The following is a 288,358-nucleotide window of genomic DNA, read 5'->3' as shown; positions in this document are numbered from 1 at the left end:
AAATGCGGCCAGGGTGATAACCGGGATATGAAGGTGTCGTCCTTCTACTAGTAGAAAAAGTTACTATTTTCCCGTAGTACGACTGATCATCGTATGCGGCGGCTCCAATTAACGTCCTATTCTTCCAATTGGAATTATGATACAATATCGTAACCCAAGCCTAGGTGCTGGGTTTAAAATTAAGGTATTCGCAGGATAATAATCCATTAAAGAATTGTTTTCATAAGAAGGTGTGTATCACCAAGGAAAACTATTTTTGAATAAAACATATTTATCATATATGACGTTTTACTTGAGTTTATCACACATTCATTTCATACTGTACATTATTATGCTGGGCATTATAGCTCACTCTTGCTTTCTTTTAAATGACACAACACAACAGATAAGCAGTATGCCGGTGGGGGACTTAGTCGCTTACAGTCATGGGGAGAATCCCTGGCAGCTTTGTCTCAGGTAGGCAAGAGTATCAGATAGGTATAAGATATCAGTCGTAATTATTATAACTTCATGTAGAGGTTATGAATAATTGTTTGAGATCCTGTAAAGTACATTTGAGTGTAATAAAAGAAGATTACATTTTGTACATCATTTCTAAGGCTATAACTTGTGTGTGTGCGCATGAGATTGGGGTCTGTTGGATTATTGAATCTATACAGGTTACACATGAGTGAAGGATGCCGTGATGACCCAGATTCCTGACCCCGGATTTGGGGGTGTTACATTAGCTATTTTTTGGGACTTCAAGTCAAGAAAAATGAAGAAGGTACTTTCATAAATCAATCCAAGTACACCAGAAATTTACTCAAGAAATTTGGAATGCAAGACTGTTCAACTACATCCACTCCCATGGCCACTGCAACCAAGTTAGATAAAGATACTGGAGCATCAATAGATATTACTAACTAAAGAGGTATGATTGGCTCCTTACTCTATTTAACTAAAAGTATACCTGATATCATGTATGCTACCTGTCTTTGTGCAAGATTTCAGGCTGATCCAAGAGAACCTCATCAAATAGCTGTGAAAAGAATTTTCAAGTACCTCAAGGGTAAAGCTGATCTAGGATTGTGGTATCCTAGGGAATCAGATTTTAAGCTAATAGGTTACTCAGATACAGATTTTGTTGGATGCAAAATAGACAGGAAAAGAACAAGTGGAAGTTGCCAATTTCTTGGAGGCAGATTGGTTTATTAGTTTAGTAAGAAACAAAAATCAATTTCCACATCAACTGCAGAAGCAGGATATATTGCTGCAGGAAGCCGTTGTGCATAGATTCTTTGGATGAAGAATCAGTTACTGGACTATGGGTTAGAATATTCTAAAATACCCATTTACTATGATAATCAAAGTGCTATTGCTATGACAGGTAATCCAGTTCAACACTCAATGACAAAGCACATCAGCATTAGGTACCATTTTATAAGGGAACATGTGATGGAAGGTACAATAAAATTGTATTTTGTCCCAACAGAGCAACAACTAGCAGATATCTTCATAAAACCACTATGTGAAGCTACCTTTACAAGACTGATAATTGAACTTGGAATGGTTTCAGGTTCTTTCTCAAAATATGTTTAGTTTTTGTTCTCATGCATCAGACTTTATGGTCAGTGTTTACATATTGTCTTATTACTACATAATATGTGCTTAAAATATATGATATTAAATACTGATTATTATCTGATGTGATTCTATATACTCTGATAGTGTTTTGAATGTTCTGTGACTATTCAATCCAATAAAGATTATTTGTTAGATGCTGACTTAGTAGTCTTTAACAAACTGTGTATCCCATGTTTGAATTAGTTATTTATGTGGAAATCCATAACACAAGCAAACTCTGATTTTGATCTTGGTCAAATTTACTTTGTGTATCTTATTACTAAGTCACAAACTAGATTTTTGCTTCTCATTTGTCAAATTCAGATGTCAGTAAATCTTAAGGATGAACTACATGCTTGATAAGCCTCACTTATCTGAAGAAAACAAAAGAAAAGAAATTGAAGTCATGTACTCCTTTGAGATCTAGAGTAAATATGTGAAAGGGAAGACCCAAGTGCATTGCTGGTATTAAGTTATATGCATTAGAAAAGCCACATGCTCAACTGACTGAGGTCCTGCAGAATCAAGCCTCTCAACAAGCTCAACTGAATGAAATTCAATCTTCAGTAGAACTTCTTCTATCTTTACTCCTACCAGATGATTCCAAAAAGGGGGAGAAGGTAATGAAGTCCAAATGCTCAACTAGTCAAGTACTGAAGAAGAAGGATAATAAGGAAGATGATCAGGGAAACCCAAGCACGGGTCAAGGTCAAGGGCAAAGCAACAAAGTTTCTTCAAGGAAACTAATCTCTGACACTAGAAAATGTTCTATACAGAGGAAGACAAGTTCTGAAGCTATAAATGCTCAAACTTTGAAAGCAAGTTCTGATGATCAAAGTCTGATATCAAGTTCTGATCTTCTCATTCAAGGTGATAGTCAAGACTCTCAGAAGTTTTTGCAAACTCTGAAGCTGAAGGGAGGGGAGACTATAGTCTATTAGAAAGATCCCAAGATTCAGACACTTGATGAAGGGAAGGTAGTGAAGTCCAAATGCTCAACTAGTCAAGTACTGAAGAAGAAAAAGAAGAAGAAGGATGACAAAGAAGATGACCAGGGAAACCCAAGCAAGGGAAAAGGTCAAGGTCAAGGGAAAAATAACAAAGCTTCTTCAAGGAAACTAATTTCTGATGCTAGCAAATCTTCTACACAGAAGAAGAAAAGTTCTGAAGCTGTAAATGCTCAAGCTCTGATAGCAAGTTCTGATAATCAAAATCTGATATCAAGTTCTGATCTTCTCATTCAAGGTGATAGTCAAGACTCTCAGAAGTTTTTGCAAACTCTGAAACTCAAGGGAAGGAAAACTACAGTCTATTATAAAGATCCCAAGATTCAGAAACTTGATGAGGAAATTGCTAGAAGACTATTTCTCCAGCATAATCCTGAAATGGATTTAGAGACTTTAAAGGAGGAAGAAGCTAGATTTGCAGCTGAGAAGACAAATCTTAAGTCTAAAGCTTCTGATGCAAAGAAACATCCAAGGCCTAAGGCAAAAGGCATTGTGATCAAGGAAAAGTCTGAAGCTTCAAAGCCCAAGACAAGATCACAAGTTGAAATTGATCCCAAGGATAAAGGGAAAGGAAAGATTGATGAACCAACAAAGCCACAGGAGATGAAGATTCATTAAATCCTGATGAAACCAGTGTGCAAAATGGTTCAAGTTTTTGATGATACAGCTGCTGAAGATGAAACTGTTGAATCTATGAAAAGAAGGAAGATAATTAAAGAATCTAAGACAACCTCTGACAAAGCTCAAGTTGTTTAGAGTGAAGAAAAGCAAGCTACAGAAGAAACAGCAAATTCTGATCAAGTCATCAAGACATCAACCTCTGACAGTGCTTAAGTTGATTTGAAAAAATTGACAGTTACTGATAAGAGAAAACTCCTATGGAAGAATGTTAATCCATCATATCCTAAGAAAAGTCAACTTTTATCTAATTTCATGACTGTTGGATTGAAAGCAAGAGAAGCAAGAGACAGAGCTGGATTAGCTTCTAAATAAGCCAAGATCAAGACAGGAGTTGAAGTACTTACAAGAGATCCATTCTTATTGACTGACAAACCTCTTGAAGTAGTTATACATAAACACCTTGATAAGGTTATATCTGTTCAAGTGGTACTGGATGCTCATGATAAAAGTAATGTCAAAGAAAAGCTGATTCTGTTTCTTAACGATGGAAGAACATAAAGGATTTCAGAATCAGATATGCTGAGCAAATCTCTGAAAGAACTTCAATTCTTTCATTATCTTTTGGAGATAAAGTCTGAGATTACTAAGAGATGGTCAAATTTCATAATGAAGACCATAAGGGATAAAGCAAGAATTTATGGATCAAGGGTTACAGAATTCATTCCAAATATAGTTGAAGATGATGGAAGTGAGATTCCAATGAAGAAGGATTCTGCTAAACTTGAGGTCATTCTAAAAGAGAAATGTTTGTGCTATAATGAAGACTCGTCTCATCCAAGAGTAATCAGACTTGGTGATGGTTTAGAAAGAAATCAAATCTCAGTACTTATGACTGCAATCTACCAGATAGGAAGTCAGGGTGAAGAATTAAAGCAAGTCAAAGCTACATTACCTCAAGTCCTGAGGAATACAGAAGAGAAACTGATATCAAACTTTGTCAAGAATCACTTTGGATTCAGATTGACTCAGTAAAATTGGTAAAAGTGACAAGGACTGTAAGTTGTAGTTAGTTGTCTAATTAAACTCTCATTGCGTTTGTACTTAAATGTTTTTGACATCATCAAATCTATTAACTTGTATATTTTTCATAATTTACAAGTTGGGGGAGATTGTTAGATATATTTGAGATGTCATGTCTAATCTGTTGTGTTTAGTTTCAGAACTTAATATCAGGACTTACTGGAAATCAGAACTTACTGAAGTCAGAACTTATATCAGAACTTAAGGCTGTCAGGATTTATATCAGGACTTAAGTGCGGATACTTCAGATAAGGAAAACAGCTGATTTACAGGAAAGGATCATGACTAAAACAATAGAAGATATGCATGGAGAGTTAGAAGACTAGAAGACTTGTAGAAGATAATATCTGATTGATATATTTTAGGACACAGAATTATATTCCATATCAACTAGAAGATATCTTGTAACTGTGTACTATATAAACACAGCTTAGGGTTTACACTATATGTGTTATCATTCACGAGGAAGATTATACATTGTAACCTAGCAGCTCTAAGTGATATTGTTCATCACTGAGAGAGAAGAACTGGTCTATTATAACAGAGTATATTATATTGAATATACTTGATTACTGTTACATACTTGTGTTTGAAATCGATTTAATTGTATAAACACTATATTCAACCCCCTTCTATAGTGTTGTGTGACCTAACATTTTGTACTCCTGTTTCGAGAACTTTTAAAAATTCTATTTTTATTTATTTTAAATTTCAGAAATCTATTTTTAATGTTTAAAAATTCTAAAATTCATTATTTTTAATTCTAAAAATTATTTTTAATTCAAAAATAAATCCAAATTATTTAATTAATTAATTTTAGTTGATAATTAATTATTTAATTAGTTAATTAATTTAAATATTAATTTATTAATTAATTTAATTAGTTATTAATAATTTTAATTAATTATTTAATTAGATTTAATTATTTCTTTTGATTTAAAAATTCCAAAATATAGTTTTTTGTTTAAAATATTATTTTAAATTATTTTCAGCGCTCGATAATTATTATTAAAGGATTTTAAAGTCAGATTCGGGTTTTCGAACCCTATTATTTAATTATGAAATTATTTGGACCCCCGTTTTAATTCGAAAAAATGTTCAAAACTTCGTATTAAATACCTGGAAAATCATTTTAACCCCGAATCTATTTTGGAAAATTATTTTGATCGAATATCTTACGTGCTACATGCTATATGTGATCAGATTGATGTATAATATAATTGTATGTGCATTGTTTGACTATTTTGGTCATAACTATCAATCCGTAATTCGGATTTGGGTAAAACGAAGGGTAGATAAAAGCTCATGACGTCTATGTGACGATTAAAATAATATGAGATTGAATATTGATAGATACTTGTGATGCTTAGCAGAGTAAGTGAGGCATAGAAAAGAAAGCTAGTGACCAGTAAATAGAACTAAAGCATAGAAAAAGAAAGCAAGTGATCGATGAATAGAAGCAAGGCATAGAAAAAGAAGAAAAGTGATTGATGAATAGAACTGTTAGATGAGTACAAGTAAGATTGGAAATCATCTGTGATAAGGCAAGTACTTTTGAACCTTTCTTGAGGTAAATTGAAAATATTTTTGAACTTTCTCATAACATGTTGCTAGTATTCAAAATAAATCTTGTTTTATATTGCAAGCGCTTTAAACTATTCAACCTTTAACCCTGATCATATCATTGAACTTGAGCTGTAAGCTTTCTTCCTTGAAAACCACCAAGAATTGATTTCCCAGATATTAACCATACAAATACAATACTACTCCACAAATACATACACGCCATAAACCAAATACTGAAACGGAATTACGTGGGCATATAGAAACTTATATACTCTATAATATCCTATGACATTAAAGATCTATACCCTGTTTTATCATTGAACCATTGTTCATCAGATACATGATTCCTCAATAGAATTGAAGTAGTTCTTCATATATATATATATACCTTGATATACCCTGGTGATACTTATGAAATATCTTGTGCTCCGAGAAAAATGCTTTATGAATGTTAATTATGATTTTATTTTATTGAATTATAGTGGTTAACATATTGAATTGTTTTAGAATTGGATGGTTTTATAAATGTGGACCAGATTCATGGACATACAAGATTCATGGTCATATTATGCCAATGCATGCCTTGGATCCAGTATAGAGAGCAGAGTTGTGTGCCTTACTCGAGGTTAATGCTTGACTGATTAGTAATCTAAACTTGTTTTTTAAATGAAAAGTGAATATCCAATTCTAATAATTTCTTATCCAGAAACTTGATTCTTCTGAATCATTTTAATTGGTCATTGTTTAACCTCGATTATTTCTATTAGTTACCTCACTCTTGCAAACTTTTTTATGTTTTCAACAGTTGAAAAAGAAATTATTGGTAACGAGGATTCCCAGTCCAGTATGCGAGCTAGGATTCCAGGTTAATTTGGATTGAGCTAGCAGGAGCTTTATATTGTAGATGAGTTTTACAAGATTGTAAGAATGATATCATTATCAGTTGTAAGTTGAACTAGTTGAGATTTGGTACGATGTAGTAAAAGTTAAGGTTGTGGCTTGTTTTCATACTTTAACCTGTTGCGATCCGTGCTTGTGTAAAGAAGGGTCAATGCACATAATATTTTATATACAGGTTTATATATTGTGTGTGTGTTGTGAACCCCAAACTTCTGACTCGAGTTTGGAGGGCGTCACAACTATCTAGCCAGCAATCAGGGGGTTCGCAGCCTCTTTTACATTGGGGTTCACCTGCTTCTCTTATAGGCTGAAGTACGGGGTAAATTTGGGCTTTCCAGTTTTCACAATAATTCATGTCTTGTTGAACGCCTAGTTGATGCCCCAAACTGATTGAATGAGGACTTTGGAAGCCCCTAACCTTTGAGTTATTGAAACTCTTGATTGAGATTCTCCCTTTCTTGACAATAAGAGGCTCTTTACTAAACACACAAATGTAATATTTGGGGTTACATCTACAAATTGGGCCTTTAACCAGAATTGCGATAACCAAATTAGGGTTTATCTTACCTTTCTCACAACATTCTTTCCCTCTTTTCCATCTGCTCTCATGGCCATATAGACTATACAAGGGGCTGTTAAAACCACTAATACCATCATATTTGGGGTTATTGTCAATTTTCTGAAAGCTGGGCATAGGTGGTATATTTATAAACCTGGAGAAGAGGGATACGGTAGTCCATTCTGGCCACAACTTCACCCGTGATTCCATCTTATTTCAATCTTTCTTTAACTTTTAGGTTATAAGATGATTTGGCTTTCTATCAAAAGGTACATACCCCTTATCGACATTTTTCAAAGTCTTTTTCCAACCAATTTTCATAGCCATGTATTTGTTGTGGAGGCCGGAATTCTATGCCCCCATCTTAGGGATTTACCACATATATGTGAACCCATGATCGAGGTTTTCCATGTCCATGGTATCCTTACATTCCCCATTGTGATCCATCATGATGATTCCACGGGCCTTCTGTATGGACAAAATATGACGGCCTATTACCGTCTTCTGAGTAGTAGTTCTTTTCCTTGCCAATTTTGGGGTTTCAAACATCAATTATAGGGTGAACTGGATCACGGTATGCCCCAAGGCTTCATTTACCAACATTTAACTTGGGAACTGTTGTAGACCAGAGATTCTCGTAAAGAGTGAGTACCCCAAATTGGGTTTCCACCATTTGTCTCATTGGACCATTTTATTATAGCCTCTCCATATGACCTTTACCTCTTCTCATTCTAAACAAATTCCTGGCCCAAGCTGTAGAAATCCCACATATCTTAAAGTTGTTTCTCACATTCTTCATTTCCCAGGATAACATTAGAAAGCACATTTCCTGGAAGACTCTCTCCAGCCTTTTCTTCCTCTTATCCAGAATTAAGTCGGCTGGAAATGGTTTCCTTTTTCCCCTTCCGACTATCTATTGGGCCTCATTTCCAATCCTCTCCGAATAGAATCAACACATGAAGACCAAATTCCGTCCAAAATGTCCAGGAACTTTTCCATCAAGGCCAAAACACTTACATACCGGTGCCATAGAACATGCGGTTGAGGCTTTCCGCTTTTCACATTTTCCCCGATAAACCATGGTTTTAACCACCGTTTCTTTATTTTTTTGAATTTCTTTTCATGGGACATTGATTCTCATGCATGTTCACGTGATATCAGCCATAATATCTCAATTAATGGCCCATTTGAGCTCGATTTCAAGGCTGCTTTCATTGGTTTTCGGCGTGCGTTCATCGCCGGAGCTTATAATCATCTTTCCTCTCAAAAGATCACCAATCCTCTCATCTAGCGCCAAAAATGTTGTGAGAGCAATTTTCTACAACATTCTGCGAGGTTGTTGCTAGAATAACGGAAGAATCGCGGAGATTTAGGCCAAAAGTTGGGCCTAGCATAAAAGCTGAAAAGGCCTGATCTTCCAGAACTGGGTGGTGTTTCTGGTTGCATTTGGACTGAATTTGCAAGAATTTTGAGTGTGGTAGCGGAGTAATTCCGACTCAGCCACGGGGATGCCCGGAAGTGTCTCACGGGAGCTCCACTTTGTATTTTTGGTAGGGAAAGTGAGTGTACCACCCTTGAAAATGGCCTCTATATCCTATATTTATAGAAGTCAAGTCCATATGTAGTTCTATAGCATTAGAAATCCTCCAAATAGAACTGCCCACTTTTTTTATAATCCCATAACTGCTTTCAATACTTATCCAGGTAGTTTTAGGTTAGCTATCAAGAGTCCCTCTCCTAGTATACCACTAGAAGTCTTATTTATCCATGTAACTACCATAAAAATCCATCTAATATATATATATAATAAATCTTTAGGCTTTCTCGTTGTGTATGGCTTATGAGTTGGCTATATGTCAGGCTTTTGCAAGGTATCGAGCTTCCATCTTCGACTATTAAAGAGGTTATAACTCTTTCACCGGGTAAGGTTCAAAGTCCGGCTAAAAACTTTTCCTTCCAATTTGCATGGTTATATAGATATATATGTTAGGGTATATACTGAACTATTTGTTTGAAAGTATATAATAATCTTTTGAGAATCTTGAATGCATGTTTTCTCAATGTCTATATATTATATATTGTAGATAATGTACTATCAAATGGGATAGCAGAAGATTAGATTGTCATACTCCCTACATAATATAGTAAAGGTTCACAGTCTAAGTGGTGTTAGACAAACCACTGGAATGACTGAACTATTATTTAAGAATAGTTTAACTTGACTATTGAATAATACTTGTGTATATTGAACGAGATCGAAATAGTAGAATAGTTCTTTTATTCTGACAATAGAGAAGAACTAAGATTCTACGATATTAGTATTGCTTAGGTTCTTAATTCGGATATAGTGATTAACACTTGTATTTAATGCACATGCCTTGATTCATACAATAAGTAATTTATTTTAAATTGCGAATTTATGTATTGAGAAATGATATTATATACAGAGTGGGATATTGACTATAAAAGGAAACCATGACCGAAGAATAGTTTCGGGTGATGATGTCCTCTTGAAAGCTCATAAAGATAATAAGGTTGAGTGGATGGTCAAGGATATAAGATATTGATTAAATTGATTTTCAGAAATTAATTTAATCAATGGACATGCAATATCTTAAACATGGGGAATTGAATAAGCAAATAATATAGAAGCTGAATTAAATAATTAATTTATGAAATTAGGAAAGGTAGTGCAAATATTAATTCTTTAGTGGATTGAATTAATATTTAATGACATTGGGCTTGACTCAGCATGTCATTAGGAGGCCCAACCTAATTATCCATGATCCCTAATGTAGCCTATAAATATTCTAATTCTCATGAAGCTAAAAAAAAAGAGGTGTGTGCATGTGTGTGCGAGAACACAAAAAATAACATCCTAGGGTTTGAGAGAGGAAAACATTTTTCTCAAGGAGCCAGCTGGGGTTTTGGATTTTCGGAGCTTTAAGGAGAGTAAACCTTGGGAGATCGAAGCCCACACTTCATCCAAGGAGAATCGAGAAATACAGTAGAAGACGTGAATTTGAATTGCTTGCGCCGATTAAGGTTTATGTTTTGTTCGAACTCTCTATAAAAAAATTCATATCGTAAAACACAGGGCAGAGATCCCGTTATCCCAACAATTGGTATCAGAGACTGGTTCTAAGTTCTGCGTTTTATGGTATGAAGTCCATGTCATAATTATATATACATGTATATAGTGGTATGCTTCTATTGATTCTGTGATGCAGATTGTTATTCACTATTATGGCCAATTTTTAATTATATGTTTGGATCCCATGTGGTTTAATCGTGGTTATTTTATTATGGTTAAGATCCCACGTGGTTTATCGTGGTTTTGTTGTAAATCACGAGGGTTGATCGTGATAGTCTTTTCTATTCTGGTTTTGTAATCTTGTTGTCTCAATTTGTAATTGATCAAGGTTATGATCTGATGTAATAGAATAGGCTTATTCAGCTGTATTAAGTTGTATGTAATTGTTCGATCAACGAAGCTGTAATAAACTGAGATTTTCCTCTGCTGCATTCTATTTTCGGGAGCTTCCCTGTTTTGGCTGCAGATTTTGCATACGATGTCCGATTTGGGCTTACAATACCTTTTCGGAAATGGCAGAACGAGAGGAAGATGCTGCACCATAAGTATTTTGTCACATTAATTGATGATTATTCTAGATATGGGAATGTTTATTTGTTGTACCATAAGTCAGAGTGCTTTGAGAAGTTCAAAGAGTATAAAGCTAAAACGGAGAAGCGACTTGGTAAAAGTATCAAGTCACGATGATCAAATCGTGGTGGCGAATACTTGCTTGGAGAATTTAGGGAATATTTATCAGATATTGGGATAGGTTCCCAGTTGACTGCACCCGATACACCCCAGCAGAATGGTGTAGCATAAAGAAGGAACCAGACTCTTTTAGAGAGTGTTAGATCCATGATGAGTTATTCAGATTTACCCAAGTCATTTTGGGGACATGACTTAGAAACAACAGCTTATCTTCTGAACCTAGTATCTTCTAAATCAGTTCCTAAAACCCCCTTAGAATTGTGGACTGGGGAAAACCGAGTCTAAGACACATTTGGATATGGGGTTGTCTAGCACATGTGCTGAACAGGAACACAACTAAGTTAGAATCTCGTACAGAAGTAAGGCTATTTTAAGGCTACCCCATGGGAATGAAAGGTTATTTATTTTATAGTCCGAAGAATCGGGATGTCATTATAAGCACCAATGTTAGATTCTTAGAGCAAGACTATATAATAAATCACAAACCCATGAGTAGTGTCATTTTAAAGGAACTAGTGGGAGGGACAGATAATACCCAAAAACCGATAGTACAAGTAGAACAACCACAACAAAATGCACAACCTGTCACTAATACCGCACCAGTGCCTCGTCATAGTGGGAGGGTTGTTCGTCAACCTGATAGATTCATGTTTTTGGGAGAGTCTTCGGACTTGGTCTCTGGTGAATATGATGATGATTCCTGGACATACGAAGATGCACTACAAGGCAAAGATGTAGATTGTTGGCAAAAGGCAATGGAATCTGATATGGAAATATATTCTAATCAGGTCTGGGAGCTCGTGGAACCATCCAAAGGTGTAAAACCCATTAGATGTAAGTGGATCTATAAGAAAAAGAGGGGATCAGATAAAAAGATGAAAGCCTGGAAAGCATGACTTGTTGCGAAAGGGTATACTCAGAAGGAAGGTATCGATTATGAGGAAACCTTTTCGCCAATGGACATGCTTAAGTCAATCTGTATTCTTTTATCTATAGCAGCTCATCTCAATTATGAGATTTGGAAAATGGATGTCAAGATAGCTTTCCTTAATGAAAGTCTTGAAGAAACCATCTATATACAACAACCAAAGGGATTCATTAAGGAAGGCCAAGAACATCTTGTATGTAAGCTTAGGAAGTCTATTTATGGACTTGAACAAGCTTCTAGGCATTGGAACATTTGTTTTGATCAGGCAACCCAGATATATGGGTTTGATCAAAGTTTAAGCGAAGCATGCGTGTATAAGAGATGTGAGGGAAATGCGGTGGTTTTTCTAGTGATATATGTTGATGAGATTTTGCTTATTGGAAACAATGTTAAGATGTTGTCTTCAATAAAGGCATGGTTGTTCAAACAATTCAAAATGAAGGACTTAGGTGAAGCGGCATACATCATTGGGATCAAAGTAATAAGGGATCGCAAGAAAAGGATGTTGGCTTTATCTCAGGAGCCCTACATAGATGACGTATTAGCTCATTTTAACATGCAGGACTCTAAGAAGGGTAATTTACCTTTCATACATGGAGTTTCTCTATCAAAGAGTCACTGTCCTTCGACACTTAAGGAGATAGAGAATATGAAGGCAATTCCTTATGCTTCGGCATGTGGAAGCCTAATGTATGCGATACTATGTACGAGGCCTGATATCTGATTTGTTGTGGGTATGGTTAGCAGATACCAGTCTAACCCAGGACAGGAACATTGGAGTACAGTAAAACAATACTCAAGTACTTGCGTATGACTAAGGAGTATATGTTAGTTTACTGGTCCTCGAATTTATTGCCTCTAGGATATACCGATTCAGATTTCCAAATAGATAAGGATAAGAGAAAGTCCACCTCGGGATGTGTTTTTACTTTGGGAGGTGGAGCCATAATATGGAGGAGTGTGAAGCAGAAATGCATTGCAGACTCAACCATGAAAGCCGAGTATGTGGCAGCCAGTGAGGCAGCCAAAGATGTTATATAGTTCCGAAACTTCGTGCTGGATTTGGATGTAGTTCCTAATTTTCCACAGCAAATCATGATTTATTGTGATAATACTGGTGCAGTGACGAATACCAAGGAGCCACGGGCCCATAAGGCAACGAAATACATAGAGCGTAAGTATCACCTCATATGGCAGTTCGTTAAGCGAGGAGATGTTATTGTGGCTGATATATTGTCAAAGGATAACCGGACAGATCCTTTCACGAAGAACTTACCAGCTAAGGCTTTTCAGGAGAACATGGAAGCGATAAGAGTTAGACACTTGGTCACATAGTTATGTAGTTGGTGGTAGATTGATTTTAATAAACACTGATATACTCAAAGAATAGCTTAAGTATAAGTGGGAGATTGTTAGGGTATATACTGAACTATTCGTTTGAAAGTATATAATAATATTTTGAGAATCTTGAATGCATGTTTTCACAATGTCTATATATTATATATTGTAGACAATCTAGTATCAAATGGGATAGCAGAAGATTAGATTATCAGACTCCTTATATAATATAGTAAAGGTTCACAGTCTAAGTGGTGTTAGATAAACCGGTGAAATGACGGAAGTATTAATTAGAAATTATAACGCCCCCAAATCCGGGGTCAGAAGATTTGGTCGTCACTATAAAACCTCAATCCAAAACAACTTGTTTAATCAATAAACAAATATCAGCAGAAGATATTTAGCATTTATGACCCCAAACTACTCCAAAATCTTTTAAGGTTACAGTTCTAGAAAAAAGAATTCCAAATTCCACAAATAAATTTTTAAAACTCTTTTCAACAGTTTCCAAACTCAATACTAAACCCGCTAGTGTAACTACGAAAAGAAGTATACTAGGCCCGAGCTATAAAATAACACAACTATAACATAATACAATATAAACAACTTTACATAATAAAACTTACACTAGTCCGCAAACGCTGGACCAACCACCTTCCAAAAGCTTCTTCTTTGCTTCCTCAAATTACGCGGCTAAACAGCGCAAACTAATCCACACTGGAAGGTTAAATTTAATTACAGACAAGTATGAGCGAAAGAAAAGCTCAACAAGTTTAGTATAACATATATATGGTCTTCTTGATATAAAAACAGATATCTGCAATAGAGCAGAACATTTTAAGTCATAATTGCTAAACCAGAAAATTTGGTTAAGGAACCCCCGAATTGGTTCCTTAAATGCATTCAAAATCCTTTCGATATTTTGAGCGAAAATAATTCACCAATACTTTGAATCTTAATGATAATATAATTCGTAAAACAATGTTTACATAATTATTGTAAAAAAACTTGAAACAATGATTATGAACTGAATCGAAAACTTTATATCCAATTTACTCAAAACTCCAATCATGATATCAATACTTATTTTGCTATCAAATCAAATTAGATATCAATACTAAATTAGATGCTCCCAACATCTCATACTGAAGTCAACATCAATCATATATATATTAATACCACATTTGATATTTAACAACAACTTAAGTGTCAACATCAATCAGAAACTAAATTTCACATTTTATCCAAAACAGAAAACACTTGATAAATCATTCATTATATGATTATAAAAAAAATTAGAAATTTAGATTGGAACCAATTATATTTCATATTGTCCTTGATGATCAGTCACGAAACAGCACCGGTATCCCGCAACCATACTGTAAATGTAGGTACCACCGGTATCCCGCAGCCATACCGTACCTATAGGGCGCCAGAAAAGGCATATATTCGCCTTGCAAGATATTACAACTGGACCGATATCTCGATCACCTATGTTGTAACCAGCAACCATCCAATCTTAAAACCTTTTTATTGAAAAATGAGCCAAATCAATCGACATCCTAAATAATTTTACTCCCCCATTCACTTGGGCTGGAATACTCGCATCAAAATCATTTTTCCTCAAAGTATAAACATTTATAAATCCGATAATTGGATAAGTAAAAACACTTAACAATTTTGAACATAGAATAACAGATGAGTACTTGCATGATAAACATTTAACTCAGCGATATGTAAAACATTTATATATTCTGAACTGAGAATAGGAAAGTAATACTTGCATAATCATAAGCAATTGGATATGAAAACATTGAACTCTTCTAGAATTAGAATAGCGTAGAAAACTTGCCTTTGGTTTAAGCAGTTAGTCACACTCGCAATGCCATATCTATTCTGACATTCGGTCTCAATACATCACTGTTAGATATATTTGATAATGTCATGACTAATATGATTTATGTTTAGTTTTCAGATCTTACTTAAACAGGACAAATCAGTACTTAACTGAAATCAGCACTTATACTGAAGTCAGAACTTAAGTCATCAGTACTTAAGGTTCAGGAGATATTTATCAGAAGATAATATCAGGACTTAAAGGAAACGTTCAGATAAGGAAGGCGGCTGATTGAAGGAAGAGAAGATCGAGACAAACGTAAGAAGAGATATGCATGAAGAAAGAATTCTATGAAGAATAGAATACTTGGAAGAAAAGATATCTGATTGATATATTTTAGGAAGCAGAATTATATTCCATATCAATTAGCGATTATCTTGTAACTGTGTAGTATATAAACACAGACATAGGGTTTACACTATAAGTGTTATCATTATCGAGAATATTATTCATTGTAACCCTAGCAGCTCTCGTGATATTTGTTCATCACTGAGAGAGGATAGTTCCATATTGTAACAGAGTTTATTGCTTTGAATAAAGTCTGTTTTCTGTTACTTGTGTTATTTGAATTCGATTTGATTGTGCCATACACTGTATTCAACCCCCTTCTACAGTGTGTGTGACCTAATAAGTGGTATCAGAGCCTATCTGTTAACACACAAATAATTTAAGATCTAAAAACAATCATGTCTGAAGTAGAACCTCCAACTAAGCCCACCAAAACTGAAGAACCTCCAAAGACACAAATCCATCGTCGATATGAGGTTATTAGAGTTCCCATATTGAAACCATCTAAATATCCCATATGGAAGGTGAGGATGACTATGTTTCTAGAAGCTACAGAACTAGAATATCTTGATAGAATCAAGGAAGGGCCTCACAATCCAACAAAACTCGCAGTTGCACGTGAAGCACAAAGTCAGTACCAAAAGAAAAGAGTGATTACATTGCTGAAGATATCACATCAATTGCTAAGGATGCTAAGGTATGACACTTGCTGCATAGTGCCATTGATAATGTAATGTCAAACAGGGTAATAAACTGCAAAACTGCAAAGGAGATATGGGATGCCTTGGAAACAAGATGTCAGGGAACTGATTCGATTAAGAAGAACAGGAAGACAATACTCACTCAAGAGTATGAACACTTTGACTCAAAGGCTAATGAGTCATTGACTAATTTATAAGATAGATTTTTCAAACTCTTGAATGATTTGTCACTGGTTGATAAGGAGCATGATCTTGAAGATTCAAACCTTAAATTCCTGTTAGCTCTTCTTGAAAACTGGGATTTGAAGGCCACAATCATAAGAGACAACTATAGTCTTGAAGAAACAACTCTTGATGAAATCTATGGGATGCTCAAGACTCATGAACTTGAGATGGAACAAAGAAGCAAGAGGAAAGGAGGAAATTCAAGGACAGTTGCTCTTAAGGCTGAAGAAGAATCCCCCAAGGCAGTTACCTCAAGGAAAGGCAAGGGTAAAGCGCTCTTCACAAAGTCTGATACTGAGTCATCAAGTTCTGATAGTTATGGTGACTCAGAAACTGAAACCTCACCTGAGATGGATGTTGATGAAGAGATGATGAAGCTGTGTGCTCTTATGGTGAAAGGAATCACAAGGATTGCATAAAGGAAGTTCAGGAAGGGAAATAAGTTTTCCAGGAAAGTTGCAAGTTCTGATAAGAAGAATTTCAGAAAATCTGAAGGCAAAGGAGGGAAGTCTGACAGAGGAGATTACACAGATGTCAAATGCTACAACTGTGGTGAGAAAGGCCACATATATCCTGATTGCAAGAAAGTGAAGAGTGACAAAGGCAAGGCTCTTCTCACAAAGAAGAAAAGCTGGACAGACACTTCAGATTCTGAAAGTGAGAAGAACTATGCCTTGATGGTAAATGCTGAAAGCAGTCCTGAAGCTGCTGAGTTAAAGGGCAACAGGAAAAACATCCTTGTTCTGGACAGTGGATGTTCAGGACATATGACTGGAAATAAAGTCTTGCTATCAGACTTTGTGGAGAAGGCTGGCCCAAGTGTTTCTTATGGAGATGGCAATATTGGAAAAACATTGGGATATGGCAATATCAATCTTGGGAATGTCATCATTAAAGAAGTAGCTCTGGTCTCAGGAATTAAACACAATCTGCTGAGTGTTAGTCAAATATGTGACAGAGGTTATCATGTGGATTTCTTTGAAGAACACTGTGAATTGTAAGCAAATCTACAGGCAAAGTTGTTAGAAAGGATACAGGCATGGTAACATTTATGAAGCCAAGCTTTCAACAAGTACTGATAGTTCTGCAATCTGTCTGATGAGTAGAGCATCAATAGAAGAAAGGTGGAACTGGAACAAGAAACTCTCTCATTTAAATTTCAATAATGTAAATGAATTAGTCAAGAAAGATCTTGTAAGAGGACTGCCAAAGTCAGTATTTTCTCCTGATGGTCTTTGTGATTCTTGTCAGAACGCTAAACAAAGGAAATCCTCATTCAAGAGCAAGACTGAATCATCAATTCTTGAGCCTTATCACCTACTACATGTTGATCTATTTGTTCATGTAAATGTAATGTCTATTGCAAAGAAGAAATATGCTATGGTCATAGTGGATGAGTTCACCAGATACACATGGGTGTATTTCTTGCACACAAAAAGTGAAATTACATCTATCTTGATTGATCATATCAAGCAACTGGATAAAATGGTTAAAGACTCTGTGAAAATAATAAGAAGTGATAATGGCACTGAGTTCAAGAATTTTATAATGGAATAGTTCTGCAAAGACCATGAAATCAAGCAGGAATTTTCTGCTCCTGGAACTCCACAGCAAAATGGAGTTGTTGAAAGAAAGAATAGAACTCTCATTGAAGCTGCATGAACTATGCTTGATGAAGCAAAGCTTCCAACCTATTTCTGTGCTGAAGTTGTGCAGACTGCTTGTTTTACTCAGAATGCAACACTCATTAACAAGCAAGGAAAGACACCATATGAGATGGTGAAGAAAAAGAAGCCAAATCTGAAGTATTTTCATATATTTGGATGCAAGTGTTTTGTTCTTAAGACTCATCGTGAACACCTATTCAAATTTGATCTAAAAGCTGATGAAGGAATCTTTGTTGGATATCCACTTTCCACAAAAGCCTTCAGAGTCTACAACTTGAGAACAAGGGTGGTCATGGAATCTATCAATGTCTCTTTTGATTATAAGAAGATTACTGGACTTGAAGATTTCAATGATCATGATCAGCTGAAATTTGAAAATGAAGAATTAAATTCTGATACTGAAAACCCTGACAGTCCAAGTCCTGATACTGCAAACTCTGATGGATTAAACTCTGATGTCATTGAAAATATGGTGACTACATCAAAGGAGGATGCACCTGTGTAGGGGGAGCATACTGAAGATACAACCACATCTCAAAAAGCATCAGAACAGACAACTGGCTCTTCAAGTTCTAATTCATCAAGTTCTGATAAGCCAAGTTCTGATAGTTCTGAATACTTAAATTCTGAAGGACCCAACTTAGAGAGCACAGTTTCAGGGGGAGCATCAGAAAATGTTGATGAAGATAGCATGGATCATGGGGGAGCATCCAGTTCTAGAGAAAACCTTCCATCTGCAAGGAAGTGGACTAAATCACATACACCTGATTTAATAATTGGAAATCCTGATGCAGGTGTCAAAACTAGAACAGCTACTTCAAGTGAATGTCTTTATAATTCTTTTCTTTCTCAGACTGAACCAAAGAAAGTGGAAGAAGCTCTTCAAGATGTTGATCGGGTGCAAGCAATGCAGGAAGAGTTAAATGAATTTGAAAGAAACAAAGTCTGGACCCTTGTGCCAAGACCAAAGAACAGATCAGTTGTTGGTACAAAATGGGTGTTCAGAAACAAAACTGATAGTGATGGCATAATTACAAAGAATAAAGCAAGGTTGGTTGCAAAAGGATATTCTCAACAGGAGGGAGTTGATTATGATGAAACATTTGCACCAGTTGATAGATTGGAAGCCATAAGGATATTTTTGGCTTATGATGCTCACAAAAAGTTTACAGTCTTTCAAATGGATGTGAAAAGTGCTTTTCTCTATGGAGAATTAGAAGATGAGGTATATGTTGAACAACCTACAGGCTTTGTAGATCCCAAATATCCAAATCATGTCTACAGGCTTGATAAAGCACTTTATGGCCTTAAGCAAGCTCCAAGAGCATGGTATGAGACTTTAGCTCAGTTTCTTCTGGAAAATAGATTTAACAGAGGAACTATAGAAAAAACAATGTTCTACCTCAACCATGGAAAGGACTTACTTTTGGTTGAAATATATGTTGATGATATCATCTTTGGTTCTACAAATGACAGACTTTGCAAAAAGTTTACCAAACTGATGCAGTCAAGATATCAAATGAGTATGATGGGGGAACTCAGCTATTTTCTGGGCCTTCAAGTCAAGCAGAATGAAGAAGGCACTTTTATTTGTCAAACCAAGTACACCAGAAACTTGCTGAAGAAATTTGGAATGCAAGATTGTTCAAGTGCATCAACTCCCATGGCCACTGCCACAAAATTGGATAAGAATACAGGTAAATCAGTAGATATTACTGATTATAGAGGTATGATTGGCTCTTTACTCTATCTAACTGCTAGTAGACCTGATATCATGTATGCTACCTGTCTTTGTGCAAGATTTCAAGCAGATCCAAGAGAACTTCACTTAACAGCTGTGAAAAGAATATTCAAGTATCTTAAGGGAACAGCTGATCTGGGATTGTGGTATCCCAGAGAATCAGATTTTAAACTAACAGGTTACTCAGATGCAGATTTTGCAGGTTGCAAAATTGACAGGAAGAGCACAAGTGGAAGCTGCCAATTTCTTGGAGGCAGATTGGTTTCATGGTTTAGCAAGAAACAAAAGTCAATTTCCACATCAACAACAGAAGCAGAGTACATTGGTGCAGGAAGCTGTTGTGTACAGATTCTTTGGATGAAGAATCAGTTACTGGATTATGGGTTAACATATTTTAAAATCCCTATTTACTGTGATAATCAAAGTGCTATTGCTATGACAGGTAATCCAGTTCAACACTCAATGACAAAGCACATCAGCATTAGGTACCACTTTATAAGGGAACATGTGGATGAAGGTACAGTGGAATTGCACTTTGTTCCAACAGATCAACAACTAGCAGATATCTCACAAAACCACTGTGTGAAGCTACTTTTACAAGATTGGTAAATGAACTTGGAATGGTTTCAGGTTCTTACTCTAAATCTGCTTAGTTTTTGTTCTGCTGCATCAGACTTTATGATCAGTATTTACAGATATTACTATCTTTGTGTATTCTATGCTTAATTGAAAATTGCTTAAGTACTGATTGTTGTCTGATGTGAATTTATAAACTCTGATAGTGATATGACTGTTTTTGTGACTATTCTATCCTATGAGGATAACTGTGCTAGATGCTGACCTAGCAGTCTTTAATATACTAAAGATCCCATGTTAGAAGTAATTATTTATGTGGAAATCTATTGACACAAGCATATTCTGATATTGAGCTTAGTTAAGTTTACTTTGTCTATCTTATTACTAAGTCAAAAACTAGAATAATGCTTCTCATCTGTTAAGTTCTGATGTTAGTAAATTTGGTGAATGTACTAAGTGCTGATAAACCTCACTTATTAAAAAAAAAGGAAAAGAACAAGGAATAAAAATCAGGTACTCCTTTGAGATCTATAGTAAAAATGTGGAAGGGACGACCCAAGTGCATAGCTGGTATTAAGTAATATGCATCAGAAAAGCAAATAATTATTTTTCTTGGTGACTTTTCACACTCTATGATTACTGGAGAAATACTCTGATAATAGCATAAATTCTGATAAGCAGTCGTGACTCACTTATACTGAGAAGCCACTGTAAAATGAAATTTCAAAAGATTCATAAAATAAGCATAAAACAGTTGAGGTGGACTCATGCATGAACTCATTTAATAGTAGGCTTCAGAATAATGACAGATTTTAAGTATAGTTCTTAGGTATGCCTTATTTCTAAGATGTACTGAAGTGAGTAAGACTTTACTCTTTGTCTGATATTTAGCTTAATGCACACACTTACACTCCATATGAATGATGAAAATTACTGTGGTGATCAATGTTGTTTTAGATGAACAGTTTATGTGTCAGATTGCATAAATTCTGAGGACAAGTTATGATGGAAGTTCTGATGATTAAGTTCTGAAGAACCGAAATCAGAATTTGTGTGAAGAATTACAGAAATAGGCATTCATTTTTCGAGTTAAGAAATCATGTTCTGATGACTGTTAAGTTCTGATATAAGTCTAAGTTCTGATATTAAATTCTGATTCTTTACTTGACTTATTTATGGTTAAAATCTGAAACAGTCTTATTTTACATCAGAATATGTTCGGGTGAGATATTAACAGTCACTACAATTAGGGTTAGTGGTACACGTCCATGCACAGTAATGTTTACTTGTCTCTTGTGCGCATTATACCCTGTTTTACACTTCCAATGACTGTTTTTATTCTCCTTGGTCTAGGGAGACGAGGTAGAATTATTTCTACCTGTAAGATTAGTTTTTCCTTGCGTCTCCTGGCATTCTATTGCCTATATAAACCAACACTTCATTCCACCAGTACATCTCTCATTTACACTCAAACTCTCAAACTCATTTCTTTTTCACTCATCACAATCATGGTTAATTACAACTTAGCTCTGAACTATGATACTTTCTCTCTCACCATGAGTTGTCCACAATGGCAGCAGGAATGGCATGTTACTACCATTCCTGATGAGGTTTGGGACTCTATTCCCCAAGAGGTTCTGACAGACCTCTTGTTATTCTATATGGATTACCATCGCCATGTTGAGCGACTGGAAGAAGAACGGTTGGAAGCTCTTCGACAGCAGGAGCGAATCATTCATCTTGTTTTTCTTTTTGTTGAAAGTAGGAAGAAGAAATAGGATTTGTAGCTTAGGACAATCTTGTAATTTTGTGTTATAATTTAAATTTCATGAATGTATTTTCTCAATATATTAATGAAATTTTATATTTTTGCAAGATTTTCTCTGAGTCGTTTGAAATTCCGATGCATTTTTAAATCCTGGTTTACCCATATTCTGATGACCGTTTTTATATCTGATACAAATCAAGATCTGATTCTGACGTGGCAGTACCTGTTTACTTGATTTATTTTTTTCATCATTCTCTCACTTAGTATATTTATACAGAATATTGGTCTCGCAGTAAAAATAATTTATTAAGTGGGAACAGTTTAAATTTTAAATTAAAACTGAAATACCTTAATTAATGGGATTACTTGGTAAGTGGGACGGTTTTTCCTTGAAAAACTGCATGTGATAAGTAATGATTACTGTTTTCCCGTGCCCATTAATTATTCTTTACTGTTGCATGTCTAACAGGTGTCCAACGGTTACTTTTTCTACCGTGTATAAGTAAAAGAGAGAGAAGATTGTAAAATCTTTTATTTACTTTCACACTTTATCTCTCTTTCTTTACTTCTATTCACTCTCATCTCCTGACGTTTTTTTCATACAGACATTTTATCAAACACCTTACAGGCAACCTTATTTCTCAATTTTTCTCATGGCACCTAAGGATTTGATTATAGATGGAGCCAAGTTTGTACCCAACAACTATGCTGCAATCTTAAACCATGATGAAGCTCCATCTGAGTTGCACTTTGTGCAAGATCTTCTAGCACGCAGTAAAATTGGGTATGCATTGACCCATCCTCAAGTCATTTCCAGCCAACAAGTTCTGACATTTTGGCGGACTGGGCATTTTGATAATGGTGGTGCTACTGGTACTCCAAGCATTATTTTTGAAGTAAATGATGTTGAGCATGTGGTAACTCCTGGAGCATTTCGCAAAGCTCTACATTTACCAGAAGGCTGCATTTTCTCAACAGCGGAGGAACCAGTTCTGCAGCAGCTCATGGCCAATTTGGGGTATGAGAAGAGTTTGGCCAAGTTTGGACAGTTGAAAATAGCACATATCAGAAAGGAATGGAGCTTTTTCTTCGACTGCATCACTAAAGCATTCGGCAATAAGTGTTCCAACTTTGATGCCATTCCTATTATGAGTCAACACATCGGGTATGCTATTATTAACCAAACTCATTTTGATTTTGCAAGTGCTGTGCTAGGATTTATAGGGGATAGGATGACAAATGATAGAAATGTAGTATACTTTGCTAGATTCTGTCAGCTTATATATACCTTTTAATGTGCTAATGAACCTCAACCAGCCAGTTCTTTATTTCCACCCTTTAAACTTGCAAAACGGGCTTTTAATGACTTGGTAAATGCTGACCTTAAGAAGAAGGTAGTTAGACCCTTATGGATACCTCAGTCTGTAAAACAGATCTTGGTAAATGCTGATCCTCTAACATACAGATCTGTCTACCCTGATGTTCAACCCACCACCACATCCCAGACACCACAACCAATATCAGAACATACCACACACACTTCTCAACCTACTCAACCCTCTATCAGAACACATTTTAAACCTTCACAGATAACTCAACCTTCATCATCAGCACATACTGTGAAGCCTTCATCTTCCAAGCCCAAGAGGACAAAGAGTGTACCTCAGACACCACAGAAGAGAAGGAGGATTGTTCTGAGAGATGAGTCAGACAGTGAGGAACATGTTCCTGCATCAGAACCTGTTGTTAAAGAAGCTGAGAAGGTCCCTTCTCAGAAGGATACTGGAATTGGGGATCTAAGCTTCTCAAAAGGCTTAGAAGAATGTCTTATGCTGAAACTCCCAAGGAATCTCCTTCTTCAAAGAAAAGAAAGAAACAGAGAGCTCACAGGCCAGTTTCAGAAGATGTGGATGAAGCAGCTAAGGAAGGAGATCAGGAATCTCTCATCTCAAAAGAGCCAGAATTTGCTGAAGTTATTGCATCTCCACCTCCATTGTCACCAACTCAGGAAGCTGCTACAGATAAAGCATTTACACCACCTGTGTCTCCTGTAAATGAACCAGTATCTACTACAGACCCAGGCACAAGTGCTGAAATTGATATTCACAACCTGGTTGTGCCTGAGGTTCTCTACTTAGAAGCTCCACCAGCTCCACTCAATCCATCAACAACACCAGTTCCTGATGCTAATGATACTTCAGAATTGTCTACAACACCTTCTCTGCATCTAGACATTGAAGATCAGACAATAGGTGAGCATCAGAATATGGATGTTGATCAGAGCTTGGAAGCAGATCAGCACTTAGAGGATGATGTTGAAGCCTCCATAGCCTCTCATAATGTTCTTTTATCAGAGGATGCTGAATCTGTAAGTTCTGATTCTGCAAATACTGCTAATACTGGTGATGCTGCTACAAATGCAGATGCTGATGAAGCTGGTCCATCAGGACATGCACCTCAACAAACTATTCCTAAATCCGAACTAGTCAAAAAGTTTGTTCGAGGAGATGCACCAGTACCTTGGAGTGAAACTCCTAGAGGACAGGAGTGGACTAAGGAGTGGAACACAGCTACTTTTGTTCCTTCTCAATATATTCTTGCTGAGCACTTGGCAAAAGCTGATGAGATGCTAATTAATGATAATTTCAAGACACAGCTTCGAGTTACTGCATTGAGTACTAGACATTTTCAAGGTCTACATTCAACAACTCATGCAGAGGTGCATAAAATTCAGGAAGAATTGCTCAAGCAAGAAATGACTAAGAAAATTGACAAGAAAACTTTCTTCCAACCTACCTTTGACATAGTTGCTTACATTGAGAAGATCCAAGAGAAGCAATAGTCTCAGATTGATGAAATTTTGAAAAATCAAGCTTCTTAGCAATCTCAACTCGATGAGATCCAATCTTCAGTGGGATTGCTTGTCTCTCTTCTCTTACCTGTTGATGCCAAAAAGGGGGAGAAAGTAATTAAGTCTAATGCAAAACTGTTAAGACACTGAAGGGGAAGGATGATGAAAAGGATGACCAGGGAAACTCTGGAATGGGTGGAGGTCATGGTCAAGGTAGAGGTCTCTCATCAAGAAGAGCTGAAGCTAAAGGTCATAGAACAAGTTCTGATACTGGAAAAAGAATTACTTCTGATACTGGTAAAAGGATAAGTTCTGATGAACTTTTGGATCTTGATGAAGAAATTTCAAGACAGTTATTTCTGAAGGAAAATCCAGGAATGGACTTTGAGAGTCTATTGGAAGAAGAAGCTACACTTAAGTTAGAAAAAGTTAACTCTAAATCTTAAGCTTCTGTTGGTAAAAAGAAACTTCCAAAGGCCAAAGTCATTGTGATAAAAGAAAGGACAAATATTGAGGCAACCAAGGCCAAATCACAATTACAGATAGATCCAAGGTTCAAGGGAAAAGAAAAAGTTGGTGAACCTATAAAGGTTTATGTGCCTCCTGTGGATGAAAAAATTTCTATTGAAGATGCTGATCTTACTCTGGCTTCAAAAAAGATTTCTAAGACAAACTCTGACATGGCTCAAGTTGTTCAGAGTCAAGATTTAGTTAGTTCTGATATTATAAAGAAGCAAGTAACCTCTGACATAGCTCAAGTTGACTTGATATCAGAAGATAAATCAAAGGAAACCTCTGACATTGCTTATGTTAAATCCTCAAAGTTACTCCTACCAGGATTCACTAAAGCCAAACAGACTCAACCTTTGAAGACTGCAGCAAGTGGTTTTGAAGCAAGAGTGGTTACTGGAAAGGAAACAAGAGATAAATCTGGATTGGGTAGTGCTGATGAAAGAAGAGTACATAACACAACCAATGATCCAACTTCCTTAAGTGAACCAGGTGTTGGAGAAACTCCTGAAAGATTGAATCAACTAGAATCTGTACAGATAGTTTACCATACCTACTTGAAAGAACACATTTTGTTATACTTCATGACAGATGGTAGGGTTTACCATATAAGGGAAAATGCTATTCCACTGAAGTAATTTGAAGAACTGGAACATGTTTTATTTTTACTTCAAGTGAATGACAGAATAATAGAAAGTGCTGCAAACTATTTGAAGACTCAAATTCAGAGACAAAAAAGGCTTTACTCTGTAAAGTCTGACAGCATATATCTTCCAAAGTACAGAGATCACAAGGGTGATATTGTTGAGATGAAGCCTAACTCTGCTAAGATTATAACTACCTTTCTGGGTTATAAGGCTGTAGAATTCAATATTGAGTCTAACAAGGCATATTTGATCAGACTGGATCAGGATATAAGGAAAGCTAGAATTAATGATCTCATGGCTGCCATCTTCCAAACTGGTGAAGATTCTGCAGAGCTTAAAGATGCTAAAAGGAGGATGATTGATGAACTCAGATATGCTGAAAGATGTTTGTTAAAGAACTATCTCAGAACAACTCCTGACATCAGAGAGATCAGAAAGTGAAACCAAGTCAAGATCTACAACTGCTCAAATTCTGATATGTATACCGACTGAAGTTGTTATCAAAAGTTAAAGTTGGTAAAGCTTTAAGGACTGTAAGTTGTAGTTATCTAGTTAATTTCCCATGCATTTGTACTTAAATATTTTTGACATCATCAAATATCTGTTAAACTTGTATATTATGCTAATTTACAAGTTGGGGGAGATTGTTAGATATATTTGATAATGTCATGACTAATATGATTTATGTTTAGTTTTCAGATCTTACTTAAACAGGACAAATCAGTACTTAACTGAAATCAGCACTTATACTGAAGTCAGAACTTAATTCATCAGTACTTAAGGTTCAGGAGATATTTATCAGAAGATAATATCAGGACTTAAAGGAAACATTCAGATAAGGAAGGCGGCTGATTGAAGGAAGAGAAGATCGAGACAAATGTAAGAAGAGATATACATGAAGAAGGAATTCTATGAAGAATAGAATACTTGGAAGAAAAGATATCTGATTGATATATTTTAGGAAGCAGAATTATATTCCATATCAATTAGCGATTATCTTGTAATTGTGTAGTATATAAACACATACATAGGGTTTACACTATAAGTGTTATCATTATCGAGAATATTATTCATTGTAAACCTAGCAGCTCTCATGATATTTGTTCATCACTGAGAGAGGACGGTTCCATATTGTAACAAAGTTTATTGCTTTGAATAAAGTCTATTTTCTGTTTCTTGTGTTATTTGAATTCGATTTGATTGTGCTATACACTGTATTCAACCCCCTTCTACAGTGTGTGTGACCTAACAATCACCGTCTTTATTCTACTTATCATTTGACCTACTGCTCATGCAGTGCTGCAAACCCAATATTTTATACTATTCAACTATACTCTTCATCCATTTCGTCTGATCCTGATTGTCTCGATTGACTCGTAACCCGAGCATCAGTCAGGAGTCAACAGGAGCATAAATTCGATATCAAAACGGAGATTTAGCCGGAAAATGAAGAGACGGGAGAAGAGAGAGAGGAAGAGATCAGAGAGATGGAGATAAATATTGATAATGAAGAAGAAACATGGGAGGTCTTCTGGGTTTGACATATTTCTAAGGGTATTCTAGAGATAATAAAATAAGTTTCACGATTTAATCATATACCTATGTTAGATATATTGATAATGTCATGGCTAATATGATTTATGTTTAGTTTTCAGATCTTACTTAAACAGGATAAATCAGTACTTACTGGAAGTCAGGACTTAAGGATATCAGTACTTATATTATCCAGAGATAATCATCAGAAGATGGATATCAGAACTTAAGTGCTGAAGGACGTTCATATAAGGACAGCAGCTGATTAAAGGAAAGAAGATCGAGATAAACATAAGAAGAGATATGCATGAAGAAGGAGTTCTATGAAGAATAGAATACTTGGAAGAAAAGATATCTGATTGATATATTTTAGGAAGCAGAATTATATTCCATATCAATTAGCGATTATCTTGTAACTGTGTAGTATATAAACACAGACATAGGGTTTACACTATAAGTGTTATCATATTCGAGAGGATTAAAAAAAACATAACCCTAGCAGCTCTCGTGATATTTGTTCATCACTGAGAGGTAACAGTTCCATACTGTAACAGAGTTTATTGTTTCAATAAAGTTTGTTTTCTGTTACTTGAGATATTAAAGTTCAATTTGATTGTACTTTACACTGTATTCACCCCCTCTACAGTGTGTGTGACCTAACAAGTGGTATCAGAGCCTATCTTTTAACACACATACAGTTTAAGATCCAAACACAATCATGTCTGACACAGAAACTCCAACTAAGCCTACCAAAACTGAAGAACCTCTAAAGACATAAATTCAAAGTCGGTATGAGACCATCAGAGTTCCCATACTGAGACCATCTGAATATGCCATATGGAAGGTGAGGATGACCATGTTTCTGAAAGCTACAGATCCAGAATATCTTGATAGAATCAAGGAAGGACCTCACAAACCAACCAAGCTCGTTGTTGCAGTTGCAGGTGAAGCAGCAAAGACTGTACCAAAGGAGAAGAGTGATTATACTGCTGAAGATATTGCATCAATTGCTAAAGATGCTAAGGTACGACACTTACTGCATAGTGCCATTGATAATGTAATGTCAAACAAGGTAATTAACTGCAAGACTGCAAAGGAGATATGGGATTCTCTGGAAACAAGGTGTCAGGGAACTGATACAATTAAGAAGAACAGGAAGACAATACTCACTCAAGAGTATGAACACTTTGACTCAAAGGCTAATGAGTCATTGACTGATTTATATGATAGATTTGTCAAACTCTTGAATGATCTGTCACTGGTTAATAAGGAGTATGATCTTGAAGATTCAAACCTTAAATCCCTGTTGACTCTTCCTGAATGTTGGGATTTGAAGCCAACAACAATAAGAGACAACTACAGTCTTGATGAAACAACTCTTGATGAAATTTATGGAATGCTTAAGACTCATGAACTTGAGATGGAACAAAGAAGCAAGAGGAAATGAGGAAAGTCAAGGACAATTGCTCTTAAAGCTGAAGAAGAATCCCCCAAGGCAGCTACCTCAAGGAAAGACAAGGGTAAAGCTCTTTTCACAAAGTCTGATACTGAGTCATCAAGTTCCGAAAGTGATGATGACTCAGATTCTGAAAGCTTGCCTGAGACTGATGCTGATGAGGAGATGATGAAGCTGTGTGCTCTTATGGTGAAAGGGATCACAAAGATTGCATACAGGAGGTTCAGGAAGGGAAAGAAGTTTTCCAGGAAAGGCACAAGTTCTGATAAGAAGAATTTCAGAAGATCTGAGGGCAGAGGAGGAAAGTCTGATAGAGGAGATTATACCAATGTCAAATGCTATAACTGTGGTGGGAAAGGCCACATATCTCCTGATTGCAAGAAAGTGAAGGGTGACAAAGGCAAGGCTCTTGTCACAAAGAAGAAAAGCTGGACAGATACCTCAGACTCTGAAAGTGAGGAGAACTATGCTTTGATGGCAAATGCTGATAAAGCAAGTGCTGAGAGCAGTTTTGAAGCTGCTGAAACAAAGGTACCTCAAACTACTTATGTTCTTCATACTTATGATATTAATGAGTTGAGAAGATATCTTAAAACCATGTTTGTTAGTTATAGAGATCAAACTTTAACATGTGAAAGAATAGCTTCTGAAAATCTTGCTTTTAAGAAAAGAAATGATTTCTTAGAAAAAGAGTTAGTTATGTTCCATCAAACTCAGAAGGATAGAGATGATGCTTTTTATGTTAGGGATGAAGTGCTAAAAATGAATGAATCTCTAAAAACTGAGTTAGAAAAGGAAAGAGAGATTATCAGGACTTGGACTAACTCTGGTAGATCAACTCAAAATTTGCTAAGTAGTGAAAAATGGAAAGAGGGCTTAGGTTATGGAGAGGATAATAATGATAAAGGAACTGTAGAAATTAAGCCTGTTGTTAAGCAAAAGCCAAAGTTAAAACCTGTTAAGTTTGTAACTGTAAAGTCTGATAATGAGAAATCAGAAGTTAAAGAGGGATTAACTTCTGACAAACTAGAACAGGAAAAGACAGCTGAAGTTAACATAGGCTTAATGACAAAGAAGCAGCTTAAGCATAAGCTGAAAGATGTTAAGAATGCAAACAAGGTAAAATCACCTAGGAAAAATAGGAATGGAAAGGAAGGTGTGAATAAAAGCAATAATTATAAGCCTGTTCCTGAAGCTCCTAGGAAAACGTGTTATAACTGTGGAAGTTCTAACCATCTGGCTTCTTTTTGCAGAAAGAATAAGAACATAAACTCCTTACCTTCAAAGTTAGGAGTTAAGAGTCAGTCTGTTAGATATAAGCCACAAAATCATTGTTTTCATTGTGATAGTTTATGGCATTCCATTTATACTTGTAAGGAATATCATAGCTTGTACTATGATTATTATCAAATAAAACCTTCTTTAAAGAAAGTTTCCATTATTCCTTCTAGTGTAAATTCTGATTCAAAGTCTGATAGTGTAAATTCTGATAAGACAAATGTTAACATAAACTCTGATGCTAAATTCGCTGTAAATGTTAAAAAACTTGATAAGGCCAAAGGATCCAAGCAAGTCTGGGTCCTTAAAACTAATCATTAGTGGTCTTTGTGATTGCAGGGAAACAGGAAAAATATCCTAGTCCTGGACAGTGGATGTTCAGGACATATGACTGGAAATAAAGCCCTGCTATCAGACTTTATGGAGAATGCTGGCCCAAGTGTTTCTTATGGAGATGGCAATACTGGAAAAACATTGGGATATGGCAATATCAATCTTGGGAATGTCATCATTAAAGAAGTAGCTCTAGTCTCAGGACTTAAACACAATCTGCTGAGTATAAGTCAAATTTGTGATAGAGGTTATCATGTTGATTTCTTTGAAGAACACTGTGAAGTAGTGAGTAAATCTAAAGGAAAAGTTGTTCTGAAAGGATACAGGCGTGGTAACATTTATGAAGCCAAGCTTTCACAAAGTACTGATGGTTCTGCAATATGTCTGATGAGTAGAGCATCAATTGAAGAAAGCTGGAATTGGCACAAGAAACTCTCTCATTTAAATTTCAACAATATAAATGAACTAGTCAAGAAAGATCTTGTGAGAGGACTGCCAAAGTCAGTATTTGCTCCTGATGGCCTTTGTGATTCTTGTCAGAAGGCCAAACAAAGAAAATCTTTATTCAAGAGCAAGACTGAATCATCAATTCTTGAGCCTTATCATCTACTACATGTTAATCTATTTGGTCCAGTGAATGTCATATCTATTGCAAAAAAGAAATATGCCTTGGTTATAGTAGATGAGTTCACTAGATACACATGGGTGTATTTCTTGCACATAAAAAGTGAAACTGCATCTATCTTGATTGATCATGTCAAACAACTGGATAAATTGGTCAAAGACTCTGTGAAAACCATAAGAAGTGATAATGGCACTGAGTTCAAGAATTTGATAATGGAAGAGTTCTGCAAAAACCATGGAATTAAGCAGGAATTCTCTGCTCCTGGAACTCCACGGCAAAATGGAGTTGTTGAAAGAAAGAATAGAACTCTCATTGAAGCTGCACGTACAATGCTTGAAGAAGCAAAGCTTCCAACCTATTTCTGGGCTGAAGCTGTGCAGACTGCTTGTTTTACTCAAAATGCAACACTCATTAACAAGCAAGGAAAGACACCATATGAAATGGTGAAGAAAAAGAGGCCAAATCTGAAGTATTTTCATGTATTTGGATGCAAGTGTTTTGTTCTAAAGACTCATCCTGAACAACTATCCAAATTTGATCTAAAAGCTGATGAAGGAATCTTTGTTGGATATCCACTTTCCTCAAAAGCCTTCAGAGTCTATAATCTGAGAACAAGAGTGGTCGTGGAATCTATCAATATCTCTTTTGATGACAAGAAGATTACTGGACTTGAAGATATTATTGTTCATGATCAGCTGAGATTTGCAAATGAAGACTCAAATTCTGATACTGAAAATCCTGACAATCTAAGTCCTGATACTGTAAACTCTGATGGATTAAACACCGATGTTATTGAAACTGTAGTAACTACGCCAAAGGAAGATGCATCTATGCAGGGGGAGCATACTCAAGATCTTACCACATCTCAAGAGGCATCAGAACATACATCTGGCTCTTCAAGTTCTGATTCATCAAGTTCTGATAAGCCAATTTCTGATAGTTCTGAAAATCTAAATTCTGAAGAATCCAACTCAGAGAGCATAATTTCAGGGGGAGCATCAGAAAATGAAAATGAAGACAGCATGGATCATGGGGGAGCATCCAGTTCTAGAGAAAACCTTCCATCTGCAAGGAAGTGGACTAAATCACATACACCTGATTTGATAATTGGAAATCCTGATGCAGGTGTCAGAACTAGAACATGTACTTCAAATGAATGTCTTTACAATTCTTTTCTTTCTCAGACTGAGCCAAAGAAAGTGGAAGAAGCCCTTCAAGATGTTGATTGGGTGCACGCAATGCAGGAAGAGTTAAATGAATTTGAAAGAAACAAAGTCTGGACCCTAGTGCCAAGACCAAAGATTAGATCTGTTGTTGGTACAAAGTGGGTATTCAGAAACAAAACTGACAGTGATGGCATAATTACAAGAAATAAGGCAAGGATGGTTGTAAAAGGATATTCTCAACAGGAGGGAATTGATTATGATGAAATATTTGCACCAGTTGCTAGGTTAGAAGCCATAAGGATATTTTTGGCATATGTTGCTCACAAAAAGTTTACTGTCTTTCAAATGGATGTGAAAAGTGCTTTTCTCAATGGAGAATTGGAGGAGGAAGTATATGTTGAACAACCTCCAGGCTTTGGAGATTTCAAATATCCAAATTATGTCTACATGCTAGATAAAGCACTTTATGGACTTAAGCAAGCTCCTAGAGCATGGTATGAGACTTTAGCTCAATTTCTTCTGGAAAGTGGCTTTAACAGAGGAACAATAGACAAAACACTGTTCTACCTCAACCATGGAAAGGACTTACTTCTGGTCCAGATCTATGTTGATGATATCATTTTTGGATCTACAAATGACAGACTTTGCAAGAAGTTTGCCAAACTGATGTAGTCAAGGTATCAGATGAGCATGATGGGGGAACTTAGCTATTTTCTGGGCCTTCAAGTCAAGCAGAATGAAGAAGGCACTTTTATTTGTCAAACTAAGTACACCAGAAACTTGCTGAAGAAATTTGGAATGCAAGATTGTTCAAGTGCATCCACTCCCATGGCCACTGCAACAAAACTGGATAAGGATACTGGTAAGTCAGTAGATATTACTGATTACAGAGGTATGATTGGCTCTCTACTCTATCTAACTGCTAGTAGACCTGATATCATGTATGTTACTTGTCTTTGTGCAAGATTTCAAGTAGATCCAAGAGAACCTCACTTAACAGTTGTGAAAAGAATTTTCAAGTATCTTAAACGAACAACTGATCTGGGATTGTGGTATCCCAGAGAATCAGATTTTAAACTAATAGGTTACTCAGATGCAGATTTTGCAGGTTGCAAAATTGACAGGAAAAGCACAAGTGGAAGCTGCCAATTTGATGGAGGCAGATTGGTTTCTTGGTTTAGGAAGAAACAAAAGTCAATTTCCACACCAACTGCAGAAGCAGAGTATATTGCTGCAGGAAGCTGTTGTGCACAGATTCTTTGGATGAAGAATCAATTACTGGATTATGGGTTAACATATTTCAAAATCCCTATTTACTGTGATAATCAAAGTGCTATTTCTTTGACAGGTAATCCAGTTCAACACTCTATGACAAAGCACATCAGCATCAGGTACCACTTCATCAGGGAATATGTGGATGAAGGTACAGTGGAATTGCACTTTGTTCCAACAGATCAACAACTAGCAGATATCTTCACAAAACCATTGTGTGAAGCTACTTTTACAAGATTGGTAAATGAACTTGGAATGGTTTCAGGTTCTTTCTCTAAATCTGCTTAGTTTTGTTCTGATGCATCAGACTTTATGATCAGTATTTACAGAATTTACTCTCCTTGTGTATTCTGTGCTTAATTGAAAAATGTGCTTAAGTACTGACTATTGTCTGATATATGTTTCTAAACTCTAAAAATGATATATCTGTTTGTGTAACTATTCAATCCTATGAGGATAATTGTGCTAGATGCTGACCTAGTAGTCTTCCATAGACAAGGGATCACATGTTAGAAGTAATTATTTCTGTGGAAATTCATTGACACAAGCAAATTCTGATGTTGAGCTTAGTTGAGTTTACTTTGTCTATCTTATTACTAAGTCACAAACTAGAATATTGCTTCTCATCTGTTGAGTTCTGATGCTAGTAAATCTGTTTGGATGTACTAAGTGCTGATAAACCTCACTTATCAAAAGAAAAAGAAAAAGAATCAAGGATTAAAATTCAGGTACTCCTTTGAGATCTAGAGTACAAATGTGGAAGGAACGACCCTAGTGCATTGCTGGTATTAAGTAAATATGCATCAGAAAAGCAAAATATTTTCTTGGTGACTTTTCACACTCTATGATTACTGGAGAAATACTCTGATAATAGTATAAATTCTGATATGCAGTCGTGACTCACTTACACTGAGAAGCCACTGTAAAATGGAATTTAAAAAGATGCACAAAATTAGCACAAAATAGTTGAGGTCGACTCCAGCATGAACTCATTCAACTGTAGGTTTCAGAATAATGACAGGTTTTTAGTAAAGTTTTAGTTATGCCTTATTTCTAAGATGTACTGAAGTGAATCAGACTTTACTCTTTGTCTGATATTTTGCTTAATGCACACACTAAACACTCCATATGAATGATGAAAATTACTGTGGTGATCTATGTTGTTTTAGATGAACAGTTATTGTGTCACACTGCACAAATTCTGAGGACAAGTTCTGATTGCATGCTCTAATGATTAAGTTCTGAAGAATCTAAATCAGAATTTGTGAGAGGACTTACTAATATAGGCATTCATTTTTCGAGTTAGGAAATTATGTTCTGATGACTGTTAAGTTCTGATATAAGTTTAAGTTCTGATATAAGTCTAAGTTCTGATATTAAATTCTGATTCTTTACTTGACTTATTTGTGGATAAAATTTAAAAACAGTCTCAGTTTAAACCAAAATATGTTGAATTGGAAGATTAACAGTCACTATATTTAGGGATAGTGGTACTCGTACATGCACAGTCAATTTTTACTTGCTACTTGTGCGCATTAAACCATGTTTTACATTTCCAATGACTTTTTTCTTTTTCCAAGTCTGGGGAGACGAGGTAGAATTAATTCTACCTGTCAGCATTAAATTTCTTTGTGACTCCTGGCATTCTCTTGCTTATATAAACAACCACTTCACATCAGCCTTCCCATCAAATCTTTTATCACAAACTCACCTTCATAATCTTTCGATCAAAAACAACATGGTCAATTACAATATGTTTTTGAACTATGAAACATTTAACATGAAGCTGAGTTGTGCCGATTGGCAGCAGGAATGGCACGTCACTGCCATTCTTGATGAGATATGGGACTCCGTTCCCCAGAAGGTACTTACCCACCTCCTGTTCTTCTACATGGACTACCATCGCCATCTGGAGCGATTGGAGGAGGATCGGCTGGAAGCTCTCCGCCAGCAAGAGCGAATCATTCGACTCGCTATTCTGTTTATCGAGAGTAGGAAGAAGAAATGATTTATTTTCTTCTTCCTGTTTTTCTTCATCATCAGCCTTGCCCTGCTTCTTGAGCTAGGACAAAGGCTGTTGACGTTAGGTTTAGCAGCTTAGGGCAATCTTGTAAAAGTTCTGATGTAATATAAATTTCATGAATGTATTCTCTTGATATATTAATGAAATTTTTTTTTTCAAGATCTTGTCTCTGAGATATTTTGTAATGCATTGATAAATCCTGATAAATATTCATATTCTGTTGACCATATAAATTTTGTTTTATGTTCTGATTTTACTTTATCAGTACTTGCTCATCTGATTTATTTTGGTCATTTTCACTCGAATTTTTTTCAGAATATTGGTGTTGAAATTGAATAAATGGGAACAGTTTCAATTTTGAATTAAAACTGATTTACCTTGATTAATGGAATAACTGGGTAAGTGGAACGGTTTTTCCTTGAAAAACTGCAAGTGGGTAAGTAATGATTACTGTTTTCTCGTGCCCATTAACTATTCGTTTTTACTGCATGTTTGACAGGTGTCCAACGGTTACATTTTTTTTTCAAAAGTATAAGACAGAGAGAGGATTTTTTTTAATCTTTTATTCACTTTTATACTTTTTCTCTCTATTTGCTTTTACTCTCTTTCTTCCTCTAACGTTGGTTTTTCATATAGACATTCTAACAAACACCAAACAGGCACTCATAAATATCGATTATTTTCATGGCACCTAAGGATTTAATCATTGATGGAGCTAAATTTGTTCCAAACAACTATGCTGCAATTCTTGATAATGCTGAAGCTTCGTCTGAATTGCATTTTTTGCAAGATCTTCTTGCACATAGTGAAATCGGGTATGTATTGACCCAACCTTCAGTCTTCTCAAGCCAACAAGTTCTGACACTTTGGAGGACTGGAAACTTTGATAATGGTGGTCAAAATGGTACTCCTAGTATTGTTTTCGAAGTGGGTGATTCTCCATATGCAGTCACTCCTGGTACAATACGCAAGGCTCTACATCTACCAGAAGGATGTACTTTTTCAACTCCAGAGGAATCAGCTCTTCAGGAGTTAATGGCCAGTTTGGGGTATGAGCAGAGTTTGGCAAAACTTGGGCAGTTGAAACGGGCTCATAACAGGAGGGAATGGAGCTTCTTCTTCGACTGCATCACTAAAGCATTTGGGAACACGTGTTCAAACTTTGATTCCATCCCTATAATGAGTCAGCACATAGGGTATGCTATCATTAACCAAACTTATTTTGATTTTGCAACTGCTATAATAGATTTTATTGGGGATAGGATGACAGAGGATAGGAATGTTGTCTACTTTGCTAGATTCTGTCAACTTATATATACTTTTTGTACTGATGAACCTCGACTAGCCAGTACCTTAACTCCACCTTTCAAAGTTGCAAAACGTTACTTTAATGACCTGGTAAATGCTGACACTAAGAAACAAGTGGTTAGACCTTTACAGATTCCTCAGTCTGTAAAACAGATCTTAGTAAATGCTGATCCTGAATCCTATAGATCTGTTTATCCTGATGTCCAACCAACAACCACCTCCCAACCACTACAACAACCATCAGAACATACCACCCATACTACTCAACCCACTCTCAGGCAATATCTCAAATCATATCTCACCACTTCACAGAAAGTTCAATCTTCATCCTCAGAACCGCCTGTGAAGCCTTCATCTTCCAAGCCAAAGAGGACAAAGACTGTTCCTCAAACACCTCAAAAGAGAAGGTGGATTGCTTTGAGAGATGAATCTGATAGTGAGGAACAGGTTCCTACTTCAGAACCTGTTGTACATGAAGCTGAGAAAGTGACTTCTCAGAAGGATTCTGCAATTGGGGGATCTAGGCTTCTCAAAAGGCTTAGAAGAATGACTGTTTATGAAACTCCTAAGGACTCCATACCTTCAAAGAGATACAAGAAACAGAGGGCAAAAAGGCCAGTTTCAGATGATGAAGAAGCAACAGCTAAGGAAGGAGATCAGGAATCTCTGATCTCACAAGAAAAGGAATCTGCTACAGTCACTACTTCTCCATCTACTCCAACTCAGGAAGCTGTTAATGAAAAGGCCAACACACCATCTGTGTCTCTTGTTCAAAAGTCTGTATCTCCTGTTAATACAGGCACAAGTGCTGATATAGATATCCAGACCTTGGTTGTGCCTGAAGTCATTTGCTTAGAAGCTCCAACAGCAACTAATCCATCAACAACACCTGTTACTGATGCTGCTTAAACTCCAGAATTATCTACTACACCTTCTCTGCATCTAGATGCTGATGATCAGAATATAGGTGAGCATCAAGATATGGCCATTGATCAGAACTTGGAACCAGATCAGCAATTAGAGGATGCTGAAGCCTCCATTGCTACTCACACTGTTGTTTTATCAGAAGATACTGACTTTGTAAGTTCTGATGCTGCAAATGTTGGAGATACTGGTGATGTTGCTCCAAATGCAGATGTTGATGAAGCAGGTCCTTCAAGACATGTCCCTCAGCAAACTTTTCTTAAATCTGAACTTGTTAAGAAGTTTGTTACAAGAGAAGCACCAGTGCCTTGGAGTGAAACTCCTGCAGGACTGGAGTGGACTAAGGAATGGAACTCAATTGCTTGTGTTCCATCTGCAAAGCATCTGGCTGAGCACTTGACAAAAGCTGATGAAATTTTAAATTCTGATGATTTAAAAATACAACTCAGAGTCACTGCATTGAGTACTAAACATTTACAAGGTCTCCATTCAACTACTCATGCAGAGCTACACAAGATTCAGGAAGAATTCATCAAACAAGAACAAGTTCAAAAGATTGATAAGAAAAAGTTCTTCCAACCTACCTTTGACAGGATTGCTTATATTGAGAAGACTCAAGAGACTCAACAAGCTCAAATTGATGATATTCTGAAAAATCAAGCTTCTCAGCAATCACAACTTAATGAAATCCAAGCCTCTGTGGAATTTCTTGTCTCTCTTCTATTACCTGTTGATGCTAAAAAGGGGGAGAAAGTAATTAAGTCCAAATGCAAGACTGATAAGACACTGAAAAGGAAGGATGATGAAAAGGATGATCAAGGAAACTCGGGAATGGGTAGAGGTCATAGTCAAGGTAGAGGTTTCTCATCAAGAAAAGATGAAATCACAAGTCACGGGACAAGTTCTGATACTGGGAAAAGAATTAGTTCTGCTACTGGTAAAAGGATAAGTTCTGATGAACTTTTAGATCTTGATGAAGAAATGTCAAGACAGTTATTTCTTCAGGAAAATCCAGGAATGGACTTGGAGAGGTTAATGGAAGAAGAAGCCAGACTTAAATCAGAGAAAGTCACATCTAAATCTGAAGCTTCTGGTAAAGAGACACTTCCAAAACTCAAAGGCATTGTGATAAAAGAAAGGACAAATACTGAAGCAACATTGGCTAAATCACAACCGCAGATAGATCCAAGATCCAAGGGTAAAGAAAAGGTTAGTGAACCTATCAAGGTTTATGTGCCTCCTGAAAATGAAGAAATCACTGATGAAAATGATGATCTTGCTCTAACTTCGAGAAAAGTTCTTAAAACAACCTCTGACATATCTCAAGTTGTTCAGAGTCAAGAGACTGTAAATTCTGATATTTTGAAGAAGCAAGTAACCTCTGACACAGCTCAAGTTAACTTGATATCAGAAGATAGATCAAAAAAACTCCTACCAGGATTCACTAAAGCAAAACAGACTCAACCTTTGAAGACCGCTACAAGTGGTTTTGAAGCAAGAGTAGTTACTGGAAAGGAAGCAAGAGATAAAACTGGATTGGGAAGTGCTGATGAAAGAAGAATACAGAACACTACCAATGATCCAACTTCCTTGAGTGAACCAGGTATTGGAGCAACTCCTGAGAGATTGAATCAACTGGAATCTGTACAAATGGTTTACCATACCTACTTGAAAGAACACATCTTGTTATACATCATGACAGATGGTAGGGTTTATCATATAAGGCAAAATGCCATTCCATTGAAGTATTTTGAAGAATTGGAGCATGTACTATTCTTACTTCAAGTGGATGACAGATTGACAGGAAGTGCTGCAAACTATTTAAAGGATCACATTCAGAGACAGAAAAGGCTTTATTCTGTTAAGTCTGACAGCACATATATTCCAAAGTACAGAGATCACAAAGGTGATATTGTTGAAATGAAGCCCAACACTACTAAGATTATAACTACCTTTCTGGGTTACAGGACTGTGGAATTCAATCTTGAGTCTGATAAGGCATATTTGATCAGACTGGATCAGGATATAAGAAAAGCTAAGATTAATGATCTCAGGGCTGCAATTTTTCAAATTGGTGAAGATACAACAGAGCTTAAAGATGCTAAAAGGAGGATGATTGATGAACTTAGATATGCTGAGAGATGTTTGTTGAAGAACTATCTCAGAACAACTCCTAACATCAGAGAGATCAGAAGATGAAGCCAAGTCATGATCTACAACTGATTAAATTCTGATATTTGTACAGACTGAAGCTGTTATCAGAAGTTAAATATTGGTAAAGCTTTAAGGACTGTAAGTTGTAGTTATCTAGTCTAATTCTCATGCATTTGTACTTAATGTTTTTGACATCATCAAATATTTATTGAACTTGTATATTATGCTAATTTACAAGTTGGGGGAGATTGTTAGATATATTTGATAATGTCATGGCTAATATGATTTATGTTTAGTTTTCAGATCTTACTTAAACAGGATAAATCAGTAGTTACTGGAAGTCAGGACTTAAGGATATCAGTACTTATATTATCAGGAGATAATCATCAGAAGATGGATATCAGAACTTAAGTGCTGAAGGACGTTCAGATAAGGACAGCAGCTGATTAAAGGAAAGAAGATCGAGATAAACATAAGAAGAGATATGCATGAAGAAGGAGTTCTATGAAATATAGAATACTTGGAAGAAAAGATATCTGATTGATATATTTTAGGAAGTAAAATTATATTTCATATCAATTAGTGATTATCTTGTAACTGTGTAGTATATAAACACAGATATAGGGTTTACACTATAAGTGTTATCATATTCGAGAAGATTAAAAAAACATAACCCTAGCAGCTCTCGTGATATTTGTTCATCACTGAGAGGTAACAGTTCCATACTGTAACAGGGTTTATTGTTTCAATAAAGTTTGTTTTCTGTTACTTGAGATATTAAAGTTCGATTTGATTGTACTTTACACTGTAATCACCCTCTCTACAGTGTGTGTGACCTAACAACCTATGATTTAATAAAAAAAATTAAAGGTCCATTAAACCCCATTTTTCACACGATAAATCATTAAAATATTTTTAAAAAATACTTCAACCACAACGTCACTCACATATGAATCAAATAACACATAATCACATATCTCAACTAATAAATATCATACTCACCAATTTTTCAATTTACTTATTTATTTAAAATTTCTTTGTATAATCACTAATCACACTTCAAACCTTGTACTGTTTCGCCAATCTGGAATAATTTATTTTTAAATATTTATTCACCAATTCACATAAATATCATAAAATTCAAATAACTCATATAATATTATTCACTTAAAATAGTCGTTATATACTATTTTTGAATATTTTCACAATTCATGCGCTACGTGGGAGAATCTAGATAAAACCGAATATATTTTTGAAAATAGTAAAAGTAATTAAATACTCTCGCGTCAATGACAGGAATCGATACCACAATTATCAATTAACACATTAATCATTTAAAAACACGAATTCATCAAAGACGAATAAAATATTTACAACTTTATTCCCTCCCAATTTGAAATAATCACATAAAATCATCCAGATATTAATAATATAAATTCCGAAAATTACTGGATATCACAGAAATAGTTTATCTTGACTATTGAATAATACTTGTGTATATTGAACGTGATTGAAATAGTAGAATAGTTTTTTTTATTCTGACAATAGGGAAGAACCAAGATTCTTCGATATTATTTTTGCTTAGGTTCTTAATCCGGATATAGTGATTGACACTTGTATTTAATGCATTTGCCTTAATTCATACAATAGATAATTTATTTTAAATTGCGAATTTATGTATTGGGCAATGACAATATATATATAGTGGGATATTGACTACAAAAGGAAACCATGTCCGAAAAATAGTTTCGGGTGATGATGTCCTCTTGAAAGCTCATAAAGATAATTGTGCTTTAATCCTGCAGGCAGATTTGTTTTTGCACAATTCTAAGGTTGAGTGGATGATCAAGGATATAAGATATTGATTAAATTGATTGTCAGAAATTAATTTAATTAATGGATATGCGATATCTTAAACATGGGGAATTTAATAAGCAAATAATACGGGAGCTGAATTAAATAATTAATTTACGAAATTAGGAAAGGTAGCGCAAATATTAATTATATAGTGGATTGAATTAATATTTAATGACATTGGGCTTGACTCAGCATGTCATTAGGAGGCCCGAGCTAATTATCCATGATCCCTACTGTAGCCTATAAATATTCTAATTCTCCTGAAGCTAAAAAAAAGATGCGTGCATCTGTGTGTGAGAACACAGAAATTAACATCCTACGGTTTGAGAGAGGCAAACGTTTTTCTCAAGGAGTCAGTTAGGGTTTTGAATTTTCGGAGCTTTAAGGAGAGGTAAACCTTGGGAGATCAAAGCCCACACTTTGTCCAAGGAGAATCGAAGAATACAGTAGAAGATTTGGATTTGAATCGCTTGCACTGTAGCGATTAAGGTTAATGTTCTGTTCGAACTCTCTATACAAAATTCATATCGTAAAACGCAGGGCAGAGATCCCGTTGTCCCAACAATATACTCTATATATATTTCTTTTATTACTAATTAATAGTTGTATATATCATTTTCCCAGTAGTAGCAACCTATTTGGAGTCCATCTTCTTATCCCTTATTGACAAAGAGTTGTTTCCTAGTAGAATATTGCCTCTTCGGGGCTTAAACAGTTTTAAAGAAACCTCTCGAGAAGGCCTGTAAGGAAATACTCGGAAAGGCCTGTGAAAAAATTCTGTAAGGCCTGCTAGGAAATCATCGGGAAGGCCCGTGAGGAAACCCCTCAGAAAAACCTATGATAAAACCCCATAAGCAGGCCTTCTATAGGAATCCCAATATCTTTAACTTACCAGTCCCTTTAGGTCCTTGACCATAATCTCACTTGGGCTTATTTCACCCATAACAAATTCAATTCATTATATCAATCTAGCTCATTACTTTGTGGGCCATAAATTTGACCCAAGCCCGATTTTAGGCACAACACTTATCTTTGATTATTTTTTCTCCGTATTTTTACAAATGATTCTGCAATATTAGTACACACACATATATTTTATATTACAATAGTTTTATCATCGCGTTTCTGTCTTTCGGCGCTGACAAACCTTCACCTCGTTAATCTTCTTTGTTAATTTGTACTCGGAGGGACCTAATTAATCTTATTTATGAAAAAAAATTAAAATAAACTTTTATAATATAATATTTAAATAGGATATTGGCATCCATATATTGGACCTTTTCTTGACACCTAATTAAATAACATGACATTATAGTTCCGTTTAGTTAATTTGATTTTTTGTTGGAGTTCCTCGTGGTACCACCACCATTTATTCAATTTGAATGTTTGTTTGTATGTCATGTTCCGTCTCGTCTTTAACTTTTGGATTGATTGATTACTTAACAGGTCTAACATTTTCATTTTTTAATTATCAAGAAACTGCTAAAAAATGTAACTCCAAATTTTTTTCAACTATCAAGAAACTTCAAGAAAAATGTATGAAATAATGAAGAAGAAGTTGACCAAAATATAATAACATTATAAAATAATGGAGTGGAACAAATGAAAACATAAATAAAAGACAACATATTTATACTACAAGAGTTATTTCTTTCCCAAAACTCTTATTTTATCTTACAATTTAAAATTTCAGTCACATTATTAAAAAACAAAATTCAGAGTCTAGCAAGTTATCTAAAAATAAATATTATTCTAGCATCAACGATCGTTACTAGAAAGTACATCTCAACAAATTAACATAAAAGAAAAGAACTTATGACTCACAACCTGCCCCTAAGGCACTGGGTATACATTCTTACACTCCGTCCCACTTGGCCCCTGCCAATGTAATCATCTTTGTTGAATATATTAGTTTTGCATAGTGGACATGAGGTGTTGAGATATAACCATCTGACTATGCATGCCCAATCGAAACGATGACGGCATGGGAGTCGACGCAACACTTTTCCGTCTTCACCGTCATGGTGGTAAATGCATCGTACCTATGACAAACACATTAAAGTATGAGTTCATTTTATTTTTTGGTTTCTTTGTGAGGTACTAGAACAAATTATATGATAACAAAATTTGAGCTTCATGATCATGATCATACGCATATGAATGTAATGATAAATGCCAACTTACAATTGAGATCAAGAATTATAGCTAGTTCCCCAACTGATCTGGCACAACTCAATATATTCAGTGGTTGATTCGCAGACGCGTAAGGGAGGGCCTAACATCAATAAGTCGATCACTGCTGAAGCGGTGGAGATAATGAGCTGCAGTTGTGAGACTAAGAGAACCGCAGGTGTGGTGCTGGTTTATGAGGTGTTGGTTAGCAATGGTGTTTCTGTCCAAGTTGGACTGAAAATTGAAAATTTGACTAATATTTTTCTGGTTCGACTGAAACTTCAACATGTATTAACCTCGTTCAAATGGTACTTTGAACATTCATGTTGAGCTGATCAAAGTTGTATAAGGGTGATTGAATGTACATATGAGTTCTATATATATATATATATATATATATATAGAGGCTGGGCTGAGTTCTATGGAGTCCACCTTTTTGTCGGAGTCCTCGGAGTCCATCTACGTTCTGCAAATAAAATATAAAATATATTGTAAAACGTGTTATTTTGCAAAATATGTTACACAAATAGTATAACTTCAACAAAATCATGCAAATCTCATATATTTACAGTACAATATGTATGTTTTGCAATATGTTCTACAACATGAACATTTATGTTCTGCAAACTAAACATATTTTGTAGAATAATATATTTTTGCAATTTTCTGCTTGTAAAATGTATGCAATCTACAAGATTTTTAATAGAATAGTGATGTTTGTCGAAAAATAAAATGTTTTGCAATATTTTAAGCTATATTTTACTTGCAGAACATATATGGACTCCGATGATTCCAATTAAAAGGTGGACTCCATAGAACTTTACTCATATAGGCTACTCCGATATAATCCAATTTAAAATAAAAACTAGAAATTAAATAAAAAAATTTCAAAACTAATTCGAAATATAACACATATGTTATGCAAATTGATTGTTGAGAGATGTAAAAAAATACAGTAAAATTGGATTTAAAAAAAATTACGGTTTGACATGAAAAATCAAATTAAAAACGAAGGGGAAAAACTGAAATTGGGTCTGGGAGGGTGCAGAGTAGTTGGGTGGGGTGATTTAGGGGATCATTAGATTAGGTAGATCTAATGAGTTAAATTAGTTTCTAGTTTCTATTTTAATTTTAGTGTGCGATGCACGGATTGCTTTTAACACTTAATGATTTTTAATAATATAATTATATCTTAAAATTATTATATTTTGATATATATTTTTAGCAGTTGAAAAATAAATTGAAGAACATAATAAGTTCTAATAATAAATGTTGTGTGATAATTTGAGACTTGACTGAAAATAAATAATATAATATTATATGTTGTTTACAGGACTCAAGCACTCTACCTATGGAAATTGTTAAAATAAAGAATATAAAAATTTAAATATAATAAGTTGTTAACAGGGTTCGAACTTTGGATCATGAGAGCAATTTAAGTGGAAGATGATACTATTTTGGAAGATGATACCTAATATGACAAATTCAGTTAAGTGGTTACCTAATAACGCCAATTTACAAGAGATGATTTTGTTTATCTTTAATTATATTGAATGTGCTTTAACATTAATTTCAGTTAAAGTTAAAGGTATCACATGTTTTGTGATAGTGTGTCACATGTTTTGGGTGTAAAGGTGTCCATGGGAACGTTTTTTACAAGAAATTAGTGATATTTCTACTCATTACAAACGCTCATTTTTATTGTAGCCAGTCAGAAGTATACACAATCGAGCCAGCAATATTCAATAAGTTGCGAATATGTATGAGAATTTCTCATATTAATTGATGGTTATTAATACAGAGATTACAAATTTAATGGTGAAGACTCAAAGAACACTAGTGGGCGACAGTTTATAGTGGCGATGGTGGTTAGCAATGGTGTTTCTGTCAAAGGTGCTGACATTAATTTTATCTATTTTTTAGCACTTGATTTAGTGAAGTTGTACGATGGCAATAAAGTTGGTTTTTATAATTCACTAACCTCAAAGTGTTCTGAAATAGAAAAAGTGATGCTACCATCTTTATCTTCAGAACACCATTGTTAACCATCTTTGCTACTCTTAAACTTGAAAAAAGTGATTTTTATCAAAATTAACCATTTATGAAGAGAGTACTATATTCATTAAATTTAAGATTTTTGTCAAATAGTTGAGAGCTCGAAAGCAGAGTTTCTTTAGTCACCTGATGAATCACCGTATCGGAAACTCGAATTTTTGAGATGCAATGCTCAAAATTATCTATCACTAGTTATCTGTTTTAATTGTTGTTCTACATACATAAGTAATTTTAGTTTAAATTCTTAAATTCTATATGCTTATATAGTGTATTTCATTCAGTTCGATATAAAATTTGCAGTGTGTTAGGTCACACAACACTATAGAGGGGGGTTGAATATAGTGTTTATACAATCAAATCGATTTAGAACACAAAGTAGTAGTTTATTCAACTGTAATAAACTCTGTTACAGTAGGTTAAACTACTCTCTCAGTGATGAACAATATAACTAAGAGCTGCTAGAGTTACTAAGAATAATATTCTCGTGAATAATAACACTTATAGTGTAAACCCTAAGCTGTGTTTATATAGTACACAGTTACAAGATATCTACTAATTGATATGAAATATATCTCTTCCTAAAATATATTAATCAGATATTATCTTCTACAAGTCTTCTAGTCGTCCAACTCCTAAACCATATCTTTCTTTGTTTTAGTCCAGATCCTCTCCTAGAAATCAGCCGCACTTTACTTCTAAAGCATATCCTTCCTTAACTCTGATATCACAAGTTCTGATAACTTAAGTTCTGATATCTTCCTGTCTTCAGTAAATCCTGATTTCCAGTAAGTCCTAATAAGTCCTGATATTAAGTTCTGAAACTAAACACATCAGATTAGTCATGACATCACAAATATATCTAACAATCTCCCCCAACTTATAAATTATGAAAAATATACAAGTTAATAGATTTGATGATGTCAAAAACATTTAAGTACAAATGCAATGAGAGTTTATTTAGACAACTAACTACAACTTACAGTCCTTGTAGCTTTTACCAATCTTACTGAATCAATCTGAATCCAAAATGATTCTTGACAAAGTTTGATATCAGCTTCTCTTCTGCATTTCTCAGGACTTGAGCTAATGTAGCCTTGACTTGCTTCAGTTCTTCATCTTGACTTCCAATCTGGTAGATGGCAGTCCTAAGTGCTGAAATGTGATTTCTTTCCAATCCATCTTCAAGTCTGATAACTCTGGGATGTGAAGAGTCTTCATTGTAGTATAAGCATCTTCCTTTCAGAATTACTTCTACCTTAGCAGAATTCTTCCTCATAGGAATTTCTCTTCCATCATCTTCAACTATCTTTAAAATAAATTCTGCAACCCTTGATCCAGAGATTATGGCTTTATCCCTATAGTCTTCATCATGAAATTTGACCATCTTCTGGTAACCTCAGACTTTACCTCCAAAAGATAATGAAAGAATTGAAGTTTTTTAAGAGATTTATTTAGCACATCTGATTCTGACATTCTGTATGTTCTTCCATCTTTAAGAAATAGAATCAGCTTTTCCTTGACTTTACTCTTATCATGAGTATCCATTACCACTTGAACAGATATAACCTTGTCAAGGTGTTTCCGTGTAACTTCCTCAAGTGGTTTGTCAGTTAATAAAAATGGATCTTTGATAGTTACTTCAACTCCTATTTTAATCTTGGCTTCGCTTGATCCTAACCCAGATATGTCTCTTGCTTCTCTGGCATTCAATCCAATAGTCATGAAATCAGATAGCAGTTGACTTTTCTTAGAATCTGATGGATTAACATTTTTCCATAGGAGTTTCTTCTTATCAGCAACTGTCATTTTGTTCAAATCAACTTGAGCTCTGTCAGAGGTTGATGTCTTGATGACTTGTTCAGGATTTGCAAATTCTTCTGTAGCTTGCTGTTCTGAAATATCTTCACTCTGAACAACTTGAGCTATGTCAGAGGTTGTCTTAGATTCTTCTGTCATCTTTTTTCTTTTCAGAGTTTCAACAGTTTCATCTTCAACAGCAGCATCATCAAAGACTTGAACAAACTTGAACATAGGATCCATCAAAATTTGAGGAATCTTCATTTCTTTTTTCTTGACTGTCTCCCCAACTTTTCCTTTTCCCTTGTCTTTTGGATCAGTAGTAGTTTGAGATCTAGTACTTGATCTTGGAATCTCTGTGACAGATCTTTCTTTTATCACAATACCTTTCTCCTTAGGTCTGGGAGACTTCTTTGCATTAGAAGCTTTAGATTTAGGATTTGTCTTCTCAGCAGCAAATCTAGCTTCTTCCTTCTTTAGAGTCTCTAAATCCATTCCAGGATTATGCTTGAGAAACAATCTTTTAGCAATTTCTTCATCAAGAATCTGAATCTTGGGATCCTTATAGTAGATAGTAGTCTCCCTTCCCTTAAGCTTCAGAGTTTTTAAAAACTTCTGAGAGTCTTGACTTCCAGACTGAATCAGAACATCAGACTTTGTTATCAGAATTTGATTATCAGGACTTGCTATCAGAGCTTGAGCATTCACAACTTCAGAATTTGAATTCTTCTGTGTAGAAGATTTGTTAGAATCAGAAATTATTTTCTTTGAAGAAACTTTGCTGCTTTGCTTGCTTTGACCTTGACCTTTGCCCTTTCTAGGGTTTCCCTGGTCATCTTCAGAATAATCCCTTTTCTTCAGTGATTTTCTAATTGAGCATTTGGACTTAACTACCCTCTCCCCTTTTTGGCATCATCTGACAGGAGTAGAGAAAGAAGGAGTTCCACTGAAGATTGGATCTCATTGAGTTGATTTTGTTGAGACGCTTGAGTTGATTGGATCTCATTGAGTTGATTTTGTTGAGAGGCTTGATTCTGCAAGACCTCATCCAGTTGGGCCTGCTGCTTTTCTTGAACCTGCTCAATAGCTTCAACTTTCTCTTGAATTGGTCTGATAAACCTATTCTTGTCTAGTTTGAGCATCAGGTCTAGCTTATCAGCTGATTCCTGAAGTTTATCAACCTTTTCATGAGTCTTGGAGTGTAGACCTTGAAGATTTTTAGTACTGAGAGCAGTGACTTTAAGTTGTTGCTTGAAATCAGAATTTGTCAGCAACTCATCAGCTTTTGAAATATGTTCCGACAGAACATGTGAGTTGGGAATGAAGTCAGATTCATTCCACTTCTTTGTCCACTCAACTCCTCTGAATGTTTCTTCCCAAGGAACAAGAACATCTTCTTCAACAAACTTAAGTAGTGCCTCCTTTCCAAGAATTGGAGCACTAACTGGAGCACTTGCTGGAGCACTATCTCCAGAACTTGATAAAATCTCATCATCTTCTAATAACACCAGAGTGTGTGTAACTGGAGGAGATTCTGGAACAACTTCATCTGTTTCAGGTTCCAAATCCAGAATTGGAGTAGTAGGAATTTCAGCATTTATTATTGGAGAAACATGTGGAGTTGACACATTTGCTAGTGGTGCTTCCAGATACAAGACAGATGGAATATGCAACCTGTGAATGTCAATTTCAGGACTTAACCGAATCTTCAATTGTAGCTGTTTCTTTGAATGGAGAGATAGGAGGTGTGATCACTGTGTCTTGAACTGTGTCTTCAGGTGCTGGAAGGGCTTCAATTACAATAAGTTCTGATGAGATCAGAGATTCCTGATCCCCTTCCTCAGCATCTTCATATTGAGATTGTGTAATTTTCACACATGCTCTAGTCTTCCTTGATCTTCTAGATGGAAGAGTGACTTTATCTGTATCAGAACTTGAAGGTCTTTTCCTTTTCAAAATTCCAGAACCCTCAGCTTCATTCTCCTTCTAAAGAGTTGACTCTTCAGCTTCTACTGTCACAGGTTCTGATGCAGGAACCTGGACTTGTTCATCCGCATCAGATTCATCTCTCAGAATCATCCTTCTTCTTCTCCTTGGTGGAGATTTAGGCACAAAGATAGTTCTTTTGGTTTTGGACCTAGAGGATGTGTCAGATTTTACAACTAGGACCTTTGAGAAGTACCAGAGGTTGGTTTGGTTTTGGATTTGAGAGGTGAGGTTCTGATAGTAGGTGATGATGGTTGTAGTTGAGAGGATTGTGCTGGTTGATAGTAGGTTCTGATAGTAGGTTGTGGTTGAGTATTGGAAGGCTGTGTTGGTGGAGGTTGAGAAGTGGAAGGCTGTATAGGTGCAACATCAGAATATATGGTTGTGAATGTGTGAGGATCAGAGTTTACTAAGAACTATTTTACAGATTGAGGAATTTAGAGGGGTCTTAGTATATTCTTCTTATTATCAGCAGATAATAAGTCTGTGAAATCCCTTTTATGAAGTTTAAAAGGTTCAATTATCTCACTAAAGTTTTGGGGCTTATCAGTACAACAAAAACTGTAAATAAGCTGACAGAACCTAGCAAAATAAAAAGTATTTGGGTCATCTTTCATCCTATCCCCAATAAAACCTAGAACAACACTAGCATAATCAAAATGAGTTTGATTAAGAAGAGCATACCCAATTTGCTGACTCATGATTTGAATAGCATCAAAGTTGGAGCATTTGTTGGCAAAGGCTTTGGTAATACAGTCGAAAAAGAAGCTCCACTCCCTCCTGATATAGGGCCTCTTCAGTTGTCCCAGCTTGGACAAAGATTTCTCATAGCCAAGATTTGCCATCATGTTTTGAAGTACCGACTCTCCAACTTGTGAACTGTAAGTACAGTTTTCTAGAAAATGCAATGCTTTTCGAACAGTTGACAAGGTGCTCATCTTCCCCTGTTGTAAAAATAATGCTTGGGGACCCATTTTCACCACCATCATTATAGACTCCAGACCTCCAAAACTCCAGAATTTGCTTGCCTGAGAGAGTCTGTGGTTGGGTCGAAGCATATCCAATTTCACTTCGAGCAAGAAAATCTTGAATGAAGTGAAGTTCTGAAGGAGCCTCGTCCTTGTTGAGAATAGCCATGTAGTCGTTGGGAACAAACTTGGCTCCATCACAGATAAGGTCCTTTGGTGCCACTTCTGTGAGAAACTAAGTGAAAAGTTGTGTGTTTGCAAGGTGTTTGATAAAATGCATATAAGAAAGTCCGTCAGAAAATAGAGAGAAAAAGAAAGAGAGAGAGAGAGTAAAAGAAATAAGAGATAAGATAAGAGAGAAGTTAAAAGATTTGATAATCTTTTATCTCTAATATTTATACTCTTTCCACTCAATGGCTCTTTTTGGAAGTAAAACCAACATTTTAGACCTGGCAGCATGTAAACAGTCAAAACATTATTAGTTGGCACGCTAAACGTACAGTAATTATTGCTCACATGCGGTTACCAAAACAAACACGCAACCCATTAACTAAATGATTATCACTATTTTTATCTTCACTTAATTAATTTCCTGTGAAATATAACCGTTACAGTAAATACTAAAAATAAGTCAAGTAATTAAAATGTGACACGTAAGCATCAGAGTTTGCATTAGAACTTGACTCTTATCATAATTTAACGGTCATCAGAACATGGTTTCTGTACTCAAAAAGTGAATGACTGTTTCTGTGATTCTTCACACAAATACTGACTGGTATCTTCAGAGTTCAATCATCAGAACATAATCAGAACTTGTCCTCAGAATTTATGCAAATAATACTTAACTGTTTATCAGAAATAACTTAATCACCACAATAATTTTCATCATTCATATGGAGTGATAGTGTGTGTATGTGCAAATGATCAGATAAGGATTAAAGTCTGATAAACTTCAGTATATCTTAGAAATAAGGCATAACTAAGAAAAATGCTTAAAATATGTCTTGAATTGTGAAGTCTATTGTAGAATAAAGTTATGCAAGAATCCACCTCAACTGTTTGTGCTTATTTTATGCATCTTTTGAAATTCTTTAGACAGTGGCTTCTCAGTGTAAATGAGTTACAACTGCCATCAGAATTTATGCTGTTATCAGAATATTTTTCCAGTAATCAGAGAATGTAAAAAGTCACCAAGAAAAATCAATTTGCTTTTCTAATGCATATAACTTAATACCAGCAATGCACTTGGATCTTCCCTCTCATATAAATTACTCTAGATCTCAAAAGAGTACCATATTTTAATTTTTCTTTTCTTTTGTTTTCTTCAGATAAGTTAGGCTTATCAAGCATGTAGTTCATCCTTAAGATTTATTGACATCAGAATTTGACAGATAAGAAGAAATAATCTAGTTTGTGACTTAGTAATAAGATACATGTTGGACATATTTCAGATGTCATGTCTAATATGTTTCATGTTTAGTTTTCAGATCTTAACAAACAGGAAATATCAGTTCTTATTGGATACAGGACTTACTGGAAGTCAGGACTTAGATTATCAGAAGATGATATCAGAAGATGGATATCAAAACTTAAGTACTGGAGGATTAATAGTTAAGGAAGGAAGTTGATTTACAGGAAAGAAGATCGAGACTAATATAGAAGAAGATATGCATGGAAAGAGTTAGAAGACTAGAAGAATTGTATAAGATATCTGATTGATATATTTTAGGAGATAGAATTATATTCCATATCAATTAGAAGTTATCTTGTAACTGTGTGTCTATATAAACACAGACATAGGTTTACACTATATGTGTTACGATCATCGAGAAGATCATACATTGTAACCTAGCAGCTCTCGTGATATTTGTTCATCACTGAGAGAGGACAGTTCCATTGTAACAGAGTTTATTATATCAAATACATTTGTTTTCTATTACTTATGTTCTAAATCGATTTGATTGTATTCTACACTGTATTCAACCCCCTTCTACAGTATTCTGTGACCTAACAAGTGGTATCAGAGCCTATCTGTTAACACACATACAGTAAAGATCCAAAGCAATCATGTTTGAAGAAGCAAAAAATCCAACCAAGCCCGCCAAAACTGAAGAAACTTCAAAGACTCAAACCCACAGTTGATATGAGACTATCAGGGTTCCCATGCTGAGACCTTCTGAGTATCCCATATGGAAAGTGAAGATGGCTATATTTCTGGAAGCTACAGATCCAGAATACCTTGACAAAATTTATGAAGGACAACATAAGCCAACCAAGCTCTCTGTTGTAGTTGCAGATCAGCCAACAAAGACCATACCAAAGGAGAAAAGTGAATACACAGCTGAAGATATCTCATCTATTGCCAATGATGCAAAGGTAAGGCATTTACTGAATAGTGCCATTGATAATGTCATGTGAAACCGGGTAATTCAATGCAAGACTGCAAAGAAGATATGGGATGTTTTGGAAACAAGGTGTCAGGGAACTGAAGCAATCAAGAAAAACAGGAGGACTATACTTACTCAAGAGTATGAGAACTTTGACTCAAAAAGTGATGAGTCATTAACTAACTTATATGACAGGTTTGTCAAACTCTTGAATGATCTGTCACTGGTGGACAAGGAATATGATATTGAAGATTCAAATCTAAAATTCCTTTTAGCTCTTCCTGAAAGTTGGGATTTGAAAGCTACTATTATAAGAGACAAATATGCTCTTGATGAAACTACTCTTGATGAAATTTATGGTATGCTCAAGACTTATGAACTTGAGATGGATCAAAGAAGCAAGAGGCATGGGAGAAAGTCAAGGACAGTTGCTCTTAAGGCTGAGGAGGAACCCCCAAAGTGGATGTCTCAAAGAAAGGCAAAGGAAACGCTCTCATCATAAAATCTGATTCAGAATCATCAAGTTCTGATGATGATTCAGAAACTGAAAGTCTACCTGAAGTAGATGCTGATGAGGAGATGATGAAGCTGTGTGCTCTTATGGTGAAGGGTTTCACAAAGATAGCCTACAGGAAATTCAGAAAGGGAAAAAAGTTTTTCAGGAAAGGTAGAAGTTCTGATAAGAAGGGCTTCAGAAAATCTGAAGGCAAAGGAGGAAAGTCTGACAGAGGAGATTACTCAAATGTCAAATGCTACAATTGTGGTGAGAGAGGCCACATATCTCCTGACTGCAAGAAAGGAAAGAGTGACAAAGGAAAGGCTCTTGTCACAAAGAAGAAAAGCTGGACATACACTTCAGATTCTGAAGATGAGGAGAACTATGCCTTGATGGCAAATGCTGATAGCAGTTTTGATGATGCTGAGTTAAAGGTACCTCAAACAACTTATGCCTTTCATACTGATGACATTACTGAGTTGAGATTATATCTTAAAACCATGTTTATTAGTTACAGTGATCAAACTTTAACATGTGAAAGATTAACTTCTGAAAATCTTGATTTTAAAAAGAGGAATGATTATTTAGAAAAAGAGTTAGTCATGTTCCATCAAACTTTGAAAGAAAGAGATGATGCCTTTTATGTTAGAGATGAATTGCTGAAAATGAATAAATCTCTAAAAACTGAGTTAGAAAAGGAGAGAAAGATTATCAAGACTTGGACTAACTCTGATAGAGCAACTCAGGATATACTAAGTAGTGGAAACTGGAAAGAGGGCTTAGGTTATGGAGATGATAAAAGTGAAAAAGGAACTGAACAAGTTAAGCCAATTATTGTTAAACAGACTACTAGGCCAAAGGTAAATCCTGTTAAATTTATAGCTAAAACTGTAAAGTCTGATTCTGAAAAGATGAAATATTTTGAGACAGAAGTGATAGCAGAGTCAACTTCTGATAAATTAGAACATGATAGACCAACTGAAGTTAACATAGGCTTAATGACAAAGAAGCAGCTTAAACATAAGCTGAAAGAAATTACCAGTGTGAACAAGGTAAAGGAAGCTAGGAAAATAGGAATGGAAAGGAAGGTGTGAATAAAAGCAACAATTATATGCCTGTTCCTGATGCTCCTAGAAAGAAGTGCTATAACTGTGGAAACTCTAACCATCTTGCTTGTTTTTGCAGGAAGAATAAGAATGTAAACTCTTTACCTCATAAGTCAGAAGTTAAGAGTCCGTCTGTTAGGTTAAATCCAAAAAATCCTTGTTTTCACTGTGGTAGTATATGGCATTCCATTTATACTTGTAAGGAATATCATAGTTTGTACAATGATTATTATCAGATAAAACCTTCTTTGAAAAAAGTTGCCTTAATTCCTTCTAGTGTAAAGTATGATGCAAAGTCTGATACTGTAAAATCTGATAAGAAAAATGTTAGCATAAACTCAGATGTTAAATCCGCTGCAAATGTTAACAAAATTAATAAGGCCAAAGGATCCAAGCAAGTCTGGGTCCTTAAAACTAACCATTAGTGGTCTTTATGATTGCAGGGCAACAGGAAGAACATCCTAGTTATGGATAGTGGATGTTCAGGACATATGACTGGAAATAAAACCCCGCTATCAGACTTTGTGGAGAAAGATGGTCCAGGAGTTTCTTATGGAGATGGCAACATTGGAAAAACTCTGGGATATGGCAAGATCAATCTTGGGAATGTCATCATTGAATCAGTAGCTCTACTCTCATGACTTAAACACAATATGTTGAGTATAAGTCAAATCTGTTACTGAGTTTATCACATGGATTTCTTTGAAGAACACTGTGAAGTTATAAGTAATTCTACAGGAAAAGTGGTTGTGAAAGGTTACAGGCATGTTAACATTTATGAAGCCAGACTTTCAACAAGTACTGATGGTTATGCTATCTGTCTATTGAGTAGAGCATCAATTGAAGAAAGCTGGAATTAGCACAAGAAACTCTCTCATTTAAATTTCAAAAATATAAATGAGATTGTAAAGAAAGGTCTTGTGAGAGGACTTCCAAAAATAGTATTTGCTCCTGATGGCCTTTGTGATTCATGTCAGAAGGCAAAACAAAGAAAATCTTCTTTCAAGAGCAAAACTGAGTCATCAATTTTTGAGACTCATCAGCTACTGCATGTTGATCTATTTGGTCCAGTCAATGTCATGTCTATTGCAAAGAAGAAATATGCTATGGTTATAGTGGATGAGTTCACAAGGTACACTTGGGTGTACTTCTTGCATAAGAAGAATGAAACTACATTTACTCTAACTGATCATGTCATACAGCTGGATAAGTTGGTCAAAGATTTTGTTAAAATAATAAGGCGTGATAATGGCACTGAGTTCAAGAATTCGATTATGGAAGAGTTCTGCAAAGAGTATAGAATCAAGCAGAAATTTTCTGCACCTGGAACTCCACAACAAAATGGAGTTGTAGAAAGAAAGAATAGGACTCTGATTGAAGCTGCACGAACTATGCTTGATGAAGTAAAGCTGCCAACCTATTTTTGGGCTGAAGCTGTGCAGACTGCTTGTTTTACTCAAAATGCTACACTCATAAACAAGCATGGAAAAACACCATATGAGATGGTGAAGAAAAAGAAGCCAAATCTGAAATACTTTCATGTATTTGGTTGCAAGTGTCTTATTCTTAAGACTCATCCTCAACAGTTGTCAAAATTTGATCTAAAAGATGATGAAGGAATCTTTGTTGGATATCCACTTTCCACAAAAGCCTGCAGAGTCTACAATTTAAGAACAAGGGTTGTCATGGAATCTATCAATGTCTCTTTTGATGATAAGAAGATTACTGGACTTGAAGATTTCAAGGATCATGATCAGCTGAGATTTGAGAATGAAGATTTAAATTCTGATTCTTGAAATTTTGATGACTTAGATCCTGATCATGTAAGTTCTACTGGATTATGTTCTGATGTCATTGAAACTGTGGTAATAACTCCAAAGGAAAATGCACCTGTCCTTGGGGAGCAAGCTGAAGATCCTACCACATCTCAAGACTCTCGAGAAGCATCAGAATCTGTCACTGACTCTTCAAGTTCTGATTCATCTAGTTCTGATGAGCCAAGTACTGATAATTCTGGAAGCTCTGATTCTTCAACACCTGAAAAATCAAACTCAAAATCTGAAGTCTCAGAGAGCATAACTACAGGGGAGCATCAGAAAATGTTAATGGAGACAACATGGATCATGGGGGAGGATCCAGTTTTAGAGATCAACTTCCATCTGTAAGGAAATGGACTAAAGCACACACACCTGATTTAATCATTGGAGATCCTGAAGTAGGTGTCAGAACTAGAACTGCAACTTCAAATGAATGTCTCTATCATTCCTTTCTATCTCAGACTGAACCAAAGAAAGTGGAAGAAGCTCTTCAAGATGCTGATTGGGTGCAAGCAATGCAGGAAGAGTTAAATGAATTTGAAAGAAATAAAGTTTGGACCCTAGTGCCAAGACCAAAGAACAGACCTGATGTAGGCACAAAATGGGTATTCAGAAATAAAACTCACATTGATGGCATAATTATAAGGAATAAAGCAAGATTGGTTGCTAAAGGCTACTCTCAACAAGAGGGTATTGATTATGATGAAACATTTGCACCAGTTGCTAGATTAGAAGCCATAAGGATATTTTTAGCTTATGCTGCTCACAAGAAGTTTAAAGTCTTTAAAATGGATGTGAAAAGTTCTTTTCTCAATGGAGAATTGGAAGAAGAGGTATATGTTGAACAACCTCCAGGCTTTGTAGATCCTATATTTCCCAATCATGTCTACAAGCTTGACAAAGCACTTTATGGCCTTAAACAAGCTCTAAGAGCATGGTATGAAACTTTAGATCAATTCCTTCTGGAAAGTGGATTTCACAGAGGCACAATTGACAAGACTTTATTCTACCTCAACCATGGAAATGACTTACTTTTGGTACAAATATATGTTGATGATATCATATTTGGTTCTATAAATTCCAAACTTTGTGAGAAGTTTGCAAAGCTAATGTAGTCAAGATATCAAATGAGTATGATGGGAGAACTTAGCTATTTTCTGGGCCTTCAAGTCAAGCAAAATGATGAAGGCACTTTTATCTGTCAATTCAAGTACACCAGAAATTTACTGAAGAAATTTAGAATGCAAGATTGTTCAACTGCATCCACTCCCATGGCCACTGCAACCAAGTTAGATAAGGATACTGGTAAATCAGTAGATATTACTAACTACAGAGGTATGATTGGCTCCTTACTCTATCTAACTGCAAGTAGACCTGATATCATGTATGATACCTGTCTTTGTACAAGATTTCAGGCTGATCCAAGAGAACCTCACTTAATAGCTGTGAAAAGAATTTTTAAGTACCTTAAGGGTACAACTGATCTAGGATTATGGCATCCTAGGGAATCAGATTTTAAGCTAATTGGTTACTTAGATGCAGATTTTGCAGGATGCAAAATAGACAGGAAAAGCACTAGTGGAAGCTGCAAATTTCTTGGAGGCAGATTGGTTTCTTGGTTTAGCAAGAAACAGAAGTCAATTTCCATATCAACTGCAAAAGCAGAATATATTACTGTAGGAAGCTTTTGTGCACAAATTCTTTGGATGAAAAATCAGTTACTGGATTATGGGTTAGAATTTTCTAGAATCCCTATTTATTTTGATAATCAAAGTGTAATTTCTATGACAGGTAATCCAGTTCAATATTCAATGACAAAGCACATCAGCATTAGGTACCATTTCACAAGGGAACATGTGGATGAAGGTACAGTGGAATTGCATTTTGTTCCAACAGATCAACAGCTAGATGATATCTTCACAAAACCCCTATGTGAAGCTACTTTTATAAGATTGGTAAATAAACTTGGAATGGTTTCAGGTTCTTTCTCTAAATCTGCTTAGTTTTTGTTCTCATGTATCAGACTTTATGATCAGTGTTTATAGATTGTATTATCTATATGTAATCTGTGCTTAATTTGAATATTTATTAAATGCTGATTGTTATCTGATGTGGATCTATATACTCTGATAAGTGTTTTGAATGTTCTGTGACTATTCAATCCAATGAGGATAACTGTGCTAGATGCTAACCTAGTAGTCTTTAACATACTAGAAATCCCATATTTGAATTAGTTGTTTATGTGGAAACTTATTAACACAAGCAGATTATGTTATTGCGCTTAGTCAAGAGTACTTTGTGTATCTTATTACTAAGTCACAAACTAGATTCTTCTTTCTTATCTGTCAAATTCTGATGTCAGTAAATCTTAAGAATGAACTAAGTGCTGATAAGCCTCACTTACCAAAAGAAAAGAAAAAAAAAAGAAAAGAATAAAAGTCAGGGACTCCTTTGAGATCTAGAGTAAATATGTGGAAGGAAAGACCCAAGTGCATTGCTGGTATTAAGTAATATGCATTAGAAAAGCAAAAAATTTCTTGGTGACTTTTTACACTCTATGATTACTGGAGAAATACTCTGATAATAGCATAAATTCTGATAAACAGTCGTGACTCTCTTACACGGAGAAGCCACTGTAAAAAGGAATTTCAAAAGATGCATAAAATGAGCACAAACAGTTTAGGTGGACTCTTGCATAAATTTGTTCTATAGTAGACATCACGATTGATGACAGATTTTAAGCATTTTTCTCAGTTGTGCCTTATTTCTAATATGTACTGAAGTTTATTAGACTTTAATCTTTATCTGATATTTTGCTTAATGCACACACACTTTCACTCCATATGAATGATGAAAATTACTGTGGTGATTAAGTTGTTGTTGACAAACAGCTAAGTGTCATTTGCATAAATTCCGAGGACAAGTTCTGATGGAAGTTCTGATGATTAAACTCTGAAGAAAACAAGTCAGTATTTGTATGAAGAATTACAGAACAAGATATTCACTTTTTGAGTACAGAAGCCATGTTCTGATGATTGTTAACATCTGATATAAGTTAAGTTCTGATATTAAATCCTGATGGAATCCTTGATGCTTACGTGGCATTATACTTTACTTGACTTATTTGTGGTAAAATCTGAAATAGTCATATTTAAATCAGAATATATTTGGGTAAGATAAAAACAATCATAATCATTTTGGGTTAGTGTTAAACGTGTATGTCTTCAACAACTGCATGTGCACAGTAATTGTTAATTATTTCTCAAATTACAAGATTTGTTCTTTGTTTCTCAAATTATATGACTGTGCATGTTTTAATTGCAATTTGTTAATCTTTACTTCATCGATTTTTAACTTTATCCTGTGATGAATGTTTTGATTCAATTTTTGATGATTAGAGGAAATAATTGAAGCACGGGTTCATGCATCTGAACCTGTGACAGCTGTAGCTGAGAATGTTACTTCTCAAAAAGAAACAGCAGCTCAAAGTACTGATATTTTGAAAAGAAAGAAATCTGTAAATTCTGTTGCTGCTGAAGCAACTCCTTCATTGGCAAGGAGATTGAAGAAAATGAAGGCTAGGAGGTATTTGGCTAAGGCTCCATCAGGAGATACTGAAGAAGCTGAGGAAGGGGATCATGAATCTCTGATCTCACAAAAACGAGTTATCGTTGAAGCCCTTCCAGCTCAAGCCAAAGATACTGCTAATGATAGAGTTGTTACCCCTCCTGTCTCTCCTATTAAAGCTACAGATGATGCTAAAGAACAAACTGAAAATTCTGAAATAGATATTCATAATTTGAATATACCTGAAGTTCTTTGTAATATCCGGGATATATCGTGTAATTATTTTTGATATTAAATAATTATTATGTGTGTTCAGTATCTATTCTATGAGTTAATTGTTAAGTGTTATCGGTACTTGGATATTCAAAAATAATATTAATTGAGTATGTTAATTTTTATATGTCCAAAATAAAATATAAATAATTGTCATATCTTCCTAACTATTTTTATGTTGATTTATGGATTTATAAAAATCATATGAAATTTCTAAAATCTTTTTCCAGGTAATTAGAATCTATTTTATAAAAAAACGGGAACCAACCGACGTCACCCGTTGTTACATTTTTGGAACCCGAAACTCTTCCGAGAACTCCTTCCTAACCTAATTGTAATATTCCGAGCATATTCCATGTTTCGACTTTTTCGATCCGGCGTACGGTTTGTTCTGCGCGGGTCCCGGCATAATATTTTCAATATAGTATTCATTTCGGTAAATCAATAAAAACCCGTATTTTCGATAAACGGGAGCTTTTTATTAAACTATCCCAATTATCACTTCGTAGTACGCGTACCCAGGCGCTGAGACCAAGACCGCAGTACAAATTGTACTGATTTGGATAATTATCCTGAAAACCGATACCGTTTGAATCAGTTTTTACAAATAAACGTACCGTTTTATATCCGGAATGATCCAACGGGATACTAATTTTCCGTAAATATAAATAGCCTTTTACCGTATTTTATTTCGTATCAAAATCATTTGCAGACAGATAAATATATAATTTTACAGAGAAAAATCATATATTCATAAACTGTTCCAAGAATCAAATCAACTTTTGAAGGTGTTATTGATCTTTGTTTGAAAAGCTCGAGTACTGGATTTGAAGGTCTTGAAAAGCTCTATCAGAATCAGTAATCCATATACCTGCAGAATCAAAGGTTTATTTTCTGAAAATTTATTTATTTTCGAATTTATTTTATTAAAAATATAAATTTTTGTTCGGATGATTGTTTGTATGATTTGATGATTGCATGTTGTAGAGCTTGTTTTCCTGATGATTTTCATATGTCATACGTCTGATTTGGAGTTCAATAACATGCTCAAAAGTGGGTTTAATTTTCGAATTTCAAAATTAGGGTTTATAACCCGTATGAATGTTTTCAATTGAAATTTGGGGGTTTTTGATTCAGGGGTTATTAGCTGTTGATTTATAGTGGGTTGCGTTCCTTATGAAATTTGCAATCGATTGATATATAGCTCGTTAACAGAGGATGCTTGAATCGAAGGGAGTTGTGTTTTAAAGATTTATGATGTTCGCCGGAAATCGGCGATGTTCTTGGCCAATTTCCGGTCAGAACAGGGATGATTAGAATGTTTTGATTGCATGAACAAGTTCCTGGTGTTGTGTAGTGTTGATCTGGAGGTGTTGGTGGGGTGAGGACGCCGGGATCGTCTTCTCCGGCCACCCCCGATTTTTCGGCGACTAAAACTGCAAAATTGCAGTTTAGTCCCTGTTAGGTCACACACACACTGTAGAGGGGGTGAATACAGTGAATAGTACACTCAAATCGAACTTTAAGAACTTAAGTAACAGAAAACAAACTTTATTGAAACAATAAACTCTGTTACAGTATGGAATTGTTACCTCTCAGTGATGAACAAATATCACGAGAGCTGCTAGGGTTACATTGAATAATCTTTTCTAATAATGATAACACTTATAGTGTAAACCCTATGTCTGTGTTTATATACTACACAGTTACAAGATAATCGCTAATTGATATGGAATATAATTCTGCTTCCTAAAATATATCAATCAGATATCTTTTCTTCCAAGTATTCCATTCTTCACGGAATTCCTTCTTCATGCATATCTCTTCTTATGTTTATCTCAATCTTCTTTCCTTTAATCAGCTACTGTCCTTATCTGATTGTCCTTCAGCACTTAAGTTCTGATATCTATCTTCTGATGATTATCTCCTGATAATATAAGTACTGATATCCTTAAGTCCTGACTTCCAGTATAAGTACTGATCAACAGTTAAGTACTGATTTATCCTGTTCACGTAAGATTTGAAAGCTAAACATAAAACATATTAGCCATGACATTATCAAATATATCTAACAATCTCCCCCAACTTGTAAATTAACAAAATATACAAGTTTAACAGATATTTGATGATGTCAAAAACATTAAGTACAAATGCATGAGAAATAGACTAGATAACTACAACTTACAGTCCTTAAAGTTTTTACCAATTTCAACTTCTGATAACAACTTCAATCTGTATAAATATCAGAATTTAAGCAATTGTAGATCTTCGACTTGGCTTCTTCATTTTCTGATCCTTCTGATGTCAGGAGTTGTTCTGAGATAGTTCTTCAACAAACATTTCTCAGCATATCTTAGTTCATCAATTATTCTCCTTTTAACACCTTTAAGCTCTGCAGTATCTTCACCAGTTTGAAAGATTGCAGCTCTGAGATCATTAATCTTTGCTTTTCTTAACTCCTGATCTAGTCTTATGACATAAGCTTTTTCTGACTCAAGATTGAATTCAAGTCCCTTAATACCAAGATACGTTCTGATCTGTGCAGTATTAGGCTTCATATCAACAATATCACCATTGTGATCTCTGTACTTTGGAACATATCTGCTGTCAGACTTAACAGAATAAAGCATTTTCTGTCTCTGAATCTGTTCTTTTAAGTAGTTTGCAGCAGTCTCTGTTATTCTGTCATCCACTTGAAGTAAGAAAAGTACATGCTCCAATTCTTTAAAATACTTCAAAGGAATGGCATTTTGTCTTATATGATAAACCCTACCATCTGTCATGAAATACAACATGATGTATTCTTTCAAGTAGGTATGGTAAACCATCTATACAGATTCCAGTTGATTCAATCTCTCAGGAGTTGCTCCAATACCTGGTTCACTCAAGGAAGTTGGATCATTGGTAGTGTTGTGTACTCTTCTTTCATCAGCACTTCCCAATCCAGTTTTATCTCTAGCTTCCTTTCCAGTAACTACTCTTGCTTCAAAACCACTTGCAGTAGTATTCAAAGATTGAGTCTGTTTTGCTTTAGTGAATCCTGGTAGGAGTGTTTTTGATCTATTTTCTGATATCAAGTTAACTTGAGCACTGTCAGAGGTTACTTGCATCTTCTGAATATCAGAACTTACAATTTCTTGACTATGAACAACTTGAGCCATGTCAGAGGTTGTTTTAAGAACTTTTCTTATAGTCAGAGCAAGATCATCTTTTCCATCAGTAATTTCTTCTTCCTCAGGAGGTACATAAGGCTTGATAGGTTCACCAACCTTTTCTTTACCCTTGGATCTTGGATCTATCTGTGGTTGTGATCTAGCCAAAGTTGCTTCAGTATGTGTCCTTTCTTTGATCACAATGCCTTTAGGTTTTGGAAGTAACTTTTTACCAGAAGCTTCAGATTTAGATGTGACTTTCTCTGATTTAAGTCTGGCTTCTTCTTCCTTTAAACTTTCCAAGTCCATCCCTGGATTTTCTTGAAGAAATAACTGTCTTGACATTTCCTCATCAAGATCTAGAAGTTCATCAGAACTTATCCTTTTACCAGCAGCAGAACTTATTCTTTTCCCAGTATCAGAACTTGTTCTGTGACTAGCTTGTCTTGATATAAACCTTCTACCTTGACTTTTCCATCATCATTTCCTTGCAGTGTCTTGTTGGTTGTGCATTTGGACTTAATTACCTTCTCCCCCTTTTTGGCATCAGCAGGTAATAAAAGAGAGATAAGTAGTTCCACTGAGGTCTGAATTTCAGTAAGTTGCGATTGCTGAGAAGCTTGATTTGTCAGAATTTGATCAATCTGAGCTTGTTATTTCTCTTGAGTTTTCTCAATATAAGCAACTCTGTCAATGGTAGGTTGGAAGAACTTTTTCTTATCAATTTTCCAAACTTGTTCCTGTTTGATAAAGTTCTCCTGAATCTTGTGTAGCTCGACATGAGTATTGGAATGAAGACCTTGTAGATGTTTAGTACTCAATGCAGTGACTCTAAGCTGGGTTTTAAAATCATCAGAATTTAACATTTCATCAGCTTTAGTCAGGTGCTCAGCAAGATGTAAAGCATTTGGAACACATGAAACTGAGTTCCATTCCTTAGTCCACTCCTGACCTGCAGGAGTTTCACTCCAAGGCACTGGTGCATCCCTGATAACAAACTCCTTTACCAGTTCAGACTTAGGAAGAGTCGGTGGAGGAGTATGTCCTGAAGGACCTGCTTCATCAGCATCTACAGTTGTAGCAGCTTTACCAGTATCTCCAACATTTGCAGCATCAGAACTTAAAGAATCAGTATCTTCTGATAAGACAACAGTGTGAGTAGCAATGAAGGCTTTAACATCCTCTAATTGCTGATCTGATACTAAGTTCTGATCAACAGCCATATCCTGATGCTCACCTAAAATCTGATCATCAACATCTTGATGCAGAGAATGTGTTGTTGATAACTCTGGAGTTTGAACAGCATCAGTAACAGGTGTTGTGGAAGGATTATTTGCTGTTGAAGCTTCTAAGAAAAGAATTGCAGGCACAACCAAGTTCTGAATATCAATTTCAGCACTTGTGCCTGGATCAACAAGAGACACAGATGGTGAGTTAGCCTTGTCAGATACAGCTTCCTGAGATGGAGTGGATGGAGAAGAAGTGACTGGAGCAAATTCCTTGCCTTGTGAGATCAGAGATTCCTGATCCCCTTCCTTAGCTGCTTCCTCCTCATCATCTGAAACTGGCCTTTGTGCCCTCTGTTTCTTGTACTTCCTTGTTGATTTGGATTCCTTGGGAGTTTCAGAAACTATCATACGTCTAAGCCTCTTGAGAAGCCTAGAACCCCCAATTTCAGAATCCTTCTGAGAAGTTGCTTTCTCAGCTTCAATCACCACAGGTTCTGAAGAAGGAATCTGTTCCTCAGAATCTGATTCATCTCTCAAAGTAAATCTCCTCCTCTTTTGAGGTGTTTGAGGAACAGTTTTTGTTCTCTTTGGCTTAGAGGATGGAGACTTCACAGTAGGTGCTGAAGAAGAAGGTTGAGCAGTCTGTGAAGTGGAGAGATAGGATTTGAGATAATTTCTGAGGGTAGGTTGAGTAGAATGAGAGGTAGGTACTGAGGTTGATGGATTTTGGATGGTTGGAGGTGGTTGGACATCAGAGTAAACAGATCTATAGGTATAAGGATCAGCATTTACCAGGATCTATTTTACAGACTTAGGAATCTGTAATGGTCTAACCATTTTCTTCTTAGTATCAGCATTTACCAGATCATTAAAGTACCTTTTTGCAACCTTAAAAGGTGGGGTTTGAGTGCTGACTAAATGAGGTTCATCAGTACAGTAAGTGTAAATAAGTTGACAGAATCTAGCAAAATAAATAACATCTCGATCCTCTGTCATCCTATCCCCAATAAAACCAATTATTCCAGTTGCAAAATCAAAATGAGTTTGATGGATAATAGCATACCCTATGTGCTGACTCAGAATTGGGATAGCATCAAAATTTGAACATTTGTTCCCAAAGGCTTTGGTGATGCAATCAAAGAAGAAACTCCATTCTCTTCTGATATTAGCCCGTTTCAACTGTCCAAGTTTCGTCAGACTCTTTTCATATCCCAATTCAGCCATTAACTCCCGAAGGGCTGAGTCCTCTGGAACTGAGAAAGTACAATCCTCTGGCAGATGTAAAGCCCTGCGTACTGTACCAGGAGTGACTACAAAAGATGAATCACCCACTTGGAAGATAATACTGGGAGTTCCACGGTTACCACCATCATCAAAAACGCCAGTCCTCCAGAACCTCAGAACTTGTTGACTTGAAAATAATTCAGGCTGAGTTAAGGCGTACCCAACCTCACTATGTGCAAGAAGATCTTGCACAAAGTGCAATTCAGATAGAGCTTCAGCATGATCAAGAATTGCAGCATAGTTGTTTGGAACAAACTTAGCTCCATCAATGATTAAATCCTTTGGTGCCATGTGAAAAAATTGAGAATTAAGTATGCTTGATAGGTGTTTGATATAATATCTGTATGAAAACAATGGAAAAAGTAAAGTGAAGGAGAGTAAAAGTAAGAAGAGAGATAAAAGATGAAGAAATTAAAAAGATTACAGAAATCTTCTCTCTGCTGTACTTATACAAAGAAATATTACCGTTGGACACCTGTCAGACATGCAGTAATAACGGATAGTTACTGGGCTCGAGAAAACAGGAATGATTACTTACCCAGTTGCCTTGTTTCAAGGAAAAACCGTTCCATTAATCAAGAGAAACAGTTTTAATTCAAAATTTAAACCGTTAGCACTGATTGAATTATTTTTCACTGCAACATCAATATTCTGAAAATAAATCATGTTAAAAATGACCGAGATAATTTCGATGAATAAGTGCTGACAGAGAATCAGAACTTAAATAAAAACAAAATTTAAATGGTCATCAGAATGTCAATCAGGATTTATCAACAGAAGATAAAATAACTCAGAGACAAAATCTTGATTTAAAAATAATTTTCATTAATATATCAAGTCAATACATTTATGAAATAGAAATTACATCAATACAAGATTTTCCCTAAGCTTCTAATCCTTACGTCAACAGCTTTAGTCCTAGCTAAGAAGCCTGACAAAGCTGAGGATGAAGAAGAACAGGAAGAAGACAAGATTAAGTCATCTTCCTCTTCCTATCTTCGACGAACAAGATGGCGAGTCGTATGATTCGCTCTTGCTGACGGATACGACGAAGGTGAAGGTCTCTTCGAACGGCCACCAGATCACGTTTGATAACCTCTGGAAATTGAATCTAGAGATTATGAGGGATGTTGGTGATAGGGTAGGGAGTTGGAATTCCATTCAAAAAGACATGCACAGTCTCATCACCGTAATTGTAGAACCAGCCAAATTCAGCCATTTGTGATAGTAAATGAAAAACAAGACTGAATTTGTGATAAAAGTGTGATGAGAAGACTAATGTGAAGTGGCTGTTTATATAGGCAAGTGAATGCCAAGAGACGCAAAGATATTAAATGCTGACAGGTAGAATTAATTCTACCTCGTCTCCCTAGACTTTGAAAAAGAATAACAGTCATTGGAAAGAGGAAGCATGGTCTAGACCGCACAAGATACAAGAAACAATGGATTGTTCAAGTACGAATACCATTAATCCTAATCATAGTGACTATTAATCTTCCACTTCAACATATTCTAGATCTAACTGAGACTGTTATCAAATTTTATTCACAGATAAGCCAAGTAAAGGATTAGACTGAGAAATCAGAACTTAGACCTATACCAGAACTTAACAGTCATTAGAACATAATTTCTTAACTCGAAAAAGGAATGCCCATCTTAGTAAATACTCATACAAGTTCTGAGTTATGGACGTCAGAACTTAATCATCAGAACGTGTAACTTAGAACTTGTCCTCAGAATTTGTGCAATAATGACACAATGTCTGTTTATCTAAAATAACATAGACCACCACAGAAATTTTCATCATTCAGATGGAGTGATTAGTGTGTGCATTAAGCTAAAAACAGACAAAGAGTAAAGTATGATTCACTTCAGTACATCTTAGAAATAAGGCATAACTAAAATTTTACTAAAGATCTGTCATTGTCCTGAAACCTACTGAAGAATGAGTTTATGCTTGAGTCCACCTCGACTGTTTTGTGCTAATTTTATGCATCTTTTGAAATTCTATTTTACAGTGGCTTCTCAGTGTAAGTGAGTCGCGACTGTTTATCAGAATTTATGCTATTTTCAGAGTATTTCTCCAGTAATCATAGAGTGTGAAAAGTCACCAAGAAAATATTTAGCTTTTCTGATGCATATTTACTTAATACCAGCAATGCACTTGGGTCGTCCCTTCCACATTTTTACTCTAGATCTCAAAGGAGTACCTGATTTTAATCTTTGATCTTTTTGCTTTTTCTTTTGATAAGAGAGGTCTATCAGCACTTAGTACATTCAGCAGTTTTACTAGTATCAGAACTTAACAGATGAGTAGCATTATTCTAATTTGTGACTTAGTAATAAGATATACAAAGTGAACTTAACTAAGCTAAGTTATCAGAATTTGCTAGTGTCATAAGATTTCCACTGAAATAATTACTTCTTCCATGGAATCATTTGTTTATAGAAGACTACTAGGTCAGTATCTAGCACAGTTATCCTCATAGGATTGAATAGGTACTAGAACAGACATATCACTCATCAGAGTTTAGAAACATATATCAGACAACAGTCAGTACTTAAAGACATTTATCAATTAAGCACAGAATACATAATGAGATTAATTCTGTAAATACTGAGCATAAAGTCTGATAACACAGAACAAGTCTAAGCAGATTTAGAGAAAGAACCTGAAACCATTCCAAGTTCATTTACCAATCTTGTAAAAGTAGCTTTACATAATGGTTTTGTGAAGATATCTGCCAACTGTTGATCTGTGGGAACAAAATGGAATTCCACTGTACCTTCATCCACATGTTCCCTGATGAAGTGGTACCTGATGCTGATGTGCTTTGTCATTGAGTGTTGAACTGGATTACCTGTCATAGCAATAGCACTTTGATTATCACAGTAAATAGGGATTTTGAAATATGTTAACCCATAATCCAGTAACTGATTCTTCATCCAAAGAATCTGTGCACAACAGCTTCCTGCAGCAATATACTCTGCTTCTGCAGTTGATGTGGAAATTGACTTTTGTTTCTTACTGTACCAAGAAACCAATCTGCCTCCAAGAAATTGGAAGCTTCCACTTGTGCTTTTCCTGTCAATTTTGCAACCTGCAAAATCTGCATCTCTTCCGCCAATTCTCCATTGAGAAAAGCACTTTTCACATCCATTTGAAAGACAGTAAACTTTTTGTGAGCAGCATAAGCCAAAAATATCCTTATGGCTTCTAACCTAGCAACTGGTGCAAATGTTTCATCATAATCAATTCCCTCCTGTTGAGAATATCCTTTTGCAACCAGCCTTGCCTTATTCCTTGTAATTATGCCATCACTGTCAGTTTTGTTTCTGAATACCCACTTTATACCAACAACAGATCTATTCTTTGGTCTTGGTACTAGGGTCCAGACTTTGTTTCTTTCAAATTCATTCAACTCTTCCTGCATTGCTTGCACCCAATCAGCATCTTGAAGAGCTTCTTCCATTTTCTTTGGCTCAGTCTGAGAGAGAAAAGAATTGTAAAGACACTCATTTGAAGTACCTGTTCTAGTTCTGACACCTGCATCAGGATTTCCAATTATCAAATCAGGTGTATGTGATTTTGTCCACTTCCTTGCAGATGGAAGGTTTTCTCTAGAACTGGATGCTCCCCCATGATCCATGCTATCTTCATTTTCATTTTCTGATGCTCCCCCTGAAACTATACTCTCTGAGTTGGATTCTTCAGTATTTAGATTTTCAGCACTATCAGAACTTGGCTTATCAGAACTTGACGAATCAGAGCTTGAAGAGCCACATGCATGTTCGGATGTTTCTTGAGATGTGGTAGGATCTTGAGTATGCTCCCCTGCATAGGTGCATCTTCCTTTAACGTAGTCACCACAGTTTCAATAACATCAGAGTTTAATCCATCAGAGTTTGCAGTATCAGGACTTAGACTGTCAGGATTTTCAGTATCAGAATATGAGTCTTCATTTTCAAATCTCAGCTGATCATGGTCAACGAAATCTTTAAGACCAGTGATCTTCTTGTCATCAAAAGAGACATTGATAGATTCCATGACCACTTTTGTTCTCAAATTATAGACTCTAAAGGCTTTTGTGGAAAGTGGATATCCAACAAAGATTCCTTCATCAGCTTTTAGATCAAACTTTGATAGCTGTTCAGGATGAGTCTTGAGAACAAAATACTTGCATCCAAATACATGAAAATATTTCAGATTTGGCTTCTTTTTCTTCACCATCTCATATGGTGTTTTTCCATGCTTGTTAATGAGTGTTGCATTTTGAGTAAAACAAGCAGTCTGCACAGCTTCAGCCCAGAAATAGGTTGGAAGCTTTGCTTCTTCAAGCATTGTACGTGCAGCTTCAATGAGAGTTCTATTCTTCCTTTCAACAACTCCATTTTGCTGTGGAGTTCCAGGAGCAGAAAATTCCTGCTTTATTCCATGGCTTTTGCAGAACTCTTCCATTTTATCCAGCTGTTTGACATGATCAGTCAAGATAGATGCAGTTTCACTTTTTGTGTGTAAGAAATACACCCATGTGTATCTGGTGAACTCATCCACTATGACCAACGCATACTTCTTCTTTGCAATAGACATGACATTTACTGGAGCAAATAAATCAACATGTATAAGATGATAAGGCTCAAGAATTGATGAATCAGTCTTGCTCTTGAATGAAGATTTTCTTTGTTTGGCTTTCTGACATGAATCACAAAGACCATCAGGAGCAAATACTGTGTTTGGTAATCCTCTCACAAGATCTTTCTTGACCAGTTCATTTATATTGTTGAAATTTAAATGAGAGAGTTTCTTATGCCAATTCCAGCTTTCTTCAATTGATGCTCTACTTAACAGACAAATTGCAGAGCCATCAGTACTTGTTGAAAGCTTAGCTTCATAAATGTTACCACGTCTGTATCCTTTCAGAACAACTTTGCCTTTAGATTTACTCACAACTTCACAGTGTTCTTCAAAGAAATCAACATGATAACCTCTGTCACAGATTTGACTTATACTCAGTAGGTTGTGTTTAAGTCCTGAGACCAGAGCTACTTGTTTAATTATGACATTTCCAAGATTGATATTGCCATATCCCAATGTTTTTCCAATGTTGCCATCTCCATAAGAAACACTTGGGCCAGCTTTCTTCACAAAGTCTGATAGCAGGGCCTTATTTCCAGTCATATGTCCTGAACATCCACTGTCCAGAACTAGAATATTTTTCCTGTTGCCCTGCAATCACAAAGACCACTAATTATTAGTTTTAAGGACCCATACTTGCTTGGATCCTTTGGCCTTATTAAGTTTGTTAACATTTGCAGCGGATTTAGCATCAGAGTTTATGTTAACATTTTTCTTATCAGAATTTACATTATCAGACTTTGAATTAGAATTTACACTAAAAGGAACAATGGAAACTTTCTTCAAAGAAGGTTTTATTTGATAATAATCATAGTACAAACTATGATATTCCTTACAAGTATAAATGGAATGCCATAAACTACCACAATGAAAACAAGGATTTTGTGGTTTGTATCTAACAGACTGACTCTTAACTCCTGATTTTGAAGGTTAGGAGTTAATATTCTTATTTTTCCTGCAAAAAGAAGCCAGATGGTTAGAACTTCCACAGTTATGACATGTTTTCCTAGGAGCATCAGGAACAGGTTTATAATCATTGCTTTTATTCACACCTTCCTTTCCATTCCTATTTTTCCTAGGTGATTTTACCTTGTTTGCATTCTTGACATCTTTCAGCTTATGCTTAAGCTGCTTCTTTGTCATTAAGCCTATGTTTACTTCAGCTGTCTTTTCCTGTTTTAGTTTGTCAGAAGTTAATTCCTCTTTAACTTCTGATTTCTCATTATCAGACTTTACAGTTACAAACTTAACAGGTTTTAACTTTGGTTTTTGCTTAACAACAGGCTTAATTTCTTCAGTTCCTTTATTATTCTTATTCTCTCCATAACCTAAGCCCTCTTTCCAATTTTCAGTACTTAGCAAATTTTGAGTTGTTCTGCCGGAGTTAGTCCAAGTCCTGATTATCTCTCTTTCCTTTTCTAACTCAGTTTTTAGAGATTCATTCATTTTTAGCACTTCATCCCTTACATAAAAAGCATCATCTCTATCCTTCTGAGTTTGATGGAACATGACTAACTCTTTTTCTAAGAAATCATTCCTTTTCTTTAATGCAAGATTTTCAGAAGTTAATCTTTCACATGTTAAAGTTTGGTCTCTATAGCTGACAAACATGGTTTTAAGATATCTTCTCAACTCATTAATATCATCAGTATGAAAAGCATAAGTAGTCTGAGGTACCTTTGTTTCAGCAGCTTCAGAACTGCTCTCAGCACTTTCTTTATCAGCATTTACCATCAATGCATAGTTCTCCTCACTTTCAGAGTCTGAAGTGTCTGTCCAGCTTTTCTGCTTTGTGACAAGAGCCTTGCCTCTGTCACCCTTTACCTTCTTGCAGTCAGGAGATATGTGGCCTTTCTCACCACAGTTATAGCATTTAACATTGGTGTAATCTCCTCTGTCAGACTTTCCTCATCTGCCTTCAGATCTTCTGAAATTCTTCTTATCAGAACTTATGCTTTTTCTGGAAAACTTCTTTCCCTTCCTGAACTTCCTGTATGCAATCTTGGTGATTCCTTTCACCATAAGAGCACACAGCTTCATCATCTCCTCATCAGCATCAGTCTCAGGCAAGCTTTCAGAATCTGAGTCATCATCACTCTCAGAACTTGATGACTCAGTATCAGACTTTATGAAAAGAGCTTTACCCTTGTCTTTCTTTGAGAAAGCTGCTTTGGGGAATTCTTCTTCAGCCTTAAGAGCAACTGTCTTTGACTTTCCTCCTTTCCTCTTGCTTCTTTGTTCCATCTCCAGCTCATGAGTCTTGAGCATTCCATAGATTTTGTCAAGAGTTGTTTCATCAAGATTGTAGTTGTCTCTTATTGTCGTTGCCTTCAAATCCCAGCATTCAGGAAGAGCTAACAGGAACATAAGGTTTGAATCTTCAAGATCATACTCTTTATCAACCAATGACAAATCATTCAAAAGTTTGACAAATCTATCATATAAATCATTCAATGACTCATTAGTCTTTGAGTCAAAGTGTTCATACTCTTGAGTGAGTATTGTCTTCCTGTTCTTCTTAATTATGTCAGTTCCCTGACACCTTGTTTCCAGAGCATCCCATATCTCCTTAGCAGTCTTGCAGTTGATTACCCTGTTTGACATTACATTATCAATGGCACTATGCAATAAGTGTCGTACCTTAGCATCCTTAGCAATTGATGCTATATCCTCAGCAGTATAATCACTCTTCTCCTTTGGTACGGTCATTGCTGCTTCACCTGCAACTGCAACAACGAGTTTGGTTGGTTTGTGAGGACCTTCCTTGATTCTATCCAGGTATTCTGGATATGTTGCTTCCAGGAACATGGTCATCCTTACCTTCCATATGGGATATTCAGATGGTCTCAGTATGGGGACTCTGATGGTCTCATACCGACTCTGAATTTGTGTCTTTGGTGGTTCCTCAGTTGTGGTAGGCTTAGTTGGAGTTTCTGTGTCCGACATGATTGTGTTTGGATCTTTAACTGTATGTAAGTTAACAGATAGGCTCTGATACCAATTGTTAGGTCACACACACACTGTAGAGGGGGTGAATACAGTGAATAGTACACTCACATCGAACTTTAAGAACTTAAGTAACAGAAAACAAACTTTATTGAAACAATAAACTCTGTTACAGTATGGAACTGTTACCTCTCAGTGATGAACAAATATCACGAGAGCTGCTAGGGTTACAATGAATAATCTTTTCTAATAATGATAACACTTATAGTGTAAACCCTATGTCTGTGTTTATATACTACACAGTTACAAGATAATCGCTAATTGATATGGAATATAATTCTGCTTCCTAAAATATATCAATCAGATATCTTTTCTTCCAAGTATTCCATTCTTCACGGAATTCCTTTTTCATGCATATCTCTTCTTATGTTTATCTCAATCTTCTTTCCTTTAATCAGCTACTGTCCTTATCTGATTGTCCTTCAGCACTTAAGTTCTGATATCTATCTTCTGATGATTATCTCCTGATAATATAAGTACTAATATCCTTAAATCCTGACTTCCAGTATAAGTACTGATCAACAGTTAAGTACTGATTTATCCTGTTCACGTAAGATCTGAAAGCTAAACATAAAAAATATTAGCCATGACATTATCAAATATATCTAACAGTCCCTGTATTTTTGAAGATGGTGAAGTTTAGTCCTTGTACTTTGCAAAGTTTTCAAAAATAGGATTCCTGTTTATAAAATGTTTAAAAATCATATTTCCTATTTATTTTTATTATAAAAATTCATTTTTAATTTCTGAAAATTCTGAAAATTATTATTTTAATTCCGAAAATTATTTTTAATTCAAAAATAAATCTGAATTAATTAGTTAATTAATTTCAGTTAATTTTTAATTAATTAATTGGTCAATTAATTCGAAAATTAATTGATTAATTTATTTAATCAATTATTAATTGATTTTAATCAATTATTTAATTAGATTTAATTATTTAAAAATGATTTAAAAATTCTGAAAAATAGTTTCGAGCTTTAAAATATTATTCTAAATTATTATCAAGGCTCGATAATTATTCTAAAATTATTTCGGAGCCAGAATTGGCCAACCGAACCCTGTTTATTAACCCGAAATTGATCCAACGACCCGTCTTATTTCCAAAAAATGTTTTAAAAATCATTTTAAATACCCGAAAGCTTATTTATAACCCGAGACTTCTTCTTAAATGATTTGTCATTGATTATGTGATGTATTATATGTTATATGTGACTTGTTGATTGACTATCGGTCTATACATTCGGTGTTTACTTGATTATTGCATAACTTTCAATCCGTTAATCGAATTTGGGTAAAACGAAGGGTAGATAGAAGTATATGTTCAATAGAATCCTATGAGTTGATGATTGATAGATGCTTATAATATGTGAGCAGAAGAGGCAAGACGTAGGAAAGGGAAACAGGTAGTTGAGGAGTAAGACGATTGTGATTGGAAGCGAGTGTTGTGTAGTAAGCTAACACCAGGCAAGTGTTCTGAACTTTCTCGAGATATTGTAGTACTTGATAGTCTTGTTGATATTGCAAGTGCTTTGAAGCATTGAAACCCAACCCTGATTCCAGTTATTGTTCTTGAGCCATAAACCTTATTCTTTCTAGACCATTGATTGTTGTGTACCCAAACACGAATCTCAAGCATACGATACTACTCCACAAATACATGCAAACAAAATCCAAACACTGAACTGAATTACTTGTATACTCAACCATTGTATCCTATGCTTTGAAAGTCCAAATCTTTGGAAACCCTGAAATGTTGATTCCTTTGTTATCCAATTCGTTCATTACCCAGCATCCAAGCTTTGAAATTACCTTGTTGATCCATACAAGTATTGAAATCCTTTCATTGTTAAGTACTCACTGTTGTTAATGATTCTGGTTATTGTTTATTATTGTTCATTTTGTTATTATGTTAGAATTGGATTGTTTTTATAAAATTGTGGACATATAATGGTCAAGTTAGGCCAATGTGTGCCTTGGATCCAGTAGTTAGAGCAATGTTGTGTGCTTTGCTCGGGGTTAGTGCGTGACTGATCAACAGCCTAACCTTGGTTTTTAAAGTAAAAGTATAATATCCAATTCTAAATCATAATCCATTGTTCACTTGATATCATAACCATATTCACTTGATGATCATTATTCTCAGTTTTGTCATTGTGACTTGCTGAGCTAGTTAGCTCATTTGTGCGATGTTGTTTATACTCTTTCCAGTTAAAAAGGAACTAGTTGGTAGCAAGGATCCCCAGTCCAGCGTGAGAGCTAGGTATTAAGGTTGTTGAAGCTGAGCTAGTAGGCTTCTCTTGGAATAATGTAAGTTTGTAAAAGTTTGTAATATGTTTAGTATTCAGTTTGAGTTTGGAATAGTTGGGATTTGAAGGGTTTGTAATATATTAGTGTGTTTGGCTTGTGTGCATACTTTAACCTATTGCGATCCGTGGTAGTTGGTAAGTAGGGTCACTGTATATATATTATTATTATCTTTATTATTATTATAAGCAGGTTGTAATCAGTACGTGTGTGGACCCCAAAATTCTGACCCGGTTTTGGAGGGCGCCACATTCTTTATCTGGAAGCTCCATCTACATCAAAGACACCAGCTCTGGAGATAAATTCTGATCCTCAGAATTTAGATGATGTTATTCCAGAATCTCCAGTTGCTTCACACACTGTTGAGCTATCAAAACAGCATGAGTGTTCCTCAAGTTCTGATGACAGTGTTTCTGCTGAGCATTCAGTTCCTAATCTGGGCAAGGAAGAATTGGTGAAGATATTTGTTGAAAAGGAAGCACCAATTCCTTGAGAGGATACTCACAGAGGTGTTGAGTGGACCAAGAAGTGGAATGAATTAGATTTCATTCCATGTTCTAAAGTTCTGACAGAGCATATTGCAAAAGCTGATGAGTTGCTGACAAGTGCTGATTTTAAGACACAACTCAAGATCACAGCTCTGTCTACAAAACATGTGACGGTCTCAACCCCGGGGTCAGGAGTTGATGTCACCAACAACAATAATAACAATCATAATTCAATCCAAATCATTAATAATACATAACTACGACCCCTTTACAAAACCTTTGCCAGGTTTAAGTGTGATTTAGGTTACAACTAACACAAACCAACTTACAACAATCATACTGACGCAGCTAACTTAACACAACAACTCAACAAACCACCCTTGGTCCAACACAACCATCTCAGAGGAGTCTGACATGAAGGGAACTGGAACTCTGCCCTGACTACCGTGGGAGAATCTCCTAGGCATCTGCAATACATATATAAAACATTCTGCAAGGGTGAGCAATCAATTGCTCAGCAGCACCACTATATGAATAACAAGTAAAACAATTTAAAGTAAAGCAGTTATAGGAACAAAATTCATAACTTGTTAGAAACATGTAAAACAGGTATAAACTGGATATCAAAACTAGCATGCTCTGTAAAACAAAATCAACAGTCGTGTGCTTTGCATAAATACCAGAGTTTAATTCTAGCATGCCATTTTCATTTCCAAATCCACTGTATAACTCACTTGTTCCGTTACGAGAATCACAAACCCAAATCAGATACTTACGGATATGTGAAGACAGCTGATCAGGCTATCAACACTGGACGGCTCTCACTGCCATCCCATTTACCTGTTCCGGAACTCAGAGACTAGCTAGGTCTCTGACCTGCTGGACTAATCGGTTATATATTGCGCGCAACCGAATTAGCCTCTTACGCCACCTCAATAGGCCCCCTGGCCCCAATATATCCCATATCTGATCGTTTTATCCAGTTTCAAAACACTTGTACCTATCTCATTTCAAAATCATTCGTTTTACCAGCACACATATAAAATCCAGTTAGCAAATCATTTCATTCGAGATATGTACTTTTTCGAAGTTACTTTTCCCCAAAACAGATCTAAAAACAATGATTTATAACTACAGGTGATACGTAACTTAAAACGTTTTTGTTCCATTACGAGAATAAAACATTTAGCTATTCATACGTACTGAACCATAAAAGAATGGTCAGGGGTACTTGCCTTGCAGAGCTTTAGAATTATCACTGATTGACATTGAACTAACTTGGACACTCAGCTTTATCGACTTACTATTAGACTATCCTGGATCTAACTTTCACGCTCGGATCCTTCGCTTGGAACCTTGCTGCGCTTTTCGACTGATCACTAGGTTATCTTTAGTCCAACGTTTACTTTCGGTTTCCCGACTATAACCTACAGGTTCGAAATACTCTATGTTAGACTTCTAGGTATGCTTGACATATCCTCGATACCAATCCCGACTCGTACTTATACACATTACTATAGTACACGTAACACACAGGATTCATATATTCAAATCTCGATTCAATATTCGTTTCCGGAAAGACACATATACTCATCATTTTAGGAAATAAGTTGTCCATTATATTTTACAAAATATTTACTTATAATCATATAGTTATATACATGCGACTGGTATTTCCGATATTTTACAGGATACGTTCCCGAAAATCGAGCAGCGTCTCCTTTATTTATCGGACTACCCGTCGAACACAATTACAATCAACACCCTCAATTCAGACTAGTCAATTTCGCAATTACAATCACACTTCATAATCCTATTTATAAATCCAACTCCGATATAACATAGAAAATACACTAAATATTATTTTATAATTTATTTATATTAGGACTCAGAACCGCGTCATCACCGTCCACCTTCGACTCACCGTCGACGACGGTAAAATTTATCGGTGCCCGATACGTGTCAGGTTTCCAAATAAATTTCACCGATTAAAATTAATTTCTTGCACAATATTAATTTATTATTTCACAAAGGAAATCAATTAATCACTAGTATATAGGGAACTAGAATAAAAACAATCCCCAACCGAGCAATAGTAATAATATCTACACTGCCACGGGCCACCTAACTGAAAAGAATCCGGTGGTGGCCGGAAAGAAATCAACAAACAGCAACCAGGCAAGGGAATAGTAGCACAACCACATGCATAAAACAATAACACCCGACTGAACCAGGGCCGTGACGGCCAGAACAGAACAGGGTACCGGAAAAACGACATCGGAACAGAGAAACGCAACAATGAAAACAATACATTCAAGCTGCATACATGCATAGATACACGCGTATATATATACACACACAGCCCAACAAGACCCATAGCTGAAGCAACCAAAACCGACCGGAAAATAGGACGGCAGTAGCTTACCGGAAAAGGACGGAATAAGGCGGCGATCAGAGCAAAGAAAGGGGAGAAAGAAGCGGGGAGGGGAGAGAAAACAGAGGGAAAGAGAAGAGGTGGAGGAGATTAGAGAGTTTATGGAAGAAACTGTGAGCTCAAGAAGGAGGAAGGGGATGAACTCATTTGAGTTTATCTGCTTTATTTTAATCTGAAAATCCCAGTAGTTAACACGTGTTATTACCCCCATTCTGACAGTCTCGCTTAAACCCGTGTTTACGCTTTAACGAGTAACTTTACGGGTAAATAAAACTCTATAAATTGGCAAACTAATTTTAAAACTTCTGGAATAATTTAAAACTAATAAAATAAAATTTTCATAATTTTTAAAGTATTTTTGAAACGTAACTCGTACCCGCATTTCACAATTAACGAACCGAGCTGCACCTAAAAGAAATTAAGAAAATTACGTAAATAGTCTTAAAATGTTACAGATATCCCGAAGTTTATAAAAACATAAATTTTGCAATTTTAAAATAATTTCTGAAATATAATTTATACCCGCTTTTAACAAATAAGCGAATCAACTCGCGGGTGAAATTAATCTCAAAAATCTCCAAAAATAATTTTAAAATTTCCGGAATATTCCCAACTTAAAAAATAAATATGAGTTTCATAATTTTGGAAGAATTCGGGAATTAAATACAGATTTTACAAATAAATGAAATCAGAAAATCATACAGGGTTAAATAATTGATGAAATATTGATTTCTGAATTTTATGAAATCCCAAAAATAAATATTGAGATTATACAGTCATAAAAATTTTTTAGAGACAATTCACATATTTACACAAATAAACTTGTATTAAATCCACTTTTAAAAGTGAAAACAATTCAATACAAGTCCATAATTAATTATACGAACCACCCTGGACACCATAATTCACACACATTGATAAAAGTAAAACAACACATAGCTGACAGAAGCTATACACATATATTATTTAATAATTCCATAATTACACTTTACTTTAATATAAAAGTATACGAGTCGTTACATCCTTTCCCCCTTAAAAAGATTCTGTCCTCAGAATCTGATCTAACTAATCAAGTGAGGATATTTGTCAAGCATATTTGACTCTAACTTCCAGGTAGACTCTTCTACTCGAGGATTTATTTATCACATACTCATTATAGACATAAATTCATTACTAAGGACTCGCTCTTAACGATCTAGGATTTGGATCGATTATTCCACGCAGAACAAATTTGGATGAGAGCCCATTGGCTCCTAATCAATGGCTTGATTCAAATCAAAAGCATATCACTTTAACATTGACATATATAACATATTATATATATATACTGCAACTGTGGTGACAACACCAACTCCTAGACACCTTTACTTATATTTCTTTATACCTCGAACAGTTCAATACATTTAGGACTCTACTTTTCCCTTCTATTCAAGCTTAACCAATCTCTTTCAAGGTAAAACTTTTGCCTATACCACGATCCTCATTCTATATATTCATATTCTTTCGATGCAAATCCGTGTTTTTTTATATCCCGAGTTGTTTCAATTCTTTCCCGAGTACACCACCACACTCTTGATGTACTAAATTAATTCAGGACTTAACAATATCTCTACTCCCACTTTCTCTCAATAGAGGGAGGACTCACGCTTATGTCCACACAACACTTCGCAAAGTAGTATTCTCTTACAAACATGATAATTGTTATCATAGAAAACTCAATTCATGGTAGATGGTTACCTGGGTTTCTTTTTAAATTCCAAAATATATACTCTTAATATAGCTTATATTGTTTGAATCGTCTTTTCACTTTTACCATTTGTCTGGGGATGGCAAGTGGTACTTATATTTCACTCAATCCCCAAGCATTCCTGGAACTTCATCCAAAACCTCAAGTAAATTCTCGGGTTTCAATCAGTCACAATCAGAACAGGGACTCCATACTTTGTCACAATTTTATTCAAATACTACACTGTTAGCTTATCCAAGGGTACCTTTCATTAATTGGGAGGAAACATGCAGACTTCGTCGACTAATCAACAATTGCCCAAAAGTTCTTCGTCATGTCTTGGTACGCCCAAATGCTTCCAGGTAAATAGGACCCTATAAGTGTGGGCTTCTCTTTATATTTTACTCTTCGGCTTAGTCACATTGATATTCATGTTCTAGCGGAAAAATCGAAATGTACCTCTACTGTCCTTTTGGGTGCAACTTTACTTTCCATTTAAACTATCCAATTTTTGATTCATAACTTCTTCTTAACACTTCTTGATTCCTCCCATTCCTTCTGACTGAAAAGTGATCTCATACAATTACTCCCCATTACCTCCAGGTACTTGAATCTTCAATTTCTAACTTTTTCCATTATTCCGCTAACTCTTCAATAATCTTAATAATATTCAATTTTCTTTTCTACTCGAGACATCTATCCCTGAATGGACCCTTCTTGGTGGGTAGTCACTTAAACAACCATGGCTCATAATCAATTTTGATCAAATTCTCATACTTTTGAAGCTTAGTATACAATTTCTACTTCTCAACCTTTCGCAGACATTTCTTTAGGTGTTCAACTTGGCCTTCCTTAGCCCTTAGATGGGCGAGGATGTTATCAATAAATACAATTATACCATCCAAATACTCCTTATACACTATATCCTTAATTCCTTATAGTCAGCTGATACACTTATTACTCCACATATTATCACCAGAACTTGCAACATTCATAACCCACTCTCATGGAAATCTTTGATATGTCCTCAGGCTAGATCTTATGTCAATCCCCGAGAAATAACACACTCTTTAAATTAAATCACATAAGTAATTAATTCTTAATAGGGTTATTTATTCTTGTTCGTCATTTTATTAAACTCCCGATAATCAGTACACAACCTCATAATTCCATCCCTCTTCTCCACAGCATCACTGGTATGCTCACTTTCCTCCTTCTAATAACTTTTACAATTACCAACTAATTATTTCGTTCCACTTGCCTCCAAACACTCCAGGGCATTTATTTATTACTCAAACTTTTCAACTTCTGATAATCAGCACATAATCTTCATACATCCATTCTTCTTTCCTATAAAACACATCGATACACAACACATAATACACCTTGTCTCATTATTCTTTCATCTCCCAATCCTGAAGTTTCCTTAACTAATTACTTGATTCCTACCGGTTCATAAAATCCGGGGCTTTTGACACCAGCCCGACTCTGTATAGTAACCACTGAGAAATTATCTCTTATGTTCTGAGGTAATCCTGATAAGTCATTCGATAAAACCTTTGGGATCTCACTTGTTATCTGGATTCTTTTCAACTTAGGTACTTTCTTATTTTTATTATTATTATTATTATTATTATTATTATTATTATTATTATTATTATTATTATTATTATTATTATTATTATCTTTTACATGCGCTAGTCACGCCTTATATTCTTGCTAATGCCCTTGGTTACTCATCCTATTGTTAACTTCCATAGATATTACTATTCGCTTCTTCTGGTAATCAATCAGTGCCCTGGTTCCTTGTCAGGGTCTTGAGCAGTTGATCTTTTATTCTTACTATAAGTCTTAGCCTTGGCTGTACTGGATGTCAAACCTTTCGATGCACTACCTCCCATGCTATCTCGAGAAGCACTTCTACAGTTCTTGGCAACATGCATCACCTTGCCACAGTGGTAATAGATGACTCCTAGGTTTTCCACCTTACATTCTAACGCAGAGTGTCCTTTCTGTCCACACCTGAAACATTCAGCAATTACCTTACACCTTCCATCATGCCTCTTACCACATTGCTTATACTCCGATATAGGCGACTTAACCGACTTGGCTTGATTAGAGCTGGCTGAGGTATTACTAATTCTATTTAAAGAAATATTTTTCCCTCTAAATTCTTTATTCTTACTTCTTCCAACCTTTTTCTGAGACTTCTGGCTGAATCTTTCTTGACCTGATGCTACTTCCATATCATCTATCTTTCAGTTCTTATCTTTTTTTTCTCTAGCAGCTAACTTTTGATCAAATTCAATCACTATGGTAGCTTGAACTACGGAAGGATATTTCTTGAGTTGCAAAGCCACAACTCTGCTACGAATTTCAGGCTTCAATCCTTGTTAAAAACTCCTTGCCTTCTCAGCTTCAGATCGTACATAATCTGATACAAACCTAGCCAACTCTGTGAACTTAGCCTTATACTCAGCTATACCTCTATCACCTTGCTTCAATTCTAGAAACTCAATCCCCATTTAACTACGCACACGGTCAGGAAAATACTTTTTTTTTAAAAAAACAACTCGGTAAATCTAGCCCATGAAACAGGGCCTTCTTCTTCTAATGCTCCGGTTGACTCCCACCAGTAATTCGCTTCATTTTTCAAGAAATAGCTTGCATAATCAGTCTTAAAATTATCGCTTATTTGGACAAGGTTGAAAGCTTTCTCCATCTCTTTTAATCATGCTTCAACAGTTACTGGATTAGGTTCACCTTTAAACTCAGGAGGTCTACTACTCTGGAAAGGTTTAAAACTAGCACTTTGGTTCACTCTTTGCTGTTGCTGCTGTAACCGTAGTTGCTGCTGTTGAAACCGTTGAATTAACTGCAACTGTTGTTGCTACTGCTGGCGCACCAAGTCTAAAATTTCATTTATAATTGGACCCTCCACAAAACTACTACTATTTTCTTTAGACTGGGTAACCGGCTTGGGGGGTATTTTCCTGAAATATAAATGAGTTTATTTATAACATAATATAAATATTTGACAGAAGATGTCACCGTTTAAACGGTGCACCTGTATCAGGAAAATGCTGCCCAATCACAGTACCCACGTCTTTCATATTGGGGTCCATTTACAAAAGAAATCTAGTTTAACAGCACTAACAATCATAGCAACAATGACAGTAGCAGAATCAACAACAGTTCAGAAAACTAAAATACAAAGGAACTAACACCGTAGCATGACTCCTCAATACAACAGCAACTGACCAACTTCTCGGCATTACTCTGTTATCATATTAACACTAATCTGATACAGTACGAGACTTATCTCACTATATCAACCGCCAATTACATAGAACAGCTGGTAAATCAGGTCAACTTAAGGAACGCTGGACTCTTCTGGACAACATAGTCCAAATTTCAACCAACCATTTCTCTAAGGATGATTTCTTATCATTTACACGCAATTCACCGACCACTAAATTGCTTTTCTCGAGGCTATAACTCCACCATTAGATTTTGAACCTTTGTTGTTACCCTTATTCTTAAATAATGCCCTGATATAGGACTTTCGTTCTTCCTGACAGTCAACTTTCATTTATTCCCAGTCAAGGTTGTCTAATCGCGGAGGTCACTGAAGGAATTTATTATCATGGAATACCAAACGAAATTTCAAAATCAAGGAAATCGAATGAGAAGGAATAGTGAAGAAAAGGTAGGTATGACTGAGAGCAACCATACAAACACATAAGATGGCTAGTCTTAGTACTGCATAGCTCACAACACATATTTCGGTGGCGTCCCACCAGACCCTTTTGTCACACAGACAAATGGTCAACTCATATGCATTATTTTCCCCAATCAACCAAAATAATCACTGAGGAAGGAAACAATGTTTAGATAGAAAATTCACAAATAGGGAGGGAGAAAATCTGATTGATAATGGGATCAGCAGAACCCTAAATGGCTTACTTCGGGTTCATAACTTTCTCACAGGAAAAGTAATAAACTTATGGAATAGGAAACAATTACTCTAGAAGCAAAATACATTACAAGAAGGAAGTATAAGGGTTCAAAGATACAACCCTCCGCACTGATCCACATTCATTATGAAACTTGGCTGTCATAGTAGCCACTGTCTATTATCATGCCATCTGAACTCATTGAGGTCATACACTCGGTCTAGTAACATTCCTTGACATAGAAAATGTGATATTTAGAAATAATGTTGGCATCTCTTCAGCTGACACATCAAAGGTCTGCTCAGAAGCTAAATTCTCTCAATCAGACTCGAATTCTCGAGAGGGAACTAGAAATCTCTATCGAACATTACTAATAATACATATACGAAGGAACGTATTCTAAGTTAGGGCAGTTCTAGCCAATCCTCAATAAACGTCAGGGTTACGCTTCAAAAACCCTTGACTAGACTCATAGACTTGCTCCTCTGATTGAGTTGCTGACTTACATCTATATATACCTTTTTGCACTCTTTTGACTCTACTCCTAACCTAAATCAGGGACTCAAACATGTAGCTCTGATACAAACCATGACGGTCTCAACCCCGGGGTCAGGAGTTGACGTCACAAACAACAATAATAACAATCATAATTCAATCCAAATCATTAATAATACATAACTACGACCCCTTTAGCAAGACCTTTGCCAGGTTTAAGTGTGATTTAGGTTACAACTAACACAAACCAACTTACAGCAATCATACTGACGCAGCTAACTTAACACAGCAACTCAACATACCACCCTTGGTCCAACACAACTATCTCAGAGGAGTCTGACACGAAGGGAACTGGAACTCTGCCCTGACTACCGCGGGAGAATATCCTAGGCATCTGCAATACATATATAAAACATTCTGCAAGGGTGACCAATCAATTGCTCAACAGTACCACTATATGAATAACAAGTAAAACAATTTAAAGTAAAGCAGTTATAGGAACAGAATTCATAACTTGTTAGAAATATGTAAAACAGGTATAAACTGGATATCAAAACTAGCATGCTCTGTAAAACAAAATCAACTGTCGTGTGTTGTGCATAAATACCAGAATTTAATTCTAGCATGCCATTTTCATTTCCAAATCCATTGTATAACTCACTTGTTCCGTTACGAGAATCACAAAGCCAAATCAGATACTTACGGATATGTGAAGACAGCTGATCTGGCTATCAACACTGGACGGCTCTCACTGCCATCCCATTTACCTGTTCCGAAACTTAGAGACTAGCTAGGTCTCTAACCTGCTGGACTAATCGGTTATATATTGCGCGCAACCGAATTAGCCTCTTACGCCACCTCAATAGGCCCCCTGGCCCCAATGTATCCCATATCTGATCGTTTTATCCAATTTCAAAACACTTGTACCTATCTCATTTCAAAATCATTCGTTTTACCAACACACATATAAAATCCAGTTCGCAAATCATTTCATTCGAGATAGGTACTTTTTCAAAGTTACTTTTCCCCAAAACAGATTTAAAAACAATGATTTATAACTACAGGTGATACGTAACTTAAAACGTTTTTGTTCCATTACGAGAATAAAACATTTAGCTATTCATACGTACTGAACCATAAAAGAATGGTCAGGGGTACTTGCCTTGCAAAGCTTTACAATTATCACTGATTAACCTTGAACTAACTTGGACATTCAGCTTTATCGCCTTACTATTAGACTATCCTGGATTTGACTTTCACGCTCGGATCCTTCGCTTCGAACCTTGCTGCGCTTGTCGACTGATCACTAGGTTATCTTTAGTCCAACATTCACTTTTGGTTTCCCGACTATAACCTACAGGGTCAAAATACTCTACGTTAGACGTCTAGGTATGGTTAACATATCCTCGATACCAATCCTGACTCGTACTTATACACATAACTATAGTACACGTAACACACAAGATTCATATATTCAAATATCGATTCAATATTCATTTCTGGAAAGACACATATACTCATCATTTTAGGAATCAAGCTGTCCGTTATATTTTACAAAATATTTACTTATAATTATATAGTTATATACATGCGACTTGTATTTTCGATATTTTACAGGATACGTTCCCGAAAATTAGGCAGCGTCTCCTTTATTTATCGAACTACCCGTCGAACACAATCGACGTCTCAACAATCAACACCCTCAATTCAGACTAGTCAATTTCGCAAATTAACATAGCAAATTAAAATTTTACACTAAATATTATTTTATAATTTATGTATATTAGGACCCCGAACCGCGTCATCACCATCCACCGTCGACTCACTGAAGTTCACCGTCGACGGCGGTAAAATTTATCGGTGCCCGATACGTGTCGGGTTTCCAAATAAATTTCACCGATTAAACATTAATTTCCCGCACAATATTAATTTATTATTTCACAAAGGAAATCAATTAATCAGTAGTATGTAGGGAATTAGAATAAAAACAATCCCCAACCGAACGATAGTAACAATATCGACAAAGCCACGAGCCACCTAACCGGAAAAGAATCTGGCGGCGGCCGGAAAGAAATCAACAAACAACAACCAGGAAAGGAAACAGTAGCACAACCACATGCATAAAACAATAACACCCGACTGAACCAGGGCTGTGACGGCCAGAACAGAACAGGGTACCGGAAAAACGACATCGGAACAGAGAAACGCAACAACGGAAACAACACAATCAAGCTGCATACACGTATATATACACGCGTATATATGTATACACACAGCCCAACAAGACCCATAGCTGAAGCAACCAAAACCGACCGGAAAATAGGACGGCGGTAGCTTACCGGAAAAGGACGGAATAAGGCGGCGATCAGAGCAAAGAAAGGGGAGAAAGAAGCGGGGAGGGGAGAGAAAACAGAGGGAAAGAGAAGAGATGGAGGAGATTAGAGAGTTTATGGAAGAAACTGTGAGCTCGGGAAGGAGGAAGGGGATGAACTCATTTGAGTTTATCTGCTTTTTTTTAATCTGAAAATCCCAGCAGTTAACACGTGTTATTACCCCCCTTTGTCAGTCTCGCTTGAACCCGTGTTTACGCTTTAACGAGTAACTTTATGGGTAAATAAAACTCTATAAATTGCCAAACTAACTTTAAAACTTCCGGAATAATTAAAAACTAATAAAATAAAATTTTTATAATTTTTAAAGTATTTTTGAAACGCAACTGGTACCCGCATTTCACAATGAACGAACCGAGATGCACCTAAAACAAATTCAGAAAATTACGTAAATAGTCTTAAAATGTTACAGATATCCCGAAGTTTATAAAAACATAAATTCATAATTTTAGAATAATTTCTGAAATGCAATTTATACCCGCTTTTAACAAATAAACGAATCAACTCGCGGGTGAAATTAATCTCAAAAATCTCCAAAAATAATTTTAAAATTCCTGGAATATTCCCAACTTAAATAAATATGAGTTTCATAATTTTGGAAGAATTCGGGAATTAAATACAGATTTTATAAATAAATGAAATCAGAAAATCATACAGGGTTAAATAATTGAATATTGATTTCTGAATTTTATGAAATCTCAAAAATAAATATTGACATTATACAGTCATAAAAACAATTTTAGAGATAATTCATATATTTACACAAATAAACTTGTATTAAATCCACTTTTAAAAGTGAAAACAATTTAATACAAGTCCATGATTAATTACACGAACCACCCTGGACACCATAATTCACACACATAGATAAAAGTAAAACAACACATAGCTGACAGAAGTTATACACATATATTATTTAATAATTCCATAATTACACTTTACTTAAATATAAAACTTAACTAGTCGTTACAAAACATCTTCAAGGTCTACATACTTCTACTCATGAAAAGGTTGATACACTCAGAGAAAAAGCTGATAAGCTCGATCTACAACTCAAGCTTGATAAGAACGGGTATATCAGACCTATTTCTGAAAAAGTTGAAGCCATTGAGAAAACTTAAGAGGAGCAACAGGCCCAAATTGCTGAGGTCCTGGCTAATCAAGCTTCTCAAAAAGCTCAATTGGATGAAATCCAATCTTCAGTTGAACTTCTTCTTTCTCTCTTACTTCCTGATGATGCCAAAAGGGGGAGAAGGTAGTTAAGTCCAAATGTTCACCTACTTATGAACTGAAGAAAAAGGATGATAAAGGTGATGACCAAGGAAACTCTGAAAAGAGCAGAGGTCAAAGAAAAGTTCAAGGAAAATCTTCTATTCAGAACAAGTCAAGTTCTGATGATGTGAATGCTTAAAGACTGAAGTCAAGTGCTGATAAACAAAGTCTGATGTCAAGTTCTGATATTCTGATTCAGTCAGGATCTGAAGACTCTCAGAAGTTTTTGCAAACTCTGAAGTTAAAGGGGAAGCAGACTATTGTTTATTACAAAAATCCTAAAATCCAGACACTTGATGAGGAGATAGCTAGAAGATTATTTCTGAAACACAATCCAGGAATGGATTTAGAAACTCTCAAGGAGGAAGAAGCAAAATTTGCTGAGAAGACAAATCTTAAGTCTAAAGCTTCTGATGCAAAAAAACCTCCAAGGCCTAAGGAAAAAGGTATTGTGATCAAGGAAAAGTCAAATTTTAAACTTCAAAGTTCAAGACTAGATCACAGACTGAGAGTGATCCCAAAGACAAAGGGAAAGGAAAAGTTGATGAACCAACCAAGCCACTGGACTTGAAAACTTCTCAAGATCTAATGAAACCAGTGTGCAAAATGGTTCAAGTAACTGATGATAATCTTGTTGAAGATGAAACTGTTCAAATTCTGAAAAGAAGAAAGATAATTAAAGAATCTAAAACAACCTCTGACACTGCTCAAGTTATTGTTCAGAATAAAGGACAGCAAGGTACAGAAGAAACATCAAACTTTGATCAAGCTATCAAGACATCAACTACTGACAATGCTCAAGTTGATTTGAAGAAAATGACAATTGATGATAAGAAGATGCTGTTATGGAAGAAAGCTACTCCAGTTGAACCAAAATCCAATCTCATGATTAATCAACTAGCTACATTTGGGTTGAGATCCAAGCAACCTAGAGATAGAGCTGGATTAGGTTCTGACGAAGAGAAGATTCAAACAGGAGTAGATGTTACTCTAAGAGATCCTTTCATGTTGACAGACAAACCATATGAACAAATTAAACAAAGGAACCTTGCCAAAGTGTTGTCTGCTCAAATTGTGATAGATGCTCATGACAAAGAGAATCTAAAAGAGAAATTGATCTTATTTCTCAATGATGGAAGGACTTATAGACTAGCTGATACTGATGTACTAATAAAGTCTGTGAGAGAGCTTCAACATATTCACTATCTTCCAGAAGTAAAATCTGATGTTACAAGAAGATGGTCAGAATATATTTTGAAGGCTATAAGAGATCTATTCAGAATCTCTTGTATAAAGACTTCTCATTACAGTCCAATGATTACTGAAGGTGATGGAAGAGAAATTCCTATGCTGAAGAATTCTGCTAAGGTGGAAGTTATTCTGAAAGGAAGATGTTTATGTTATAATGAAAACTCTTCACATCTTAAGGTTATCAGACTTGGTGATAGACTTGAAAGAACATCCATTCAAGCTCTCAGAACAGCCATTTATCAAATTGGTGATAGTAAAGAAGAAGAACTGATGTTGGTCAAAGCACAATTAGCTGAAGTTCTGAGGAAAGCAGAAGATAATCTGATAAATGATTTTGTTAAGAATCATTATGGATTCAGATTGATTCGGTGATGTTGGTAAAGTTGGATGTTTTGTAAGTTGTAAGTAATAGTCTTATTAAACTTTTATTGCATTTGAACTTAAATGTTTTTGACATCATCAAATCTATTAACTTGTACATTCTTGCATAATTTACAAGTTGGGGGAGATTGTTGGATATATTTGAGATGTCATGTCTAATATATTTCATGTTTAGTTTTCAGATCTTAAAAAACAGGAAATATCAGTTCTTACTGGAATCAGGACTTACTGGAAGTCAGGACTTAAGGATATCAGGACTTAGATTATCAGAAGATAATATCAGAAGATGGATATCAGAACTTAAGTACTGGAGGACTAACTGTTAAGGAAGGAATCTGATTTACAAGAAAGAAGATCGAAACTAATACAAAAGAAGATATGCATGGAAAGAGTTAGAGGACTAGAAGAATTGTATAAGATATCTGATTGATATATTTTAGGAGACATAATTATATTCCATATCAATTAGAAGTTATCTTGTAACTGTGTGTCTATATAAACACAAACATAGGTTTACACTATATGTGTTACGATTATCGAGAAGATCATACATTGTAACCTAGCAGCTCTCGTGATATTTGTTCATCACTGAAAGATGACAGTTCCATTGTAACAGAGTTTATTATATCGAATACATCTATTTTATGTTACCTGTATTCGATTTGATTGTATTCTACACTGTATTCAACCCCCTTTTACAGTGTTGTGTGACCTAACAATATACAAAGTAAATTTGACTAAGATCAAAATCAGAATTTGCTTGTGTTATTGATTTTGACATAAACAACTAATTCAAACATAGGATACATAGTTTGTTAAAGACTACTAAGTCAGCATCTAACAAGATAATCCTCATTGGATTGAATATTCACAGAACATTCAAAACACTTTCAGAGTTCATAGAATCACATCAGATAACAAGCACGGTTTAATATGTAATAATTTAAGCACAGATTACATTGAGATAAGAAAATCTGTATACACTGATCATAAAGTTTGATGTATGAGAATTTTGAGAAAGAACCTGAAACCATTCCAAGTTCATTTACCAGTCTTGTAAAAGTATCTTCACATAGTGGTTTTGTGAAGATATCTGCTAGTTTTGTGAAGATATCTTCACATAGTGATTCTGTTGGAACAAAATGCAATTCCACTGTACTTTCCATCACATGTTCCCTTATGAAATGGTACCTAATGCTGATGTGCTTTGTCATTGAGTGTTGAACTGGATTTCCTGTCATAGCAATAGCACTTTGATTATCACAGTAAATAGGTATTTTAGAAAATTCTAACCCATAGTCCAGTAGCTGATTCTTCATCCAAAGAATCCGTGCACAACAGCTTCATGCAGCAATGTATTCCGCTTCTGCAGTTGATGTGGAAAATGATTTCTGTTTCTTGTTAAACCAAGAAACCAATCTTCCTCCAAGAAATTGACAACTTCCACTAGTGTTTTTCCTGTCTATTTTGCATCCTGCAAAATCTGTATCTGAGTAACCTATTAGCTTAAAATCTGATTCCCTAGGATACCACAATCCTAGATCAGCTGTACCCTTGAGGTACTTGAAAATTCTTTTCACAGCTATTAGATGAGGTTCTCTTGGATCAGCCTGAAATCTTGCACAAAGACAGATAGCATACATGATATCAGGTCTACTTGCAGTTAAATAGAGTAAAGAGCCAATCATACCTTTGTAGTTAGTAATATCTACTGATGCTCTACTATCTTTATTTAACTTGGTGGCAGTGGCCATGGGAGTTGATGTAGTAGAACTATCTTGCATTCTAAACTTCTTGAATAAATTTCGGGTGTACTTGGATTGATTTATGAAAGTACCTTCTTCAGTTTGCTTGACTTGAAGTCCCAGAAATTAGCTAAGTTCTCCCATCATACTCATTTGATATCTTGACTGTATTAATTTGGAAAATCTTTCACAAAGTTTTGTATTTGTAGAGCCAAAGATGATATCATCAACATATATCAGTACCAAAAGTAAGTCATTTCCATGGTTGAGGTAGAATAAAGTCTTGTCAATTGTGCCTCTGTGAAATTCACTTTCCAGAAGGAATTGAGTCAGAGTCTCATACCATGCTCTAGGAGCTTGCTTAAGGCCATAAAGTGCTTTGTCAAGCCTGTAGACATGATTTGGAAATTTTGGATCTACAAAGCCTGAAGGTTGTTCAACATATACCTCTTCCTCTAATTCTCCACTGAGAAAAGCACTTTTCACATCCATTTGAAAGACTTTGAACTTCTTGTGAGCATCATAAGCCAAAAAGATTCTTATGGCTTCCAATCTAGCAACTCGAGCAAATGTTTTATCATAGTCAATACCCTCCTGTTGAGAGTAACCTTTACCAACCAGCCTTGCTTTGTTTCTTATAATTATGCCATCACTGTCAGTTTTATTTCTGAACACCCATTTTGTACCAACAATGGATCTGTCCTTTGGTCTTGGCACTGGGGTCCAGCTTTAAAATTCATTTAACTCTTCCTGCATTGCTTGCACCCAATCAGCATCTTGAAGAGCTTCTTCTATTTTCTTTGGTTCAGTCTGAGATAGAAATGAATGATAGAGACATTCATTTATCATTGTTGTTCTAGTTCTGACACCTGCTTCAGGATCTCCAATTATTAAGTCAGGTGTGTGTGATTTAGGCCACTTCCTTGCAGATGGAAGTTGATCTCTAGAACTGGATCCTCCCCCATGATCCATGCTATCTCCATCAGCATTTTCTGATGCTCCCCCTGAAGTTATGCTCTCTGAGATTCCAGAATTTGAGTTGGATCCTTCAGGAATTGAAGAATTAGAGTTTCCAGAATTATCAGAATTTGGCTCATCAGAACTTGAAGAGCCAGTGACTGGTTCTGATGCTTCTTGAGAGTCTTGAGATGTGGTATGATCATTAGCTTGCTCCCCCTGAACAGGTGCATTTTTCTTTGGAGCAATTACCACAGTTTCAATGATATCAGAATTTAACCCGTCAAAACTTACAGGATCAGGATTTAGGTCATCAGAATTTACAGAATCAGAATTTACATCTTCATTTTCAAATCTCAGCTGATCATGATCATTGAAATCTTCAAGTCCAGTAATCTTTTTTATCATCAAAAGATACATTGATAGATTCCATGATAACCCTTGTTCTTAAATTTTAGACTCTGAAGGCTTTTGTGAAAAGTGGATATACAACAAAAATTCCTTCATCAGCTTTTAGATCAAATTTTGACAGCTATTTAGGATGAGTCTTAAGAACAAAACACTTGCATCCAAATACATGAAAGTATTTCATATTTGGCTTCTTTTTCTTCACCATCTCATATGGTGTTTTTCCATGCTTGTTTATGAGTGTAGCATTCTGTGTAAAACAAGTAGTCTGCACAGCTTCAGCCCAAAAATAGTTTGGTAGCTTTGCTTCATGAAGCATAGTTCGTGCAGCTTCAATAAGAGTCCTGTTCTTTCTTTCTACAACTCCATTCTACTGTGGAGTTCCAGGTGCAGAAAATTCCTGCTTTATTCCTTGCTCTTTGCAGAACTCTTCCATGATTGAATTCTTGAACTCAGTGCCATTATCACTTCTTATTATTTTAATAGAATCTTTGACTAACTTATCCATCTGTCTGATATGATCAGTTAGAGTAGATGCAGTTTCATTCTTCTTGTGCAAGAAATACACCCAAGTGTATCTTATGAACTCATCCACTATAACCATAGCATATTTCTTCTTTGTAATAGACATGACATTGACTGGACCAAATAGATCAACATGCAGTAAGTGATAAGGCTCAAGAATTGAGGATTTAATTTTGCTCTTGAATGAAGATTTTCTTTGTTTTGCCTTTTGGCATGAGTCACAAAGACCATCAGGAGCAAATACTAATTTTGGCAGTTCTCTCACAAGTTCTTTCTTTACTAGCTCATTTATGTTGTTGAAATTTAAATGAGAGAGTCTCTTGTGCCAATTCCAGCTTTCTTCAATTGATGCTCTGCTTAACAGATAGATTGCAGAACCATCAGAATTTGTTAAAAGTCTGGCTTCATATATGTTACCATATCTGTAACCTTTCAGAACCACTTTGCCTGTAGAATTACTTACAACTTCACAGTGTTCTTCAAAGAAATCCATATGATAACCTCTATCACAGATTAGACTCACAATTAGCAGATTGTGTTTAAGTCTTGAGACAAGAGCTACTGATTCAATTATGACATTCCCAAGATTGATATTTCCATATCCCTGAGTGTTTCCCATGTTTCCATCTTCATAAGAAACTCCTGGGCCAGCTTTTTCCATAAAGTCTGATAGCAGGGCTTTATTTCCAGTCATATGTCCTAAACATCCACTGTCCAGAATCAGGATGTTTTTCCTGTTGTCCTGCAATCACAAAGACCACTATTGGTTAGTTTTAAGGACCCAGACTTGCTTGGATCCTTTGGCCTTTTAAGTTTGTTAGCATTTGTAGGGGATTTAGTTTCAGAGTTTATGCTAACATGTTTTTTATCAGACTTTTTATCAGACTTTGCATCAGAATTTACACTAGATGGAATTACACTAACTTTCTTTAAAGAAGGTTTTATTTGATAATAATCATAGTACAAACTATGATATTCCTTACAAGTATAAATAAAATGCCATAAACTACCACAATGAAAACAAGGATTTTTTGGTTTAAACCTAACAGACTGACTCTTAACTCCTGATCTAGGAGGTAAAAATTTTATATCTTTATATTTTCTGCAAAAAGAAGCAAGATGGTTAGAGTTTTCACAATTATAGCATTTCTTTCTAGGAGCATTAGGAACTGACATATAATTATTGCTTTTATTCACACCTTCCTTTCCATTGCTATTTTTCCTAGCTTCCTTTACCTTGTTCACTTTTCTAATCTCTTTCAGCGTATACTTAAGCTGATTCTTTGTCATTAAGCCAATGTTTACTACAGCTATTTTATCCTGTTATAATTTGTCAGAAGTTGACTTTTCTTTGACTTCTGTTTTAGAGTATTTCATCTTTTCAGATTTTGACTTATCAGAATTCGACACAAACTTGACAGGATTAATTTTAGGCTTTTCAGCTTTCTTGGTAAAGTTTGGTTTAGATGACACAGTTTCCTTTTCTTCTTTATCATCTAGGTAACCTAGTCCTTCTTTCTAATTTCCATTTTTTAAGATTTTCTGAGTTGTTCTTCCAGAGTTAGTCCAAGTTTTGATTATCTCCTTTTCCTTTTCTACTTCAGATTTAAGAGATTTATTCAGTTTTAGCAGTTCATCTTTAACATACAAAGCCTCATCTTTTTCTTTCTAAGTTTGATGAAATATAACTAATTCTTTTTCTAAGTAGTCATTTATGTTTCTAAGAGCAAGACATTCAGATTTTAATCTTTCATTTTCTAAAGTCTGATCTCTAAAACTAGTGAACATGGTTTTAAGATATATTCTTAGCTCATAAATATCATCAGTATGAAAAGAAAGAGTTGAATGAAGTACCTTCAATTCAGCAGTTCTAGAACTGCTATCAGCATTTGCCATCAAAGCATAGTTCACCTCTTCTTCAGAATCTGAAGTGTCTGCCCAGTTTTTCTTCTTTGTGATAAGTGTCTGGCCTTTATCACCTTTTCCTTTCTTGCAGTCAGGAGAGATGTGGCCTCTTTCACCATAATTGTAGCATTTGACATTTAAGTTGTCTCCTCTGTCAGACTTTCCTCCTTTTCCTTCAGTCTTTCTGAACCATTTCTTTTCAGAACTTCCACCTTTCCTGGAAAACTTCTTACCCTTTCTGAATTTCTTGTAGGCTATCTTTGTGATACCCTTCACTATAAGAGCACACAGTTGCATCATCTCTGCATCAACATCCAATTCAGATAAATTTTCAGATTCTGGATCATCATCAGAATATGATGACTCTGAATCAGACTGTATGATGAGAGCCTTTCCTTTGCCCCTCTTTGAGATAACCACTTTAGGCGATTCCTCCTCAGCTTTAAGTGCAACTGTCTTTGACTTTCTTCCATGCCTTTTTCTCCTTTGATCCATCTCAAGTTCATGAGTCTTGAGCATACCATAAATTTCATCAAGAGTAGTTTCAACAAGGTCATAGTTGTCTCTTATGATAGTAGACTTTAAATCCCAATTTTCAGGATAAGCTAAAAGAAATTTTAGATTTGAATCTTCAAGATCATATTCCTTGTCCACCAGTGACAGATCATTCAAGAGTTTGGAAAATCTGTCATATAAATCAGTTAGTGAATCATCAGATTTTGAGTCAAAGTGCTCATACTCCTGTGTGAGTATTGTCTTCCTGTTCTTTTTGATGGCTTCAGTTCCCTGGAATCTTGTCTCCAAAGCATCCCATATTTCCTTTGCAGTCTTGCATCCAATTACCCTATTTGACATGACATTGTCAATTGCACTATGAAGTAAATGCCTTATCCTTGCATCCTTGGCAATAGATGAGATGTCTTCAGGTGTGTAATCACCTTTCTCCTTTGGTATGGTCTTTATTGGTTGATCAGCAACTGCAACAGAAAGCTTGGTAGGCTTATATGGTCCATCATTAATTCTATCAAGGTATTCTGGAGATGTGGCTTCCAGAAACATAGCCATCTTTACCTTCCATATAGGATACTCAGATGCTCTCTGTTAGATATATTTAAGATGTCATGTTTAATCTGATTTGTGTTTAGTTTCAGAACATAATATCAGGACTTATCAGTACTTACTAGAAATCAGGACTTCCTGAAGTCAGAACTTATATCAGAACTTAAGGCCGTCAGGATTTATATCAGGACTTAAGTGCGGGTACTTCAGATAAGGAATGCGGCTGATTTACAGGAGAGGATCTGGACTAAAACAAAAGAAGATATGCATGAAGAGTTAAAAGACTATAAGATTTGTAGAAGATAATATTTGATTGATATATTTTAGGAGACAAAATTATATTCCATATCAATTAGAAGATATCTTGTAACTGTGTACTATATAAACACAGCTTAGGGTTTACACTAGAAGTGTTGTTATTCACGAGAACATTATTCATTATAACCTAGCAGCTCTTAGTGATATTGTTCATCACCAAGAGAGTAGTTTAACCTACTTTGTAACAGACCTTATTATATTGAATAAACTTGATTATTGTTACATACTTATGTTCTAAGTCTATTTGATTGTATAAACACTATATCCAACCCCCTTCTATAGTGTTTTATGACCTAACAAGTGGTATCAGAGCCTCTCTGTTGATATACAAACAGTGAGATCCAGTTTATAATCATGTCTGAAGAAACACAAACTCCACTTAAGCCCACCAAAACTCAAGATACTCAAAACAATCAAACCCACAGTCGATATAAGAGTATTAGGGTTCCCATACTGAGAGCATCTGAGTATCCTATATGGAAGGTAAAGATGGCTATGTTTCTGGAAGCCACAGATCCAGAATACCTTGATAGAATTAATGATGGACCATATAAGCCTACCAAGCTCTCTGTTGTAGTTGCTGATCAACCAGCAAAGATGATACCAAAGGAGAAAGGTGATTACACACCTGAAGACATCTCATCTATTGCCAAGGATGCAAGAGTAAGGCACCTGCTTCATAGTGCAATTGACAATATCATGTCAAATAGGGTAATTGGATACAAGACTGCAAAGGAAATATAGGATGCTTTGGAGACAAGATGCTAGGGAACTGAAGCCATCAAAAAGAACAGTAAGACTATACTCACACAAGAGTATGAGCACTTTGATTCAAAAGCTGATGAATCATTAACTGATTTATATGACAGGTTTGCCAAATTCTTGAATGATCTGTCACTGGTGGACAAGGAATATGATCTTGAAGATTCAAATCTAAAATTCCTTTTAGCTCTTCCTGAAAATTGGGATTTGAAGTCTACTACCATAAGAGACAACTATGACCTTGTTGAAACTACTCTTGATGAAATTTATGGTATGCTCAAGACTCATGAACTTGAGATGGATCAAAGGAGCAAAAGGCATGGAAGAAAGTCAAAGACAGTTGCACTTAAAGCTGAGAAGGAATCTCCTAAAGTGGTTGTCTCAAAGAGGGGCAAAGGAAAGGCTCTCATCATACAGTCTTATTCAGAGTCATCATATTCTGATGATAATGATTTAAAATCTGAAAATTTATCTGAAGTGGATGTTGATGCAGAGATGATGCAACTGTGTGCTCTTATAGTGAAGGGTATCACAAATATAGCCTACAAGAAATTTAGAAAGTGCAAGAAGTTTTCCAGGAAAGGTGGAAGTTCTGAAAAGAAGGGGTTCAGAAAGTCTGAAGGCAAAGGAGGAAAGTCTGACAGAGGAGACAACTCAAATGTCAAATGCTACAATTATGGTGAAAGAAGCCACATCTCTCCTTATTGCAAGAAAGTAAAAAGTGACAAAGGCCGGGCACTTATCAAAAAAAAGAAAAACTGGGCAGACACTTCAGATTCTGAAGAAGAGGTGAACTATGCTTTAATGGCAAATATTGATAGCAGTTCTGAAACTGCCGAATTAAAGGTACCACATTCAACTCTTGCTTTTCATACTGATGATATTTCTGAGCTAAGATTATATCTAAAAACCATGTTCATTAGTTTTAGAGATCAGACTTTAGAAAATGAAAGATTAAAATCTGAAAGTCTTGCTCTTAAAAACAGAAATGACTACTTGGAAAAAAAGTTAGTTATATTTCATCAAACTCAGAAAGAAAGAGATGAGGCTTTGTATGCTAGAGATGAACTGCTAAAATTGAATAAATCTCTTAAATCTGAACTATAAAAGGAAAAGTAGATAATCAAAACTAAGACTAACTCTGGAAGAAAAACTCAGAAAATCTTAGAAAATGGAAATTGGAAAGAAGGACTAGGTTACCTAGATGATAAAAAAGAAAAAGAAACCGTGTCATCCAAACCAAACTTTACCAAGAAAGCTGAAAAGCCAAAGGTAAATCCTGTTAAATTTGTTGCAAAAACTGATGTGTCAAAATCTGAAAAGATGAATGATTCTAAAACAAAAGTCAAAGAAAAGTCAAATTCTGACAAATTAAAACAGGATAAACCAACTGTGGTAAATGTTGGCTTAATGACAAAGAAGCAGCTTAAGCATAAGCTGAAAGAGATTAGAAATGTAAACAAGGTAAAGGAAGCTAAGAAAAATAGGAATGGAAAGGAAGGTGTGAATAAAAGCAATAATTATATGCCTATTCCTAATGCTCCTAGAAAGAAATGCTATAATTATGGAAACTCTAACCATCTTGCTTCTTTTTGCAGGAAAAATAAAGATATAAACTCTTTACCTCCTAAATCAGGAGTTAAGAGTCAGTTTGTTAGGTTTAAACCACAAAATCCTTGTTTTCGTTGTGGTAGTTTATGGCATTCTATTTATACTTGTAAGGAATATCATAGTTTGTACTATGATTATTATCAAATAAAACCTTCTTTAAAGAAATTTAGTGTAATTCCTTTTTGTGTAAATTCTGATGCAAAGTCTGATATAAATTCTGATAAAAAGTATGTTAGCATAAACTCTGAAACTAAATCCGCTGTAAATGCTAACAAACTTAAAAAGGCCAAAGGATCCAATCAAGTTTGGTTCCATAAAACTAACCAATAGTAGTCTTTGTGATTGCAGGGCAATAGGAAAAACATCCTAGTTTTGGACAGTGGATGTTCAGGACATATGACTGGAAATAAAGCCCTGTTATCAGACTTTATGGAGAAAGCTGGCCCAGGAGTTTCTTATGGAGATGGCAACATGAGAAAGACTCTGGGATATGGCAATATCAATCTTGAGAATGTCATAATTGAATCAGTAGCTCTTGTCTCAGGAATTAAACACAATCTGCTAAGTATGAGTCAAATCTGTGACAGAGGTTATCATATGGATTTCGTTGAAGAACACTGTGAAGTTGTAAGTAATTATACAGGAAAAGTGGTTCTAAAAGGTTACAGACATGGTAACATATATGAAGCCAAACATTCAACAAATTCTGATGGTTCTGCAATCTGTCTGTTTACCAGAGCATCAATTGAAGAAAGCTGGAATTGGCACAAGAGACTCTCTCATTTCAATTTCAACAATGTAAATGAGCTAGTAAAGAAAGATCTTGTGAGAGGACTGCCAAAATTGATATTTGCTCCTGATGGTCTTTATGACTCATGTCAAAAGGAAAAATAAAGAAAATATTCATTCAAGAGGAAAACTGAATCCTCAATTCTTGAGCCTTATCACCTACTGCATGTTAATCTATTTGGTCTAGTCAATGTCATATCTATTGCAAAGTGAAAGAGATATGTCCTAAGTCCAATCATGTATGAGGATTTAGGAATAACTTTTATGTAATATGTTTTGATTTCATTGATATTAATAAAAGACTTGTTTTGTTTTTATTACGGGCTCTATCTATTTAAATGTTTAAATAAGATATACCACAGTTTAGAGTAAAGCTTTTTATGGATTGTGATGAGATCATAATAATGAGACCTAAAAGATGATAACTCTAAACTCAAATAGTTCCTGGTCGTAGGATTACTAACTGGTAATTACTAATCCGCAAAGATCGGTACATACTATGCTTGCTTTATTATGAAGGATGTCTGTTCTCATAGACATTTGTGTGGTGACACTATAGCTAGTATGTAGGTGCTTATTATAGAATAAGTTCACTGAACATGACTCATACAGCTGAACAACTGATGGAGTTCAGTCACGTGTCAGCAGTTGTTCACATAGTGATAGTTGTACAAGTATCCTTAGACTTGAGATCATCATAGTCATCTTCTGTACACTGAACTATGCTTTGGTTTAGTTCTTAGTCTCAAGGGACAATTATAAGGGCTCTACTGGGTATAGGAATTTGTACACGAAGATAGTGTATGATTAATAAAGGATCTACCCCTTCCAGTGTAGGAAGAAAATGTTCAATGCTGATCCACTTATGTTAGTTCAGGAATCTCTGGCCAGAGTGAATGAAATTAGAAAGGAGTTTCTAATTTACATTAAATAGAACTAAGCATAGTGAATGGGAAAGCAAGTGATTAAATAAGATAGGCTTGACACAAGTTTCATGCTTTGTATTTAATCGTGACATTGCAGGGTAGAAGGAATTAATTGTACGGTAACTACTCACTGAATAGGTTCTTGGTATTCTAAGCAGTGAATTCGTATTATCCGGATAGTCGCGATATGCTGAGAAGTATTCCTCACGATGTAGAATAAATATGATTAATTGATCATATTTAATGAATTAGAGAATTTATATAAATAATGATAAAATAGTTTTGTTATTATTTATTTCTACTACCGGCTTAATATTGAACCTACAGGGTCACACCATAAAAGAGAATGATTTAATGGTGGAGAAATTAATTAATAATGGCTGATAATTATTTATTTATGAAATAAATAATTAATTGGAAAATTTAATAATTGATTAAATGAGATTTAATTGATTATAAATTATTTAAGAAAAAGTTCTTAATATTGTAAATTAAGAATTTAATTTTTGGAAATTAAATCAAGTGAGAGAATTATTTCTAAAGTGTTTAGAAAAAGGATTAATAATTAAAAGGTGTTTTAATTATTAGTGAGAATAATAAAGGGCTAATAATAATAATATTTTATGGGAAAATTTTCCGCTGAAAATTTTGCCTATAAATATACTATTATAGACCCTATTTTTGCCTAAAACCAAAAAGATTTACAAAATCCTAATTTCCTCCATCTCCTTCTCCTTCATTACATCGTTTTCTTGGTGGATACCGGTGGAGTGCTTCACACTTGAGGAGTAGCTGCTAAGGATCTCTGTTCATCATTCTTGGATCGCTATTAAAGACCTCCATCTTTCCATTAACGTAAAGCTTCTTAAGGTAAACATACTGAACTACGAATTACATATTATTTTTTTCGCATGGATCCTCCGGAGGGTTTCGGTTTTTTTAAGATTAAATTTACATTTTCGCAGCTTTTATGTGTTAAAACCCTTCAATGGCATCAGAGCTACTTGCGAAAAGTTTTTAATTCGTTTATGTGTTTAACTGTTTTCGATATATGAGCATGTACGTGATTCGCCATGATTTGATGTTGATATAATATGCTTATATATGTATGGTTTTGAATATATGATATTCATGTGAGTTGTATAATCATAAGATGATTATGTAATCTGTATATATACTGATATATACATGATTTATGTTTGTTCTAATTATGAGAATCATATTAGATACGGATTCTGAATTGGCTGCTGCAGATTTGCTGAAATCTGGGTCTGGTGTCCGATTTACGCAAACAAATACCCTATTCCATAGGTAAACGAGCGTCTGAACAAAACAGATAGCTAAAGCTAGCAACGACTCATCTGTAAGGCGTTTGACGTCGTTTACTGCCCGTAAACAGTGATTCTTGTTTTTCTGATTTGATTCAGATTTTTTTGATTTTTGTCATATTTTCTTTTTATGATTAGATCATGGATAATATGATATGTTAAGATCAAATTATGTGTTTTAACATGCTTTTATGTGTTGTATGAGCATGGTGGATGGTTATGGCCTTTCGACCTTAGTGTATTGGTTTTGGTTTTGGTTTTGGTTTAAATACGACTTGCATGTCGTCAATCTTTGTAATCATAAATCTCGTATGTAACTCGAGTTATTCTTGTAAGTTCATTAGATTAGTTTTACTTTCAATCATGCTATGTAATTGAAGACTTAAGAAGGCTATCCAATGGAGGTGACAGAAAGAAGAAGATGAGGCATACAATAAGTCTAAACAAAGAAGAAGACTTATGTAATAAGTAGTTGTATTTATTTCCATCACCATATTAGATTGACCTTGATCTTTATCATGAGCTTGATAAAGATAATATAGGATGGGGCCATAACCAAACACATTTACTTTATTGCACTTTATATTTACTTGTTTATTTAATTTTATATATGAGATATATGCCTATGTTTACCGTGCGATGATAGATTTAGGTGAACTTACATCAATATAAGGTGTGCTCTAGAAAATCTAGAATATGAATCGTTTCTTGCCTTAACAATAAATATTATGAATACGATCATGAGATTCTTGTGTTTATGAAACACGTAATTGAATATGAATTTTAAATATTGAGAGAAAGGATGATTCTGTCAACAACAAGTTTCTATCTGTAAGAAAGGGTTATTAAGTGACGCATCTTGACAATGCTCCACTCGATCTGGGAATCATCTGATTATCGATTATTGATTTGAAATATTTAATTTAAAAGGAAGAATCTCTTTATAATATGATTATGATTGTAACGTAATATAATCCCTCTAAAATTAAATAATATCAAGTAGTAATTGGCCAATGACACAACGGGCTTGTGTCGGTCAAAGCCTTCCAACATGGTAGAAAGTAGTTCTTATTTTTGAATCATTGTTGTTTCATGCTACAGCCGAGGGCTTTGATTTCGAAATAAGAAATACTTGTCTATTACATAGAGATGTGTACATTGAGTTAGAATCTAAAGGTCGGTACGTGCCACAGCCATGGGCCGTTGGAGACTGATTCAATTGTACGAAATGTTGGGTTAGACTTGACTTAGAATATTGACTTTGTCATGCCACAGCCGTGACTCAATTATTCAAGAGGCTAAAGTTATATTAGGGAATAACATAAGTTGTAATTGACAAGAGTTGCCTGCCTATTGAACATCACATGACGTTTCGTGCCACATCCGAGGTTGTGTGATGGAATGTAGGATCCCTATTCCCACTAGCATTATGAATGCTTAATTTTCACTTAGGGGGTTAAAAAAATTAGATAAACTAGTGGGAGACAGTTATGAATAAAGACCCGATTCATATAGTGTTTTGAAATGAAATTGAATATTTGCTAAGTGTTGTTATGTGTTTATCATTTACAGATTTACTATATTCGTCATGTCTTCTACACTATCACTCCGGAGCATACTAGATGCTCACAAGTTGACTGGTCCTAATTTAGCTGTTTGTTTTCACTGTAACAAGTTGGGGCACTGGAAGAGGAACTGCAAGGTTTACCTTGTAGAATTGAAGAAGAAGAAGGGTAGTAAGACTACCACTTCTGATTCAGGCATGTTCATGATCGAAGTTAATATGTCACTAGGTCAAATTTATACTTGGGTATTAGATACCGCCTGTGGTTCTCATATTTGCAATTCGTTGCAAGGACTAAAGGGAAGTAGGACTCTTGAAAAAGATGAGGTGATTGTACGTATGGGTAATGGAGCAAGGGTTGCGGCCATATCTGAAGGATCATTTAGTTTACATATGCCTACGGGCAAGGCTATTATTTTGATTAATTGTTATTACGTTCCCTCTATTGTAAGGAATATTGTTTCTATTTCTATGTTGGATGTGGATGGTTTTTCATTTATTATTAAGAATAATGAATGTTCTATCCATAGAGATAATGTTCTTTTTGGACGTGGCATTTTAAATAATGGTCTGTATGTATGTGACGTAGAGCATGATTTACTTCAGATTGAACAAACTAATAAAAGAAAATGAGATGATGAAAATCTGACCTATTTATGGCACTGTAGGCTAGGTCATATTAGTGAAAATAGACTGCGGACATTGCATAAGGAAGGGTTACTTGACCCCTTTGATTTTGAATCATATCCTACATGCGAGTCTTGTCTATTGGGTAAAATGACCAAATCTCCATTTAGTGGACATGGAGAGAGGGCTGCAGATTTGCTAGGATTGGTACACACAGATGTATGTGGACCAATGTCTACGCAAGCCATGGGTGGATTTTCGTACTTCATTACTTTCATAGATGATAGATCTAGATTTGGATATGTGTATTTGATGAAACACAAGTCTGAAGCCTTTGAAAAGTTCAAAGAATATAAACATGAAGTGGAGAAACAAACCAAACACAGTATTATAACTCTTCGATCAGATCGAGGTGGTGAATACTTGAATGGAGAGTTTCTAGATTATCTCAAAGAAAATGGTATAGTCTCCCAGTGGACTCCTCCATATACTCCACAGTTGAATGGGGTATCTGAAAGGAGAAATCGAACTTTGTTAGACATGGTTCGGTCCATGATGAGCTATGCGAATCTTCCAGTATTCCTATGGGGTTATGCATTGGAAACCTAAACATATTTACTGAATAAGGTGCCTTCCAAATTTGTTCCTCAAACACCATATGAGATATGGAAAGAAAGGAAACCGAGTCTTAAACACGTTAAGATTTGGGGATGTCCAGCTTATGTCAAGAAAGTTGACCCAGATAAGCTGGAATCTCGATCCGTAAAATGTAATTTTGTGGCATATCTTAAAGCGACTTTGGGGTATTACTTTTACATCGATCATCAGGTATTTGTCTCCAGACATGTTACCTTCTTGGAAAAGGAGTTTATTCTTGAAGGAAACAGTGAGAGCAAAATTGAACTTTTTGAAGTTCAAGAAGCACAAACTACTACGGATCAAGTGGAAACACCTATTCAGACTGAACAACCTTCTGTGGAACAGCCCATTCGTAGGACAGGGAGAGTGTCTCGCCAACCTGAGAGGTAATATGGCCTTGTCATTAAGAATGACAATGAGTTGTCAATCATTGATGATGACGACCCTATGACCTATAATGAGGCTATGAGTAGTGTTGACTCAGAGAAATGGCATAGTCCCATGAAATCCGAAATGGAATCTATGTATACCAACCAAGTATGGACTCTGGTTGAGGCGCCTAAAGGTGTTAAGCCTATTGGGTGCAGGTGGGTATACAAAAGAAATATTGGAGCAGATGGCCAGGTGGAGACCTATAAGGCCAGGCTCATGGCAAAAGGATTCAAACAAAGGCAAGGGGTTGACTTTGATGAAACTTTTTCGCCTGTAGCCCTGTAAAAATCAATTCGGATTTTGCTTGCGATTGCTGCTTACTACGACTATGAGATCTGGCAAATGGACGTAAAAACGGCCTTCCTCAATGGGGAACTTGAGGAGGAAGTGTATATGACACAGCAAGAGGGTTTTCTTTCCAAGGGAAATGAACACCTAGTGTGTAAGCTGCTGTGAACCATATAAGGTTTAAGGCAAGCTTCTCATAGATGGAACATCCATTTTGATGAGACAATCAAAGAGTTTGGTTTTATCAAAAACATAGATGAACAATGTGTCTACAAGAAGGTTAGTGGGAGCGCGGTAACATTTCTTCTATTGTATGTGGATGACATACTTCTTATAGGAAATGATATACCGATGTTATAATCAGTCAAAGTATGGCTATCAAAGAACTTCACCATGAAGGACTTGGGCTACATTCTCGGTATGAAGATCTATAGAGATAGATCTAGAAGAATGATAGGTCTTACCCAGGGTACATACATCCAGAAAGTGCTTAAAAGGTTTAGCATGGAAAACTCCAAAAGAGGTCTCATACCGATGAGCCATGGAGTTTCCTTTTTCGAAAAAATGTCTCCTAAGACACCTGAGGAAAGAGAGCGTATGAGTAAGATTCCTTATGCTTCAGCAATAGGATCTATCATGTACGCGATGTTGTGTACAAGGCCTGATGTTGCTTATTCAATTAGTGTGACGAGCAGATATCAGTCCAATTCAGGTCAAGACCACTGGAAAGCAGTGAAAAACATCCTTAAGTACTTGCGAAGGACTCATGACATTTTTCTTGTTTTTGTTGGTGAATCTGAGTTGCAAATAGAGGAGATGTCAACGTCGAGAGAGTTGACACACATAACAACGTAGCAGACCCACTCACAAAGCCACTTTATCAGAGTCACTTTGATCGTTATAAAGACAATATGGGTATTAGATACCAGAGTGATTGGATTTAGTGCAAGTGGGAGATTGAAAGAGATATGTCCTAAGTCCAATCATGTATGAGGATTTAGGAATAACTTTTATGTAATCTGTTTTGATTTCATTGATTTTAATAAAAGACTTGTTTTATTTTTATTGCGGGCTCTATCTATTTAAATGTTTAAATAAGATATACCAGAGTTTAGAGTAAAGCTTTTTATGGATTGTGATGAGATCATAATAATGAGACCTAAAAGATGATAACTCTAAACTTAAATAGTTCCTGGTCGTAGAATTACTAACTGGTAATTAATAATCCGCAAAGATCGGTACATACTATGCTTGCTTCATTATGAAGGATGTCTGTTCTCATAGACATTTGTGTGGTGACACAATAGCTAGTATGTAGGTGCTTATTATAGAATAAGTTCACTGAACATGACTCACACAGCTGAACAACTGATGGAGTTCACTCACGTGTCAGCAGTTGTTCACATAGTGACAGTTATACAAGTATATTTAGACTTGAGGTCATCATAGTCATCTTGTGTACACTGAACTATGCTTTGGTTTAGTTCTTAGTCTCAAGGGACAATTATAAGGGCTCTACTGGGTATAGGAATTTGTACACGAAGATAGTGTATGATCAATAAAGGATCTACCCCTTCCAGTGTAGGCAGAGAATGTTCAATGTTGATCCAGTTATGTTAGTTCAGGAATCTCTGGCCAGAGTGAATGAAATTAGAAAGGAGTTTATAATTTACATTAAATAGAACTAAGCATAGTGAATGGGAAAGCAAGTGATTAAATAAGATAGGCTTGACACAAGTTCCATGCCTTGTATTTAATCGTGATATTGCAGGGTAGAAGGAATTAATTGTACGGTAACTACTCACTGAATGAGTTCTTGGTATTCTAAGCAGTGAATTCGTATTATCCGGATAGTCACGATATGCTGAGAAGAATCCCTCACGATGTAGAATAAATATGATTAATTAATTAATCATATTTAATGAATTAGAGAATTTATATAAATAATGATAAAATAGTTTTATTATTATTTATTTCTACTACCGGCTTAATATTGAACCTACAGGGTCACACCATAAAAGAGAATGATTTAATGGTGGAGAAATTAATTAATAATGGCTGATAATTATTTATTTATGAAATAAATAATTAATTGGAAAATTTAATAATTGATTCAATGAGATTTAATTGATTATAAATTAATTAAGATAAAGTTCTTAATATTATTAATTAAGAATTTAATTTTTGGAAATTAAATCAAGTGAGGGAATTATTTCTAAAGTGTTTAAAAAAAGGATTAATAATTAAAAGGTGTTTTAATTATTAGTGAGAATAATAAAGGGTTAATAATAATAATATTTTATGGGAAAATTTTTAGCTGAAAATTTTGCCTATAAATATCCTATTATATACCCTATTTTTGCCTAAAACCAAAAAGATTTACAAGACCCTAATTCTCTCCACCTCATCCTCCTCCTTCAATACATCGTTTTCTTGGTGGATACCGGTGGAGTGCTTCACACTTGAGGAGCAGCTGCTAAGGATCTCCGTTCATCATTCTTGGATCGCTATTAAAGACCTCCATCTTTCCATTAACGTAAAGTTTCTTAAGGTAAACATACTGAACTACGAATTACATATTATTTTTTTTGCATGGATCCTGCGGAGGGTTTCGGTTTTTTTTAAGATTAAATTTACGTTTTCGCTTCGTTTATGTGTGAAAACCCTTCAATGGCATCAGAGCCACTTGCGAAAAGTTTTTAATTCGTTTATGTGTTTAACTGTTTTCGATATATGAGCATGTACGTGATTCGCCATGATTTGATGTTGATATAATATGCTTATATATGTATGGTTTTGAATATATGATATTCATATAAGTTGTATAATCATAAGATGATTATGTAATCTGTATATATACTGATATATACATGATTTATGTTTGTTCTAATTATAAGAATCGTATTAGATACGGATTTTGAATTGGCTGCTGCAGATTTGCTGAAATCTGGGTCTGGTATCCGATTTACGCAAACAAATACCCTATTCCATAGGTAAACGAGCGTCTGAACAAAATAGATAGCTAAAGCTATCAACGACTCATCTGTAAGGTGTTTGACATCGTTTACTGCCCGTAAACAGTGATTCTTATTTTTCTGATTTGATTTTGATTTTTTTGATTTTTGTCATATTTTCTTTTTATGATTAGATCATGGATAATATGATATGTTAAGATCAGATTATGTGTTTTAACATGCTTTTATGTGTTGTATGAGCATGGTGGATGGTTATGGCCTTTCGACCTTAGTGTAATGGTTTTGGTTTAAATACGACTTGCATGTCGTCAATCTTTGTAATCATAAATCTCGTATATAACTCGAGTTATTCTTGTAAGTTCATTAGATTAGTTTTACTTTCAATTATGTAATGTAATTAAAGGCTCAAGAAGGCTATCCAATGGAGGTGATACAAAGAAGAAGACGAGGCATACAAGAAGTCTAAACAAAGAAGAAGACTTATGTAATAAGTAGTTGTATTTATTTCCATCACCATATTAGATTGACCTTGATCTTTATCATGAGCTTGATAAAGATCACATAGGATGGGGCCATAACCAAACATATTTACTTTATTGCACTTTACATTTACTTGTTTATTTAATTTTATATATGAGATATATGCCTATGTTTACCATGCGATGATAGATTTAGGTGAACTAAAATCAATATAAGGCGTGCTCTAGAAAATCTAGAATAGGAATCGTTTCTTGCCTTAACAATAAATATTACGAATACGATCATGAGATTCTTGTGTTTATGAAACACATAATTGAATATGAATTTTCAATATTGAGAGAAAGGATGATTCTGTCAACAACAAGTTTCTATCTATAAGAAAGGGTTATTAAGTGACGCCTCTTGACAATGCTCCTGACAATGCTCCACCCGATCTGGGAATCATCTGATTATCGATTATTGATTTGAAATATTTAATTTAAAAGGAAGAATCTCTTTATAATATGATTATGATTGTAACGTAATATAATCCCTCTAAAATTAAATAATATCAAGTACTAATTGGCCAATGACACAACGGGCTTGTGTCGGTCAAAGCCTTCCAACATGGTAGAAAGTGGTTCTTATTTTTGAATCATTGTCGTTTCGTGCTATAGCTGAGGGCTTTGATTTCGAAATAAGAAATACTTGTCTATTACATAGAGATGTGTACATTGAGTTAGAATCTAAAGGTCGGTCATGCCACAACCGTGGGCCGTTGGAGACTGATTCAATTGTACGAAATGTTGGGTTAGACTTGACTTAGAATATTGACTTTGTCGTGCCACAGCCGTGACTCAATTATTCAAGAGGCTAAAGTTATATTAGGGAATAACATAAGATGTAATTGATAAGAGTTTCCTGCCTATTGAACATCACATGACGTTTCGTGCCACAGACGAGGTTGTGTGATGGAATGTAGGATCCCTATTCCCACTAGCATTATGAATGCTTAATTTTCACTTAGGGGTTAAAAAAGTTAGATAAACTAGTGGGAGACACTTATGAATAAAGACCCGATTCATATAGTGTTTTGAAATGAAATTGAATATTTGCTAAGTGTTGTTATGTGTTTATCATTTACAGATTTACTATATTCGTCATGTCTTCTGCACTATCACTCAGGAGCATACTAGATGCTCACAAGTTGACTGGTCCTAATTTAGCTGTTTGTTTTCACTGTAACAAGTTGGGGCACTGGAAGAGGAACTGCAAGGTTTACCTTGCAGAATTGAAGAAGAAGAAGGGTAGTAAGACTATCGCTTCTGATTCAGGCATGTTCATGATCGAAGTTAATATGTCACTAGGTCAAATTTTTACTTGGGTATTAGATCCGCCTGTGGTTCTCATATTTGCAATTCGTTGCAAGGACTAAAGGGAAGTAGGACTCTTGAAAAAGATGAGGTGATTCTACGTATGGGTAATGGAGCAAGGGTTGAAGCCATATCTGAAGGATCATTTAGTTTACATATGCCTACGGGCAAGACTATTATTTTGAATAATTGTTATTACGTTCCCTCTATTGTATGGAATATTGTTTCTATTCCTATGTTGGATGTGGATGGTTTTTCATTTATTATTAAGAATAATGAATGTTCTATTCTTAGAGATAATGTTCTTTTTGGACGTGGCATTTTAAATAATGGTCTGTATGTATGTGACGTAGAGAATGATTTACTTCAGATTTAACAAACTAATAAAAGAAAACGAGATGATGAAAATCTGACCTATTTATGGCACTGAAGGCTAGGTCATATTAGTGAAAATAGACTGCGAATATTGCATAAGGAAGGGTTACTTGACCCCTTTGATTTTGAATCATATCCTACATGCGAGTCTTGTCTATTGGGTAAAATGACCAAATCTCCATTTAGTGGACATGGAGAGAGGGCTGCAGATTTGCTAGGATTGGTACACACAGATGTATGTGGACCAATGTCTACGCAAGCCATGGGTGGATTTTCGTACTTCATTACTTTCATATATGATAGATCTAGATTTGGATATGTGTATTTGATGAAACACAAGTCTGAAGCCTTTGAAAAGTTCAAAGAATATAAACATGAAGTGGAGAAACAAACCAAACACAGTATTATAACTCTTCGATCAGATCGAGGTGGTGAATACTTGAATGGAGAGTTTCTAGATTATCTCAAAGAAAATGGTATAGTCTCCCAGTGGACTCCTCCATATACTCCATAGTTGAATGGGGTATCTGAAAGGAGAAATCGAACTTTGTTAGACATGGTTCAGTCCATGATGAGCTATGCAAATCTTCCAGTATTTCTATGGGGTTATGCATTGGAAACCTCAACATATTTACTGAATAAGGTGCCTTCCAAATTTGTTCCTCAAACACCATATGAGATATGGAAAGAAAGGAAACCGAGTCTTAAACACATTAAGATTTGGGGATGTCCAGCTTATGTCAAAAAGTTGACCCAGATAAGCTGGAATCTCGATCCGTAAAATGTAATTTTGTGGGATATCCTAAAGAGACTTTGGTGCATTACTTTTACATCGATCATCGGGTATTTGTCTCCAGACATGCTACCTTCTTGGAAAAGGAGTTTATCCTTGAAGGAAACAGTGGGAGCAAAATTAAACTTGATGAAGTTCAAGAAGGACAAACTACTATGGATCAAGTGGAAACACCTGTTCAGACTGAACAACCTTCTGTGGCACAGCCCATTCGTAGGACAGGGATAGTGTCTCGCCAACCTGAGAGGTATTATGGCCTTGTCATTAAGAATGACAATGAGTTGTCAATCATTGATGATGACGACCCTGTGACCTATAATGAGGCTATGAGTAGTGTTGACTCAGAGAAATGGCATAGTGCCATGAAATTCGAAATGGAATCTATGTATACCAACCAAGTATGGACTCTGTTTGAGGCGCCTAAAGGTGTTAAGCCTATTGGGTGCAAGTGGGTATACAAAATAAAGATTGGAGCAGATGGCCAGGTGGGGACCTATAAGGCTAGGCTCGTGGCAAAAGGATTCAAACAAAGGCAAGGGATTGACTTTGATAAAACTTTTTCACCTGTAGCCCTGTTAAAATCAATTCGGATTTTGCTTGCGATTGCTGCTTACTACGACTATGAGATCTGGCAAATGGACGTGAAAACGGCCTTCCTCAATGGGGAACTTGAGGAGGAAGTGTATATGACACAGCCAGAGGGTTTTCTTTCCAAGGGAAATGAACACCTAGTGTGTAAGCTACTGTGAACCATATAAGGTTTAAGGCAAGCTTCTCGTAGATGGAACATCCGTTTTGATGAGACAATCAAAGAGTTTGGTTTTATCAAAAACATAGATGAACCATGTGTCTACAAGAAGGTTAGTGGGAGCGCGGTAACATTTCTTGTATTGTATGTGGATGACATACTTCTTATAGGAAATGATATACCTATGCTACAATCAGTCAAAGTATGGCTATCAAAGAACTTCACCTTGAAGGACTTGGGAGAAGCATCCTACATTCTCGGTATGAAGATCTATAGAGATAGATCTAGAAGAATGATAGGTCTTACCCAGGGTACATACATCCAGAAAGTGCTTAAAAGGTTTAGCATGGAAAACTCCAAAAGAGGTCTCATACCGATGAGCCATGGAGTGTCCCTTTCCGAAAAAATATCTCCTAAGACACCTGAGGAAAGAGAGCGTATGAGTAAGATTCCTTATGCTTCAGCAATAGGATCTATCATGTACGCGATGTTGTGTACAAGGCCTGATGTTGCTTATTCAATTAGTGTGACGAGCAGATATCAGTCCAATCCCGGTCAAGATCACTGGAAAGCACTGAAAAACATCCTTAAGTACTTGCGAAGGACTCAGGACATTTTTCTTGTTTTTGTTGGTAAATCTGAGTTGAAAATAGAGGAGATGTCAATGTCAAGAGAGTTGACACACATAACAACGTAGCAGACCCACTCACAAAGCCACTTTCTCAGAGTCACTTTGATCGTCATAAAGACAATATGGGTATTAGATACCAGAGTGATTGGCTTTAGTACAAGTGGGAGATTGAAAGAGATATGTCCTAAGTCCAATCATGTATGAGGATTTAGGAATAACTTTTATATAATCTGTTTTGATTTCATTGATATTAATAAAAGACTTGTTTTGTTTTTATTGCGGGCTCTATCTATTTAAATATTTAAATAAGATATACCAGAGTTTAGAGTAAAGATTTTTATGGATTGTGATGAGATCATAATAATGAGACCTAAAAAATGATAACTCTAAACTTAAATAGTTCCTGATCGTAGGATTACTAACTGGTAATTAATAATCCGCAAAGATCGGTACATACTATGCTTGCTTTATTATGAAGGATGTCTGTTCTCATAGACATTTGTGTGGTGACACTATAGCTAGTATGTATGTGCTTATTATAGAATAAGTTCACTGAACATGACTCACACAGCTGAACAACTGATGGAGTTCACTCACGTGTCAGCAGTTGTTCATATAGTGATAGTTGTACAAGTATCTTTAGACTTGAGGTCATCATAGTCATCTTGTGTACACTGAACTATGCTTTGGTTTAGTTCTTAGTCTCAAGGGACAATTATAAGGGCTCTACTGGGTATAGGAATTTATACACGAAGATAGTGTATGATCAATAAAGGATCTACCCCTTCCAGTGTAGGAAGAGAATGTTCAATGTTGATCCACTTATGTTAGTTCAGGAATCTCTGGTAAGAGTGAATGAAATTAGAAAGGAGTTTATAATTTACATTAAATAGAACTAAGCATAGTGAATGGGAAAGAAAGTGATTAAATAAGATAGGCTTGACACACGTTCCATGCCTTGTATTTTATCGTGATATTGCAGGGTAGAAGGAATTAATTGTACGGTAACTACTCACTGAATAGGTTCTTGGTATTCTAAGCAGTGAATTCGTATTATCCGGATAGTCGCGATATGCTGAGAAGTATCCCTCACGATGTAGAATAAATATGATTAATTAATTAATCATATTTAATGAATTAGAGAATTTATATAAATAATGATAAAATAGTTTTATTATTATTTATTTCTACTACCGGCTTAATATTGAACCTACAGGGTCACACCATAAAAGAGAATGATTTAATGGTGGAGAAATTAATTAATAATGGCTGATAATTATTTATTTATGAAATAAATAATTAATTGGCAAATTTAATAATTGATTCAATGAGATTTAATTGATTATAAATTAATTAAGAAAAAGTTCTTAATATTATTAATTAAGAATTTAATTTTTGGAAATTAAATTAAGTGAGAGAATTATTTCTAAAGTGTTTAGAAAAAGGATTAATAATTAAAAGGTGTTTTAATTATTAGTGAGAATAATAAAGGGTTAATAATAATAATATTTTATGGGAAAATCAGCTGAAAATTTTGCCTATAAATATACTATTATATACCCTATTTTTGCGTAAAACCAAAAAGATTTACAAGACCCTAATTCTCTCCACCTCATCCTCCTCCTTCATTACATCATTTTCTTGGTGGATACCGGTGGAGTGCTTCACACTTGAGGAGCAGCTGCTAAGGATCTCCGTTCATCATTCTTGGATCGCTATTAAAGACCTCCATCTTTCCATTAACGTAAAGCTTCTTAAGGTAAACATACTGAACTACGAATTACATATTATTTTTTTCACATGGATCCTGCGGAGGGTTTTGGTTTTTTTTAAGATTAAATTTATGTTTTTGCTGCGTTTAAGTGCTAAAACCCTTCACAAGGAAGAAATATGCTATGGTTATAGTGCATGAGTTCACAATATACATTTGGTTGTATTTCTTGCACAAGAAGAATGAAACTGCATCTACTCTAACTGATCATGTCAGACAACTGGATAAATTAGTCAAAGATTCTGTTAAAATCATAAGAAGTAATAATGGCATTGAGTTCAAGAATTCAATTATGGAAGAGTTCTGCAAAGAGCGTGGAATAAAGCAGGAATTTTCTGCACCTGGAACTCCATAGCAGAATGGAGTTGTAGAAAGAAAGAACAGGACTCTTATTGAAGCTGCACGAACTATGCTTGATGAATCAAAGCTACCAACCTATTTTTGGGCTGAAGTTGTGCAGACTGCTTGTTTTACACAGAATGCTACACTCATAAACGAGCATGGAAAAACACCATATGAGATGGTCAAGAAAAATAAGCCAAATCCGAAATACTTTCATGTATTTGGATGCAAGTGTTTTGTTCTTAAGACTCATTCTGAACAGCTGTCAAAATTTGATCTAAAAGCTGATGAAGGAATTTTCGTTGGATATCCACTTTCCACGAAAGCCTTCAGAGTCTACAATTTAAGAACAAGGGTTGTCATGGAATCTATCAATGTATCTTTTGATGATAAAAAGATTACTGGACTTGAAAATTTCAATGATCATGATCAACTGAGATTTGAAAATGAAGATGTAATTTCTGATTCTCTAAATTCTGATGACCTAAATCCTTATCCTGTAAGTTCTGACGGGTTAAATTCTGACGTCATTGAAATTATGGTAACTGCTCCAAAGGAAATTGCACCTGTTCAGGGGAGCAAGCTAATGATCCTACCACATCTCAAGACTCTCAAGAAGCATCAAAATCAGTCACTGGCTCTTCAAGTTCTGATGAGCCAAATTCTGATAATTTTGGAAACTCTGATTCTTCAATACCTGAAGGATCCAACTCAAATTCTGAAATTTCAGAGAGCATAACTTCAGGAGGAGCATCATAAAATGTTGATGGAGACAGCATGGATCATGGGGGAGGATCCAGTTCTAGAGATCAACTTCCATCTACAAGGAAGTGGACTAAATTACACACACCTGACTTAATAATTGGAGATCCTGAAGCATGTGTCAGAACTAGAACAACAACAACAAATGAATGTCTCTATCATTCCTTTCTATCTCAGACTGAACCAAAGAAAGTGGAAGAAGCTCTTCAAGATGCTGATTTGGTGCAAGCAATGCAGGAAGAGTTAAATAAATTTGAAAGAAATAATGTTTGGACCCTAGTGCCAAGACCAAAGGACAGATCCATTGTTGATACAAAATGGGTGTTCAGAAATAAAACAAACAGTGATGGCATAATTACAAGAAACAAAGCAAGGCTGGTTGCTAAAGGTTACTCTCAACATGAGGGTATTGACTATGATGAAACATTTGCTCCAGTTACTAAATTGGAAGCCATAAGAATATTTTTGGCTTATGCTACTCACAAGAAGTTCAAAGTCTTTCAAATGGATGTGAAAAGTGATTTTCTCAATGGAAAATTAGAAGAAGAGGTATATGTTGAACAACCTCCAGGCTTTGTAGATCCAAATTTTCCAAATCATGTCTACAGGCTTGACAAAGCACTTTATGGCCTTAAGTAAGCTCTTAGAGCATGGTATGAGACTCTGGCTCAATTTCTTCTTGAAAGTGGATTCACCAGAGGCACAATTGATAAAACTCTGTTCTACCTCAACCATAGAAAGGACTTACTTTTGGTACAGATATTTGTTGATGATATCATCTTTGGCTCTACAAATACAAAACTGTGTGAAAGATTTTCCAAGTTAATACAGTCAAGATATCAAATGAGTATGATGGGAGAACTTAGCTATTTTTTGGGACTTCAAGTCAAGCAAACTGAAGAAGGTACTTTCATAAATCAATCCAAGTACACCAGAAATTTACTCAAGAAATTTGGAATGCAAGACAGTTCAACAGCATCCACTCCCATGGGCACTTCCACCAAGTTAGATAAAGATACTGGAGCATCAGTAGATATTACTAACTACAGAGGTATGATTGGCTCACTCCTATATTTGACTAGAAGTAGACCTGATATCATGTATGCTACCTGTCTTTGTGCAAGATTTCAGGATGATCCAAGAGAACCTCATCTAATAGCTGTGAAAAGAATTTTCAAGTACCTCAAGGGTACAGCTGATCTAGGATTATGGTATCCTAGGGAATCAGACTTTAAGCTAAAAGGTTACTCAGATGCAGATTTTGCAGGATGCAAAATAGACAGGAAAAGCACTAGTGAAAGCTGCCAATTTCTTGGAGGCATTGATTTCTTGGTTTAGTATGAAACAGAAATCAATTTACACATCAACTGCAGAAGCAGAATATATTGCTACAGGAAACTGTTGTGCACAGATTCTTTGGATGAAGAATCATCTACTGTACTATGGGTTAGAATTTCCTAAAATACTAATTTACTGTGATAATAAAGTGCTATTGCTATGACAGGAAATCCAGTTCAACACTCAATGACAATGCACATCAGCATTAGGTACCATTTCATAAGGGAACATGTGATGGAAGGTACAGTGAAATTGCATTTTGTCCCAACAGATCAACAACTAGTAGATATCTTCACAAAACCACTATGTGAAGCTACTTTTACAAGACTGGTAAATGAACTTGGAATGGTTTCAGGTTCCTTCTCAAAATCTGTTTAGTTTTTATTCTCATGCATCAGAGTTTATGATCAGTGTTTATAGATTGTCTTATCTCCATGTAATATGTGTTTAAATTGTAACATATTAAATACTGATTGCTATCTAATGTGATTCTATAAACTCTGAAAGTGTTTTGAATGCTCTATGACTATTAACTCCAATGAGGATTATTTGTTAGATGCTGACTTAGTAGTCTTTAACAAACTGTGTATCCCATGTTTGAATTAGTTATATATGTGGAAATCCATAACACAATCAAAATATGATTTTGATCTTAGTCAAATTTACTCCTTGTATCTTATTATTAAGTCACAAACTAGATTATTGCTTCTTATCTGTCAAATTCTAATGTCAATAAATCTTAAGGATGAACTACATACTTTATAAGCCTCACGTATCTGAAGAAAATAAAAGAAAATAAATATTAAAATCAGGTACTCCTTTGAGATCTAGAGTAAATATATGACAGGGAAGACCCAAGTGCATTGCTGGTATTAAGTAATATGCATTAGAAAAGCAAATTTTTCTTGGTGACTTTTCACATTCTCTGAATACTGGAGAAATATTCTGATAACAACATAAATTCTGATAGCAGTTGTTACTCATTTACACTGAGAAGCCACTGTCAAAAAAATTTCAAAAGATGCATAAAATGAGCACAAATAGTTGAGGTAGATACTTGCATAAATTTATTCTATAGTAGACTTCAAAATTAAAGACAAATTTTAAGCACTTTTCTTAGTTATGCCTTATTTCTAAGATATACTGAAGTTTATCGGACTTTAATCTTTATTTGATCATTTGCACGCACACACTATCACTCCATATGAATGATGAAAATTACTGTGGTGATTAAGTTGTTTCTGACAAACAGTTAAGTACTATTTGCATAAATTATGAGGATAAGTTCTGATGAAAGTTCTGATGGTTAAACTCTGAAGAAACCAGTCAGTATTTGTGTGAAGAATCACAAAAATAGTCATTCACTTTTTAAGTACAGAAGCCGTAGTCTGATGACCGTTAAATTCTTATAATAGTCAAGTTCTGATGCAAATCCTGATGCTTACATGGCATTATTTATTTACTTGACTTATTTTTAGTTTTTTACTGTAACGGTCATATTTATTAGAAAATAATTAAGTGAGATAAAAACAACGATAATCATTTGGTTAGTGGGAAACGTGTTTGCTTTGATAACTGCATGTGCACAATTATTACTGCACGTTTACCGTGCCCACTAATAATGTTTTGACTGATTATATGTTGCTAGGTGTCAAATGTCTGTTTTACTTCCAAAAAGAGCCGTTGATTGGAAAGAGTATATATATTAGAGTTAAAATATTTCACAATCTTTTACCTACTCTTACTTTATCTATTATTTCTTTTACTCTCTCTCTCTTTTTCTCTCTATTTTCTGACGGACTCTCTTATAAGCATTTTATCAAACATCTTTCGTACACACAACTTTTCACTTAATTTCTTACATAAATGGCACCCAAGGACATCATCTTTAATGGAGCCAAGTTCATCCCCAATAACTACATGGCTATACTCAGCAAGGATGATGCTCTATCAGATCTTCATTTTATTCAAGATTTTTTGGCTAAAAGTGAGATTGAGTATGCTTTGACCCAACCACAATTACTCTCAGGAACATAGATAATGGACTTTTGGAGGACTGGTATTTATGATGATGGTGGTGAAAATGGGTCCCCAAGCATTATTTTCACAACTGGGGAAGATGAGCATCTGGTTACCTTGTCTACTGTTCGACAAGCTCTACACTTACCAGAGAACTGTACTTTCAATGCTCAGATTGAAGATTCACTGCTATAGGGTATGATGGCCAATCTTGGCTATGAGAAAAGTTTTTCCAAGTTGGGACAACTGAAAAGGCCCCACATCAGAAGGGAGTGGAGTTTCTTCTTTGACTGCATCACCAGAGCTTCTGCCAAAAAATTCTCCAACTTTGATGCCATGCTTACTCTGATTAAGCAAATAGGGTATGCACTTCTTAATAAAACTCATTTTGATTATGCTACTGCTATTTTGGGTTTTATTGGGGATAGGATGCAAGAGGACCCAAATACTATTTATTTTGCTAAATTCTGTCAATTTATTTACAGTTTTTGTAGTTCTGATAAGCCCCAAAACTTTAGTGAGTCGATTCAACCTTTTAAAATTGCTAAAAGGGCCTTCAGAGACTTGTTATCTACTGATAATAAGAAAGAGATACTAAGACCCCTTCAAATTCCTACATCAGTAAAACAGTTCTTAGTAAACTCTGACCCCAACATATATACAACCCAATTTCCTGATATTGCACAATCTTCTCAACCACAACCATCTCCACCTACACAACCTACCAATACTCAACCAGCTTAATCCTCTTAACCACAACCATCACAGCCTACCATCAGATTATATTTTCAACCAGCACAATCATCAGCACCTACCATCAGAACCTCACCTCTCAAATCCTCTAGGCCCAAAAGAACTATCTTTGTGCCTAAATCTCCACCATGGAGAAGAAAGATGATTCTTAGAGATGAATCAGATGAATATTAACAGGCTCAGGTTCCTGCATCAGAACCTGTGATAATATAAGCTGAAAAAGTAATTTTTCAGAAGGAGAATGAAGCTGAGGGTTCCGGAATTCTGAAAAGGAAAAGACCTTCAAATTCTGATACAGATAAAGTCACTACTCCGTCTAGAAGATCAAGGAAGATGAGAGTAGTAGGCATGTGGCACAACCTCAATCTGAGGATGCTAAAGATACTGAGGAAGGGGATCAGGAATCTCTGATCTCATCAGAACCTACAGTAATTAAAGCCCTTCCAGCACCTGATGACACTGTTCCAGACACAGAGATCACACCTCCTATCTCTCCACTCAGAGAAACAGCTACAGTTGAAGATTCAGGATTAAGTCCTGAAATTGACATTCATAGGTTGAACATTCCATATGTCTTGTTTCTGGAAGCACCACAAGGACAAGTGACAACTCCACCTATTTCTCCATTAAATGCTGAAATACCAACTACTCCAATTCTGGATGTGGAAACAGATGAAGTTGTACCAGAATCTCCTACAGCCACACACACTCTTGTGTTGTCAGAAGATGATGAGCTTCTAGCAAATTCTGGAGAGTCAGCTCCGGTAAACACTCCAGCTCAAATTCTTGGAAAGGAGGCACTGCTTAAAAAGTTTGTTGAAGAAGATGCTCCTGTTCCATGGGAAGAAACTCACAGAGGAGTTGAATGGACCAAGAAGTGGAATGAATCTGACTTCATTTCCAGCTCAAAAGTTCTATCAGATCATATTGCAAAAGCTGATGAGTTGTGGACAAATTCTGACTTTAAAGCTCAACTTAAAGTCATAGCTCTCAGTACTAAAAGTCTTCAAGGTCTACACTCACAGACTCATGAAAAGGTTGATAAACTTATAGAAAAAGTTGATAAGCTAGACATGGAGATCAAACTAGACAAGAAGAGGTTTATCAAACCTATTCAAGAGAAAGTTGAAGCTATTGAGCAAGCTCAAGAAAAGCAGCAGACCCAACTGGATGAGGTCCTACAAAATCAAGCTGCTCAACAGACTCAACTGAATGAAATCCAATCTTCAATGGAACTTCTTCTCTCTCTACTCCTATCAGATGATGCCAAAAAGGGGGAGAAGGTAGTTAAGTCCAAATGCTCAACTATTCAAGTACTGAAGAAGAATGATGATAAAGGAGATGACCAGGGAAACCCTAGCAAGGGAAAAGGTCAAGGTCAAGGGCAAAGCAGCAAAGTTTCTTCACATAAACTAATTTCTGATTCTAGCAAATCTTCTACACAGAAGAATACAAGTTCTGAAGCTGTGAATGCTCAAGTTCTGAAAGTAAGTTCTGATAATCAAAATCTGATATCAAGTTCTGATATTCTCATTCAAGGAGGAAGTCAAGACTCTCAGAAGTTTTTACAAACTCTGAAGCTTAAGGGAAGGGAGACTACTGTCTACTATAAGGATCCCAAGATTCAGACACTTGATGAAGAGATTGCTAGAAGATTATTTCTCAAGCATAATCCTGGAATGGATTTAGAGACTCTAAAGGAGGAAGAAGCTAGATTTATAGCTGAGAAGACAAATCCTAAGTCTAAATCTTCTAATACAAAGAAACCTCCAAGGCCTAAGGAAAAAGGCATTGTGATCAAGGAAAGGTCAACTTCTGAGGCTTCAAAGCCCAAGACAAGATCACAAGTTGAAATTGATCCCAAGACAAAAGGGAAAGGAAAGATTGATAAACCAACAAAGAAATAGGAGAGGAAGATTACTCAAATCCTGATGAAACCTGTGTGCAAAATGGTTAAGGGTTTTGATGATACAGCTGCTGAAGATGAAACTTTTGAAACTCTGAAAAGAAAGAAGATAACAGAAAAATCGAAGACAACCTCTGACATGGCTCAAGTTGTTCAGAGTGAAGACATTTCAGAAAAGCAAGGTATAAATGAAACAGCAAATCCTGATCAAGACATCAAGACATCAACCTCTGACAGAGCTTAAGTTGATTTGGGCAAGATGACAGTTACTGATAAGAAGAAACTCCTATGGAAAAATGTTAAACCATCAGATCCTAAACAAAGTCAACTGCTCTCTGATTTCATGACTGTTGGATTGAAAGCCAGAGAGGCAAGAGACAGAGCTGGATTAGGTTCTGAAGAAGCCAAGATCAAAACAAGAGTTGAAGTAATTACCAGAGATGCATTTTTATTAACTGACAAACCACTTGAGGAAGTTACACAGAAACACTTAACAAGGTTATATCTGGTACTTGATGCTCATGATAAGTGTAATGTCAAAGAAAAGCTGATTCTATTTCTTGAAGATGGAAGAACATACAGAATGTCAGAATCAGATGTGCTAAACAAATCTCTGAAAGAACTTCAATTCTTTCATTATCTTTTGGAGATAAAGTCTGAGATTACCAGAAGATGGTCAAATTTCATCATGAAAACTATAAAGGATAAAGCCAGAATCTCTGGATCAAGGGTTGCCGAATTTGTTCCAAGGATAGTTGAAGATGATGGAAGTGAAATTCCAATGAACAAGAATTCTGCTAAACTTGAAGTTATTCTGAAAGAGAAATGTTTGTGCTATAATGAAGACTCATCTCATCCAAGAGTAATCAGACTTGGTGATGGATTAGAAAGAAATCACATCTCAGCACTTAGGACTGCAATCTACCAGATTGGAAGTCAAGATGAAGAAATGAAGCAAGTCAAGGCTACATTAGCTCAAGTCCTGAGAAATGCAGAATAAAGCTGATATCGAACTTTGTCAAGAATCATTTTGGATTTAGATTGACTTAGTAAAATTGGTAAAAGCTGCAAGGACTATAAGTTGTAATTAGTTGTCTAAATAAACTCTCATTGCATTTGTACTTAAATGTTTTTGACATCATCAAATCTATTAACTTGTATATTTTCATAGTTTACAAGTTGGGGGAGATTGTTAGATTTATTTGAGATGTCATGTCTAATCTGATTTGTGTTTAGTTTCAGAACTTAATATCAGGATGTATCAGTACTTACTGGAAATCAGGACTTACTGAAGTCATATTTTATATCAGAACTTAAGGCCGTCAGGATTGATATCAGGACTTAAGTGCGGGTACTTCAGATAAGGAATGCGGCTGATTTACAGGAGAGGATCTGGACTAAAACAAAAGAAGATATGCATGAAGAGTTAGAAGACTATAAGACTTGTAGAAGATAATATATGATTGATATATTTTAGGAGACGGAATTATATTCCATATCAATTAGAAGATATCTTGTAACTGTGTACTATATAAACATAGCTTAGGGTTTACACTAGAAATGTTGTTATTCACGAGAACATTATTCATTGTAACCTAACAGCTCTTAGTGATATTGTTCATCACTGAGAGAGTAGTTTAACCTACTTTGTAACAGAGCTTATTATATTGAATAAACTTGATTACTGTTACATACTTGTGTTCTAAGTCGATATGATTGTATAAACACTATATTCGACCCCCTTCTATAGTGTTGTGTGACCTAACACTCTTAGTATGGGAACCCTAATACTTTCATATCGACTGTGGGTTTGATTGTTTTGAGTATCTTGAGTTTTGTTGGGCTTAGGTGGAGTTTGTGTTTCGTCAGACATGATTGTAAACTGGATCTCACTGTTTGTATATCAACAGAGATGCTCTGATACCACTTATTAGGTCACACAACACTATAGAAAGGGGTTGAATATAGTGTTTATACAATCAAATCAATTTAGAACACAAAGTAGTAGTTTATTCAATCGTAATAAACTCTGTTATAGTAGGTTAAACTACTCTCTCAGTGATGAACAATATCACTAAGAGCTGCTAGAGTTACTAAGAATAATATTCTCGTCAATGATAACACTTATAGTGTAAACCCTAAACTGTGTTTATATAGTACACAGTTACACGATATCTTCTAATTGATATAAAATATATATCTTCCTAAAATATATCAATCAGATATTATCTTCTACAAGTCTTCTAATCGTCCTCCTAAAGCATATCTTCATTTATTTTAGTCCAGATCCTCTCCTATAAATCAGCCGCACTTTACTTCTCAAGCATATCCTTCATTAAGTTATGATATCACAAGTTCTGATAACTTAAGTTCTGATATCTTCCTGTCTTTAGTAAATCCTAATTTCCAGTAAGTCCTAATAAGTCCTGATATTAAGTTCTGAAACTAAACACATCAGATTAGTCATGACATCATAAATATATCTAACACAGTGCTCCATGTTCACCTAAATTATTTTAGGGTTTTTTTTTATAATTACCTAAGTTTTAAAATTTTTTTGCAAAAATATTAGCACTTTTTTTAAAATATTTGAAAAAATACGTTCCGTAACTTTGAAATCATTTTACAATCACGTTTGTAACTTGAATTTCAAAAAATACGTTATGCAAATTTGTAAACATATTTGTAACCTAAAATGTGACATATAATGTATCCCGAAAAGCAACTTAAAATGGTTGCACAATTCAAACTAAAATGCAACATATTATGCGACGTCCTGTTTTCATAAATATTTTATATTAAAATAATATTTTTACAAATCTTTTCAGAAGTTGGTAAAATCGCAAATGATTTTATAAAAGGTTGTATTTTTGATAAATTCCTATTATTATAATATATTATATAGTATATAAAATAAAGATTGCACTTTTAATTAACGATAAATGATAGGCCAGTAAATTTATTTTTGCCAAATCTAATTATTCACCAAATGAAAAAAGGAATGATATCTGCTCATTCTCCTTGCTATTAGCTAAATAAAAAAAGTTATCTTTCATGCTTTATTAGTAACAAGTAATGCCTTTCTTTCCTGTTCAATATTCTCAATGATCAAGAGAGTTGCAATTATATCCTATAAATAATTAGAGCATGAAATTTTGGTGATATGATTTGCTCCTCATGGGTAAATTACTATTTTAATTGAAAAAATAAAAGAATTTGCTTCTTGGGGATAATATCATAATTTCATAAAGGTAAAACAGTGGGTAAATTAGTAACAACTAAACACACACACGTACAAGAAGAAAAAAAATAAATTTTCATTAAAAAGTCAAAAAGTAAAATTTGTTAGTCCCTAACAATGCAGCAAGAATTACAGAAGGGGGGTTAAATTTAATTCTAGTAAACTTTTTCTTGAACTATAGAATGTTCTAACTCAAACTATATATATAAGTATTTTGATTTGCAAGGTGCGGAATCACAAGTTAAATAAATCAAAAAATACAAAGTAATAAAAACATAAGTCTTTAAAACTTTCTAGTGGATTTGAAAGTATCCACCAGATATATATATATATATATATATATATATATATATATATATATATATATATATATATCGAATTAAGAACTCTGTGAAGAACAAATTTTCTCACAGCTGCTTTACAAGTGAACAAACAAACTACAGAGAAATTCTTAACAGTTACAGATTTTTCTATTTCTCTTCTAAAAGTGTTTGCTTAGTTATTTGTTCTACTATCTACACTTGGTTTATATACCACCAAGTTTACATGTTAATAAGACAAGATAATAAAACAAAACTATCAAGTCAAACTCCATGCTGCTTCACTACTATATTCCAGCATCTTTGAAAATCTTCTTAATCTTGCATGGAAATGGTAATGCTCCTTTGTTCTTCATTTCCTGTTAAATATGCTGCCACATTCCTTTTGCAAATACCCAACGCATGTGACTGTGTTGTCACTATCAACAGATGTTTGAATTGATTATCCGTCGGGTACATGCTTGTCATCCGTCGGGTTGCCTTGTTGATCATCCGTCGGGTAGCTTTGTTGATCATCCGTCGGGTAGATATTTGACACTTGACTTCATTTCACTTATGCAGAATTACAAGACATCTTATATTTACAATTAATCAACCTATTCTGCATATCTAATTAAAGTCAACATGACTTATAAGCTACTACAGAATCTATACAAAGAATTTTGCAGACATGTGCTACATGACTTATTGTTACATAAGCGACTCACCCAATGGATATCAATTAGTCATCCGTCGAGTATATTGAATCATCCGTCAAGACTATAATTGATCATCCGTCGGGTGCTACATTTTTCACTAAGTTAAATCTACTAAGGTATTTTGTTAATGTAATCATCAAGTTCACAACATATTCCTAACAATCTCCCCTAATTTATGCCTACTAGAATTTTAGTCATAAATTAAGAGAAACTTGATGATAACAAAACACCCTAAAAATATAAATTTAAAAGGTAGTAGATAAAACTAAAAAGTGCTGCATTGTTTACTGAAGAATTTATAAGACAAAGTTAACAAGGATTTGCTCACAGTCATTTTTAAGGTTCTCCTCTAGTCTGAGTAGATTGATCTATTTCCTTGATGGTCTGGATTTCTTTCTAAGCTTCCTGTTGTTTTTTTCTATCTGATTTTGGAGCTGTATGTGGAATTCAAGTTCATCAGCTTCTGACAGATCTAGTATTTCTTGCATTTCCAGTAGAGTCTCATTGCTAGAGATGCTCAGCTGGTCCTCTAGTCTGAAGAATCTTCTAACTCCCTTATCATCCAAGAATTCCATGAACCAGTAGGGCCTTAGATGCACTTTACTTCCTGTATAAGGAATAGTTAAAGTCTTTGGGAGTGCATCTTTGGCTCTAATACTCCTCACTTCTTCAATCTTCTTTAGAACTAGTCTTCTAGCTGTCACATTGAATCCAAAGTTCTTCTTGAAAGATGAATAGACTTTTATCAGTGTAGATTGGCTCTCTTGAAGAATCCTGTGAAGTGGCCATGTCATCTCTTTTCCTGCCTTGTACTTGAATACTAGCCTTTCAGGTAGATTCCTGTAAGCATCAATCCCTCTAACTTCTTCCAGTTCATCTAGATAAAGGTTTAGATCAAAGAATTCCTTGATGTCATAGATGTACATGATATCTCCCTTGTTGACTTTTGTTTGAGCTTTGGTTAGGGACTTGGATCTAACAGTTGAGGGCTTCACTTTCTTGACTGCTCTGGTCTTTGTTTTCTCTGGCTTCATGAAATGAGGTAGATTGAGTTTAGGAATTGGTAGACTATCCCAGTCTATTGGCTCATCCTTTGAAATGATAGGTTCACCATGGAAATTCTTGGATGGATCTATCTTGAATTCTTCATGTGCCACAGAGGGCATGGATGTTTGAGTTGTTGTAGAAGTAGACTCTTTGGGAAAGTAGTCTTCCATCTCCTCATCACTGAAATCCAATTTTCTCTTGATTCTTTGCTTGTACCTTGGTTTCTTTGTCTGTGGAGGTTCATCTTGCACTACTTGATCTTGATATTCAATAATTATAGATGGTTGTGCAGAAATTTGTTGCGTGGGTTTCACAGCTTGCAACTTGGCCAAGATAGCAGCTTGCTCCTTCTTTTGTTTGAGCTTTTTAGCATCTAGAGCAGCTTGCTTCTTTTCTTGCTTCAATCTTGCCTTCTCTTCCCTTTTTTCTTCAACAAACTGAGGGTGTCCAGCCACCACACAAATTTTCTTACCATTTCTGAAAATCTTGGCAATTCTCCCTTTTAGAGCTAAATCTGCAGGATCTTTGTAGCTATAGACCTGGCCAACAGCTTCTTCTCATCAGGATTTGGTGTCTCATACACTGTGTCCAAAGGGTTCTTGAGTGAAGACTTTAGGTAGTTCACCTTTGGCTTCATGATTAGATCTGCCTTTGGGGATTTGATACAGGATGCCTGGCCTCTCTCCAGATAGTTCATGCTAATATCATTCACAGAATTTTTCCTTACTTGAGAGTGATGAATGACTGATTTTTCTAGCTTCTTTGCTAGACCAAATTTCTTTTGAATATCCTCATGAATTTTCTCCCAGTTGATTCGACTAAACTGCTTCTTCTCAACTGCTCTCAAAGTGGCTACTGCTTCATTTATCAGATCAATGCTATCTTTAGTTGGTGGCTTTGTGAAAGCAATTGTTGGCACAATTGCTTTACTCACTTGAATGTTAAGCACTTTTTGCTCCCCCCCACTCCTATAACTCTCTTTCTCCTCCTTTTTGTTATCAGCAAGTTGAGTAGAGGAGGAGGTCTGTGCAACCACCAGTTTCTGAAGCAAGTCTGTTTGTTGAGCTTGGTGTAGATGGATTCTTATAAGAGAAGCTTCCATAGCAAGCATTCTTTTATCCAAGGAATCCACGTTGGTTGCAAGATCAGAGTTTTTACTGAATTGTCTTTTGATGTCAAGCATTGTGGCTTCTAGAAGTTTAGCTTCCAGCTTAAGTTGATCAACTTCATTTTTGATGAGGGAAACATTTTGACTTGGTTGGTAGCCTGAGATTTGCTGTAATTGGAGAGAAGCAAGATGTGCTTGCAGAAGCTTCTTGGTGCTAGCATTTGTGGTTGATTGAAGTGCAGACTGTGTTTTGCTGATAAGTTGGATGAGTGTGGTCTTGAAATGGTGATCATCACAGTTCTTGGAGAAGGCCCATGATGGCATGCTTGATCTGGAACTAGGGCCTACTTCTCCCCTATGTTCAATGGCTCTTCTTCACTATCTCTACCCTCACCTCCAAAAAATTCTTCCGAGCCACCAATCTCATTATCAACATCACCAGCTGTTGAGGGCAAAGTTGTGATGGCATCCTTAGCTCTTTTCATGGACTGTGTGGTGTGCACCAAATTGAGCATTCTTTCTGCATTGTCATTGCCCTGTCCAGCTAGAAGTTGATATGCTGGAACAGGGTGAGTAAACGTCTCAGCATCTAAGGAGGTAGAATCTATAACAGCTTGAATTTGTTGAGATAGTCCCTCCATGTCTGCATCCTGGACATTCATTAACTCACTTACAATGACATCCACCCTTATATCTCCAGTACCTGCATTTCTCTCATTTTCTCTCTTTTCTTGCATCAAGGTCTCAGCTTGGCTCCCCACCCTCACACCCTCACCTTCACCATCTAAGGTGGGACTCCTCACACTCACTTTTGCCAGTCCTGAAGAAATTGTCTGCATTGGATCACTCTTTTCCTCTCCTTTTTTCCTGGGAGCAACCCAGACTCTCACTCAAGTCACTACCTTCCCTCAATCCTAATAGTGATTGCACAATTACTAAGTCATCTGCACTTGTAACTATAGTTGAACTTTGGAGTTGTGCAGAGACACCCGACGAATGAGAAATATCTATCGGGTTAGTAATTTGACTATCCGACGGATGACTGCTGTTAGGCATATCCGTCGGGATACAATCACTACTCGACGGATGAACAATTTCCATCGAGTGAGTAGAAATGAATGAGTGTGGAGTAGAGATTATTATGGACTATGTACAGATTGATGAAAATTTTGGCACAGATGTCTCAACAGTCTCAGAAAGAAATGGCAAGTGAGCCAACAAATCATATAAAAGATGATGCTCACTTGCATGGATTTTTGGCTTCTCTAACAGAGTTAAAAATGGACAATATGGTTGAGATGTTTGAATCATGTCAACGTCCAAAGAGTGTGTGGGATAATTTGGTGTTTGAGGTGTTTTAATTTGTACAGATTTTGGCTGTGACTCCACATTTGTTGGAACCACATCAATTTGACTTTGAGATGGTGCAGTGACTGGGTCTTTAGCTCTAGTCTACACTATGTGTGTACCCTGTGCATCCCCAAGGGTTTTAGTTTTCTTCTTTCTTGTATAAGTTTGTGGTGAACTTGTATCCCTACTCCTTTTGTTCTGTGCTCCTGGTTGAGAGCTTGTTTCAATAGTTACATCCTTTTGGGAGGATGAAACTAGAATTGAGCTTTTGTCCTTATTAACATCCATAGTTTGTTGGAAAACTATGGTGTGGCTTGGTTTGGGTACACTATGCTCACCATCCTTATTCTTAGGGCTTCTTTGATTTTCACACTATCCTTAACCTGTCTTTCCCACCTTCACACTCCCCTCTTTATGTTTTGTGGATTTTACAACTGGCATCTTTTGAGAGACACCAGAGGGGGCTTTCTTTGTGTTTGATTTTAAAATTTTGGTTTTGGTAGCTTGGGTAGGCATCTGTCTGGTCATTAACACAGATGCCACTGCTACACTATAAGGCAAAGAAGTGTTTGAGGTTGGAAGAGTAGAGATAGTTGAAATTACCTCACTTACCTGAGGTGCCTCTATTACTGGAAAGTAGAAGAGTGGCACCTCTTTGTGGTGATCTACTCTATTGAGATCTGCAATAATTCTTCTTTCTTGAACCCAACAATTTAACTTGTTGGTTGGGTTCTCAATACAATGTCCTCAGAGAGGTGGTTAGCAAGCATCATGAAAAATCTAGCACAATAAACACTCTTACCCCTCTTATTAAGCTCCCCTAACTTAAACCCCAACTCAAACAAGACAAGATCACTAAAATTGAAGTATTTATCAGTTACTAGCATGTTGAGCATGGAGATATTAACAGAATCAAAATTGCTAATTTTACCAGAAAATAATTTAGTAACTACATCACATAGGTAACTCCATTCTTTCCTAAGACCTAATCTCCTAATTTTACTTAATTTAGAGATGGCGAGTGCATAACCCATGGAGTTTAACATGTTAACAATATCAGTGTCTATTTATGGAGTAGTGATAGTATTATTAGGAATCCTAAAGCATGCTTTAATAATATCATTATTAACACAGAATTCCTTACCTTTAATAGTGAAAGTGATTGTATTATCAGTTGAGTTGTACACTGCAGTTGTCCATATTTCCTCCATAACCTCACTGTAGATGGTGAGAGACTCTAGCATGGCATATTTGAGCTTACAGCCTTGCACAAAATCCATCATTTTGTGGTAGTCGCCAGACTGTTGAATCCCCTTGTTCACTAGAGCTGTGAAATTATTCTTCTCATAGATAAAACCAGTTTGAGACATGATTTTGACGACTGGTGCCATTGTTAGAGAGTAAAAATTGCAGAGAGAGGGTAATTGCTTTTGAGAAAGAAATAAGTTAGAGCAGATGAATTGAGAATGATAAAAGAAAAGTAATAAAAATGAATTTTGCTTTTATACTCTCTCAAAAATAAACTGACAAAAGTAATAAATAACCAATCAAAATTGCCCAAAATAGCCATTTAAATTAAAATACACTGTGAAAATTCTATCAACCATCCGTAGAAATATACTTACAGACTGTAAGTAAACTCGATGGATGATGTTCAGAGAATTAACGGCCATGATTTGGACAACTCGACGGATGCGGATAAAACATTTGATCCGTCGGGTTATTAAAATAATTCAAAAAAATAATTGAATTTTAAATATTCTATTCTGACGGATGATCAAACTCGATGATAATGATCATCCGTCAGGATGTAAATTTTGACTTAGCCAAAATTTCATCCAAGGCAAAAAAATCAATTAAATTTATGTCTGCACTATAACTTACAAAAATATCTGAAATAATTCAAGAATAATTAAGCATACCTAGCTCACTTACCAACCTTGAGAAGGTGGATTCATCCAGTGGCTTGGTAAATATATCTGCAAGTTGTTTTCACTTGGAACAAAATGTAGTTCCACAGTACAATTCATCACATGTTCCCTTATGAAATGGTACTTGATGTCTATGTGCTTTGTTCTTGAATGCTGTACTGGATTTTCAGTGATGGCAATTGCACTTGTGTTATCACAGAAAATAGGAATTCTTTCCACTTGCAGACCATAGTCTAGCAATTGGTTTTTCATCCACAAAATCTGTGCACAGCAACTACCAACAGCAATATATTCAGCTTATGCTGTAGAAGTAGAAACTGAATTTTTCTTTTTAGTGAACCAGGACACAAGCTTGTTTGCTAGAAATTGACAGGTTCCTGTTGTACTTTTTCTATCAATTCTACAACCTACATAATCTACATCTGAATAACCAGTTAGATCAAAACCAGAATCTCTAGGGTACCAAATGCCAAGTTTTGGTGTTCCCTTGAGATATCTGAAAATTCTCTTAATAGCTGCTAAATGAGATTCTCTAGGATCATCCTGAAATCTAGCACAAAGAGAAGTAGCAAATATTATATCTGGCCTTCTAGCTGTTAAGTACAGATGTGAACCAACCATGCCCCTATAACTTGAAATATCCACAGACTTTTCAGTAGTGTTTAATTCAAGCTTAGTTGCAGTGGCCATGGGAGTTTTTGCAGATGTGCAATACATTATATCAAACTTCTTTAAAAGATCATGAATGTATTTAGTTTGACTAATGAATATTCCATCACTAACTTGCTTATCTTGTAAACCAAGAAAGTAAGTTAGTTCTCCCATCATGCTCATTTCATACTTACTTTGCATCAATTTGACAAACTTTTTGCAAAGTTTTTCATCTGTAGAGCCAAATTTAATATCTACATAGATTTGAACAAGTATACTAGAGCCATGAACATTTTTAAAGAATAAAATTTTATCCACAGTACCTCTTGTGAAGTGATTTTCCAAAAGGAACTTTGATAAAGTGTCATATCAGGCTCTAGGTGCTTGCTTCAGTCCATAAAGTGCTTTCAAAAGATAGTAGACATGATTTGGGAAATTTGGGTCTTCAAAACCAGGAGGCTGACTCACATAGACATCCTCCTCCAAATATCCATTTAGAAAGGCACTCTTGGTATCCATTTGATAGACCTTGAAATTGGCATGGGCTGCATAGGCTAAGAAAATTCTGATGGCTTCAAGTCTTGCAACAAGAGCAAAGGTTTCATCAAAATATATTCCTTTTTGTTGACAATAGCCCTTATCAACCAATCTAGCTTTCTTCCTGACTATTATGCCATTTTTATCCATCTTGTTTCTGAATACCCATTTGGTGTCTATTGGATTCTTTCCTTTAGGCTTGGGTACCAGCTTCCAAACATTGTTCCTTTCAAATTAGTTTAGCTCTTCCTGCATAACTAAAATCCAATCAGGATCTAACAGAGCTTCTTTGGTTCTTCCTTAAAAAGGAAGCTGTTGTACAGACATTCATCTTGAGTTGCTTTCCTTGTCTGAACTCTAGAAGATGCATCACCAATAATTAGCTCATAGGGGTGATCTCTTGTCCATTTTCTCTATTGAGGTAGATTTGCTCTAGATGAAGAGGCCTCATTGTTGTCTTGATGTGTGACTGAGTTTTGATTATGAGAAACTCCCCCTGAGTTAGTGAGTCTTTGATTTGAGAAAGGGGAACTTTCTGTGAGTGATCTACCTTGACTTTCAGCTTTTCTCAATGACCCGACGGATGAAGTGAAAGGAATATGTCCTAAGTCCAATCAGGAATTAGGATTTAGGAATAACTTTTATGTAATCTGTTTTGATTTCATTGATATTAATAAAGACTTGTTTTGTTTTTATTACGGGCTTTATCTATTTAAGTGTTTAAATAAGATATACCATAGTTTAGAGTAAAGCTTTCTATGGATTATGATGAGATCATAATAGTGAGACCTAAAAAGATGATAACTCTAAACTTAAATAGTTCCTGGTCATAGGATTACTAACTGGTAATTAATAATCCGCAAAGATCGGTACATACTATGCTTGCTTCATTATGAAGGATGTCTGTTCTCATAGACATTTGTGTGGTGACACTATAGCTAGTATGTAGGTGCTTATTATGGAATAAGTTCACTGAACATGACTCGCACAGCTGAACAACTGATGGAGTTCACTCACGTGTCAGCAGTTGTTCACATAGTGATAGTTGTACAAGTATCCTTAGACTTAAGGTCATCATAGTCATCTTGTGTACACTGAACTATGCTTTGGTTTAGTTCTTAGTCTCCAGGGACAATTATTAGGGTTATTCTGGGTATAGGAATTTGTACACGAAGATAGTATATGATCAATAAAGGATCTACCCCTTCCAGTGAAGGAAGCGAATGTTCAAGGCTGATCCACTTATGCTAGTTTGGGAATCTCTGGCCAGAGTGAATGAAATTAGAAAGGAGTTTCTAATTTGCATAGAACTACGCATAGTAAATGGTAAGCAAGTGATTGAATTAGATAGGCTTGACACGAGATCCATGCCTTGTATTTAATCGGGACATTGTAGGGTAGAAGGAGATTATTGTACGGTAACTATTCACTGATAGGTTCTTTGTATTCTAAGCAGTGAATTCATATTATCCGGATAATCGCGATATGTTGAGAAGCATCACTCACGATGTAGAATAAATGTGATTAATTAATTAATCATATTTAATAAATTAGAGAATTTATATAAATAATGATAAAATAGTTTTATTATTATTTATTTCTACTACCGGCTTAATATTGAACTTACAGGGTCACACCATAAAAAGAGAATAATTTAATGGTGGAGGAATTAATTAATAATGGCTAATAATTATTTATTTATGAAATAAATAATTAATTGGAAAATTTAATAATTGATTAAATGAGATTTAATTGATTATAAATTAATTAAGAAAAGTTCTTAATATTATTAATTAAAGGATTTAATTTATGGAAATTAAATCAAGAGAGAGAATTATTTCTAAAGTGTTTAGAAAAAGGATTAATGATTAAAAGGTGTTTTAATTATTAATGAGAATAATAAATGGGATAATAATAATAAAATTTATGGGAAAATTTCAGCTGAAAATTTTGCCTATAAATATACTATTATAGACCCTAATTTTATTCTAACCCACATCAAACCCGAAAACCCAAAAAGTTTGGAAAACCCAATTCTCTCTACCTCCTTCCTCCTCCTTAACATCGTTTTCTTGGTGGATACCGGTGGAGTGCTTCACACTTGAGGAGAAACTGCTAAGGATCTCTGATCGTTGTCTCCGAATTATTTTAAAAGGTTAGATTCGATCCCTCGAATTTTTATTCACGATTTATATGCTTTTATTTGGATTTTGTATGTATAAAAGTATTTTGCCATGCCCCGCTGCGTTTAAAAATCCAACATGAAACACTTTGAGTTCCGACGGATGAGGCTGATTGTCTCCTGATGGATGATGTAGATTGTCTCCCAACAGATGAAGCATTTTGTAACTCGATGGATGTTGAGTTATTAGCTTCATTAGTTGCAGATTTTTCTGCACTATCCTTAGTTGTAGTTTCTTGATCACTTTCATCATCACTGTCATCACTAACCATCTCCACATTATCAAATTTGAGGCTCTCATGGAAATCTCCATCTTGCAGTCCTTCAATCTTTTTATCATCAAACACAACATGTATTGATTCCACAACAATGTTGGTTCTTAGATTGTAGACTCTAAATGCTTTTCCCACATCATATCCAACAAAAATTCCTTCAACTGCCTTAGAATCAAACTTCCCATGTTGATCAGTTTGATTCCTCAAGATAAAACATTTACAGCCAAAGACATGAAGAAAATTTAGGGTTGGTTTCTTGTTCTTGAACAATTGGTAGGGTGTCATACACTTTGCTTGATTAATCAAAGAAATATTCTGAGTGTAGCAGGAAGTATTCACAGTTTTAGCTCAAAAATATGTTGGTAACTTTGATTCTTCAAGTATTGTCCTTGCAGGTTCAATAAGAGATATGTTCCTTCTTTCAGCTACTCCATTTTTTTGTGGAGTTATTGCTGCAGAAAACTCATGTATTATCCCATTCTCTTCACAAAATAAGCTCATCACATAATTCTTAAACTCAGTTCCATTGTCACTCCTGAGTCTTCTTACTTTAAAATCATGATGATTGTTGACTTGCCTTATGTGATTGATAATGATTTCACTAGCTTCATCTTTAGACTTTAGGAAATATGTCTAAGAGAAATTTGAGAAATCATCTATAATTACTAGGCAAAATCTTTTCCTTGAAATGGACAACACATTGACTGGTCCAAATAGATCCATGTGTAGCAATTGCAAGGGTTCTTCAATTGTTGAATCTAGCTTCTTTCTGAATGATGCTTTAATCTACTTTCCCTTTTTGCAGGCATCACACAATCAATCATTACCAGTTCTTTCTTGACAAGCTCATTCATGGTCTTGAAGTTAAGATAGGACAGCTTCTTGTGCCATAGCCAACTTTCATCTTGACTTGCTCTACTGAGAAGACAAGTGACAGATTCGACATCAGATGAGTTGAAGTCAGCTAGATACACATTTCCTTTTCTCACTCCAATGAGAATTACGTTGTTGCTTCTTTTATTTGTCACAACACATGCTTCTGAATTGAAGGTCACTGCATTGCCCTTGTCATAAAGCTGGTTGATACTCAGCAAATTATGCTTAAGACCATCCACTAGGGCAACTTCCTCAATGATGACATTTTCTTTAGAAATCAAGCCATATCCCACAGTATAACCCTTATTGTCATCTCCAAAAGTAATACTTGGGTCAGCTCTCTCCTTGAACTCTGTGAGCAGGGTAGAATCTCCAGTCATGTACCTTGAACAACCACTATCCAGGTACTACAAATTCTTTCTGTTTCCCTGCACACATTAAAATCAAATTAAGTCAATTTTGGTACCCAAGTTTCCTTGGGTCCTTCGTTATTAATGTAATATCTGGGATATACCGTGTAATTATTTTGCTAATAAATAATTATTATGTATGTTTAGTATTTATTCCGTGAATTATTTGTTAAGTGTTAAATGTGTTTGGATGTTTAAAAATAATATTAATTAATTATTTTAATTTTTATATGTCCAAAATAAAATATAAATAATTGTTATATCTTCCTATTTATTTTTATGTTGATATAAGATTTTATAGGAAATATATGGATTTTATAAAATCTTTTTCTGAGTATTTAAAAACTATTTTATACAATCAGGAACCAACCGACATCATCCATTTTTACGTTTTTATAACCCGAAACTCTTCCGAGAACTCCTTCCTAACCTAATTGCAATATTCAGAGCATTTTCCATGTTTCGACTTTTTCGATCCGGAGTACGGTTTGTGCTATGAGGGTCCCGGTGCAACATTTTCGACACATTATTCGTTTCGGTAAATTAATAAAACTCGTATTTTTGATAAACAGAATCTTTTTATTAAACTATCACAATTATCACCTCGTAATACATGTAACCAGGCACTAAGACCAAGACCGTAGTACAAATTGTACTTATTTGGATAATTATCCCGAAAACCGGTACCGTTTGGATCAGTTTTTATAAATAAACATACCGTTTTATATCCGGAATGATCCAACGGGATACTAATTTTCCGTAATTATAAATAGCCTTTGCCGTATTTTATTTCGTACCGAAAATTATTTGCAAACAGTAATTATATAGTTTTTACAAACCTTTCTGAAAATCAAACCAACAAATTAAGGTGTTAGTGATCTCTGTTTGAAAAGCTCGAGTAACCAAATCGAAGGTCTTGAGGAGTACTTTCAGAATCTGTGATCCATACACCTGCAGAAATCAAGGTTATTTTTCTATAATTTTTATTATTTTTGAATTATTTTAATTAAAAATATGAATTTTTGTTCAGATAATTGTTTGAATGATTTGATGATTGCATGTTGTAGAGCTTGTTTTCCTGATAATTTTGATATATTATATGACTGATTTGGAGTTCAATAACATGTTCAAAATTGAGTTTGATTTTTGAATTTTGAAATTTGGGTTTATAACCCGTATGAATGTTCTTAATTGAAATTTAGGGCTTTTTGATCTAGGGGTTATTAGCTTTTGATATATAGTGGGTTGTGTTCCTTATGAAATTTGCAATCGATTGGTATATAGCTCGTTAACGGAGGATTCGTGAATCGAAGGGAGTTGTGATTTTAAGATCACGTCGAGTTCGCCGGAAATCGGCGAACTTCTCGGCCAAATTCCGGCCAACTCAGGGATGAGTTGTGTGATTTGATGGCATGGTTAGATTCCTGGTGTGGTGTAGATCATATCCGGAGGTGGTGGTGGCCTGAGCATCCTTGAATCGTCTTCTCCGGCGAGACGGGGTATTTTCCGGTGACCCCCTGTAAAATTACAGTTTGATACCTAAACTTTTGGGGACGATGCAGTTTGACTCCTGAAGTTTCCAGAGTTTGCAAAAATAGGATTCCTGTTTTAAAAATGTTTAAAAATCATATTTTGTATTTATTTTAATTATAAAAATTCGTTTTTAATTTCTGAAAATTCCAAAAATTATTATTTTAATTCCAAAATTTATTTTTAATTCAAAAATAAATCTGAATTAATTAGTTAATTAATTTTAGTTAATAGTTAATTGATTAATTGGTCAATTAATTCGAAAATTAATTGATTAATTGATTTAATTAATTATTAATTGATTTTAATTAATTATTTAATAAGATTTAATTATTTAAAAATGATTTAAAAATTCCAAAAAATAGTTTCGAGCTTTAAAATATTATTTTAAATTGTTTTCAAGGCTCGACAATTATTATAAAATTGTTTTGGAGCCAGAGTTGAACCAAACCCTGTTTATTGCTTTAAAATTTATCCAACGACCCGTTTTAATTCCGAAAAATATTTTAAAATCATTTTAAATACCCGAAAACCTGTTTACAACCCGAGACTCCTTTATAAATAATATATCCTTGATTGTTTGACGTGTTACGTGTTATATGTGACTTGTTGATTGATTATCGGTCTACATGTTCGGTGTTTACTTGTTTATTGCGTAACTTTAAATCCGTTAATCGGATTTGGATAAAACGAAGGGTAGATAGAAGTGTATATCGAATAGAATCATATGAGTTGAATATTGATAGATTCTTATGATATGTGAGCAGAAGAGGCAAGGCGTAGGAAAGGGAAACAGATAGTCGAGGAATAGACGGTTGTAATTGGAAGTTAGTGCAGTATAGCAAGCTAGTACCAGGCAAGTGTTCTGAATTTTCTCGAAATATATTGTAGTTGCTTGATAGTCCTATTTTATATTGCAAGTGCTTTGAAGCACTGAACCCTAAACCCTGATTCTAGTTATTGATCTTGAGCCGTAAACCTTATTCTTTCTAAACCATTGATTGTTGTATACCCAAATATGAACCATAAATATACGATACTACTCCACAAATACATACAAACTAAATACCAAACACTAAACTGGATTACTTACATATTCAAACCATTGTACCTTATGCTTTGAGAGACCAAATCCTTGAAACATTGAAACGTTGATTCCTTTGTTATCCAATTCTTTCATTACTAAACATCCAAGCTTTAAAATTTCCATATTGATCCTTTGTGAATATTGAAACCATTTTATTATCAAATATCCATTGCTATTTATGATTCTGTTTATTGTTTTACATTGTTTATTTTGTTATCATGTTAGAATTGGATTGTTTTTATAAAATTGTGGACCAGATTCGTGGTCAGACCATATTAATGGTCAAGTTAGGTCAATGTGTGCCTTGGATCCAGTAGTTAGAGCAGCGTTATGTGCTTTGCTCGGGGTTAGTGCGTGACTGATCATCAGCCTAACCTTGGTTTTTAAAATAAAAATATAATATCCAATTCTAAATCATAATTCATTGTTCACTTGATATCATAACCCTTTCCACTTAATGATCATTATTCTCAGTCTTGTCATTGTGACTTGCTGAGCTAGTTAGCTCATTTGTGCGATGTTGTTTATGTTCTTTTCCAGTTAAGAATGAACCAGTTGGTAGCGAGGATCCCCAATCCAGTACGAGAGCTAGGGGTCTAGGTTGATTGAGTTAAGCTAGCAGGCATCTTTTGAGATAATTTAAGTTTGTAAAAGTTTGTAATAATATTTAATACTTAGTTCTGAGTTTGAATAGATGGGATTTAGATGTTTGTAATATAAAGTGTGTGTGTGGCTTGTGTACATACTTTAACCTGTTGCAGTCTGTGGTAGTTGGTAAGTAGGGTCATTGTTATTCCTAGAGGACTAACAATGAGATTTACAGAAGGGGGGTTGAATGTAAATCTCAAAACTTTTTCAGGTTTTGAGAAGTTTATTAAAGCAGTGTGTTCTAGATGAACAAGTGTATGAATTGCTTTGAGCTAATGCAGACAGATATATATTCAAACACAAAATGTAAAGAACACAACAAACTTTAAAAACTTTTCTGGTGGATTTGTTGTTCCACCAGAGATGGTATATTAGAAAATCTGTGTTCAACAATGTTGATCACAGCTGCATCCTAGTACAAACTAGATGAATTTTCTCTCAAGATATTTCTTAACAGCTCTGGAAAATCTCTCTCTAATTACTAGCTTCTTCTTGGTTTATATATTACCAAGTGTACAAGTGAAAAACAATATAAAATTACAATAGTAAAATAAGTTCTTCACTTGCTTCTTTTCCTGTTCACTCCAGTACTTTGTTGACTATTGCATCTTTGTACTAAAGAAGAATGGCTGCTTTTTCTGTTGATCCTGAAATTCGGCTACCACATCTCAGTTTTCTCTGTCAACCCATGTGCCTCTGTCTGTAGGTACAACTACCACTTATCAACGGCTAATTAGCAGAACATCCGTTGAAGCTTTCATCCGTTGATGACTTCATCCGTTGAAGGATGTTATCCGTTGAAGCTTTCATCCGTTGATGCATTTATCCGTTGATGCTCTCATCCGTTGAAGGATGTTATCCGTTGAAGCTTTAGAGACATCCGTTGAAGCTTAGCTTCTCATCCGTTGAAGGTCTTTAAGTCATCCGTTGATACCACTTCATTTATACAAAATTACAAGGCATGAAATATTTACAATTGGCCTTCCTATCTGCATATCATCTAGTAGTCAACATGACTTATAGTTTCTCTCAACTTCTAAGAATTACATTTTAAATACAGAGACTGAAATATGCTACAATACTAGACTTATTTCTAAGTAAAGCTACACCATCAACGGATAGCCAAAGTGGTCTTATCCGTTGAGGCTACTGACACTAAATTTCTACTTAAGTGTTTTGTTAAACATATCATCAAACTAATGCACATATATTCCTAACAATCTCCCCCTATTTATGTCTATAAGAATTGTAGGCATAAATTCAGGGTTAACTTGATGATAACAAAACACTTAACAAATATTTGAATTGAAACTAAGTAGAAATATAAAAGTGCTGCAAAAGTGTATGTACTAGGAGGTAATTGAAGATTTACAGTATTTCCAAGGGTGCTCCTCTAGCCTGAGCAAATCATTATTTTCTTCTTTGTTCCCTGGTTTTCTTTCCTAGCCCTTTGTCATTTTCCTCAAATTGGAGTTGGAGTTGTCTGAAGAATTCAGCTTCATCTTCATCACTGATATCCAACTTAGATTGCATTTCTTTGAGAGTTTCATTGCTGGCAATCTTGAGTTGGTCTTCAAGTCTGAAAAATCTTCTGACTCCTTTGTCATCTCTAAATTCCATCAACCAATGAGGTGATTTGTGAATTTTAGTTCCCCTTTCTTGTATGAGTAAGGTTCTGGGCAAAGCATTTGGTTCCCTCCAAGTCTTCCTTATATTGGCAATCTTGTTGAGAATTTCAGTCTTGGCTGTTCTGGTAAAGCCAGAATCCTTTTTGATGGCTGAAAAGACTCTGATCAAGGTAGAGTAGCCTTCATTTAGAATCCTGTAGAGAGGCCATGTTCTTTCCCCAGCTCCCTTATATCTGAAAACCAATCTCTCTGGTAGCTGTCTGTAGGCAGCTATTCCCCTTACTTCCTCCAGCTCATCCAGATAGAGATTAATGTCTGAAGCTTCTTTTATGTCACAGATGTGAACATAATCATCTTTAGAAATGGGTGGCTTAGGGTTAGGTTTTTGTTTTTGAGTGAATTTCTTAGAGGTTAGGGGAGGTGTAGATTTAGATTTTCTTTTCTGTTTCTTTGGTAGTGGTAGAGTGGTTAAAAAGGTAGGCAGTGTGATGTTGTCCCAATCAATAGGTTCCTCTTTTGGAATGATTGGTTCACCATGGATATTTATAGAGGGATCAGCAACAAAAGGTTTAGGTATGGAAGGTAGTGGTTTAGATATAGATTTGGTATCTTCAGGGTTATCTTCACTCCTTCTGTGTGCCTTGGCCTTTCTTCTGTTTCCCTTCTGCCATTCCTCTCTTTCTTCCATATTTTCACCAAATATGCTCCCAAGAACCTCATCTAAGTTAGCAATCTTTTCTTCACCCCTGACTTCAATTCCTTTCATTTCTTCAACTTGGCTTGACTTTAGCTGTTTTTCAAGCTTTGCTTGTGCTCTTTTGTCAGCCTTGAGTTTTACAGCTTCTTTCTTCAACCTTCTGGTTTCTTCCCTTTTGGCCTTTAGAAATTTGGGATGTCCTTGCATCACACAGATACTCTTTCCCTCTCTATAGATAAAGGCCATGTCCATTCTCTCACCCTTGTCCTTGGTCTCCTTCTTCTTTATGATGCTTGCACTTAGAACTTTGTCTCCATCAGGTTTTGGAAGAGGAAAGTCTACTTCCTGCATCTGAGCAAAGTCTAGGGGATTCTTTGTGGAGTCCATACTGGATCTAGTGTTAGGCTTTAGAACCATAGGTTTTAAATTCTTGAAAGAAGTCTCTCCAACCTTATTTCTCCCTACTGGCTTGAGCTCCATGTTGATTGGTTCAATCTTTGTGCTAAATTTCACAGATGTTGATTTATTTTGTGTAGAACCAAACACCAATTGCAACCTTTCATCAATTCTCCTCCATTGTTCTTTCATTTGTATTTCAGCTGCTGCTAGCTGAATCAAATCAATTCCATCAGGTTTTCCCTTGATTTGAATGATTGGAGAGGTAGTGATGGCAGGAACTAGCACTTTAGATATCTGAATCTTTGTAGAGGGCTCTCCTTCCCCTTCCCTTTTATTCTCCCCCTTTTTGTTATCATCAAGGAGAGGGGTCAAGCCTTGTGCTTTTGCCAGCTGCATTAGGAGATTGGTTTGAGATTGTTGGTTGAGAAGAAGGGTGGCCACAGAATCTTCAATTCCTTGAACTCTGTCTTCCAACTTGGCCAGCCTTTGTTCAGTAACTGATTCCTTTTTCAATCTCGAAACCAAGTCCTGCAAAGTACCATAGGGCATGACTGAATCCAATTTTTCTGAAGTGAAGGATTTCAAGTCAGCAATATCTTTCCTGAGATCATCTAGACTCATATCTTGCTTTACTTTCTGCAACTTCATGAGATGCAGTGAGTCCAGGTGAGCTTGGAGGATAGCCTTGATATTTGCATTTGAAGTGTTCTGAATGGCCTGTTGAATAGTGATGATTTGTTTGACCAAGTGGACATTGAATTCACCTGTTCTATGCTCCTTAGTCAGGGCCCATTCAGGTAGATTAGGAATGGAACTAGGGTCTCCATCTCCCCCTATGTTCATGCTTCCATCAGAAGAAATAGAGTCATCATCATCAGAATTTACTCCAAATTCCTCAGATGGCTCACCAGCTGTAGAAGGCATCCTGTTAATAGCAGCTTTATCCCTTTGAAGAGATTCTGTTGAGTGCACTAGATGTAGTGTCCTCTCTGCCTCCTCATTGCCCTGAGCAGCCAACAGTTGATAGGCTGTCACAGGATGAGTAAAAGTGTCAGCATCCAAGGAAATGTTATCAATTACAGCTTTGTAATGTTGCTGAAATTGTCTTTCCTTTTCAGCATCATCCACAATCATTGACTCATGAGCAATGGCTGGTTCCACCCTTGTATCAACTGTACCTGCTTTTCTCTCTTTTTCTCTATGTTCTTGCATCAGGGGCTCCCCCTGGCTCACACATCTCACTCCCTCACCTTCACCTTCTAAGGTGGTACTCCACTCACTGACTTTTGCCATGCTGGAAGAAATAGCATGCATTTTTGTGCTCTCAATCTCTCCTTTTGCCTGGGAGCAACCCAGCCTCTCACTCAAATTTTCACTCCCTGCCCTCAATCCTAAAAGTGATTGCACAGTATTCATGTCTTCTACACTTGGAATCATTTCAGTTATTTGTGTAGAGACTATCAACGGATGTGGAATATCCGTTGAAGTTGAAACTGTTGTTAGCAACGGATAACTGCTGTTAAGCTTATCCGTTGAAGAGCAACCACTTGTCAACGGATGAGTGATATCCGTTGAAGAAGGAAAAGAAGATGAAATTGAAAGTGATATAATTGTTGAATCTGTATAGATTGATTTGATATGTGTTGATACAGATCCTTCAATTATATCTGAAAGAATTTGCGGGTGATCCAACAAATCATCTAAAAGATGATGATCACCTGTATTTGAGTGGGGCTCCTCCCTGAGTTGTAAAGAGGGAGAATCAGGAATTGATGGGAATAACATATCCACATCCAGAGATGGTGAAGAAGTATTTGGTGATTGATGTGTAGTTATTGTGAGAGAATGGGGCTGTGACTCCACATTTATTGGAGTCACATCAAACTGAGTTTGAGAAGGCACAGAGACAGATGGATGTATCTGTGCAGTGTGTGCACCCTGTGTAGAAGATTGGGTTCTAGCCTTCTTTCTTCTAATAAAAGCTTTTGTAGGTGAGTGTTTGGCTTTAGTGTCCCTCCCTCTTTTGTTCTGTGTTCCTGGTTGGGAACTCTTTTCAATAGTAACATCCTTTTGGGAGGATGCTACTAGGGATGTGCTAGAAACCTTTTCAACCACCACAGCTTTTTGAGAAACTGGGGCTTGGCTAGCTTGGGAAGCACTCAACTCTCCTTCCTTATCCTGGGGGTTTCTTTGATGTTCACCCCTCCCCTCACCACTCACACCCTGTTCACTTCCCTCAGGGTTAATGGTTGTTGTTACAACTGTTGTCTTTTGAGAAACAACAGAGGTGGTTTTCTTTGTCTTGGATTTTGAAAGTTTAGATTTGGTGACCTTGGTAGAAATCTGTTGGGGCATTGACACAGATTTCATGGCCACACTAGAAGATAAAGAAATAGAGGGGTTGGAAGAAGTAGGAGTTGTAGAAGCAATTACCTCACCTACCTGGGGTGCATTCATGATTGGTAAATATACCAATTGCACACTGCTGTTTAGATCCATTCTCTTCAAGTCTGCAAGAACTCTTTTCTCTTGTGCCCAGCACTTGAGTTTATTATTCTCATTGATTATGACTAAACCTTCAGCAACATGGTTAGCCAATAACATAAAGAATCTAGCATAATAGATGTTATTAGGTCTATTAGCTTTGTTACCTAATCTAGTACCTAATTCTAGCATCACATAGTTGCTAAAGTTAAAGTACCTATCAGAAACAAGCATATAGAACATATTAACAAGAGATGAAGTTATGGCATCAAAATTACTAATTTTCCCAGAGAAAACCTTTATGAAGGCATCCCCAAGAAAACTCCATTCTTTCCTAAGGCCTTTTCGTCTAATACCCCCTAAATTAGCAGAGTTAAGAGAGTAACCTATGGAATCTAACATGCTGGATACATCACTATTAGTGTGTGGTGTCATGGCATTGTTCTCAGGTAATTTAAAACATGCTTGTAAGTCATCACAGTTAATACAGTGATTTTTACCTTTGAGAGTGAAGGAGATAGTCATATCCATGGAGTTGAACTCAGCAGTTGTCCAAATCTCCTCAACTACTTCACAGAAAATCGTTGGGGCTTCCAGCATTGCATAGCTAAGTTTACAGTTTTTGATGAAGTCCATCATTTTGTGATAATCTGAGTGGGCTTCATTCTTTTCTACCAGAGCTATGAAATTGTTCTTCTCGTAGATGAACCCAGATTGAGACATAATCTTCACGACTGGTGCCATTGTTGTGAGTAGAAATTGCAGAGAATAACTTGAAGGTTTTGAAGAGAGAAAATGGTAAATGCTTGAAATTCTAAGAAAGCGTAAAGTAATAATGAACAATCAGAAGGGCTTATATGCTTTCAAAGAAAAAGAAATAATTAAAGGATTAATCAATAAATAGGTGTTAGTGAATTTCAGCCGTTTAAGAATAAACTGTAAGTATTCTAATAACTACCTTAAAAACCAATACATACAGATGTATGTATGGTATCAACGGTTAAGAAAATAGAATCAACGGCTGTGAAACACCTCAAACGTCTGATGTGACATTTCAACGGATAATGTAAATTGTCATCCGTTGAAAGGTACTTCAGCTTTATCCGTTGACGGATAAAAGTTCCAGAGATATACTTGTCTTTCAACGGATAATGAATATCCGTTGATAGAGCAATTTTGACTTTCAACGGATAGGGAACATCCGTTGATGGAATAAACTTTGTTAAAAGTCAAATTTGTTCTAGCAACTAATATATTTCAGGCTTCTCATCAAATTGCAAAGAAGACATGAATTTTAAGAGTAATTAAGCATACCTAGCTCACTTACCAATCTTGTGAATGTTGATTCATCAAGTGGCTTGGTAAATATGTCAGCAATTTGTTGTTCACTTGGAACAAAATGTAGTTCCACTGTACCATTCATGACATGCTCCCTAATGAAGTGGTACTTGATATCAATGTGCTTGGTCCTTGAGTGCTGTACAGGATTCTCTGTTATGGCTATGGCACTTGTGTTGTCACAAAAGATAGGTATTCTATCAACATGAAGTCCATAATCAAGGAGTTGATTCCTCATCCATAACATTTGAGAACAGCAACTTCCAGCAGCAATGTATTCAGCCTCAGCTGTAGAAGTAGAGACTGAATTTTGCTTTTTGCTAAACCATGATACAAGCTTGTTTCCCAGGAATTGGCAGGAGCCTGTTGTACTTTTCCTGTCTATTTTGCAACCTGCATAGTCTGCATCTGAATAACCAATTAGATCAAAGCCAGATTCTCTAGGATACCAAATTCCTAAATTTGGTGTACCCTTGAGATATCTGAAAATTCTCTTGATAGCAATTAAGTGAGACTCCCTAGGATCAGCTTGAAATCTAGCACACAGACATGTAGCAAACATTATATCTGGTCTGCTAGCAGTTAAATATAAAAGTGAACCAACCATGCCTCTATAACTTGTAATGTCCACAGACCTTTCAGTCTTATTTAATTCAAGTTTGGTGGCAGTGGCCATGGGAGTTTTTGCAGATGAGCATTCCATTAAGTCAAACTTCTTTAAAAGATCATAAATATATTTAGTTTGACTAATGAAAATTCCATCACTAACTTGTTTAACTTGTAAACCAAGAAAATAGGTTAGTTCTCCCATTAGGCTCATTTCATATTTACTTTGCATTAGCTTAGCAAACTTTTTGCAAAGTTTATCATCTATAGAGCCAAATATTATGTCATCTACATAAATTTGAACAAGTATACTAGAGCCATTAACATCCCTAAAGAAGAGAGTTTTATCAACAGTACCTCTAGTGAAGTGATTCTCCAAAAGAAATTTTGATAAGGTTTCATACCAGGCTCTAGGTGCTTGCTTCAGTCCATAGAGTGCTTTCAACAGATAATACACATAGTCTGGAAAATTTGGATCTTCAAATCCTGGCGGTTGACTTACATAGACTTCTTCCTCTAATTTCCCATTTAGAAATGCACTCTTGACGTCCATTTGATAGACTTTGAAATTGGCATGGGCTGCATGGGCTAGAAATATTCTGATGGCTTCAAGTCTTGCAACAGGAGCATATGTTTCATCAAAATCTATTCCCTCTTGCTGAGAATAGCCTTTAGCAACCAGTCTGGCTTTATTCTTTATGATAATGCCATTTTCATCCATCTTGTTTCTGAATACCCACTTTGTGTCAATAGGACTCTTGTTCTTTGGTTTGGGTACCAGCTTCCAAACTTGGTTTCTCTCAAATTGGTTTAGCTCTTCCTGCATAGCTAATATCCAATTTGGATCCAATAGAGCTTCTTCCACTTTCTTAGGTTCCTCCTGAGATAGAAAACTACTGTACAGACATTCATCTTGAGTAGCTCTTCTTGTTTGCACTTTAGATGATGCATCACCAATGATCAGTTCAAAGGGATGATTCTTGGTCCATTTCCTTTGTGGTGGAAGATGTGCTCTAGATGAGGTGGCCTCAGTATTGTCATGATGTGAGACAGAGTGTTGACTAGTTGAAACTCCCCCTGAGTTGTTGGTCCTTTGCAGGGAACTTGGAGTTCTATCAACTGATGATGTAAATCGATTATCCGTTGATGAACTATGATCAACGGATGCTTCATTTTGTACTTCAACGGATGATGCACTATGTCTTTCAACGGATACTGCATTGCTTCTATCAATAGATGCAGTATTTTGTGCATTATCCAGGGGCATGTTTTGAATCCCTTTTGAAGTGTCATCTCCATCAGTCTCCTCTTCACTATCATCACAATATATCTCAATGTTGTCAAATTTGAGTCTCTCATTATGTCCCTCATCTGTTAGTCCATCAATCTTTTTATCATCAAACACAACATGCACAGATTCCATAACAATGTTGGTTCTTAGATTGTAGACCCTATAAGATTTTCCAGCTGAATAACCAACAAATATTCCTTTATCAGCCTTTGCATCAAACTTCCCTTTATGGTCAGATTGATTCCTCAGTATAAAGCATTTACATCCAAAGACATGAAGAAAGTTTAGAGTTGGTTTTCTTCTCTTGAACAACTGATAAGGAGTCATGCCTTTAGCTTGATTGATCAAAGAAATATTCTGAGTGAAGCAGGCACAATTAACAGCTTCAGCCCAGAAATATGTTGGTAACTTTGATTCTTCAAGCATTGTTCTGGCAGCTTCAATTAAAGATCTGTTCTTTCTTTCAACAACCCCATTTTGCTGAGGTGTTCTTGGAGCTGAGAACTCATGCATGATTCCATTTTCTTCACAGAACAGCCTTAATGTCAAATTCTTGAACTCAGTTCCATTGTCACTCCTGATATTTCTAACCTTCAAGTCAGGATGATTGTTGACTTGCCTGATGTGATTGATAATGATTTCACTTGCTTCATCCTTTGATCCAAGAAAACAGACCCATGAGAACTTAGAGAAATCATCTACAATCACTAAGCAATATCTTTTTCTTGCTATTGACAATACATTGACTGGTCCAAACAAATCCATATGTAGCAGCTGTAATGGTTCATCAATTGTTGTTTCAAGCTTCTTCTGAAATGATGCTTTCCTTTGTTTGCCTTTCTGACAAGCATCACACAGACCATCCCTTGAGAATTCAACAAGAGGAATTCCTCTTACTAAGTCCTTTTTGACTAGATCATTCATTGTTTTGAAATTCAAATGGGATAGCTTCTTGTGCCATAGCCAACTCTCAACTGAACTTGCTTTGCTGAAGAGACAAGTAATAGATTATGCATCTGTAGAGTTGAAGTCAGCTAAGTACACATTTCCTTTTCTAACTCCAGTTAGAACCACTTTGTTGTCTTCCTTACTAGTGACAACACAGGCTTCAGAATTGAAGGAAACTGTATTCCCTCTATCACATAGTTGACTGATACTCAGTAAGTTGTGCTTGAGACCATCAACTAATGCAACTTCTTCAATGATGACATTCCTTGTTGAAATCAAGCCATATCCCATAGTAAACCCTTTGCTGTCATCTCCAAAGGTTATGCTGGGGCCAGCTCTCTCTTTAAACTCTGTGAGCAGGGAGAAATCTCCAGTCATGTGTCTTGAACAGCCACTGTCCAAGTACCATAGATTTCTTCTATTTTCCTGATTGCTTGATGAACTAACTTCGTTTTCTTCAGAATCAGCCATGAGAGCAAGGTTGACATAATCCACATCTTCATCCTCTTCATCTCCATCAGCTGCCCAGTCCTTTTCTTGAGTAATGAAAGCCCTTTCCTTCTGTTTGAGTAGATCAAAATATTTCTTTTTGTAATCTACTTGTTCAAATTTCTTCTTTTCAGAGGTTGGCTTTCTGCACTCACTTGCAAAGTGTCCACTTATACCACAATTAAAACACTTGAACTTGGATTTGTCCACCATGTTCTTATAGGGTTTAGTGGCTCTAGTGTTTTTCCTGAACTTCATCTTTGCAAATCTCCTGGACAGAAATGCAAGATGCTCATCAATACCATCAGAGTCATCTTGACTGGAGTTGTCTTCATTTTCAGCAACTTGCTCTTTACCCTTGTCTGATTCTGGATTTCTTACACCATCTTTGGAGCTTGATGTAGATCTCACAGTTTCTTTTCTGCATTCTTTCTCATTTTCAGCTACCAATGCAACTGAACCTCCTTTCTTTCTCCCCCTCTCCAATACCTCATCCTGTTCCAACTCTAGTTCATAAGTCTTCAAGATTCCATATAATCTTTCAAGAGTAAAGTCCTTATAATCCTGAGAGTTTCTTAAGGAAACAGTCATGGGTTTCCATTCCTTTGGTAAGGATCTCAAAAATTTAAGATTTGAATCCTTCACCTGGTACACTCTACCATACAGCTTCAGTCCATTCAACAGCTTTTGGAATCTATTAAATGTGTCATTTAAAGATTCATTCTCTTCAAAATGAAAGTACTCATACTGTTGAATGAGAAGCTGCATTTTGTTCTCTTTTACTTGTTCTGTACCTTCACACAGCAACTGAACTGTGTCCCAAACCTCTTTGGCAGTTGAACAATTTATCACATTATCAAACATATCCTTGTCAAGACCATTAAACAAAATGTTCATAGCCTTCTTATCCTTGTGGACTTCTTCTGTGTCTTCCATTGTCCATTCTGCTCTAGGTTTTGGAATGGATTGACCAACAGCAATTGTGGCCGTAGCAACTGTGGCTACTTTGTGGGGAATGTGAGGACCATTCTCAATGCAGTTTACATAACCTTCATCTTGGGAGAGTAGATGAAGGTGCATTTTCACCTTCCAGTGGTGATAACTGTCTTTGTCAAGAACTGGGATCTTTACTCCAATATCCTTCTTACTCATCTTTGTTAGATTCCAAGATCTTTAAACTCTTTGTGTGTCAAGAGCTTGCTCTGATACCAATTGTTATTCCTAGAGGACTAACAATGAGATTTACAGAAGGGGGGTTGAATGTAAATCTCAAAACTTTTTCAGGTTTTGAGAAGTTTATTAAAGCAGTGTGTTCTAGATGAACAAGTGTATGAATTGCTTTGAGCTAATGCAGACAGATATATATTCAAACACAAAATGTAAAGAACACAACAAACTTTAAAAACTTTTCTGGTGGATTTGTTGTTCCACCAGAGATGGTATATTAGAAAATCTGTGTTCAACAATGTTGATCACAGCTGCATCCTAGTACAAACTAGATGAATTTTCTCTCAAGATATTTCTTAACAGCTCTGGAAAATCTCTCTCTAATTACTAGCTTCTTCTTGGTTTATATATTACCAAGTGTACAAGTGAAAAACAATATAAAATTACAATAGTAAAATAAGTTCTTCACTTGCTTCTTTTCCTGTTCACTCCAGTACTTTGTTGACTATTGCATCTTTGTACTAAAGAAGAACGGCTGCTTTTTCTGTTGATCCTGAAATTCGGCTACCACATCTCAGTTTTCTCTGTCAACCCATGTGCCTCTGTCTGTAGGTACAACTACCACTTATCAACGGCTAATTAGCAGAACATCCGTTGAAGCTTTCATCCGTTGATGACTTCATCCGTTGAAGGATGTTATCCGTTGAAGCTTTCATCCGTTGATGCATTTATCCGTTGATGCTCTCATCCGTTGAAGGATGTTATCCGTTGAAGCTTTAGAGACATCCGTTGAAGCTTAGCTTCTCATCCGTTGAAGGTCTTTAAGTCATCCGTTGATACCACTTCATTTATACAAAATTACAAGGCATGAAATATTTACAATTGGCCTTCCTATCTGCATATCATCTAGTAGTCAACATGACTTATAGTTTCTCTCAACTTCTAAGAATTACATTTTAAATACAGAGACTGAAATATGCTACAATACTAGACTTATTTCTAAGTAAAGCTACACCATCAACGGATAGCCAAAGTGGTCTTATCCGTTGAGGCTACTGACACTAAATTTCTACTTAAGTGTTTTGTTAAACATATCATCAAACTAATGCACATATATTCCTAACAGTCATTATATATTATTATTATCTTTATTATTGTTATACGCAGGTTATAAATAAGGTGTGTATGTGTGTGGACCCCAAACTTCTGACCCAGGTTTGGAGGGCGCCATAGGTTTGGTATCATAGCTATAGGTTATAAGTCACTGACACAAGCCCAGGTTGACGAGAATGGGTAGAAAAATAGAACGTCGAGAGGTTGAGTGCTACGGCATAATAGGTATTAGTATGATTCGTGTCGTGGTTCGAGATTTCTTATATTGTAATATGATTTCAGATAGCAGCGATGGCCGACTTTTTCATCCCCGTATCAGCTGATCACTCAGAGCCCTCAGTTGGAGTACCATCTTCAGATCCATGTCCTGTTGTTCCACCAGTGTTGGCTATTCTACCTCAACCTGTGTTGCAGCCCGTACCACTACAGGCTATTCCACCCCAGGCATGAGGCCACCTATCAGAAGACCCCCACTTGCTGATTCAGGCTTTACTGGTCATTCAGTTATAGGTGTACCTTTCCAGTTCTCTTCCTATCATATCCCATATCATTAGTTCGAGGCTTGCCTTATAGAGTAGCGATTCTTACAGGGTCAGATTCAGGAGTTGTTACATAACATGCGTACCAAAGAGGTTGGGAGTGGTGAGAGGCGACTCAGAGAGAGGCTCCAGGTGTTTCGTAGAGTAGCTGCTGTGAGGATTACTGAGGCTACTCATGAGGACATCACCCCTGATTTTCTAGTAGAGTGGGCTAAGTGGGTTCTAGAGGAGCTTGAGTAGATTGGAGGTCCAGACTTGCCATGAGTCAGAGATCCAGAGATAGAGATGATGATCAGAGCTGTTATAGTTGTGTAGTATGTACAGTAGTGTGTAGCATGTATCAGTAGACTTTTGAGTTGTATTTATAGACTAGATATGTTGACTAGTGAGTAGGTTTTTTGTACCCCTTTTTGCTTTTACTTCCGAAGCGTCTTTAAGCTTGTACTACCTAAAACTTTTGATCTATATATATATATCAGTACCTTTTCCTTTCCAGCATTGTCATTTACTTTACTGCACCTGTTTTACTTTACCTTATTTATTTATTGCACCAGTTATACCCCTGTGATACCATGCACCCTGTTCCCTTAACTGTTTATATTATGTAAAGAAGCATGCAATTTACTTAGTTCAACTGTTACAACTGTTTTAAAAAAAAAAGATATTTCTGTTTTACAAAACTTTTCTTCTATGCAAAGGATTTGATTTAAAAGCTAAATAAGTTGTTTGATTCTTTACAGAAAAATGGCTCCCAGAAGAAAGACCCGCACCAACACCCAGAATGAAGAAACCAACAACAACAATAATAACAACCAAGATGACACAAACCAGAATGTAACCCAGGACCCATAGACCCAGTAATAGCCCAGATTCTTCAAATCTTGGCCCAACAAACAGTTCACCTGGCACAACAACAACAGAGACAGACAAATCCCCAGGTAACTTTCAGAACTTTTCAGGTAGTAAACCCACCAGAATTCAAGGGTTCCTTAGATTTGATTGAAGCAAATGTTTGGTTAAAGGAAATAGAGAAGTCATTTGCTTTAGTGAAAGTGAAGGAAGAACAAAAGGTTGAGTTTGCGAGTTATTATTTGAAGAATGAGGCCACCTATTTGTGGGAGACTGTGAAGACATTGGAAGGTACAGATGTTATTACTTGGGAGAGGTTTAAGGAATTGTTTTTAGAAAAATATTTTCCCCAGTTTGTTCGGGACCAGATGGAGCTGGAGTTTTTAGAGGTAAAGCAAGGAAATATGTCGGTGGCGTATTATAAGAGTAAGTTTGAAGAGTTGTCAAGGTATGTGCCGTTATATGTGGATACTGACAGGAAGAAGGCTAAAAGATTCCATTAAGGTCTGAAGCCATGGATCAGACGGAAGGTTGACATTTTTGAATTGGATACCTATGCAGGAGTTGTACAGAAGGCCATGATTGCAGAGACAGAGAGTGAGATGTCACAGAAGGAAAAAGAAATTAAGAAAAGGAAATTTGAAGGGAATGAAGGTCAGTCACAACCAGGGAAGTTTCCATATTTTAAGAAGGGAAAGTTTCAGCCAGGGAGAAATTTTAATTTCAGGAGACAAAATGCAGGAGACAGAGGCCAGGGCAACCGTCTAGTCAATATGAATCAGCCGAATCCATTAAGGTTAACTTTTCCAGATTGTCAGGTATGTGGGAAGAAACATGGAGGAGTTTGCAACAAGTTGAATGTAGTTTATTTCAAGTGTAATCAGAAAGGGCACTATTCGAGGGAGTGCCGAAATCAGCCAGCGAAAGAGCCAGCAAATAAGGATCAGCCTATCCGGAATCCAGTAGTTAAGGTTCCAGCTATTGGATTTACATGCTTTAAATGTGAAAAGCCAGGACATATAGCCGGGGATTGCAAGACACCAGCCCCAGTCAGTAATACGTTGAGAATTATGGGATCTACCCCAGTAGTAAATGAGACTCCAAGGGCTAGAGTTTTCGATATGTCTATGAAGGACGCTATCCAGGATACTGATGTCGTGGCAGGTACGCTTAATGTGAATTCTTTATGTGCCAAAGTGTTAATATATTCGGGAGCAACTCGATCGTTTGTCTCACAAAATTTTGTTAGTAAGTTAAATTGTCCAGTTGAGTATTTAAATGAAATAATGACTATAGAATTGGCAAATCAAGAACGTGTATCTGTTAATCAAGTTTGTGGAAATTATGAGATTGAGATTTCTGGTAGTAAGTTTTGTGTAGATTTGATACCATTTAAGTTAGGGAAATTTGACATTATCTTAGGAATGGATTGGTTATCTAAGCACGATGCCCAGATAGATTGTCGAAATAAGAAGGTAATGGTGAAGATGCCAGACGAGAGGATAGTAACGTTCAAGGGCCAGCAGCAAGCAAAGAAGTTCTTAACGATGATTCAAGCCAAGAAGTTACTACGACAAGGATGCGAGCATTTCGTTGCATATGTGATTGATAGAAGTCAGGAGCCATCAAAACTTGAAGATATTCCAGTAGTTAATGAATTTCCAGACGTGTTTCCCGATGAGTTACCAGGACTTCCTCCAGATAGAGAAATTGAATTTGCAATCGACTTAGCACCTAGAACGGGACCAGTATCCAAGGCCCCGTACAGAATGGCGCCCGTTGAGATGAAGGAACTAGCAAAGCAATTGCAAGAGTTGCTAGAGAAAGCAGTAATCAGACCCAGTGTCTCCCCGTGGGGTGCACCGGTATTATTTGTCAAGAAGAAGGATGGAAACATGAGACTGTGCATCAACTATAGGGAGCTCAACAAGCTTACAATCAAGAACAAGTATCCGTTACCTAGAATTGATGATTTGTTTGACCAACTGAAAGGAGTCAAGTACTTCTCCAAGATTGATTTGAGATCAGGATATCATCAACTAAATATTAAGCCAGAAGATATACCAAAGACAGCTTTCAGAATAAGCTATGGATATTATGAGTTTTTAGTGATGTCTTTTGGATTGACCAATGCCCCGACAACGTTTATGGACCTGATGAACATAATTTTCAAGGAATACTTAGACAAGTTTGTTATTGTGTTTATAGACGATATTTTGATTTATTCAAAGACAGAAGAGGATCATGCAAAATATTTAAGAACATCTTTGGAGATTTTAAGGAGAAAGAAGTTATATGCTAAATTCTCGAAGTGTGAGTTTTGGCTATAGGAAGTTCAGTTCTTAGGACACATAGTCAGTAATGAAGGGATCAAAGTGGACCCAGCAAAGATTGAGGCAATTACAAATTGGGAAATACCGAGAACACCAACAGAAGTAAGAAGTTTCTTAGGATTAGAGGGATATTATCGTCGATTCGTTCAAAATTTCTCAAGGATTGCAACACCATTAACGAAGCTTACACGAAAGAATGAAAAGTTTATATGGAATGATAAATGTGAAGAAAGTTTTCAGGAAATAAAGCAAAAATTAATCACGGCACCTGTTTTGTCACTTCCAGATGATCAAGGAAATTTCGTATTCTATAGCGATGCTTCCCATAAAGGACTCGGATGCGTTCTGATGCAGCACGATAAGGTGATTGCGTATGCGTCAAGGCAACTAAAACCACACGAACAAAAATATCCTACTCATGATTTGGAGCTAGCAGCCATAGTTTTTGCTTTGAAAATTTGGAGACATTATCTATATGGAGAAAAATGTGAGATTTACACGGATCATAAAAGCTTGAAGTACATATTCACACAGAAGGAGCTTAATATGAGACAGAGGAGGTGGTTAGAGTTGATTAAGGACTACGACTGCACGATTAACTATCATCCCGATAACGGAGTTGAAGAATGAAATTTTACAGGAAGCTCATAGTTCAAGGTATTCAATCCATCCAAGGAGTACCAAGATGTAAATAGATTTAAAGGAAAATTATTGGTGGCCAGATATGAAGAGGGAAATTGCGGAATGGGTTAGCAGATGTTATACATGTCAGAGAGTTAAAGCAGAGCATCAGAGACCAAGTGGATTGCTACAGCCATTGGAGATTCCAGAGTGGAAGTGGGAGAATATTGCCATAGATTTCATAGTTGGATTACCAAGGACAAAAGCTAATCATGATGCCATCTGGGTTATAGTGGATAGACTTACCAAGTCAGCTCATTTTCTGCCTATAAATGAAAGATTTTCACTCGACAAGTTAGTCCATATGTACTTGAAAGAAATTGTAATTCGTCATGGAGTTCCTGTATCTATCGTATCCGATCGAGATCCGAGATTTAATTCAAGATTTTGGAAGAGTTTTCAAGAATGTTTGGGAATGAGACTAAATATGAGTACATCTTACCATCCACAGACGGACGGCCAGAGTGAAAGAACGATCCAGACAATCGAAAACATGTTACGTGTTTGTGCTATTGATTTCAAAGGAAGTTGGGACGAGCATTTACCCCTGGTAGAATTTGCTTACAATAACAGTTATCACGCCAGTATTGGGATGCCACCCTATGAAGCCCTTTATGGATGCAAATGTAGATCTCCTGTATATTGGGACGAAGTAGGAGAACGCAAAATACTTGGACCTGAATTAGTACAGCAGACAAAGGAAGTTATTAAAGTTATCCAGAAGAGATTGATAGCAGCACAAGACCGTCAAAGGAAGTATGCAGTTCAATAAAGGAAAAATATGGAATTCGAAGAAGGAACTTTGGTATTACTGAAAGTATCATCGGGGAAAGGATTGACGAGATTTGGAAAGAAAGGAAAACTGAGCCCAATATATGTTGGACCTTTTGAGATTTTAAAGCGCATTGGAAAAGTAGCTTACGAGTTGGCGTTACCTCCGCACATGGAGCACATTCACAATGTTTTTCACGTATCGATGCTTAAGAAGTATAATCCTGACTCCAGGAATGTAATAGAATATGAGCCAATAGAGCTTCAGGCAGATTTGTCATATGTAGAGAGTCCGATAGAGATTCTAGAGGAAAGAGAGAAAGTATTAAGAAATAAAGTGGTAAAGTTAGTAAGAGTATTGTGGAGAAACCCAAAGGTTGAAGAGTCAACCTGGGAGTTAGAAAGATATATGAAAGAAAAGTACCCTCATTTGTTTTCTTAGGAGATTCTGAGGACATAATCCTTTTAAGGGGGAAGGCTGTAATATCTGGGATATACCGTGTAATTATTTTGCTAATGAATAATTATTATGTATGTTTAGTATTTATTCTGTGAATTATTTGTTAAGTGTTAAATGTGTTTGGATGTTTAAAAATAATATTAATTGAGTATTTTAATTTTTATATGTCCAAAATCAAAAATAAATAATTGTCATATCTTCCGATTTATTTTTATGTTGATTTATGACTTTATAGGAAATATATGGATTTTATAAAATCTTTTTTCGAGTATTTAAAAACTATTTTATACAATCGGGAACCAACCGACGTCATTTGTTTTTACATTTTTATAACCCGAAACTCTTCCGAGAACTCCTTCCTAACCTAATTATAATATTCAGAGCATTTTCCATGTTTCGACTTTTTCGATCCGGAGTACGGTTTGTCCTGTGCGGGTCCCGACGCAAAATTTTCGATACATTATTCGTTTCGGTAAATCAATAAAACTAGTATTTTTGATAAACGGGATCTTTTTATTAAACTATCACAATTATCACCTCGTAATACGTGTAACCAGGCGCTGAGACCAAGACCACAGTACAAATTGTACTGATTTGGATAATTATCCCGAAAATCGGTACCGTTTGGATTAGTTTTTATAAATAAACGTACCATTTTATATCCGGAATGATCCAACAGGATACTAATTTTCCGTAATTATAAATAGGCTTTACCGTATTTTATTTCGTACCGAAAATCATTTGCAAACAGTAATTATATAGTTTTTACAGAGAAAATTCATATATTCATAAACCGTTCTGAAAATCAAACCAACAAATCGAGGTGTTAGTGATCTTTGTTTGGAAAGCTCGAGTAACCAAATCGAAGGTCTTGATGAGTACTTTCAGAATCTGTGATCCATACACCTACAGAAATCAAGGTTATTTTTCTATAATTTTTATTATTTTCGAATTAGTTTAATTAAGAATATGAATTTTTGTTCGGATGATTGTTTGAATGATTTGATGATTGCATGTTGTAGAGCTTGTTTTCCTGATGATTTTGATATATTATATGACTGATTTAGTGTTCAATAACATGTTCAAAATTGAGTTTGATTTTCGAATTTTGAAATTAGGGTTTATAACCCGTATGAATGTTCTTAATTGAAATTTAGGGCTTTTTTATCTAGGGGTTATTAGCTGTGGATATATAGTGGGTTGTGTTCCTTATGAAATTTGCAATCGATTGGTATATAGCTCGTTAACAGAGGATTCGTGAATCGAAGGGAGTTGTGATTTTAAGATCACGTCGAGTTCGCCGGAAACCGACGAACTTCTCGGTCAAATTCCGGCCAACTCAGGGATGGGTTGTGTGATTTGATGGCATGGTTAAATTCCTGGTGTGGTGTAGATCATATCTGGAGGTGGTGGTGGCCTGAGCATCCCTGAATCGTCTTCTCCCGCTAGACAGGGCATTTTCCGGCGACCCCCCTGTAAACTTACAATTTGATACCTAAAATTTTGGGGACGATGTAGTTTGGTCCCTGAAGTTTCCAGAGTTTACAAAAATAGGATTCATGTTTTAAAAATGTTAAAAAATAATATTTTCTATTTATTTTAATTATAAAAATTCAATTTTAATTCCTGAAAATTCCAAAAATTATTATTTTAATTTCAAAATTTATTTTTAATTCAAAAATAAATCTGGATTAATTAGTTAATTAATTTTAGTTAATAGTTAATTGATTAATTGGTCAATTAATTTGAAATTAATTGATTAATTGATTTAATTAATTAATAATTGATTTTAATTAATTATTAAATTAGATTTAATTATTTAAAAATGATTTAAAATTTTGAAAAATAGTTTCGAGCTTTAAAATATTATTTTAAATTGTTTTCAAGGCTCGATAATTATTATAAAATTGTTTTGGAGCCAGATTTGGCCAACCGAACCCTTTATTGTTTTAAAATTTATCCAATGACCCGTTTGAATTCCGAAAAATATTTTAAAAATCATTTTAAATACCCGAAAGCCTGTTTACAACCCGAGACTCCTTTATAAATAATATATCCTTGATTGTTTGACGTGTTACGTGTTATATGTGACTTGTTGATTGATTATCGGTCTACATGTTCGGTGTTTACTTGTTTATTGCGTAACTTTAAATCCGTTAATCGGATTTGGGTAAAACGAAGGGTAGATAGAAGTGTGTATCGAATAGAATCATATGAGTTGAATATTGATAGATTCTTATGATATGTGAGCAGAAGAGGCAAGGCGTAGGAAAGGGAAACAGATAGTCGAGGAATAGACGGTTATAATTGGAAGTTAGTGTAGTATAGCAAGCTAGTACCAGGCAAGTGTTCTGAACTTTCTCGAAATATGTTGTAGTTGTTTGATAGTCATGTTTTATATTGCAAGTGATTTGAAGCACTGAACCCTAAACCCTGATTTCAGTTATTGATCTTGAGTCGTAAACCTTATTCTTTCTAAACCATTGATTGTTGTATACCCAAATATGAACCGTAAATATACGATACTACTCCACAAATACATACAAACTAAATACCAAACACTAAACCGGATTACTTACATATTCAAACCATTATTCCTTATCCTTTGAGAGACCAAATCCTTGAAACGTTGATTCCTATGTTATCCAATTCTTTCATTACTTAACAGCCAAACTTTGAAATTGCCACATTGATCCTTTGTGAAGATTGAAACCATTTTATTATCAAACATCCATTGTTATTTATGATTATGTTTATTGCTTTACATTTTTTAGTCTGTTATCATGTTAGAATTGGATTGTTTTTATAAAATTGTGGACCAAATTCGTGGTCAGACCATATTAATGGTCAACTTAGGCCAATTTGTACCTTGGATCCAGTAGTTAGAGCAGTGCTGTGTGCTTTGCTCGGGGTTAGTGTGTGACTGATCAGCAACCTAACCTTGGTTTTTAAAATAAAAATATAATATCAAATTCTAAATCATAATTCATTGTTCACTTGATATCATAACCATTTCCACTTGATGATCATTATTCTCAGTCTAGTCATTGAGACTTGCTGAGCTAGTTAGCTCATTTGTGCGATGTTGTTTATGTTCTTTTCCAGTTAAGAAGGAACCAGTTGGTAGCGAGGATCCCCAATCTAGTGCGAGAGCTAGGGGTCCAGGTTGATCGAGTTAAGCTAACAGGCATCATTTGAGATAATTTAAGTTTGTAAAAGTTTGTAATAATGTTTAATACTCAGTTCTGAGTTTGAATAGTTGGGATTTGGACGTTTGTAATATAAAGTGTGTGTTACAACTGGCATTTCCATGTAATATTAATTGTAAAATTTGGTGTAATTATAAAGCCGAATGCCATTATATTCAACTATTGTATGCTTGTGTGAATGAGAATATCTGCGTCTTAAATTTTCGATATATGGTATATGATTTTTCAAATCAAAAGTTTAATTACTTCTTTCAATTTTGATTTATAAGAAATATCTTAAATCTTGAATATATATCTTTTTAAAAAGTTATTTGTTCACAAAATTCAAAAGTAGTTTTATAAAATTTCTAAAAATCCAAGTTATTTTATGGTATTAATTTTAAAATTTTTGAACTTGTATTTTATTTTATAAAAATAAATCTTTATAAATTTTAGTTGTCATATTTAGCAAATTACAAGAAAGCCCTTGCATGCAAACCACCCTTTCATTCTTTTCAAGGACAAAGAGGACAATTCCAAACCCACTAACTCATGAACTAGTAGCCAAATTACCTCTTTGACCTTGCATGCAAGTTAGCTTAGTTCTAGCTAGAAGGATACCCTTGTCATTTCTCAAACCCACTCATATTATAGTCAAATCAAGACATAAAAACAACTCAAAGAAGTGATCATCACTTCACTTCACCCCACCACTTCACTCTCATCTCCTTCTTCCCCTCCCTCTCGGCTTTTCCCCCTCCCCTCTCGGCAATTCCCAAAAACTGAGCCCCCATCCCCTTCTTTCTTCATTTCTCACTCAAACAATCATCCTATTATCAAGTAATCCTACTCCCTACATATTGTCCTTGTATATCTTAAGAGTTTAGAGTAGAAAAACTTATGTGTTGACCTTGCATGGTGGTGTGTTGTTAAAACTCCAAGTGAATATCCTTGATTCTTGTGAATTCAAGGCTTTCACCATGAGTTATAGTAGAAAAGGGTTGAGAATGGCTAGACATGAGTATATTACACTCATGCAATTGTTGTTTTTACCCTAATCCATTCGGCCATAACTTGATAGGAGCCGAATGGATGGTGTTTTGGTTGTCATGTTCCACTTTATGTGTTTTTGTGATGATAACATGAAAATCTTAGTGAAGTCTTGATAAAACCCTTTTCATGCTAAGTGATCATCTAGATATATCTTATTATAGGCTTGCATGTCAATTTCATGGTAATATATATTTTGAAAACATGTTGCTTTGATTGGTAAAACTCGAAGACATGCATGCATGTAAATTACTCTTGGAATGTTGGAAGATTTTGATCATTTGGAAAGATTTTGTTAGTAAGCTTTAATTTTAGCAGGAATAAGGTGTTAATATTGATTAATGCTCCTTGATGCATGGTAATAATTCGTGGTTATCTTTTATAAAAATGTATATCTTATTATTTCAAAAACTTGATGATTTGTGAGTTGTGAAGTGTAGTTTCTTTTGTTTTGCCATAATTGCACCTTAGGTAAGGATGATCTCCACCAAAGTTATTTTGAGAATAAGGGAGTTAGTTCAGTAGATCACCATGATTAAGTCTTGGTTTGGATATTGGGTTGTTGGTAGTTGAGTTTGTCAAGTCAAAACCTTGGAGAAATGAGAGTTATAATTTCTGCAGAAAATCAGTTTAGTACCCTGAGGTTTAGAGTGAGTTTTGACCATGTCATTGATGTGCACTTTGAGGACCAAGCCACCAGAAGTTAGTATTGGGAGTATATAAAAGGTTTTAGGTGTTGGTTGGAGGTTTGCATGTCATTGGTTAGGTGCACAAGTAGAATAACAAAATCTGTCCAGCAGGGGACAGTTTTGTTGCAACTTAGAAATAGGGAGATTTGACCATGTCATGGGTAGGCCCTTATTAGGCCCTGTTGGGCCTTAGTTAGAGGGAGTGTCAGAGAAGTTTTTTCAACCATAGTTCATAGGATATGAGTTAGAACCATGTGTCACAAGTTAATTCAAGTCAGGGCGTTTTCTGCCCAGAAAAACAGGGGAACCTTGGACTTTTAGCTTAGACCCAAGAAGGCCCAAGCCAGGCCCTTGAGCCACATCAAGTTTGGGAGATGCCCTTAGGTCAGGAGAGTCTTGTGTAAAAGTTTGGAAGGAAAACTTGTACTTTAAGAGTGTCTAATGCACTCAAGAAACCATAGTTGTCATTCTGAAATTTGCACCAGTGAGCACTTTCACTTATCACATAGTTTTAGAACACTTAGGAGTGAGATTTAGGTTGACCACCATAGTTGTAAGATAATATAAGGTCATTAGAGCAAAAGGCACAGGTGAGGGTCAATAGGTTTTGGATAGTTTAGTAAAGGCACATCGAGTTAGGAAGACAAAATTTGAAGACTTTGTCTAGTTTAGCGACCAAGTGACTTAAGTTGTGAGTCGAGATCATCCAAGCCTAGTGTTGCATTATGGTGTATATGGTGTTATTTGGTATTAATATATGATATGTGATTATGTGGCTATGTGTGTACAATTGTAATTTAAAAGTGAATATAAAATTAAGTGCATATAGGCCTAAGTGCCATCCGTGTTTAATTTCGGGTTGTAAATAGGTTAAGTTGGTGAGAATATATTATAATGAGGATTATTATTATTTATGTAGGATCTCGAGACGAGGGAAAACTTGCCATAAAGGTCGAGTGAAGCTCCAGTTGCTCCTACCAGTCAGACCAGACCAGCCTTTCTCAAGGCAAGTGATTCAACTTGACCTTCGTATTTACTGCTAATAGTTCATACATTGCTACAACTATCCTGTGTCATTTGATATATTAAAGCAAGCGTATCTTATGTTTATCTTTGAATTATATAGAGATTCCATGAACCCTCGAGTACGTATTGCAAGTAGTTCAAAAGTCTTTTCATGATAGTTGAAGGCCATGATAAAATAAAGAGTTGTTATAATACTTGATTGATCCTCTTGATTAACATGCTAATTATTCCTAAGTATTAATATCTCATCCTGATACTTGAACCCCTATAGAACCTTACCTTGAACTCTGATAGTCAGATACTTACCAACGTGATTCCTCATTGATTGATACCCTCTTTCTTATCCTAAAGCTTGACAATTCTGATATATATATCCTGAGCGAAAGATCATTTCTACATACCTTAACAGCCTTAGTATTCATGAAGCTTACATTCTTGATGATCCAGCACTTGAACCTTGATGAGAAACCATTGCTTAAAGCCCAATTTGGCATTACCCTTTTATAATATCCAATAGCCTCACTAATTCCCCCTGTCTAAATCTTTGATATATGAAAACCATTCAGTTACTTTAATAGAGTATAGTTTTGTGAATCATGGCCCTGAGATTTAGTACCATATTTCCCGTGTTTTGAGTTGATCTATAATCCCTTCATAAAAATGTTTACTGTAAAAAGAGATTTTGTTATAATTCGGCATCAGTTTTTGAAATAAATAAAATGTGCGTTTTCAGTGCCAAAGGGGGACAAATGTTTTCTTTGAATGGTGGATCTGGACTGAGATGCGAGTCCTTTCCACACTTATATTAGGCTTAAAAGTTGCCTAGGGATTCCCATTAATGTTTTAGAACCTAGCGAGGTTCGGGATTACTTCACGGCTGATCACCGGCTGTAATCCGTAGCGTCATAAAATGATTTTGATTAAGACATGATTTTGAAATTGTTTTGATACAAGCAAAAATGATGCCATCACCCATAGTTTTATCCCTCGTTATCATTGGTTATGTCTTTCTATTGTCATTCTTTAATTTATATCTCGATTTATGTTTTGTATCGTACTGTTAGCACTTGTTGAGCATTTGGCTCACTCCTTGCTTTACCACTGATATTACATCTAGAAGCTATGGTTAGATTCAAGCAGACTTCCCGTAAGACCTGTGATGTTGATGCTTATGTTCGAGCTCAGGTAGAATAAGAGATAATAGTTTTGTGTGAGGACTCGCTATTTAAAATCAGTTGTAATAGATGGTAATGTTGGGCTGTTCCAAACCCTAAACTGTAAGATCTTGGAGTTGGTTATGTTTACTTCTTTTTAAAATGTTGTAATAGTTATATTTAATTTGCTGTTTAAGTTCGGGGCGTGACAGGTTTTGGTATCAGAGCTACGGTTTAGAGTCCCTGGACCGCCCAAATAGGTTATAGGATATGTGTGTAGGTTATAGATAATATGCGAGAGAGTAGGTTAAGTAAATTTATTATTAATACTCCTCTTATTGGTTGTCAGCAAAGGGCGCATTCCTCGTCATCCTCTGGGTCGGACTACACTATTGCTTTCACTATGTATGCTGAGTTGAGGCGCGAGTTCGACATGCTTCAGGGCAAGTACGACCGACTGATAGACCGACTGAAGAACGTGTACCCGGACAGCCGAAACTACGAAGGGAAGCCCAAGGAACAGATGACTGCGAGACTTGAGACCTTGGTTCAGTACGTCAATACTAAGCTTGAGGAGATGCCAGCGCACCGGGACCGCACCAGCCAGTAAGTCATTCAGATGGTGGCGGATGAGCTCCAGAGCATTGTGAAGACGCTTCGAGCGGAAAAGACTACCAAGCCCCGTTCAGATGGAGTGGAGCCTTAGTTCTTTCCATTTACCTTTCATGTTGTTGTACTATCAGACTCTGTGGAATCCCCAGTTGTTTCCGTTGTTTCCTTTAAATAAGCCTATTATTCCTAGAACCAGACTTTGTCCTAATCCTATGTATTGTGACCTTTAAAAATTTCAATAATTCTGTTCTATTGTTCCATTTGCTCTCAACTGTTATTTTACGTTTTTATATGCATCACCATATCTGCTTAATTTGGAAACTTGACCCCATATGTAAATAAGAATGCCATGCGATGCCCTCGAATCATTTTATCATTCATATCTGTTTTGACATAACTCTTATTTCAGGATCATGCCTCCCAAAAAGAAGAACCCAACAATCACATCCACCACAGACCCAAACATTCTTCGACTACTGGAAACTTTGTAACAACAAACCAATGTTATAGCTCAACAACAACTAACTCTTTAACAATGAATTTAAAACCAAGATAATCGTGAACCACCAACCACCTGAACCACCAGTATCACCTAGATAAATTGTCATTTTCAAGGCTTTTCAGAATGTGAATCCACCTGCATTTCATGATACCACTGATCCAGTGATATCTAACACATGGATCAAGGAGATGAAAAGGGCTTTTGAGTTGGTACAGTTAGGAGACGATCAGAAGACGCCGTATGCTACTTATTTCTTGAAGGGAGAAGTCATCTATTGGTGGGAATCAGTAAAAGCTATGGAAGTCACTCAGCAGGTTTCTTGGGAGAGATTTAAGAAGTTATTTCTGGACAAGTATTACCCTAAGTACATGCAGAATCAGATGGAGCTTAAATTTTTGGAGCTGAAGCAAGGGAACATGACTGTACTGGAGTATGAGAAGAAGTTTACTAAGTTGTCAAGGTTTATGACAAAGTATACCAGCACTGAGGAGGAAAAAGCAAAGAAATTTCAGCAAGGATTGGAGCCTTGGATCAGAGATAGAGTGGCTATGTTTGAGCTTGAAACTTATACGGGAGTAGTACAGAAAGCTGCTCTGATTGAGAATAATGGGACGCAGTCAAGGAAAGAAAGGGATAACAAGAAGAGGAAGGTTCTATTTTATGGAGAAAAGTCTGAAGCAGGAAGTTCAAAAGATCGGAATGTAAAGATGATTGGTTTCCATAAGGGCGGAAATTTTCAAAAGAAAGGAAATTTGGGCAAAAGGCAAGAATCGAAGGGGAACAATCAGGCAAGCCAAGGGCAAGTTGGAGAAAACAGGTTCCAGAGACCGGAATGCAAGCACTGTGGAAGAAGGCACCCCGGAGTGTGTAATAAGTTGAGCATGACATGTTATAGGTGCAATCAGAAGGGACATTTGGAAAATGAGTGCAAGATATCGAAGCCAGGAGTTACATGTTACAAGTGTGGGAGAACTGGACACATAGCTATGGAGTGCAAGGCAACCGGACCAGTCAAAGCTCTGATGAACGTGGCAAGTACCAGTGCAAGTGTGCCAGCTGAGGTATTGGCATTACCTCCACCACCTACACCAACCCCGCAAGCAACAGCAAGGACATTTGATCTGAAGATGAAGGATGTTGTTCAGAATTCTGAGGTGATAGCAGGTACACTTTTACTCAATAATGTCAAAGCTAAAGTATTAATTGATTCGGGAGCAACAAGATCTTTCATATCAGAAACTTTTGTTGATAAGCTCCAATGTGATAAAATGATTATGAGTGAGGTAGTAAATGTGGTAATTGCGAACCAAGAGAAGATTTCTGTGAATCAATTTTGTCCAAAGTGTGAGATTGATATTTTGGGGTATAAGTTTTCAGCCGACTTGATACTCTTCAAGTTGGGAGAGTTTGATATAATTTTAGGAATGGATTGGTTAGGAGAGAATAACGCTCAGATTAATTGTAAGACCAAGAAAGTGTATTTAAAGACGAAGAGTGGAGAGAAGGTAGTATTTAAGGGGCAGAGGCAAGAGCAACTATTTCTTACAATTGTTCAGGCTAAGAAGCTACTTAGAAAAGGTTGTGAGTCGTTCCTAGCTTATGTAGTGGATTCTAAAAAAGGCAGCCCTAACATAGAAGATATTCCTGTAATTAACGAGTTCCCAGATGTGTTTCCCGACGAACTACCAGGCTTACCACCAGATCGACAAATCGAGTTCGAGATCAACCTTGCTCCAGGAACGGAACCAGTTTCAAAGGCCCCATATAGGATGGCACCAGCAGAAATGAAAGAGTTGGTGAGTCAGCTACAAGAATTGTTGGATAAGGGAGTGATATGACAAAGTACATCGCCATGGGGAGCACCTGTTCTGTTTGTAAAGAAGAAAGATGGGAGTATGCGATTATGCATAGACTATCGGGAGTTGAATAAAGTAACGATCAAGAACCGCTACCCGCTACCAAGAATAGATGACCTTTTTGACCAGTTGAAGGGAGAAAAATGCTTTTCAAAGATTGATTTGAGATCGGGATACCATCAATTAAAGATCAAAGAAGAAGATATTCCCAAGACCGCATTCAGGACCAGATATGGGCATTATGAATAGTAATGTCGTTTGGACTGACCAACGCTCCGGCCGTATTTATGGATCTGATGAATCGGGTATTTAAGAAGTATTTGGAAAAATTTGTCATGGTATTCATTGATGACATCCTTATTTATTCTAAGTCGGAAGAAGAACATAAGCAGCACCTCTGGATAGCATTGGAAATACTTCCTCAAGAGAAGTTGTATGTAAGTCATATGTCATAGGCCTATTTGTATATTCGAGGATTCAACTCAACTCAAATAAGAATGTAATAAGTAAATAGTGGATCGACCGTCAGAGAGATCTCGCAAAGTAATATCTGTCAAAGGATTCAGAAACAAGGTTCATCTACAGACTTCAGAAGGTAATTCACTGGAAGAAGTTCAAGAAGTTGATCATGCCTCAGTGATATAAATCAAGATCGTGGATTTAATCAAGTGACAGAGATCTCGTCAGAGTATCATTAATTACAAGGATTTAATCTGAAGAAAATCAAAGTGTCAAAGTCAAGACATGAAGAAATGTCACGGAAGTTAGTCACTCATGAACCAGACAGTACATCGAGTGTCAACGTTGAAGTGGTGGAATTGATTCATAATTCTCAGTGATTTTCAGAAGATATTCAGAAGAATGGATGCTGCTCAGGGTTAGTATTAATTCTCTATTAATTAATTAAGTCATATAATTTAATTAAGAAAATAAATTATATCTGCAAAGATTAATTTATTGATTAATTAAATTAATTGATTAATTAATTCAGAATTAATTTTAGGAATTTTCAGAAGTTTAATTGGATTTAATTCAATCTTAAATCAGCAAGACAATTGAAAATGAACTAGCATGACAATCTGGATTGTCATACCGATTGTCATGCCAGTTCAAAAGATTGTCCTACCGATAGTCATGCTGGTTCAAACGATTGTCTTGCTATCTCAAAAGGATAGTCTCACCGATTGTCATACAAGCTTAAAGGATTGTCATTCCAATTCAATTAATTCGGCTGTTGATAAATAGAAGCAGAAGTCATTCAACTCAAATCTCTCAATCATACAGAACACATTCAAGAACAAAGAAAAGAAAGCAGCCGCCTTGAAACATTTTATTTTCTTCTCTGCTTACATCAAGATCAAAATTCTAGTTTGTTAATGTTAAATCCAAACCACTAGAATTATTTATCTTGTTCTTGTGTAACAATCTAGCGGATCAAAATCCCTAGAACTTAATATCAAATCGCGTTTAGCATTTGATTCTAATTATTGCAAAAATAGAAAAAGTTCATGTCGAATTTATTCTAGATTTGTGATAATTGATTTGAGATTAATACCTTGTAATCGATACAGTTATTGTAACACCTTTCAAGTTTAATAATATTTTTATTTAACTTGAATTTTGTTTCACATTTTTTATTCCGCATTTATTCGATTATTTGGTACTGTTTGTATTCAACCCCCCCTTCTACAAACACATTGGGACCTAACAATTGGTATCAGAGCCTTCTGATTAACGAACAAATCAAGATCCTAGACTTTTGTGATTTCTCAACTCTTTGAATTTTTATTCATTTAAAAATTCATAATGACTTCACATAAAGTTGAAACCGTTAAAATTCCACAATTTGATAATGAGAATTATATTATGTGGAAGAAGAAGATGCTCTTATTTTTACAAGTTGCAAATCCCAAATATTCAAACTTGTTAAAGAAGGGTATAAAAACTCCGATGGTTATTGAACCGGAGGTAATAATAGATGGTGTGGTGACTACTAAAGCTAGAACCTATCCAAAAGAGCCCGAAGATTTTACTCCTGCTGAGAAGGAAGAAACCTCCTTGGATGCCAGCCTTCAATTAATATTAATTGATTCCCTTGATCCTTTGATGAACAGACATGTGATGAACTGTAAAAATTCTAAACACATGTGGGAAACTATTGAGGTAATTAATGAAGGCACAGAGGAAGTTAGGGAGAACAAGTTGGAAATCCTAACCTCTGAATATGAACATTTCAAATCAAATCCAGGAGAAGGAATTACTGAAGTGTTTGAGAGGTACAATGTGTTGATCAACAACCTGAACATTAATGGAAAGTATTATTCAATCAGGGAGGTCAACAAAAAGTTCCTTTTAACACTGCCAGCTCATCTTGAACATAGAATCACTGCCATTAGAGAAGCTAGAGATCTGAGTGAGATTTCTTTGGACAGGCTCTATGGAGTGTTAAAAACCTATGAGTTGGAGCAGATTCAACAGAAGGAAGTCTACGGGAATGATAGAATGGTCAGCACATCTACTGCACTTGTAGCTGAAGGTCAACAACAACAACAATCTCAACAGTTAGAAAGAATGGTACAGTTTTCCAAGGGTGAGGAAAATGAGTTAGTAGCAGAATATGATCCTCCTACTACAAATCAATCAAGTGATGATTTTTATTCCTTGGAAGAGCTGGAGCAATTGGAAGATGAGTCAATGGCCCAAATTGTCAAGAGATTCTCCCATGTCAGATTCAAGAGGAATCCCAAGCTTAAGTACAAGTCCAACTACAACAAATTCCAGAAAGGTGGATCTTCATCCTCTAACACCAGCAGTGGTGGATACAAAACAGGGATGGTTGATCGGAGCACCACTAGATGCTATAACTGCAATGAGTTGGGACACTTTGCCACAGAATGTAGGAAGCCAAAGCAAGTAAGAAAGAACTCTGAAAGGGCTTATCTGGCAAAGGGAAGAAGCTGGGATGATACTGACAGTAAAGATGAAGAAGAAGGAAATCTTGCTCTTATGGCTGTTGATGGAAAAGTTTCATCATCAAGAATAGAGGTAAAACTTTCTGATGCTGAAATGGTTTATCATCTAAGAGGTAACTTAGATTGTGCACGTCGTGATAATGAACTGTTAAGTTTACAGATCACAGACCTTGAGAAAGAGGTCAATGAATTAAGACTTGTGCACATTAATCAAGACAAATTAAAAGAACAGGTATCTTTTCTAGAGAATAGACTTGACTGTTATAGAAAACTCGAAACTATTCTCAAAGACAAGATCACCGGTCTTGAGACTAAGGTTAGAGCCTACTTCAATTCTTGTTCGAAGGCTAAAGAGTTCTACAGTAAGCAAGCTGTTAATCAAACATCTGGAATAGGTTATGATTACAATGTTGCTATTGGAGAATTAGGCATAAACTCCCCTCCTCATGTATGTGCTAAAGGGAGGGAAGTACCACATGTGCTTAAGGGTGTTGATGAACCCCTCTATAAAGCATCAATTGTTGAACCATTTGATGCGACCTCTTCTGTTATTCAAGAAGAAATACGTGCTAAAGATTATGCTAATGAGAAGATTGTTTCCAAGTCAAGTGAGTCGAAAGTTCCAGTCAAAGTTGTGAAAGCAACTGAGACTAACTCAAGCACATATGAGTTGGATAACAATAATGACATGTCTGCCATGCATAAATTGCCTGCTATTAATCACTCTCATAAAGCATGTGGTGTTGCTAATTGTATGTCTTGTGCTTTTAATATGATGTATGCTTATTTTAATGGTAAGCATGTGTCTAATGATAAGACTACTCCTCGTCAGCATGTGAATAAGATGAAGCATGATAGGTCTAAGACTGCTAGTCCTTCTAAGGCTAGAAAGGAGACATTTGTGCCTAAGCTTAAACAGAAATTTGTTAAGGCTATTTACAAGGTCAAATGTTCAGTCATTGAGGATGTTGAGATCGTTAAAATTAAAAATGTTGTTTTGCCTGACAAAGGACAATTCTACAAGTATGCCGGGCCCAACCAAGTTTGGGTTCCGAAGAAGGTCTAATCCATTTGAAGTACAGGGCATTAAACAGGTATAACCGGTAGTGTGGATTCTTGACAGTGGATCATCAAGACATATGACCGGAGATAGAGCCCTGCTATCAAATGTGGATTGAGAAAGCTGGCCCCCTGATTACCTTTGGAGATAACAGCAAAGGTTTATCTGAGGGATATGGCTGTTTGCAAGCTGGGAATGTTATCAGTGAAATTTTGTATATTGTGCTAGGTTATTATCAGGAAGCAGTATCCAACATATAGCACCAGTGACGAGACTTGGGAATATTACGACATATCAGGCACCTGCTGCACATTACACTTGGAATTGGACTCTAGTAAGATGTGTACAAGTGTACTCCTGGTTGGTGAGTCAAATGAGGAAGTCAGTACACCACAGTTCATGGACTTTGCAGTTGCAGATCTATTGAACTATGCAATCTCTTCTTCACAATCTCACTTCAGGTTGGTATGAACTAGTATACTGCTCAAGCAATCGTCAAGGACATGGTATGGCACTCTAACAGAAGTTATAATTTTATATGAACTAGTAGAGTCGTCATATTTATAACTATCTTATCACTAAGCACAATCATATTGTTTTATATGTGCAATGGTATATTGTTTATGCAACATAACAATTAGTATATAAAGTACTTGACAAGTATCGGTCAATGATATCTTGTTAACATTATGTTGCAGATATTTGTAAGCTTTTGACATGAATGAGAATTACTTAGACTTTACCCTAAGTGATCAATGTTTTATCAAAAACTCATTCATATTGAAAAACAAAATCAAACTTCTTTCTACATTAGTGATTTCTTATTTCATGTAAAATCTTTTGAAATCACTATTGTAAATCAATTTCTCTCTATTACCATATGTTCTGTGTTACAGGTTCAGTCTCCAATGACTTTCTTTCATTGACAGTCATGAGGTTGAAAACCCACAACGTCTATCCCAGACTGTAAAGACAAACACAAAAACAGAACCAACCAACACTCTCTTACCACTAAATGTAGTATGAATGAGCGTGAGGGAGATAGTGCCTAGTGCACCACATAAGGAAGGTTAGGTAGTCAACCCAGTAGCTCTGTCTCCTATATAGATGAGTAGTATTTAAACCGAGACAACTGCTAGCCCCCATACATCTTCTCAAAAAGATGTAATGGCTGAAAAGGCACAAAAACAGTTACTAGATTCATTCTCTCAACAGGGTGCGTCTATTGAATTTTGCCTGTCAGCCAAGGTATCCGATGTAGTGTCACCACTTCAAACATAAATAATTCTTGATGCACAAGGAGAGGTTACACACACAAAGGATGAGTTGACGGAAACAAGAGTTTAGACCATTTTAAGGTCAGATTCGATTGTTCAAGGTTCGTTAGTGGACCAATTGCCTTTACAGGTATTAGGAGAGGATACTGATCCAAAAGCCATATGTCAGTGGTCAGTGTCTACCTCCCCAGGCTTAAATCCCCTGGATGCATCTGCGGATAGTGGATCTGACATAGGTGCAGATCGGCAACTTGTTGACAATGATTCAGATATTACCTGATAAGTCACAAGGAAATGTCTTCACAGACATTAGAAGGGAACTTTGATCTTTATGCTAAATTCGTTGGATCATTGTTTACCTTCCCAGAATTCAAATCTGGAACCCTAAAAGGGAAACTAGCAACTTGTAGATTATGACTCAGATTTATCTGACGAGTTTAACAAGGATGGGGATTTGTGAACTCCCATTGCACCACCTGTGACCTCCTTAAGGATGGCTAAGGTGATTTTCCTTGCAGGTACAGCTGGATTATGGAGCTATGAGAGAAGAGTGATACACTTGTGAGAATGAGTGTAAACACGAGTGGAGAGAAGAGTGAAACACATGTGAGGTACACTAAAACAGAATCACACACTCACAGTGAGGTAGAAAAAGAAACTACTTGTTATTTCTTTTCCAACCAAGTGAAATATGAGAACTCCTTCAGACGACGGCATACATTCCTTCTTTAAGGGGGAGATAAAAGCTTAAGTAATAGTTTGGAGGATTCCTCAACTAAGGGGGAGAAATAGCAGGGAGGAAGAAAAAGATCCTACATGTACACTACACCACACCATTGTTGTTTGTAACTACGGATCCTATTGTACGGGAGAGGTGGTAAACACAAGGTGATTTCCTAGTAAGGGAAGAAGCTGTTAGGGGAGTACCATTGGTTTTTATCTGCGAATCCTATTGTACGGGAGAGGTGGTAAAACGAAGGTGATCTTCTTTAATCAGTTGATTCTCATAGGGGGAGAAGCAAGAGATATGGGCTTCTCAACAGGAAATGTGGTTGTACAAATGAAGATGAAACTACTTGAAGATATGTTCAGTCTAGAGGAACATCTACTTGGAATCTGGAAAATGTTAAATCTCATCCAGAACTTTTCTGCTATTTACTTTGCATGTATGTTTATATCTTTTTCTTATTTGTTAGTTGAGTTATCCTCTAGGTATTTGTGTGTTATTTTCTAACAAACAAATAGGGGGAGATTGTAAGTCATATGTCATAGGCCTATTTGTATATTCGAGGATTCAACTCAACTCAAATAAGAATGTAATAAGTAAATAGTGGATCGACCGTCAGAGAGATCTCGCAAAGTAATATCTGTCAAAGGATTCAGAAACAAGGTTCATCTACAGACTTGAGAAGGTAATTCACTGGAAGAAGTTCAAGAAGTTGATCATGCCTCAGTGATATAAATCAAGATCGTGGATTTAATCAAGTGACAGAGATCTCGTCAGAGTATCATTAATTACAAGGATTTAATCTGAAGAAAATCAAAGTGTCAAAGTCAAGACATGAAGAAACGTCATGGAAGTTAGTCACTCATGAACCAGACAGTACATCGAGTGTCAACGTTGAAGTGGTGGAATTGATTCATAATTCTCAGTGATTTTCAGAATATATTCAGAAGAATGGATGTTGCTCAGGGTTAGTATTAATTCTCTATTAATTAATTAAGCCATATAATTTAATTAAGAAAATAAATTATATCTGCAAAGATTAATTTATTGATTAATTAAATTAATTGATTAATTAATTCAGAATTAATTTTAGGAATTTTCAGAAGTTTAATTGGATTTAATTCAATCTTAAATCAGCAAGACAATTGAAAATGAACTAGCATGACAATCTGGATTGTCATACCGATTGTCATGCCAGTTCAAAAGATTGTCCTACCGATAGTCATGCTGGTTCAAACGATTTTCTTGCTAGCTCAAAAGGATAGTCTCACCGATTGTCATACAAGCTTAAAGGATTGTCATTCCAATTCAATTAATTCGGCTGTTGATAAATAGAAGCAGAAGTCATTCAACTCAAATCTCTCAATCATACAGAACACATTCAAGAACAAAGAAAAGAAAGCAGCCGCCTTGAAACATTTTATTTTCTTCTCTGCTTACATCAAGATCAAAATTCTAGTTTGTTAATGTTAAATCCAAACCACTAGAATTATTTATCTTGTTCTTGTGTAACAATCTAGCGGATCAAAATCCCTAGAACTTAATCTCAAATCACGTTTAGCATTTGATTCTAATTATTGCAAAAATAGAAAAAGTTCATGTCGAATTTATTCTAGATTTGTGATAATTGATTTGAGATTAATACCTTGTAATCGATACAGTTGTTGTAACACCTTTCAAGTTTAATAATATTTTTATTTAACTTGAATTTTGTTTCATATTTTTTATTCCGCATTTATTTGATTATTTGGTACTATTTGTATTCAACCCCCCCCCCGTTCTACAAACACATTGGGACCTAACATTGTATGCCAAGTTTACAAAATGTGAGTTTTGGTTAAAGGAAGTTCAATTTTTGGGGCATGTCATTGGAAATGAAGGAGTTAAAGTGGATCCGGCAAAGATTGAGGCAGTTATGAGTTGGGAAAGGCCAAAGACTCCTACGAAAGTGCGAAGTTTTCTAGGGTTGGCAGGATACTATAAAAGGTTCGTCAAGGATTTTTCGAAAATCGCCACGCCATTAACCAAGTTAACCAGAAAGAATCAGAAGTTCGAATGGAGTGCAGAATGTGAGGATAGCTTTCAAGAGTTAAAACAGAGATTGGTAACCGCTTCGGTGTTAGTGCTACCAGATGATCAAGGGAACTTTGTAATATTCAGCGACGCTTCACATAAGGGTTTGGGTTGTGTGTTGATGTAACACAGTAAAGTGATCGCATATGCGTCAAGACAGTTGAAACCGCATGAGTTAAAGTACCCGACGCATGACTTGGAACTAGCCGCCACAGTGTTCGCACTTAAGATTTGGAGACATTACCTCTACGGAGAGAAGTGTGAAATCTACACGGATCACAAGAGTTTAAAGTACATTTTCACTCAGAAGGAGCTCAATATGAGGCAGAGGAGATGGCTGAAATTGATCAAGGACTATGACTGCTCGATAAATTACCATCCTGGAAAGGCGAATGTTGTGGCCGATGCTCTGAGTAGGAAGGAGAGACTGAATATGATGATAACATCAAAAGAGTTATCTGAAGAAATCGAGAGATTTGAACTGGAACTTTGTGCTTGCGGAAAAGTTGAGGAAGTTTGTCGTGCAATGACCTTTCAGCCAACACTAGTGGAAAAAATAAAGAAGTGTCAAGAAGAAGTAAGGTTTTCTTCCAGAATTTGGATTCCTCATGTACCTGAATTAAAGAATGAGATCCTCAACGAAGCCCACAATTCGAAATTTTCAATCCACCCGGGAAGTACCAAGATGTATCGAGACTTAAAGAAGAACTTTTGGTGGCCAAATATGAAGCGAGACATGGCAGAATGGGTTGCGAAGTGTTATACTTGTCAGAAAGTGAAGGCAGAACATCAACGACCAAGCGGATTAATTCAGCTGCTGAAGATTCCAGAATAGAAATGGGAAAATATCGCTATGGACTTTATAGTAGGACTACCGTGAACGAAATCCGGGCATGACGCAATATGGGTTATAGTTGATCGTCTTACAAAGTCGGCGTATTTCCTTCCAATAAACGAGAAGTCGTCATTGGACAAATTGGTTCATCTGTATGTGCGCGAAATCGTGCTGAGGCATGGAATACCCGTATTAATAGTTTCAGACAGAGATCCCCGATTTAACTTGAGATTCCGGAAGCAATTTCAGGAATGTCTTGGCACGAAGTTGAATATGAGCACGACATACCACCCGTAGACTGATGGTCAAAGCGAAAGGATAATTCAAACAATCGAAGACATGTTGCGCAGTTGTGCAATCGATTTTGCAGGAACTTGGGACGATTACTTGCCGTTGATTGAATTCTCTTACAACAATAGCTATCATTCCAGTATCGGCATGCCACCATACGAAGCTTTGTACGGGCGAAAATGTAGATCACCAACAAGTTGGGATGAAGTAGGAGAAGGAAGAATTCTCGGCTCGGAATTGGTACAACAGTTGCATGATTCAAGTTAATTCAGAAAAGGTTGCTTGCTGCTCAAGATAGACAGAGGAAGTATGCGGATCCAGCACGTAAGGATGTTCAATTCCAAATTGGCGAAGCCGTTTTGTTGAAGGTGTCACCCAGAAAAGGGTTGTCTAGATTTGGCAAGAAAGGGAAGTTAGCACCTAGATACATAGGTCCTTTTGAAATTTTGAGTCAAGTAGGGAAGGTGGCCTACGAGTTGGCCTTACCACCTCAGTATCAGCATGTGCATAATGTGTTCCATGTGTCGTTGCTTAAGAAGTATAATCCTGATGCTAGCCATGTGATAGAATATGAACCTGTAGAAATTCAGGCAGACCTGTCATTTGTAGAGCAACCAGTTAAAATACTCGACTGGCAAGAGAAGAGCCTTAGAAATAAGTCATTAAAGTTAGTAAAAGTGCTTTGGAGGAACCCTAAGGTCGAAGAATCGACTTGGGAGTTAGAGTCTGATATGCGTTCCCGGTATCCTCATCTGTTCTCTTAGATTCTGGGGACAGAATCCCTTAAGGGAGAGAGGATGTTACAACCGGCATTTCCGTGTAATATTAATTGTAAAATTTGGTGTAATTATAAAGTCGAATGCCAATATATTCAACTATTGTATACTTGTGTGAATGAGAATATCCGCGTCTTAAATTTTTGATATGTGGTATATGATTTTTCAAATCAAAAGTTTAATTACTTCTTTCATTTTTGATTTATAAGGAATATCTTAAACCTTGAATAAATATCTTTTTAAAAAGTTATTTGTTCACAAAATTCAAAAGTAGTTTATAAAATTTCTAAAAATCCAAGTTATTTTATGGTATAAATTTTATAATTTTTGAACTTGTATTTTATTTTATAAAAATAAATCTTTATAAATTTTAGTTGTCATATTTAGCAAATTACAAGAAAGCCCTTGCATGCAAACCACCCTTTCATTCTTTTCAAGGACAAAGAGGACAATTCCAAACCCACTAACTCATGAACTAGTAGCCAAATTACCTCCTTGACCTTGCATGCAAGTTAGCTTAGTTCTAGCTAGAAGGATACCCTTGTCATTTCTCAAACCCACTCACATTATAGTCAAATCAAGACATAAAAACAACTCAAAGAAGTGATCATCACTTCACTTCACCCCACCACTTCACTCTCATCTCCTTCTTCCCCTCCCTCTCGGCTTTTCCCCCTCCCCTCTCGGCAATTCCCAAAAACCGAGCACCCATCCCCTTCTTTCTTCATTTCTCACTCAAACAATCGTCCTATTATCAAGTAATCCTCCTCCCTACATTTTTCCTTGTATATCTTAAGAGTTTAGAGTAGAAAAACTTATGTGTTGACCTTGCATGGTGGTGTGTTGTTAAAACTCCAAGTGAATATCCTTGATTCTTGTGAATTCAAGGCTTTCACCATGAGTTATAGTAGTAAAGGGTTGAGAATGGCTAGACATGAGTATGTTACACTCATGCAATTGTTATTTTCACCCTAATCCATTCGGCCATGACTTGATAGGAGCCGAATGGATGGTGTTTTGGTTGTCATGTTCCACTTTGTGTGTTTTTGTGATGATAACATAAAAATCTTAGTGAAGTCTTGATAAAACCCTTTGCATGCTAAGTGGTCATCTAGATATAGCTTATTATAGGCTTGCATGTCAATTTCATGGTAATATATATTTTGAAAACATGTTGCTTTCATTGGTAAAACTCGAAGACATGCATGCATGTAAATTACTCTTGGAATATTGGAAGATTTTGATCATTGGAAAGATTTTGTTAGTAAGCTTTAATTTCAGAAGGAATAAGGTGTTAATATTGATTAATGCTCCTTGATGCATGGTAATAATTCATGGTTATCTTTTATAAAAATGTATATCTTGTTATTTCAAAAACTTGATGATTTGTGAGTTGTGAAGTATAGTTTCTTTTGTTTTGCCATAATTGCACCTTAGGTAAGGATGATCTCCACCAAAGTTATTTTGAGAATAAGGGATTTAGTTCAGTAGATCACCATGATTAAGTCTTGGTTTGGGTATTGGGTTGTTGGTAGTTGAGTTTGTCAAGTCAAAACCTTGGAGAAATGAGAGTTATAATTTCTGCAGAAAATCAGTTTAGTACCCTGAGGTTTAGAGTGAGTTTTGACCATGTCATTGATGTGCACTTTGAGGCCCAAGCCACCAGAAGTTAGTATTGGTAGTATATAAAAGGTTTTAGGTGTTGGTTGGAGGTTTGCATGTCATTTGGTTAGGTGCACAAGTAGAATAACAAAATATGTCCAGCAGGGGACAGTTTTGTTGCAACTTAGAAATAGGGAGATTTGACCATGTCATGGGTAGGCCCTCATTAGGCCCTGTTGGGCCTTAGTTAGAGGGAGTGTCAGAGAAGTTTTTACAATCATAGTTCATAGGATATGAGTTAGAACCATGTGTCACAAGTTAATTCAAGTCAGGGCATTTTCTGCCCAGAAAAACAGGGGAACCTTGGACTTTTAGCTTAGGCCCAAGAAGGCCCAAGCCAGGCCCTTGAGCCACATCAAGTTTGGGAGATGCCCTTAGGTCAGGAGAGTCTTGTGTAAAAGTTTTGAAGGAAAAATTGTAGTTTAAGAGTGTCTAATGCACTCAAGAAACTATAGTTGTCATTCTGAAATTTGCACCAGTGAGCACTTTCACTTATCACATACTTTTAGAACACTTAGGAGTGAGATTTAGGTTGACCACCATAGTTGTAAGATAGTATAAGGTCAGTAGAGCAAAAGGCACAGGTGAGGGTCAATAGGTTTTGGATAGTTTAGTAAAGGCACATCGAGTTAGGAAGCCAAAATTTGAAGACTTTGTCTAGTTTAGCGACCAAGTGACTTAAGTTGTGAGTCGAGATCATCCAAGCCTAGTGTTGCATTATGGTGTATATGGTGTTATTTGGTATTAATATATGATATGTGATTATGTGGCTATGTGTGTACAATTGTAATTTAAAAGTGAATATAAAATTAAGTGCATATAGGCCTAAGTGCCATCCGTGTTTAATTTCGGGTTGTAAATAGGTTAAGTTGGTGAGAATATATTATAATGAGGATTATTATTATTTATGTAGCATCTCGAGATGAGGGAAAACTTGCCATAAAGGTCGAGTGAAGCTCCAGTTGCTCCTACCAGTCAGACCAGACCAGCCTTTCTCAAGGCAAGTGATTCAACTTGACCTTCGTATTTACTGCTAATAGTTCATACATTGCTACAACTATCCTGTGTCATTTGATATATTAAATCAAGCGTATCTTTGAATTATATAGAGATACCATGAACCCTCGAGTACGTATTGCAAGTATTTCAAAAGTCTTTTCATGATAGTTGAAGGCCATGATAAAATAAAAAGTTGTTATAATACTTGATTGATCCTCTTGATTAACATGCTAATGATTCCTAAGTATTAATATCTCATCCTGATACTTGAACCCCTATAGAACCTTACCTTGAACTCTGATAGTCAGATACTTACCAACATGATTCCTCATTGATTGATACCCTCTTTCTTATCCTAAAGCTTGACAATTCTGATATATATATCCTGAGCTAAAGATCATTTCTACATACCTTAACACCCTTAGTATTCATGAAGCTTACATTCTTGATGATCCAGCACTTGAACCTTGCTGAGAAACCATTTCTTAAAGCCCAATTTGGCATTACCCATTTATAATATCCAATAGCCTCACTAAATCCCCTTGTCTAAATCTTTGATATATGAAAACCATTCAGTTACTTTAATAGAGTATAGTTTTGTGAATCATGGCACTGAGATTTAGTACCATATTTCCCGTGTTTCGAGTTGATCTATAATCCCTTGATAAAAATGTTTACTGTAAAAAGAGATTTTGTTATAATTCGGCATCAGTTTTTGAAATAAATAAAATATGGGTTTTCAGTCTCAAAGGGGGATAAATGTTTTCTTTGAATGGTGGATCTGGACTGAGACGCGAGTCCTTTCCACACTTATATTAGGCTTAAAAGTTGCCTAGGGATTCCCATTAATGTTTTAGAACCCAGCTAGGTTCGGGATTACTTCGCGGCTGATCACCGGCTGTAATCCGTAGCGTCATAAAATGATTTTGATTAAGACATGATTTTGAAATTGTTTTGATACAAGCAAAAATGATGCCATCACCCATAGTTTTATCCCTCGTTATCATTGGTTATGTCTTTCCATTATCATTCTTTAATGTATATCTCGATTTCTGTTTTGTATCGTACTGTTAGCACTTGTTGAGCATTTGGCTCACTCCTTGCTTTACCACTGATATTACAGCTAGCAGCTATGGTTAGATTCAAGCAGACTGCCCGTAAGACCTGTGATGCTGATGCTTATGTTCGAGCTCAGGTAGAATAAGAGATAGTAGTTTTGTGTGAGGACTCGCTATTTAAAATCAGTTGTAATAGATGGTAGTGTTGGGCTGTTCCAAACCCTAAACTGTAAGATCTTGAAGTTGGTTATGTTTACTTTTTTTAAAATGTTGTAATAGTTATATTTAATTTGCTGTTTAAGTTGGGGGCGTGACAGTGTGTGTGTGGCTTGTGTACATACTTTAACTTGTTGCGGTCCGTGGTAGTTGGAAAGTAGGGTCATTGCATATTATTATTATCTTTATTATTGTTATAAGCTGGTTATAAATAAGGTGTGTGTGTGTGTGTGGACCCTAAACTTCTGACCCGGGTTTAGAGGGCGCCATAGTTAGTTTCTTCTTTTGTTTCTTAGGTTTGATCTCATTTGGCTTGGGGATATCAGATTCATCCTTAGTCATCTGAGTTGGACCTTTGAAACCCTTCATTAAAACAGAATTATCATGCATATTTTTATTAACATGAAATGACATGCTATTTGCAAACATTTTATTCCAGTAGGGCATGCTAAATGGCATTTGAGGCATACTAAATACATCATAATAAGGATTAGGTGCAAATGGCATATTAGCAAATTATGCATTCATATTCTGTGCAGAGATAGCATTCATAGGCATAGAAGGCATAATACTCATGTTGGGAAAAGAAGGTGGTATAGTCATGGAAGTAGGCATGACAATTTTACAATTAACAGATAGATGATTAACACTACCACACTGAACACAGATTTTTCTTGGAGCATACTTATCAGGTGTGTAGTTGTTATGTTTGTTAATCCCTACTTTCCCATTTCTATTATTTTCCTTTTTAGCCTCTGTTTTAACCTCAATCTTTTCTAGTCTGTCATTCAATTGCGTCATGGACAGATGACCAATATTCACTTTCTTCTCCTTTTTCACTTGATTTATTTCTCCTGAAATAAAGTTTTTGGAAACTGATCCATATTTTTCATTTAACTTGGCAAGTTTGGCTTTACTCACAGGTTTTCTCACAACTGACGAATGAGGATTTATGTCACTCGACGGATAAACTTTTTGATTATCCGACGGATGACTCTCATCATCCGTCGAGTCTATATCTGTTAGCAATCCTTCAACCAAATTGGATTCCAGCTTTTCTTTACTCTTTTTCCAGGATGCATCACAGAAGGACTCAATTCCTTGAACTTTGGTGATTTAAGCATGGACATCTCTAGATGGTTTCCATGCTTTAATCACCTCATGTTCTCGTTCAAGCTGCTTCTTCAAAATCTCTTCTTTCTTCAAGGACTCAGTTAATTCATCCTTAGCAATCTTACATTCTATTCTTAATTTTTCAAATTCAATAAACTGAGACTCTAGCACATTATTCCTCTCACTTAAAAATAAATTGTTTTCTTTGATTTTAGCATTTTCCTTAGTTAGGGACTTAAGTGTAACACACAAATGATATAATTTTGTAGAAATGTCATTAATTGCATCATTACACTCAGCTTTAGATAAATGTGCAAGGTTAGTGGTGATTACCTGATTGCTTGAAGAACTTGTCTCTGTTTCATCAAACTTGGCCATTAGGGCTAGATTGACATAGCTGACATCTTCATCCTCATCCAGACCATCTGCTGCCCAGTCATTTTCTTGTGTAATAAAAGCCCTTTCCTTTTGTTTGAGAAACTCAAAATACTTCTGTTTATAATCCACAGGCTCAAACATTTCCTGGAATCTGACTTTCTGCATTCATTTGCAAAATGACCAGTATAACGACTTGTGTATTTTTGAATTATTTAAATTATGTAATTATGGAAATTATTAAATAAATAAAATATGTGTATTGTTTTTGACAGCTAAGTGTTGTTTGATTATTAATGTGTGATTTATAATATACCGGGTTATTCGTGTGATTAATTATGGAGTCGTATTGGATTGTTTTCATTTTCAAAAGTGGATTTGATGCAAATTTATTTGCGTAAATACTTGGAATGTCTCTAAAATTGTTTTTATGATTTTATAATTACAATAATTATTTTTAGGATTTTATAAAATTGAGAAATCAATATTTTACTAATTATTTACCTTTAAATGATTTTCTGATTACTTTTATTTGTAAAATCCATATTTAATTTTAAAATTCTTTAAAAATTATGAAACTCATATTTATTTAAGTTTGGAATATTCTGAGAATTTTAAAATTATTTTGAAAATTTTCGGGATTAATTTTACCCGCGCGTTGTTTCGTTTATTTGTTAAAAGCGGGTATAAAGCGCGTTTTAGAAATTATTTTAAAATTACGAAATTTATGTTTTTATTTACTTCGGGATATTTGTAACATTTTAAGACTACCTTCATAATTTTCTGAATTTGTTTTGAGTGTAGCTCAGTTCGTTAATTGTGAAATATGAGTACGAATTGCGTTTCAAAAATGGTTTAAAAATTTTGAAAATTTTGAAAATTTTATTTTATTAGTTTTTATTTATTTCGGAAATTTTAAAATTAGTTTGGCAATTTTTCGGGTTATTTTTAGTTGCAAATATATCCATTAGAATTCGAATTTCGAGATAAATCGGGTCTCAGAATCTTCGTGATTATCCAACAATACACGTGTTTGAATTACATGAATTGTACTGCTACGTGTGTTGCATCCATTTCATACAACAGAAATAAAAAATAATAATAATAATAATAGAAAACAACAGCACAAATACACACACGAACACAATCCATGTTTGTTAGTCTCTCTCTCTCTCTCGGGTTTTAATCCCTCGGGTCAGAGTTTTCTTCCCAATGATTTCTCTCTATTCCTCATCTGTTGTTTCTTCCTTCCTTCCTATGGCTGGTCCCTGAGATTTGCGCCGCTGGCCTCCTTTTTTTCTGGCAAGGTTGTATGTATATATATGTCGCGTATATATGTGCGTGCGTATGTTGATTGTGTGTGTGTGTTGATTGTGCCTGTGTGACTCAGTCTGGTAGCCATGGCTGCTGCCGCCTCCTCGGGTTTCCGGTGAGGCGTGGCGGTGCTTTGGTGCCGCATGTATATGCGTGTCCCCTGTGTTGTACTCTATTGCCTTCCGTTGTCCTAATTCCGTTTGTTGTGACTTGGTTCAAGTGTGTTTGAATAATTCGAACACTCTTTTTAGTGTCTGAATTGTGATTGCGAATTATTGGTGCAATTATTCGATGATGATTAGTCGGGAAATTATTTTAATTATTCAAGGATTAATCGGTAGAATTTGCGTTGGAGACCCGAACTTAATCGGGTACCCGCGAATTTTATCGCCATCGGCGATGAGCCTCGGCGAGCCGACGGTGGACTATGATGTTTATTCTGAGTCCTAATATTTTAAAATAAATAAATTAATTCGTGAAATTATCTTTGAAACGAGAATTTGATTTTACATTGAAGTCGAGTATGTAATTTAGTTGACGAATTGTGATTGGATTGATTGTTGGGTTGAGCCGGTAATTAGAATTTGCGAGTTGTGATTGGTTGTCGTGTTTTAAATTGGATTGCTATTGTTGAATGAACGTCGATTGATGTTTCGACGGGTAGTCCGATAATCAAAGGAAACGCTGCCCGATTTCCAGAAAATCAACTATGGAAATGTGGGAGCGTATCCGATAATTATCGGGTTATCGAATGAATATATATATATATGCCTTTACTTTATACGAACGTAATTGTATGTTGTGGTAGATGTTCTGTCCAAAACTCAATAACCCTAATTTCGTAAAATGACGAGTGTACGTATTTTCTGAAAATGAACACTGAACCGATTTTCAAGAACGTGAACCCTAAGTGATACGTGTACTATTATGTTAGGTCACACACATACTGTAGAGGGGGTGAATACAGTGTATAGTACACTCAAATCAAACTTTAAGAACTTAAGTAACAGAAAACAAACTTTATTGAAACAATAAACTCTGTTACAGTATGGAACTGTTACCTCTCAGTGATGAACAAATATCACGAGAGCTGCTAGGGTTATAATGAATAATCTTCTCTAATAATGATAACACTTATAGTGTAAACCCTATGTCTGTGTTTATATACTACACAGTTACAAGATAATCGCTAATTGATATGGAATATAATTCTGCTTCCTAAAATATATCAATCAGATATCTTTTCTTCCAAGTATTCCATTCTTTACAGAATTCCTTCTTCATGCATATCTCTTCTTATGTTTATCTTGATCTTCTTTCCTTTAATCAGCTACTGTCCTTATCTGATCGTCCTTCAGCACTTAAGTTCTGATATCTATCTTCTGATGATTATCTCCTGATAACATAAGTACTGATATCCTTAAGTCCTGACTTCCAGTATAAGTACTGATCAACAGTTAAGTACTGATTTATCCTGTTCAAATAAGATCTGAAAACTAAACATAAAACATATTAGCCATGACATTATCAAACATATCTAACAATCTCCCCCAACTTGTAAATTAACATAATATACAAGTTTAACAGATATTTGATGTTGTCAAAAACATTAAGTACAAATGCATGAGAATTAGACTAGATAACTACAACTTACAGTCCTTAAAGCTTTTACCAATTTCAACTTCTGATAACAACTTCAGTCTGTATAAATATCAGAATTTAAGCAGTTGTAGATCTTCGACTTGGCTTCATCATTTTCTGATCTCTCTGATGTCAGGAGTTGTTCTGAGATAGTTCTTCAACAAACATTTCTCAGCATATCTGAGTTCATCAATCATTCTCCTTTTGACATCTTTAAGCTCTGCAGTATCTTCACCAGTTTGAAAGATTGCAGCTCTGAGATCATTGATCTTTGCTTTTCTCAACTCCTGATCTAGTCTTATGACATAAGCTTTGTCAGACTCTAGATTGAATTCAAGTCCCTTAATACCAAGATATGTTCTGATCTGTGCAGTATTAGGCTTCATATCAACAATATCACCATTGTGATCTCTGTACTTTGGAACATATATGCTGTCAGACTTAACAGAATAAAGCCTTTTCTGTCTCTGAATCTGTTCTTTTAAGTAGTTTGCAGCAGTCCCTGTTATTCTGTCATCCACTTGAAGTAAGAAAAGTAAATGCTCCAATTCTTCAAAATACTTCAATGGAATGGCATTTTGTCTTATATGATAAACCCTACCATCTGTCATGAAATACAACATGATGTATTCTTTCAAGTAGGTATGGTAAACCATCTGTACAGATTCCAGTTGATTCAATCTCTCAGGAGTTGCTCCAATACCTGGTTCACTCAAGGAAGTTGGATCATTGGTAGTGTTGTGTACTCTTCTTTCATCAGCACTTCCCAATCCAGTTTTATCTCTAGCTTCCTTTCTAGTAACTACTCTTGCTTCAAAACCACTTGCAGTAGTCTTCAAAGATTGAGTCTGTTTTGCTTTAGTGAATCCTGGTAGGAGTGTCTTTGATCTATTTTCTGATATCAAGTTAACTTGAGCTATGTCAGAGGTTACTTGCTTCTTCTGAATATCAGAACTTACAATTTCTTGACTCTGAACAACTTGAGCCATGTCAGAGGTTGTTTTAAGAACTTTTCTTGAAGTCAGAGCAAGATCATCCTTTTCATCAGTAATTTCTTCTTCCTCAGGAGGTACATAAACCTTGATAGGTTCACCAACCTTTTCTTTACCCTTGGATCTTGGATCTATCTGTGGTTGTGATCTAGCCAATGTTGCTTCAGTATGTGTCCTTTCTTTGATCACAATGCCTTTGAGTTTTGGAAGTGATTTTTTACCAAAAGCTTCAGATTTAGATGTGACTTTCTCTGATTTAAGTCTGGCTTCTTCTTCCTTTAAACTTTCCAAGTCCATTCCTGGATTTTCTTGAAGAAATAACTGTCTTGACATTTCCTCATCAAGATCTAGAAGTTCATCAGAACTTATCCTTTTACCAGCAGCAGAACTTATTCTTTTCCCAGTATCAGAACTTGTCCTGTGACTAGCTTGTCTTGATGTAAACCTTCTACCTTGACTATGACCGCTCCCATTCCAGAGTATCCTTGATCATCATTTCCATCATCATTTCCTTGCAGTGTCTTGTTAGTTTTGCATTTGGACTTAATTACCTTCTCCCCCTTTTTGGCATCAGCAGGTAGTAAAAGAGAGATAAGTAATTCCACTGAGGATTGGATTTCAGTAAGTTGCGATTGCTGAGAAGCTTGATTTATCAGAATTTCATCAATCTGAGCTTGTTGTTTCTCTTGAGTTTTCTCAATATAAGCAATCCTGTCAATGGTAGGTTGAAAGAACTTTTTCTTATCAATTTTCCAAACTTGTTCCTGTTTGATAAAGTTCTCCTGAATCTTGTGTAGCTCTGCATGAGTAGTTGAATGAAGACCTTGTAGATGTTTAGTACTCAATGCAGTGACTCTAAGCTGGGTTTTAAAATCATCAAAATTTAATATTTCATCAGCTTTAGTCAAGTGCTCAGCAAGATGTTTTTCAGTTGGAACACATGAAACTGAGTTCCATTCCTTAGTCCACTCCTGACCTGCAGGAGTTTCACTCCAAGGTACTGGTGCTTCCCCGGTAACAAACTTCTTTACCAGTTCAGACTTAAGAAGAGTCTGTTGAGGAGTATGTCCTGAAGGACCTGCTTCATCAGCATCTACAGTTGGAGCAGCATCACCAGTATCTCCAGCATTTGCAGCATCATAACTTAAAGAATCAGTATCTTCTGATAAGACAACAGTGTGAGTAGCAATGGAGGCTTCAACATCCTCTAATTGCTGATCTGATACTAAGTTCTGATCAACAGCCATATCCTGATGCTCACCTAAAGTCTGATCATCAGCATATTGATGCAGAGATGGTGTTGTTGATAACTCTGGAGTTTGAACAGCATCAGTAACAGGTGTTGTGGAAGGATTATTTGCTGTTGGAGCTTCTAAGAGAAATACTTCAGACACAACCAAGTATTGAACATCAATATCAGCACTTGTGCCTGGATCAACAAGAGACACAGATGGTGAGTTAGCCTTGTCAGATATAGCTTCCTGAGATGGAGTTGATGGAGAAGAAGTGACTGGAGCAAATTCCTTGTCTTGTGAGATCAGAGATTCCTGATCCCCTTCCTTAGCTGCTTCCTCTTCATCATCTGAAACTGGCCTTTGTGCCATCTGTTTCTTGTACTTCCTTGTTGATTTAGATTCCTTGGGAGTTTCAGGAACTGTCATTCGTCTAAGCCTCTTGAGAAGCCTAGAACCCCCAATTTCAGAATCCTTCTGAGAAATCTCTTTCTCAGGTTCAGTTACAACAGGTTCTCTAGCAGGAACCGGTTCCTCAGAATCAGATTCATCTCTCAATGCAATCCTCCTTCTTTTTTGAGGTGTTTGAGGAACATTCTTTGTCCTCTTTGGCTTGGAAGATGAAGATTTCACAGTAGGTGCTGAAGATGAAGGTTGAGCAGTCTGTAAAGTGGAGAGATAGGATTTGAGATATGTTCTGAGGGTAGGTTGAGTAGAATGAGAGGTGGGTACTGAGGTTGATGGATTTTGAGTGTTTGGAGTTGGTTGGACATCAGAGTAAACAGATCTATAAGTATCAGGATCAGCATTTACTAGGATCTGTTTTACAGACTGAGGAATCTGTAATGGTCTAACCACTTTTTTCTTAGTATCAGCATTTATCAGGTCATTAAAGTATTGTTTTGCAACCTTAAAAGGTAGGGTTTGGGTGCTGGCTAAATGAGGTTCATCAGTACAATAAGTGTAAATAAGTTGACAGAATCTAGCAAAATAAACAACATCTCGATCCTCTGTCATCCTATCCCCAATAAAACCAATTAAAGCAGTTGCAAAATCAAAATGAGTTTGATTGATAATTGCATACCCGATGTGCTGACTCATAATTGGAATAGCATCAAAATTCGAACATTTGTTCCCAAAAGCTTTAGTGATGCAATCGAAGAAGAAACTCCATTCTCTTCTGATATTAGCCCGTTTCAACTGTCCAAGTTTCGTCAGACTCTTTTCATATCCCAATTCAGCCATTAACTCCCGAAGGTCTGAGTCCTCTGGAATTGAGAAAGTAGAATCTTCTGGAAGATGTAAAGCCCTGCGTACTGTACCAGGAGTGACTACAAAGGATGAATCACCCACTTGGAAGATAATACTGGGAGTTGACCACCATCATCAAAAAGTCCAGTCCTCCAAAACCTCAGAACTTGTTGGCTTGAAAAGAATTCAGGCTGTGTTAATACATACCCAACCTCACTATGTGCAAGAAGATCTTGCACAAAGTGCAATTCAGATGGAGCTTCAGTGTGATCAAGAACTGCAGCATAGTTGTTGGGGACAAACTTAGCTCCATCAATGATTAAATCCTTTGGTGCCATGTGAAAAAAAATTGAGATTCAAGTATGCCTGTTAGGTGTTTGATATAATGTCTGTATGAAAAACCAACGTGAGAAATAAAGAGAAAGAGAGTAAAAGTAAGGAGAGAGATAAAATATGAAGAAAATAAAAGATTAAAGAAATCTTCTCTCTGTTGTACTTATACTCTGAACAAAAATGTTACCGTTGGACACCTGTCAGACATGCAGTAATAACGGACAGTTACTGGGCTTGAGAAAACAGGAATCATTACTTACCCATTTGCCTAGTTTTAAGGAAAAACCGTTCCATTTATCAAGAGAAACAGTTTTAATTCAAAATTTAACCCGTTATCACTGATTGAATTATTTTTCACTGCATCATTAATATTCTGAAAATACATCACATGAAAATGACCAAGATAAATTAGATAAGTAAGTGCTGAAAACGAATCAGAACTTAATATAAAACAAAATATATATGGTCATCAGAATATCAATCAGGATTTATCAACACAAGATAAAATAACTCAGAGACAAAATCTTGAAGTAAAAATAACTTTCATTAATATATCAAGACAATACATTTATGAAATGGAAATTACATCAATACTTATACAAGATTTTCCCTAAGCTTCTAAACCGAACATCAACAGCCTTAGTCCTAGCTAAGAAGCCTGACAAAGCTGATGATGAAGAAAAACAGGAAGAAGACAAGATTAAATCATTTCTTCTTCTTCCTACTCTCGACAAACAGAATGGCGAGTCTGATGATTCGCTCTTGCTGGCGGAGAGCTTCCAGCCTTTCCTCCTCCAATCGCTCCAGATGGCGATGGTAGTCCATATAGAAGAACAGGAGGTGTGTCAATACCTCCTGTGGGACAGAGTCCCATATCTCCTCAGGAATGGCTGTGACATGCCATTCCTGCTGCCAATCGGCACAGCTTAGCTCCATATTGAAGTTTTGGTAGTTCAAAAACATGTTGTATCTGACCATTGTGTTTTTGAAAGAAGAAGTATGAAGATAAGTGTGTGAGAAGAATTTGATGGAAAGACTGATGTGAAGTGGCTGCTTATATAGGCAAGAGAATGCCAGGAGACACGAAGAAATTGAATGCTGACAGGTAGAATTAATTCTACCTTGTCTCCCTAGACTTTGAAAAAGAATAACATTCATTGGAAAGAGGAAACATGGTTTAAAGCGCACAAGAAACAAGAAACAGTGGACTGTTCAAGTACAAATACCATTAATCCTAATCATAGTGACTATTAATCTTCCACTTCAACATATTCTAGTTCGAACTGAGACTGTTACCAAATTTTATTCACAGATAAGCCAAGTAAAGGATTAGACTGAGAAATCAGAACTTAGACCTATACCAGAACTTAACAGTCATCAGAACATAATTTCTTAACTCAAAAAAGGAATGCCCATCTTAGTAAATCCTCATACAAGTTCTAAGTTATAGACTTCAGAACTTAATCATTAGAACGTGTAACTAGATTTTGTCCTCAGAATTTGTGCAAAGTGACACAGTGACTGTTTATCTAAAATAACATAGACCACCACAGTAATTTTCATCATTCATATGGAGTGATTAGTGTGTGCATTAAGCTAAATAACAGACAAAGAGTAAAGTCTGAGTCACTTCAGTACATCTTAGAAATAAGGCATAACTAAAATTTTGCTAAAGAGCTGTCATTGTCCTGAAACCTACTGATGAATCAGTTCATGCTTGAGTCCACCTCAACTGTTTTGTGCTAATTTTATGCATCTTTTGAAATTCTATTTTACAGTGGCTTCTCAGTGTAAGTGAGTCATGACTGTTTATCAGAATTTATGCTATTATCAGAGTATTTCTCCAGTAATCATAGAGTGTGAAAAGTCACCAAGAAAATATTTTGCTTTTCTAATGCATATTTACTTAATACCAGCAATGCACTTGGGTCGTCCCTTCCATATTTTTACTCTAGATCTCAAAGGAGTACCTGATTTTATTCTTTGATCTTTTTGCTTTTTCTTTTGATAAGTGAGGTTTATCAGCACTTAGTACATTCAGCAGTTTTACTAGTATCAGAACTTAACAGATGAGTAGCATTATTCTAATTTGTGACTTAGTAATAAGATATACAAAGTAAACTTAACTAAGTTCAATTATCAGAATTTGCTAGTGTCATAAGATTTCCACTGAAATAATTACTTCTTACATGGAATCATTTGTTTATTGAAGATTACTAGGTCAGTATCTAGCACAGTTATCCTCATAGGATTGAATAGGTACTTTTACAGACATATCACTTATCAGAGTTTAGAAACATATATCAGACAACAGTCAGTACTTAAAGACATTTATCAATTAAGCACAGAATACACAATGAGATTAATTCTGTAAATACTGAGCATAAAGTCTGATAACACAGAACAAGACTAAGCAGATTTAGAGAAAGAACCTGAAACCATTCCAAGTTCATTTACCAATCTTGTAAAAGTAGCTTCACACAGTGGTTTTGTGAAGATATCTGCTAGTTGTTGATCTGTGGGAACAAAATGCAATTCCACTGTACCTTCATCCACATGTTCCCTGATGAAGTGGTACATGATGCTGATGTGCTTTGTCATAGAGTGTTGAACTGGATTACCTGTCATAGCAATAGCACTTTGATTATCACAATAATTAGGGATTTTGAAATATGTTAACCCATAATCCAGTAACTGATTCTTCATCCAAAGAATCTGTGCAAAACAGCTTCCTGCAGCAATATACTCTGCTTCTGCAGTTGATGTGGAAATTGACTTTTGTTTCTTGCTGTACCAAGAAACCAATCTGCCTTCAAGAAATTGATAGCTTCCACTTGTGCTTTTCCTGTCAATTTTGCAACCTGCAAAATCTGCATCTGAGTAACCTATTAGTTTAAAATCTGTTTCTCTAGGATACCATAATCCCAGAGCAGCTATTCCTTTAAGATACTTAAAGATTCTTTTTATAGCTGTTAAGTGAGGTTCTCTTGGATCTGCTTGAAATCTTGCACAAAGACAGGTAGCATACATGATATCAGGTCTACTAGCAGTTAGATAGAGTAGAGAGCCAATCATACCTCTGTAGTCAGTAATATCTACTGATTTACCGGTATCCTTATCCAGTTTTGTTGCAGTGGCCATTGGAGTGGATGCACTTGAACAATCTTGCATTCCAAATTTCTTCAGCAAGTTTCTGGTGTACTTGGTTTGACAAATTAAAGTGCCTTCCTCATTCTGCTTGACTTGAAGGCCCAGAAAATAGCTAAGTTCCCCCATCATACTCATCTGATATCTTGACTGCATTAGTTTGGCAAACTTCTTGCAAAGTTTGTCATTTGTAGATCCAAAAATGATATCATCAACATAAATCTGGACCAGAAGTATGTCCTTTCCATGGTTGAGGTAGAACAGTGTTTTGTCTATTGTCCCTCTGTTGAATCCACTTTCCAGAAGAAACTGAGCTAAAGTCTCATACCATGCTCTAGGAGCTTGCTTAAGTCCATAAAGTGCTTTATCAAGCCTGTAGACATAATCTGGATGTTTGGTATCTACAAAACCTGGAGGTTGTTCAACATATACCTCCTCCTCCAATTCTCCATTGAGAAAAGCCCTTTTCACATCCATTTGAAAGACGGTAAACTTTTTGTGAGCAGCATAAACCAAGAATATCCTTATGGCTTCTAACCTAGCAACTGGTGCAAATGTTTCATCATAATCAATTCCTTCATGTTGAGAATATCCTTTTGCAACCAGCCTTGCCTTATTCCTTGTAATTATGCCATCACTGTCAGTTTTATTTCTGAATACCCACTTTGTACCAACAACAGATCTATTTTTTGGTCTTGGCACTAGGGTCCAGACTTTGTTTCTTTCAAATTCATTCAACTCTTCCTGCATTGCTTGCACCCAATCAGCATCTTGAAGAGCTTCTTCCACTTTCTTTGGCTCAGTCTGAGAGAGAAAAGAATTGTAAAGACATTCATTTGAAGTACCTATTCTAGTTCTGACACCTGCATCAGGATTTCCAATTATCAAATCAGGTGTATGTGATTTTGTCCACTTCCTTATAGATGGAAGGTTTTCTCTAGAACTGGATGCTCCCCCATGATCCATGCTATCTTCATTTTCATTTTCTGATGCTCCCCCTGAAACTATGCTCTCTGAGTTGGAGTCTTCAGTATTTAAATTTTCAGCACTATCTGAACTTGGCTTATCAGAATTTGACGAATCAGAATTTGAAGAGCCAGATGTATGTTCTGATGTTTCTTGAGCTGTGGTAGGATCTTGAGTATGCTCCCCCTGCATCGGTGCATCTTCCCTTGGTGTAGCCACCACAGTTTCAATAACATCAGAGTTTATTCCATCAGAGTTTACAGTATCAGGACTTAAACTTTCAGGATTTTCAGTATCATAATTTGAGTCTTCATTTTCAAATCTCAGCTGATCATGGTTAATGAAATCTTCAAGACCAGTAATCTTCTTGTCATCAAAAGAGACATTGATAGATTCCATGACTACTTTTGTTCTCAAATTATAGACTCTGAAGGCTTTTGTGGAAAGTGGATATCCAACAAAGATTCCTTCATCAGCTTTTAGATCAAACTTTGATAGCTGTTCAGTATGAGTCTTGAGAACAAAACACTTGCATCCAAATACATGAAAGTATTTCAGATTTGGATTCTTTTTCTTCACCATCTCATATGGTGTTTTTCCATGCTTGTTAATGAGTGTTGCATTTTGAGTAAAACAAGAAGTCTGCACAGCTTCAGCCCAGAAATAGGTTGGAAGCTTTGCTTCTTCAAGCATTGTACATGCAGCTTCAATGAGAGTTCTATTCTTCCTTTCAACAACTCCATTTTGCTGTGGAGTTCCAGGAGCAGAAAATTCCTGCTTTATTCCATGGCTCTTTCAGAACTCTTCCATTATCAAATTCTTGAACTCAGTGCCATTATCACTCCTTAAAACTTTCACAGAATCTTTGACCATTTTATCCAGATGTTTGACATGATCAATCAAGATTGATGCAGTTTCACTTTTTGTATGTAAGAAATACACCCATGCGTATCTGGTGAACTCATCCACTACGACCAACGCATACTTCTTCTTTGCAATTGACATGACATTTACTAGACCAAATAGATCAACATGTAGTAGATGATAAGGCTCAAGAATTGATGATTCAGTCTTGCTCTTGAATGAAGATTTTCTTTGTTTGGCTTTCTGACATGAATCACAAAGACCATCAAGAGCAAATACTGTGTTTGGCAATCCTCTCACAAGATCTTTCTTGACCAGTTCATTTATATTGTTGAAATTTAAATGAGAGAGTTTCTTATGCCAATTCCAGCTTTCTTCAATTGATGCTCTACTCATTAGACAGATTGCAGAACCATCAGTACTTGTTGAAAGCTTAGCTTTATAAATGTTACCACGTCTGTATCCTTTCAGAACAACTTTGCCTTTAGATTTACTCACAATTTCACAGTGTTCTTCAAAGAAATCAACATGATAACCTCCATCACAGATTTGACTTATACTCAGTAGGTTGTGTTTAAGTCTTGAGACCAGAGCTACTTGTTTAATTATGACATTTCCAAGATTGATATTGCCGTATCCCAATGTTTTTCCAATGTTGCCATCTCCATAAGAAACACTTGGGCCAGCTTTCTCCATAAAGTCTGATAGCAGGGCCTTATTTCCAGTCATATGTCCTGAACATCCACTGTCCAGAACTAGAATATTTTTCCTGTTGCCCTGCAATCACAAGGACCACTAATTATTAGTTTTAAGGACCCAGACTTGCTTGGATCCTTTGGCCTTATTAAGTTTGTTAACATTTGCAGCGGATTTAGCATCAGAGTTTATGTTAACATTTTTCTTATCAGAACTTACACTATCAGACTTTGAATCAGAATTTACACTAGAAGGAACAATGGAAACTTTCTTCAAAGAAGGTTTTATTTGATAATAATCATAGTACAAGCTATGATATTCCTTACAAGTATAAATGGAATGCCATAAACTACCACAATGAAAACAAGGATTTTGTGGTTTGTATCTAACAGACTGACTCTTAACTCCTGACTTTGAAGGTAAGGAGTTAATATTCTTATTCTTCCTGCAAAAAGAAGCCAGATGGTTAGAACTTCCACAGTTATGACATGTTTTCCTAGAAGCATCAGGAACAGGTTTATAATTATTGCTTTTATTCACACCTTCCTTTCCATTCCTATTTTTCCTAGGTGATTTTACCTTGTTTGCGTTCTTAACATCTTTCAGCTTATGCTTAAGCTGCTTCTTTGTCATTAAGCCTATGTTCACTTCAGCTGTCTTTTCCTGTTTTAGTTTGTCAGAAGTTAATTTCTTTGTAACTTCTGATTTTTCATTTTCAGACTTTACAGTTACAAACTTAACAGGTTTTAACTTTGGCTTTTGCTTATCAACAGACTTAATTTCTTCAGTTCCTTTATCATTCTTATCTTCTCCATAACCTAAGCCCTCTTTCCAGTTTCCACTACTTAGCAAATTTTGAGTTGTTTTGCCAGAGTTAGTCCAAGTCCTGATAATCTCTCTTTCCTTTTCTAACTCAGTTTTTAGAGATTCATTTATTTTTAGCACTTCATTCCTAACATAAAAAGCATCATCTCTATCCTTCTGAGTTTGATGGAACATGACTAACTCTTTTTCTAAGAAATCATTTCTTTTCTTAAATGCAAGATTTTCAGAAGTTAATCTTTCACATGTTAAAGTTTGATCTCTATAACTAACAAACATGGTTTTAAGATATTTTCTTAACTCATTAATTTCTTTTCTTAATTTCTGCTTTGTGACAAGAGCCTTGCCTTTGTCACCCTTTACCTTCTTGCAATCAGGAGATATGTGGCCTTTCTCACCACAGTTATAGCATTTAACATTGGTGTAATCTCCTATGTCAGACTTTCCTCCTCTGCCTTCAGATCTTCTGAAATTCTTCTTATCAGAACTTATGCCTTTCCTGGAAAACTTCTTTCCCTTCCTGAACTTCCTGTATGCAATCATTGTGATTCCTTTCACCATAAGAGCACACAGCTTCATCATCTCCTCATCAGCATCAGTCTCAGGCAAGCTTTCAGAATCTGAGTCATCATCACTCTCAGAACTTGATGACTCAGTATCAGACTTTATGAAAAGAGCTTTACCCTTGTCTTTCTTTGAGGAAGATGCTTTGGGGAATTCTTCTTCAGCCTTAAGAGCAACTGTCCTTGACTTTCCTCCTTTCCTCTTGCTTCTTTGTTCCATCTCCAGCTCATGAGTCTTGAGCATTCCATAGATTTCGTCAAGAGTTGTTTCATCAAGATTGTAGTTGTCTCTTATTGTCGTTGCCTTCAAATCCCAGCATTCAGGAAGAGCTAACAGGAACTTAAGGTTTGAATCTTCAAGATAATACTCTTTATCAACCAATGACAAATCATTCAAAAGTTTGACAAATCTATCATATAAATCATTCAATGACTCATTAGTCTTTGAGTCAAAGTGTTCATACTCTTGAGTGAGTATTGTCTTCCTGTTCTTCTTAATTGTGTCAGTTCCCTGACACCTTGTTTCCAGAGCATCCCATATCTCCTTAGTAGTCTTACAGTTGATTACCCTGTTTGACATTACATTATCAATGGCACTATGCAGTAAGTGTCGTACCTTAGCATCCTTAGCAATTGATGCTATGTCTTCAGCAGTATAATCACTCTTCTCCTTTGGTACGGTCTTTGCTGCTTCACCTGCAACTACAACAGCGAGCTTGGTTGGTTTGTGAGGGCCTTCCTTGATTCTATCAAGGTATTCTGGATCTGTTGCTTCCAGGAACATGGTCATCCTTACCTTCCATATGGGATATTCAGATGGTCTCAATATGGGAACTCTGATGGTCTCATACCGACTCTGAATTTGTGTCTTTTGGTGGTTCCTCAGTTTTGGTAGGCTTAGTTGGAGTTTCTGTGTCCGACATGATTGTGTTTGGATCTTTAACTGTATATATGTTAACAGATAGGCTCTGATACCAATTGTTAGGTCGCACACACACTGTAGAGGAGGTGAATACAGTGTATAGTACACTCAAATCGAACTTTAAGAACTTAAGTAACAGAAAACAAACTTTATTGAAACAATAAACTCTGTTACAGTATGGAACTGTTACCTCTCAGTGATGAACAAATATCACGAGAGCTGCTAGGGTTACAATGAATAATCTTCTCTAATAATGATAACACTTATAGTGTAAACCCTATGTCTGTGTTTATATACTACACAGTTACAAGATAATCGCTAATTGATATGGAATATAATTCTGCTTCCTAAAATATATCAATCAGATATCTTTTCTTCCAAGTATTCCATTCTTTACAGAATTCCTTCTTCATGCATATCTCTTCTTATGTTTATCTTGATCTTCTTTCCTTTAATCAGCTACTATCCTTATCTGATCGTCCTTCAGCACTTAAGTTCTGATATCTATCTTCTGATAATTATCTCTTGATAACATAAGTACTGATATCCTTAAGTCCTGACTTCCAGTATAAGTACTGATCAACAGTTAAGTACTGATTTATCCTGTTCAAATAAGATCTGAAAGCTAAACATAAAACATATTAGCCATGACATTATCAAATATATCTAACATATTATATGAAATATGTTACGAGTCGGGTTTTGTTAACGTTCGGGTAGATTGTTAGCGAGGATATGTCAAGCATAATCGAATGTCTAACGTAGGGTATTTCGACCCTATAGGTTATAGCCGGGAACCTGAAAGTGGACGATGGACTAAAGATAACTTAGTGGTCAGTCGACGACCTCAGTAGAGTTTCAACAGAGAAACCTAAGTATCGAAGTCGAATCCAATGTAATCTAGTGGTTGGACGTTAAAGCCTGAGTGGTAGAGTCGGCTCAGAGTTGATCAGTACTAGTTGTAAAGCCTTGTTAGGTAAGTATTTCTGAACTTTTCTTCAAGATATATTATCAATGTTTTCGAACTGTTTCATAACATGTCGCTATTATTCAAAATAACTCATGTTTTATATTGTAAGTGTTTTAAACTATTAAACCTTGAACCCTGATTTTCTTAATCTTGTGCCGTAAGCCTTATTCTTTGTAAACCATCCTTTGTTGATCCTCAGATACCAAATCACACAAATATGATACTACTCCCCAAATGTATAACTACCAAACACCGAAACAAAATTGTTTGAAAATAACAGAAACCTTAATACTCCAACCATTCTTTAAAACATCAAAGAATTATACCTTGAAAAATCACTATTTGTCTAATACCTGATTCTTTTACAGAATGGAAGCCATTTTTTTTACATATCCTGATATACCCTTGTGATATCCATGAGTTTCCTCACGTTTTATTCAAATGTTTAATCATCATTGATTATGATCTTGTGTTATCGAATTATATTGTTTATCATATTGAACTGCTTTAGGATTGGAAAGTTTTTATATATGTGGACCAGATTCGTGGTCAGACCAATGGTCAAGTTAGGCCAATGTGTGCCTTGGATCCAGTAATTAGAGCAGTGCTGTGTGCTTTGCTCTGGGTTAGTGCGTGACTGATCAGCAGCCTAACCTTGGTTTTAAAACTTAAAATGAATATCCAATTCTAATGATTAGTTAAAAAAATGAAACTTGATTCATATGAATTACATCCCTTGATCATTGTTTAACCTCAGTTATCGTTATTATGACTTGCTGAGCTAGTTAGCTCACTCTTGCGAATATTTTTTTATGTACTCTACAGTTAAGAAGGATACAGTTGATAGCGAGGTTTCCCAGTTCAATGTACGAGCTAGGATTCCAGATTAAGTTGGATCGAGCTAGCAGGAGCTTATGGCGGTAGTAAGATAGTAAGATTGTAAGAATAATTTTATTATCAGTTGTAAGTTAAATTAGTTGGGATTTGGTACGTTGTAATAAAAGTTAAGGTTGTGGCTTGTTTTTATACTTTAACCTGTTGCGATCCATGGTTACATAGAGCAGGGTCATTGCAATTAATATTTCATATACATGTTGATATATTGTGTTTGTGTTATGGACCCCAAACTTCTGACCCGGGTTTGGAGGGCGCCACAGGTTTGTATTAGAGCTACAGGTTATAAGTCACTGAAATAAGCCTAGAATGTCGGGATTGGGTAGAGGGTTAGGATTAGGAATAGGAAATAGAAAGATAAGACGTCGTGAGGATGAATGCGACTATATAGTAGGTCTCCGGTACGATTCGTGTTGTGAGGGATTCTTAGTTTGCGACATGATTTCCAGACAACGGCAATGGCAGATTCTGATTTCCCTGTATCATCCGATCGTTTGGAGCTTTCCGTTTAAGGATCATCATCTTCTCTCGGATTTTATTTGCACCTTGTTCCTCCATCAGTATTAATGACACTACCTTCTGTTATGGCAGTTGCACCTCTTCAAGCTATTCTACGCTATTCTACTACCTCTTGATACGAGACTATCTATTTAAGAACCTCCATCTGCTTATTTTTGTTTTACTGGACATTCAATTGTGAGTGTATCTCTTCAGTTTACCCTAAACCCTGTTCTATACCCCAGTTTAAAACTTGTCCTATGAAGCAATTGTACCTACGAGGATGGATTCGGGAGTCACGGTAAATGGTGAGTATTTGAGATATAAGTAAAAGTGAGAAGGAGTTTAGAAAGAAGATTCACGTGTCTCGGAGGATAGCTGTTACCAGATTAAATGAAACTATTAGTAAATATGCCACCCGTGATTGGTTGTGGGATGGATTAGATGAATTATGAAAAATTTAGAGAGAAAAGTATAAATCTGGAATATTTATAGAATTAATGATGGTGCTATGATAAATGCGATATGTAAAGTAGTGATGTGATATGATATGAGCAAATTTTGGTTCTATAAAATAGACTTGTTGACTATTGGATAGTCTGTTCCGCTTAATGATTGCAAAGTTGATAACAAGAGTATTACCAGTATGGAAGCCTTGATGTGAAGCTACGAATAAGATAATATGCAACGACAATTGAAGTTTTCGTCGATTAAGGAAGGCAAATGAACGCGATAAAGGAGAAAAGGTAAATTGAAGTGAACGGACTTTTACGTGATTATTTCTTTAATTTGGTACCTTGTTTTAGGTCGGAAGGACAACAACCAACTCATATAGTAAGGACAACCAAATTTGTGATTTTTAAATTTTTAACAAGTTTTTGAAAAAGATTTTTCCTTACAAAATTTCTAAAAGCCTTTTGAATAAAATAAGTTTTAAACCTTGGTTGTTAAGTTACTACTTGAGTTTCTTGTTTGTTAAAAACCCGGATTGCCTGGAAGGATACTTACTTCGGACTTAGTATTTTTAATTCAAAGAACCAAGTAACCTGTGATTATGAAGAAGCTGATTATTCTTAACCGTAAGGTGTAAATATTGTTTGACAAGGTCAATAACAGAATCCGCTTATGGAGTAATTGTTCATCCAGTTGCAGAGACCATTTAAGTTTAAAGAATTCATTGATTTAAAAAGGAGCCTGAGTGTGATCGAAGAAGATTGGGAAGATTTCCAGATTTTTTTTAAAAAGAAGAATATTATTAACAAAAGGATCGTTATGTTGAATGATTCGTGGTTGTCCTAAATTAAAGAGGAGAATGCCCGAAGTTATCAGATAAGAACGCCATTATGATCGAATTGTTAAAGTATTATACATATAGGTGCGATGTCAGAGATGTAAGACTTAACAAGTAAGAATCTACCAGAATGCTTAATTTGCGAAGGCATTTCAATGTATTTTCTAAAATTGTTATATGGAACAATGAGAGTATGATCGAACAAGCTCGGAAGATGAATACAAGTGAAATATGGATGGTGACCAATGGTGTCGTTCTTGTCTTCAAATGTTACAGCGTATATTCCTCTTTAATTTCTAAAAATATATGAATTTCTTTTCTTAATACACTCCTTATGATGATATCAAAAAGAAGGATATTGCATTCCTTTCAAATTTAATTGTTCCTCTCAAGTTTTGCTTTCTGATTGGGACAAACAGTGTTATGGTGAGACACTTTATCAGAATGATGAAGAGTTGGGTGGGACGCCACCTAATCATGTGTTGTATGCCATATGGTATGAAAGACTGGCCATCTTAAGTACCAATGTGGTTGTCTCATTCATATTCAAATCCTTACTTCTTCTTTCTTTTCAACTCTAATTTTTGTTGAATTGTGAATCCTCTTAGTTGTTTCGTTGTACTGTCATTCTTTGCAAGAGTTTTTGAATCATAAATCAACGTATTATATAGCAAGCGGGAAAAGTTCCATCTACCTATCACGCATGGAAAGCAAACAAGGGCATATGGCGAGAATTGCAAATCACTAACCCAGTCAGGGATGCACTAAGGACCAAATGAATCTACTCCAATAAGGAATACGTCTTCGAGAATGAGAATATGCAATTTTCCTGTGAAATATGTTGTTCAGATTACGGACGTGATAACATGGATGATTATGGTAAATACCTCATGCGTTAAAGTATTAAAAGATGTGAGAGAAACTTAAGTCTTTACCTCTCAAGGTTTTGATGAGATGAATTACTCTGTTGAATTGATAAGATTATGATTAAAGGACTAGCAAGTCAAGAACGTGTAATTGTTACATAAGTGAATACCAATGATGGAATTGAGATTTCTGGCAATAAGTTGTGAAGAATTGATATCAATTGAGACAAGAGGACTTGACATTATTCAAAGGAATGGATTGACTATGGAAGCATGATGCCCAGACAAACCGTCGTGATGCAAAGATAGCTCTAAAGACGTCAGATGAGAATATGATGAGGCATAAAGGATAAAGAAGGGTTAAGAATTTGTTAATGATGATTATGGTAATTAAGATGTGAGCACTATGGTGATTATGAGATAAATAAAAGTCAGAAGCAACCAAAATTTAAAGATTTTATAGCAATTAAGGAGTTTCAAGATATTTTTTTAGATGAGTTATCAACATTTCCTCCCGATAGAGAAATGTAGCTCGTGATTGACCTAGCACCTGAGACGAAGCCAGTGACCAAGGCCTTACACAAAATGAGACCAGTTAAAATGAGAAAGTTAGCAAAGAAGATGCAAGAGATGTCAGAAGAAGAAGCGATTAGACCCAGTGTATCCCCTAAGGTGCACCGGTATTAATTATTCATAAGAAAGATGGAAGTATGAGATTATGCGTCGACTAGCGAAAGCTCAATAAGTTTACTATCAAGAGCAAATATCTGTTACCTTGACCCAATGATTTGTTTGATCAAACAAAAGAAGCAAAGTACTTTTATAAGATTGATTTAAGACTTGGTATTTCACCAATTGAAGATTAAACCTATGGATATATCAAAGATAATTTTCAGAACTAAGTATTGTTCTCATATTGCTATTTGGATTAACCAATATACCAGTAATATTTGAACTTGATGGACAGAATCTTTAAGGAATATCTGGATAAGTTGTAGGGTAACACTTAAAGTCAACGGAGGACCATGCAAATCATTTAATGATAACTGGGAAGTTGGAGAAGAAAGAAGTTGTATGAAATATAGTTCTTAGCATAAATAGTCAATGTGGAGAAGATCAAAAGAGATTCAGCAGAAATTAAAAGTTGCTATGAATAAAAAGAGACCAGAAACACCAACAAAAGTAAGAAGTTTTATCATGGACCAGTTACTATCAGAAATTTGTGCAAGATTTCTTAAAATTTGCGATATCTTGGACGAAGCTAACGAGGAAAAGCAAATATAGAGGCAGGAGATAAGCAAAAAGGAGAGAATGAACGTAGAAACTGTACCAGAAGAATTATTTATGGAATTTTAGAAGTTGGAGTTGGAATTCAGATATATAATCCCAAGGAAACAAAGATAGGTAGTATGATCTTTCAGTCAAAATTGCTAAGAAAAGATAAGGAGATGTCAAGGGAAGATAATGGATCACGATGTTAGTAGTTAGTAAAAGGAAATTTATGTGCCCAGGAGAACGATCACGATATCCCCAGGTTTTCTTCCAGCACTTGGATGCTATAAGTAGAAGGATTAAGAAATGAGATCCCATGGGGAATTCACAATATAAAGTATTTAATCTATTGAAGAGATGCCAAGATATATGGGAATTTAAAGAAAAATAGTGATAACTAGGTATAAGAAGCGAATTTCAAAATAGATTGCGAAGTGTGGGACATGTCAAAGAATCAAGGCGAAGTATTAGAGGCCTAGTGGATAAGGCAGACCCAGGGAGTGGTTTTACAAGAGGTGAATCGTGAAGGGTGCCAGTGATGTTTATGAAGAAAAGGAATAAAATTATGAGATTATGTACTGATTAGCGGGAGTTCAATAAAACAACGAATAAGAAGAAGTGAGACCCTATAAAGAATTGACTACTTACGAGACCTAATTCAAGAAATACATTATATCTCGAGGATTAACTTAAGATCCGACCTGAGAACTTATCAGAGATTATGATTAAAGAGAGTTAAGGGCATTGCAAGCTTGAATGATATTATGTGAAATAACAAATGTATCAGATGATTATAAGGAATTAAGGATCATGGTGTATAAGGAGTACTTAGATAAGCAAACTGTATTTATTGATAACATCCTCAGCTACTCAAGGAATAAGAAAGTCTGCGTGGAGTGCCCAAGGATTTTTCTCCAAAGATCAGAAGGAAAGCAACTATACGTTGAGTTTCAAGAATGAAATTTTGACCAAAGTTAACAAAGGATTCTGAATTAATCCACTAACAACTACCTAAGTAAAGCCGTATGGTAACAGATGCCTTATGCCGACAGAAATGATTGGATGTAATTAAGACCACTGAGGAGTTAATAGACGAATTGGAAAGAGTGGAATCTGAAGTTCAAATACTTAAAGGTGATAATACGTGAATCTATGAGATTACTTTTCAGCTTTAACTGGTGGAAAACAATAAGAAATGTTTGAATGTTTGAAAACCAAGTTGAAAATGAGCACCGCCTACCATCCTTAAACAAAGAGTCAGAGCGAGGAAGCGATTCAGGAAATATAAGGTATGTTGAGAGATTGAATTTCAAGAAAAACTGGGATGATCATTTACCATCGATATCAGCTTTAGAATGCCACTTTACCAAGTCTTATTTAAAAGCGAGTGTAGGTCCCCATTTTTACCGAGATAAAGTGGGAGAAAGAAAGTTGTCAAATTCTAAGTTAATTCAGCACACCAAGACTGTAACGATATTGACTGAAGCAGCTCAAAGTAGATAAAGAAAGAAGCGGAATTGTATCGAGGGAGAGTATGAATATAGAAACAGGACCAATAATGTTAGTAAAAGTGTCATCTTGAAAGAGATTGGATAAGTTTGAGTAGAAAGGGCAAGTTGAGTCCTAAATTTAGTGAACCATTTGAGGTATTAATAAATATAGATAAAGTTGTTCATGAGTTGATGTTACTGTCGCAACAGTGTGTATATATAGTGTGTTTGGCCTGTTAAAGTTAAAAATGATAAGTATCTGATTTAAATTAAGTGATTGATCAGGAGCCAATGGGGCTCTTGTCCAAGTTTGTTTGGCATAGAGTGATCAATCCAAACTCTTGATCGTTCAAGGCGAGTCATTGGAAATGAGTGTATATCTATAGTAAGTACGTTGAAAATCCTCGAGTAGAAGAGTCTACTTGGAAACTAGAGTCAGATATGCTTGACAAATATCCTCACTTATTTAGTTAGACCAGATTCTGAGGACAGAATCTTTTTAAGGGGGGAAGGATATAACGACTTGTGTATTTTTGAATTATTTAAATTATGTAATTATGGAAATTATTAAATAAATAAAATATGTGTATTAGTTTTGAACGCTAAGTGTTGTTTGATTATTGATATGTGATTTATAATATACCGGGTTGTTCGTGTGATTAATTATGGAGTCGTATTGGATTGTTTTCATTTTACAAAAGTGGATTTGATACAAATTTATTTGCTTAAATACTTGGAATGTCTCTAAAATTATTTTTATGATTTTATAATTACAATAAATATTTTTAGGATTTTATAAAATTGAGAAATCAATATTTTAATAATTATTTACCTTTAAATGATTTTCTGATTCCTTTTATTTGTAAAATCCATATTTAATTCTAAAATTCTTCAAAAATTATGAAACTCATATTTATTTAAGTTTGGAATATTCTGAGAATTTTAAAATTATTTTGGAAATTTTCAGGATTAATTTTACCCGCGCGTTGTTTCGTTTATTTGTTAAAGCGGGTATAAAGCGTGTTTTAGAAATTATTTTAAAATTATGAAATTTACATTTTTATTTACTTCGGGATATTTGTAACATTTTAAGACTACCTTCGTAATTTTCTGAATTTGTTTTGAGTGCAGCTCGGTTCGTTAATTGTGAAATGCGAGTACGAATTGCGTTTCAAAAATGGTTTAAAAATTTTGAAAATTTTATTTTATTAGTTTTTATTTATTCCGGAAATTTTAAAATTAGTTTGGCAATTTTCCGGGTTATTTTTAGTTGCAAATATATCCATTAGAATTCGAATTTCGAGATAAACTGGGTCTCAGAATCTTCGTGATTATCCAACAATACATGTGTTTGAATTAAAGGAGTTGTACTGCTACGTGTGTTGCATCCATTTCATACAACAGAAATAATAAAATAATAATAATAATAATAGAAAAAAACAGCACAAATACACAGACGAACACAGTCCCTGTTCGTTAGTCTCTCTCTCTCGGGTTTTAATCCCTCGGGTCAGAGTTTTCTTCCCCATGATTTCTATGTATTCCTCATCTGTTGTTTCTTCTTTCCTTCCTATGGTTGGTCCCTGAGATTTGCGCCGCTGGCCTCCTTTTTTTCCGGCAAGTATGTATATATATGCTGCGTATATATGTGCGTGCGTATGTTGATTGCGTGTGTGTGTTGATTGTGCCTATGTGACTCAGTCTGGTAGCCATGGCTGCTGCCGCCTCCTCGGGTTTCCGGTGAGGCGTGGCGGTGCTTTGGTGCCGCATGTATATGCGTGTCCCCTGTGTTGTAATCTGTTGCCTTCCGTTGTCCTAATTCCGTTTGTTGTGACTTGGTTCAAGTGTGTTTGATTAATTCGAACACTCTTTTTAGTGTCTGAATTGTGATTGCGAATTATTGGTGCAATTATTCGATGATGATTAGTCGGGAAATTATTTTAATTATTCAAGGATTAATCGGTAGAATTTGCGTTGGAGACCCGAACTTAATCGGGTACCCGCAAATTTTATCACCGTCGGCGATGAGCCTCGGCGAGCCGACGGTGGACTATGATGTTTATGCTGAGTCCTAATATTTTAAAATAAATAAATTAATTCATAAAATTATCTTTGAAATGAGAATTTGATTTTACATTAAAGTCGAGTACGTAATTTAGTTGACGAATTGTGATTGGATTGATTGTTGGGTTGAGCCGGTAGTTAGAATTTGCGAGTTGTGATTGATTGTCGTGTTTTAAATTGGATTGCTGTTATTGAATTGACGTCGATTGATGTTTCGACGGGTAGTCCGATAATCAAAGGAAACGCTGCCCGATTTCCGGGAAATCAACTATGGAAATGCGGGAGCGTATCCGATAATTATCGGGATATCGAATGAATATATATATATGCCTATACTTTATACGAACGTGATTGTATGTTGTGGTAGATGTTCTGTCCAAAACTTAGTAACCCTAATTTCGTAAAATGACGAGTGTACGTATTTTCTGAAAATGAACACTGGACCGATTTTCAAGAATGTGAACCCTAATTGATACGTGTACTATTATATGAAATATATTACGAGTCGGGTTTTGTTAACGTTCGGGTAGATTGTTAGCGAGGATATGTCAAGCATAATCGAATGTCTAACGTAGGGTATTTCGACCCTGTAGGTTATAGTCGGGAACCTGAAAGTGGACGATGGACTAAAGATAACTTAGTGGTCAGTCGACGAGCTCAGTATAGTTTCAACAGAAAAACCTGAGTATCGAAGTCGAATCCAATATAATCTAGTGGTTGGACGTTAAAGCCTGAGTGGTAGAGTCGGCTTAGAGTTGATCAGTACTAGTTGTAAAGCCCTGTAAGGCAAGTATTTTTGAACTTTTCTTCAAAATATATTTCCAATGTTTTCGATCGGTTTCATAACATGTCGCTATTATTCAAAATAACTCCTGTTTTATATTACAAGTGCTTTAAACTATTAAACCTTGAACCCTGATTTTCTTAATCTTGAGCCGTAATCCTTATTCTTTGTAAACCATCCTTTGTTGATCCTCAGATACCAAATCACACAAATATGATACTACTCCCCAAATGTATAACTACCAAACACCAAATACTGAATCAATATTGTTTGAAAATAACAGAAACTTTTATATTCCAACCGTTCTTTAAAACATCAAAGAATTATACCTTGAAAAATCACTATTTGTCTAATACCTGATTCTTTTACAGATTGGAAGCCGTTTCTTTTACATATCCTGATATAACCTTATGATATCCATGAGTTTCCTTACGTTTTATTCAAATGTTTAATCATCATTGGTTATGATCTTGTGTTATCGAATTATATTGTTTATCATATTGAACTGCTTTAGGATTGGATAGTTTTTATATATGTGGACTAGATTCGTGGTCAGACCAATGGTCAAGTTAGGCCAATGTGTGCCTTGGATCCAGTAATTAGAGCAGTGCTGTGTGCTTTGCTCGGGGTTAGTGCGTGACTGATCAGCAGCCTAACCTTGGTTTTAAAACTTAAAATGAATATCCAATTCTAATGATTAGTTAAAAAAAAAGAAACTTGATTCATATGAATTACATCCCTTGATCATTGCTTAACCTTAGTTATTGTTATTATGACTTGCTGAGCTAGTTAGCTCACTCTTGCGAATATTTTTTTTATGTACTCTACAGTTAAGAAGGATACAGTTGATAGCGAGGTTTCCCAGTTCAATGTACGAGCTAGGATTCCAGATTGAGTTGGATCGAGCTAGCAGGAGTTTATGGAGGTAGTGAGATAGTAAGATTGTAAGAATAATTTTATTATCAGTTGTAAGTTAAATTAGTTGGGATTTGGTATGTTGTAATATAAGTTAAGGTTGTGGCTTGTTTTCATACTTTAACCTGTTGCGATCCATGGTTACATAGAGCAGGGTCATTGCAATTAATATTTCATATACAGGTTGATATATTGTGTTTGTGTTGTGGACCCCAAACTTCTGACCCGGGTTTGGAGGGTGCCACAACCAGCTAAGCCACATTTAAAACATTTGAATTTTGATTTATCCACCATGTTTCTATTTGGCTTAGCACCTCCAAAGTTCTTTTTGAACTTGATATTGGCAAACCTCCTGGATAAGAATGCTAAGTGTTCATTAATATCATCCATATCATCTTGACTCAATGGATCTTCATTATTAGCTACCAACCCTTTTCCCTTGCTTTCACAGATCTTTGATGTAGATTCAACAGTTTCCATCTTCATCTTCATCTCCTTCTCTTTCTCTAAATCAGCAACCAATGCAATGGACCCTCCTTTCTCCATTCTTTCATCTTGCTCTATTTCAGCTCATAAGTCTTTAGAATGCCATAAAGTCTCTCTAGTGTAAACTCCTTGTATTCTTGTGAATTTCTCAAGGAGACTGTCATTGGTTTCCATTCTTTTGGAAGGGATCTCAGGAATTTGAGGTTAGAATCTTTGGTTTGGTAGACTCTTCCATGCAGCTTCAGAGCATTTAGTAGCTTTTGAAATATACTAAAGATATCATTGAGAGTTTTACCTTCTTCACAGTGGAAATGCTCATATTGCTCAATTAGTAACTGCATCTTGTTTTCTCTAACTTGTTCAGTGCCATCACAGATAATTTGAATGGTATCCCAGACTTCCTTGGCTGTCTTGCAGTTAATGATGTTATCAAACATGTCACCATCAACTCCATTGAACAGAATATTCATGGCCTTCTTGTCTTTCCTGACTTGTTCAATATCAGGATCTGACCATTCATACCTTGGCTTGGGAACTGATGGCTCATTTCCAGTTGCAGCTCTCATTGGTACATGAGGACTCTCTCTATGCAATCCACATAGGCCTCATCTTGAGAAAGTAAATGAAGATGCATTTTTACCTTCCAGTGATGGTAATTATCTTTGTCCAGAAAAGGAATCTTGACTCCAACATCCTTTGTTCATCTTATTGTTTGTTGTGATCCTTAAACTCTTTGAGCTTCAAGAGCTTGCTCTGTTACCAATTGTTAGTCCCTAACAATGTAGCAAGAATTAAAGAAGGGGGGTTGAATGTAATTCAAGTAAACTTTTTCTTGAACTATAAAATGTTCTAACTCAAACTATATATAAGTTTTTGATTTACAAGGTGCAGAATCACAAGTTAAATAAATCAAAAAACATAAAGTAATAAAAACACAAGTCTTTAAAAATTTCTGGTGGATTTGAAAGTATCCACTAGATATATATATATATATATATATATCAAATTAATTATATATATAAATCGAATTAAGAACTTTGTGAAGAACAAATTGTCTCACAACTGCTTTACAAGTGAACAAACAAACTACAGAGAAATTCTTAACAGTTACAGATTTTCTATTTCTATTCTAAAAGTGTTTGCTTAGTTATTTGTTCTACTAGCTACACTTGGTTTATATACCACCAAGTTTACATGTTAATAAGACAAGATAATAAAACAAAACTATCAAGTCAAACTCCATGCTGCTTCACTACTCTATTCCAGCATCTTTGAAAATCTTCTTAATCTTGCATGGAAATGGTAATGCTCCTTTGTTCTTCATTTCCTGTTAAACAGGCTGCCACATTCCTTTTTCAAACACCAACACATGTGACTGTGTTGTCACTGTCAACAGATGTTTGAATTGATTATCCGTCGGGTTGCTTTGTTTATCATCCGTCGGGTAGCTTTGTTGATCATCCGTTTGGTAGCTATTTGACACTTGACTTCATTTCACTTATGCAGAATTACAAGACATCTTATATTTACAATTAATCAACCTATTCTGTATATCTAATTAAAGTCAACATGACTTATATGCTACTGCGGAATCCATACAAAGATGTTTGCAGAAATGTGCTACATGACTTATTGTTACATAAGTTACTCACCCGATGGATATCAATTAGTCATCCGTCGGGACTATATTGAATCATCCATCGGGACTATAATTGATCGTCCGTCGGGTGCTACATTTTTCACTAAGTTAAATCTACTAAGGTGATTTGTTAATGTAATCATCAAGTTCACAACATATTCCTAACAAAATTTTTAATGATTTTAAAATTTGAAAAATCTTAAATTTTATGGAGAAAACATACAATGACAAATCTATATTTTTATTAAAATAGATGAAATATCTAAAGTTTGGTTGGTATGGTCCTTCATAAAATTACTCTAATGAGTATTAATTCTAATGAGTTTTAAATTCAATCTACACTATATAATAATTATCGGGTTTTATTACCCTTTTTCATTAACAATGATTATGTTGGGCGAAATTCCATAAACAAATTAGAGACGAAAACATATATCATCAGTCATCTCCTCAGTCAGGAAACAGCAACAATAAACTTTGTACCTAAATTTGAACCTTAAACAACAATGATGGGAACAACTTAATCAACGTGAGAGGTGTGAGTGAGAGAAGTGAGGAGCGGCCTTTAATATAAGACCTAATTATTTTAAATACTTATCTTAAAGATCTCATTATTTATAAGTTACACTTATTATTTTACAAATGTATTCTAATTAAAACATATATGTGTCTAATTCTTATACCCGATAACTAGCCTAATAACCCGTGTCAGGCACGAGGCATTTTCTAGATTTTTTTTACACACCATATAATTATATTAGTAACATTCTTGATTGTTTTCTTATTGGTAAATATTGTGTTACGTCTAAGATATATCAAATACAAGTTGAGTGTTTATCAATGTGTATGAGTTTTATATAAGATATTAACAACATACACAATATTTTCAATGTAAGCTCATTAATCAAATTACGTATTTTCTTGTTTGTGTCATGTAATTTGTATTTACCAAATGAATATAAGCCAGATAGTGACTATATGTTTAAAAGGAAAATATTTGAAGTTAATCCATAAAATGTTATCAGTATGTTCATAAAAAGTTGATAGGTCCCGTGTAAGGATTCAATAAGCTAGAAGGGAGGGTTGAATAACGACATTTTTAAATTTAGAGCTTGACTTTTTCAAAATTTCTTTTCTTCCCTTTATGTTTAACTTCTTATATTCAAGTAAGTTAAATGCAGAAAGTGAAGATACGAAAGTAAAATAAGTGACACGGTCCATTTTATGCTAGTTCGTAGTGGCTGACTGCACAAACAGAGTCCACTCACCCCTAGTCCAGTCCCCGAGCTCCTCCCCGGACTCAAAATTTTCTCTACTATAAAGTTACTCCTTTAAAGCGGGCGGAGAAGCCTTTACAACTAACCACTATCTATTTAGCTTAGAGAGTTACACACACGTAACCTCCTCAAAATAAAAAAAGTTAAACTATATTACAAGAACTATCTCAGAGCGAAACAACCTAGTCACCTTCTCAAGCGCTTGCAATCCCTTTTGTAGCCTTAGTACTTCTGCTTCTTTCCTAGTCTTAGGTATTAGGTCTTAGATCTTCGGTCTTTCCTTTTCCTCACGATACAAAGACGGCTAACTCCCCGTTAATATGCCTAAGACTTGTGTAACACCCTCAGATCCGGGGTCGGGAATCCAGGTTATCACAGTCTTTCTTTCCATTAATATCACTTAACTTAAATTAGAAATAAATAACTGCATGTTATGACCCCACAATAATACACACTCCACAACACGTTATAATCTCAGAGATAAAATTGAAATAAGTAATAGTCGTTGGAATCCATAGGTTAAAAGTTATTACAAACCCAAAATGATTACTTAAAAAGTTTACAGTTCTTTGCCATTATCCAACACAAGTTATAATTATACATAATTTGATTCCCAAAAGCTGAATGCCTAAACTACAGATAGATCTACCTCTGCAGCAATGGCGGCTAAGATGTTAGCGGTAAACGCGGGACGCTTCCCACGCTCTTGCGATGGGTCTGCTTGAGTCTGGCCATCCTTGATAACTGTTGTTGTGTGATGAAAAAATGAAGGAAGGGTAAGAAAACTAGCTCACCAAAATAATATGTATACTATTATTAATAATGTAAAGTATCTTTATCGATAGTTTTTCTAAAAATCTTTGTTGTGCATAGGATAATCATTTAGTAAATATAAGTTAAATGATGAAGTTACAAGATACTTCAAAATACTTATATATCATTTTAGAAAAACTACTAGAACTAATATTGTTCAAAGTATAATTACTTTCAAAAGTCCATCACATAGATGATGTTACAAGATAAAACTTGTATAATGACAATCTTCGAAATAATATTTAAAAGAAATAAAGTTACGATATATATATATATATATATATATATCTTTTATACACTCCTTGAAAACCTCTGTTATGAAATGTATAAACAGAGTAGTATGACCTAATAATTTTGGAAGGAGGAAGACTTTGGCATAAACCACTATATCTTGCTGATCAGACAAAGATATCAATCACGTTACTTTTCTACTAGTAGATGGATGAATTCCTCACCGGTCATCACCCTGGCCGCATTAGCACCTTATGTTGGACGGTCAAGTTTTAGGATCCGCCCTAACTTTTAAATTCATTTTGAAAAATTGGAAATGTTTTGAAAATGTTTGGGATAAGGATTATTTAATAAAATAAATCAGTTCCAAAATATTAGAAGAATATCTGAATATTATTCTTTAAATAATATTACAATAAAGAATATATTTTATAAAAATAAATGAAGTGAAAGTTTTAAAACTAATATTTGAAACGAATAATAATTAACAAAAGATATACTTATACAGAAGTAAAATCTTTATTTGAATAATCGAAAATAATGTTTAATTATTATTTAAAACTATCAAATATATCTTATTCGATTAATAGTTATATATATATATATATATAATATACTCGGAAACATTGCCACCCGGTTTAGGAAAAATGTTCAACTTTCGGTCTGTTATACTAAGGGTATATGTCAATACTGCTTATCTCTAGCATAGGTATTATGCAATTCATAAGCTCTACTTTAAAGCAAGAGTATTTGACAATGAAATATCTCATTTCAAAATATGCATGCATATATATATATATTGTATCAACATGCTTCCCAAAACATACATGAATATATATATAGCAATGTTTACTAACACTATTCATGCAATTATCTCAAGATAACACACATATACATAGAACATCACAACAATAGTAATACGAGTAGGAAACTTGCCTGAGTGATCTGGGGTGGAAATTGGTCTGGGATGAGTCCGATATCCTAAAAACAACACATGAGCTGGAATTAATCCTCGGTCGCTTAAGAAACTAGACTTTATTCAATCATACCCTGATGCTCCCTTTCACGCTAAAGGGTTTATGTTAGTCGCTCGCATACCCTCGGCTCCACCATTTTTGTAAAATTAACCGTTAAAAATTTTAAGGTGACTCTTTAGTGAGGGCTTTTCTAACTGCCTAATAAACTTTACATAATTGTTTCGTGTTCCGATTAGTCTTTTAAGGGCCTTAAACATGGTCTCAAAGTTACTCGAGGGGTAAGGGTTCGTTTGCGAAATACCGTTACTTACAACGGTCATTTCTCCTAAACCGTAAATCGGATTGAAGCGAACTACATACCAAAATGAATATTACAACATAATCTAGATAATCATGTAAGTGGTGAAGTTTTACAGTGAAGGTCTCGGGCCTACTGTCTAACCCAAACTGGTCATTAGAAATTTGGGCATTGCGACAACTATGTTTACATGATTCCCAAATTTTTACCATTCCAAAACATACCAATCCAACTACCAATCATCAACACCTCAATATCCATACCTAGGATATTTATTTTAGTCAAAATAATCTCAAGAATCTCAATCCAATACAATATCATACTATCTCCAAAATCGACTAAACTACTTAATCAAACAAAGTTCAAATCATGCTTATCATCCAAATTACTACTCATTCATCCAAACCATCTCAAAAATTCAATATTCAAACTTAGTACTAAAGGTTTTGAAGCTTCATACCTTTCTTGGAGGGTGGAAAGTTTCTAGGGAGCCTAAAAAAACCTTGATCTAACCTTATACTAGCTTGATCTTGCAAATAAAATCAAGAACACAAAGTTATAATTTTGAAAACATTATTCACCCTAAATTTGGTGAATTAATAAGATATGTAATACTTGGAATCAAGGGCTCAAAATAATACCAAGGCTAAGTTATGAAATGTAGAATCCATAGAAATAAACCTTGGAATATATGCTTGAGTGGAGCTAGGGTTTCGATTTTCTTCTTCTTGCTTTTTCCTTAAAAGCCGAGAGCAATTGAGATGAAAAGGGGAAAGAAATGATTCTTTCTTGGCCTTGGTATTTTTGTGGTGTTTATTGACTTGGTTAAGCTTAACCTTAGTTAATCAAGGATTAAAATTCTTGGCCTATAATCAATCTTGTGAAATATCTCTACCAATGCTTACATCATCATGCTTACATCATTCCCTTGCCACTTGTCCAATGCTTGTGGCTTGATGACATCATGTTGTTCTAATACTTTTTATTAGTACTTAATTATTTGGTTAATCTCCTTGTTATTTGCATAAGATTGATCCTTGGTCGCTTATTTAATTTACGGTTCGCTTAACTCTCGTTCTCGTTGTTCGTTTAAGGGATCATATTCGGGATCTTATTACTTGGGCTTCCCTAAACCTTTCTTAATATTTTATATTCCTTTAATGATCCTCTGTCATAAACCTTGAATTGTATTCCTTTTAATCATGTTACCTTGTACTTAATTCTTTCGGTATTTGGTTGTTTTTTGGGAAAAATCAAAGTGTTCGAATTCGAAATCTGATGACCTTTACATATACTTATTTACTTTATGAAATGCTAATACGATCTTATAATTTCCATAACAGTACTCCTATATAGTGTGGTCTGATAAATTTCTTTAAACAGTACAATCAGCAAAAAGTTACTATTCAGAAGGATTACAAAAATTCCAAAAATTGGGATTATTACAACTTGGGTCTTAGAACAAGGATCACCTCATTATAAAGAAAAGAATACTAGCTACTACCTTAACATGTTTAAGATAAAAATGAATCGGACACTATTACGCGTTAAGCTAGTTCGTAAAATATATAAGTTTTCAGGATATGTCACACAAGGGACAAATCACACAAGTAATATGTAAGACACGTAGTTCGACTTGAATTCACAAGGAAGTGTTCTATTCGGCCTTGTGTTTGAAGGAAATGCCGAATGGAACTTACCAACTCAAATTAAAAGATCAAGTCGCCTAGTATTGCTCTTTTGAGTCCCTTTAAATTATAAGGTCAAGGATATAGTAAGGGCTACAAGACTATAAGTAGCTAAATGAACTTGGTAAGTGGATTTCTTCAAATTAGAACAACTAAGTCAAGAAGCGTTTATGTTTGACTAGAGTATAAATTTGAGTACATATAATCTTCTTTTGTGTTTAAGTCCGTTTGAAATATCTATTCAAAATAAAGTTCATGGACTAAGTAACACAAGAATACAATAAGCTAAGTGCACTTTTAAAATTATAAAACTAAGTGAAGCAAAATGATGCACTTAGGCTTATATACTCGGCCAAATATGTTCGGTTTGGTCAAGTGTAGTCTTTACTCTTCAAGTCCTTTGGCAACTTGGGTTGACTCCATAAGTAGGACAATGATATAAAAGAATACAAATGTACAACAAGCACTGGGTAAATGGATTAGGCTTCAAGAATAAATCCAACCGAGTTCAAGCTCTATTCGGCCTAATAGAAAAGTGGAAAATGTCGAATGATGCTTCTCTTGTTTGTACAAGTTGAAGTGTCCTGGATTTGTTAAGTTCTTGTCCAAATATATTATTTGTAACAAGTAACAAACTAACAAAGTAGATTCAAGTATAAACTATATTTTGATTCTTTAAAATTAATTTTTAAACCACTTAAAGGAAAAACAAGATTTAAGATACTTTTATTGAGAATCAATGATAGTTTTGTCTTCCATTACACTTCAAGTCTTTAACCTTGAGTGTAAACCCTTAAAGAATGAGAATATAAGTATCTATTCTTGATAAAGTTTCGACAGTGGTTCCGAAAATGCACTACATAAATAAACTTCAAGAATAAGTGTGTTTACATAGCAAAGCGAATGAAACTTGTAGTGAATCATATAATATTATAGATCTAGTAAATATAAGTTCAAATATACATGTTACAAGTAAAATAACTAACTAATGACTCTTGACCTTACAAATGCTTAAGTATTTCAAATAATCGAGTGGACTACAAGATATACGAGTTAGGATCGAAGCCGAAAAATACACAAATAGTCGCTGGAAAAGTCACTAAACAAAGACTTGGTTTTGGGGGTTTAGCTACTGACTTTTGAAGGCTCAAAATGACTCAAAGAGGCTTCCAAGGAATGGTCTTGGGGCTGCCTAAAAAAGAGCCGAATGGGTGTATGTTTGGGTGAGAAAATATGATGAAAACAAGCCAAAATAATGATCAAAAGATGAAGCAAAGTTGGCTTAAACTCAAGAAACGTTTTTTGAAATATAAGAGCAGTTGAGAGAGTATTTTTATAGAGGTTTCTCATATTTTAGTTGGCTCACCAAGGGCTTGGAGAAATGAGGTGCTTATGGCTTGTTTTTATATAAAAAATTTAGGTTAAGTTAGCTTAAAGATAAAGCACAAACTTTCTAAAACCAAATGCAAAAGTAAGGGCTGACTTTATAGAATAAATCTGGTGTGAGGAATTCAAATTTCATGGTGCGGGGACGTGGAAATATTTTAATCATTTTTGAAAAGAATAAAAACTGAACGATGCGCTTACCAGCGTCTGAGAATGCGTTTTTCAACAAAAAATGAAAAATTATTAAAAAATTATGAAATTTTGGTGAACTTCTAGAAAGGTTCCTAGAAGAACAAGGAAATAATTTCACCTTAAAATTTATTTCCCTTCTGATGACTTTTAAGCGACCAATAAATCAATTATGTATCAATTCTACGGGTCCCGAAAAAAATCATCCAAAATTTACGAAATTTATTTACATTGTAGAAGGAAATATATGAATGAAAAATCCCAAGTTTCAAGTTTAAAAGATATTTCGAGAATATTTCAAGATTTTTTGAATCAAAAAATGGTCTTCCGAAGCGACTAAAATCCACATTTGTCTTTACCGACGAGTTAGACAAAAGTTTTGACTTAAAAAATATTCAAACAAAATATTCCTTATAAAATAGTGACTTTGAGGTTCGAGGAATAATTCAGTTCGAATTGAAAATGATTTTATCCAAATAAATAAGTATTTACGGGTATTTTAGAAAAAATTATTTTTTATCTATCAACATGCTTTTTGGAACTATAAATTAAATATAAATATGACAAAATCAATCTAGTTTAGAATATATCATGAATTGATATTTATATCCCAATTCATGTCGTCGGAAAAGTATTTTTAAACGGTTTGTCCAGAATATCTCAATTCGACTCGATTCCCAGAAGTGTCACACATAAAACCATAAGGAAGGATTTAAGTGACTTAGGAATCTATTTGTCAAAACCTACTTGATTCATTAACTAAAGTTGATACGTTATTCTTGAAGGGTTTCGAGCACATGAACGCAATGAAAACAGTAACTAAAAACGTGAAAAACCAGAATTTTCGAAACCTACCGCAGGATCCATGCGAAAAATATATATTTAATTCATAGATCAGATTGTTTACCTTAAGATGCTTTACAAATTGGTTGAATAATGGAGATCCAAAGATTGTTCAATCACCACGCATCTCGCTCTCGCGATATACGCTCTATCAGATTCCACACGAATGCTTGAACTCGAGGATTGGATGTGTACTAGCACAAACTCATTTTTTCTTGCTCTCTCCATCTTCTCTCTTGGTGGCTAGGGTTTTAGTAAAAGTCTTATCTTCAAAATCAGCCGGAAGAGATATTATATATAGAGTAAAAAAACGAATTATAACTCTTAAGTAATTAGGAGTTATTATTAATTCAAAATTCCTATTTGTATAATAATTAAGTCACACTTAATTATTTAACAACTGAATTTCATAATTAATATTAGTAAATTCGAATATGATTATTTATCTAATTAATTAAGTCATACTTAATTAATATTATAAATAATTTAAATTACTTTAATATAATTTAAATCTAATTTAAATTAAAATAATCCTTCAAGCACTCTGTGTGTGACCCTATAGGTTATTATTACGTTGACAATAAATTTTAAATCTAATTTAAAATCGTAAATAATGAGTTACATCTAGTAATACATCATTGCTACCCAAGTAATAATAATTTAATCGGTGATCGATTTAACCTTTCGTGAATAATGTACAATATAATATAATCCCTTTAACCACATATTATAGATTAAACTAGAGGCATGTAATATGTCATCCTCGTCAATGTTTAATCCAGGTTTCCTTGATCAATGGTAGACTATCATATCAAATCAACATTTGAGTGTGGCCACGCATTTCATAGTCTAGCCCACACAAGAGGCCAATAATATCACTCCAAAAAATTAGGAGGATTAAATCCTTTCTAGATCATTCATATTTCTCATACGATTCATAATATACCCGAAATACACTTTATCATTACCCGGTCAAAGGTAACTTTTAATGTAATCAAAGTACATTAATTCTTGTATAAAAATATAATCATTTCAAGTCTAAGGACCATTACATCATTACCACAGTGAGAATTACTTATTGTTGGATTTTTAAACGCAGCGGGGCGTGGAAAAACACTTTTACACACACAAAATCCAAATAAAAGCATATAAATCGTGAATAAAAATTCGAGGGATCGAATCTAACCTTTTAAAATTAATTCGGAGACAACGATCAGAGATCCTTAGCAGTTGCTCCTCAAGTGTGAAGCACTCCACCGGTATCCACCAAGAAAACGACTTTTAGGAGGAGGAGGAGGTGGAGAGAATTTGGATTTCTGAAATTTTTGGGTTTCTGGGGTGGGAATAAAATAGGGTCTATAATAGTGTATTTATAGGCAAAATTTTCAGCTGAAATTTTCCCATAAATAATATTATTATTATCCCACTTATTATTCTCAATAATAATTAAAACACCTTTTAATTATTAATCCTTTTTCTAAACACTTTAGAATTAATTCTCTCTCTTGATTTAATTTCCAAAAATTAAATCCTTAATTAATAATATTAAGAAATTTTCTTAATTAATTTATAATCAATTAAATCTCATTTAATCAATTATTAAATTTGCCAATGAATTATTTATTTCACAAATAAATAATTATTAGCCATTATTAATTAATTCCTCCACCATAAAATCATTTTCTTTTTATGGTGTGACCCTGTAGGTTCAATATTAAGCCGGTAGTAGAAATAAATAATAATAAAACTATTTTATCATTATTTATATAAATTCTCTAATTTATTAAATATGATTAATTAATTAATCACATTTATTCCACATCGTGGGTGATGTTTCTCAACATATCGCGACTATCCGGATAATATGAATTCACTGCTTAGAATACCAAGAACCTGTCAGTGAATAGTTACCGTACAATAAACTCCTTCTACCCTACAATATCCCGATTAAATACAAGGCATGGATCTCGTGTCAAGCCTATCTAATTCAATCACTTGCTTACCATTTACTATACGTAGTTCTATGCAAATTAGAAACTCCTTTCTAATTTCATTTACTCTGGCCAGAGATTCCTGAACTAGCATAAGTGGATCAGCCTTGAACATTCGCTTCCTTCACTGGAAGGGGTAGATCCTTTATTGATCATACACTATCTTCGTGTACAAATTCCTATACCCAGAAGAGCCCTAATAATTATCCCTGGAGACTAAGAACTAAACCAAAACATAGTTCAGTGTACACAAGATGACTATGATGACCTCAAGTCTAAGGATACTTGTACAACTATCACTAAGCGAACAACTGCTGACACGTGAGTGAACTCCATCAGTTGTTCAGCTGGGCGAGTCATGTTCAGTGAACTTATTCCATAATAAGCACCTACATACTAGCTATAGTGTCACCACACAAATGTCTATGAGAACAGACATCCTTCATAATGAAGCAAGCATAGTATGTACCGATCTTTGCGGATTATTAATTACCAGTTAGTAATCCTATGACCAGGAACTATTTAAGTTTAGAGTTATCATCTTTTTAGGTCTCACTATTATGATCTCATCATAATCCATAAAAAGCTTTACTCTAAACTATAGTATATCTTATTTAAACACTTAAATAGATAAAGCCCGTAATAAAAACAAAACAAGTCTTTATTAATATCAATGAAATCAAAACAGATTACATAAAAGTTATTCCTAAATCCTAATACACGATTGGACTTAGGACATATTCCTTTCACTTATGACACAACATACATGTAGAATCTCACATTTGGTCTGTCTAGCACCATGTACATATACATATGCCTGTGTTTTTGACTTTAGTATCACTGTACCTATGATCAATGAGATGTGATCATCAGTCAACAAACGTACCAGTCTTAATGCATTATTATTGTCCCTTAATAATAATACTTGACTAGGGACCTTTAGGAATATTGATACTACTCTCATAATCTCATTTCTATGTCACGTACTTAGAGGTATAGAATTCATATCATATTCCAAGGATATTTATTAATCTAACATTTATATCGCAGTAAATTAAGAATTAATAAATTATAAAAAGAATAAATTGACAGAACATAAATATTAATAATCTAAATGTCTTAAACTAAAGCATCATAGTGTTGACTCTAGGGCACAAACACTAACAATATCCCACTTGCACTAGAGCCAATCACCCATTTATCTAATACTCATAGAACTAGTATCACCATCGTGCTTTCGCTGCGACAAAGCCTTAGTCAGTTGGTCTGCAACATTATCATTACTATGCACTTTACATTTATATCTCCTTGATCATTAATCTCATTAATAAGGTGATATCTCCTAAGGACATGCCTAAACAGTCTCCTTGGCTTTTTCAAAAATATCAATATATTCGGCTTCCATTATAAAATCTCTTATCATTGAATCCAATATTATTATTGAATCTCTTAAAAATAGGAAAGATAAACTCACATGTGCATGTGTGTATGTAAATAAGTTATGTATATGTCTAATCATTAGCCAATAAATTAGTCAAATATCATGTATTTATAATTATTCAAAAATTATAATTATCTAATAAATAAATTATACTTATTTATATATTATTGTTGTAGTACTATTACACTACTAATTTTGATAATAACATACAGCAAGCTAAGAAGGCTGATTTGACTATATCAGCAAGCTATTAAGTTAGAGTTGATACATATTATATAAAACTTCTTGTGCATGTTTCTACTTCTATTTTGCAGGACATACTATAGACATATCAGTAAAATTAATTACAAAGATGTCATTAATATTAATTATATGAAAACAGAGCCTGTCAGCAAGCTAACAGTTTAGGAGCAGAGCCTGTCAGTAAGCTAACGGTTAGATGCAGAGCCTGTCAGGAAGCTGCGAGCCTCCGCCCATAAGTTGTTGGAGATAAAGTTAAAGTATTTTTTTCAAGGAGATTTTATAAGACTTCACTTGTAAAGACTCTGATATAGATATATATGTTATCTATTATACTAGAGCTCAGTTTTTAACCAAATGCTTTATTAAAATCCTTATCCTACTTAATAGAAGTTTGTTTATTTCAAAAATCTTATCCATAACAAACTTCTACTTATGTGGATTGATATGTATACATGGCATTTTTATAAAAACGTGTTTACTCTCTAATCACCTTCAATATATATACAATATAGGTGTATGTTAGGGTTTGAATTAATCAAATAAATTAAATGTGAAAGTTGGACTCAAGACCGTTGTAATTTGGTTTGGATAATCTGAATAATAACTTATACACTATATTATTTTCAAACTAAACTGAAGAGCTAGTCTTGTAAACTTTAATATCATCTTATCTTTAGTTTAAACATGGTTTGTAAGTTGTTAATATTCAAATCATCTTAACAAACAAACGTGAGAGTTAGACTTAAGACAGTTGTTTTTTGTTTGATTATTTGAACATTAGTCATCTTATAAATACATAGTTTGAGCCTTTTGAAAATAGAACTTTACACTTTATTGCATACCTTTTAGTTTGAGCTCTAGTATATACATGTACATCTATATTGAGTTCATAGTTTGAGTTATATCTTTATATTCAATTTGTATTATTCAAGGTGTAATTGTGTTGCTGGTTAGTTGATCTTGGATAACAAGGGTTCAGGGAATTAGTTTTCTAGAGAAGGATATACTTTGGTTAGTATAGGGCTTATAGTGTATTTTTACAAAGAATAGGTGTTATCAGCAAGCTTCTATCAGTGACAGGGATAAAGGAAGATATATTATTGGATCTTGTAATTGTGGTTTAAAGTGATCGATAATATATTTTCTTACCAGGTTTGGTAAGGGACCAGGACGTAGACCATTAGGCATAGGGGTCAAACCTGGATAAATTTCTTTTGTGTTATTTACTTACTGTTATTTATTTTCTGCATTACATGTTCACAGTCAGCTCACTGACAACATATATTCGAACTTAACAATAAGTTATCTGACAGTTTGATAATTACTTGGTAACATTTAAAAATCGGTATTAGTTAGTCATAACACCTATTCACCCCTCTAGGTGTGCACTTTCACTTGGTATTAGAGATTTGGTATATTAACATTTCTGTAAAAGGAAAGTATAAATCCTATGGCACGCCTTTATGCAGAAATAGATTCATCAAACAACGTACCACTTCTCACTGAAGCAGAAAATTATGATTTATGCAGACTAGGGATGAAGGTGTTTCTAAAAGAAATGCACTTAAATGGTTGGTAATTAAGAAGGCACATTTACTTTTATAGATAAACATGGAAAGCCAAAATATATTGATGATCTTACTGAGGAAGAACTGATAAAAACAAGTTGTGATGGAAGAGAAAAGTACAAACTGACATGTGGTCTATCAGATTCAGATTTGGTCAAAGTATCTTCTTGTAGCACCGCAAAGGATATATGGGACACATTAATAAAGTGTTATAAAGGTTCAACAAAATCAGAGAACGAGTATTTTAAGCCCAGACAGCAAGCTGTTGTAGAAGAATGTTGGTGAGACTACGTAGCTATATGAACAGTTACATGATAACTCAACACGTTAACAACACTAGAACATGACAGGTTAATAATACTACGTCTACACAAGAAATCAGGAAGAATGAAGACAAGGAAAATACAAAGAATCAGAAGATTAGAAGAAAGCCTGAAGTCTATCTACAGGTCACTGAAAGAAGTTCATTAATTTGATCATGCCTCAGTGAAGAACAAAGGTTAAAGACTTTTAGGGTTTTAGAAATGTTAAAGATTCAGTATACAAGTGCTACCGGAAGATTTCAGTATATTGGCATTGATTGAAGATAGACAGTGTTCGAAGCATAGGAATCTGAAGAATTGAAGATAGGGTATATACAGAGGTTAATGAAGACGTTGTCTAAAGTACCATAAAGGATTCTAGTGAAAGTACAGTTGTTTATTGACAGTCAGTGTCTGAAGCAATAAAGTTGAGGCAAGCTTAACAATGTAATCAAGGCTATAATACGAAGACCTGAATCGGGGTTAGTCGTCTGTGAACCAGACCAGTTGCACCAGGCGTCAACAACTCATGAAAGGAATCTGGGTATTATTTATAGAAGAATTGTTAAGTTGAGGAACGTACTTGGATTGAACGTTTATATGTTCAAGTACGAGAAGTGGTGCGCGGGGTATACAGCTAAACAACTCAGGGGACTGGCGAAGCTCAAAGTTTAATTGTTAAATTAAATAAATTATTTAATGGACTTTAATATAATTTATTTAATAAACTTAAAATAATTTATGTTATAAACTTTAAATAAGTTTATTTTATAAACCTAAATTAGTTTATTTATGTAAGTTATATTTAAGTTTATTTTATAAATTAATTTAATTATAATTTAAACTTAAAAAGAAAAGAAACAAAAAAAAAGAAAAGAGAAAAAGAAAAGAAACAAAAAAAAAGAGAAAAGAGAAAAAGAAAACAAAACAAAAAGAAAATAAAATAAAATAAAAAGAAAAAGAAATGAAAAAGAAAAAGGAAACAAAAATAAAGGAAAAGGTAACCTTGTGTGACATTTGTCGCCACACAGGTTATAAGGTTAAGTTTTGGTTTTAAGTACATTCATAAGTAAATAAGAAGGTGTCGCCACAGAGATTAACTTCCCCTCCCCCTTGTCGCCACACACACCTTGTCGCCACACAGGAGTTAGTGAAATAATTCACCAAGGCAACTTTGTTACTCCTGTCGCCACAGAAGGTTATCTCCACGGAAGCTACCAATTCTCAGCCACACAATATATTGATAAAGTCTACACTTTGCAGCAGATCTGATAGTTCTGTTTTATCATCTTCTCCAACAAAAAGAGAGCTGATAATACAAGAAGCATAGATTTACAGAGAAGCTCCGGTACCTTGAATATCCGTTTAACTTCTCACCGGAGTAACGTTATAATGCCCGATTTAACTCTTGTATATTCTTAGGGGCATTATAATCGTTACCCGGTAATTAAATCCTAGTACAAACAAAATCTAGATTATTGTATAGGATTTGATTTGTAAATCTTTGTAGAAACTAGGAACTTTGTTGTTCTTAGAGTGTAGCCGGTTAATTTATTTATCGGAGTGTAGCAACACCCTCGAGGATTTATATACGAATATATATTTCCCCGAATATCTTGTGTTCCTCGTTTTATCGTTTCAAACACTATTCCTCTCAAGAACACGAAATCACTAGCCAGACACTAAATATTTTATCCGCTAAAGATTCGAAAGAATTTTTAATTTAGTGATTATCGTATTCAACCCCCCCCCTTCTATGATAATTCGGGACCTAACAATTGGTATCAAAGCTTATTGATTGATACACAAATCAGGATCCTTAAATAAATTTATTTTATTAATTTTTCATTTACATAAATTTATTTAGTAAATTTGATTTAGAAAATTTATTTTATAAATTTAATTTTAATAAGTTTATTTATGAACTTAATTTAAATAAATTTATTTTATAAATTTAACTAAATTAATTTACTATTTAAATTTTAGTAAATTTAAGTTTTTAATTTAAATTTATTTTCGATTATTCAGGCTGCCAATTTCAGAAGAGGGTGTTCATTTATTAGCTGCCATTTTTCGATTATTCATTGCCATTTCTAAGTTGTTTTATCTCGGCAATGTGTAAGTAGGAGATGTTCAAAATGGCAGCAAAATTGTTTCTAAAAGAAAACAACAAGTTAACATTGAATATGGTGACGCGCGGTAATCACAAAAAAAGGAAGCAGCCGCCTTGTTACACGTGCATAAATTAAACAAAGGGAAAGAAGGCTAGCTGAAGTGCGTTTCGCGCGGGGAAAGCGAAGTTTCATTCTCCGTACCTCTGTCGTGAGTCTTGTCACCACACACATGTCGCCACAGAATTTCTGTTGCGACATAACTCGTGCGGGAAAAATCAACAGGGCAGCTGCTTGGCATGCGCACGGCAGGGATATCAACTCCACGCGCGAAAATGGTACTGAACTCGCCTGGCTATTACGCGCCTATTGACTACACCCGCAAAGCACAACTGATCGCCACACAGCTCTCGCACGCGTGAGAGCTGCACGCGAGGCTTGTGTCATCCAGCCACAGTAGTGTTTGTCGCAACACAAGTTGTCGCCACAGCTACCTGTCTGTGCTGTTGTTTGAAGGCAAAGACGGCGCAGTCGTATCTCCAGGTGTCGCCACAGACTAATTCTAATACAGGGATGGAAAGTAGTCGCCAGAGAAGTTTTAAATATTTTTTTCTTGTCCTTATTTTATTAATTTATTTATTTTTTCGATAAAATTTAAAATTCTTAAATTTAAATTTTTCATAGAAAATAATTTACATTTTATTTAATTTTTAAGAAAATTCAAAATTCTTGAAAATTAGATTTTATGTAAATATTTTTTTTTGATTAATTTATTTTCTAAGAAAATGAAAAATATTGGAAATTTAATTTTTTTCTTAAATATTAAATTAAGGGTACTTAAAAAGTATTGGTAGACTCAGGATTCCTCCGGGCTTTTTAAAGTGGATTTTAATCTTTCGAAGAAAACGAAGACCATGTGCTATTCAGACGGAAATTTTCCGAACACGGAAATTATAGGAAATGGTTTTCTTACTCCGATGGAACTGATTTCAAGACATATAGATGAAAATTGTGGATCTTCCTCAATGGCTTACTCCATAGGATACCATTGGGTTTTCAGACGCAGGAATTCAATAAAATTTCTACGGGTACAGTTTTTCTTGGAGATTTTAAAACAACTCTATGATTCCAGATTATACAGTCATACAGTGGTTTGTACCAATGCTACATTTATCCCAGAATTAATGAGATTATACGGGCAGGAATTGTGGAGGTCAGAAAGAATAGTTGGGACAAACAAATATCTCAGTTACAAGCATTAAAGTTGGAACCTTGGGACAGAATGTAAGAGTTACTGATAGCTGAATCAAAGGGAGCTCAGGTAGAAGTACTTGAGGGACTGTATGGCGTCCTCCAAACCCGGGTCAGAAGTTTGGGGTCCACACAAACACACCTTATTAATAACCTGCTTATAACAGTGATAAAGATAATAATAATGATATGCAGTGACCCTAATTACCGATTACCACGGACCGCAACAGGTTAAAGTATGCACATAAGCCAAGCACACTTACTTATATTACAAACCGTTCAAATCCCAACTATCCAAACTCAGAACTGAGTATTAAACATTATCACAAACTTTTACAAACTTAAATTATTCCAAAAGAAGCCTACTAGCTCAACTCGATCAACCTAAACCCTAGCTCTCGCGCTGGACTGGGGATCCCCGGTACCAACCGGTTCCTTCTTAACTAGAAAAGAACATAAACAACATCGCACAAATGAGCTAACTAGCTCAGCAAGTCACAATGACAAAACTGAAAATAATGATCATCCGGTAAATATGGTTATGATATCAAGTGAACAATGGATTATGATTTAGAATTGGATATTATATTTTCATTTTAAAAACCAAGATTAGGCTGTTAATCAGTCACGCATTAACCCCGAGCAAAGCACATAGCACTGCTGTAACTACTAGATTCAAGGCACATATTGGCCTAACTTGACCATTATATGGTCTGACCACGAATCTGGTCCAAAATTTTATAAAACAATCTAATTCTACCATAATAACAGAATAAACAGTAATAAACAATAAACATGATCATTAACAACATTGGACGTTCAATAATGAAAATGGTTTCAATTTACATAAAGATCAATATGGTATTTCCAAAGCTTGGTTGCTAGGTACTGAAAGAATTGTATAATAAAAAAGATCAATGTTTTAGGGTTTCAAGGATTTGGTATTTCAAAGCATAAGATACAATGGTTTGAGTGTGTATGCAATCTGGTTCAGTTTTTGATAATTAGTTTGTATGTATTTGTGGAGTAGTATCGTATTTTTGAGGTTCGTATTTGGGGATACAACAATTAATGGTTTAGAAAGAATCAGGTTTACAACTCAAGATCAATAACTGGAATCAGGGTTTAGGGTTCAGTGCTTCAAAGCACTTCCAATATAAACATGACTATCAATCACTATAATATCTCGAGAAAGTTCAGAACACTTGCCTGGTACTAGCTTACTACACTGCACTTGCTCTCAATCACCACTGTCTTACTCCTTGACTATCTGTTTCCCTTTCCTACGCCTTTCCTCTTCTGCTCACATATCATAAGCATCTATCAATATTCAACTCATACGATTCGATTCAACACATACTTCTATCTACCCTTCGTTTCACCCAAATCCGATTAACGGATTGAAAGTTACGCAATAAAAAAGTAAACATCGCATATATAGATCGACAGTTAATCAACAAGTCACATATAATACATAACACGTCACATAATCAATGGTATATCATTTATAAAGAAGTCTCAGGTCATAAATAGGCTTTCGGATATTTAAAATGATTTTTAAAACATTTTTCGAAATTAAAACAGTCCGTTGAATCAATTTCGAAGTAGTAAACAGGGTTCGGTTGGCCAATTCTGGCTTCAAAACAATTCCATAATAATTATCGAGCCTTGAAAATGATTTAAATAATATTTTAAAGCTCGAAACTATTTTTTGGAATTTTTAAATCATTTTTAAATAATTAAATCTAATTAAATACTTAATTAAAATCAATTAATAATTAATTAGATCAATTAATCAATTAATTTTCAAATTAATTGACTAATTAATCAATTAAAAATTAACTAAAATTAATAAACTAATTAATTCAGATTTATTTTTGAATTAAAAATAATTTTTGGAATTAAAATAATAATTTTTGGAATTTTCAGAAATTGAAATCGAATTTTTTTATAATTAAAATAAATAGGAAATATGATTTTTAAATAATTTATAAACAGGAATCCAAAATATGCAAACTCTGGAAACCTGGGGACTAAACTATTTCTTCCCCAAAAGTTCAGGGGCCTGTTTGCAATTTTGCAAACCCCCGCCGTCGACTCGCCGGAGTGTGGCCGGAGAACATGATTTCGGCCACCCCAGGCCACCAAACTATCCAGAATTAATCTAAACATTACCAGGAACTTATTTATGCAATCAAAACACATCAATCATCCTTGTCCTGGCCGGAAATTGGCCAAGAACATCTCCGGTTTCCGGCGAAACATCGAAAACTTAAAAAGCCAACTCCCTACGATTCAAGCATCCTCTGTTAACGAGCTATATACCAATCGATTGCAAATTTCATAAGGAACATAACCCACTATAAATCAACAGCTAATAACCCCTAAATCAAAAAGGCCCAAATTTCAATTGAAAACATTCATACGGGTTATAAACCCTAATTTTAAAATTCCAGAATTAAACCCACTTTTGAGCATGTTATTGAACTCCAAATCAGACATATGACATATGAAAATCATCAGGAAAACAAGCTCTACAACATGCAAGCATCAAATCATACAAACAATCATCCGAACAAAAATTCATATTTTTAATAAAATTAATTCGAAAATAAATAATTTTTCAGAAAATAAACCTTGATTTCTGCAGTGATTTGGAACACAGAATCTGATAGAACACCTCAAGACCTTCGTTTTGAGCACTCGAGCTTTTCAAACGGACTCCGGTAACACCTCCGATTGTTGGTTTGATTCTCAGAAAGGTTTATGAATATATGAATTTTCTCTGGAAATTTATATAATTACTGACTGCAATTGATTTTTGATACGAAATAAAATACGGTAAAACCTATTTATAATTACGAAAAATTAGTATCCCGTTGGATCATTCCGGATATAAAACGGTACGTTTATTTATAAAAACTGATCCAAACGGTATCGGTTTTCGGGACAATTATCCAAATCAGTACAATTTGAACTGCGGTCTTGGTATCAGCGCCTGGTTACACGTACTACGAGGTGATAATTGGGATAGTTTAATAAAAAGCTCTCGTTTATCAAAAATACGAGTTTTATTGATTTACCGAAACGAATATTGTATCGAAAATATTACGTCGGGGCCCGCGTAGGACAAACCGTACGCCGGATCGAAAAAGTTGAAACATGGAATATGCTCTGAATATTATAATTAGGTTAGGAAGGAGTTCTCGGAAGAGTTTCGGGTTCCAAAAACGTAACCACGGATGACATCGGTTGGTTCCCGTTTTTATAAAATAGATTTTAAATACCCGGAAAAAGATTTTATGAAATTCATATGATCCTTATAAATTCATAAATCAACATAAAAATAATTAGGAAGATATGACAATTATCTATATTTTATTTTGGACATATAAAAATTAAAATACTCAATTAATAATATTTTTAAACATCCAAACACATTTAACACTTAACAAATAATTCACAGAATAGATATTGAACGCATATATTAATTATTATTAGCAAAAATAATTACACGATATATCCCGGATATTACAGACTGGACGTCAGGGCAGTGTTTCACTTTTCAGGGAATTTTAGTAGCATCAGATTCACAAGGAGTACATAAGCTATATCCAAGGATCAAGCCTATCTATTCAGAAGCAGAGATTCTTACAGATTCAGTTCAAGGGGTAATTACAAGACTGAGAATGAGACATAAACAAGATTTGATAGCGGCAGTTATGACAAGCAATATGTGTCAAGTAACTATCAGGGGTTTTGCTACAACAGAATAAGAAGATTGACAAACAAGGATGAGTAGGGATTCAGTTGAAGAATTGAGAGAAAGGTGGAATATTTTCTTAGGGAAGCAGCCAGTCAAAACTTATAGTGCACGAGAAAGAGTTGGGATGGATCAGATGACGAGAATAATGAATATCTTGCTTTCATAGCAAACTCTGAAGATGATCCAACTTACATATCTCAGGTTTCAATTTCTTGAACCACTGCAATATCTTGTTCTCAATATTCAATGCATGATAAAGATCTTAGTGTTTAAATGTTTAACACTCGCACAAGCATGAGAGCATCACGCATAGCTAATGCTGAACTAGTTCACTAGATTATTATTCTGGTAACTAGGATTGATGTTTACTTGTGCATGTTAATTTAAATGATCTTAAATATGTGTTTGAATACTTGTTGAACATGATTAATTGCTTTAGTGAGATAGATGTTTTCTAGCATATAAGACCTTTGTTTTTGCTTATTCTCTGTATCCTATTATAATATGATTTGCTCATTTATTCTGAATTTTTTGTTAAAGATGTGTTAGTTATAATTGGATTGAGATAGCTAGATGAGATTTATCAACATGATTGGACTAGATAGAATTAGTGATTTATTTGTTAATTCTATTTATTCCAGATCATGTCTATATTGCTTAATTCTTATGTGTTATATTTCTGAATGAATGCCATGTATTCCCAATGTAATATATAACGCCCCCAAATCCGGGGTCAAGAATCTGGGTCGTCACGCCATCCTTCACTCATGTGTAACCTGGTATTGATTCAATAATCCAATAGACCCCAATCTCATACTCGCACATACAAGTTATAGCCTTAGAAATGACGTACAAAATGTAATCTTCTTTTATTACACTCAAATGTACTTTACAGGATCTCAAACAATTATTTATAACCTCTACATAAAGTTACAATAATTATGATCGATAACTTATATCTATCTGATACTCTAGCACACCTGAGACAAAGCTTCCAGGGATCCTCCCCATGACTGCAAGCGACTAAGTCCCACACCGGCATTCTGGTTATCTGTTGTGTTGTGTCATTTAAAAGAAAGCAAGAGTGAGCTATAATGCCCAGCATAATAATGTATAGTATGAAAATGACTGTATGATAAACTCACGTAAAACATCATATTTGATAAATACGTTTTCTTCAAAAATAGTTTTCCTTGGTGATACACACCTCTTTATGAAAATAATCCTTTAGTGGATTTTATTAACCTGCGAATACCTTAATAGTAAACCCAGTGAAAGGAATATGTCCTAAGTCCAATCTTGTATGAGGATTTAGGAATAACTTTTATGTAATCTGTTTTAATTTCATTGATATTAATAAAAGACTTGTTTTGTTTTTATTACGGGCTTTATCTATTTAAGTGTTTAAATAAGATATACCATAGTTTAGAGTAAAGCTTTTTATGGATTATGATGAGATCATAATAGTGAGACCTAAAAAGATGATACCTCTAAACTTAAATAGTTCCTGGTCATAGGATTACTAACAGGTAATTAATAATCCGCAAAGATCGGTACATACTATGCTTGCTTCATTATGAAGGATGTCTGTTCTCATAGACATTTGTGTGGTGACACTATAGCTAGTATGTAGGTGCTTATTATAGAATAAGTTCACTGAACATGACTCGCACAGCTGAACAACTGATGGAGTTCACTCACGTGTCAGCAGTTGTTCACATAGTGATAGTTGTACAAGTATCCTTAGACTTGAGGTCATCATAGTCATCTTGTGTACACTGAACTATGTTTTGGTTTAGTTCTTAGTCTCCAGGGACAATTATTAGGGCTCTTCTGGGTATAGGAATTTGTACACGAAGATAGTGTATGATCAATAAAGGATCTACCCCTTCCAGTGAAGGAAGCGAATGTTCAAGGCTGATCCACTTATGTTAGTTCAGGAATCTCTGGTCAGAGTGAATGAAATTAGAAAGGAGTTTCTAATTTGTATAGAACTACGCATAGTAAATGGTAAGCAAAGTGATTGAATTAGATAGGCTTGACACGAGATCCATGCCTTGTATTTACTCGGGACATTGTAGGGTAGAAGGAGTTTATTGTACGGTAACTATTCACTGAATAAGTTCTTGGTATTCTAATAAGTGAATTCATATTATCCAGATAGGCGCGATATGCTGAGAAGTATCTCTCACGATGTAGAATAAATGTGATTAATTAATTAATCATATTTAATAAATTAGAGAATTTATATAAATAATGATAAAATAGTTTTATTATTATTTATTTCTACTACCGGCTTAATATTGAACCTACAGGGTCACACCATAAAAAGAGAATGATTTAATGGTGGAGGAATTAATTAATAATGGCTAATAATTATTTATTTGTGAAATAAATAATTAATTGGCAAATTTAATAATTGATTAAATGAGATTTAATTGATTATAAATTAATTAAGACAAGTTCTTAATATTATTAATTAAGAATTTAATTTTTGAAAATTAAATCAAGAGAGAGAATTATTTCTAAAGTGTTTAGAAAAATGATTAGTAATTAAAAGGTGTTTTAATTATTAATGAGAATAATAAATGGGATAATAATAATAATATTTATGGGAGAATTTCAGCTGAAAATTTTGCCTATAAATACACTATTATAGACCCTATTTTATTCTAACCCACATCAAACCCGAAAACCCAAAAAGTTTGGAAAACCCAATTCTCTCCACCTCCTTCCTCCTCCTTAACCTCATTTTCTTGGTGGATATCAGTGGAGTGCTTCACACTTGAGGAGCAACTGCTAAGGATATCTGATCGTTGTCTCCGAATTATTTTAAAAGGTTAGATTCGATCCTTCGAATTTTTATTCACGATTTATATGCTTTTATTTGGATTTTGTATGTGTAAAAGTGTTTTGCCATGCCTCCGCTGCGTTAAAAATCCAACAATGGTATCAGAGCGTAGGTTGTATGTATATAGATCTGTGGTAAAAATTTCAGAATTTTATGTGCTTGTATGAATTAATTATGATTTTTACAAGTTATATCATGGTTTAATTTTGTCTGATGAGAAATCGTTTCTCAGAATAATTTTAAATGTTGATCTGGATTCTACAAGTGTTGTAGATCGTCTGGGTATTTTTTTCATAATTTTATGATGTATAGATTTTTTATTATGAATTTTTGAAGTTCTTGTAATTAAATTCGTAATTAAATAAGAATAAATATATGTATATATAGTATATATATATGTTTTGTATTGTCTGTACACTGCTGTTGCTGCTGTGTTGCACGGAAAGAGAAGCAGAACAAGTACGGCTGTCAGAACTCTCACGCACGGAATTCCATGACGGCTGCTGCAGAAAAACAAAAAAAAAATAAAAAAAATAATAGGGGTGTCACGCATTCTGGGAATGCGTTACACACCTGTGACGCATTCACGGAATGCGTTACACCCTTAAATGGCTTAAAAGGTGTGTAACGCATCACCGGAATGCGTTACAGGGCTTGTAACGCGTTCCTGTAATGCGTTACAGCCCGTTTGTTGATTTTAAAATTGATTTTCTAGGAGTTTCGTAACTCCGTTGTGGGCGTGCAATATACCGTTGGATTCGTTTTTCCGAGACGGATCTAATGGAGTGATCAATTTTAGTTTATATAAAAGTTTTGAACTGTTTATATTTCCATGAAGTGTTTTAAAGTTGTTTTTGACTGTTTTAACTGCTTTTAAATGCTTCATGTGATACATAGAGATGTATAATGCTTAGACTAATGTGCTAGATGATGTAACATGCCTACCTTGATGTTTTTTCAGGTTGATATATGTGATATATGCTTAGTTTATCATGCGATGATAGATTTAGGTGAACTTAAATGAACATAAGGCGCTTGTTAGACAACATAGTATAGTGAAATAGTTTCATAACCTTAATAATAATATTATGAATACAATCATGAGATTCTTGTGTTTATGAAACACGTAATTGATTATGAATTTTTGATATGAGAGAAAGGATGATTCTGTCAAGAACAGATTTCTATCTGTAAGAAAGGGTTATTAAGTGACGCCTCTTGACAATGCTCCACCCGATCTGGGAATCATCTGATTATTGATTATTGATTTGAAATATTTAATTTAAAAGGAAGAATCTCTTTATAATATGATTATGATTGTAACGTAATATAATCCCTCTAAAATTAAATAATATCAAGTAGTAATTGGCCAATGACACAACGGGCTTGTGTCGGTCATAGCCTTCCAACATGGTAGAAAGTAGTTCTTATTTTTGAATCATTGTCGTTTCGTGCCACAGCCGAGGGCTTTGATTTCGAAATAAGAAATACTTGTCTATTACATAGAGATGTGTACATTGAATAAGAATCTAAAGGTCGTTATGTGCCACAGCCGTGGGCCTTTGGGGACTGATTCAATTGTACGGAATGTTGGGTTAGACTTGACTTAGAATATTGAGTTTGTCATGCCACAGCCGTGACTCAATTATTCAAGAGGCTAAATTTTGATTAGGGAATAACATTAGATGTAATTGACAAGAGTTGTATGCCTATTGAACATTACATGGCGTTTCGTGCCACAGCCTGGGTTGTGTAATGGAATGTAGGATCCCTATTCCCACTAGATATTATGAATGCTTAATTTTTCATGTAGGGGGTTGAATAAATTAGGAAAACTAGTGGGAGCCACTTATGAATAAAGACCCGATTCATATAGTGTTTTGAAATGAAATCGAATATTTTCTAAGTGTTGTTATGTATTTATCATTTACAGATTTACTTTGTACGTTATGTCTTCTACACTATCACTCAGGAGCATACTAGATGCTCACAAATTGACTGGTCCTAATTATGCTGACTGGCTTCGAAACTTGAGAATTGTTCTCAGGATTGAGAAGCTGGAATACATGATTGACTCACCTAAGCCTACTGAACCTGCTAGTGATGCACATAATGATGAACATGTTGTGTATCGTAAGTGGATAGATGATGCAAATGTTGCTCAATGCATCATGCTAGCTTCCATGAACATTGAGCTACAGAAGCAACATGAGCATATGGATGCTCACACTATCCTCATACATCTACAAGAGTTGTATGATGTGGCAGGGAGGACAGCTCGATATGAGATATCGAAGGAGCTGTTCAGGTGTAGGATGTCTGAGGGATCAGCTGTGAATGACCATGTACTTAAGATGATCAATTTGATTGAACGTCTTGGACAACTTGGTTTTGCCATAGATGGGGAGCTGGGCCAAGACTTGGTCTTGCAATCGCTTCCGAGTTCGTTCTCGCAGTTTGTTGTGAACTTTCACATGAATAAGTTGGATGTCAGCCTGCCTGAACTCCACAACATGTTGAAGACTGCGGAATCGAATTTTCCCCCTAAGAAGAGTTCTATTCTTCTAATTGGTGAAGGTTCCAATTCTAAGAAAAGGAAGAAGAACCCTTCCAAGAAGAAGAAAGTAGGTGAGAAAACGCCGGTTCCACCAAAAGCTGAAGACCCCAAGAGCAAAGTTGTTTGCTTTCACTGTAACAAGGTGGGGCACTGGAAGAGGAACTGCAAGGTTTACCTTGCAGAATTGAAGAAGAAGAAGGGTAGTGAGACTACCGCTTCTGATTCAGGTATGTTCATGATAGAAGTGAATATGTCATTAAATCAAATTTCTACTTGGGTATTAGATACCGCCTGTGGTTCTCATATCTGCAATTGTTGCAGGGACCAAGGAGAAGTAGGACTCTTGAGGAAGAGGAGGTGATTCTACTAATGGGAAATGGAGCAAGAGTTGCTGCTGAAGATGTAGAATCATTTCATTTACATAGGCCTACGGGCAAGACTATTGTTTGAAATAATTGTTATTTTGTTCCCTCGATTGTGAGGAATATTATTCCCATGTTAGACTTGGATGGATTTTCATTTATTATTGAGAATAATGAATGTTCTATTCTTTGAGATAATATTCTTTATGGACGTGGTACTTTAAATAATGGTCTGTATAAATGTGACATAATTTACTTCAGATTGAACAAACTAATAAAAGAAAAGGGATGATGAAAATCTCACTTCATAGTGGCATTGCAGTCTCCATTTAGTGGATATGGAGAGAGGGTTGCAGATTTGCTAGGAATGGTACACACAGATGTATGTGGACCAATGTCTACGCAAGCCATGGGTGGATTTTCATACTTCATTACTTTCATAGATGATAGATCTGGATTCGGATATGTGTTTGATGAAACACAAGTCTGAGGCCTTTGAAAAGTTCAAAGAATATAAGTATGAAGTGGAGAAACAACCAAATATAGTATTATAACTCTTCGATCAGATCGAGGTGGTGAATACTTTAATGGAGTGTTTCTAGATTATCTCAAAGTAAATGGTATAGTCTCCAAGTGGACTCCTCCAGATTGGTATCTGAAAGGAGAAATCGAACTTTATTAGATATAGTTCGGTCCATGATGAGCTATGCAAATCTTCTAGTATTCCTATGGGGTTATGCATTGGAAACCTCAGCATATTTACTGAATAAGGTGCCTTCCAAAATCTGTTCCTCAAACTTCGTATGAGATATGGAAAGAAAGGAAACCGAGTCTTAAACACGTTAAGATTTGGGGATGTCCTGCTTATGTCAAGAAAGTTGACCCAGATAAGCTGGAATATCGATCCGTAAAATGTAGTTTTGTGGGATATCCTAAAGAGACTTTAGGGTATTACTTTTACACCGATCATCGGGTGTTTGTATCCAGACATGCTACCTTCTTGGAAAAGGAGTTTATCCTTGAAGGAAACAGTGGGAGCAAAATTGAACTTGATGAAGTTCAAGAAGCACAAACTACTACGGATCAAGTGGAAACACTTGTTCTGACTGAACAACCTTTTGTGGAATAGCCCATTCATAGAACAGGGAGAGTGTCTCGCCAACCTGAGAGGTAATATGGCCTTGTCATTGAGAATGACAATGAGTTATCGATCATTGATGATGACGACCCTGTGACCTATAATGAGGCTATGAGTAGTGTTGACTCAGAGAAATGGCATAGTGCCATGAAATCCAGAATGGAATCTATGTATACGGTATACAAAAGATAGATTATAGCAGATGGACAGGTGGAGACCTATAAGGCCAGGCTTGTGGCAAAAGGATTCAAACAAAGGCAATGGATTGACTTTGATGAAACCTTTTACCTGTAGCCCTGTTAAAATCAGTTCGGATTTTGCTTGCGATTGCCGCTTACTACGACTATGAGATCTGGCATATAGCCAGATGGTTTCTTTCCAAGGGAAATGAAAACCTAGTGTGTAAGCTACTGCGAACCATATGTAGTTTAAAGCAAGCTTCTCGAAAGATGGAACATTCATTTTGATGAGACAATCAAAGAGTTTGATTTTATCAAAAATGTAGATGAACCATGCGTTTAGAAAAGGGTTAGTGGGAGCGCGGTAACATTTCTTGTATTGTATTGAATTAGAGTTGACACACATAACAACATAGCAGACCCACTCACAAAGCTACTTTATGAAAGTCACTTTGATCGTCATAAAGACAAGATGGGTATTAGATACCAGAGTGATTGGCTTTAGTACAAGTGGGAGATTGAAAGGAATATGTCCTAAGTCCAATCTTGTATGAGGATTTAGGAATAACTTTTATGTAATCTATTTTGATTTCATTGATATTAATAAAAGACTTGTTTTGTTTTTATTACGGGCTTTATCTATTTAAGTGTTTAAATAAGATATACCATAGTTTAGAGTAAAGCTTTTTATGGATTATGATGAGATCATAATAGTGAGACCTAAAAAGATGATAACTCTAAACTTAAATAGTTCCTGGTCATAGGATTACTAACTGGTAATTAATAATCCGCAAAGATCGGTACATACTATGTTTGCTTCATTATGAAGGATGTCTGTTCTCATAGACATTTGTGTGGTGACATTATAGCTAGTATGTAGGTGCTTATTATAGAATAAGTTCACTGAACATGACTCGCACAGCTGAACAACTGATGGAATTCACTCACGTGTCAGCAGTTGTTCACATAGTGATAGTTGTACAAGTATCCTTAGACTTGAGGTCATCATAGTCATCTTGTGTACACTAAACTATGCTTTGGTTTAGTTCTTAGCCTCCAGGGACAATTATTAGGGCTCTTCTGGGTATAGGAATTTGTACACGAAGATAGTGTATGATCAATAAAGGATCTACCCCTTCCAGTGAAGGAAGCGAATGTTCAAGGCTGATCCACTTATGCTAGTTCAGGAATCTCTGGCCAGAGTGAATGAAATTAGAAAGGAGTTTCTAATTTGTATAGAACTACGCATAGTAAATGGTAAGCAAAGTGATTGAATTAGATAGGCTTGACACGAGATCCATGCCTTGTATTTAATCGAGACATTGTAGGGTAGAAGGAGTTTATTGTACGGTAACTATTCACTGAATAGGTTCTTGATATTCTAAGCAGTAAATTCATATTATCCGGATAGTCGCGATATGCTGAGAAGTATCCCTCACGATGTAGAATAAATGTGATTAATTAATTAATCATATTTAATAAATTAGAGAATTTATATAAATAATGATAAAATAGTTTTATTATTATTTATTTCTACTACCGGCTTAATATTGAACCTACAGGGTCACACCATAAAAAGAGAATGATTTAATGGTGGAGGAATTAATTAATAATGGCTAATAATTATTTATTTGTGAAATAAATAATTAATTGGCAAATTTAATAATTGATTAAATGAGATTTAACTGATTATAAATTAATTAAGATAAGTTCTTAATATTATTAATTAAGAATTTAATTTTTGGAAATTAAATCAAGAGAGAGAATTATTTCTAAAGTGTTTAGAAAAATGATTAGTAATTAAAAGGTGTTTTAATTATTAATGAGAATAATAAATGGGATAATAATAATAATATTTATGGGAGAATTTCAGCTAAAAATTTTGCCTATAAATACACTATTATAGACCCTATTTTATTCTAACCCACATCAAACCTGAAAACCCAAAAAGTTTGGAAAACCCAATTCTCTCCACCTCCTTCCTCCTCCTTAACCTCATTTTCTTGGTGGATACCGGTGGAGTGCTTCACACTTGAGGAGCAACTGCTAACGATCTCTGATCGTTGTCTCCGAATTATTTTAAAAGGTTAGATTCGATCCCTCGAATTTTTATTCACGATTTATATGCTTTTATCTGGATTTTGTATGTGTAAAAGTGTTTTGCCATGCCCCCGCTGCGTTAAAAATCCAACACCCAGCACCTAGGCTTGGGTTACGGTATTGCATCACAATTCTAATTGGAAGAATAGGACATTCGTTGGAGCCACCGCATCAATGATCAGTCGTAATACGATAATGGTAACCTTTTCTACTAGTAGAGGGACGACACATTCACATCTTGGTTATCACCCTTGCCGCATACGGGCTATGTGTCCTCATTTCGGGTATAGACACACTTCGCAGGTCCATAGGTACATATTATACCGTCTCCTACGGTACTAGTAGTCTATCCAATACACGAATTACTTGGATCCTACCCCTCCCTTGTCCTTTAGGAAATCCTATCATATCTCGAGAACTCGAACCACATCGAAGTTCCTCCAAGCATTTTGCTTGTTGATAGGCATAACTTTACTTTATATATATATATGTACTTCCGAAAGTTTCGGAGGAAGTACTAAGGATGTGACTTGATAGTTGTCAACAGATAATTAAATAAGGGGGAAAAGTTTATCCTTGAAACTATATTAAAAATATTAAATAAGTCGGGATAATGTTCTCCGATAATATGAAATTATTCGAATGATATTCCGAAATCAGAAAGTATGTTTTAAACCAGGATCTATGATTTTAAATCAAAATAAACTCTTTAATTAAATAATAATTAATTAAATGATAATCGATAAATAATTAAACCTCGAATGAGTTTACTCTTCAAAAGAGTATTTAAAATAATATTCCTCAACTAGTTTATGTCTACGTAGTAATAATCTTTCATGGTTAATCGAGTTTGAAATAAATAATCGTTGGAGTATACTACTCCCATAATAAAGGAATAAGTATATAGTATTCATTATTCGAACAAGAAAATATAGTTGAGGGAATATGATCGTTGGGAAATCGTTTTAATAAAAGTTCGAAGTATTTCAATGTTTCGCAAGTGGACGTTTAGTCCCTTTAAAATGTACCATTATGGACTTTTAATCGTCCAAAATATCTCCGGGATGATTCCGGGGTTTTTATAAGCTTACACCGATCGGCTCTCGGTCTAAATATAATATTTCGAACTCGGTATGAACATATACTAGAAATTATCAACAATTGAGTAAGGTAATACATCTCAAACTTCGTAAAGCAGTTTAAAGCAATCTCATGCATATATCACAGTTTCGTAAAATATTCACAACACAACAGTTCTTAAAAGGTAGGGTTTGAAAACTTGCCTGGGTGTCTCGAGGTGGAGAATGCTCTAGGTTCCGCTCAGAAATCTATGACCCTAAACACAATTCATCTCGTTAGGTCCCATTTTAATTTACGGCGACTCGCACTCATGCGCTATTTATTATGCACCCTCTCAACTTATACTACCCTTATTATTCCTTTAAGTCCTTATTCACATCATGGTCGCTTCATTTTTCTAAGTATCTTCGGTTCATTCTCTTTATCGTCATCGGCTCCGCTTATGGATTCTTACGATTTCTACTCGCGCGGTCTCGGCTTCGATATTTTTATAAAATTGATAAATCATTATTTTCACTTGAAATTTTTATGGAAGTTAGGAAACTCAATATTTTACTCTCTGTAAAAAATTTATGATTTACGAATATATTTAAGTTTTTATATTTTCAAAGTTCGTGATTTGTAGCAGTTTTTGTCGCGTAAATTACTTTTACCAAAATGACCATAACTTTTGATCCGTAAATCAAAATCAAGCGATTCAAGCGCCTAAACGATACTTAGAACATTTCCTATCATAATAAAGGGTTATATTTCAAGAAATTACAGTTTACAATTCCGGTATTTTCTCCAGAAACTTAAAGTTACGATTCGTTGGTTTTAACGGAGTTACGTTTACGATCGGGGTTTTGTTTACGCCCTAACTCTTAATACAACCACCAACAATCATCATTTCATCATCAACACACAAAATAATCTAAAGAACATCATGTTCTTGAGGCAACAACAACCAACCTTAAATCTACTCAACTTAAACTTCAAGATCTCAACAATACCACTTCTTAAACTAAGTTTTCTACCACATACTAAATGGATCTTAAAAATGAATCTTAAATAAAGTTGGACCAAAGATTTTTACCTTTATTGAAAGATTGAGATGTGTCTTTGAGGATGGTGGAGTCTTGGAAGTGCTTGGTATGATTTTTGGAACCTAAAACCACCATTGAAATCAAGAAACCAAGGAGAGGTTACTATTCATACTATTCACTAGTGAGTTTCTTGATTTTATTTCACCCATCAAACCTTGATAAAAAGAGATGAAAGAATTTTCTTACCTTATTTTAATTTCTAGGAGGCTTGAGAATTAATGGGATGATTTTACCATGGCTAGATTTTGAGTTTTGGATTTTGAATTCCTCCTTTTTCTCTTGAAGGCCGAATGGAACAATGTGCAGGGGGGGTATTTATACTTGCTTCCCTTGGTTGCTTAGCTTGGTTACTTTGCTAGGTTACTTCTAGGAAATTGGGTGGAAGATCTTCCACTTAATTTTTATTCTCCTAGGTTGAATCCTAGGTTTATTATTGTCGCAAATCTTAGGGACAAATCTTTGGTAGCTTCCTAGAAACTACTTGTGTTAGCTTCCTTAGCACATTATTTGGAAAGCTTGCTTGATAATCCTATGGTTAGCTTACTATTTGATAAAGTAACCATGGTTACTTTTTTACCATGGTTTAGGTAGTGCGTTACGTTTATTTAGTCGTTTACGCGTTCGCTCGGTCACTTAAACGTTTTCATAATACTTATTCGTAAATGGTTCGCGACGTAATTCCTTTCGTATTTATTCCTTATATTTTTAATTATCATACTAGAATATAAATCCGTAGGGTTTTAATCTTGTAATTATATTGTGATTCCCGTAATCTTCGATGAGTCATAAATACGGTCATTTTTCAAAGTTCATTTTCTTCAAAAACTAATAGCGTTTACATACACTTATTTAGTACGTATAATCGTAATATCAACTCTGAAACTCATTTTCTCATGCACTACATAGTGTGGGCTCAAAAGTTTTTCCCGTCCGTCAGGGTTACTATTCATTAAACGTTTTACAAGGTCTCAAAAATTCAAATTATTATATTACCATTCATAAAGGTCTTTTACCGATGTCAAAAATTTGGGTTCTTACAGTCTTCCCCCCTTAAAAGGATTCCGTCCCGGAATCAGTTCAGAAACAGGTAGGGATATGCTTCTCGCATGACAACCTCGAGTTCTTACGTTGACCTTGCAGTATTTGATCTCTTCGTAAAATTTCCACTCATCCATCCAATATATTTCCAGGTACTCATCCTTGTAGTCTTATGGCCTCTACACGTTACTCGACATACGCTAAGTCTGGCTACGAGTTTATTAGCTCATTTTCAATCATATGTTTGGTTTTGACAGTTAAATTTCCTAACCTTGATTCGTGGTACTCGTTATAAACTTTGTGACCATTCGATGATGGTGCTAATTTATAAGTCAACTTTCTTAGTCCCTTAATTTCTCAACTGGTCCAATAAATCTTGGGTTCAACATTCCTTTCCCTTTTGAATCTCATCACTCCCTCCTCGGGATATACTTTCAACAATACTTGGTCCGCTACTTCATACTTTCTGTCTTTATATTCTGGTCCGCATATCTCTATTGTTCGTCCTGGGCTGCCACTTCTAGGAATTCCTTTGGTCTGTTGACTCAACTATGGTACAGTATCCTCCGCTTACCAATTTCTTACCAACCTAAGAGAGAGCGATTCTTTCTTCCGTACAAAGCTTTGTAGCCGTTCCAATGCACGCATGATAACTCGTTATTGTCGATAATTCGATTAACGTTAACTGGCCACTTCATTTCCCTTAAAAACTGATAACATGGATGATTAGGGCATCTTCTAGTGTTTGGAATCATCCTTCAACTTATCCGCTTCCCCCTACATCGCTCCTACTAGTGCTAGAGTTTCATTCCTTAACGTTTTCCCATTTTGGGTGCATCATCTCTGTCGATTATTCTATGTAAGAAGTTCTTGTCGCATTTCTACACGCTCGTCTCCTGCTACACGCTTAGCACCAGTTTTAACATTTCTTCCCGTAGTAACGTAAAGCACGTCATTGTCCGGTTGCCATTTTGAAGGAAGCGCCATTTTATACGCAATTTATTGACACGTTTTAGGATCGTGCAACGTTCAGCTTCCGTCATCGGTCGGACTTTTTTAATCATTCCCCGTATAATATCTACAGCACTACGACACTTTCTGGGTCGTACTCATTATTCTCGCTAGCGCCTTAGACGTATTCACGTTTATTGGTACTGCTACTAGTGGCCTTTATAGGGTATGTACGATCTTCTTTGCCTTCTATCAGCTCTGACAATACATCTTTCATTCTTTCATGTTGCCCTTCGTAAGGGATATCGGCGACTATTTTTCATATGCTAGCATGGTAAGTACATCTACACGAATTATATGTCAATAATAGGCGATTCCCCAAACCGTTTTAAATAAAAGGTAAGCCGCTAGTTGTATTTTCAATGGTTAGGATAGTCCTCTCATTCTACTTGTCGATTTGAGAACTCTAAGTCATTCCTCTGCCCGTCCTCTTTCACAAATATCTTGGGAAATAGTCCCGATTATTAAATCTTGGGTCCTTGCGTGGCGCAGTCGTCACAGGGTCTCTCTGTCCCAATTATCTCTTCCGTGTTCATAAAAATTTTGTAGAGTGGACATCTATCGTTTGCATAATAAAGTAAGCGGTCATATTTAATCTATCACTCAAAATCCTCAAATAGCACGATGGTTAACTTGGTTCTTGATGATCCTCCTTCAAAATTTATTATAATTAACTCTTAACCCTATTTGGGTCATCTACAATTTAAAATCGCCAAAATTTTAACCCTCGCCTTTCCGTTTTCATTTTCAACCATGTTGAATACTTACTTACCTACTCAATGACATCCCTTTCCATATTCTGTCATGACTAATATCCGTTTACATTTTTAGGCACCTTTAAGTCTTCATATTAATTAATAAAGCGTTCTTCTCATGCGATCCTTCTCATCAGTTATTCTGAGACTTGTCATCCTCCATATATCTTTTCCCACTTAAAGTATCGGCCACCACATTGGCCTTTCCTTGATGATAATATATTTCTCAATCATGGCCTTTGATCAATTTGACTATAGCCTCTATCTCGTGTTCAGTGTAAAAAAAAATTCAAAAATTTTCTCATAAGTAAACTCCTTGTCCTTTCCAGTCCGAACCTTATTACAATTATTCTAGATTATTATTAGAAAGCCTTATGTCACGGTCCTTAAGCTGCGTAGACATATTATTGGACTTCACGCAACATCCTATTTTTATCGTCGAGTATTTCAAGCACGGGATTGCTACTAACCTTACCTTTACCTTTTAAAAATCTTATTCCTCAAATTCATACATGCTTGGTCTTTCCCGAATTTATTAGCTCCTATCCCGATAATGTTTCATAGAAGTGTACCTCACTAATCACGTTGTATCCCTATTTTCGTTCTTCTATAACCATATTAAAGATACTTATGATAATAAATAAACATGGTGTTCTTCTTTTTAAAACAACTTACTCCTCACGATACTCCGATTGCACCATCATAGCACTGAGCTTTCAGTCTCATATTACAATAATCGATTCTCAACTATACCTCTCTTTATTGGGAAGGCAATTAGCCTTGGAAAAAGATTTTCACGATATCGATGAAATTTAGACAGTCTTAACAAGGTTTCAAAATCTAACATCTGAACAATTAATGAGCTCTGAATAAAAGAGTCGCAACACTCAGAAGATCTATAACTTAGAAGGAAGAATATAACAAGGATTATCCTTCCATGTCCTTAGAATTCTATATTGTGATATTATGGAGAATATCCATTGAAAGCAATGATTGCTGAATAATAACATCATATGAATGATACTTGTAAGATTTTCCCATTGAAAGAATACTTTTCTTCTCGAATAATGAAAGAAATATTGAATGACATCCTCAACCAAATGTTAACCATTGAGGTCTCCAAGAGGTACTATTTTGAAATAAGGAAGTTTATCCAATGATTAATAAATAAGGAAGCATATTGTTCTTCAATCACTTTGTAATTTTAATTAGATATTCGTTATATAAACGAAAGAATAAAATATTTCATGAACAAAATATTTCATAAAACTGAAAATGAATTCTCGTTTAAGTGGGCGACCTAGTTAGGTCTCAATTAAATCATTTTTTTTAAAATTCCATCAACAATTAAATCTGGCATATATAATGCACTATGGAATAATCAAAATTTTATTGGAAGTTGAACTAGAAAAATAATAACTAGTCTATATCAAGCAATATTATCAACCGGCTAAGAAAATGGCCAGCACAATTGGTCTGGCCTATAGAAACTAGCTAGGATGATTAGTTAGGCTTTTGTCGTATTAATTAAAATTTTGACTAGTAAGGACAATTAACTAGTCATTCATGAGAACATATGCAACTAGGCATATTTCAGTTTGTTTGTAAAAATCTCAACATCGTAACCACTGAAGAAATTGTGGCTACCTGGATGACGATTTTGAAATAAAGAGTTTTTAAATTTGGGCCGAGAAAGATAATTATAACTCTGAATCGAGTGGTCTTGGCATCGGAACAATCGATATCCTTTTATCAAATATTTCTTTCCAAATAAAGGGTACACTCATAGGTGCCCTAGTTCACATACTTTATCAGATCTTTAAATAGAATTGAATCGGAATACCAATATCAAATTGATACCCTTACTATGATTTTAAAGTTCAATATATAATTTCATCCCGATTAGAGGAAAATGATTCCCGAGGAATATATGGATATTAGATCATCCATTTTTTTTAACAATTTGTTAGATATTTACAATCTCGACTGAGAAGAGTAAGTATGAAAGAAGAATCAAAAGAAGATACTCATTATGAATATTCATCGATGAATTGAGGGAAAATTTATATATATAAAAAATCTATTGGATAATTGAAGTGAAGTATAAATATCTCTGAGTTGATCAAGAAGATCATAATCTATGAATGAAAGGTCATGGATTAACTAAAAAAATTAAACAAGTCTGATGCGGAGAAAGACTATTCAAGATGGTCACATCAGAAGTTCAAAGTAGGGAACGAAAAGAATTGTCTGATATAACTTATCAAGGCAATACGAATGATCAACAATTTGGAGGGAGTAACGGGACAGTGAGTAGGTGCCAAAAGATTTCACTGATTATCCTAACTCTCGTCATTATCCCTCTGAGGATGATCCCACCTCTTCTTCTTCGTAATTCCATGTTTTAAATAGTTTCTCTTTCAATATCATTTAAAATCGCTTACTAACTTGACTTTTGCACGTACATCTGTCATTCTGGTGTTTTACCTCGAAGACCTTACTCAGAAATATTCCAAAAACATCTGTTAAGCCGATAGTTTCCTGCTACACGCATCCGTTACTAACTATAAGTGGCCATTTCCCCCTGGGAACAGATCAAAGAGATCACTCAGGGATCTCAATGCAGTCCATAAGTTCGGTGGCATGTGTGTGTAATTGAATCATACATTACCAAATATATTAGAGGTCTACGTGTATATATACGTTGCCTCTGACATCATTTCTACCGAAGAATTCCGCTCTAGACTCACTGGTCTATCCTTTTAAAAGGTTCTAAGATCAAACCATCGCTCGTTATAATCTTACGCCATTTATTTATAGACATGCCATCAATTCTTGACGCTCTTGATCTCTGAGGTAAACCATTATAATCCTTCATGTTAAGAGCACTAATAATATTATGTAGTGTACTTGTCTTACGATGACATTTGTATATCATATTCAAATCTTCCTTAATAGAATTAGAATCCTGAAGGGTATATTGGACACTATCTCTGGTGAGTTTGTGATTAATACGACATTCCCATCCTCCTTGGTAAAATGACAGTGTCAACTAGTTTGGGCCAATAACCTCAACTGTATTCTAATAATTAGACTTCATGATCCTCACATGTGATGCCCCCTTCACGGGCAACCTATAAATAATTACGAGTATCAAGGCTCGTGTTATCAAAATTTACATATTGTGTTGGTAATATCGTCTTTTCCCTAAATGCTCTAGAGACTCAGCTCCAAGTTCTACATCCACATCCTTTCCAAATCAAATATGATTCAAAATTTTCTCCTTCTCAGTCTGATAATCTCCAATGGTCCTATTAGTCATACTTTAATACCTCAAATACACACTTATCCTCACCTACCTATTGGGCTACATCCGGTAGTCCAATGATGAACTCTATATGAGCTCTCACGAAATCTCGCATCTAGACAGACTCCTAACACTCTCATTTTTAAGTACTATAGCTTAATGCTCTGATACCATTTCTGTAACGCCCCCAAATCCGGGGTCAGGAATCTGGGTCGTCATGTCATCCTTCACTCATGTGTAACCTGGTATTGATTCAATAATCCAATAGACCTCAATCTCATACTCGCACACACAAGTTATAGCCTTAGAAACGACGTACAAAATGTAATAATCTTTTATTACACTCAAATGTACTTTACAGGATCTCAAACAATTATTTATAACCTCTACATGAAGTTACAATAATTACGACCGATATCTTATATCTATCTGATACTCTAGCACACCTGAGACAAAGCTTCCAGAGATCCTCCCCATGACTGTAAGCGACTAAGTCCCACACCGACATACTGGTTATCTGTTGTGTTGTGTCATTTAAAAGAAAGAAAGAGTGAGCTATAATGCCCAACATAATAATGTACAGTATGAAAATGACTGTATGATAAACTCACGTAAAATATCATATTTGATAAATAAGTTTTCTTCAAAAATAGTTTTCCTTGGTGATACACACCTCTTCATGAAAACAATCCTTTAGTGGATTTTATTAACCTGCAAATACCTTAATAGTAAACCCAGCACCTAGGCTTGGGTTACGGTATTGCATCACAATTCCAATTGGAAGAATATGACATTCGTTAGAGCCACCGCACACGATGATCAGTCGTAATATGATAATAGTAACCTTTTCTACTAGTAGAGGGACGACACCTTCACATCTTGGTTATCACCCTTGTCGCATACGGGCTATGTGTCCTCATTTCCGGTATACACACACTTCGCAGGTCCATAGGTACATATCGTACCGTCTCCTACGGTACCAGTAGTCTATCCAATACACGAAGTACTTGGATCCTACCCCTCCCTTGTCCTTTAGGAAATCCTATCATATCTCGAGAAATCGAACCACATCGAAGTTCCTCCAAGCGTTTTGCTTGTTGATAGGCATAGCTTTACTTTATATATATATATGTTTACTTCCGAAAGTTTTGGAGGAAGTACTAAGGATGTGAGTTGACCGTTGTTAACAGATAACTAAATAAGGGGGAAAAGTTTCTTCTTGAAACTATATTCAAAATATTAAATAAGTCGGGATAATGTTCTCTGATAATATGAAATTATTCGAATGATATTCCGAAATCAGAAAGTATGTTTTAAATCAGGATCTATGATTTTAAATCAAAATAAACTCTTTAATTAAATAATAATTAATTAAATGTTAATCGATAGATAATTAGACCTCGAATGAGTTTACCCTTCAAATGAGTATTTAAAATAATATTCCTCAACTAGTTTATATTTACGTAGTAATAATCTTTAATGATTAATCGAGTTTGAAAAAAATAATCATTGGAGTATACTACTCCCATAATAAAGGAATAAGTATATAGTATTTATTATTCGAACAAGAAAATATAGTTGAGGGAATATGATCGTTGGGAAATCATTTTAATAAAAGTTCGAGGCATTTCAATGTTTCGCAAGTGGACGTTAAGTCCCTTTAAAACGTACCATTATGGACTTTTAATCGTCCAAAATATCTCCGGAATGATTCCCGGGTTTATACTTTATAAAACAAAACTGACCAACTCTCGGACTTACGACTTATACATCACGCTCTACTATAGCGTTAATATTCTTAACTAAAACACCTCCGGAATACTTTTGGGTTTTCATTAATATTGACTGACCGATCCTCGGTCTAAAATATATACACGCCACGCTACTTGCTAGCGTCAACATTCTCAATTATAAACTCCTCCGGAATACTTCCGGGTTTTTATAAGCTTACACCGACCGGCTCTCGGTCTAAATATAATATTTCGAACTCGATATGAACATATACTAGAAATTATCAAAAATTGAGTAAGCTAATACATCTCAAACTTTGTAAAACAGTTAAAGCAATCTCATGCATATATCACAGTTTTGTAAAATATTCACAACACAACAGTTCTGAAAAGGTAGGGTTTGAAAACTTGCCTGGGTATCTCGAGGTGGAGGATGCTATAGGTTCCGCTCAGAAATCTATGACCATAAACACAATTCATCTTGTTAGGTCCCGTTTTAATTTACGGTGACTCGCACTCATGCGCTATTTATTATGCACCCTATCAACTTATACTACCCTTATTATTCCTTTAAGTCCTTATTCACATCATGGTCGCTTCATTTTTTTAAGTATCTTAGGTTCATTCTCTTTATCGTTGTCGGCTCCGCTTATAAATTATTACGGTTTCTACTAGCGCGGTCTCGGCTCCGATATTTTTATAAAATTGAGAAATCATTATTTTCACTTAAAATTTTTATGGAAATTAGGAAACTAAATATGTTACTCTCTGTAAAAATTTCATGATTTATGAATACATTTAAGTCGATCCTTTATATTTTCAAATTCGTGATTTGTAGCAGTTTTTGTCGCGTAAATTACTTTTACCAAAACAACCATAACTTTTGATCCGTAAATAAAAATCAAGAGATTCAAGTGCCTAAACGATCCTTATAATATTTCCTATCATAATCAAGGGTTATATTTCAATAAAATATAGTTTAAAACTCTGGGATTTTCTGCAGAAACTTAAAGTTACGAATCGTTGGTTTTAACGGAGTTACTTTTACGATCGGGGTTTCGTTTACGCCCTAACTCTTAACACAACCACAAACAATCATCATTTCATCATCAACACACAAAATCCTCTCAAGAACATCATGTTATTGAGGCAACAACAACCAACCTTAAATCTACTCAACTTAAACTTGAAGATCTCAACAATACCACTTCTTAAACTAAGTTTTCTACCACATACTAAATGGATCTTAAAAATGAATCTTAAATAATTTTGGGCCAAATATTTTTACCTTTATTGAAAGCTTGAGATGTGTCTTTGAGGATGGTGGAGGCTTGAAAGTGCTTGGTATGATTTTTGGAACCTAAAACCACTGTTGAAATCAAGAAACCAAGGAGAGGTTACTATTCATACTATTCACTAGTGAGTTTCTTGATTTTATTTCACCCATCAAACCTTGATAAAAAGAGATGAAAGAATTTAATTACCTTAGTTTAATTTTTAGGAGGCTTGAGAATTAATGTGATGATTTTACCATGGCTAGATTTTGAGTTTTGGATTTTGAATTCCTCCTTTTTCTCTTGAAGGCCGAATGGAACAATGTGCAGGGGGGTATTTATACTTGCTTCCCTTGGATGCTTAGCTTGGTTGCTTTGCTAGGTTGCTTCTAGGAAATGGGATGGTAGATCTTGCACTTGATTTTTATTCTCCTAGGTTGAGTCCTAGGTTTATTATTGTCGCAAATCTTAGGGACAAATCTTTGGTAGCTTCCTAGAAACTACTTATGTTGGCTTCCTTAGCACATTATTTGGATAGCTTGCTTGATAATCCTATGGTTAGCTTACTATTTGATAAAGTAACCATGGTTACTTTTTGCCATGGTTTAGTTAGTGCTTTACATTTATTTAATCGTTTACGCGTTCGCTCGGTCGCTTAAACGTTTTCGTAATACTTATTCGTAAATGTTTCGCGACGTAATTCCTTTCGTATTTATTCTTTATATCTTTAATTATCATACTAGAATATAAATCCGTAGGGTTTTAATCTTGTAATTATATTGTGATTCCCGTAATCCTCGATGAGTCGTAAATACGGTCGTTTTTCAAAGTTCATTTTCTTCGAAAACTAATAGCGTTTACATACACTCATTTAGTACGTATAATCGTAATATCAACTCCGAAACTCATTATCTCATGCACTACATAGTGTGGGCTCAAAAGTTTTTCCCGTCCGTCAGGGTTACTATTCATTAAACATTTTACAAGGTCTCAAAAATTCAAGTTATTATATTACCATTCATAAAGGTCTTTTACCGATGTCAAAAATTTGGGTTCTTACACAATGCTTGCTTATCTTTATGCCATGAATGCAACACTTAGTACTTGCATTAAGTATAGAAAAAGCATGTTTAGGATTACAATAGGGCAAAGACTGCTAGTCCTCCTTATGTAAGGTTGGAACCAATTTTCCCCTAGCCTAGAGACAATAAGTCAAGGGTATTAAAATGGAGAAAATTGTTAGTCAAGGATAAGAATTAGCATGATAAGGTAGCAGCTGTTGTTATATTTGTTTATAATAAAATATCTAATCCAACTAGACCGAAACTGATAAGTTGGGTACCAAGAACTGTTAATTCATTTGTGAGTGCAGGACATAACAGGTTAATTGATTCATATGTATTCTTGGTAATTCATACTCAAGGCATATGATCAAAGAAAGAGCCTCACAATCAAATATGATTGACAAAAGCTATTCCGTCAATAATCTTTGGAGATAACAACAAAGGTTTTCATTACGGGACAAGCTATGCAGAAAAGGGATGTCATCATGGATTCAACAATTGTTATCACTGATAACAACTAATAATTGGAGTCATTGATAACAATTGAAGCAACTTCCTTGCTGGAGAATCAAGGCACAAATCCTCTTATCAAACAGTTCTGCATCAAAGGACAAAATGTTAATTCAATGAAGGATTAGTGTCTCATCTGAAGCAGGAAGATTGAGAAGCTTGTTCTTCTTAGAGTAAGGAAAGGGAATGCTCATGGATAGACTGGAATCTCAGGAAAGGTGAAGTATATGGTTTCTACTATAAAGCTTCATCTGACTGAAGTTTAGCTATGGCATTAGAAGCTCTCACCCTTGAACATCAACTCGAGGAACTCTTTTGTAAAAAGGGTTTAGTGAGAGGACTGCCTCATCTGAAATTCAGAAGGATGATAAATGTGAGGCATGTCAGAAAGAGGAGTCAAAGACAACATCACATCAAAGTAAAGATATACCTTAGTGATGAATGATGACTACTCTTAACACAAAGTTGTTGTTCGTGCGTTCTCAAGACAAGACATCACAGATGGTGATTGATCACATCAAAGAAGATCAAGTTGGAAGCAACTGTAAAAGAAATGATCTTGTGGTCAGATAATGGGACTGAATTCAAGAAGCAGTTCTGATTAATATCTGTAACATCAAGAATATTTTGAGACATATTCAGCACTGGGAGCTCCGTGTCAGAATGGAGTGGTACAAAGGAAGAATCGGAACTTGATTAAAGCTACAATGGAAATATCAAGCTAATCAAGACTTTCTAAATACCAAAGGGCAGAAGCAGTCAAAACAGTTTGCAATAAGTAAGATCAAGCCTTGATATGGATGTATACATGAAAATCACTAATGAGTTAATGGCCAACAGAAGCAAACACTGGATAATTTGAAGGTGTTTGTAGAGAATGTTCTATAGAAGCAAACAATGAAATGTTTTCAGTTGTTTGAAGATCTTGGCATTTACAGCTAAGACTGATTTGGGTATTTTTCATGGCTACTCAGTGGAGTATACAACCTACAGGGCATTTGTGGTTGATCAATAGAAGGTGATAGACAGTCTAAGTGCACAGTTCAATAACTTAATGCTCCAAGTTGTTAAAGGAGAAATTAATGGTATTGATGATTCATATCCAAGCAGTGGAATGTCAGTGTATAATACAACTCATTATTTCAATGAAGCCAGTCAGTGAAGGTAAGGATTTTCAGGAAATCCCAGCAACAACTTAGGGGGAGCAAAAGAAGGATCAACTAATTAGACATAACACCACATTGAAAATCGAGAGGACACTACAAGAACATATCTGCTGAGATAAAGGGTTTGATGTCAATATTATTCCCAGAGTCTAGTTCTTAAGTGATCCAGATGGTGGAGTAATGATTAGCAGGACTACTCAGTGTGAATGTTTATTTCTCTAGTTTTCTATATGAAGAAGAAACTGAGAAAGTTACAGAAGCTCTGATAGATCCAGATTGATTGGCTGATTGCAAAATAAGATGAACTCAATCAGTCAGCAAGCAGATAGTAGGGAAGCTGGTATCCAAACCAAATGACAGCATTGTAGTTGGTACAAGGATAACCAGAAGTCAAAACTGGATAACAATGGCATTGTTACGAGGGACAAGGCCAAACTGGATGCTAGGTTATTATCAGGAAGCAGTATCTAACAGAAAGCACCAGTGACGAGACTTGAGGATATAAGTACATATCAGGCACCTAATGCACATTCACACTTGGAATTGGACTCTAGTAGATGTATACAAGTGTACTCCTGGTTGGTGAGTCAAAAGAGGAAGTCAATGCAAAATAGTTCATGGACTTTGCAATAGCAGATCAATTGGACTCTGTATATCTCTTCTTCACAAGCTCACTTCAGGTTGGTATGAACTAGTTTACTACTCAAGAAATCGTCAAGGACATGGTATGATACTCTAACTGAAGTTACAGTTTAAAATGAACTAGTAGAGTCGTCATATTAATAACTCTCTTATTACTAGGCACAAACATAATGTTATATATGTGCTCTGATATAATGATAATGTTATATGTTGGTCTACTAACAAAAACTTGTGCAAGATTATTTGCTAAGTAATTGCAAAGTAGGTACGGAGGAGCATGTTGGAAAGGTTACACTTCTGTTTGGAATTACTTCAAGCAAGCCATTAGGATAATTCTTTTAGGAGCTCAAGCAAGCCAAAAGAACAATTCTTTTAGGAGCACAAGTAAACCAAAAGGATGATGGCAATACAAGTAAGTATAAGGATCTTCTGAAGATGTAAAATTTTGGAAGATTCTGAACATGCCAATACTACTTACCAACGGAAACCACTAAAGCTTGATCAATGCAACTCAGGTAATTATTACAAGCTATAGAGGTATGACAAGCTCACTCTTTTACTCAAATGCTAATAGACATCATGTAATGTTCTCAAGATGCCAACGTGCAAGGTTCCAAGTGGATCCTAGAGAATCTAATCATATAGCTATTAACAAGATTATTAGATATCTTAAGGGACTACCAACTCTTGGAGTAAAGTACCCTAAAGATATTATGCTTAACATGTTTGGCTATATAGATACAGATTATGCAGGTTGTAAGAAAGACATGAGAAGCATCTCTGAAGCTGTCAACTTAAGTGACAGGAGAAGCATCTCAGGAAGCTGTCAGCTTCATGGAAGAAGATTGATTTCCTGTTATGATGAGAAACAACTTCAAATCCAACAACTCTGTGGAACACTCTATGACAAGGCACCTTCACACCAGGTATTATTTCTTTCGAGAGCATGTCTTTTAGTCAAAGAGTTACTTGCAGAAACATTTACCAAATCACTTGTTAAAGTTAATTTTTCAAGACTGGTTTGTAAGTGTGGGATATCATTCATTGCGTATTAGTTAGAAATCCCATCTGTAAGAAATTCTTCATATAAGTTCACAAGTATTAAATCTTCAATATTTAAAGGACTTGTGAATTAATTAGTAATCCAGTACCTCGTACTTAGTGCTACTATCTTGATTATCATGATTACTATGTTATAAATATTTGTGGTAGTTAAGGATTATATCATTAAGTTTGAATCTATTTTAATTGATTTGAATTATGACTGTAGACAATTCCATTCCATATCAGTCTCATAATTTAAATTATATTAAAATAATATGCAACATAGTTATTTGTATCTTGTACGAATAATTGTGATACTTTTAAGTATTAAGTGATATTATTTAGAATTTTTGTTTTAAGTAATCAATGCTTATTTCTAAAATCACTGATATTGAATGTTGAAGTATTTTCTAAGTCATGTGTATAAAACTCTCAATATTTTATATGCTTAGAAATTATTTCTAAAATTACTAATTATCCAGAGAGTGATTGCCATGTATATAAGTCATATATTCTATTGGTGATTATTCGTGGATAATCATAAATATTTAAGTGCTAGTATTTAACTCATAGATATTTAGTATTTATCTATTTAATATTTATTTTGGGTCGTTTGGATTATGGAGTTTGAAGCAATTCAATGATTTTATTTGCTCCATAATTTAAACTAACTTAAAATAAATAAGCAACATGATTTATTATAACTAAATCTGTCAATAATTGATATCTAGTATATTGATTGTAGCTTATGTGTTATAAGTTAATTATGAGATTTTGGTTTCCGTGAATTTGTCAATGCTTATATCTCTAGAAGTCACTGAAATTATAATATGATTGTAACATGATTAGTTCTATGCTAACTTTTGACTTGTATCAGTTAATGATATTTAGTTAAGAGTTCAACTGCTAACTAATTGTGATGTATTAGTATTTGTAACATTACTTAAGACTCCTCTAAGTAATCAATGCTTATCTTGAGTCACTTATACTAATATAAAAAGTGTAAAAATCCTTCTTAAAGTACAATTATGGTTATAATGTTTGATGCTTTATTATAAATAACCATATATTGTCCACTTAGAATAATTTTTATACTTATTTGCAAATTCCTAAACACTTTGATAATAGATGCAATACTCAATGGATCAAAGTATATGGAAATTGGAATATTTTTCTAAGTTTGCAAACAATACAATGTTGGTTAATGTTGCTTTATTTATCGAACCAATATTGTTTGAGATTTTACAGTTGTTAGAAGTTAACAATTGTATGATATATGAAATTAAATGCTGATGTCTTTTTGATAGATAATTGGTATTTAATTCATTAATATCTTATTGTAATATATTTGAATTATGATGTTAGACTATTCCATGTCAAATCAGTTTCATGATTTAAAGTATATTAAAGTAGGATGCAACATAATTATTAGTATCTAAAGTACTTGATAAGTATCAGAAAATGATATATTGTTAATATTTTGTTGCAAATAATTATGAGACTTTATGTTCTAGTGAATTTATATGAGTTGCTATATCTGACAGAGTCACTATAATTTGAAATCAGCAGCATAGTCATTCTTATTAAGATTGTTTATCAATACACAATGTTGTTGATAATAATTTTATAAAGATAGATTATGGAGCTTTTGACATGAATAAGAATTGCTTAGACTTTACCATAAGTGATCAATGCTTCAAAAACTCATTCATATTAAAAGACAAAATCTTTCTTTCTTTTCTTAATACTGCTAGGTCATCAGTCTGTGTCTTATCAAATCATTTATCTTTTTAGGCATAAAAATAGACTTGTGCTCTCGAACAGTTTTAAGAGTAAAATCAAACTTCTTTCTACATTGGTGATTGCTTATTTCATTAAAATATTTTGAAATCACTATTGTACATCATTTCTCTCAAAAGATTAAATGCATGATTTTCATTCTTTATAGATCTTAAGTGCATTTTATCTCTACATTGCCATATGTTTTGTGATGCAGGTTAAGCCTCCAATGGCATTCTTTCATTTGATAGTCATGAGGTTGAAAACCCACAACTTCTATCCCAGACTGTAAAGACAAACACAGAAACAGAACCAACCAACACTCTCTTACCACTAAAATGAAGTATGAATGAGCGTGAGGGAGAAAGTGCCTTAGTGCACCACATAAGGAAGGTTTTGAAGTCAACACAGCAGCTCTGTCTCCTACAAAGATTAGTAATATTTAAACTAAGACAACTGCTAGCCCCCATACATCTTCTCAAAAAGATGAAATGGCTGAAAAGGCACAAAAAACAGTTACTAGATTCATCCTCTCAACAGGGTGCGTCTACTGAAATTCGGCAGTCGGCCAGGGTATCCGATGTAGTGTCACCACCTCAAATATAAACAATTCTTGATGCACAAGGAAAGGTTACACACACATAGGATGAGTTGACGGAAACAAGATTTTTGACCATTTTATGGTCAGATTCGATTGTTCAAGGTTCTTTAATGGACCAAATGCCTTTACAGGTGTTAGGAGATGATACTAATCCAATAGCCATATGTCAGTGGTTAGTTTCCACCTCCCCAGGACTAATAAACCTGGATATATATGCGGATAGTGGATCTGACATAGGTGCAGATCGGCAACTTATTGACAATGATTCAGATATTACCTGATGAGTCATAAGGAAATGTCTTCACAAACATTAGAAGGAAACTTTGATCTTTACGCTAAATTCTTTGGATCATTGTTTACCTTCCCAGAGTTCAAATCTGGAACCCTAAAAGGGAAACTAAGAACTTGTAGATTATGACTCAGATGAATCTGACGAGTCTAACAAATATTGGGATTTGCGAACTCCCATTGCACCACCTGTGACCTCCTTAAGGATGGCTAAGGTGATTTTCCTTGCAATTACAACTGGATTTTGGAGCTATGAGAGGAGTGATACACTTGTGAGAATGAGTGTAAACACGAGTGGAGAGAAGAGTGAAACACTTGTGAGGTACACGAAACAGAATCACACATTCACAGTGAGGAAGAAAGACAGAAACACCATATCCCATTCTCTATCCCTAAACATGGTTCTTGATACTTCGGGTCTCAAATTTGTTTATGATTGGAACCTAACTATTAGGGACCTAACATTTACAGATTGGATTAGTATACTTCGGGACCTTTGGGAGCTAACAATTGGTAACAAATGGGGATCTCACAGTTGGGAGGTATAAGGAGTTGGGAAGATTGGTGAACATGATGATCAACAGTGAAGTCATACTTGCAGCATTTAAAGGGACATGGTTGATCAGACTATAACTTGTTATTTTTTTTCCAACCAAGTAACATATGAGAACTCCTTCAGACAACAACATACATTCCTTCTCTAAGGGGGAGATAAAAGCTTATGTAATAGTTTGGAGGATTCCTCAACTAAGGGGGAGAAATAGCATGAAAGAGGAAAAAGGGAAAGCATATGTACACTACACCACACCATTGTTGTTTGTAATTACGGATCCTATTGTACGGGAGAGGTGGTAAACACAAAGGTGATTTTCTAGTGATCAGAAGAAGTGGTTTGGTTCATCACTATTCTTCATAAGGGGAGAAGCTGTTTTCCAAAAGGGGAATACCATTAGTTCTTATCTGCGGATCCTATTGTACGGGAGAGGTGGTAGACGAAGGTGATCTCCTTTAAGCAGTTGATTCTCATAGGGGAGAAGCAAAAGAGATATGCGCTTCTCAACAGGAAATATGGTTGTACAAAAGAAATTGCTGATGATTACTTCAAGACTGAGAAGTATTATCTGGAAGAGATTTGAATAACCAAGGAAATGAAGATGAAACTACTTGAAGATCAGTTCAGTGCTAGAAGAACAAGCATCTTTCATTTCAGTTACTCAAGAAATCTGGAAATGCAGTATATGATCCAGAAAATTAGTAGCATGATTTACAAGTCCTGATACATTACTTTTTCTAGTTGTTAGTTGAGTTATCTTCTCTATTTAATTTGTTTGTTAGGTTTAACAATCAAATAGGGGGAGATTGTTGGTGAGACTACATAGTTATATGAACAGTTACGTGATAACTCAACACGATAACAATACTAGAACATGACAAGTTAATAATACTACATCTACACAAGAAATCAAGAAGAATGAAGAAAAGGCAAATACAAAGAATCAGAAGATTAGAATAAAGCCTGAAGTCTGTCTACAGGTCAATGAAAGAAGTTCATTAATATGATCATGCCTCAGTGAAGAACAAAGGTTAAACACTTTCAGGGTTTCAGAAATGTTAAAGATTCAGTATACAAGTGCTACCGGAAGACTTCAGTGTATTGACATTGATTGAAGATAGACAGTGTTCGAAGCATAGGAATCTGAAGAATTGAAGACAGGGTATAGACAGAGGTTAATGAAGACGTTGTCTAAAGTACCATAAAGGATTCCAGTGAAATTACAGTTGTTTATTGATAGTCAGTGTCTGAAGTAATAAAGTTGAGGCAAGCTTAACAATGTAATCAAGGCTATAATACGAAGACCTGAATCGGGGTTAGTCGTCTGTGAACCAGACCAGTTGCACCAGGAGTCAACAGCTCGTGAAAGAAATCTGGGTATTATTTATAGAAGAATTGTTAAGTTGAGGAATGTACTTGGATTGAACGTTTATATGTTAAAGTACGAGAAGAGGTGCGCGGGGTATACAGCTAAACACTTCAGGGGACTAGCGAAGCTCAAAGTTTAATTGTTAAATTAAATAAATTATTTAATGAACTTTAATATAATTTATTTAATAAACTTAAAATGATTTATCTTTTAAACTTTAAATAAGTTTATTTTATAAATCTAAATTAGTTTATTTATATAAGTTATATTTAAGTTTATTTTATAAATTAATTTAATTACAATTTAAACTTAAAAAGAAAAGAAACAAAAAAAAGAAAAGAAAAGAAAAGCAAAAAAGAAACAAAAAAAGGAGAAAAAGAAAAGAAACAAAAAAAAGAAAAGAAAAGAGAAAAAGAAAAGAAACAAAAAAAGGAGAAAAAGAAAAGAAACAAAAAAAGAGAAAAGAGAAAAAGAAAACAAAACAAAAAGAAAACAAAACAAAAATATTAAGAAAAGAAAAAGAAAAAGGAAACAAAAATAAAGGAAAAGGTAACCTTGTGTGACATTTTTCGCCACACAGGTTATAAGGTTAAGTTTTGGTTTTAAGTACATTCATGTACAAGTAAATAAACGGGTGTCGCCACAGAGATTAACTTACCCTCCCCCTTGTCGCCACACACACCTTGTCGCCACACAGGAGTTAGTGAAATAATTCACCAAGGCAACTTTGTTACTCCTGTCGCCACAGAAGGTTGTCACCACAGAAGCTACCAATTCTCAGCCATACAATTTATTGATAAAGTCTACACTTTGCAGCAGATCTGATAGTTCTGTTTTATCATCTTCTCCAAAAAAAAGAGCTGATAATACAAGAAGCATAGATTTACAGAGAAGCTCCGACACCTTGAATATCCGTTTAACTTCTCACCGGAGTAACGTTATAATGCCCGATTTAACTCTTGTATATTCTTAGGGGCATTATAATCGTTATCCGGTAATTAAATCCTAGTACAGACAAAAGCTAGATTATTGTATAGGATTTGATTTGTAAATCTTTGTAGAAGCTAGGAACTTTGTTGTTCTTAGATTGTAGCCGGTTAATTTATTTACGGGAGTGTAGCAACACCCTCGAGGATTTATATACGAATATATATTTCCCCGAATATCTTATGTTCCTCATTTTTATCGTTCCAAACACTATTCCTCTCAAGAACACGAAACCACTAACCAAGCACTAAATATTTTATCCGCTAAAGATTCGAAAGAATTTTTAATTTAGTGATTATTGTATTCAACCCCCCCCTTCTACGATAATTCGGGACCTAACAAAGAAAAAATGAATCCAAAGGCTCAAATCACTCGGAGTCATGTTGAAGATTCATATTATGATGATTCAAGTGAAGAGATGGTTAATCTAGCTCTTGGTGGTCTTGAAAAATCAAGTGAAACTAATTGCATGTATTGGCTCAGACTCGAGTAGTGAAGTAAATTATTTCAATTCTAATTTAAATAATGATAATACTTCTTTAGAAGAACTGACCATGCAGGATTAAAATAATCAATCAATGATTGAGCTTATGAATCTGAATGAGAGCTATGAGCTAGAACAAGAGAATGTTCATCTTCGAAAAGTCATTTCAGAATTATTGGATTTCAAATCAAGTGTGGGAATGATAGAAAATCTCAGGGAACGATTGTTTTAATTGAAGAAAATAACAAGCAAATTCTGAGAAGGAATGATACACTTATAAAAGAACCCTTGCTGAGAACTGATTTTAACGCTCGAATTGCATATTTAGAGGATTTCGAGTTGAGCAAATCAGAAAGTTTAATTGAAATATCTAAATAAGCTAAGAAAATCAAGGAACTGGAAGATAAAATCAAGAATCTTCAGAAAGAATGGGAAAGTTTGTTCAAGGAGAAGGAGTACTCAAATTCATGATGAAACAAACTCGAGTTGCATTTGATAAAGGTGGTCTTTGAATGGCTTTTACATCAAATGATCATTCTCTGAAGTATGAAGGCAAAAATGGGATGCCATATGAATATGCTATGCCCTGGAAAGTTTGTAATACATGTGGAAAGAAAGGTCATCTAGAAAAACACTGCACAATTAAGAGAGCAGTTTCCGCAAGCTGGAACAGAAAGAAAACTCACAAGCAGCAAGCTGTTAATCCAAGACAGCAAACTGACATAATATGCAAAACAAAGAATCAGTCTCCCATAGTAGTCCAAATGTAGATCAAGAAATTTGATTTAAATATTTTCTATGTTGTATCTACTAACCATGTTGGACCCAAACCGATATGGGTACCAAAATGTTGAGTTGTTTTTGTTTGTTTTGTATGTTTGTCTCGTGGCCAAATTAAAGTCAACTCAATGGATTTTGGATAGTGGTGCAACAAGGCATATTAGTGGAGACAAATCTTAGTTTCTTAGTCTAAAGATGAAGAAGGGTGGCAGTGTCATACTTGGAAAAGGAAAGGTTGGTACCATGTTAAAGGTCTTACTTATAATCTGCCTAATATAAGTCAATTATTTGATGATGGTCATAAAGTATATTTTGGTCATCGTGATTGTACTATACTTGTTGGTTCTAACAAAATTCCTCTAGTTTTTAGAAGGGAAGGAAATATATATGTATTGGATTTTGAAGAACATGAACAAGCATATTTTCTAGCAGCAGTTGATATAAGTCCAAAAATTTGGCATATAAGGCTTGGACATGCACAAAAAACTACTTAGCAAGCTGTCAACAAAATAGCTAGTTCGAAGATTACCAAAATTGAAGTATGATAAGATGTAAACTTGTATTTCTTGTCAACTAGAAAAGCAAATCAGCACATCACATAAAGTCACTTGGATTTATTCGGTCCAGAAGCTTATAAAAGTATTGGAGGTAAACGGTATGCATTTATTATTGTTAATGTTTATTCTAGATATACATGGGTATTGTTTTTACCTACTAAAGATTGTGCTTTTAGTGAATTTGATAAGCTAATCAAGTTACTTGAGAATAAGTTTGAAACAAGACTTATATGTATACGAAGTGATCATAATGATGAATTCCAAAAGGACTTTATTTATTATTGTGAAGAAATAGGAATTACACATCAATTTTCTACACCTCCTACACCATAGAAAAACAGAGTTATGGAGCGTAAGAACAGGTCATTACAAGAAACTGCAAGGACTTTGCTTCAAGAAAGCAAGCTGCCAAGGAGTTTTTAGGCAAAAGTTGTCAACACAGCAAGCTATGTTCTTAATAGAGTGCTAATCAGGCCATTACTTAACAAGACTCCATATGAATTGTCGAGGAATAAGAAACCTAATATTGGTTACTTTAAAATCTTTAGTTCAAAGTGCTTTGTACTCAAAAATTCTGAAAGGGATGGTAAATTCAATTCTAAATCTTATGAAGCTATATTTTTGGGGTATTCTTTAACAAGTTGTGCTTATAGAGTATATAATCTATGTAAAAATGGGGTTGAAGAGTCTGCTGATGTTTCATTTTAAAAGTCTAATGATGATCTGTCAAGGGAAGAGGAAGATTTTGCAGGTACATGTACTGGCAGCAAGCTGGAAGTGAAGAATACTGACACATAGCAAGCTGACAAGTCAAAAGATGCAACTCCAGAAGCTGATAAAGAAGCTGGAACTTTTTCACCTGCTGATGAAACTCTGGAACAGTTATTTATACTTACTTTGGAAGGTCCAAGAGGAAATAGAGCCACCGAGAAGCTTTAGAATATGTTTGATGGTGAAGATCTTTCACTTCCTTCAAAGGGAATTTGAATAAATGAGGAAGTCATAGATCAACATTCTCTACAAAAGTCATCTAAAACATTGAAGAATCATCCTCCGGAATTGATTATTGGTGATAGATCAGAAGGAATCAAGACAAAAAAGGTGCAGCAACCATTTGTGCTTCTACAACTTTTCTAGCTAAGGAGGAACCTAAGAATATCAATGAAGCTCTTAATGATAAAAATTGGATCATGGCAATGCGAGAAGAATCCAATAAATTTAAAAGATGTGATGTTCGGGAAATTGTAGAGCCATAAAAGGATGTTTCTGTCATTGGTACTAAATGGGTTTTCAAGAACAAAGTTGATAAGTTTGGGAATATCACTAGAAATAAGACAAGGCTTGTGGCACAAGGATACAATCAACAAGAAGGCATTGATTTTGATTAAACTTATGCTCCTGTTATAAGATTGGAATCTATCAGAATGCTACTTTTATTTGTATGCTACAAGAAAATCAAGTTATACCAAATGGATGTAAAGAGTGCTTTCTTAAATGGATTTCTTAAAGAGGAAGTTTATGTCAAGCAACCTTCTGGATTTTAGGATGAAAAATATTCAAATTATATGTACAAGTTGAAGAAAGCTTTATATGAATTAAGGCAAGCACCTCGCTCTTGGTATGAAAAGTTATGTGAATTCTTAATCAAGAATGGTTTTATCCGAGGTACTATTGATCCAAATTTATTTACTATGTTTAAAGGTAAAGATATCTTAGTTGTGCAAATATATGTTGATGATATTATGTTTGGTGCTACTAATGATTCTTTATGCGTGTAATAACTCAAATTTTTGAGACTTTGTAAAAATGCTTAATGAATAGTAACACTGACAGACGGGAAAACTTTATAGCCCACACTATGTTGTGCATGAGAAATTGGATTTCAGAGTTGATAACATGATTATACGTACCAAGTGAGTATATGTAAACGCTATTAGTTTTCGAAGAAAACGAACTTTGAAAAATGACCGTATTTACGAACCATCATGGATTACGGGAATCAAAATATAATTACTAATTTAAAACGCTACTGATTTATATCCAAAAATGATACTTCAAAACATAAAGAATATGAATATATTCGAAAGGATTTACACCGCGGACCGTTTACGAGAAATTATGAAAATCATTAAGCGACCGAACAAACGCATAAACGAATAAATAAACGTATTGAACCAAATCAAAGAAGTAATCATGGCTAGGTTACCAAATAGTAACCTAAGCTAGCTAAGGATGATCACCTAAGCTAGCAAATAGTGACCATGAATAGTGTCAAGGAGTACTTAGCTAATAACCTAGCTTTGAATTTGTGCAAGATAGCAAAGATATGTATTAGATATGAATTTTGAGGATGAGATATACACACAAACATATCACTTCTCCAAGAAGCATCCAAGAAACAACACAAAAATTCTCTCTCTCCCTCACCTTCTTCTTCATTCGGCCAAACACAAAAATAGCAAGAAATCAAAATCAAAACCCTAAGTTCTAGTCATGGAAAAAATCTCCCATTAATTCTCAAGCTTCATACATCCTAAAATAAGGTAAGATAAATTTTTAAGCTCAATTTATCAAGGTTTGATGGGTGAAAAAAAAATCAAGAAAGATGATAATGAATAGTATGAATAGTAACTTTTCTTTGATTTCTTGATTTTAATGGTTGATCTAGGTTCCAAAAACCCTACCAACCACTCCCAAGACATCACCATCATCAAGAACACTCAAGCTTTCAAGAAAGGTATAAATCTTTGACCCATCTTTATTTAAGATTTAAGTTCAAGAATCTTTTGGAACATAGTTGTAAACTTAGTTTTGGTGGTAGATTTGTTATAATCTTGATGTTTAGTTAATTAGATTTAAGGTTGATGATTGTTGCCTCAATAACATGATTTTATTGAGAGGAGTTAGTGTGGTGATGATGATTTGATGATTGTTGGTGGTAGTATAGAGATTTAAGGCGTAAACGAAACTCGGATCGTAATCATAATCTCGCTAAAATGAACAAAACACAATATTAAGTTTCTGCAGAAAGTTCCGAATGTGTAAACTCTGTTTTCTTGAAAAGTAACACTTGATTATGATAGAAAATGTTATAAGGATAGTTTAGACGCTTGAATCGCTTGATTCCGATTTTCGGATCAAAAGTTATGACTGTTTAACTAAAAGTGATTTACGCAACAAAAACTGCTACGAATTGTGAACTTTGGGAATGGAAATGATCGACTTAACAATATTCATAAATCATGAATTTTTTACAAAGAGTAGTAAATAGAGTTCCTCAACTTCTATAAAAATTTCAAGTGAAAATAATGATTTTTAAATTTTATAAAAATATCAGAACCAAGACCGCGCGATTAGAAAACCGTTAGAATTCATAAGCGGAGCCGACGATGAAAATATAAACGGACATAAGGTACTTCGAAAAGGAAGCGACCGTGACATGAATAAGTACTTAAAGGAATAATAAGGGTAATATAAGTTAAAAGAATGAATAATAAGTAGCATATGAGTACGAGTCACCGTAAATTAGAACGGGATCTAACGAAACGATTTATGTTTATGGTTATAGATTTCCGAGCGGACCCTAGAGAATCCTCCACCTCGAAATACCCAGGAAAGTTTACGAATCCAACTCCATATACTGTTGTGTTGTGAAAGGATTGTTTTATTATCTTTTGCATAAATGTCATGCTTGTCATGATACTAAGTATTTGAGTTTTCGCATATAATAGCAATGGCGTTACGATATGTATATGTCGTAGAATGTTTAACGCCTCCACAAGCGTGACATATAATTATAAGACCGAGAGTCGGTCGGAGTTTTAAAATGAAAACCCGGGAATCATTCTGGTGATGTTTTAGGACGATTAAAGTCATGCGGCGGGTTTCGAAAATTATGATTTTTTACATTTTTAATTACTGTTTCTGTTGCGTTTATGTGCTCGAAACCCTTCAATGGCATCAGAGCTACTTGCAAAAAGTGTTTAATTCGTTTATGTGTTTACTGGTTTTATGATAATAACATGTATACAATATTCCATGACGGTTATGTATGCGATTTTGTATATTTTACATGTTGTTATGTTTATATATTGTATAATCATATGATGATTATATAATATGTATATATACTGATATATACATGTTTTGTATTTATTCTTATTATATGAATCGTATTTGATAAGATTCTAAATTGGATGCAACAGATTTGCTGAAATATGGGTCCAATGTCCAATTTTGGCAAACGAATACGCTATTTCATATGAAATCGAAAGTCTAAACAAAACAGATAGCTAAAGCTATCACCGACTAATTTGTAAGGCGTTTGACGTCATTTAGACCCTGTAATTTGCGATTTAATGTTATCATATTTAATTTCGAATTTTCTAATTTTTGCTATATTTGGTTTTTATGATTAGATCATGATGGGTATGATATGTTAAGATTATATTATATATTTTAACATTTTCTTATGTGTTAATTGAGCATGATGGATGGTTATGGCTTATGACATTAGGTTTATGGTTTTGGTTTTTTAAATACGGCTTACATGTCGTTTGATCTTGTAATTATTAAATCTCGAATGTAACTTGAGTTCTTCTTGTAAGTTCATTAGATTAGTTTTCATATTTCATTCTTTTAATGTACATGAAGACATGAAGATTTGAAGATCAAGGGTAATCCCACACGGAGGCCATCCAAGGAAGCAATACAAGAAAAAAGACATGTAATAGTTAGCCTGTATTTATTTTCAACCTTAGATTGACCTAGATCGTTGTCATTAGCTTAATAAAGATCACATAGGATAAATCCATAACCAACCACGTTTATTTAATGCACTTTACATATATATGCGCATATGATGAATGTATATGTAGAGTAGTTTATAAAGATGGATGCTTAATTAGATTAATGATGTATGTATTAGATACAACACCCATGTCATGCTTGCTGAACAAGATAAAATATGTAACGATTCAAGATTTTAAAATAAACAAATGATTATGAGATTCTCGTGTTTATGAAATACGGAATAAAATACAAATTTTCTTTGTTTCTGACATGTAGCGATTTTATCAAAAGCGAGTTCATTGAACTTGTAAGGTTGTGGGTTTTAAGTGAGACCGTTATGACTCCCTCACTACTTGGAAATCAAACCATTGACGAATATTAATTTGAAGTATTTTATTCAAGGAAAAATTGGGAATCTCTTTATGATGGGATCATGATTGTTTTAAAATTAACAAATCCCTAAAGTTAATATTAAGTTGATCAGATGCCTTCCAATAAGTCAAATGCGTTAACCCTAGATCGATAAGGGTTGGTTGACTTAACTAAGTTACCACAATAGGATTGTGAACTTAGAGACATAGAGTTTGGCGGGATTTATTAGATAAATGTGAACAAATATTGTTTCACCAAGCTATCCAAGAGTTATATAGTTGATATAATTGACAAATGTTGTCTACCTAAATAATCATGTTTTAGGAGAAAAGCCAAAGCTGACCTAACACATGGTAAAATATGGATCTTGGCTCACTAGAAAGGATATAAAAGATATTTTTTCCGAATTAATAGTTAGGGCTATTAATTTGATAAAAATAGTGGGAGATATATATTGTGTATATATATATATAAATAATCACTTGAACATAATTTAATGATCATTTATAGACTAAGTCATTTTATGCACTTTAATATTGTAGATATCAAATGACAAATAACACAAATAACTTCTTTATGTAATAGTCCTTAAGAAGGACAAGCTGACATGAAATAATTTCCTCAATTGACATGGGAACTTGAGGATTATCCTCAGGTTCAAGGATGTTACTCAAACCCTTCCCTTATTTCTTCTAGTTGAGAATTAAATATGTGCTGAACAAAATGCTTACCAGAAGAAAATTGATTATGCAACTGATGTTTCATGTCTCATGCTTGTAATTATGAGTGCTGAGCTTTAGAAGCAACAAGGGCATAATGATGCTTATGATATGATTGAGCACCTTCAAAGAATGTTTGAAGGATAGGCTCATCAGAAAGATTTGACAATAATAAGGCACCATTTTACATTAATGGGAGAATGATATCTGTTTAGACCACATGTTCTAAAGATGATAGGTATATGTACCTTGATATTTTGGGTTTCAAGAATAGTCTAGAGACTCAGCTTGATTTGATCAAACAATCTTTGAACAACTTCTATTCTTAGTTTGTTAAGAACAAAAGGAATGAGATAGACAGAACACTCACTGAGTTGTTAAGCATGTTTAGAACTGCTGAAAATAACACGGTAAAGGCATAAATTACGTCCATAATGATGATGTACACATGGAATGCAAATGGGAAATGAAAGTGGACAGGCAAGGTGAAGATTTGATCGTATTCGGTGCCAAACCAAAGTCCAATCCCAAAGGGCTTTTGAAGCCTAATAGTGGTGTTGCTAAAGGAGATGATTGTCATTTCTGTGGAAATAACTGGATGAATGGAACTTAAATTGTTGAGCTTATTTGGAAGATCTAAAGAAGACGACTAGCAATGGTCAAGCTTCAGGTATAGAGTTAGAATTGGAGCAAAAGTTATTTCTCTAGTTGAAGGAACTTGATACCTAATTTTTCCCATAAGGCGAGATTGAGAACTTGAAAAATTATTATTACGTGCCTACTTTAGCAGATACATTAAGTCAATTTCTTGTCAGGACAAGAAAGGTTTTCATTTTAATTAAATAAACAATAGTTGTTTATTCTATTTCAATGATAAGACTTATATTGTTGCACAATTAGTTAACAATTTATATGTTCTAAGATGACCCAAATCAAACATTACCTCTAGCATTGTCGTTAAGCCATATTAATGAGAAACGCATTTCTGAGTTACATATAGATGGATACTTGGATAAGTTTGATTTTGAATCATACGGAAGATGCGAACTTTGTCTCATTGGCAAAATGACTAAATCTTCTTTTACCTGATCAGGTGAAAGGGCCACCGAACGATTATGACTTATACATAATGATGTATGTGGTCGAATGCATATGATGGCAAGGGGTGACTTATACTACTTCATAACATTTACTGATGATTTTAGTAGATATGGATATGTGGTTCTTATGAAGAACAAATCTGATGCTTTTGAAATGTTCAAAGAATATAAGGTCGTACTAGAAAAGCAAATAAGGGAAAAGTATAAAAGTTTTACGATCAGATCGTGGAGGAGAATATTTAACCTCAATTTCAAGAGTTTCTTGAAGGAGTGTGATAGTGTATCATAACTTACTCCTTCTGGAACACCTCAATGGAATATAGATTCTGAGAGGAGAAATCATACCTTGTTGGATATAGTGCGATTGATGATGAGTCAAGTGGATCTTTCATTTAGTTTCTAGGGTTATGCTCTAAAAATGGTTACATATACACTTAACCATGTTCCGACTAAAGCGGTTCAAAATACTCTGTATGAGATATAGAGTGATAAATGTCATAGTATGTCATTTATGAAAATTTGGGGACGTGAAACTTTTATAAAACGTTTAGCCTCTGACAAGCTTGGACCAAAATTGGATAGATGTTATTTTGTGGGATACCCAAGTGAGACTAGGGTGTAGTTTTTATAATCCTTCCGAGAACAAAGTGTTTGTTGCTCGGGCCGCTGTATTTCTTAAGGGAGAACTACTTTCTAAGAAAATCAGTGGGAGCATAATACATCTCGATGAAGATTGAGAACCACATGATAACATTGAACCAGAGTTGGAATAAGATCAGGATGTACATCAAAATGTTGAAAGTAATCATGTCCAAGAAACACAGGTTATTCATAGATCTAGTAGGATTCACCATGAGCCCGGGAGAAATTATGAATTTCTTTTGACTAAAGATGGTGATGTGATACTTACGGATAATGATAAGCCTCTCACCTACCAAGATGCTATGAACAGTTCAGACTCCAATAGATGGCTAAAGGCCATGAAATCCGAGAGTCAAAATAAAGTATTGACTTTAGTTGATCCACTCGAAGGGGTAAAACTTATAGGGTGCAAGTGGGTTTTCAAGAAGAAAACTAACATGGATGGTAAAGTACAGACTTATAAGACGCGACTAGTGGCAAAAAGTTTCAAAAAAATTCATGGTATAGACTATGATGAGAATTTTTTATCGGTTACTATGGTCAAGTCCATCAGGATTTTGTTAGCAATAGTTGCTTACTTTGACTATGAGATTTGGCAAATGGATGTCAAAACTGCTTTTTTATATGGGAGCCTTGAAGAGGATGTATATATGATACAACCTAAGGGTTTTGTCGATCCAAAGTTTGCTAAGATAGTTTGTTAGTTGCTTCTATCTATTTATAGATTGAAGCAAGCCTCAAGGAGAATGAATATTCATTTTGATGAAACGGTCACAGAGTTTGGTTTTATTCAAAATGAAGATGAACCATGTGTTTGCAAGAAGGTTAGTGGGAGCCATGTGACATTCCAAGTATTATATGTAGATGACATATAATAGATAAGGAATGACATACCTTCTCTACAGGCTGTTAAGACTTGGTTGAGAAATAGTTTCTCGTTGAAAGACTTAGGCGATGCTAGTTATATATTAGGGATCAAGATCTATAGAGATAGATTGAAAAGATTAATCGACCTGAGTCGGAGTACATACATTAATCAAATATTGCATCATTTTAGGATGCAGGAGATAGAGAAAGGATATGTTTCGATATCTTATGGGATAGTGATCTCAAAAGAAAATTGCCCCCTAAATCATTAGATGATAAGGGCTGTTTGAGAAAGCTCCATATGCTTTAGCAATTGGATCTATAATGTGTACAATGATATGTATTTATCCTGATGTTTCTGAAAGAGATATGTCCTAAGTCCAATCATGTATGAGGATTTAGGAATAACTTTTATGTAATCTGTTTTGATTTTATTGATATTAATAAAAGACTTGTTTTGTTTTTATTGCGGGCTCTATCTATTTAAATGTTTAAATAAGATATACCACAGTTTAGAGTAAACTTTTTATGGATTGTGATGAGATCATAATAATGAGACCTAAAAGATGACAACTCTAAACATAAATAGTTCCTGGTCGTAGGATTACTAACTGGTAATTAATAATCCGCAAAGATCGGTACATACTATGCTTGCTTCATTATGAAGGATGTCTGTTCTCATAGACATTTGTGTGGTGACACTATAGCTAGTATGTAGGTGCTTATTATAGAATAAGTTCACTGAACATGACTCACACAGTTGAACAACTGATGGAGTTCACGTGTCAGCATTTGTTCACATAGTGATAGTTGTACAAGTATCCTTAGACTTGAGGTCATCATAGTCATCTTGTGTACACTAAACTATGCTTTGGTTTAGTTCTTAGTCTCAAGGGACAATTATAAGGGCTCTACTGGGTATAGGAATTTGTACACGAAGATAGTGTATGATCAATAAAGGATCTACCCCCTCCAGTGAAGGAAGAGAATGTTCAATGGTGATCCACTTATGCTAGTTTAGGAATCTCTGGCCAAAGTGAATGAAATTATAAAGGAGTTTCTAATTTCATTAAATAGAACTAAGCATAGTGAATGGGAAAGCAAGTGATTAAATGACATAGGTTTGACACAAGTTCCATGCCTTGTATTTAATCGTGACATTGCAGGGTAGAAGGAATTGATTGTACGGTAACTACTCACTGAATATGTTATTGGTATTCTAAGCAGTGAATTCGTATTATCCGGATAGTCGCGATATGCTGAGAAGTATCACTCACGATGTAGAATAAATATGATTAATTAATTAATCATATTTAATGAATTAGAGAATTTATATAAATAATGATAAAATAGTTTTATTATTATTTATTTCTACTACCGGCTTAATATTGAACCTACAGGGTCACACCATAAAAGAGAATGATTTAATGGTGGATGAATTAATTAATAATGGCTGATAATTATTTATTTATGAAATAACTAATTAATTGGCAAATTTAATAATTGATTAAATGATATTTAATTGATTATAAATTAATTAAGAAAAGGTTCTTAATATTATTAATTAAGAATTTAATTTTTGAAAATTAAATCAAGTGAGAGAATTATTTCTAAAGAGTTTAGAAAAAGGATTAATAATTAAAAGGTGTTTTAATTATTAGTGAGAATAATAAAGGGTTAATAATAATAATATTTTATGGGAAAATTTTCAGCTGAAAATTTTGCCTATAAATATACTATTATAGACCCTATTTTTGCCTCAACCAAAAAGATTTACAAAACCCTAATTCTCTCCATCTCCTCCTCGTTCATTACATCATTTTCCTGGTGGATACCGGTGGAGTGCTTCACACTTGAGGAGCAGCTGCTAAGGATCTCCGTTCATCATTTTTGGATCGCCATTAAAGACCTCCATCTTTCCATTAACGTAAAACTTCTTAAGGTAAACATACTGAACTACGAATTAAATATTATTTTTCGCATGGATCCTGCGGAGGGTTTCATTTTTTTTTAAGATTTAAATTTACATTTTCGCTGCGTTTATGTGCTAAAAACCCTTCAATGGCATCAGAGCTACTTGCGAAAAGTTTTTAATTCGTTTATGTGTTTAACTGTTTTCGATATATGAGCATGTACGTGATTCGCCATGATTTGATGTTGATATAATATGCTTATATATGTATGGTTTTGAATATATGATATTCATGTGAGTTTTATAATCATAAGATGATTATGTAATCTGTATATATACTGATATATACATGATTTATGTTTGTTCTAATTTTGAGAATCATATTAGATATGGATTCTGAATTGGCTGCGGCAGATTTGCTGAAATTTGGGTCTGGTGTCCGATTTACGCAAGCGAATACCCTATTCCATAGGTAAACGAGCGTCTGAACAGAACTGATAGCTAAATCTATCAACGACTCATCTGTAAGGCGTTTGACATCGGTTACTGCCCGTAAATAGTGATTCTTGTTTTTCTGATTTGATTCTGATTTTTCTGATTTTTGTCATATTTTCTTTTTATGATTAGATCATGGATAATATGATATGTTAAGATCAGATTATGTGTTTTAACATGCATTTATGTGTTGTATGAGCATGGTGGATGGTTATGGCCTTTCGACCTTAGTGAAATGGTTTTGGTTTTGGTTTTAAATACGACTTGCATGTCATCAATCTTTGTAATCATAAATCTCAAATGTAACTCGAGTTATTCTTGTAAGTTCATTAGATTAGTTTTACTTTCAATCATGTAATGTAATTGAATACTCAAGAAGGTTATCCAATGGAGGTGATACAAAGAAGAAGACTTATGTAATAAGTAGTTGTATTTATTTCCATCACCATATTAGATTGACCTTGATCTTTATCATGAGCTTGATAAAGATCACATAGGATGGGGCCATAACCAAACACATTTACTTTATTGCACTTTACATTTACTTGTTTATTTAATTTTATATATGAGATATATGCCTATGTTTACCATGCGATGATAGATTTATGTGAACATAAATCAATATAAGGCGTGCTCTAGAAAATCTAGAATAGGAATCGTTTCTTGCCTTTATAATAAATATTATGAATACGATAATGAGATTCTTGTGTTTATGAAACACGTAATTGAATATGAATTTTCAATATTGAGAGAAAGGATGATTCTGTCAACAACAGATTCTATCTGTAAGAAAGGGTTATTAAGTGACGCCTCTTGACAATGCTCCACCCGATCTGGGAATCATCTGATTATCGATTATTGATTTGAAATATTTAATTTAAAAGGAAGAATCTCTTTATAATATGATTATGATTGTAACGTAATATAATCCCTCTAAAATTAAATAATATGAAGTAGTAATTGGCCAATGACACAACGGGCTTGTGTCGGTCATAGCCTTCCAACATGGTAGAAAGTGGTTCTTATTTTTAAATCATTGTCGTTTCATGCTACAGCTGAGGGCTTTGATTCCGAAATAAGAAATACTTGTCTATTACATAGAGATGTGTACATTGAATTAGAATCTAAAGGTCGGTACGTGCTACAGCTGTGGGCCGTTAGAGACTGATTTAATTGTACGAAATGTTGGGTTAGACTTGACTTAGAATATTGAGTTTGTCGTGCCACAGCCGTCACTCAATTATTCAAGAGGCGAAACTTATATTAGGGAATAACATAAGATGTAATTGACAAGAGTTGTCTGCCTATTGAACATCACATGATGTTTCGTGCCATAGCCGAGGTTGTGTGACGGAATGTAGGATCCCTATTCCCACTAGCATTATGAATGCTTAATTTTCACTTAGGGGGTTGAAAAAATTAGATAAACTACTGGGAGACACTTATGAATAAAGACCCGATTCATATATTGTTTTGAAATGAAATTGAATATTTGCTAAGTGTTGTTATGTGTTTATCATTTACAGATTTACTATATTCGTCATGTCTTCTGCACTATCACTCCGGAGCATACTAGATGCTCACAAGTTGACTGGTCCTAATTTAGCTGTTTGTTTTCAATGTAACAAGTTGGGGCACTGGAAGAGGAACTGCAAGGTTTACCTTGCAGAATTGAAGAAGAAGGGTAGTGAGACTACCGCTTCTGATTCAGGCATGTTCATGATCGAAGTTAACATGTCACTAGGTCAAATTTCTACTTGGGTATTAGATAGTGAGACTACATTTTCGATGCGTTTATGTGCTAAAAACCCTTCAGTTTCGTATGCTTTGAGCATGACAAGCAGATACCAATCTAATCCAGGTGAGGGTCACTGGATAATTTTCAAAAATATTCTTAAGTACTTAAAGAGGACTAAAGATTTATTTTTAGTGTATGGCGAAGATAGGGAACTGGTTGTAAAGGGTTACATTGATACTAGTTTCTTAACCTAATTTATGGATAGACAAGGATGATTATGTGTCTATATCTGCTTTGTGTTTTGTCTAAATATAAGTTATGTTAGCTAGAATGGTTCACAGCAAGAACATTGATGATTCTATAATGGAAGCCAAATATATTGATACTTTTGAAACAACCAAGGAGACTGTTTAGGCATATCCTTAGGCGATATCACCTTATTAATGAGATTAATGATCAAGAAGATATAAATGTAAATTGCATAGTAATGATAGTGTTGCAGATCCACTGACTAAGGTTTTGTCGCAGCAGAAGCACGATGGTCATACTAGTTCCATGAGTATTAGATACATGGGTGATTGGCTCTAGTGCAAGTGGGAGATTGTTAGTGTTTGTGCCCTAGAGACAACACTATGATGTTTTAGTTTAAAACATTAGGATCATTAATGTGTATGTTTTATCGATTATTCCCTTTATAATATATTAATTCTTAATTTACTGCGATATAAATGTTATATTAATAAATATCCTTGGAATATGATATGCAATTCTATATCTCTAAGTACGTGACTTAGAAATGAGATTATGAGAATAGTATCAATATTCTTAAAGGTCCCTAATCGAGTATTATTATTAAGGGACAATAATAATGCATTAAGACTGGTGTATTTGTTGAATGATTATCACATCTCATTGATCATAGGTATGATGATACTAAAGTAAAAAACACAGGCAGATATATATGTACATGGTGTTGGACAGACCCAGTGTGAGATTCTACATGTCTGTTGTGTCATAAGTAATTCTCACAGTGATAATGATGTAATGGTCCTTAGACCTGAAGTCATTATATTTCTATACGAGAATTAATATACATTGATTCCATTAAAAATTATCCTTGACCGGGTAATGATAAAAGTGGACATTGGGTATATTATGAATCATATGAGAAATATGAATGATCTAGATGGGATTTAACCCTCCTATTTTAGGAGTGATATTATTGGCCTCTTGTGTGAGCTAGACTATGAAATGCGTGGCCACGCTCAAATGTTGATTTGATATGATAGTCTACTCATTGATCAAGGAAACTTGGATTAAACTATGGTGAGGATGACACATTACATGCCTCTAGTTTAATCCATAATATTTGGTTAATGGGATTATATTACATTGTACATTATTCATAAAAGGTTTAATCGATCACCGATTTAATTATTATTACTTGGGTAGCAATGATGTATTACTATATGCCGCTAATTGTTTACAATTTTAAATTATATTTAAAATTCGTTGCCAACGTAATAATAACCTATAGGGTCACACACAAAGATGCTTGAAGGATTATTTAATTTAAATTGAATTTAAATTATATTTAAGTAATTCGAATTATTTATAATATTAATTAAGTATGAATTAATTAATTAGATAAATAATGATATTCGAATTTACTAATATTAATTATGAAATTTATTTGTTAAATAATTAAGTGAGACTTAATTATAATACAAATAGGAATTTTGAATTAATAATAACTCCTAATTAGTTAAGATTTATAATTCGTTTTTTTACTCTCTATATAATATATCTTGTGTGGCTAATTTTTCGTGTGAAAAAAGACTTTTACTAAAATCCTAGCCACCAAGGGAGAAGATGAAGAGAGCAAGAAGAAACGAGTTTGTGCTAGTACACATTCAATCCTTGCATTCAAGCATTCGTGTGGATACCGATAGAGCGTAGATCGTGAGAGCGGGATGCGTGGTGATTGAACAAGCTTTGGATCTCCATTAGTCAACCAATTTGTAAAGCTTCTTAAGGTAGACAATCTGATCTATAAATTAAATATATGTTTTTCGCATAGATCCTGCGGCGGGTTTCGAAAATTATGTTTTTTTATATTTTTAATTACTGTTTTCGTTGTGTTTATGTGCTCGAAACCCTTAATCGACGACTCAGACGATGACCCTACTGAAGATCCTCCGGAGGAGGAGACTGACCTTCCTGTCCCCATAGCTAATGACGTTGAGATGCCCGAGGGAGATGGCATAGACTGGAGGGATATAGAGATGTACCCTGTCCCGACTGTTCGCTCTCCTACACCTCACCCAGGGATGCTGAGCCCTTTGCCCTACACTGATGAGGACGAGGATGATGGGATGGATGCACAGACCTACCAGGCTCGTGACCTATCCTCCAGTGACCCAGACTCACCTCTACCACCCCCCCAGCAACCATACATGTAGCGGTGCATGACTGGATAGTGGCTCTGCTTAATATTGAGATCACCGCGGCCTCTGCCCGCATAGTAGAGCTACGTCAGGCGCTGACCGCCGAGAGAGCCATCAGGCTGGGATACCCAGGGGACTTCAGAGCTGCTTCCCCGACTATAGCTCGCCAGGAGATCTATGGATCGAGCACCGTACCCGGGTTCAGATAAGGATGACGGTGATGGGGGGGATACATCCCGATAGTTGATGCAGAGCTGATGTTTGCGGGAGGGATGAGGAGGGTGCGGGACCTCACGCGCTGCGACAGTGACTGAGAGGCCAGTGGCTATTGATGGACCGTAGGGAGGGCTGGGTGATTAGTCACCAATTTTGTAGGATAGCTAGTAGTAGATAGCATTCCTAGCCCTTCAGGGTGCCCCGGTATATGTATTTGTAATTTAGCAGTTAGGATGATGTAGTGTATTCAGAACTATGTATGGATTTGGTTGGTGTTTGGTTCTCAAGATGTATTTTGGGAGACCCTATGATATATATCTAGCATTTATTAAATTGTCTACCATATTATCGCACTTGATAAACGCATGCTAGATAATTATTAACATACTTGCCTTCGAATAAATTAATCCAAATATATAAATTGTTGCAACTGTGTTAATATGTTTTCATTATCAGAATAATGCCACCCTGTAGACGAGGAACCAGGGAACAGCCCGCAGAATCTGTTAACCAACAATAAAATGGACCTGACCATATAGTGAATGAAGAAAGTGAAGAAGACTTAGACTATAATGAGTATGATGAAGAAGCATATACAGAAAAAGAAGCTGAGGATACCCATCAGGGAGAGAACCCCATGAATGAGTTTATGGAACTTTTAAGGGAAAATCTGAACCAAAAGCCCATTCCTCCACAGCCACATATTGCCCAACAGACTGCAGCCACTACCTTCAGGGCATTCAAATCCCTCAAACCCCCAGAGTTTCTAGGATCTTCCGACCCCGTTGAGGCACAAGCTTGGCTCAAGGAAATAGAAAAGTCCTTCGAAATACTAAGTGTGGAAGAACGACACAAGACCATTTTTGCCTCTTACATGCTGAAAGGGGAGGCTAACTACTGGTGAGAGTCCAAACGAAACCTTGAGACTGATGATGTAATTCCATCGGATAGATTTACCCGATTGTTCTTAGACAAGTATTTCCCTAGGTTTATAGAAACTCAGATGGAGATTAAGTTTCTAGAGTTGAAACAAGATAAGATGACTCTGGAAGAGTATGAGGCCAAGTTTACTGAGTTATCATGATTTGTGCCTGAGTTTGTGAATACTGAGGAGAAGAAAGCGTGAAGGTTTCAGCTTGGTTTGAAACAGTGGATCCAGAACCGAGTGGCAGTACTAGAGCTGATAGATTACGCCACCTTAGTGCAGAAAGCCTCGATTATTGAAGCTGGTAGTGAACAAAGTTTGAAAGAAAAGGAAAATAGGAAAAGGAAGATAGGGAGTCAAGGCGGAGGAAGAGGAACCGGGAATAAGAGCCTTCCAAGCAGGTTTGTCAGGGGATTGGTGTCCCAACATGTGAGAGGCCCCGGATTGAAAAAGGCCCCAAGTGATAGTGTTGGCCAGGGCGGCGGACAATCTAGGGCAACATTTCATAGCCAACCCCGCGCCCCAATACCAGAGTGTCAAACATGTGGAAAAAGACACCTTGGAGTGTGCAACCAGGCGAGAGCCCCTCTGAAATGCTATAGGTGTAACCAAACTGGACACCTTGCCAACAACTGCACCTGACCCAACGTGACATGTTTCCAATGTTGGAAGGTAGGGCACATGAGGAAGGATTGCCCGATATTATAGCCCCCAGCCTCGGGGATGAGCAGAGCTGCATCCAACCGGCCCCCAGCTGCTAGGACTTTCAACATGACTGTTCAGGATGCTGTCCGGAACACTGATGTGATAGCAGGTACCCTTCCGTTAAATTCTGAACATGGAAATGTCCTATTTGATTCTGGAGCGACCAAGTCATTTATATCTCAAGATTTTTCTAAAAAGTTAAAACTTAACGCCATACCCATACGTGAGGTATTACAAGTGGAAATAGCAAACAAAGAAATAATTCATGTAAATCAAGTACACCTTAAATGCAAGTTGAAATTAGAAGGGAAAGTCTTCGAGGTTGACTTAATCCCATTTATATTCGGAGAATTCGATATAATCTTAGGAATAGATTGGTTATCCAATAATGGAGCGCAAATAGATTGTTAGCAAAAGAGAGTAAATATATGAGTGCAAAATGGAAAGGAAATAATGTTCAAAGGTCACTAACAGACCCAGAAATTTCTAAATTTCTAACTATGCTCCAGAAAAAGAGATTGTTAAAGAAAGGTAACGAGGCCTACTTGGCTTATGTGCTGGATACCAAGAAGGAAGTTCCCAACATACAGGACATACCCGTAGTGAATGAATTCGAGGATGTGTTTTCAGAGAACTTACCAGGATTGCCACCCGATAGAGAAATAGAATTTGCTATAGAACTAGCACCAGGGACGACACCAGTATCCAAGGCCCCTTATAGGCTAGCCCTAGTTGAGAAGAAGAAACTAGCTTCTCAACTACAAGAGTTATTAGATAACGGGATGATAAAACCCAGTGTGTCGCCATGAGGAGCGCCAATGTTGTTCGTAAAGAAAAAGGATGGTAGTATGAGATTATGCATAGACTACCGGGAGTTATATAAGCTAACTATCAAGAATAGGTACCCTCTCCTTAGGATTGATGACCTATTCGACCAACTCAAGGGCGCTATACACTTTTCCAAAATTGATTTGAGGACAGGATATCACCAGTTGAAAATCAAACCTGAGGATATACCAAAGACTGCTTTTTGCACTAGGTATGGACACAATGAGTTCTTAGTCATGTCGTTTGGGCTAACCAATACACCCGCAGCCTTTATGAATTTGATGAACAGAGTGTTCAAAAAGTACCTAGATAAATGTGTGATAGTTTTCATAGATGATATTATAATCTACTCAAAGATAGAGCAAGAACATGCAGAACATTTGAGTATAGTCTTAAAAATCTTGACGAATGAGAAATTATATGCCAAGTTCTCGAAATGCGAGTTTTGGTTAAAGGAAGTTCAGTTCTTTGGACATGTGGTGAGTAGCAAAGGAATTTTAGTCGATCCCGCCAAGATAGAGGCGATATCCAATTGGGAAAGACTGATTACCCCAACCAAGGTTAGGAGTTTTAAGGGTTTAGTTGGATATTACCGGAGGTTCGTGCAAGACTTTGCCCATTGACTAGACTTACCCGCAAAACGGAAAAGTTCGTATGTATAGAGAAATGTGAGGAAAACTTTCAGGAACTAAAACGGAGGCTGGTGTCAGCACCAGTGCCCACTCTTCCTGATGGAAAGGGAGAGTTTGTGATATACAGCGACGCCTCGTATAAGGGACTAGGATGTGTGCTTATGGAAGATGGAAAGGTTATTGTGTATGCCTCTCAAAAGTTGAAGGAATATGAGATCAGGTACCCAACCCACGATCTAGAGTTAGCAGCCATAGTGTTTGCCCTCAAAATTTGGAGGTACTACTTGTACGGTGAGAAATGTGAGATTTACAAAGACCATAAGAGCCTCAAGTATATTTTTACTCAGAAAGAACTGAACATGAGACAGAGGAGGTGGTTAGAACTGATTAAGGACTATGACTGTGAAATTTTGTATCACCCAGGTAAAGCCAATATGGTGGCTGACGCCCTTAGTAGAAAAGAGAGACTCAAAATGATGATGACATCTGAGGAGTTAGTTAAGGAATTTAAAAAGATGGAAATTGACGTGAAAATGACCAGTAAAGGAACAGAAGGATTATTTGAGATTAAGCTAGTGCCGGAACTGACTGAAAAGGTACGAGTGTGTCAAGAAAAGAAGATGAATAAAGAAAGAGAAACATTGACCTATGAGGAAGTCAGATGCGAGAAGGATGAGAAAGGGATCATGAGGTATACATCCCGAATTTGGATTCCAAATGTGTAAGAATTAAAGAATGAGATGCTGCACGAAGGGCACAACTCCAGATATTCGATCCACCCAGGAAGTACGAAAATGTACTGTGACCTTAAGGAATATTATTGGTGGCCTAACATGAAAAGAGAAGTAGCAGAGTGGGTCAGCAAGTGCTTGACATGCCAAAGAGTGAAGGCTAAACATCAGCGACCGAGTGGACTATTACGGCCCCTGGAAATTCCGGAGTGGAAATGGGAGCATATAGCCATGGATTTTGTGACAGGCCTACCAAGAACGAAAACCAATCACGATGCCATATGGGTTATCATAGATAGACTGACCAAGTCCGTGCACTTCCTGCCGATCAACGAAAGGCACACAGTAGACAAGCTAGTGGATATCTACTTGAAGGATATTGTAGTGAGACACGGCGTTCCTGTTGCCATAGTTTCAGATAGAGATCCAAGGTTTAATTCCTGATTTTGGAGGAGCTTCCAGGAGTATTTAGGCACCAGACTAAATATGAGTACCGCTTACCACCTCCAAACTGATGAGCAAAGAGAAAGGATTATTCAGACCCTAGAAGGTATGTTGCAAGTATGTGCCATCGACTTTAAAGGGAATTGGAATGACCACTTACCCCTGATTGAATTTTCCTACAACAATAGCTATCACGCTAGCATAGGAATGCCTCCGTATAAAGCTCTTTACGAAAGAAGATGTCGCTCTCCCCTATGTTGGGATGAGGTTGGAGAACACAAGATAATAGGACCCGAGTTAGTCCAGCAAACCAGGGAGATGGTGGGACTCATTAGAAAGAGACTGGTAGCAGCTCAAGACAGACAAAAGAAGTACGCCGACCAGACCAGAAAAGATAGAGAATATGAAGTAGGAGATTTAGTGTTGTTGAAGGTATCTTCATGGAAAGGAGTAATGAGGTTTGGAAAGAAAGGGAAGCTGAGTCCCAGATTCATAAGACCCTTTGAAATTTTGAGGAGGATAAGACCTCTAGCTTACGAGCTCGCCTTGCCTCCTAATCTGCAACAAGTGCACAACATGTTCCACGTTTCAACCAAACATGTGATAGAGTATGAGAAGGTAGATTTACAACCAGGCCTGACCTACGTTGAGCAACCGGTAAGAGTAATGGACCAAACAGAAGAAGTGCTGGGAATAAGACTGCGAAGCTGGTTAGAATCTTGTGGAGAAATCAAAATGTTGAAGAGTCAACTTGGGAACTAGAAGACGCAATGAGAAATAGATATCCCCACCTATTTTCTAATTAATTCCGGGACAAAATCTTTGTTAGAGGGGAAGACTGTAATAACCCAAATTTTTAAGACTTTGTAAAAATGCTTAATGAATAGTAACCCTGACAGACGGGGAAAACTTTATAGCCCACACTATGTTGTGCATGAGAAATTGGGTTTCGGAGCTGATAACATGATTATACGTACCAAATGAGTGTATATAAATGCTATTAGTTTTCGAAGAAAACGAACTTTGAAAAATGACCGTATTTATGAACCATCAAGGATTACGGCAATCACAATATAATTACAAATTTAAAACCCTACGGATTTATATCCAAAAATGATACTTCAAAATATAAAGAATATATACGAAAGGATTTACACCACAGACCGTTTAGGAGAAATTATTACGAAAATGATTAAGCGACCGAACAAACGCGTAAACGAATAAATAAACGTATCGAACTAAATCAAAGAAGTAATCATGTCTAGGTTACCAAATAGTAACCGAAGCTAGGTAGGGATGATCACCTAAGCTAGCAAATAGTGACCATGAATAGTGCCACGGAGTACCTAGCTAATAACCTAGCGTTGAATTTGTGCAAGCTAGAAAAGATATTTATTATATATGAATATTTAGGATGAGATATACATACAAACATATCACTTCTCCAAGAAGCATCCAAGCAACAATACAAAAAATCTCTCTCTCCCTCACCTTCTTCTTCATTCAGCCAAACACAAATATAACAAGAAATCAAAATCAAAACCAAGTTCTAGTCATGGAAAAAATCCCCCATTAATTTTCAAGCTTCATACATCCTAAAATAAGGTAAGATAAATTTTTAAGCTCATTTTATCAAGTTTGATGGGTGAAAAAATTCAAGAAAGATGATAATGAATAGTATGAATAATAACTTTTCTTTGGTTTCGTGATTTTAATGGTTGATCTAGGTTCCGAAAACCCTACCAAGCACTCCCAAGACTTCACCATCATCAAGAACACTCGAGATTTCAAGAAAGGTATAAATCTTTGACCCATCTTTATTTAAGGTTTAAGTTCAAGAATCATTTGGAACATAGTTGTAAACTTAGTTTTGGTGGTTGATTTGTTGTAATCTTGATGTTTAGTTAATTAGATTTAAGGTTGATGATTGTTGCCTCAAGAACATGATTTTATTGAGAGGAGTTAGTGTGGTGATGATGATTTGATGATTTTTGGTGGTAGTATAGTGATTTAAGGCGTAAACAAAACTCGGATCGTAATCGTAATCTCGGTAAAATGAACAAAACACAAAATTAAGTTTCTGCAGAAAGTTCCGAATGTTTAAACTGTATATTATTGAAAATTAACACTTGATTATGATAGACAATGTTATAAGGATCTTTTAGGAGCTTGAATCGCTTGATTCCGATTTACGGATCAAAAGTTATGACCGTTTTACTAAAAGTGATTTACGCAACAAAACTGCTACAAATTACAAACTTTGGGAATGGAAATGATTGACTTAACAATATTCATAAATCATGAAATTTTTACAGAGAGTAGTAAATAGAGTTCCTCAACTTCTACAAAGATTTCAATGAAAATAATGATTTTTTAATTTTATAAAAATATCGAAACCAAGACCGCGCGTTTAGAAAACCATTAGAATTCATAAGCAGAGCCGACGATAAAAATATAAACGGACATAAGGTACTTCGAAAAGGAAGCGACCGTGACATGAATAAGTACTTAAGGGATTAATAAGGGTAATATAAGTTGAGACAACGAATAATAAGTAGCATATGAGTACGAGTCATCATAAATTAGAACGGGATCTAACGAAACGATTTATGTTTATGGTTATAGATTTCCGATCGGATCCTAGAGCATCCTCCACCTCGAAATACCCAAGCAAGTTTACGAACCCAACTCCATATACTGTTGTGTTGTGAAAGGATTCTTTTATTATCTTTTACATAAATTCCATATTTTCCATGATACTAAGTATTTGAGTTTTCACATATAATAGCGATGGTGTTACGATATGTATATATCGTAGAATGTTTAACGCCGCCACGAGCGCGACATATAATTATAAGACCGAGAGTCGGTCGGAGTTTTAAAATGAAAACCAAAAAATCATTCCGGTGATGTTTTAGGACGATTAAAGTCCGTAGTAGTTGTATTCCAAGGGACTCGACGTCCACTTGCGAAACATTAAATACCTCGAACTTTTATTAAAACGATTTCCAAAAATCGTATTCCCTCAACTCTATTTAATTACCCGGATGATGGATATTAATTCATTTCTTTATTTAAAATAGGAGAATTATTCTCCAATGATTATTTATTTCAAACTCGATTAATTATTAGAGATTTCTTTAATTATCTAAACATAAATTAATTGATGAATATTATTTCAAATATTCTTTTAAAGTATATTATTCGAGGTTGAATTATTTAAGGATTAATATTTCATTAATAATTATTTATTAAATAATTTAATATGATTTAAAAATCATAAAACCTGATTTAAAAATACTTTCTGATTTTCGGAAAATCATTTGAGTAATTTCAGATCGTCGGAGAATATTATCTCGACTTATTTTAAATATTTTGAATATATTTTCAAAAGAAACTTCCCCTTATTTAATTATCTGTTGACAACGGTCAACTCACATCCTTAGTACTTCCTCCGAAAATTTTAGGAAGTACATGTATATATACACTAATAAGATAAGTTATTTCTATCAACAAGCAAAACACTTGGGGAACTTCGATATGGTTCGAGTTCTCGAGATATGATAGGATTATTTTAAGGACTTGGAGGGGTAGACTCTAGTACTATGTGTACTAGGGACACTACCAAAGATACCGCAGAAGAAGGTACTCTGTGTACTCAGGAACTTGTGAAGTATGTGTATACTCAAAATGGGACACGTAGCTCGAATGCGGCAAGGGTGATAACCGGGATAGGAAGGTGTCGTCCTTCTACTAGTAGAAAAGGTTATTATTTTCCGTATTACGGCCGATCATCGTATGCGGTGGCTCCAATGAATGTCCTATTCATCCAATTGGAATTGTGATGCAATACCGTAACCCAAGCCTAGGTGTTGGGTTTATCATTAAGGTATTCGCAGGATAATAAATCCACTAAAGAATTATTTTTAAAAGAAGGTGTGTATCACCAAGGAAATCTATTTTTTAATAAAACGCATTTATCATATATGGCATTATACTTGAGTTTATCATACAGTCATTTTATACTGTTCATTATTATGCTGGGCATTATAGCTCACACTTGTTTTCTTAAAT

Source organism: Apium graveolens, chromosome 11 (genome assembly GCF_009905375.1).
Source record: "Apium graveolens cultivar Ventura chromosome 11, ASM990537v1, whole genome shotgun sequence".
In the NCBI taxonomy this organism is placed as follows: domain Eukaryota; kingdom Viridiplantae; phylum Streptophyta; class Magnoliopsida; order Apiales; family Apiaceae; genus Apium; species Apium graveolens.
This window is presented reverse-complemented; position numbering follows the sequence as displayed.